Source organism: Plecotus auritus, assembly GCF_963455305.1.
Source record: "Plecotus auritus genome assembly, chromosome: 8".
In the NCBI taxonomy this organism is placed as follows: domain Eukaryota; kingdom Metazoa; phylum Chordata; class Mammalia; order Chiroptera; family Vespertilionidae; genus Plecotus; species Plecotus auritus.
Window position 1 is genome coordinate 130,584,181 of NC_137782.1, and position 229,704 is coordinate 130,813,884.

The 229,704-nt window shown below is 50.1% G+C and overlaps 1 protein-coding gene across 7 annotated transcripts; it reads right to left on the minus strand.

The window, feature by feature from the left end:
* Positions 1-8,410: 8,410 nt before the first annotated feature.
* On the minus strand, positions 8,411-216,714 carry DYSF (dysferlin). Of its 7 annotated transcripts, XM_080683291.1 has the most exons (57): positions 216,043-216,714; positions 187,546-187,601; positions 186,548-186,639; positions 167,373-167,478; positions 160,485-160,599; positions 158,518-158,729; positions 156,479-156,607; positions 156,013-156,075; positions 154,905-154,955; positions 152,567-152,597; positions 151,858-151,973; positions 148,708-148,834; positions 144,164-144,267; positions 133,602-133,670; positions 133,429-133,472; positions 129,232-129,314; positions 121,139-121,180; positions 119,496-119,611; positions 118,891-119,004; positions 117,477-117,654; positions 116,808-116,932; positions 114,609-114,715; positions 109,494-109,686; positions 107,289-107,444; positions 103,743-103,874; positions 103,491-103,657; positions 102,540-102,654; positions 102,175-102,280; positions 101,791-101,933; positions 100,300-100,473; positions 86,819-86,912; positions 86,180-86,257; positions 78,130-78,311; positions 75,407-75,547; positions 74,592-74,621; positions 73,190-73,219; positions 67,053-67,094; positions 64,270-64,371; positions 64,002-64,163; positions 62,783-62,948; positions 62,191-62,267; positions 56,212-56,274; positions 39,545-39,643; positions 31,776-31,904; positions 31,309-31,464; positions 29,691-29,782; positions 26,963-27,133; positions 26,156-26,298; positions 24,038-24,177; positions 22,751-22,839; positions 22,407-22,502; positions 21,886-22,027; positions 17,039-17,138; positions 15,606-15,784; positions 13,753-13,862; positions 12,267-12,414; positions 8,411-8,685 (listed from the first exon to the last, which is right to left on the minus strand). In XM_080683291.1, the coding sequence occupies exons 1-57, from the start codon at positions 216,128-216,130 to the stop codon at positions 8,647-8,649; spliced, it is 6,354 nt and encodes a 2,117-aa protein (XP_080539417.1). In that variant the 5' UTR covers positions 216,131-216,714; the 3' UTR covers positions 8,411-8,646. The 7 variants fall into 7 exon arrangements, 6 of the variants coding, with proteins under 6 accessions (XP_080539417.1, XP_080539418.1, XP_080539419.1 ...); XM_080683292.1 differs by lacking the exon at positions 67,053-67,094; XM_080683293.1 differs by lacking the exon at positions 56,212-56,274.
* Positions 216,715-229,704: the final 12,990 nt, after the last annotated feature.

Sequence of the window (229,704 nt, forward strand, 5' to 3'; positions counted from 1 at the left end):
TCCAGCTGCAAGGGATAAAGTCAATGTTCCATAGCCATAGGCCTTGAGAGCCTTGGTGCAGAGGGGTCCACAGCTATGTCTCTCTTCCCTGGTCACAGACAAGATGGGTGTCTGAGACCAATGCTACTCTCCATCCGTGCGCCAGCACTAGGCCATTAGGGCTTGCCTGCCCCTGGGCCCAGTGGCCTCCCGGGGAGCCTTGCCAGCCTCCAACTTGAGGTACGTGTGTCATTTCCTGGTTCAGCTCTCAGAGGGCAGCTCTATTTCTGCCACTTCCACGTTCTTGGCTGGCACCTTGCTGCTGCCCTGAGGTTCAGTGGCTATGGGGATCCAGGAATGACTGCAACTCTTTCCTGGACCCTGGACAGCAGGAAAGGGGGATGAGGGTGTGGATGGAGAAGGGTCCCCTGCCCTGCCCCGTTTTCCAGGCCCAGCCACGTACTTCCTTGTCCCCTCGTTTCAGTAGCTGGCAGAGAGTCATAATTGAATTTGCAGGAGGCTGAGAATGAAGAAAGAAAACCCTTTACGGGCCTGGGATTAATTTATCCCTGATGATGGCCACATTCGCACGCTCCGTTCTGCTTAGGTTTCCAAAGCCTATTCTGGCCAACAATGTGAAACACACACACACACACACACACACACACACACACACACACACGGAGAGAAAGCGTGTGTGCCCTGAGTGCATGTTGCCTGTGTGTGTGCCTGTGCCGATGCCTGCATTGATGACTGTGTCTCAGAGAGCACGTTGATTCCTGGGGGTGTGACCATCTGCACAAATGGGTCTGTATGGGGTGGGGACTGGGCGTCTCTAGGATGCACATCTGGTGACATGTGGGATCACTGAGGTCACACTGCCTGCTATGAAAGGAGAGCCTGGACGTGGTGGCCGAAGCACGGTGGTGTGGTGAGCCTGCCAGGTGTCAGGGCGGCAGCGTGGCTTCTCTCAGTCCCTTCCACATGCAGACAGCAGCAAGCCCTAGTCCTTCCTGAGGAAGAGAGATAGAGTCGCCATCACCCCCACACGGGAGGAACCCTCCAGAAAGGGGAGCCACCTCGCACCTGCCTGTCTTCTTTAGCACTCCCTCCTCCCCAGTACCCAGACCAGCACACACAGCCTTTCAAAATAAACTGAGCACCATGAGGAAGCTGCCAGACTCCGCCCAGGCTGATGGTAGAAGCAAGAAGAACCAGCCAGGCTGGGCAAACACTCAGCCCCTCTGCCCTGGAGCCGAATCAGCCACTGCCCCCCACCCCCAACCCACCCCCAAACACACACAAGGCAGCCCTGCAGAGTGAAAAGAAATGGAGCCTGTGGTGAACTCCTGGGTTATGAGGAAAACAGGGTGTGAGACTTCCCCAGCTGGATCAGGGGGGATCTGAGGACACGCACACACAGGGTGATTGTCTCTGTCTTCATCCCATACTCTTTCAAACTGGATAAGCCTGGGAGCCAGAACGGGGGGAGCAGAGGGGAGCCAGCTCTGGAGGAATGATGTGTGAGGTTCTGAGCTCTTTTCCGTCCCTGATGCATGGTCTTTGTCTGTCTCAGTCCTCACCATGTATCTGTTTCTCTACATCTGTCTCTTCTGGTGTCTCTTTTACACCACACACACACACCAGGAAAGACAGAGACCAAAACAAAGGCAGCAAAGCGGGGTAAGAAACCCACTTGGGGCAACCACAGGCACAGGAGCTGCACTAGCTGTCCCAGAGGAAGGAACAACAGAAATGGAGACAGGAGGGAGCAAGTTTCCACTTGTCACGTCAGTATTTCAGCTGCCATTTAAGGACCAGCGAGTGCGTCAGGCTGAGCGCTGGCCCGTACCCTGTTCTCTCCCACAAGCAGAACCCGTTTCCTGGGCTGTCCCCATGTCCCAGTCACAGGTGTCCACCTGGCTCCTCTGGAAATACCATAATCCTACATTTATGAAACACATGGAGAGAGGATTGAGACAAGGTTTGTTCCCTGGGGATGGAAATCAAATGGGGAGGGGGGAGATGGGCCCAGGGTGAGCCAGGCTGAGCTCTGCCTGTCCAGCCTCCCTGTAGCCCACCCTGGGCTGTCCACAGAGCCCTGGAGAAGGAACAGAACATGGAGCCTGTGTGTGCACACAGAACATCTATCTCCAAGGCCCCCGCAGAGAAAAGAGGCTGGGGACTGAGTCTTCTAGATATAAAAGGCTTACCAAGTTTTACTGAACCGTTTTTTTAACAGATGAGAGTGATTCTCCATATTGTGGCGAGAATGGGTCTCAAGTGTTGAGCACTAACTGAATTTCAGAGCATAAAAATCCCATTTGAAGTGGCTCCGGGGGCCGGGTGTTTAAAGAGAACTTGCAATGAAACACTTGTTGAAACCCCTTCAGTGAACAAAGCAGACATCTCATTAAGCTGAGATGTGATTCTAGCCCAGAGGCACAGGCTAAGGTCAGGGGAGGAGGGGGCAGTCAACCCCACTGGGTTTCAATAGTGGACGGTACCAGGGCAGGTCAGAAGAAACACCCCGGAGGAAGGGGCCACGCTGAGACCCAAGCCATGGGCAAAGGCCAGGCCTGCAAACGGTTCGGCTCAGCAGAGCAGAGGGAAAGGCAATAGACGAAGCAGGAAAAGCAAGCAAGCAGTGGCCTCTGTGGGGGCCGGGCCATGTGTCCGTGCACTTCACCTCCCCCCTGAGGAATGCCAGGTCCAGATTTGACTGCCTGTGGACAGTGGCTAGGGGAGTGGAGAAGAAGAAGGCTAAAGGAGTGACACTTGGCTTTCGGTGATGTCGACCTGCTGGGACCTGACTGTAAGTGGAGGTGATGGTAATGGTGAGAGAAGTAACTTGATCCAGAAAAGATTCAAGAGCCTGGATCTGTGGGTTCAGGGGATAGGGTGAAGAGGAGGTAGGACTCAAAGTTGCCTCCACATGCCCAGCTGCCCAGCTCCAGTGGCTGGGTGTGTGGAGGGAACAACAGAGCAGGAACAGTTTTCATGGGGTGCAGGATGGAGATGTTGGGTGGGAGGTCTTGAATGTGAGGTGCCTGTGAATCATGCTGGGGAGGTGCCCACTGGGGAAGCAGCTGGATAACACAGCTGCAGCCCCGAGCAGACCGGGGCTCGAGGTAGGCACTGTGGGGTCAGCAGCCTCTGAACAGTAATGGAAGCCACGGGAGTGCCCGAGGATGCCGAGGAAGTGTGAGAGTGGGAAGAAGAGCGGGGGTGGGGTGGGGGGGCGGAGAACAGAGAAGGACACCAAGAATGAGGTCAGAGAGAGGGGAGGAACATCAGGGGGACAGGGAGGACCTTGTACCACGGAAGCCAGAGCCTGAAAACATCTGAAGAAGCAAAGGACGTTCAGTGCTGCCAGCTGCTGCCAAGTGTTGGGGAGGGTAAGCGTCCACAGATTTAACAACCAGGGCTACATGGGGCCCTGGTGTGAATTAGAAAAAGGTGCTCTTTCCTCAAGGTAGTTTACTTCTATCAGAAAACTACTGTAACACACTGCTTTTATTAGAACAAAACGCTTTACTGCCATCTGTGGGAAAATTGTTATAATAAATAATAAATGTATGATGCCTTAGATGTGGTGCCTGTACACGGCAGCCCTGCTTATTGGCGACTGCAGTAAAATCAGTCTTCAGGGGAGCAGAACGAAATTGACCAGGAAGGGTGCTTTGAGCTGTGGGTAGCGCACTACCCAACCAGAGATGGCTTTAGCAATGAGGAATTTATGAGCCCACATAATAAGACCTCGGGAGGGGGGGCAGTGCCAGCGTTGGTTCTTTCTCAGTAGCCCCCTGGAGCACCAGGTCCTTGCCATCCTCTGCGTGTTGGCTTTCTTCCTCAGGCTTGTCCCTCAGCATCACAAGATGACAACCATGGCTCCCGTCATTATATTTCTCCCCAACAAGATTAAAAGGCAGGTGAAGCTGCGTCTCCCTGTGCATGTCCTTTGTTGTTGGAAGCAGGGATAGAACTTTCAGAGAAACTTTTATCCTGCCCCTCCTACCCCCCATAACTACCTCCACCTTCCCCTCACTCTCATTAGTCATAAAGGAGTCACATGTCTCTTTCTAAACCAATCACTGGCAAGGGTACTGGCTTCACTGTGATTGGTGTGGGCTAATAAGACACTTCCCCCTAGGGCTGTGGCAGACTCCTTTCTGGGCACATGGCCATAGGGAAAGGTAGAGGGTATCATCAAAGAGGAAAAGAGAGGGGATGGCTATTGGGAAAGGAGACCCACAGAGTCTGCCACCTGAATAAAGTCAGACCACAGTGGGTAGAGGAATGAGTGCGAGGTAAGGAGACATGGATACAACAGGTATAGATGATGCTCTCTACAACTTCGAGATGAGAGACATGGGGGCAGGAAGGACATTTTGATTGTGCCATAAACATGCCTGAAACTTCTTGCCCAAAACTGACTTCGTGAATGGTACCACCACTCATAAAGCCAGACAGTTGGGAATCATTTGGAATTGATCTCCCATCCCACACACCCCTACCCACTTCAGCCCTAACTAGTTAATCCTACAGGTCTATCAAGTCTAATAACTCAGTATCTCTAGAATCCACTATCTCCATGCCAGAGTTTTGCAACAGCAGCACTATCAGTATTTCAAACTGAATAATTATTGGGGGCAAGGGGCTGTCCTGTGCATTAAATGGTGCTTAGCAGCTCATGGAAGCTAGTAGCACCCTCACGCCCCAACATTCACTCATGACTATCAAAAACATCTCTAGACACTGCCAAATGTGCCCTGGGAATGGTGGGGGGAATTTTCCTTGGTTGAGAACCACTGCTCTGTGCTCATGTGCAAATTTGGCCAGTCTTTATGCACACTCTGTTCCCTCTCTCATCTTTTCCACTCTTGCCCTAATCCTGAAGCCCCTGCTCATCCATCAATCCTATATAATAATAAAAGCCTAATATGCTAAGTGTCGGGTCGGCTGTTCAACCAATCAAAGCATAATATGCTAATGATATGCTAAGGCTGCTCAGCCACTTGCTATAATGTGCACTGACCACCAGGGGGCAGACGCTCCCACCAATAGGTTAGCTTGCTGCTGGGGTCTGGCCGATAGATCGGGACTCAGTGAGAGGAGCCAAACACACCCTGGAGCCCTCCCGCGTCCCTCCCCAGCTGGCCAACTTCCCACATCCCTCCCCAGCCCCGATCGTGCACTGGTGGAATCCCTCGGCCTGGCTTGTGCCCTCTCACAATCTGGGACCCCTTGGGAAATGTCAGAGAGCTGGTTTCGGCCCAATACCGCAGGCCAGGCAGAGGGACCCCACTGGTGCACGAATTCGTGCACCGGGCTTCTAGTGTATTATAATTGACTATCTACTTGTGTCTCTTATCTCCTCAGTTGTGAGCTCTGGGAACCATGTTTATCTTGCTCAACATTGTATCTCTCCAGGGGGTCCTCAAACTACGGCTCGCGGGCCACATGCGACCCGCCAAGGACATTTATCTGGCCCACCGGGTGTCACTGCCTGTCCTGCTTAGCAGCTGACTCGTCCTGGGCCCGCAGTGCGCATAGGAATTTGTTCATAGTGTTTTTTTTTTTAAACTATAGTTCGGCCCTCCAACAGTCTGAGGGACAGTGAACTGGACCCCTGTTTAAAAAGTTTGAGGACCCCTGCTCTAGACCATAGTACCCTGCCTGGTACACAGTTAGTATATACTATGGCATGAATGAATGAATCACTTCTGACCTGCCTTTCAGATCTTCCCCAGTTGGCTGCTGGACTAATAAACCAGCCTTTAGAATGGCCCTCAGCAACTGGCCACACAGTGTCTTAATCAATTGTTCTTCACCATTTGTGATTTTGGACCTTGTTGAGGATGGGGGGATATCACTAGACCTTCACCTCATCAAAGGCCATAAGACATATAACCCGAAGCCCACCCATGTTTACCCAGTGGATTCCTGTTTCTCAAGATAAGCCCTAAGCTATAATTTTCCCAGTCCAGTTTTATGTCCTTCTGTGTTCTTCCTTGCCTCCAGGATGAAGTTCTAACTCCAAAACTGCACACACAATGCCCTTAAACACCTGGCCTTGCCCTTCCAACCCCTCTTCCCTCCCATCTCTGAGCATGCTTTCCTGTAGGCTCCCTCTCCCGTGACCATGTCCTGAAGCAGCCAGGCTCTCTGACAGCTCCAGACCTACCCTCTACTTCTGTGGCCCAGCATACCTTGACCCACTTAGCCACAGGGGCTGTCCAACATTCCACTCAGATCTGATTTGTTCTTTTTTTTTTTTGAAAAAAAAAAAAAGTTTTGATTTGAGGAAGAGAGGAAGGGAAAGAGAGATAAGAAACATCGATGAAAGAGAAACATCAATATCAATCAGCTGCCTCCTGCACACCCCCTGCTAGGGATTGAGCCTGCAACCCAGGCATGTGCCCTGGTTCCAGCCATTCGGAATTGAACCAATGACCTCTGGTTTAATGGGTCGATGCTCAACCACTGAGCCGCACTGGCTGGGCAGATCATATTTGTTCTTGAGGTTCTCCTGCCCTCCCTACCCCAGGGCAGTGGGTGCCCCTTCTCTGCTACTCCCAAAGAAGTAAAAATAACCATGGTTTTCTAATACACTTTTCAGAAGTCTCAGAAGGTTAGGAGTCATATGTAACTCACTGCTGTACCCTCAGAACCTGCTTTCGGGCTGCCATGTGGAGGATCTCATAAATGTTTGCTGGTCTCCTCACCATCTACTCCCTATTCCCCTTTGTGTTGCTTGGTGGCCTATACCAGGGAGCAGCTTTCACCCCAACTCTAAGAATAAGGCCAGTTTTAGACTGTAGCCCACCCTGATGAGGACAGAGCAGAGAGAGAATGCAAGCTCTTGGTGACCTAGTTGAGGACTGAGATTTTGCTTCCATAAAGCCATTAAGTTCCCTTTACTAGTTTGAGTAATGTGTTTTATTATGTGCAACTCAGAACAGCAAGAAAAAGCAAATGAATGAATGAAAAAAAATTAATGAGTGGACACAATCAGTATCCCCCAAAACTCTCTTAACCCAGCTGATAGCTGCATGGAATGTGTTTATTTCCTCCTGCCTTCCTGTACCTGGAAGAAAAGAGAACTTTCCTTCCAAGCTAAACCCTTTCTCCTCTTCACCAAAAACTGTTCCCATGAATTATAACACATTCTGTCTTGTGTCTTTGATCTTCCCTTCCCCGATGTCTTCCTCCTCTCTACCTTCAGATATTCTCGGGTCTCCCCAGCTTCTCAAGCTCTCTCCACACCTCCTGAGGCCACAGCCCTGCCTCTTTCTCCCTTTCTCCTACAGTCTCCTCTGTAGGAGGCTGACTCTCAGGGCCTTGGCACAGGCATGCACAGTGGGTGCTCAAGGAAAGTGCATCAGCAGACTAACCTTCTCAGAAGAGTGTTGGACCCTGGTCCCTGCTCTGTGTTCTGTGTGAGGTGTTGCCACCTGACTCCAAGGTTCTGTTGTCAAGGTCTCAGGACTTAGACACCCAGGTTCTCAGGCCCATGCAGAGCATGGACACTGAAGGCCACCGCCAGCCTGAACTCTCCTGAAGAGAGAATCACTCAGCATTGGAGGTGTAGCTCCCTCTTCCAGGAGGGCCCAGGTCATCAGGCAGCCCTGTGCCAATCAGTTCCAGTCCTGCCAATCAGAGGGGACCTGACAGGGCCCCTGTCTAGATCTCAGAGTGCAGTCAAGACAAAGGCGTCTGGAAGGATCACTTTGGGGCCTTGGGGCCTGGGCCAAGGGAGCGGGCTCACAGCGGGAAATAGGAGAAGCTTCCTGGGTAACAGGAGAATGCGGCTAGCTGCGCTCCAGAGTTCCAGCCCCTCGGGGGAGAGATGTTTTCATGCTTTTTGCTTTTTCTCTAAGTATGTTCCTGCTGCTCCTGTAGATTAAGCTTGATTCCTGCAGGAGATGTCAGATTCATGGCAAATGCTAAGCTTCAGACCACAAGAAAAAGGTGTGTTTGTCCAGACCAGATCTTGAAAGAAGAATGAGGAAGCAGAAGGAGGGAATCCCAAGAAATCCCAAGACCAGCAGCCTGCCCTGTCTAGATAACTTCTGGCCCAACCCATTCCTTGGGGCTCCATTTGCATAAAGTAGAACTCCTTCTCAAGTGTGACCACAAAGTATAGGTAACTACTACCTAAGCAAAGGACACCTGGAAAGGGAAGAGGTGATGCCTGAGTGAGGAAGGAGGGGGAGGCGGAAAGTCCTGGAGACACAGAACACACTGGGTCTTTAAGACTCAAAGCCCACCCTGCCCCCAAGCAGTCTTGCCAAAGGATTCACAGTTCCACTAAAAAGGCTGAGCCAGAGATGTCACATACTCCACTCCCACCCCGCCCATGCAGACACATGCCCTACACAGTCACACCCATTCAGGTTCTAAAGAGATACACACACCAACACAGCTTTGAGGTTCCAACCATTTTATACTGAAATGCACATGGGCTGATCCAAAAAGGGTCGAACTGGGGGAGGAAGAAATGATGAAAGTGGGTGATCTCAGGGCTCGATGTTACCAACTCTTGGAGCATGTGCCAGTCCACCTGTCTGTCTGCCAACCCTGGCAGGATGGGCAGGCCTGGAGGTCTGAAGGAGCTCAACTGAGCTGGGCAGAGGAAGCAGGCTGTCCTGGGCCAGGAAGTCCTCAGCTGAAGGGCTTCACCAGCTTCATGGCAGCATAATTCTAGAGGAGAGAAGAGGCAGGGATGCATGATGACAGCTGCAGGGTCTCAGGACTTAAACACCCAGGTTCTCAGGCCCATGCAGGGACGGAGCAGGAAAAGGAGGCTCATCTACTCAATCACCTACCTGCACTCTGCCCTCAGCACCCTTACCCCTTACTCAGCTCAACACCACCCTCCTGGTGCCCTTGCCAATCACACAAGCCCAGACCTTCCTGAAACTCTTCTGGAACCCTCCCAGTTGGGGGAGGGAGGGCATAGTTGCCAGAATTGCTCTGTCTTCTCCCCCATCAACCCAGGGCCCACTCTCATGTTCCAACCACAGCCATGCGGATTCTGACCACCAGGGCCTGCCCTGGCCTCTTCGTCAGACAGGTGGCCTGAAGGCATGGCCATGATCCTCTCCCCCTCCCACATGGACCCAGGACTCACTGGCCACCACGCTCCTGTCCAGAAAGTAGAGAGAGCGAGAGTTGGGGGGCTGGGTGTACAGGGATGACCCGCGATGCAGGCCAGCACCTGGGATGGGTCACCCCTGATTAGACCCTGGCTGCTGTAGGACTGAAATGAATCTCCTGCCCCACTCCTCCCCCCAGACCATGAAAACACATACAACACAACACAGGGCTCCTAATTGGGACAGTATGTTCCCCAGCGCCGGCCCGGGAAAGCCAGCTCTGGAAACAAAGCCTTCCCGCCAGATCCGCTGCCTCCCCACGCTGGCCCTGCTCCCGCTGGCTGGGGGCAACAGGAGGAACCAGACAGGCTGCCCTCCCTGTCCCCCTCCCAGGGGAACTTCCAAGAGGGTGGGAGACTAGACCAACTGGAGGGACCAGCCCCTCGACGTAGTCCCCTCTACCAGGCCCTCTGCCCGCCCCGCAAGGCCAAAAAGCCAGGTGAAGGTCTTGGGCCACCAGGTGATGGGGCAACTTGGCCGGAGAGCAGCAGGACTTGCCCAGGTTGTAGCAAAGGCCTGTCCACAAAACCAGTCTGCAGCCTCAGGCCCGGGCTGCCCCTCCAGCCCTGGATCTCTCACCTACGATTTGCCCCCCGATGTGCCAGCCCTGGGAGAGGGATGGTGAAGTTGGTGTTTTAAAGAGGACAATTTTCAGAAGAACTCAAAGGAAGGTGATGGCCACTGCTGAGGGCCTCGGAGACAGGGGAGGGTTCTGACCAGGGCTAGTGGCAAAGTGCCCCTCTGCTCTGCCCACAGGGCCCAGGGTTAAGGCTGCTCCAGGGACCAGGAAGGAGCACGGGCTGGAAGTGACTGGAAATCTTCTCTCCTCCCCCAGCCAGGCAGCAGGGCGCCTTCTCCAGACCCTGAAGGCCTGGACTGCTGCCCAAGTGCCTCACAGGGAAGGGCCTGGCTGGCCAGGGGCAGGCACTAGGCACAGAAAGGGTAGTGGGGATGTCACTCTGGCCCTGCCCCTGCCCTCCCCTTAGCTCTTCAGGAGGACACTGACTTGATGTGAAGCCCCCCAAGGAAGGTGAAAGGGCTCCCCTAACCACTATGCTAGCACAGCAGGTCAGAGCTGACCTGGTCCAACCCGCCCATCCTTATGCCGATGGGAGGACCCTGAATTTCTGGACCTAGACCCTCCTTTGTCACTTAGGCCCAGACAGTTCCCTCTGCTGTTCTCCACAGTCCATGTAAGAGACCGAAGGGATGGCTTTGTGGTTTTAACTACAAGAGGTGCAAGCTGCTAATATAGTAAGTCCTCACTCAACATCGTCAACAGGTTCTAACACTTTAAGTGAAGTGACATATAACAAAACCAATTTTTACCATAAGCTGACTGATAGAAACAAGAGTTAAGTTCCTCCGGCATCACATCAACGTTATAAAGAAACTAGAGGCCCAGTGCACAAAATGCGTGCACGGGTAGGGTCCCTAGGCCTAGCCGGCAATCAGGGCTGATGTGGGGGGGGGGGGGGGGCGCCTTCTGGCTGCCGGCCAGGGCCTTCCTTCATTCTGTGCCGGCCCCTGGTGGTCAGCGAACATCATAGCAAGCAATCGAACTCCCAGTCTCCTGGTAGAACTCCCAAGGGACACTTTGCATATTAGCCTTTTAAATATATAAATAACTTTAAATTACATTCTCACACATGGAAAACCTGCTGGTGCATGGGCTCTCGCCAGTCACTGCAGGAGAGAGCTCTCCACACACCTCCTCCTCCTGCAGGATTCACAAAGCAAAATGCACACAGGCAAGTAATTCCCAGAGCAGACTGCCCGCTGTGGGCATACTGCAGTTGACCAAACTGAGACCTACAGTGTCCCTGCATTAGGAGCCATGCACAGACTGCCCTGCAGCCCTGAGCCAGTCCCTTCCCTTCTCTGGGTGTCTCCTTCTTTGCCATTCAAATCAGGGTGACATGGCCCTGGCCAGCATAGCTCAGTGGTTAGAGCGTCAGCCAGCACACCAAAGGGTCTAGGGTTTGATTACCGGTCAAGGCCACACATCTGGCTGCAGGTTCAATACCCTGCAACCAACTGATGTTTGTCTCTCTTATCAATGTCTCTCTCTCTCCCTCTCCCTCTCCCTCTCCCTCTCCCTCTCCCTCTCCCTCTCCCTCCCTCCCTTCCACTCTCTCTAAAAAGCAATGAAAAAAATATCTTCAGATGAGGATTAAAAAACAACAACAAAAAATCAGGGTGATATGGAGTTGATTATGCCATCCTATTTTCATATCAGTTTGAAATTTTCATTTATAAAAGTTTAAAATAGTTTGAAGAATATTAAAAGTCAGGCATCAGCCTGGTAATGCTGTGGTTCCTTCAAAGTTTCAAGTTCCAGAGATATTGGGGAGACAGGGTAGGGAGCTGGAGCATCTTCAGGGTTCCCCTAAAGAGCTGTGAGGACCAGGGAAGCCAAGACCAAGAATACAGCCCCAGATCCTCCTCTTTTGTGCAGGGCCCCATGGAGCTGGGGGGCAACAGCTGGCTTCTCACCAGGTGAAAGGGACCCCCAATGTGCACTGTACCAAGTGAGAGGGCCACCTCCTGTCTGTCCACACACATCTTCCCCCAGGCCTACCCTCAGCAGGAGGTGGGACACACTGTGTCATGGTGCTCAAGTGGACGCTGAGACTCTCTGCTGGCCCCAGGTCCTCCTTTCCTCTGGACCTCAGCAGGTGCCACCCACACAAACAGAGGGACCTCCTCCTCTGTTCTGCCATCTACACCATCCCTTCCTGACCCAGTCCCACACCCTCCTCAGGAAGGTTCCCCTCACTCCCCCTACCCAGGGGCTCTCCTACCAACCCAGGGGCTTGCTGAGGACAGCTATGTCTCCCCATCGACAGCACGAACTGTTTCCCCTTTTGGATTCAGAGGTCCCTAAGGGTAGGACTTTGTCTACCAGACTGGGAACTCCCAGAGTAGGGGTCATGTCTCCCTCATCAGACCGTGGGCTCTGCAAGGAAAGAGGCTGTGTCTCTCCATCAGACTGGGGCTCTTTGAGGACAAGGACCGACTCTCCCTGAGACCAGGCTCTGCTGGAAGTCAAGAGCTATGCCCCCCATATCAGACCAGGAGCTCCTCCAAGACAGGGCCTGTGCCTCCCCTGCCAGGCCTGCTCACCGGGAAGGCGTAGACGAAGATGCCCAAGAACAGCAGGAGGATGAAGAGAATGATGAAGAGGATGATGGCGCACCGGAACCGCCGCCACAGGATGAACTTCATAGTCTTGTACGGGGAGGTGAACCAGAGGAAGGAGGTGTCAGGGCGCCTGGAAGTGAGATCCCAGAGGTCAGCAGGCAGACCTACCATGGCTGCTTTCTCCAAGTCCTGCTCCCAAACCACCCTGACCCTCCACAGTCAGCTCCCAGGACCCGCCCAGCCTTGAGACCCCACTCCCTGCCCCAACTCACCTGCACTCCCCTGTCCTCCAAGCCTTTGCTATAGTGTGAGCCCCACCATGCTGCCCTCCTCTTCTTGGTGCCACTAAACCCTATACACCCTCAGGGGCCCCTTCTCTGCCACTCTGTCCAGGACACCTTCCCTGCCACCCTCTTTCCTTCCCAACCCAGGACTTAAAAGACTGGAGATTTGGGAGCTGGGAGGAACCTCAAGGGACTGTCACATTAAGTGAGCTATGGCCCAATGAGCCCCAGATAAGCCAAGCCACCTGCCTAGAGACACATGGCCGGTCCACGGGAAGTGAACCCAGGCAGCTGAGTTTCTCTCATAACCAAGAACTTCAAAACCTGCCCCAAGGTCAGCCTCACAACTCAATGAGCTTGCAGGATTTTGTGTCACAATAATGGCCTTTTAACTACACGCCACTGGATCTCCTGGGCCTCTCTTGTCTTTCCAGCCAGATCCCAGCCATCCCAGGATGGCTCTCCCCACTCTGCCAGCCCCGTGGCACTTGGAGCAGCATGGTGATAAAGTGGGCTGTCTCTGCTAAGTCTGACTTGAGCCAAACAGGCCACAGGGAAGGACCTAGCAAACGTAGCTCTGACACCACCTCCCCCAGCCGTAGTCTTTCAGCCCCCAGTAACTGCCTTCAAGGTGTTTATATCCACTTAGGGGCCTATGAGGTAGGGAAGACAAGGACTGGTGCCCCATTTCACAGATGGGAAAATGAAGGCTGACAGACTGTTTGAAAGCCACACTGACACCAAGAGAGCCATGGAAGACAGTTTGGTCAAGGGAAAAACCTTGATCAGGCTCCAGAGCCAATCAGATCAAGTGGGAGAATTCCAGCCTCACCATTTTCCTTACTCAACTTTGCTAAGACTGTTTCCTCACCTGTAAAATGAGATGATAATAACAACCCAGCAGAGAAGGTTCCATAACACAACATGTACATGCCACATGACAGCTTGCTCAGCACACAACCAACAGCTACCCAATTGTGCCTGCTTCCGGAACTAGCTGAGGAGCCCAGTGTTCCTGGAATGACATATGTCACCTGCCCCCTAACACTGTGTGGCCCTCTCTGGGCCTTGTGAGCATTGTGACCTTTTTAAATGTTTCATGACCTCTGCAATAGATGCCTCCTAGATGGTGGCTACACCTCCCAGCTCCCCTGGGCATCAGGGATCAGGGGCTTGGCACTAACTTTGGGTCCTCGAGTTTGGGGTTCATGTTGGGCTCATCCCGGCCCTGGCCAGCAGGTCGCTCCTCATGCTCACTCTCTGCTACGATCTCCAAGGTCATCTCCAGTTTGCCCTGTGGAGACAGAGGGACAGAGGCTCTGCCCAATGGCTGGGAGAGGAGCCTTTGATGTAGGGGCCTATGATGTAGGTAAGACAAGGACTGGACCCCAGGACAATTGTAGAGCCACTTTATTGAATTTTTTAGTTCTATTGGGTTGATCTGATCACAAAAGCAGTAACTGCTCCTTGTAGAGCATTTAAAAACGACAGAAATACACAGGCACACCTTGTTTCATTGTGCTTTGCTTACTGCGCTTTGCAGATACTGCATTTTTTACAAATTGAAGGTTAGACCCTCCACCAGCAAAAAAGATTGCGACTCACTAAAGGCTCAAATGATGTTTAGTGTTTTTTAGCAATCACGTATTGTTAAAATAAGGTATGTACATTGTTTTTATAGACATAATGCTATGCACACTTAACAGACTACAAGATAGTATACACATAGCTTTCATATGTACTGGGAAACCAAAAGATCCATGTGGCTGGTTTGATTGTGGTTATTTGGAACAAAATCCACAATATCTCTGAGGTCTGCCTGTGCAGACAAAAGAGAATGTCAGCCGTACATCCACTGTGTGGAGACACGCACTGTTAACATTGTTACGCAGCAGAGCTGGTGTTCTCTGCAAGTGTATGAACTACCACACTGTGTATACATACTTCTACGGCTTGCTTCTTTCACTTAGAAATATATTCTGTTTTACTGTATAATTACATATTCTTTAAAGCTTGCTTCGTAATGGCTGTAAGACATTCTATGGGATGGTTGGCCATAATTTGTTTCGTAAACTACTTATTTTGGTTCATTTAGCTTGTTTCCGACTGTGCGGTACTATAAATAATGCTGCAGCAAATACCCCAGAACCTTTTTTTTTTTTTTTTTTTTTTTTCATTTTAGCTGGTTATTTCTTCTGGAGAGATTTTTAGAAGTGGGATGTCAGAGGACAAAGGCATAAATATTGTTAAATCTCTTGCTGTATGTTACCGAATTCCTCCCACACATGGTAGAACCATGAGCACCCCAGCAGAAGTAAGCGAGGAGCCTGTCTGCATCTTCACCAGAAGTGAGCATTTCTGGTTTTAAATCCTAATTTAATAGGCAAAAAGCTTTCACATTTTAAAATATGCCTTTATTTAAATACGATGGGGAGTCAACCTTTTCAAACGTTTAACACCCATCTGTGCTTCTTTTGTGCATTACCTATGCATGCCCTTTGCTCATTTTTTTTTTTTTGAGGTGTTCATTATTTCTTGTGAATTGTTATGATTCATTATACAACAAGGGTATTTTATTTCAAGGGTCACATTAGGAGTTGGCTGACTGCCTACACTTCCAAATAAAGTGTCAGGGATTCACTTCCTCTGCAGAGGAAGGACAGTTCACAGTCCCCTGTCACACCCCTGAGCAGACCTCTGGGTAAGAACAGTAGGACAAGGAAGGTCCCTTGTAGGGTCCTGCTCAAGTGAGCAAGGCAGGCCCCTTGTCCTCTACAGGAGCCCAGGCCAGAGGGGTCCCAGCACACAGATCACTGTGAAAACCCAGGAGCCGGAGCACAAACAGGGTCCGAGGGAGCTAAGCGCATCTTTAGATTTAAATAGGCTTCCCTGGTATGTGAGCCTCAAGGGGAGGAAGGCTGGGAACTGAAAAGGGAAGCCGGCTGGCGCCTTGGAAAACAGGGAGAGGAAGGACAAGAGAGGGGGGCAGCGCACATACGCTCTGGTGCCCCCACTGGCTAGTGGGGAGCAGACTTACCGCTAATATCTTCTTCTCACCCTCCTCTGCCACACAGGGCCACCAGCCCTTCACTGTTTTCTGTTCAAAAAGGGACACGAACCACTCCGGGTGGAAAGTGTCATCCAGCAGGTCCAGGGAGCACTTCTCCGCCGTCTTGGCGGGCTTGGGCATGCGGTTGAGATCCAGCTGCAAGGAGCCTGTGGCAAGGAGGGGTTCCTTAACCAAGGGTTTCTCAGTCACTGGCAGCAAGTCCCACCCACGGGCGGGGCAGGTTCCACAAAAACTCATAGTTACTTCCTCAACCTCCATCCATGGGCTTAGCCATGAGTCAGATCTCTCAAACTCCAGCTCCCTATCCATGCCCTCTTATTCCATCCATACAGTTTCCCATCCATCTACTCACGAATCCATATGCCCACTAACCTACCCACTGACTCGCCTTAAAAGAGCTCAACTATTCATCTTACTATGCACGAATCCATTCATTGTCTACATCTATCATCCATCAATTTTAAATTGTTTTTATTGTAGTCATTTTAATTCAAAATTGATCACCCCTAAAAGAAATAGCACACCCATTAGCAGTCATTCCCCATTCCCCCTCCTTCCAAGCCTGACAATGATGAGCCATGTAGAATTTCCTATTGTGGACATTTCTTATCAATGGAATCATAAAATATGTGTCACTTAGCATGTTTTCAAGGTCCATCCATGCTGTAGCATGCATCAGCATTTCACTCTTTCTATGGCTGAGTAATATACCATTGTATGGGGAGACCACACTTTCCTGGTTAACTTTTATAGTTGTGATGGGGCTGTTACAGTCCAGTCTGTTGGCCCCATACAAGGCCGTGTTCCTCCCCCCAAATCTCACGCCTTCGGCCCTGTGCTCCCTACTTCCCAGGTCAGGGTTCAGCACACTTCTGCCCCATCAGAATCCTGTCTGCGGCCTGGGGGATGGAGACATGTTCACTCATTTGGTCATCACTCAGGCACAAGGGTGAAGAGTGTCTTGAGCCCCTCGCTGGTTGGGCTCAGTCTGCATCTAGACTGAGAGGTGGGACAGGGGAGGGGTGAAAGGCATTCTGTCAAGCCTGAGGCCGGCCAGCCAGCCAGCGATGGCCAGCATATGTCTGCACTGCCTCAGCCTGTGTTTTCCTCTCTTCCTTGCCTGAGTCCTACCATCCAATGTGGCGCAGTGTCAATGCCATCTCTGCTACTAGACCACCCTGCTGACCACACTGGCACTGCTCTGCATCATGGATCTCACTCAGCACCAGGGACCAGGGACTCTGAGCTCCCTGGGGGCAGAAAGTAGGTGCACCTCCTGCCAGCCAGCCAAGAATGGCACACACACACACACACACACACACACACACACACACACACACACAGTGGGGGCTCTGGGGTCGCCCCCAATGTACAGAACGGTGCTGAGAAGCAGCGCTCACCCAGAAAGTCGTCAAAGGAGAACTTGTCGTTGTCCCAGATCTGGAATACTACCCGCGCTGGGATTTTGCTCTCAGTCTTGTCCAGCCTCCAGAAAGCATCCTGGCCCAGCAGAGGAGCAGAGAAGGAAGTGAAAAGAGAGATTAGAGAGAGGCTGGTTCCGTTCCAGCCTGGACGGCTGCCTGGAGGAGGCAGTGGGGTCGGGCATCCCTTAGGGACTTGCCAGAGCCAGGTTCTGGCAGGAAAACTCTTGAGACCCCAAAGAGCAGGGTTCAGGTTCAGGAGGGTACTGTGCAGGCTCCCTTCACACAGGTGGCTCCTTGGATACTCCCAATTCTCTGATTTGATGTTCTCACTCCCATTTTACAGATGATGAAACAGAGGCTTGGAGAAGTTAAGCATTTGCCCAAGATCTGACAGCTAATAATAATAATAGTAATATTGCACTTCTTATGCACCAGCCCTTTACCACTATGAACTCATCTATCTTTCCAATAACCTAGAAGGGAGACACGCCTCGGTGCTAAGGAAACCAGAGCAGGTACCATGTGAGTCATACCCCTGGGAAGTGGCGACCAGGGTCCACACCAGGCAGTCAGGTTTCAGAATCCAATTTGCACCTCGAAATCCTGCTCTGCCCTTGTGATCCTTGGGACAGAGTGGGCTGGCTGGGAACTTAAGGTACCCCACCCCACCTCTGACACACTGCTGTAAGGAGCTGACACTGGGGGGCAGTGACCCCAGCTCCTTCCCCACCATGCCAACCCACCCACCTTCAGCCCCTGAGAGCCTGTTCTGGGGTAAAACAAAGCCCCTGGTGCTGGCAAGTTCCCCGGCTTCCTGCGCTCCCCATCCCACCTCCCTTGCACCAGGCAGCTTAAAACAGTGTCATCTTGGGTTTCTTCCCAAGAGGCCTCACCAAGCCACTGAAGGATGGAGACTAGGCATGCCAAGGCCTGGGTTTACCTTGGGTCCAGACACACTCAACCCAAAGGACTGCCACTGGGGCTTTCCTGCTCATGCCTGTCCTGTCCTCTCATTGTAGCTTCTCCCGAACAGTGGCAAGGACAGGAAACATTCTGACCACGCTGCAGGTCATGGCAGGGGCCTAGACTGAGTCTCGGAGAGACAGACTCCATAGGGAGTTGGGGAGCACTGCTGACCACACGTGGTTTGTCTGGCCAGATGCCTCGTATACACAGCCTCACTGCCCAGTCAGGTCCGTGCCTGCTATGTGGCCACCCCAAGCCATGCAAACCCACAGAGTCCCTAAACCGGAACCATGACCTGAGCAATGGTCACCTTGCAAAGCACCCGGCCTCCATCTGGACTGCTGCCTGACACGGTGAAGGGGCTGGGCTCTTGCCCCCCAGCCCCTGTCTGGTACCTCCCCCTTTTCCGGGCCCCGGCCCTCCTGCAGGTGCCTGCCTCCTCTGGCGGGGCTTTTATGGCCAGCACCGCAGGCCTGCCTGCACAGGCCGCCAGCAGCCTCCATTCCTCCGGCCGGCCTGGTTTATGGGCTCAGTAATGAGCCAGAGGTTCAAACAGCCCCTGGTGGGAGCAGCTGGGCTGGGGCTCCAGCCTGGGGAATGGCCCCCCAGGTCCCAGGCGCTCATTACGCTCCCGGTCTGGGCCCTTTTACTAGCTGTTTATTTGCAGGGTGGGTGCCTGACGCGCAGGCAGGCCCCGGTGGGTGTGCTGGGCTCCAGGTGGGGAGCCGGCCAGGGCGACCAGCGGTGGTTCAAAGCAGCCGGATGAAAGGAGACCTTGTACTTTACGACAGTCTCGTCTGGTTAATGGGGTCCCTGGAGGGCCTGCCTGCCAGAGGCCCTGAACCCCTCGGCAGAGGGCTGGCTCTGCGGCATGACCGAGGAGCCCAGAGGCTGCTCAGGGCCCCCACACAAACCCACCCCGAGACTCGGTCCTTTAGCCCAGACCGGCTCCTTGGTGCCCCACTGTGTGCACGCTCCACTTTCCTCCCAGGGCCGTTTTTCCACAGAAGGACCGCTGGCTCTGCCTGGATCAAGCCAGTTCTCCCTCACTCCCTGGATGACCTCAGAATCCCGTGGACTCTGTTTCTCAACCTCCTCCAGCCACCCTCTCCGGGAGCCCACACCACACGGAATCCCGTTCTCCAGCCTTCCGCACTCATGCCTCTTCTGGACTCCCCATTCCCCTTCCTCCTCTCTACCCCGCAGTCCCCATGGGCCTCTCATCCTCTCAGGGCTAGCTCAGGCTATGCCACCGGGGGTCCACCCAACTCTCTCCTCTTCCTTGCGGGTGCCTGTAATTCACGGATGAAACCCCATCATGGTCAGAATAGACCCACCTCAAATTCTTAACTAGCAACCCAGCTGGGCCCTCAGAACTTCCTGGTAATCCTTCTCCATACCAGCAAAGAGCCTGTTCTCTCTCCCTCTCCTGCTCTCTTTCTCCCTCTCTCTCCCTCTTCCTCTCCCTCAGCATAATAGCTACTTCCAGCCTTTTCCATTTGTCTCAAGTCACCTGCCACAGTACCAGGAGATTCTCTCTCCTCCTACTTTGTAGAAAATGCAGAAGCCTCTGCTTCCTGTTTACATCCCCACCTGTCGCAACAAAGGGGTTGTCCCGCCTCTCATTTGAGCAGGCCGATTGTGTCTCAGCCTCGGTTTCCCACCCACGCCTAGCCCCTTTTAGAGCTTGGTGAGCATCAGAGCTGGTGAGCAGGATGCCTCAGCCCTCCCTTCCCCATTCCCAGCCCCCACTCCGTCTGTCCATAGCAAACTGTTTGCTTGGTTTAGAGCCCTCCCCACCAAAGGCAGCATTTGCTTTGTTATGGAAACATCTTGTGATAGACAAGCACACTGAGCAAAGGCTAACAAGATCAAAGCTACACACAGGCTAGGCCAGTGGTCGGCAAACTGCGGCTCTGTTGACTAATGAGTTTGCTGACCACTGGGATAGGGGCTTAATCACAAGGAACAACAACAGCCTGTAATTATTGGAATTGAGAGTCTAGATCAGTGGTCGGCAAACTCATTAGTCAACAGAGCGGCAAACTGCGGCTCGTGAGCCGCATGTGGCTCGCAAGCCGCAGTTTGCCAACCACTGGGCTAGGCCTTCCTTGCCTGCACAGAACCAGGGCTGTAGCTACATTCTACTTTCTGGCAGGCACTATGCAGCAATCTCTGGGTGAAAGAATTCATTTAACCTTGTTTAACCCGTATTTTCTTCTGTTGGACGGCTTCAGAGTGCTCCACAGCACATTCTGGTTTCTCTAGAACGCATACAATCTTGTGTATCGAGTCGCGAGGGGGTCACGTGGAAGGGACGTAATGAAGAGAATTAGGAAAACAAGTCGGCTGAGGTACATTATTATTTCCCTTCTTTAAGCCACTCAACCACTCAGGAAAGAAAGGGGACTCAGAGAACCTTTGCAGCTTGAAGCCTCGAGCTACCTCCGGAAGGAAATCGGACCAGCAGAACCGAAATACCAGAGAGGTATTTACTATGTCGAATAGGAGATAACCTTGATTCTAGGTGCCCTCCACCTCCAGTCAGCCTGGCCGCGAGGCCCTCACTGCCCACAGCACCCTCCTCACTGTGCTCTGGGTCTGCTGGCTAAGGGCAGGTGTAGAGCCACCAGGAAGGAGTGAGGGGACAACTCTTTACTTCTATTTCAAGAAGAAAGCCCAGATGAGACTTCCACTGGAAGATGCTGAGACACAAAGAGCAGAGGTCCTGAACCCACCCCTCCCTCTGGCTGATGCTGACAGCTCTCCCGGGTGCCTTCAGTCTGGGGTGAGAGAAGGGAGGTGGAGAGAAAAGGACAAAAACTTTGAGGCCTGGAAAGGTAGTCACTCCCTAGTGCCTGTCCAGCTTGGACAATAACCACAGGCACCAGATGGGGAAACGTAAGAAACTAGGTAGCAGGAGGAACCCAGCTAAGCAACACCCAATCCTATGGACAACCCAATCCAAAAGCCAGGTAGGCACCCCTTGGGAAGCTCTACAGCAAGCATGTCAAACTTGCAGCCCGCGGGCCGGGAGTTTGATATGCTTGAACAAGGTCTGCCCCACTGCCCCGATGATGGCCATACTGGTTTCCCACCAGGACCCCATGACCCTTCCTCCTGCTTGGTTTAGCTAGGATTTGGAGAAAGGCAGTGGTTTTAGGATTTGGACTTAGCTACATATGATGGTTGTGGCACCAGTGTGGGGTGGTTGTGGGATGGCAGCAAAGCCAGCAATGGCAATGATGGTGAGAGTGGAAGAAGTAGAGGGATGGTGAAGATGATGGTGGTGGCTTTGGCAGAAATGGAGCAGTGGGAGAAGCTGTGGCAATCTCATGAGTGATGGGGACAGTGGTAGTGGTGACGCTGGCAGTGAGGGGACAATGGAGAATGTGACATTGGCAGTGAGGGGACAATGGTGTGGTGATGTTGGCAGTGAGGGGACAATGGTGTGGTGACACTGGCAGCGAGGGGACAATGGAGAATGTGACACTGAAAGTGAGGGGACAATGGTGTGATGACACTGGCAGCGAGGGGACAATGGAGAATGTGACACTGAAAGTGAGGGGACAATGGAGAATGTGACACTGGCAGTGAGGGGACAATGGAGAATGTGACACTGAAAGTGAGGGGACAATGGAGAATGTGACACTGGCAGTGAGGGGACAATGGAGAATGTGACACTGGCAGTGAGGGGACAATGGTGATGATTTTTCTGCAATGATGGCAGTGCTTGTTCCAACAGTGGTGGGCAGTGGGGTAGGGTATGACTATGACATACCAGTGCTGGTAGTGCAATCACGCTGACATTAGAAAGCCCAGGAGCTAGCACCTTTGGGAACAGAAACAACACTCACCTTCTTGGTGACGGTGCAGACTTGCTCAGCTGGCAGGTAGTCAAAGGGGAAAATGAACCTCCAGTTAAAGCTGCCTTCGCCTCCCAGGGACCGATAATGCACATCCGTCTTTTGCTTGTGTTCCTCAAAGCCAACCATCCAACTGGACATAAACATTTTTAGAGAACATTTCCAGTTAAGGTTTCCACCACAACAGGCATCCTCAGCTTAGGCAAATGAGGCATTAAGAAGGTAAATGAACTTGGTAAATGATAAAGGAGAAATCATTCTCAAGAAATCTCCATGATGTACCAACTATGCCACAAGCTTTTAAACATTTTAAACTTTCTCTCGGCTGACATCCTCAACCCAAATATTAATGTGGAAGAAGAAATCTAGTCGGGAAACAACTCCCCAAAGGCAGAGGTCACACCCTTAAACCCTCCTTCCTTTCTTTTCCTCCCCCTCCCTACACCAGAGCCCCCTTCCCAATGGACACCACCGTGGAGCTGGGATAGGTGGGCAGGAGGATGACTCCCTACCCTTTCACATAAATGTCGCTCATCTTTTCCCCTGTGATGCTGAGGTCATCCAGGATCACGTCCTTGGTGTTCCAAATAATACAACGCAGGAAAAACCTGTGGAGAAGAAGAATTATTCAAATCACATGGATTTCCCACCAATGGGTGGGAGGTCTTTGACTGAGAAGCCAAGAAGCCACCTCGCCCAAGAAGACTTTGATGCTTGCCTGGCTGGACAAGACGGGGATCCTGTGGTCTGGGTGGTCCAAAGCCTAGCCCAAGCACAACCTCCTTGTCCCACCCAAGCTGGTGGGGACCATCCCACCACCCTGCTCAGCTCTAAGCCTGTGGCTGGAGCAAGTCACCTTTTGGCTCTCCGTGGAGTAATGTTGAAGGGAGGTCCAGGGCGCCCCAGGGCCTTTGGAAACAGGTCAATCCACATCTGCAGCTTCCCCTGAGGAGACATGACCCTGTTCTCTCACATCCTTCTCATTCAACCAACATCTATGACCATCGGCTCTTGGGGCACATGACAGAGAAAATTCAGGCCCGGCCATGGAGAGGCTCACCACCTCACAGGGGAGGTGCCGTAAGTGGGACCGCAGGGCCAACTGCAAAGGTAGCCCACTGGCCCACAGTCTGATGACTTGGGTCTGTGCCTGCGGGGGGAGTCAAGGATCAGAGAAGGCTTCTCAGAGATGGTGCTATCTGAGCTGAGACTCAGTGTGCCCGATAGAAAAAGGGAGAGGGCATTTCCAGCCAAGGGGATGGCATGCTCAAAGTCCTGGGGGGTCAGAGAGCCTGTTTCATCATAGAAAGGCTCCGAGGATTTCTACAACAGGAACCCATCTACCTGCCGCCCCTCAGCTCCCTATCTCCGCGGGCCACGTGTTTTTTCTGCCCCCATCTTAGAGAAAAAGGAGCAGGAGTTGCAGCAAATTCTTCCAGGTCACAGAGCTAGAGAAGGCAAGAGCTGACATTTGGACATGGGCTGTGTCCCTCTGAGGAGCTGGTGGCCACAACACCAAGGGGAGGAGAGCTCAGTTCCAAACAGGAGAGATGGGGTCCTCTCCTGTTCTCCAAGGCACCTTCATGGCTGCCTCGCCCTTCTTTGCCTGAAACCCTTTTTCTCCTCCTGAGTTCACCCACCCTGGGCCTGCTGTCCCTCTGCTCACCCTCCAGCGTGGCAGGACACCCTTGGCCCTCCTGATGACTGTTCTCTGTAACTGCTCTGCCATTCTGTCACAGGGTGCTGGCCGCCCTGTCTGAACTCCCCACGGCAGCCCAGCACAGGGCCAGCCATCTGAGATGTCACTGACTGATGATACAGGAGGGCACCCTGAGGCCAGGCTGAAGCAGCAAGGCTTCAGAATGACTCATGGGAAATCAGAGGTCTGGCCTACACGGGGATGAAGGAGGCAACTCAGCCTCATTTCAGGCCCTAGGGCCTGCAGGTAACCAGAGGAGGCCAGGCCCAAGAGGTGCCCTGGAAGGCCAACAGTGGTAACCACTCAGACTGAGGAGGAACACCCTCAAGAAGGGACTGGCCAAATCCTGGGATCCCCGGTGGTGCCTCTGTGATGTCCAAGTTGTCCTTGGGGTGATGCTAGCTTAAGGTTGGGGACTCTGGGGCCTGATGGTTAATGTCCTACCTGCTCGATGTCTGGCTGGAGGGGGCTGTAGAGGGGCCGAGACTCCACATGCTCAGGGACTAGGCCTTGCTGCTGGAGGACGTGCAAAGCCAGACGCTCCTCCACTGGGCCCAGGTGTGGGTTCAGGACCCTGCCAGCCTCTGCAGCAGAGAGAAGACAGAAACGTTGCTGGGGCTGAGTGAGCAAGAGATAGGGCAACCAGTAGTCCTAGGGATGCCCCTAACTCCAAAGCCTCACCCAAGCCCAGACATACTTCTGGTCCTTACGTCTCACCCCCTATAGGGGAAACCTCGCTGTCCATGGGCTCCAGGCTTAAACTCCAGATTCCCCATCACCATCATTTCTACCAAGCCTCTTCTATAAAGCTCTTCTTCCTCTTTCCCACCCATTCAAATCCTGCCTGCCCTCCAAAACCCACCCCTTTCAAGAAGCCCTCCCTCCCTGACTACTCCAAACTCTGAGCCTCAGTAACCTCTATTCCAAGATTGGGCATCTACATGCTCTTAGTGCTATTCTCTGGTTCATGCAAGCTGTTCTATTAGTAGCAGTATCTAAAATAATAGCAATAACAGCAAACACTTATAAACAGGAACCAGGCACTGTTCTTCACAGATAGAACAGGTTGAATCCTCATAATAACCCTAGAAGGTAAGTGCCACGATTATCCCCATTGTACAGATGACAGAAATGAAGCACAGAGCAGTCATCCAGCTGGTCAGCAGGGCGGCTGAGACCACACACTCACTTAGGAAAGGTACATGACTGGTCATGAATACTCCCCTCTCCCTCGTGCTTTCCAGGGGGAGCTCCGCCCTACCCGGGACTGGTGCTGGACCGAGTGAGGACTCAGGGATGGTTCTGACCCTAACAAGCCTGGCCAACCAGCCAGCAACTTAAACTTGGAGCTCCCATGAGACATCTTGACTGGGGGTCAGAGGGTCTACATATCTACACACACATACACACACAGGTATGTATACTCAGGTGTGCCCATGTTCAGTCTCGTGTACACACACACACACGCACACACACGTTCATTCATCAACCCTGTCCTATCCCCTTGAATAGGTGTCACTAAGGAAGCAGCAGGGCATCACAGAAGGACCACGGGTCCAGGAATCTGGCTCTGCTCCTAACTGGCTGGGTGACTTTGGGCATTAACCACTCGAGGCCTCAACAGCCTTATCTGCAAAAACAGGCTAATGTGAGTCCTCACCAACTCTAGCTTTCTGGCTTTCCTTTCCTACCAATGTATGACCATGAGCCCTGGCCCCTGGGCTAACGCTGCTCACAGACTAGCAGAAGGAAATGAGACCACCCCTAAAACAGATGCACATTCTAAGGAAAAGAGAATGGGGCAGGGCCTAATGCTGGCTCAGCCGTGACCTGGGAGTCAGCAAAACAGAACGAGAAGGAGGGGGTTTGGGGTGGAGTAGTCAAAGCCACTGCTCCCCTTTTCTAACCTCAGCACCAGCTCTGACTTCAGACATCTCTGAAACCAGCAGGTGCGAGGGGCCAGCTGGGCCTATACACACCACCAGGGAGTCTGAGTTGCTCCGGGTGGGCAATGCAGGCCTATGGGCACCTCGTCATGCAGGAAGCATGTGGTGGGATTCTCAGGCACGAGCATTAGGCAGACCCAGGGGCAAGGTGGGGACTGCAGGACTTCCTGCCTGCCCTGTGGATGCTTTAGGTTCAGGATCTGTGAGTGGGAGCTCAGAATGGGCCATCAGGAACAAATGGACTAGTACGACTCAGGTAGAAAACTGTTTCTCAGGTGCGCTGTACCCCAAACTCAGACCAAAGTCTGACTCCCCAAAGCCAGAAGCTGACTGATCCTAACCATGACCCTGACCATGGCTTCAGACTCACCCCTGCTCTTGCTTCAGAAGGGCCTCATCCTGGCATTGGACTGAGCTCTGACTTTGGCTCCACCTTGACCTCTTATTTTTACAGCAGGATCACAGGTAAGTACTGATCCCCAGAGTACCAAGCCCATTTGTGCCGCCCTGCTGGTGTGGGTTGTGTCCATTTGGCCCCTTTATGACAGGGGAGGGCCAACAAGAGAGAAGGAGACAGAGAAGAGTCCACAGGTTTCCTGGTCATGGGGCAGCTCACCTATTTCTTCAATGGTGTATTCTTTATCCTGAAACATCACGCGGTCTGCCTGGTACACGGGGGCTTTGACTCTGTGCTGCTGGCAGAACAGGTGGAGGAGCTGGGAGGGGCGGAGCTGGTCCCTCCACTGGTTCGGTCCAGAGCTGAGGCCCAAACACAAGGCAAAGATGAGATGCTTCAGGACATTGATGAGAGCAGGGGGCATGCAGTGACCTGTGTACCCACATGCAAAACATCATCCACCCTTCCCTTTTACAGTGGGCACCCCATCTGGTCGTTCACTATGACTGGGGATCTCCACTTTACAGATAGAGACACTGAGGCCCGTAGATAACAGGACTTGTTCAAATACATACCCACAGAATTGAAACTTAGATGTTTCCAATTTCCACATTTAGAGAATCAGACCCAAATAAGAGCCAAGTTGGTAGGAAGTGGGCGGGGACTGTCCACACATGACTTCACCTAACATAAATCCCCTCAGGGTCCAGCTGGGGCCCATGTGTCCCACTGTCTATCTGCCTCTCCAAGCTCTCCTTTCCTCTTTCCCTCTACAGGTCCTTAAGGAGAACGGGATCATAACAACATGATGAAGAGCAAGGTTCTTAGAGTCAGACAAACAGATTCAAATCCTAGTCCCACCACTTATAAGCTATAACTTCTCTGGGCCTCAGTTTCCTTATCTGTGGAGTCGGCACAAGACCCAGTTGGACTGAGTGAGAGAACACCGGTGAGCTGGCACACAGTACGTGCTCAGTATTCAGGGAATGGGATTGTCAGAGAAGCAGCCTGCTCCTGTGCACCTACACACAGTAGGTCTGTGGGAGCCCACAACGAGCCCCAAACTTGGACAGCAGCCTGTTCTCCAGGTCGATGACCGTCTCCCCAATCTTTTCGTCCTTGGAGAGGAGGTCATAGTCATAGAGAGTGATCTTCAGGTCCTTCTCCAGAGGCAGAGTGCAGGTCAGCTCGAACATCCTGCAGGGGTGGGTGCAGATGTCAGACAACGCCAGCTCCTTCATGTTACCGGACACCACGGGAACTCAAGAGGGTAGCAAGGCTCGAGGAGGATCAGTCCTCCCTCCTTGGGTCTCCAGTAGCTCTTAACACACACCACCCACCGCACTCTACTGGTACTGGGCTGTGTGTGTGTGTGTGTATGTGCGTGTGTGTGTGTGTGTGTGTGTGTGTGTGTGTGGTTTTCCCAAATACCCTGGGCTGGGCACACAGCTCCCATCTGATAGACCACAGAATGAATGAATAAAGTGAAACAGAACATTAAAACTGAAGTTCCCCGCAGGACACCAGGGGACCAGAGAGGCCAGAGCAAGGTGCCAGACCTCTGGAGTTCACCCAGGGGATGATGGCCTGGGGCCCACTTTCAGGATTCTTGGGGCTTCACGCCTGCTTCCGGAGTAGGATGGAGAGAGGATTGTGAAGAAATTTTTGGAGAGAGCTCCTGCTATGCTCTGAGACCCCCACCCCACATGGGGGTCAAATGTGGAGGTGTTGGCCCTTCTCCCCAGTGAGTTCTCTGCAGAGGGAGACAGCCTGGCACCGACACACATTCACACACTCGAGGAAGAGAAAGAGCTTGTGGCAGCGAGGAGAGAGGGGCTCCATTTGGGAGGATCCACTTTGCTACCCTCTTGGCTGGACCACCACAAGGCCAGACTGGAGCCAGTTTGAATCCTGCCCCTCGGGAGTTGGGGCTCCAACAGTGAGACTGTGGAGAGGCCCACCTGAGAACCAGGAAATGGAGGCCACCAGCTGAAGGGACAAAGTATATGCCACATCCCAGGAGCTGCAGTGGGAGGACTCGGGCTCTCTGGAAAGCACCCACCAGAAAATAAATCAGCTTTAAACATCTAACACCCAGAGGGCACCAGGAAGCCAGGACAGTGAGATGGGCCCTCTGCTCTGATACTTCCCCGAGTCCTGGCCCTGCAGGAATCAGGAACCTCAGTGCTAGCCAGAGGGGGAGGAAGAGATGCCAGGCAGAGAGGCAAGCCACACACATCCCCATGCTGTACACAGCTGTACCCAAGGTAGACCAGCTGGGAGAGGGGCACCACTCCCCTCCAGCCATCCAGGGTGTTTATAATTACACATGAATGGGCACTCTAGTTACCAACTTGAGACTGTGGGCTTATGACAAAATGCATTGTCTAAACATGAGCAGCAAGTTGCCTGATTGCCTGCCTGTCACAGTTTCCACTCAGGGAATGAGGAAGGCAACCCACAGAATAAATGTTTACAGGACACCAGCAGACAAAAACAAATGTGCTTTGATTATATCTCTTGAGTCGTGCTTGTTCGACACATGGGTTATAGAGAGAGAGACTTTCTGCTGTGACCTGAGGGAGGCTTGAAACCCCAGGCAGACCAGCCTGGCCGTGCAGTGGGGAAGGTGGTGAAATGAAGTGGGAGGGGTGTGTTTCTACACTTACTCCCCCACCTGGGCCTGGTCCCAACCTCCAGCCCACCCCACCTCCACATGGTAAACAGGCCTGATCTGCCGATCTGCCGCCCATGAGCCTGTGCCCCCATGCTGGCCACTGGAGCTCACCAAGTAGAGCTCCCACCCCATCTTCTCTGCAGCCCTTCCTCCAATCCCAGCTGGTGATGGCTCATCACTGCCAAAGACTGTTTCACCTTCAAAAATGGCACTTCCCCAGGCTCATTGGGTCCCTGCTGTTGGGCTGAGTGACCACAGCTAACTTGGTAGCTACCAGTTTGTAAATCCAATGTGTCACTTAACAATATCTGAACACCCCGCCATCTCCTACAAGGGCTAGAGAAATAGCTGCCGACCGCCCTCTGTGACTCTCCTTTCTTAGGCCTAAATAAGCTCACATCCAAAGAGCAAGCACATCAGGATGTCTGGGAGCTGCTCCCATGCAATGGGACTGATCTTTCCTTTCCTTAGGTTTTAAGAAGCACCTTACTCTCTTGAGTTCACACCCTTCCTCTATCTAACCACTACAAAGGTGCAGCCAAGAGGGTAATCACTAAAGGCAATGAGGAATCCTGGATTAGGGGGAAACTGTCAAATCCTAATAAAGTCTAGAGTTTAGTAAGTAGTAATGCACCAGTATCAATTAACTAGTTTTGACAAATATACCATGGTTTGGTAAGATGTCAATAGTGGGGGAAAATGAGTGAAGGGTATACAGAAATTGTACTATCTTTGTAACTTTTCTATAAATCTAAAATTAGTCCAATAGAAAAGTTAATCTAAAAAAAAAGAGAGAGAGAGACTAACTAGCAAATGCATGCTTTGGATTTTTATTTAGATTTCTGATCTTTGAGGTAATTGTTTATGGCTTTAACTAGGAGTTTCTGCCAGGACTCAAGCCTTTAGTGCACAATGAGGAACTAGCTGAGGTTACCCCCCTAGACAGCCAAGACTTAGGGAATACAGCTCTGCTCCAGGAATCAGGGACTTCCCAAAGGCAGCCACGTCTCCCCCAAAGGGCTGTGGGTTATCCAGACTGGCACCTCCACCCCAAGACCCAGGCTGCCCCCAACTTACTTCCCAAACACAGGCTCCAGAGTACAGGGGATGTAGTTATCCTGGTCACTCACCGATTTCTTCCCTATGGAAATCTTGACGTAAGGATCACACTGAAGGAGGAGACAGAAAGATTTTAGTGAAATCACTTCCCCAGCATATCTTTGAGGCCTCTTCAGCCCTCTGCCTCCTGATGGGACTAGGTGGCCAGCCATCAAGGAGTTATCATCCTGTCATCCTGCCAGACCAGGGACCTGCATGCCATACCACTTGGCCCTGAGGTAGGATTCTAGCCACAGTCCAGCAGTGGACATGGGGTACCTGAGTCCTCCATACCCGAACCCACTTCCCCATTGGCAGAGGGTGGGTGTGGGTCAGGCCGATATCCTCAGAAGCATACCAGTTTGTATGACATAGGTGATTGGGCCAAGCTGGGGTCCTCTCTGTGACCTCTGCTTCAGCAGATGGAAAAGGAGAGAAATGGCCAGACTTTGTCAGCCAAACCCAGCCCCAGTGGCCTTCCCTGAATGCTTCCTATGAGCAACAGAATTCCCTCCACTAGCTGCCAGGAGCAGGGGCCGGAGAGTGCTCACAGTCATTCTTGGCATCAAGAAGTCTTGAAACACATGAGCTGGTCATTGGTCAAAACCACATCTTTGAGGCCCCTGGTAGTGCCTAGTGCTGGATGGCTCCAGCAGCCATGACTTCTCACCTTGAAAACCTGAGCTCCAAGGGTAGGACACTAGGCCTTTACCCACAACTTCAAGGACACATGCTAGGCCTACATCTAAGGGGTCAGGAGAGGACCCTAGCCTCATACATCTGAACTCCAATCGCCCCCACGCCTGCCTCTCCTCTTCCCTCTTTCTCTCTCTTTCCAACTTAACTCTGCCTCTCCCCTACCACCTCTCCATAACTCCAGACTCCTGCCCTCCTTCAAGTTCCCCTCTTTCACTCAGGGCCAGGACTAGAGAGAGGTGATGAGGTACTTGCCTCAGGCATAAAATTGAAAGGAGGGCCAAAAAAACTCAGTCATCAAGATAAGCAATATTTTAATGAAATACTTAAAAAATTAAAATCAATGCCAACAGTCCATGATCAACAAAATATCAAAAGTTTAAATAAATACAGGATCAGTATTACTGATTTTTCTTTTAGCCCCAGGGTCCATCATGGCACAGCAGAACTGCTGGTCCTGCACCACTTATCTTCTCTCCCCCACCATCGAAAGTCTACCAAGACAAGTCCCAGCCTACACCTTCAAGGTTGCCTCTCCTTATGCCTTATCCTTGTGCAAATGTACTCTAAAAAGTCTTCTGGAGAACTTCTGCAGAGGTTATTGATGCCTCCTAAAATACTATTTTCTCCTCCCTCCCAGCCTATCAAAACTCCATCAATCCTTAAGAATCCTATTCTTTCAGGAAGCCTTCCTCATTATTCCAATGTCTTGTACTGACTTAGGTCTTTTCTGAACTCCTAGGGCACTTGGCCCTTGATAGAACTCCAGCCAGCCACATCTCAGTTTTTGTATATTTGTCTGGACTCCCACGGTTGCTGTGAACTTCCTAGGGCAGAGGTGTATCCAGATTTTGTAGCCCTCTGTACCTCCGAGTGCAGGTGAGAGCTCTAGAAATGTTACCTTCCCATTGGGGTCCTTGGGCTGCAGGCCAAATGCCTGGATAATATAGATGCGGACCAGACACTCCTGGGGTCCCTGGGCAGCCAGCTGGTGGAACTGTCTTGGGGGTATGGGGACAGATGGGTCTTCTGGGAGGGGATAAATTTTGAAAAGGCCCTAAAAAGAAGGAGGAGTCAGCTTTTATTTTTATCATCATTGTCACCAACACAATCCCCATTATGATCATGACTTTCATCTCTACCAGAGTCATCATCACTGAGATCAACCAAGCCCAATGCCTTCCCATCACCACCATCAGATTCCGCATCAGCAGCACCACCATCACTGTCACCATCTCCATCACCCACATGGTCACCAACATTAGCACTACAGTAGTATGGATATTACTACAGTACTGTCCCCTTCACTGACTGCTGCCCCTCCAGTGTTAGGTCTCCCTGGCTACAAACATGTCCTCAAGGCCTTACCTTAAATTCCCCAATGACAGATGGGTCCTCCATTTCCTCCTGAGTCTTGCCCCGGTAGAGCTTGAAGGTGTTACAAAAGTCAGACAGGCCCTCAAAGGCCTCCACATTCTCCAGTTGTGTGTCATAGACCTGCCACATGCGGGACAAGAGAATGGGACAGGAAAAGAGAGAAAGAAGAGGGATAGCAAAGGCAGAGGAAACATGACAGTGTTCAAGTGAAGGAAAGGAGAGAAGAGAGAAGAAAATGAGAGGGAAACACCACAAGCAAATTAAAGGAACATAGGCAAAGAGGAGAGAAGGTGGGAGAGGTGGAGATAAGAGATAGGGTCAAGGAGGAAGAGAGGCAGGAGAGGGAAAGAAGTACAAAGGCAGAGATAACAAAGATGCAAATAGTGGAGATTAAAAGGGGGGTGGTGCAGAAAAGGGAGTAAGAAGAAGACATTCATTTAGTGCCACTGGGGAACAGGGTTTTCTGGTTAATGCAGTATTCTAGGTATCTGAGAGTCATCTCATACACAGGTGGTGCATTTTTTCAAGAGAATAAGATTATAGTCAAACAAATGCATGAAAAGCTAACTGACATTATGTTTGAAGATCAAGACAGAACTTAGGAAAATTCACAGGTCAGCAAGTCAAGCCATAGTGCTCATTGTCCTGATGTCCAAATGGCAATGGGATCAAATACCGGGCCAAGTGGGCCTTTTGAGCACCACTTTAAATTTGTGAACTCAATTTATTTATTTCATTCCTCCCAAACAGCCAATGACTTTTATTTGTTAGGACAGTATTTTGGAATTGCTTAGATTTAAACAAAGCAGTGGTTTTCTGTTTTAGAACATAAAATATACCTAATAAATAGTGATATTCAACAACGTAGCAAACATGCTAAGTTGGTTATATCTGAAACTGACAAGATACTTCAGGTAAGTTCCTTTCTCATAATGTTAAATATTATTTCTCATTTAGGACTAGCTCAAGTTCTAGCTCTTCTAAGAAAGCAATTATGCAAGTGACATAGGTTCATTATTACAAATTATAAAATACAAGTAAATATAAAGAAAATATTATTATTGTCTTATATTCTGATTCCCAAAATATAACAACTCATTGTTTGGCTAACATTTGATATGCATCATTTTGAATATTTTCTTGCTCCATTTACACAGTTGATTCATTTCAATCAAAGGACCAGTCTTTTGATTCTTCAATCCTACCATTTTCTCTATTCTAGTTCCTTATTTCTGATTTTATTATTTTCTTCTTTCCATTGTTTTAAGGTTTTTTTTAAAATCTAACTTTATCACTTCAAGCTTTGTTTACTTTGCTCCCTCTATTCTGATAAGAAAAATACTCACTGCTCTGAAATCGTCTCTGCTTCTTACTGCCTTGGCACTGCCCCATTTGTTTTTGCTGTATAATGTTTTCATTTTCTTGGCATTCCGTAATCCTAGTTTTACTTTATTATTTAATCCAAGAGCCAGATGCTTCATTAGTTTTCATTCTTTCTTTTTAGTTTACATAAGTTTTTAAGGTTGCAAACTTCCTCTGAACACTGCTTTAGGTATAACCAGTAAATGCTAATGCGAAGCATTTTATCATTTCCCAGATATTCTGAAATTTTGGTTCATATTTTCTTTTTCACCAAAAATTGCTAAAAAAGTGGGGGGGGGGGACTTTAAAATTTTTTTCTAGACAGAAGTGCCTTTGGGGGCTTTTGATCTTGTTAGTAAGTTCAATTTTATGGTATGATAAAAAAAACATTATCAGTGGCATTGGCACTTTTTGGAATTTATTAAGGTTTTCTTCGTGGCCTATTACATGGTCAATTTTTATAACTGTGCAGTCTCTACTTTCAGGCTGCAGGGTTTAATCAAGTTAATAATTATGGTGGTTTTTTATATCCTCTCACATTTTTGTCCCCTTAACCTGACATGAACTGAGAGAATAGAATTAAATCTCCCCCTACCTACCAGGGTGTTTCCATTTCTTCTTGTATCTTCACAACAGAAATTGTGTAAATATTGATATATTATTTAGCACATAGATACTCTCAAAACTATCATCTCTTAGGATTGACCCATTTAACGTTATTAGGTGCCATTCTTTGCCTCATTTACTTTGGGGACTTGAATGCACTTTCATCTAATGTGAAGATTGAAGATTGTGACTTCTGCTTTCTTTTTGTTTGCATTTGCCAGGCACACATTTTCCCCATTTTTTTGTTTTCAGCCTTAATGAATGTTTTTATTTTAGAGTTAGGTTTTGTTCTGAGATCTGATTTCAATTGTTATTAATAAGTGATTGATATGGCATATGATAAGTTTAGTCTGCTTTTACACTTATATTTATATAGTTATATATTTATAGTTTTCTAGATTCAGCGATTATTTTTTAATCCTCACCCAAGAATATTTTTCCATTGATTTTTAGAGAGAGTGGAAGAGAGAAGGAAAGACAGAGAGAAATATTGATGTGAGAGAAGAACATCGATTGGTTGCCTCCTGAACGCACCCCAACCAGGGCAGGGGCCAGGGAGGAGTCTACAACCGAGGTATATGCCCTTGACCAAAATTGAACCCTGGACCCTTCAGTCCTCAGGCCAATGCTCTATCCACTGAGCCAAACCAGCTAGGACAGATTCATTGATTTTTGTTTAATCTTTGCCTACATCGTCTGGGGTGTGTGTATGTGTGTTAGTGTGCGTGTGTGTGATTCTTCTATCTAGGATGACTTGGATTTATATTCTCATTTATGTAATAAAAGCCTGAGCAACCATTATGGCAGAACAACCAGAACAACCTGTCACTATGATGCGCACTGACCACTAGGGGGCAGACGCTCAATGCAGGAGCTGCCCCCTGGTGGTCACTGCACTCCCACAGGGAGAGCGTCGCTCAGCCAGAAGCTGGACTCATGGCTGGCGAGTGCAGCAGTGGTGGCAGCGCTAAGGAAGGAGCAGAGAGCCGAGCAGTAAGGAGCAGTGAGCAGGCAGGCAATAAGGAGCAAGGGGTCCTGAACTGCGAGAGGACAGGAACCCCCCCCCCCCCCCAGTGCACAAATTTCGTGCACCAGGCCTCTACTATTATTATAAATTTATATACAGTAATAATACTCTTATTCATCTTTGTCTTTAGAGACAATATTTATAAATTACCTACTACAACAATAATAAATTAATTAAGTTGCATCTCCTGTTCTCTCCATCACCCAATATAAAGCAATATTTTCTTCCTTAATATTTACTCCTGTACTGTTTGTTTATAATTTGCCAATTTTAAATAATATCTGTCAACACTATTTGTTCTATAATATGGGAATCATTGTCTTACTTTGTATCACATCACCTTTTTTTCTTCTCCATCTAATTTTTGTCAGTTTTATCATTTCTACATTTTCAGTATATATATTAATATTCCTTCCTATTACCCTAACCCTTCCATTTATTTTGATTTTAGGTCTAGGGTAAAATGTGATCACAACTAGTCCTTTTGTTGTCGTTTTCCCAGTTATCTCCTAGTTGATTAAAGTTCATTCCCCAGAAGTTCTTCAGGATGAGCTCATGGGAATCATATTACCTGTTCCTGAATATGCATGCCTTTGTGTTCATAGCCTTTGTGCTAAAAGGCAACAGGGCTGAATACACATCCTCAGTCACCCTTTCTTTCCTCGATGATCAATGGATGGTGCTTTATTATCCTTGGGTATTAAATGTTGTTGTGGATAAATTAAAGCCACCTTTATTTATTTCTTATTTTAAATGACAATATTTTTGAAAGAAAATGTGCATGACTACACCAAAACATTCTTTATCTCTAAAGTCCAATAACATATACTAGGATTTGTTTCAGGATTGATCAATCTGGGTCAATTTTTCCTTACACAAAGTGGACTTTCTAATATGTATAGTCAAGTATTCTTTTATCTCAGTGAAGTGTTACTAAACTGTTAAGTGTTTGTTTTATTTCATTTTTTTGTTTGTCTTCCTCTGAAGCTCCAATTATTCAAATGTTGGATCTCCTTTCCCTGACGTCTACTAGTATATGTCATTTTTTCTTTCTTTTTTATAACTCTTTCTTTATTTGCATTTCCTTGTGCTTACTTTCACAATTTCTGTCCTCTATGCCCCTTATCATGTTTCCAAGGTGGACATTAATGCCTTGGGCTTCTTCCAATTTCGTGTTTTCTTCTCTTCCTTTCCTGAATCCTATCAGCTCATATTTCATCTCTTCTTATCTCGATCCCTTGAGTTCTTTCATTTCTGCTTTGTATTCTGACTTCCCATTTCTAAGGAGTTTATAGCAAAATATGTCATCTTGTCTGCTCCTTGGCAAACTTTTTCTGGTGGGTACATATCTTCTTCTTTTTGTTAAGTTATGATTTAAATTTTCTCCTCCTTTTTTCATAGCATTTTAAAATTAATGCCGTGTTACTTCTTTTATTATTACTTGTCACTAAATGTGTTGGATTTTCCTATAGGAATTATTTCTTTTGTTCCACCACAGATTCAGACAGCTTCCTGCAAATACAACCCATCTGTGTGATTCTTGTGTCGCTCTACCTTCTCAGATTCTGTGAACCAAATAGGCTCTAAGAGGCTTTTGTAACCAGCCTGAGCCTGTCTTCCAAGTTCCCATATCCATTGTGGTGAACAAAGGATATAACTTTTATATTTTATGGTTAAACCTCAATTTCAGGAACTATATTTTTTAACTATTTGTTATGAAATTTCCAAGCACACACAACAGTAAAGAGGAGAGATAATAAGCCCCCATGTACTTATAATCTGCCTTAAATAGTTATCAGCATTCTTTTATTAGGGAGTCAGGGTTTCCTGAGATCTGCTACCACTATGACCTTTCATCATTTCCATGCATCTTCTCTTAATTTACTGCCGAGTGGCTTCTACCCAATCTCAGTTGCCTTTGGACAACCCTTGCATGTATTTTGGAGTCTGCAAATTTTATTTGTTTCCAACTTTTACTGAAAATGGAGTTTGTGGGTTTGAATGATTTCCAGAAGGAAAGGGGGAAAATGCTGACGTATGCAGCCATGTTCATACTGGAAGTTCCAATAAAATACTTTTTAAATTTCCAAGTGGTTGGTCTTTTTTGTTTAAACTTTTGTTATTAATTTCTCATCTTATTACATTTTAATCTGTCTTGTATGATTTCTGCTTTTGGTAACATATTACTAAACTAATATATGATCAAATTTTCTAAGTGTTCTCTGAGCATTAGGAAAAAATGTATTCTCTATTTTTTAATTATTTTTATTCTCTATTATAAAGCTACTTTTAATGTAGCTTAAAAACATTTACTTTGTTATTCACATCTTTTATTTCCTTATTTATTTCCTGCTTCATCTATCTATGGGAGAGGTACTTAAAATCCCCTCTGCAACTTTAATTTAGCTTATATATTCCTATCATTTTTGCTTTAAGTATTTCTAAGATTTCTTGTTCTATGCAAACATATTTGGGGGTTTCTTTCATTCAGATGTACATGATTTATTTATATAAAATACTCCATTTTGTTTCCTTTGCTTTTCACTTTAAATTCTATCCCTTTCTCTTTTGTTTGCACTGATCTTATTTTGTTTGCCAAAATATTTACTTTTCACCATTCTAAGTTTTACTGCTTTAGACATGTCTTTGAAAGATAGTAATGTCTTTGACTTCTGGTATATTCTAAGAATCCTTATCACTTAATAGTTATGTTTAATTTCTTTTTATTTATTAGGAAAATTAATATATTTTATTCTTTTTCTATTGTGTTTTCCTATGATTACTGGAATTTTTTTTTATGCTTTCTTGCTGTATCTTTTGTTCTCTATCTTTTGCTATTGAGACTATGAGTTGTTGTTTTCCCCCCATGCTAATGATTACCAAAATATATTTTTCTCTTTACTCACTGTGTACTCCATTCTCTCCATATTGCTGCAGGCTATTTTTCAGTCTCATGTTGGTGGTGGTGGTTTTCTTCTATTTACTTATCCTTAAAGGACCAGTGTTCTTTCACATCTGTTCCCCCTCCCTCCCCCACCCCCCAGTAACATGTTGAGTGCATAGTTTCAGAGAGCCCATTTTCTCTTGGATACTGTCAGAGATTTCAGAGAGGTCAAGCTGGAGGCCTGGTGCCAATTCAGCATCCGGCATCTGAGGGAGCAGCAAGGGGGGGCAACATAATGGGCCACCCTGGCAGGAGTTCTCTTGGTTTTTCTCATTTCTTGACAAGGCTACAGTGAAAACACGCCAGACCTAATGTGTCGAACCTTTTTCCTGGTACGCAAATGATTCTGTCTCTTTGCCCAACCTCACATACCCAACTACCAAGTCAATGAAGAGCTTGCTGCCTGAAGCCTCATCTCTGTGCATCCAGGTCTCCAGACACAATTCGCCCATAAGCCTCACAGGGGTCCTCAAACTGCAACCTGCGGGCCACACGCGGCCCGCCGAGGACATTTATCCGGCCCGCCGGGTGCCGCTGCCTGTCCTGCTTAGCAGCCGACTTGTTCCGGGCCCACAGTGCATATAGGAATTTGTTCATAGTTTTTTTTTTTAAACTATAGTCTGGCCCTCCAACAGTCTGAGGGACAGTGAACTGGCCCCCTGTTTAAAAAGTTTGAGGACCCCTGTAACATATCAGACAATTCTTGACACCTAATGAAATCGCCCTCCAGAGTACACACCAAAGGCTTTCAACCAGCAGTTACCTGGACGCCCCAGCCACCCACCCTGCCAACTAGCCTCAAATCCCAGTCATCAAGACCCTTTAGGGTGCTCCGTGGGCCTCTCCCTTGTTTCTGACAACCTTTGCAGTCCTTCTATAAATACGGCAACCAGATATATCAAGTGGAAATATAGGACACCCAGTTCAATTTGTATTTCAAATAAATAAAAAATAATTCTAGATAAGAATGTATCATGAAACATTCAAAGCATGCTTACGTTTACCTGAAATTCAAGTGTAACTGGTTATTCTGAACTGTATCTGGCAACCCTCTCCAGGACACTACACAACTCCTTTGGGATGTGAGTTTGAATCACCTCTGGTTATCTTTTTCAAAAGTAGCCTATTTTTTTAAAATGTAATTGTATTTGTGGAATTTCCTCAAAATAGCAGAATTTCTCTGACTCATCCTTGGCTGTTTGTTTGTTTGTTTGGGTGGGCTTCTTTTCTTCTTTCCACAGAAAGAGAGTTTACCATATTTTTATATTTACTGGGTAATTTCTGTCCCAATTGTAGGTGTAGGGTAATCACAGCAACAGTCTTAAGCTGACTTTCCTTTTTCCTTTGACACACAATTTTATCATAAAAAAGTTCAAATATCTTCAATAGCTACAGAATAGTATAACAAATCCTTAAGTACCCATCTCTAAGCTTTAACAATTTTCAACACTTTGCAATTTCAATAATTTTTAATACTTTGAAAATCTATCAGAGGGCCACCCATACCATCCATCTTTCCCCTTACTATTATTTTTTTGAGCATCTTAAATCTCAGGCATCGTTTCACCCATAAATACTTCAGTACTTTCTAGCATTCTTCCAAAAATGCTTTCTGGGTTATCCCAGCCCACGTTGACTTCTTGCTCTAAATCTGTAGGTGACCTTTCTTACCTCAATTAGTTCATCCGGATTCTTCAGCCTTCAGGTACCAAATGAGGAGACAAACATAAATATACATATATTCTCTTTTGGTTGTGTCTCCCGTGCCCATCACATGTGCCCAGGGCTAACAGACAGAAGAGAACATTAGAGAGGCCTCACCTTTAGAGTGTCAAAGTCCTTCTCCAAGTAGGAGCCACACTTTTCCCTCTCCCCAATCGAGGCATAGAATTTGCTCCACCAATCGATGAACTCCTCCTCCTGAGCAGGTAGAAAGACACCCATCATTTCAGAAACAGAACTTGCCTTCTGGACTGAACAACTAGCAAGACCTACAGGTTGGCCTGGACTTCAAAGCACCCCTGTTGGGGTGAGTTTAGGGGAGCAGAGAGCTGGAACTTCCTGACTCTCCAGGGGCCAAGACTGCACAGACTGAAAAAAAAAGGTTTAAATACCTGGTTGGTGCATTAAGAGGCAGAAGCTCTAGCCTGGGCCCTGTCCCCCATTCATTGTGTGGATCTGTTAAGCTTTCAGGTCTCCCTTTTCCTTTCTGGGAAGAGGGCATAAATCACCTGAGGCTAAAATGTGACGGTTACATAGGGTAACTCTTTGGGGAAAATGTCAATAATGTCTTATTTATAAATATAATGCAGTAGACCCAGGATAACTCAGACCCCCAAAGAGCTATCCTGCACCCACCCCCACCCCAGCAAAAAAAAAAAAAGCATCAAATACCAGAACTCAGCCTCCCCAAGGTCAAATCAAGGTCGAATCCTTGAAAATCAACAAATATTATTTGCCCATTATTCAAAAAACATTATGCTACATGAGAGAAATTTGGTGAGAAGAAAGGAAGGTTGTGACAACCCAATCTCTGCCCTGTCCTTCCTCCAGGTACTCACACTTGTAGGGAAAGGTAAACAAGCCTGTTATATATGGTACACACAGGTCTCCTGCACATGCTGTGCCTACACGACCGTTTAGCTCTTGTGTCTAGAACATACCTCCAGCTGCGTCCTGTCTATATGTGTGTGTGTTGTCACTCAATGAGTCAGCAAACTTCCTGAAGGTGGGATGGTCACGCTTCCCCAGGCCTCCCCACAAAATCTCCAGGGGCCGGGTACATGGTCTGTGCCTGTGAGTACCATTAAAGCTCACTGGTTCAGTGGGAAGGGCCAAGGACAAGGTGTAAGGATAGCCCATCTGGGACTTACTTTCCTCCTCCATATGAGGGGGTGAGTCAGGAGATCTCCCAGGACCCCCCTCTGATTCTATAAAACGAACTGAATGTCTACCATCGAGTGTCTGGAAGTGTTATTGGCTCCCTTTAAACCAATGCTCAGTCCTTTGAGTTCTGGCATATTAAGGGTGAGCACAAGCTGAAGAAAGGCTGCAGGAACCTGAATGGGCACTATGGGGAAAGGGTGGAATGAGGTTCTCAGCATCTGACTCATCCTCAAAGTATAGCCCTAACACCCTCTGTGTGGCCAGAATGCAGTTCTCAGATACACAGCACAGAGAGCGGGTGTCAGAGCGAGGATGGGTCTGCAGGGAGCCACTATTTGAACAACTCACCAGGAGGAGCTTCTGTAGCCAGAAGAGAGGAAAAGAAAGTCAGATGTGTTAAGACATAAGGTAGCAGAGCTTTCTCACTTGTAACAACTCTTGAAAAAGCTGGCATAGGGCAAGACAGACCTTAGCCCTGATGTTTTAAGTTCAATTTAAAGAAAAAGATACTATGGATATATAAACATAGACAGACATACATGTCAAACTCAAACAATCACCAACACCCGGAACACTATATTTATACAGATATGCCCAAGGGATATATATGCTAAAATGTACATATACAACCCCCGCCTAAATACACACATGTACACATATGAAATGGTTAGAATGGAATTTCATTTAGCTTTTTTATTCCTCCTCAGTATTTATTTTCTTCTCCAGCCCAGATACTTAATACTTAAAGATTTGGGTGGATGACTCAGGCTCAGAGTCAGGCATAAATAGGCAACAACCAGTGTGTTTTGTACGAAGAAATGACATTAACACAGTAGTTACAGAAAAGTTACTGCACTTTCCTCAGTCTTGAAAAATCAAGTAAATTTTTGAAAAGAATATGGAGACGGAGAATATGAATGATAACATGAACAGTATCAATTAAATAGACAAACATTATGTAATCTAAACACAGAAAATATACCTTCTTGTCCAGCATCGTTGGAGCTCTTAGAAAAATTAAAAGCCACAAAGCAAATTTCAATAAAGTCCAAACATGAACCATTATCAATCACACTCTCTAACCATAATGCAATAAAACTGGAAACTAATGAGAAATTTAAAAATTAAAAATCCCAAACTATATAAATTTAAAGGCATACTCTTAAAACCCTTCTAAGTCAGAGAGAAAACCACAACTAAAATCAGATACATAGAAAATATCAACAGTGAGAGGACTATGTTCCCAAATTTATGAATGGTAGCCAAGTATGAACTCAAAGGAAAATTCAGTCTTAAATGTTTTCGCTTTTATACAGAAAGAATGAAAATAAATAATCTGATAACTCAAGAAAGTAGAAAGAGAAAAGTAGGAAGACCAAAAATTGAAAATGACAAGTAGAAATTAATATAGTAGAAAGAAAAAGGATATTACAATTAATAATTAAACCCCAGAGAAAACTTTTAAAAGATCAATAAAATAAGCATTTATCAAGTCTAGTATTAAAAAATGGGTATACCATTAGAAATCAGGAAGACAAAATAAAAGGAAATTTGAGGAGAATAGAAACATTAAGAGGTTTACCATATCTAAATCAATGAAAAAACCTTGGAAAATCTAGATGAAGTGGATATTTTCTAGAAAAATATAAATTGCCAAAATTGATTCAAAAGTAATAGAAAACGAAGAAATCAGTAACCCTGAAGGTGAAAGAGATCTCAAAGAACTACTTAAAAACACACACACACACACACACACACACCAAGCCAAGATGGTTTCTTTGGGGGGAAATCCTATCAGTCTTAATAAATCATTCTTTGTTCCATAGCATAGAAACAATGTGAAGTTTCCCCATTCATTTTTTTTGGGGGGGTGGGGGGAGAGAGAGAGAGAGAGAGAGAGAGAGAGAGAGAGAGAGAGAGAGAGAGAGAGAGAGAGAGATCCTATTCCTGAATGAAGATGTAAAGATCTTAAATAAAATACTAACGAAGAGATTACTGCAGTAACTCTGACATGGTCAAGTTGAACTATTCCAGGATGTAGGAGTGCCTCAATATCACTGAGTAAGGAGAGAAAACCCACCTGATCATCTATAACAGAAATCTGGCAAATGTGGCCCACTGGCCCGCCATCTGGTTTTATAATTCAAATATTACCTATGGCTGCTTTTCAGCTACAAGGCAGAGTTGAGTAGCTGTGACAGACACTTTATTCCCCAAGCTTAAAATATTTACTATCTGTCCATTTAAGAAAAAGTTTGTCAACCCCTAATTCATAACATGCAAAAAAGAAGCAGGGGTGATAAAATGTTTCAGTTATTCCTAAATGAAAAAACTCTCAGTGAATTAAGAATTAAAGGAAGTTTTCTTAGCATAAGAATATCTTAAAGGAATAGCCAGCATTGTGCTTAGTAGCATCAGGCAATCGCTCGGGCCTCATAATCAATCTAGTAGCTGTATTTGATATAGGCAGTCACTCCTCTGTCCTTGAATTATCCATCCCCCCACCCCTTGCCTTGGAGAGCACAGTGATCCTCCCATCTCATTGGCCATGCCTTCAAAGTCTTTGCTAATTCCTCCTTGTCACTCACCCTCTGATCATCTGAGTGTCTCGGTGCTCCTCCCTGATCAGACCTCTAGTCCTCCCCATCCACTTTCACTCCCTTGGGGTTCTCCTCGGGTCTTACATCTTCAAATAACACACACATTGATGAACCCCATGTTGAGCTCTCTCCAGCCTGGATGACACCTCTGAACTCCAGCTGCCTATTTCACATATATATCCTACAGTAGGTATCCCACTGGACATCCACTAAATTTCTCAAATGCACCATGTCCAGAATCCAATTTCTGATCATTCCCCACCCACCTGCTCCTTCCACAGTCTTCCTCGTGTAAACAGATGCCAACTTCTTCCTTCCAGATGCTCAAGCCAAAAACAAAGCAGTCACCTTGGACTCCTGTTCCTCATGCTCCACATTCAATCCATCAGCAAATTCTCCTGACGTCATCTTCAGTACATATTCAGAATCAGACCACTTGTCCCCTAGTTCCCCATCATCTGGATTACTGCATCCGTCTTCTAACTGGCCTCCTTGCTTTTACCTTAGCTGCAAGATCTATCTCAACACAATAGCCACACACATTGGAATATGTCACCTCTCTGTAGAAATCCCTCCAATTATTTGCCAACTCCCTCGGAATAAAGTTAAAGCCGTTACAACAAGTCCATCATGGTGAGACTTTCACTCCTCCCTGATCTCATGTCCTCCCACTTTCTTCCTTTCTCACGCTGCTCCATCCACAGTGGCCTTCCTTGTCCTTCAAAATTACAGCACCTGCATGCTCTTCCCATGGCAGGAAGTCTATTCCCCTGATAGATCCATAAGTGCCCTCTTCACCTCCTCCAAGTCTTGACTTAATTGTAATCTATTTTACCCTCCTACTCACCATATTTTAAATCACAACTCCCTCCCAGCAAGGGTTATTCCCCTTTCCTTGCTTTTTCTCCTCACCAATCAACATCATGTGACATTGCATATATTTTACTTAGGTTTTTGTTTATTGTGTCTCCTTCCCCATAGGGCAGAGATTTTTATCTTTTTAACACTATGTCCCCAGGACTTAGAACACTGCCTGGCACATATCTGAAGTTCAGTAAATAGTTGGTGGATATATGAATGCCTAATTAGCAGGAGAATGAGTGATCCTTGGCTTTTAGATTTCCAAAAGCAGATGACATGCCATTAAAATAATAGGTTTAAAAGGATGTTTGGTCCAGCCAGTTTTCCCACCAGAAACAGGAGAGATGAAAATATAGACGAGGGGAAAAGAAGCAAGAACTAGAGATTTGCGATGGTTTCTGATAAGGCACCCCCATACCCTGCCCCTCTAGGTTAGCCCAAAGCTATATATGGAAAATATTCCTCCATAAATTTGGGGATCTAGTAAATAGCAGCCACCAAGAAGTTGCCAGAGGAATTAGGGCATGGAGCATTTGGCAGAAGATGGCTGCCTTTGTCATTTCCTGTGGATCCCAGAGTTCATGAAAGAGCTGCCAAACTGTACCATACTCTCCAGAAGGGCTTGAAAGTGAGGTAAGAGAGAGAGAAAACAAGGGAACCTGAAAAGGTCTTATGGCCAATATGACAAGACTGTGTGGTCTATGTGCTCAGAAATCAGTGGAAATCAGATAGATCCAGAGAGGACACATGCTGGTGACCAGGAATCCTTCCCTGTGGAAGTCATGACATAATGGAAGCCCAATACAGAATTTAGCTGCCCCCCGAGGAGAGGACAAGGAGTAAAAGCCCAAAACTGACTAAGATAAAATCTTCACTGTTGAAGAATACCAGGACTTTTCTGCCATTGGGAAAAATGTGAACTCAACAGAGATATTAAATTGAATTATAAAAAAATAAGGTTTTAGCACACTCACAGGTGTGACTTGAAAATATCATTCTACCCTAGCTGGTTTGGTTCATTTGATAGAGCACTGACCTGCAGATTGAAGGGTCCTGGGTTCGATTCCAATCAAGGGCACATGCTGGGGTTGGGGACTCAATCTCCAGTAGGGGACATGTAGGAGGTAGCCGATCAATGATTCTCTCTCATCATTGATGTTTCCATCTCTCTCTCCCTCTCCCTTCCTCTCTGAAATCAATAAAAATATATTTTTTAAAAATACCATTCCTGCCCTGGCTGATTTTGCTAGGTGGTTAGAGCATCAGCCCAAGCACTGGGAGGGTCGAAGGTTCAATTCCAGGTCAAGGGCACATACCTCAGGTGCAGGTTTATTCCCCAATTCGGTCGGGGCCCATGCAGGAGGCAACCAATCAATGTGCCTCTCTCACATCTCTCTCTCTCTCTCTCTCTCTCTCTCTCTATCTCTCTCTCTCTCTCTCTCTCTCTTTCTCTCTCTCTCTCTCTCCTTCTCCCTCTCCTCCCTCCCTTCCACTCTATCTAAAAACAACAGAAAAATATCCTTGGGTGAGGATTTTAAAAATGTAAAAAAAAAAAAAAAGAAAAGAAACAATATTTCTGCTTATTTCACTAATCTGCCTTCCAATGAAATTATCTCAAGCCTGCTTCTTCCTGCTCTTTCTCAGGAAGTCCAAGAATAAGTTAGCTTAGCCATAACAATGAGCCCCATGGAAAGAGGACAGCCCTTCCAGGTCTTAACCCAGGTGTGCCAAAGCCAACCAACCCTCTGATGTTACTGTAATCCCATAACCCAAAACTCCAAAAGGGTTAGATGTTTTCTCATTCCAAGTGTGTTCATGACCTCATTTTGCAATAACTAGGCATCCACTCTTGGACCATGGCAAGGGGAAGAAACAAATGCAAAAGGCTTGATTGTTGAAGTGTCATCTCAGGCTTTGGCAAGAAGTCTGATCATTAAAACTTTATTTTCCCATGTTCAAGGTTCAAGGCTCCTCATCGTTCAGTCGGCCAAGCAAAAAAGTCTGATCAAGGCACGGACTGGCAGCCTCTCCAATTTCAACTAATAACCAACATTCAGTTCCTGAGCAACCAGAGCCATGTAACAAAGACATGCTTCTCCAACCCTGATCCAGTCTAATGGGCACTCTAATCCCTCCGAAGACCCAAATCAGCACAGCACATTCCAAAGGTTTAATTTCCCGTTTTCATTCAGTGGGCCCAACACATTTTATGAATATGGGCAGCAAAACTGACAACAATAATCTAAGCCTGCCTTTCTGAGAAGGGAGGAAAATGTAGGAGAGGGGTCATAGCACTTGTGATGACCACTTGAATCAAAGAGAAAAGTTCTTGGTCAAATGTATTTATCACCAAAGTTATAATGTTAAACCTTGGGTCACTACATTGAACTATACACCCACCTCTAAAAAAGAAGTCCTTTTTTAAAAAAAATTTTAAGCAGGCCTTCGTTGCCTATGTCAACCCAGAGATAGACATCTAGACTGTGTTGAAAGGAATTTCTCTCATAGCACAGATCATTATCATCAAGATGGTAATGACATAACAACCCAACACTGGGGTTATTGTGAGGCCCTGAGTTAATGTCTGTAAAGATATTCTGAGACCAGTAAAGTTTACCATGATAAATGCTCTTGGTGACATTGCCAATATCATCACTTTGATCCCCAGTACTGCTGCCCCATAGCTTAACATTTGCATAACTGACATAATGACATGATGATTCCTCTAATTCTTTCATTAATGTCCTAAGGCTTAAGAAACTGAGCCTATTTGTTCATGTGCACACTAATACAAACACAGACGTAACATACAAGTACTCATTTCTACATGCAGATCAGACAAACTCCCAGATATGCAGATACCCCAATTTCAAACCTACCTCACCCCATGCATACTAAGCTTCTCATGGCCCCCTCAAACCACACAAACATATGCCCACAGCCAACTACCATGTTGATTCAGCAGAACTCCACACACCCATAACAAAAATCACTTAATTATTTCCACAAGTGGAACACTGGGCTTTCAACCTCTTGTTGACACTTTTGCAGTCCTGCCCCCATGTCTGTCAAAGGGGGATCACTGCTCTGCTTACTCTTACTTCAAGCTGGACCAGCAGAGGTGGGAGGGAAGGGAAGACCTTTAACCAAAATGCTGAATTGCTTCCAAAAGGCCCAGTGAATAAATGTGCCTGAAATCTAGCAAAGTCAAGCAGATGGTGAGCAGAAAAGGGTCAATTTGACTATTGGCCTGTTCCAGATGGGGGACCCAAATGGGGTGGGGAAGCTTGTGAGAAATCCCAGCTCACTGTCCCTTTCCCAACTCAGGAGCTTAAGGTGGACATATGGATCCAAGACCTGGTCCTCAGAGGACAGCATGACCACATATCCCTATGCAGAAAGTCCAGAAAAATGGAATCTATCCAGTAGGTTGAATGAAAAGAATTCCATCAGAGTCTTCAAACTTAGGAAGAAAGCAATGAGACATCACTAATTCAGAATCTGAGATGATTCCAATAGGGCCTGGGCCAAAGCTTACCTTACCTTCATTCTGCTTATGTAGACAATTTTATTTAACAAGAGTTCCAACAATCTGCTTCAGAGAAAAACTATTTTTGAAGGCCTTCCCAGAACTGCAGAAGCATTCATCAAACTATAGACACCAATCTTAACTATCTTAAATTCAATTTTAAAAATATTTTGGGGGCACCTACTATGTGCCAAAGTCAACCGACTTCCTAGTTACTGTGTGTGTTTCCATACACACAAAAAAATCACATTACTTTTTAAATACTTGTATTTTGAACTTGCTGTTAATTCAATATGGTTTCCCCATGCCTCGGTGAATGTAAGAGAGGTGTGGAAGACACTGGGTGGGTGAGTAAGCTTCATTGAGCATCCTCAGGAGAACCTGCACTAGGCAACGAGTTCCAAGCACTGTTCTGACCCAAGATAGGGGGCAGGGGTGGGACAGGACCAATAGGGGTAAAAAAGAATGGTGACAGGACCAATAGGGGTAAAAAAGGCATTAAATTAGACCTCAGAGAAAACTTCTTGTACTGTAGATTTCCAAGGAAAGCTGAGACTTTCCCTCTGGGAAGGGAAGAACCTTTTTCCTCTGAGTGGGAACACAGGTCCCGCATTGACCAGGGGAAAGACCTCTCAGGAAGAGGGGAGCATGGCAGAGTGGAGACGGAGGCAAGGACCAATGGTTGGAGGGGACTGGGGCCTCCTCTTGCCTGATGAGGCCCTGGAGTTTGCCAGACAAGTTTCACCCCGGGCTGTCCCCCCTGCAGTGTGCATCCAGGGAGGAGGGGGTGCACCCCCGAGGAGACCACAGGAATGCCAAGCAGGGGAAAGGCGCCATGAGCCAAGGGCTCCGGCAACAAGGATCCAATATCGGCGGGTGACTCCAGCCCCCGTAACAGGAGAGACCGTAAAGTATGTGCTCTGCTTCCCAACCAGCAAACACAGCAAATAACCAATTACTCCAAATAGCTAACAGATTTCGGCTCTGATTTCCCTCCCCTTGCCTCCCCGGTGCCTTCACTTGTCATTTGATGGGCGATTTGTATTTGCTCTGAGAAAATGAGAGAAGGAATGACTCACAAAGGAAGGTCCAGATCACACGCAGTGACAGGCATCAACCCTCCCTAATCAGAACTAATGGGAGTGGGGGGAGGCCAGGCTACACTGGCAACACATCTGAACCGGAGATATTTTTAAAGAAGTACAGTTTTGTTACTTTCAAGCACATATAGTAATTCTTGCTAAACTAATATTGCCAAAAACATGTCCTTAAGAAACCCATTTTAAGAAGATAAGTATCTTCCTAATTAGCCCAACTGATATATACCAAAGTACAGGTAAAATCACTGACGTTATTAACGTTCAAATATTCTGCTTCAAGCTCTTGAGTTCAGAGGTGCAACCATAAGACAAACCGCCTTGGATGTCTCTGGAAATGCTTCCTCACTTAGGAGCCACACCCTGTAATTGATTCCTTTGCTCAGAAAACCTTTGCTTCAAAGTCTTTGGATAAATTATTGTCAGTACTCAGGAGCTGAACTGAGGCATTCCCCCTGAAACTTGGAATTAAGGGAAATAGGTCTGTCCTTAGGGAATTAGACCATGAAAGCAATGCATCGTGGCTCAAAGCAAGGAGAGGCAAAATCACCTCACGGGGAAGAGTGGCTCCTACACTGAGCCTTAACCCTAAGTGAGTAGATTGTATTCATACATCTAGAGAAAGAATATGTTCAAGAAAAGAAGGGATTGGTCAGTCCTGAAAACAGAGGGAAAGAGGAGTAAGGGTTCACTGTTGAGAGACATTCACATCGGTACCATCAGGGAAGAGGGGGCACCCGCTTAGGGACTAAAGCTGTCCCCACCTTTAAAGGTAGATGTATTCACCCATCTTGGTCAGCTGCCATCAAATTTCAAATCACTGAATTCTCTCTCCTCATTCTGATTCCTCACTCATTTCCAATCCCAATTGGGCTTCCCACTTGCTAAGCCTATAGAGATACCACAGCTGGAGCACTATCCAAGGTCACATCCCCTAAGCAGAAGTATTTCTCACTGTAATCTCATAAACTGACAACCTCTGTTTGACTTAAGAAATACGTATCCAGCCCTAAGAAAACTGACCCATCAGGTTAAGGTCTGAAGCCACAAGATCCACTGAGGCAAGACTGTGGACCTGTTGGGAGAGAGTCCTTTATTTAAAAGATTCCTACATAGGCCCTGGCCAGTATTCTCAGTGGTTAGAGCGTCCGCCCGAGCACTGAAGGGTCATGGGTTTGATTCTGGATCAAGGGCACGTACCTGGGTTGTAGGTTCGATCCCCAGTCCAGGTTTGGATGCGTGCAGGAGGCAACCAATCGATGTGTCTCTCTCTCTCAAAGATCTCTCTCTCTTTCTCACTCTCTCTCTATCTCTCCCCTCCTTCCATATCTCTATAAAAAAAGAAGAAAAAGAAAAAAAAGATTCCTACATAGGAGTTCAAAGGCAAGGACCATGGCTCTGACCTAGCTAGCCAACACCTGGTGGCCACAACAAACAGGAAACAAACTCTTTAGCCCAGGAGAAAAGCCTCTGACCCTGCTTTCCTTCCTATGTCTCCACCCTACTGAAGTCCTAACTGGCCAATCAAAAATATAGCAACCTTTGGCTGAGTCCTTCCTTTTATCCAAGTTGGAGATTAGCGGGAGCCCATGCACTAATGGGCATAAGCCATCTGAGCTCCCAGGACTTGACAAGCAAGGACTTCCCTCGGTAAGAATAGACAGAAAGAAGAGATTGCGGTTCAAAACAAGGGGATCAGTATGAGGATTAAGACAAGCGGTTTGTTAAAGAACTGAGTAAAATAACAGAAGAAAACAAATGACTCGTTTATATTCATAGGAAGTCTGAAGAGGATACCACAGACAAGAAGTCAGTTTGCAGTCCTGAAGGAAATATAACCTGCATCATCTACCAATTTAACTCCAGTCATCTACCAATTTACAAACTTGTGTTCAATGTTTTAGTTCTACCTTTATAAACTACATTTTTGAAGCACTGTCTTTTAAGTAATCATTTTTTCTAATAAATAGTAACCCACAGTTACTATTTCTTTTCATAGGTCAGACTTCTTCCTAGTATCATCTTTTTTCTTCATGAAGTAGAGCCTACAGACATTCCTTTAATTGGGGTCAGCTCATTGTAAAATTTCTCCATTTAAAATTATTGTTTGAAAATATTTTTATTTCACCCTTAGCTTAGAAATACCAGCTTCACTGACACCTATTTTCTATCAGCACTTGGAAGGTATGATTTCACTATCTCTGGCCTCCATCATGCTCTCATCCTCCTAAATCTGAGGGCTGTTGTTTGTTTTTCTTTTAATTCGTTCTGGATAGTTCTCAATCTTTTCAAATATTACATATTCCCCATTTGCTCTATCAACAGATACAAAAGAACATTTAATAAAAGTTAACATCATTCGTGATAAAAATTCTTTGCTAACTAGTAATCATGTCTCATTGGTGAAACTTAAAAATATGCACTTTTAAATTAGGAACAGATAAGTAAACTCTCTATTATCAGTACTTGGAATATTAAACTGAAGGTCCTAGCCAATACAATAAGACAAGAAAATTAAGCAATAAAAAAGAAAAAGAAATAAAAAGTACACAGAAGAATCAAATCTGTGATTAATCACAAATTATATGAGTTGCTACACAGAAAACCCAGAAGAATCCTCAAATCAGTAGAATTAACAGGGGAGTTCCATAAAGTTTCTGAATATAACACCAGCATATGAGAATTAATTTCATTTATATACAAGCCCAAAAAATAATTTAAAATGTACCTCAAAAAGCCCAAGTAAAAATAACAATAAACTAGCTAGAACTAAATCTAACAAAAATAGTACCAGAAATTAAAGATGATCTAAATAAATTGAGAGACATTAAGTATATCATGTTCATTGTTAAAATATTATAAAAATGTTAACTCTCCACAAATTTATTCAGAAATTCACTGTAACTCACTCACAAATCACAACAATTTTTTTTAAAGAAGTTGACAAGCTGATTTCAAAATTGAGGTAAAAAAGCAAAGGACAAGAATAGCAATAACACTCCTGAAAATGAACAAGGTGCAATATTTCCTTTACCAGATGTCAAGGTTTATTATAAAGCTATAATAAATAAAAGAGTGGAATATTAGTACCAGGAAAGACAAATAGACCAGTGGAACAGACTAGAGAGCCCACAAACAGACTCACACTTAAATGGAAACCTAATACATGGCACAGCTATCATTTATAGATCAATGAGACCAGACAGGTCATTCTATAATTATATCAATTCACTGGTTATCTATCTATGTGGGAAAAAATAAAAATCTAATCACTACTTCACACTTTACACACACACACATCAATTCAGAGGGATTAAGGACTTAAGTATGAAAAAGCAAAACTCTAGAATTCATAGTAGAAAATGTGCACAAATTTGTCCTTTTAAAACAATTGTTGAAGCAAGAGAGATATAAAGTGATAGCCCAAGATATCATATATATATATATATATATATATATATATATATATATATATGGAATTTCATAGGAAGAGAGCTTAAAAATGACTTAAGTCTACAAATTAAAGAAATTAGCCTAATAGAATTTTCAAACAGCTGGTTCTTCGTATAAAAAACAACTATAAAGTAGATAAAATGCTATTAAGCCTAGTAAAAAGATAAAAACACAAATCTACAAAATTAGGAATGAGGGGAAAAACAGAACATATATTGAAGTCCTTCTTCTCTTGTTATCATATGTATTAATAGGCAATATCTGGGAACTTCTAAGCCACTAAATTGACTAAAAAGTAGAAAGTGATCAAAGAATCCCCTTCCCAACAGGTGCTGGGCCCAATTTTATAAAGGAGTACAGAGTTGATGTATCTTCCACAATTACACAAGCTATGCATTCCTGTGATTGACTCATATAATTTGTGATTAATCTCAGATTTGATTCTTCTGTGTACTTTTTATTTTTTTCCTTTTTTATTGTTTATTTTTCTTATCTTACTAATGCATCTTATACAATTATATAAGATATAATTCAGAATTCACATAATATAACACCATTTTCCAGAAAAGATCATGGGTATCCTATTTACCAGCTAAACCACAAACACAATTCACCTGGTCACCACCTTTTTTTAAAATATATTTTTATTAATTTCAGAGAGGAAGACTTCAGTTGCAATAACTATAATACCAAGACCAACTGACCAGTTTGGGTTTACTCCAGGAATAATGCCCCCAACCCGGGCATATGCCCTGACTGGGAATCAAACTGTGACCTCCTGGTTCATAGGTCAACACTCAACTCCTGAGCCACGCAGGCTGGGCTGGCCACCACCTTTTAAATTACATAACTGTTAATCATTTTTTAAAATTTAGGTTGATTTATATCATTACATATTTTGTACACAAGCAAGACTATTAAAATATTTGTATCATGTAATTTCCCACTTGCATAATTCAAATTCATAAAGAGTGGCACAAATGTATTTTCAACCCTTTAAGAAATAACCATTTTAATGCCATAGAGACTGTTCAAGAGCACAGAAAATGAGTCTACCAGAAAAAATATTTTATGAAACTATTATAACCCTGATATCAAAGCCTAGGAAAATAAACTAAACATAAGGCTTATTAATAGAGATATAAAAATCCTAAATAATAACAAATCTAACTCAGTGAAACCTTTTAGAAGTTCTAGTCACAAACTTCCTTTTAATAAATTAATAAACACTATCCATTCTCTAACTATCTACTGACTGTGGTCCAGAGCCAGCTGAAAACCTGCCGCTCATCTAGAATGTCCACTGCAGCTCAAAGCAGAGGACCTGTATGTTGACCAAGAATCAACTGTGCTTGTTCTTAAACCAGTTTATGCCAGTTGCACTAATATGGTAATTAGATCAATGTGTAAGTATTACAAAAACATATAAAATTTGAATTTAAAAAGAAAGGGCATATATCTATGAAACCTAATTTAATGCTGTTTTTTTAATGATGAAAGTTAAAGATAAGTGGGATTTTTCAAAGGTGGGGGGGGGATCTTAAACTTTAAAAGGACCAACACAAATTTTTTGCAGGTATTCTTAAGATCTCATCAAACTTCAATAAACCTAAAGGAAAATCACAGGTAATGCACTTTGGATGTGGTTTATACCAGAAGAATGACCATACTCAAATAGCAAATCCAAATTCAAAGAGGCCTTGACACATGTCAAGTAATTGACAAATGAAAATACATGGATACGGTTAGAAATTAAATGTTTATGGTACATATGTATGACTTTTAATGAGTCCTATTGAATCAACTTTTTCAATTAGTCAATCACCTACCTTCCTTGATCAGTTAGATAAGAGGACTTGAGTTGCAGTAACTATAATACTAAGACCAACTGGCCGATTTGGGTTTACTCCAGGAATGAGGACAATTATACATCACATCAACAGAACAATGGGAAGCAAAGTGATCAACTTGATAAATGCCAAATAGCAGTGGGTAACATTAAACTTCTGTACCTATCAGTGAGAAAGTGGTGATTTTAAACTATTAGTAAACTAATAATAAAGAGCATAACTTGACAAAATCAAGAATATCTATCTGAAACTACCAATCATTATCATAATTAATGGGAAAATGGTAGAGGCCTTCTCATTAGAATCAGTAACTAAATATGTTTGCTCACTAGCATCAAATGTTATTTTGGAAAAAGGAATAAAGTATAAATTAGAAAAAAGGTGGCATTTATTATTGTTTGAAGAAAACAATCTTACCTACCCGAAAAACCCAACAGAATCAATTAACAACTATCAGAACTAATGAAGAAGCTTAATAAAGATTATACTTCAAAGTAAACAAATAAAAATATTGTTTTCCTATATTCCAGCAATAACCAGTTAGACAAAGTCATTAAAAAAAAAGGGGGGGGCCAAAACCGGTTTGGCTCAGTGGATAGAGCGTCGGCCTGCGGACTGAAGGGTCCCGGGTTCGATTCTGGTCAAGGGCATGTACCTTGGTTGCGGGCACATCCCCAGTAGGGGGTGTGCAGGAGGCAGCTGATCGATGTTTCTCTCTCATCAATGTTTCTAGCTTTCTATCCCTCTCCCTTCCTCTCTGTAAAAATATCAATAAAATATATATATTTTTTTTTTAAATAAAAGGGTATTCCACTTAGCAACAAAGGCTAAAAAATACATAGGAATAAAAATGGGCTGGACCTATATAAAGTAAATTAAAAATAACCCCTCTAAATAAAATAAAATAATAGTAGAAATTAAGAAAAAAATGTCCAATGATAGGGCAATAGTTAAAACTTTATGGGTGTCCATATAATGAAATGACATGCTGCCATATTTTAAAAGACTGTAAAGATATGGGAAAACATTCACAATATAATTTTAAGTAAAAGAAAATGCAGATTATTAAAAATTATAATATGATTCCATTTTGTAAAAAAATATATATATACATCACCCTAGCCAGTTTGGGTCAGTGGATAGAGCGTCAGCCTGCGGACTCAAGGGTCCCAGGTTCGATTCTGGTCAAGTGCATATACTTTGGTTGTGGGCACATCCCCAGTAGGGGGTGTGCAGGAGGCAGCTGATCGATGTTTCTCTCTCATTGATGTTTTCTACTCTCTATCCCTCTCCCTTCCTCTCTGTAAAAAATCAATAAAATGTTTAAAAAATATATGTGCATAAAAGATAACTGAAAATATAGCCACATTATAACCTTAACAGTGCTTGTCTCCAACTGGTAGGAATACAAGTGGCTTCAACTTTCTGCCTGACACTTATTTGTGTTGTCTATAGCCTCTACAATGGATAAATCAGAGAAAAAAATATAAAATAGAGATTGCCTTCTCCTGAAACACCCACTACAGCAATGCCTGCCCTGGCACCATGAATGGACCTGAGCTTTTGGCCGGTCCTAGCTCTTCTGCGCCCCCTGCAGCCCAGGGGCTCCCCTTGGCCCTCAGCTTGGGATTTCATGAGTGTATGTGGAAGGCCAGACACCAAAGTCCTCTTCCTGGAAGGATCCCCAACCCACCAAGATGGCAGGTAGGAAAGAAGTGGTCCTGCTGGGAACTGCAGGAGCAGACCGTGGGCACCCACAGACCTCTCAGGAGAGGCTGCTGGGGACAGCCAGGGTTCCTGGGTCACACACACCCTTCATGCCTCTGGGAGGGCAAAGAAAGTCAACCTGCTGCTGCCCACAGAGGCTTCTTGTGTCCTGTGTCCCAGCAGTCAGGGTCTAATCTAGAGACTTCCCTGTTTCCACTGGTTCATGCAACCCCAACCACACCACACCCCCAGTCCTCATGCAGTAAATGGGATTAAGGAAAATCCCAGCATGCACTGAGAGATAATTCAGGGATGTCTGTGTCTGTGAATATTCCTTTAGCTTTCTCCCCACCTGCTCCATCACAGCACAGGGCAGATAACTGTTTTCTGTGGGAGCTCAGGAAATACTTCCTTTCCTCCCTTCCACTCCCCCTTCCTCATCCCGTCCCCATTCCCAGCCCCCCAGGGAAATCAAGGAACCCACAAATAGGTAAATAATACATACATGAGGACTGGATGGAGAAGATGTCATGTTAGTGGGGGCCGAACCCGACAGACCGTCTGCAAGCTACAAATTAAACACGCTCGTTAGCAACACAATTAGACAAACCACTTCAGGAAAGGCCAGAGAGCCCCGAGGAAGCATTGCCCGCGACCAAACACCCTCTGCTCTCCCTCCAGGGAGGCTGTGAAGTTGTGGGAGGAACATGTGCTCTGGAGTTGAACAAGCCTGCATTCAAATCCTGGCCCCACTGCTTTACCCATTGCATGCCCTTGGCCAAGCATCTGACCTCTCAGAGTCAGCATCCCCATCTGGAAAATGGGCGCAAAGCTCTCCTCCCACAGCAACCATACGTGAGAATGAGATAAAGGCCATGCACACCTAGCACAGGTGAGGCACAGGAAGGTGATCAGCCAATGCCTGCATTTTGCCCACTTTCTCACTGCCTTTGGCCATTGACTCAATGCCACTCTTACATGCCCCCCTTCCTTTTAAACCTCGTCATCCCTGATGGTTTCTTCTGACAGCTGAGCTGCACCAACACCTGCTTGGGCACAGTTCCTAAGCTAGTGCAGGTTTCTGGGTCTTCTTTCCTCCAGGACAAGAGCCAGGGCATCATGCGGCTTCCCCTAAACCCTGTACAAGAGCAGCTCTAACAGTTTAATGCCCCCTGTGCTACAGAAAGTTTTCCGCATCCTTTTCTGGCACCAGATTCTTGCCTGCCATCTTCTGTGACTGTGAATCGATGTTTTATAGGGTGAGCCCTGGGCCACAGGGTCCAGGGCCCTTGAGTGTCAGGACTGGAGGTGGGTGACTTTTGCAGAGGCTGTTACAACAGCCCCGGAGATAGGGCTCTCCCCAGATGAACACCCGTCTAGTGGACAAGGCCAGGAGATGCCTTGCAGGCAGGGGCGGGGGGCTGGCAAGTGCAAAGTGGTGGAGGAACAAAGGAGCACAGCACATGCAAGAGAGAGGGAAGGTTCAGGCCAGAAACATAGGGCTGGACCCAGGGCTCCCAGGGTTAGACCCTCTCTTCCTTTGAGCCTGAGCAGGGGGCTCTGGGGAGTCCAGAGGAGGCCAAGCCCAAGCCATCCTCCTTTCCTGGGCAGGAAGAGCCTGGGAGACATACTCACTTGGGATCAGGAAGGGCTCCGGAACACTTGGCCAGTGAAGCCTGCTAGAAACTGGGGGGACTTGGCAACTAGACTCACCCCTGCCCTGTGAAGAGACAGCATTGAGGGAACCCTCGCCTCCCCTGGACTAGCCCTCAAGGCTGGTCAGAGCCAGAGCTGGGCAGGAAAGCGGAAGGGCCCGTGGGCACCCAGCCAGGCCACTGGATGGCTCTGGGGGGGCTGGCCACATGTTGGTGGGTGTGGTGTGACCCCAGAACAGACCGGATGAACTCCATGTGAAACCCCCAGCTGCCCAGAGATGGCCGGGCCAAGTATCAGCTCTGCCCCCTCCTATTCTCATCCTGAACCTCACAGAAGACTTACTGTTATTTTTAATATGGTTCGTTTTTAGAAAGGTGAGAGGGAAACCGGCAGTTCACCAGAGCAAGAGGGAAAAAAAATAAAGCTAAACATAGTGCTCCAAAGATCTGGTCCAGCTTCCGAAATTACACGTTCCCCTTTGGGACTTGGGCATAATTTGCCGCTCTGGTTCTAGGAGCACATTTCCACCTTCACGGCGTCCCAAAGACTATAACCGGAGCAGCCAGCTCAAAATTAGCCCAGGCCGGGCAGGCAGGGAGCAGCCAGCCCCAGCACCCCACCCACCACACCCCACGGTGTGGGGTACAGGTCAGCATACCTTGGGAAGCTTCCTGCACGCTAGCCGGGGTTTCCTCCATAACCCCCAAACCCATCACACACACACACACACACACACACACACACACACACACACACATACACACACACACAGTCCCACTACCAAGCCCTTGTCCAGCCACTCCACCCACCAGAAAAGCCTTCCTCTCCCCTCTGCTGTTCCAACCCCACCCCCTCGGAGAAGCTTTCCTGATTACTTTGGCCACACTGACCTCCAAGGGCCAAGAGAGCCCATGATCTTGGTGTCCTTGCTCATAAAGTGTTTCATCATTTTGATGTCACTCTGAGCATCTCATTTTAAATCTGCTAACATGTCTCTCATCTGTCTCCCAACCACAGTGAAAATATCCCCAGTGTGCTCCTTCTCTTTATCCCTCCTCAACACACATGTATTCCCCACCCCCCAGAAATTCTTCTCTGAAAACTTAAAAAGGAGACCCCCTACCCAGAATGGTCTCTCAGAATTATAGCCAAGAGTCACCTTTCACCAGGTGTCTCCAGGGGTATCTAGTGGTTGGAAGTGGGGTGACAGATGGGGTGAACAGAGGACACCACCTCTACTTTGAGCTTCAAGGCCCTCTCTAGGGAGGAGCAGGTTCGGTGTGTTCCTGCACACTGTTTCTCTCCCCCTCTTCATAATCAGAACACCAGAGCTAGCTTAATGAAAAAGCAGCTTAGTAAACGAAGACCCCAGTTTTGTTTTAAAGACAGAGTCCAATTCAGAGTCAGAGACATAATCAGAGACAGAAGGAGAAGCCAAGGAGAAAGGCAAGGCTAGAGAATGACGGGTTGTAGCAGTTCATTCAGATTGCATTCTTGGTTGAAGCCAATGTCTATTTGTTCATTTTTCTTTATTTTCCAAATTTGATAATATGAACGTATATTTATAATCAGAAAAAAAATAGATGAGATCCTTTTTTTAAGCCAGAGCACTAGATGGACAAAAGACCTCCATGCTCCCTCTCTGAGGATATACCCATGCCTGCCCTCAGAAAGTTAAAGGTCATGGCCATGATTCCCGCAACACCACCACTGAGACTATACACACACTGGAGAGTTTGCACACACACCTGGTCCCAGCCTCCCCGCACCTCTCACACACTCATGTATATGTGCGCCACACACACACACACACACACACACACACACACACACACACACTACATCCACACCAGGCTATGGATCTGAAATCTATACAAAGGACAGCCACACAGACCAATAATCAACCATGGAGTTAACCTGCGTGAGCCTATCTCATCCCAGCCCTCACGCTGTGGAGAAGAGTTCACAGGGTCAGGCACCCACTCATGAGGGACCATCCTCACCCCCAGAAGTGGGTGCTGACCTACAAGCTCTGGAAGACGGAGTAGATAGATCTGCTTTATACATACATTTTAGATCATCTCTAGAATTGGCCACTCTTGACAGAAACCAAAACATTTCTAGAACCTTGAGGAACATTCTACCGTGAGTGTCAGTCCAATGACTTGGAGCATCAGGAAAGTCTGAGGTGATGTTTTCCAACATGTGGCAGGCTCATCCCAGGAACGGGGCAGATGATGGTGACAAGTTATATCAACAGAGAAGGTGCAACCAAGGAAGGAGATGGAGGGACCAAGACAGAAACCAGATGTGGCAAGAGCATATTTGAAGTTGGGGAGGTGCCCTGAGCTGGGTCCACAGCACAGACCTGGTGAGCATAGCATCAGGGGCCACATCACAGGAAAAATGAAACAGGCTGCCGGGAAATATGGTTGAACAAGCAGGAGCCAGGAGAAATCCAAATTCTTGTTCCTCCCATTCTCAGAGGCCAGGGCCCTCCATTCTATATGCACTGGGGGAGCAGAGAGGGGAGGAGAGCTCAGCGAGAATTACCTGGCAAAGCATTTTCTACTGGAACCTCTGCCTACTGGATCAGCCTTGTAATGCCCAGTCCTCCCAAGTGCCAGAGGATGTGCAGGAAAGACAGAGGAGATAAAAGATGGCCTGGATCAGCCAAATCAAACCAATGGATCTCAGAGGAAAATGCAATACAAAAGCAGTTTTCCCCTAACCCCCCATCAGGGCAGGACTTCCTAGACACCAGGAACAGTTTCCATGCTGGCCTCTGGACTCCTTGAGATCAGTGTCATGAATCCTCCATCAGACGGGAAGATCAATGAAGGGAGAGTCCAAGCCTCCTCCATCAGAGCAGGCAGACTTCACATCCTCCTTCTGCCGGCCCACCTGAGACCCTGTGAGCCTGGCCCCATATGGGCATGCATCCAGGAACCCAGATCCCAGATCCCCACCCTCTGTCTGGCCAGCAGCTCTAGCCGGAGTGGCTGTGCTACCACAGAGGACAGACCCTATTCTGCCTCAGACCCCTGCCCCAGTTCACTGATGTCAACACCAGAAGGATGACCAGATGGGGCCTCCTCACCGTCTGCCTCTGGCTGTGCTTGTAGCCAGCAGGACCCAAAATAGTCCCTCCTCCCTGCATCTGTAGACATTTCAAGGGCAGCACACACAGAACGGAAATCCTGCTGGGCAAGCCCCACGCTTCCCTGCACAGACTCAGACAGCCCACTGAGAGGGTGGGAAACAGGAGCCAGGATCAGGCAGCCTGGAGTTTGGGGCTAATTATCTGCCTAATGTGGCTACAAACACCCACCCAGGCCTGAAAGCACTAGCACCCAGTACAGCTGAATCCTTGTAGGGCCAGCTGAAATGTCCTCTTGGGTTGCCCCAGTCGAGAGAAGCTCCTGCGTAGACTCCTTACAGAGCGTGGGCAGGTCATCCATCTGTCTATCTGTCCACCCAGACAGACTTGGTGCATCCACCAATCCAGGCAGACTTCATTGCATATCTCCTGCTAAGTCAGGTCCTCTGCTAAGCATTAAGGACACAAAGAGAAACATGCCTAGTCACTGCCCTAAGCCTAGTCTAGGAAGGATGCTGCCATTTACAGAGACAAGCAAGACCTAAGTCAGGTGCAATGATCAAGATACAGACCAGACTTGTAGGAAAGGGGGAGGAGCCAGGGAAGAGGAGGTGACTACAACTAAGTTCTGGAAGGAGGTGACTACAACTAAGTTGAGTCTAAAAAATGACCAGGTGTCCCCAGCAGAAAGGATGGTGGGGCAGAGCCCTGGAGAGCCACAGACACAGGAGAAATGGAGAGCTTGGGACTTCTGGGGACTCTCAACATCAAAGAAACTATAGAGCAAGACCTCTTGTTCTGGCAGCAGTGAGGTCCAGGACACTCCCTGGGAAGGAAATGATGAGCAAATGATAAAGAAGAGGATATCAGCCCATAATGTCAGAGGGAAGCCCCTATCAACACACCTCCAGGGACAGCTTTGAGGATCCTGAGGCCAACACCAAGTTTGCTCTCCTACTCTCAATGCTAATATTGGATTGATGATTTAAAGAAAACAAACACTCTGAAGTGCTACACCATCCCATCCCAGGGTGAATAAGCAGGCTGTGGGCATGAGGATACAGCTGCTAACTGCGTAGACTGGGAAGGCTCTGCCCCCAGCCAGCCCCAATGCTCTGGGAGCCCCAGGTACCAGGGGTGTGACCAGCATCATGCAAAGCTGAGAGGAGGTGACAACCTAGAACAGATGGCCAGTTTGAGGCCTATGCTCACTCGCGGTAAGGCCTTTCTCCATCTCCACTGCAAGAAGGATTGGGTGGTCTCAGCCTGACAGAACCCAGAGCCACCCCAGGTCCCTAGGTGGGGAGAGTGCTTCCCCTCAGTGAGAGATGCCACACACACCCTGTCATGCTGTTTGGCATGGGTGTCTGACTCACCAGCTGGCCCTATGTTGCCAAGTGCATAGCAAAGGGACACCACTTACCTGCAGCAGGGTGGGACACCCTTGGAATAAGGCCCCCCTCCCACCCCTCTCCCTTCTTTTTCCTGGACATGGAGGAATGCAGGAGGTGGAGAGTCTATTGGCTTGGACAAAGACCCCTCCTTCCAGGCCCCTCCATCTGTATGGTGTCCTTCCACCCAGGTCCAGAGGAATACCTCTTGTAAAGGCCATGTGATAAGGGAGGGAGAGCAGAAGGAGTGAGAGAGATGAGGAAGGGAGTGGGGAGCAATCAAGGCCAGCTCTTAGCCGGAACCAGTGTCTCTCCCCCAGGACCCAGATCCTCCTACCTGAATGGGGATGAGGGGTTCCTTATCATCAATGTCAATGAGCACATCTTCCCCAGGACTGAGTAAGCTCACATCATCTGTAGGAGAGACCAGTGTCCAGGCCTGAGAGGGGGCTCCCTCTGGGACATCCTCAGCCACAAGACTCAAGGAACTATGAGAAAAAACCCATCTCTCTCTCCACTCTTCTCAATCTTCCTCTTTGTCCCACCCAATTCTTCCCTCTCCCATCTCTTTCCCTCCCATCTTCCTTCATATTCCCTATCTCCTGAATATCTCTCTTCCGCCCTTCCCATTTCTCTCCTCCCTCCTCATCCCGCTGAATCCCAGCATCTCTCTCTCCCTCAACCACCTCCCACTTCAGCCCTCACCTCTCAGCCTCCACAGACACGTGTACCTGCTCCTGGTGCACCCAGCCCAGATCCAGGCTATGCCCTGAGGGAGACGAGGTCCCTACCCTTCTGGTCAGCTGAGCAGAAACCACCCCTCAGTCAGGTCCCAGTAAAAGGAGAGCTTCAGGACAACTCTCAGTGGAAGTCCTGCCTTCTCAAGCCCCCTCTGCCAGGCCCTCCCCATCAACAGCCCCTCCACCTACCTGGGCCACCCTGTGGGGATGGACTCTCTCCTGAGTAGGGGTCACACAGGAAGCTCTCCAGAGAGCGGATGGTACACTGGCCGACCACAGGCCGGCGGCCAAACTGGCGGTTATCAATGACCTTGACCACGATGGGGGGACAGTAGAGCTCCTCCCTGGGCAGCATCTGGGCAGAGGAGGAGGGAAGTTCTGAGCAGTGGCCTAAACCCATCTCTAGGAATTCTCAGAGGAGGGAGGACAAGCCCAGGGAGAGAGAATGACTATGAACCTACATGTAACCTCCAGGGGCCATGACTCCAAAGTGGTGGCTGCCTGAGCCCAAGAGCTAGCCAGGGAAGTAAAAAACACACACCTCTCCTCCTGCCTCTTGAACATTCTATGTGGAGGCTAACTTTTCCCCCACAGCTTTACCTTCCAAACACATCAGCTCAGCCCAGAGTGAAAGCAAGTCTCCTTTCCCTGAACCCTCACTGGCTGGGAGGGGAAGAGGGGAGAAGTTGGCCCAGGACTCAACATTTCTTGCAGACAGTCCCCCCCAAGTGGATACTCAAGAGTTGGCTTATAGTCCCAGATTCTTCTCCCCACCCCACCTCCCCAGCTCCAAAAGCACTTTGAACACAACTTGAAATAATTTATATGCTCTCCTTCGGTGGCGGGTTTGGCTCAGCCAAGAGGAGGCTCCTGTTGACAGCCACTGGGCCTGGAATTTCTATAGTGCTTTCATCTTGCAAACCATGTTCCTTTCCTCAGGCTTGCCTTGATCTGGCCACTAGGCCCAGGCAGCCCTGGGAGCTGGAGAGGACTGGGGGCCGGAGGGCGGTAGGGTGAACCCATCTGTAGAGACCCAGGTGGGGAGGCCAGTCAGGGAAGGTTTGGAAGATCTGAGCCCTGGCGGGCCCCTGAGGGGAACTTTGGAGGATTGAGCCCTGCCCTAAAAGAGAGAACAGCCATGATGATGGGTCCTTAGGACCTCTGCGGACTCAGAATCTGGGTAGGAGGTAGCAAGCTGGTCCCATCAGTGTTCCTCACAGGCTTCAGCTCTTCCAGTGAGGAGAGCATGAGCATTTCCTCCCACTTTCATAGACAAGTGAGGTGGGCGAGAAGCCGTGACCACACAGGTTCCCAGAGGAGTCAGAGCACACTCCCAGACTGCTTGGGGTTGCCAGGAGGTTCTAGCCACCAGAACACTGGAAGAGGACCACAGGGGGTTCAGTCTCACCACTTCCATGAAGAGGGTACAGATGTCAAAGTTGGGGTTCTTCCGGAGGTTCCTAATGACACAGGACTGTACCGTCTTGCCCCCGCACTCCACCACAAGGCTGGGGGAGGAGACACTGGCCAGCTGGTAACTCTTCATGTTCCGCAGGCCCCATGCCAGGATCTGGGAACACAAAGTGAGTAGAGCAGCTAGAAAGGCCATGGGAAGGCTGGGTCAGAAGGGGAAGGTCCAGGCTGCCCTCCAACCCCCACCCTGGAGCCAGACTCACCTCGATGGCGGTACGCTGGAGAACTGGCTTGATGTTCTGGGGAACCATGTAGATGTTGGCCTCCCTCTGGGGTGGCGGGTAGGGCAGGTCTGTGTCCTCCGACTACAGGGAACATCAGGTGGAACAGACACATGGGTGGGAGAAAGACCAAGGCATAGAGACAAGAAAGGTGGACAGGTGGGGTAGAAAGAAGGACGTGCATGAGAAAGACAGAAACAGAGAAGCAAGGACACACAAGTGGGCAAAGGGCAGGCAGAAATGAGAGAGCAAAGTCAGTTTTTCCAGGCACTATCTCCCCCAGGATCACAATTCAAGCACCACGGCCCAGGGTTTAGGTCACCCCTCCTCCCATAATGCAGGCTCTGATGCACCAATGAGCTGCGCAGGGTCACCCCATCTCCTACACACGCACGCACGTGTGCACACACATGACTGCCCTCTTCATCCTGACACGTCCACTTCGGCCCCTCTCCATCCCAGAAAGGACCATGTGCCCTCACTGGCCTGGTTCTCCTGCCTCCTGGCTCACACCCTCCCAACTTACCACACACCCTGGAGTTCCATCCCTACCCTCCATACCCACACCCAGACACCTGTCAGCCCCTAACACGTCTCCTACCCGTCTGCTGTGAGAACAGAGCACTTATACTGGGAGTCAGAGTATTTCCCAGCAGGAGAAAGGTATATAAATGCCCGTCATCTACAGGCACCAAAGGGCACTCTGGGGAGGCTTCTTCACCACCACAGACCAGAGATGAGCACAGCATATGTCAACTTTGACCTTCTAAGGGTTTGCCAAAAAGATGTGGGCAGGAATCCCAATGATCACGGAGAATTATATGGGGAAGCAGACGGGGCAAGGGAAGCAGGTACCACCATGGATTAGGCAACTACCCTGTCTCACAGTGATTGGAACACAGGCTGTGGGTATGAATCCTGGCTCCACCACTCACTGAGTTAAGTAAGTTATTTCACCTCTCTGTGGCTCATTTTTTTACATCTATGACATGGTATTAAAAGTTATCAACCTCTAAGGGTTAGTGTGAAGCTTGAAGAAGTTAAAACAACATTTAGAATAGTGCCTGATTCATGTAAACTCTCAATAGTAGGACTGCTAGCCCACATGGCACCCTTGTGACAATTAGAGAAACATGTCTCTTTCTTAAAGAACTTTATATCCATGTCAGAAAATCATCATACCTCACTAGCTTATTAGAACAAGACACTCTACTGCCACCTACTGGAAACTTGTTATAATAAATACAAACTTATGATGTCTGCCTGGAAATTACACTTCCTTGGACACAGTGCCCTTGCACAGTGAACAACCTGCACATCCACACATGGAGTTCCTGACCCTCAGGAAATGTTAACTATAATTAAAAGGGCTCTGTGGGGCACTTTGCAGAGCTTGCCTCATCTAATCTCATTTAATAAACAATGGAATTATTGGATTCATTCTCCAAGTGAATTGCTCTGGGTTCTTTCTCAGAGGACAGTGTATCCACCTACAGATGCTCTGACATGGATCCTTGGAGCAGCAGGAGAAACACACCAGCTCACTCCAGCCTCAGCACTTCACCACCAGCCCCAGTTGTCACTCCTGCCCAATGGCACAGCCTCGATGCTATGCTCCCTGGTCTGGAGTGGTAAGTAGTTCATTTCTGGAATCAGACCAGACCTTGGTTTTTGTGCCCGCTGTGCCAGCTGTTTGACCTTGGGCAAATTACCCAACCTTTGTGACTCATACCCTCATGGGAAGATCTGGGATTACAATACCCTTCGAAGTTGCTGTGAGAATTCAGGTGGAGAACAAATACAGAGAGTGTCTGGCACATAGGAAGTGCTTCATAGATAGTGGTAACCCTGGTTCCCGTATTGCTGTGTGGTGGTGCCATCCAACCTTGGTTTGTACCATTAACCTTGATCTCCCAGGGTGGCTTGAAGAGATCTGAGCCCCCGAAAGCATCTCTCAGAACACTGGCTTCATAACTGTCCCTATGTCACCAGAGCACAAAGTGAAGACATTCACCGTTTTCCTGCCGACCCACAATGCAGATGATGATGTAGGAAGCACCGACATTTTTAGGCTGGCGGGGAGACAGATGCCATCAGGAGTGGGGGCTGATGTGCAGGGCTGCCACGGGGCACAACTCCAGGGACTGCTGTGCACATCACAGTCTGCATGAATGGTGCCCCTGGAGGGTACAGGCAGGGCCTGGACAGCCACCACAATGGCCTGGCTGCTACGGGGACACCTGGCTGAGGGCCCACGCTTGGCACTCCAAGCCACCAGCTGCAGTGGCGGCACATCAAGGGTTGCCTCGTTAAGGGAAGGGTGAGGCCTGGAAGGCCTGCTCATGGCCTGTTTGTGGCCTGCTTGAGGGTGATGCCCAGTCCAATGTGGGCCCAGGCCAAAAGCCCAATATGCAAATGGACAAAAAGAAGGTATCAGGGAGGGAACCACGCCCAAGCTCCCCTGGGTGGGGAGACAGAAAGATAAGCCTTTCTCACATGGTTGCAACATTCTCCTGAAATCACCCAGGAGAGCTCATTCATATATTTCCTCCCAGACAGTCTTCTCTAGGCCCCCAACTCTCGGCAGTGTCCCTTTGATGCCTTTCTGTCCCTCACTTCCATGTTGCATCTTTCCTTCAGGCTCCCTTGAGCTCCAGTTGATGGCATTCCTCTCTATATGCTGAGGACCAGGCTCCCCATTTTCAGGAACCTATTTACGGAGGAGGCCAGGGAACCAGAACCTTGAGAAGGATAGACTCCAGTACCGTTTGGAGGAGGCCCTGGAGGAAGAAGGCAGGTGCACACAGCTGTGGAGCGGCAGGCCCGCAGAGGCAGCAGGGAGAGACAAGCAGAGACAGTGGTTAGTAGTGTGTCTGTGGAGGAGCTTCCTCCACATGAGGCCACCATTCTCATCCCAAGGCCATCTCATCTCCATCCACCTCGCTGTCCCTCGGGGTCCCAGAACATCCTTGTTCCCTGTCATTTGTTGCCACTCCCCAGGACCCCTGCCTCTGTAGGCCCCCCTTCCACCAGGCCTGCAAGCTGCCACATTGGCCCTCTGTGCCCCCTCCTCGCTGTGCATACTGGTGAGGTTATCACGGAGCTTCTACGCCTAAACACTCTCTGACTCCTTAATCCAGTCCCCCCTCCCCAGTTTTCCCCACTATCTGCTAGATCTTTTCCTTCCCCATTTAAAGATGGTCCATCAGATCCACCCTGCTCTGTGTCCTCTCCAGCAGCCTCCCTCTCCTCTCTCTCTTCCTGAAAAGGACTGCATCCATCCACTGCCTCTCACTTCCATGCAGCACTCTGCCCAGAGCATTCAGCTTGGATCCCTGCATCCTCTCCCTGGAAACTTCTATCCCCAAAGTTAATAACGACTTGCTTGTAACTCAACCCAGAGGCCATCCCTCACCTGCTCCTTTCTTCACTCCCTCAATAGCATGTGGCCAACTGATCTCGGCCTCCTTCCTGAAACCATATCTCTGGTCCCACACTGGCCCTCCACCCCTACCCTCTGCTTGTTGAGTTCCCTCCTCTGCCCAGTCGTCTCCTAGGCTTTCTGCTCCCAAACAACTCTGCTAAACTCTAGACCCATGTTCCCAACCTCTTTTGCTCAGTTCATCCTTGTGTCCCACTGGCCCCTCACACTGAACTTATCCAAAATTGGATTCCCTACCTTCCCCATCAAAACCCGCTCTTTTCAAATGTCATGTCAGAAACCCACCCACCATCCACCTCAACAACCGGACCACAGAGTCCCATACCATCCTCAGCTCTCCTCCCCTTGTCGCCATGTCTGAATGATCATCTAGCCTTGGCGATTCTGTCCCCTATATCTCTTGCATGTGCATCCATCCTGCCTGGATTCGCCAGCATCCTCCTAAGTGGTCTTGCACCTGGTTTTGCACATCTACTCCCTGCAACAAAGGTATGCTGTGCTCTGCAGCCAGGAGACACAATATAATAATGTCACTCTACTTAAGACCCATCAGAGCAGTGGTTCTCAACCTTTCTAATGCCGCGACCCTTTAATACAGTTCCTCATGTTGTGGTGACCCCCAACCATAAAATTATTTTCGTTGCTACTTCATAACTGTAATTTTGCTACTGTTATGAATCGTAATGTAAATATCTGTGTTTTCCGATGGTCTTAGGCTCTACAGCAGCGGTTCTCAACCTGTTCTCAACATTACGACTCATAACAGTAGCAAAATTAGTTATGAAGTAGCAACGAAAATAATTTTATGGTTGGGGGTCACCACAACATGAGGAACTGTATTAAAGGGTCACGGCATTAGAAAGGTTGAGAACCACTGCATCAGAGGTTCCCCACCCACTCAGGATGAAGTCCAAACTCCTTGACGTGGCCACCAAGACCCCTCATCTTCTAGCCCTTGACTTCTCCTGTCTCACCTCTCACCAGATAACTTTCCCTTCCAGGCCCCCAGAGAGATAAGCCACACCGTGAACATGCTCAGTGCCTGCCCTGGCAGGTTACAGGAGACACCATGCTGTCTTTACCTGTGAAGCTCTGGGTCCTTCTGTCTGGATGCTCTCTGCCCACTTCATCTGGCTACCTCCTACTCGGCTTTAGGTCTCCATTAAATCTTCCCTGGGGCCCTGAGCTTAACTTAAGCACCCCCATGGCTCCCATAGCAACTTGATCCTCTCCAATTGAAAGACACACCATCCTGTGCCATCCCTATGTGTTCATTTGTCTGTGTCCCCGGTTAAACCAGCTATTCTGCACACAGGGACCGCAGCTGAATCCCCTGTCCAATAAATAAAGGGTTATGAATAGATAGCTGAAGGGAGGGAAGGAGTGGGGAGAGAGCGATAAATGGGTTGGTGGATGTGTGAATAAAGAACTGGCTCCAACATACTCTCCCCTCGTCTGCTCCAGCCTGATCCTTGGGTCTTCACCAAGCCTCCCCTCCCCTGGGCCTGCTATGGATCCCGGTATTTGAATGGGTTTCCCTTACCCTCCTTCTGAGCTTAAGACATCTTTCAGGGCCCAGTTAAGCTCTCCATCCTCCAGAAAGTCTCCCCAACCACTCCAGAAAATTCTTATAAACCTACTTTCTGGCTTCTTTAAATTCTAAGCGACCTTGTGTCCGGTTTCCCAAGGTCCTAATAGGTTTCTGACATCTCACGTGAGAGTCCTGTGGCCCAGCCAGGTGGCCAGCTCTTGTGCATGAGTTTCTCAGCTGTTCTCTAGTCCAGCCAACCTGAGGCACCACCTCTCTCCAGGCAGTGATTTTCCACAGAGTGGGCTGCAGTGGCCCTATCAGAACTGGGGACACACATCAGCATTGGCAGGCAGGGGTGGGTGACTGAAAGTGCCACCAGGACATCCTGATTCACTGTCTTGTGTGTGACAGGGGACCCTGAGGGACACAGACCTTGGGGAAGCCTTAGACTATAAGCCTACTTAGATACAGCAACACTTGACCAAGCCCTTCCTTGACCACCCTCCCCACCCAACCCTGAATGCAGGGCAGACCTGAGGCTACTCTGCTAATGGGCCTCTACAGGGGGGTGGGGCTTTTGGGTCTCTCCCCATCAGAGCAGAGTCCACCTTAATGCCCCTTTAGTCTATCCATCCTGCTGGTCAGTTCAGTGCAGGTTAGCCCAGGCCCTGAACCAAGAGGGCTACTTCCTCCCCCAGTCCTAGGAGCCACCACACCAGACAGACATTCATTCCTAGGGAAGGGGGACATGTTGGCAAGCCCACCCAGCCACCTAGGTCAGTCCCACCACCAGTAGCCCATAGACTCCCACCTCACCCAACAGGGTATAATCAGGGGACTGTAGATATTCAGATCCTGGCTCCTCAGGGAGCTCCAGGCAGGGGCAGCCAGGCAGCTGGGAGGGCTCCATTGTCTGCCTGCCCCACCCAGCTCGTTAGGAACAACATGTTGCTCTAATTACACTTGGGAGGAAAAACAGTGTTTTAAATTAAGGCCTGGGGGGGGAGGGGAGGAGATGGGGGATGGGGGACCACTGGGTTTATTTTCTTGATTGCAAAATACCGAAGTTTTCCTTCTAGTGGATTTGGGGGTGCAGGAGAGTACCTTGCCATACCCTACCGCCTAGATTTGGAAGGGCTGAGGGAGTAACATCTGGTTGGATCATGAGCCTCCTGAAAACAGCCACAGAGCATGAGGTCCCTCCTACCAGGGCATCCCCTCCACGGAGCAGGACAGAAGCAGAACCAAGGGCACCAGTCCCACCACACCCCCTTCAGTGGTCAGGACCTCAGGCCCCCAGCTGGGTCTTTCTCTGCACATGCCACATCCCAGCCCCGGTTAGGAAGGAGTCAGCCAGCCCCTCTCCTGCCACGTGTGCACGCACGTGTGTGTGCGTGTGTGTGTGTGTGTGTTCATGCGAGTGTACACACTCGCACACACTCCAACGTGTATGTGCACACTCTCCAGTTCTCAGGAAATCTAAAATTGCAGTTTCTTTGAACTCATTCCCCTTGGCAGCACGGACTGCCTTTGTTCTCCAGACAAAAAGGAAAAGAAACGAGACAGAGGGCTCAGAAGAGGCGGGAGAAGGAGGGAGAGTGGGAGCCAGGGCCAAGGAGCAAACAGAGGCAGAGAGAAACTCGAAGGGAGAGCTGGAAGAGGGCAAGGCGAGCAGGGCTCAGGAAGAGGGGAAACAGCGGCGACACAGAGACAGGCTGGGGAGCCAGGAGAGATGCCTCCTCCACCCATGCTCGCTGCAACGACCTAGGTCTCCCAGGCATCACCAAAGTCTCAACCACAGTACGCCACAGTTCTCCTTCCCTGCCAAAAGCCCCGGAAAGAGACCCTCTGGATGGGCGTAAAGCCCGGGGAGAGAGAAATCTCACCCAACAAACTGGCCCCAGGTGATGACAGCCTCCAGCCCAAAGCATTGACACCTGCACTCCTGCCCCCACCTGCCAATCTGTGCGTCAGAAGCAAGCTCAGTGTCACCTCTTCCAGGAAGCCACCCCCATTGTCCTCCATCTGCTCTGGGAGCCCTCACTGCAGACAGATGACATTTCATCTCATTCACAGACACTGTCTCCCACACAGCATTGGGCTGAGCGGGCCCAAAGGCACTCGCCACCAGAGAGGCCATCCTTAAACCATCCTAGAGTCACCCAAGCCTCCTAGCTGGTCTCCCCTCCTGCCCCTTGTTTCCCAACCTACACCCCCTCCAGCCAGACAACTTGCTAACCACCCATCTGGCCACTCTGCTCTAAGAATCTAAGCTCCTGGCCTGGCTTATCACGGCCCCCCGGGCTGCCTGGAGCGATCCTCACAGGGATCAGGCTGAGACCTAGATGGGACTGAACGAGGGATACAAGGCAAGAGCTGAGCTCATGCAAAGACAGAATAACCCTGCACAGTTGTAAAGCTTCCTGCAGAACCAGCGCAGCAGCAGGACCCCTGCCTCCACCTAGTACTAAAGGATTCTTAAAACCAAAGAGGACTCAGGACTTGGCATGAGGCTTAGCCTTCAAAGAGCAGGGGAAGTGGATGAGCTACGGGCCCTGGGGATAAGGGGGTCATAAGGTCATCTTCTGGGGTGGTTCCCTGGGTGAGTTGTTACTCCATTTATCCTCAGGGGCCTCAGATCCTCTGAACCTGATGGCTAGCCCAGCCCTGTGCCCCCTGCCCCCCACTCCACAGGACTTGCTCTTGCCTGGCCCTGGTGACCCACACCCCGCCTCGCTCTGGGGCCGGCCCGGCAGCAGGACACTTGGCCCTCTTTGGGGTCTGGCCCCAAAGCTGCAAATTTATATTTGCTTCCTGACAAGGAGACCACAGCCTGATCCTTGCTCTCGGAATCTGAGCCTTCGCTGTTATATATTACAAATCCAGTTAGTTATTAAGGATTTTAACTTTTTTTAATAACTCATCCCTGGGCTGGGTCTTCTTTGGAGCAGGCTGTGGGTTTTGGCCACAGAATGCTCTCAATTGAGAGAGGGCTCCGTGCTGCTTCCCTGGACAGGACTCTGCTCCCCTTTCCAAATCGGCAGTCTTTCCAACAGCAGCCAAAAGCAGGAGGCTGCCTGTCAGGCGCAATTACGGCCAGCTCATTTGGCGGACCCCACCTCGGTCTGGGAGCAAAAGGAAGTGAGGTAAGGGGCGCAGGGCCTGCAGATCCCACATCCTGACCCTGCACTTCAAGTCCAAATTGCACTGCAAATGTCAAATGGTGTTCGCTCCTTGCCTGGGGATTCCCTGACGGCAGGAAGTAGCTGCCTTCTGCCCAACCCCCATCTGACCAGGGCTCTCCTTCTTGTCTCTCTGCCCAGGACTCTGCCCTACTCATTCATGAGGACCCGCTCCCAGATGTGCAGGAAGCCATAGGGAATGCGCTCCTCATCCCCATGGCAAAGGACAAACCCCAAACTTCTTCTAAAACTAGGAGTCCCCAACCCACCTAGCCCCTAAGCCATCCAGGCCCTGAACCATTCAGGCCCTAAACTGGTGCTGGTCTCCTTGGGCCAAAGGCAGATTTCCCACCTTCTTCCTGCAATAATGCCTGGCTGATGCCCCCTCCACCAGAAAGGCTTCCTTGCCTACTCTGGCCTCTTATGAACGTTTTCTTCTTGAAAACATGCCACCTGGTCCTCGGCCAGATGAGACTATGTACTGACAACCATGAGATCTAGATGAATCTGACCTTCAACAGAACAGCAAGTCCTCTGAGGCCAGGATCATTCCAGGACTCACCCCAGGCAGCCCTGGATCCACAGAGTGAGGGGAATGAAACCAGGTAGGTCTCTGTGTGTCCACTGGGGAACCAGGAACCCTGAAGGCTCCAGGGCACGGGTCCAGAAGATGGCCTTGACCTCCCCTCTGTCTCTGCCCACCCCTCCACCCCCAGCAACCACCACAGCCATGAGGGTCCACCTCACCTCTTCCAGGATCCGTGATGTATCCTGTACCTGGACCACATCATGGGGCATTCCGCATCCAGGAGATGGTGAAAAGAGGAGAGAAGGGGGGATAAAAGTTCGCCATCAGTGACAAATCGCACTAGGCTGGACAGAGATCAGCACACCAGACATCGCCTATGAGGAGCCAACAGAGACCACCTCCCATCCTGGGCAAGTGCCATGTGCTTCTAGCCACGCCCTCCATGTGGTCCCTGAGAAAGAAGGTGTGATGGACGTTGATGCCAAGGAACTGGTAGGAGAGGAGGCCAAAACATAAGCCTAGAGCCCAGGCATGTCCGGAAGTGACAGACAGGAGAAAGGAAAATGGCAAACAGGTGGTGGGAAGGGCCCAGGCCTGTGCGGCAGCCCAGGAAGCAGACAGGCCTCAGGTCCTGGAGCTGCCGCTCCTATCTGAGCATGTGAACTTGGGGAGCCAAGAAGAAACAACGGGTCCCCCAGGGTCTGGCAGACTGAGATCGGGAGCTTGGACTTGACAGGAGAGGGATGGGGAGCGAGAGAAGGGGGGAGGCGGGAAAAGCAAAGGGTGGAGGGGGCAAGAGGGCCTGCATAGTAAGAGCTGTCTACAAATTGTGTGGGCTGCCTCTAAGGGGGAGGCTCCAAACAGAGCCCCGCTGACCACTTCCCAAAGCTGCAGCTGAGCCTGGCCGAGAGTAGTATTTTGAGAAGCCAATTAGCCTGGGCACCACAGCGAAAGGTCTGCATTTTCGACCATGACGCCCAGAAAGGAGGAGAGCGGGGACAAGGGAGCCTAGTCTCCTTCTCCGGTGGAGGAAAGAAACCGGTCACGGTGGGCACAGTGAGCTGGGAACCACGGTCTAAACCAGAGCTTCTGAAACAGAGTATGCGCCAGAACCCTCCGCGGGCTTGTGAACAGGCTGCGCACGGCCCCTGCACGTTTGCTTCAGTGGGTTTGCAGTGGGACCCAAGAAGTATTTCCCACAGCAGCCCCATGATGCCGCGCAGGGAACCGCTGGGCTAGTCGATGGCTCTCAGCCCTGGCTGCACATTAAAACCCGCCGGGTGGCTTTGAAAACCACCAATGCCTGGGCCACACCGGAAAGATCCTGCTTCCTTTGGTCTGGGGTAGGGCCTGAGCACCGGGGATTTTTACCTGCAACCAGGCTAAGAGGCACTGGGCTAGATGATCGTGAGGTCCCCTTCAGTGTGAGAGTGTGATCTTCTCAGGGAAGATGGGCAGGAAAGGCCTGAGCTGGGCTAGGATCCCCGCCTCCGTCCACCCCACCCCTGTGGCCCCACTGGGTCCTCCTCTACCTGCTGCCCTTGCTAGCAAAGAACAGAGCTACAAACACAGGGAGGCCAGCAGGGAGTTTGAAGAAGAAAAGTTGAGAGCAAGACTTACCTCAAAGCCAGGAACGTGGTGGATGGCCGGCTAGAGGAAAGGAAAGAGCTCACTCAGGTGCTTGTCACTCAGGGCCCCCTCACCTTCCCTTCTGCCCTGGCCAGGCAAACCCATCGCCAACCACAAAATAACACTCATGGCATATGCCAGTGATCAGACAGTCCAGGGGTCTACACGCTCTCTTCCTCGGAGGCCTGGGGCCCCTCAGAGCTGCCTGGGAGTTGGAGGCAGGGTGCACGGGAACCAGGCTGGCATAGGCTGTGTCCCTCTCCAACACTTCACCTGGAGCAGCCCCACTTCTATCTGGCTAATACATTGGGGTTCACATCACACTAAGAGCAAGTTTGATGATTTAGTTCTAATGCAAACCCCCAATTTTACAGCAGGGAAGGGGCTGGCCCAGGATCACAGCTGTGTTGTGGCACAGCAGTGTGGAACAGGGGGCTTGCCCTTCCCTGTCCTTGGAGTCCCTCCCGCCCCTTACCACCACCACAATTAAGCCTCTGTGCCCCAACCAGAAACAACCTCAGGATATGACCCCGGGGAAATACATCCAATGGCCAGAGGACTCAGAGATTCCAGCATTGGACCCCAAAGTTAGAGCGTGTCCTGATTTGGGGTTCAGAAAAGATGGCTGAGACCAGTCTCAGCGGGAGGCCTGACTTCCCTGCAGTGCTCCCCACTGTCAGGCCCCGGTGGAGGGAGAAGATGGCTCGGCAGCCCCCGGCCTTCCACAGGCTGACCCTGCCTGTGTCCCCCACACTCCCCCACCAGGTACTCCCCGCCTCCTGGATCTGGACGTGGCCCAGCCTCACCTTCTCTCTCTGGATGAGCTCAAAAGAGGCCAGCAGCTCACCTGCCGGCTGGCTTCCCCGAGTCAGGGGGAACCAGGCCAGCCGGGGCATCCGGTCCAGACTCGGCTGACAGATGCAGCGTCCCATAAACTCATCGGCACCCTGGACAGGGAGTGGAGAAAAAGGAGTCAGCATCCCCAGCTCAGTGCTCTGGTGGCCTCAGAGGGATCGTCAGACCCACATCTGGCCTCCTGAACCCTAAAGGGCAGTCCCTGGTGCTGAATGGTCAGTTCTGCCCCCTTAAAAGGATTCAAGAGCAACATGCAGTGGCCCTGGTCACTGCTGCTAGATTTGAATTCCCGTCATGGTGGGGAAGAGCCTCTGCATGTCCAACTAGCAGTGCCTTGTTTTAACTTAATCAAGCTCTGAGTCAATTAGAGACCAGAGTGGCGGGATCCTAGCATTTCTCTGACGCCCTCACAGACTAGGCATTTGATAGTTCCAAGGACTTTTGTTTCTCCTGTTCATTTCACCTTTAAATTCTACCACCTTCCAGATAGAGAAACAGATCACACTCATCGAATTCTATGAGTCTTGCTGAAATGATGTTTCGTCCTTTGCTCGGGCACTTTCCATGGCTCCCCACTGCCTAGAGGAGAGGGTCCAAACTCTTCCCCTGGAATGAGAGGCCCCCTACTGGAGCCTGCTCACCTCTCCTGCCCTGTCTTTACCTCCTGGCACACCCTCTACTGCAGCCTGCTGGCCCTGGCTGCTCTCTCATCACTGGCCTTTGCATGGGCCGGTTCCAGCCATACTGCCCTGTACCTTTACTAGCCATGACCTACAGCCCTGCCCAAGCTCAGCCTCCGACATGGCCCTCTGTGACCTCGCTGGCCTGTGGTCAGCTTTCCCAAGGGCAGGGGCTGGGCACAGAACGTGGGTCTCAGCCAGCTGGTGCTGCAGCCCTCACAAGCCCTGGCGATTTGCTCAAGGCCCTCCTCTGGAGAAACCCAGAACAGGACTGGGAGGTCTCCCCACCTGCAGTCACCTCCCTGCTGGGGACATCCCAGAGAGCCATTCTGGGATAGCCACCAGCTGCTGCATAAATGCCCAGATCATCAACTGACAGTTCAGCAGCAACCACTCAGAGTGGACACCAGCCCCAGCCCTGGGAGAGCTCCTGAAGGCCCCTCTGGGCAGGTATAGTCCTACCGATGGGTCACGGAGAGGCTGGGGTACGGGAGTCCGTGCAGAGCTCGGGCAGCCAGAACAGCAGGAGCTCGGGGTATTTGCCACAGTACGGACTTGCTTGACTATATTAACAATGAGCACAGCCTCTGCTCTCCCCCCAGGTCCCTGGAGCCCACCCACCCAGAAGCTGTCATGGCTGCACCTGCTCCTTCAGCCCAGGACCTTCCTGGTCCTCCTATCTCCCCCTCCTGCCACAAAGGCGCCAGGCCCTGTGCTCTTCTCCAAACAACCCCAAATAGACTCCAGTTGCTCATCCCCCCACCCCACTCCCAAAGAGCCAGCTTTTCCTTCCAAAGGAAGAGCTCAAAGGCTGACTCCCCAGCCCAGGTCTGCACTGCCCACTGCCAGCTGGCCCCCACCACCTGCAGGCACCCTAAACAGCTTCACCTTCCCCACCCCCATCTCCACACCCTCCCAGGGCACCTGACATGCGGTCATGGCAACTCTTTCTGGAAACATTTTCAAAACCCTGCCTCTTCCCTTTTCATCACACCGCTGTCCCCAACCTAGGAGGTGACCTCTCTGCCACATGCCCCATCCGCTGACACAGTAGTCTCTCTCTGCTCTTTTTAAAATGTTACTGTGACATGTCACTCCCCTGCTCCCCTGGCCTCATTCTCTGTTCTCCTCCTTCCCCGCCTGCCCTCCTCTCTCCTCGGTCTCCCACTCGCCCCAAGGCTGCCTCCTCCCAACACCCACACCAGATCCCACATTTCCTCCAGGGCTGCATCTTCCCCACAGGCTTCTGCACATCCAGCCCACAGTGCACTCTCCCTCCTGGGAACCTTCTACAGCCGTGCTGTCCAAGACTAGAGCCGCTAGCCACCTGCGGCTATTCACATTTAAAGCTTAATTAATTCCAACTAAATGAAATTCAGAAGTCAGTTTCTCAGTTGCATTAGCCACATTTCAACTGCTCAATAGCCACATGTAGCTAGTGGCTCCCAGAGCATTTCCATCAGCAAAGGACACTCTGTGGACAGCTCTGTTAGAGGGCCTGGCTATGCCTCAGAGCCACATGGCACTCAGAGACCCACTGTCTCCCTGGAGGATTCTCTGTCTGTGGGTGTGTCTTGGCTCCCACCTAGACTGGGAACCCAAAGTGAAGGGCTACCCAGCCCAGCACACAAGTGCTTAATAAATGTCTGGAGTCAACACAGCACTCTGATGAGGAGAAGGGACTGCCCTGGGACCATATAAGCAAGTTAGAGGCAGAGAAAACCCCCGCTTGTGAGCCACAGCCAGCACCTTCCTTTCCAGACTTGTCCCCTCTCTCTGCGTGGACACAGCACAGGCGCTAGCAATCCAGTTTTCATTCCTCTAAAATAGTTCTGACCACTCTGCAGTCTGTTGGGCCAGGGGAGAGGCCATCAGTCCCAGCCTCAGGGTGCACACCCATCTGGTTGGGGAGCTATTCCTCACGGCAGCGTCCCTGCCTGGGCCCCTGGAGGAAGTGGGTGGTGAGGGGACACAAAGGAAGGCAGGAGGCTCACATAGGTGTCGTGGTCATACAGCTCCACCACGATGCTGGGCGGCTGCTCGGCGATGGTAGCCGGCTCGCCAAAGATCTCGATCTCATAGAAGATGAGCGTCTGGTCCCAGGTGGGGTTCAGGGTGTTCTTCGCCACCACCGTCTTCTGGCTCTGGTGCAGGAAGGAGACGATTGCGTAGGGATCTGTGGGAGGGGGAAGGGACGGGAGATAGGACACAGCAGAGACCGTGAGAATTGGCTGCTCAGGAGTCACTCGGGCCACAAAGCTGGAGCAGAGCTGTGCCTGGCCCTCTGGTGCTACAGCGTCAAGTGGGCACCCATTTCCCGGGCTCTCCCTGACCTCCAGGAGCAGACGGGTGGGCCACCACGGGGAAATGGAGCCTGGATCCAGGCCAGAGGGCACAGAAACCCAGAGACCTTCCCCTTCTGGGCTCCTTCTTGGGCTGATCCCCAGGGGGCAAGGTCCAGTTAGAAGAAGTGAGTCCCTGGATGGCTCATTCATTTGTTCATTCACTCATCCAACAAGCATTTATTGAGTGCCTTCTGGATGCCGGGCTAGAGGCTAGAAAATGCAATTGAATCAAAACCATAATTCATACAAACAAACATAAAATTACCATTTTGATCAGTGCTTTGAAGACTAGAGATAAGGTGCAGTAGAGTGTATGAGGAAGAGACCTGGCTTCTTTGAGGAAGGGAGAGTAGAACAGAGATGTTGGTGCCATCAGCATGGCGTGCCTAGGGCTGCATTTCAGCAAGCTCACTCTGGCTGCCACACGGAGGGGGTAGAAGTGAGTGCAGGGGGACCAGGTATGAGGCTCCTGGAAGAGGCCGGCAGAGATGGTGGTGGCTTAGATGGGCAGGAAGGCACCAGAGAGAAGCACATGAATTCAGGAGCTGTGAGGGGAACCCTAAGGCCCCTGAAGCTTCCTGCTGTCCCCAAACTCCTCTCCAGCATGCCAGCCCCAGTCTTGCTGGCCTAGGACCCAGTCACTAGTCACTCCCTCTGCCTAGTCCCACAGGGAAGGTTGGAGTCACTAGAAAATATTCTAGCGTAGTGATTCCAAATGTGAACATAAGCGGAACCACCTGGAAGGCTGACACAGGCCGCTGGGTACCACCCCAGAGACTCATGCATCAGGTCTGGGCTGGGGGCTGAGACTCTATTTCTAACAAGTTCCCAGGTGGTACTGATCTGCCCTCCAGGGCCACACTTTGGAAACCAATGCAAGAGAAGGACCTATGAGACTGAGTGCGTGTAATTTACGAGAGGAGCAGAGGGCCTGGAGAAGGGGCACCCCAACTTCTCCCACTAGGGCATCAGCCTGGGAGAGGGGTCCAGTTTGCTGCCATTTTATAAGACCCAAAACATCAAATGCTGAGGGCACATGACAGGAAAGTCTAGAGTTGCAGGAGGCTGGCAGCTGGGTGCTAGATGTATGGAAGGTGGAGCCTAAATGTTCTAACATATTCCCTATCCCCTTCGCACCTGCTCCATCCTGCAATACCTCGCATCCTCTGAGCCTCACAGTCCAACCCAATGCCATCCCTAACCCCACATGTGGCCTCAAAAGGGCTTCAGAAGTAATGGGCTCTGCCCTGCTGGCCTCAGAAGGGATGTCCAACTGCAATCCTGGGGCTGGGATGGGGAGACAGAATTTCCCCACAAACGGGAGGTGAGCAGGACAAGCTCCTTGGTTTTAAGGAGACCAAATGGCACACCATGGCCACTGCACAGGAGGTGGCAGAGAGTGACGACAGAAGAGGTGGGGAGGCTGAGGACTCCCATTATGGGATGGAGGGAGCAGGGTCTAAGATTCTAGCTGTCACCCAAGGGGCCAGTTTTAAGGGAGAAGAGGGTCTAAGTTAGGAGGCAGAAGCTGTGGGATGAACAATGACAGGTTTGGCTAACAGGGGGCAGCCACCAGCCTGGATGAGCTCCTTAGCCTCAGGCACAAAAGCACAATGGGGTAAATCATGGAGGACTTCCTGCAGGAAACTGGTTTGGAACCTGATTCTGGGGGTAGAAGAGGGCAGTAGGAGGCTCTTGGCCGGGGAGAAATGCTACCATATCTCACTACCTCTATGTGATGGGAGCCTCCCTGGCATGGGGCTCCCCCTTCCATGCACCAGCCTGGCAGGGCTGGCCCAAGCCCTTCCCTTCCTGCCCCTGGCAGGGCCCAGCGGCGTCTGTGCATTTAATGAAACCGTCTGGCTGTGATACCATCAGCTCCAAGCTCGGCAGAGAACCTCTCCCTGGTTCCAGTAAGGGAAAGAGGGAGCGTTCCGATAAATAAAACCATATTAGAGAGCCGGCGAAAAAGCCCCTTTTGTTCCCACCCCCTGTGCTTCCCAACGCTTTATTTTTATAAGCGTGCGAGCCCCAGACCGACCGCGTTTACACAAAGATCACAATTGCACATTGTAGCGGCTGTGCACACTGTATTGGTGTTGGCAGCACCCCCCACGCTGGCCCCTGAGCAGGCCGGCTCCTTCCAGCAGGCCCATCAGCACAGCAATGAGCTCAGCGCGGGGGGACGGGAGGGGGTGGCTTTCAAACAAAAATCACCCAGACCCACACACGCGCCCCGCCCGCCCATGGGAGGAAAAAACACACAACAAAGGCATTGTAAAGAGCAGGCCTGGAGGCCTGGGGCCTCAGACACTGGGCTACTGTGTGCTGGGGCCTGGCCTCTCCCCCCCACAGGGGCCAGCCCCTACAAAAAAAAGAAGCAAGTGGGGGTGGGTGTTGCTGAAGCAAGGTGGTCAGATGAAGGCAAGCCAGACAGATGCACAGACACATCCCTCTTCCAGGAAAGCCAAGAGCAGGGAGGAGCAGATCCCAAGGAGAGGCGAAGGAAGGGTGAGGACCATCTCTTCCCTGTCCACCCAGCCCTGCACTCTCCACAGGGCCACCACTCCCACAGGAGAGGCCAGCGCGAGCCCTCAGGCCTTACCGGCCAGGCCAGGCAGAGTGCCACCAGAGCTGAGGCGAAATGCAGCTGGACTGGAGCTCCCTGAGGACCACAGCTGCCCTGGGAAGCTCCGACCATGATCACAGAAGGTCCTGCCGGACTCCATCCCCAGGAGAGGCCCCAGGCAGGTGATGCTTCTCTGGACCTAGAGTCGCGCCCCAGCTCTGCCACTCAGACCCTCCTGGAGTTCCAGGGAAGACACTTTTGCATTCCCCATACACTAAGCTTTCCTCATGGGCCTTCCACCAACCAGCTCAGAACACCCGAATAGGGGCCGGGGCAGGTAGCATCACCCCACTTGCCAGAGATGGAGCTTTGCCCCAGGAAGACTAAGTCACTAGCCCGTGCTGACACATGGCCCGGACTGGACACCATGACTCCTAGTCCAGTGCTCCGGCTGCCATGTTTACAGGGTAAGGGTCCTTAAGAGAGCAGACTTCATCATAGTAAGGCACTGCAAATGAAAACTGTAAGACAGCAATATTTTTGCTGTAAAATTAAGAAAAATTGTGTAGATTTATAAAACCCAGTGTTGGCACATGTTTGATGAACTAGGTGTACTCTCCTTCATTGCTGGATGCAATTCAGCAACTCTTCAGGAAAGCAATTGGGCAGCATGCCCAGGAAAACATAACACTGTTTATACCCCGTTTCCCATATTCCTGGGCATCATCCAAATTAACCAAAAACCTATATGTACAAAGATGTTCACTCTAGCACTATTTGTCATTCATCATTCACTCAGTATACAATGATTGACTAACCACATGTGGGAGGTAAGCACGGTGCTAGGGATATGAAGATGAATGAGACACGATCCAGCCTCTTAAGATCATGACTACCGGTTAGAAGTGGTAACTAAACAACAGTTACAATACAAGGAGATGTGCAACTTAATAGTGGGATGTATAAGGTGCTAAGGGTGGGGGGTACTCGGTGTGGCCTGGTGACACTAAGTCTGTCTTCCCAAAGGTGGTCCCCTACCCTGCATCTCAAAAATGTGGAAGTTCCCAAGGCAGACCAAGAAAAAGAGGGTGTGGAGGCACCCAGCACAGGTGACCAAAGGCTTCAAAGAACCCAGACGCTTGGGAAACAGCAAGAAGTTGATCTGGTTAAGGGGAGGAAGAGAGGGCGCAGGGCAAGGGGACAGAGGAGGGAGGAGGAGGCGGCAGGTCACGCACGGTCCTGGATTCACGCTGAGCAGTTTGGACTGAATCCTATGTAGATAGATCAGTGTTTCCCAAAATGTGTTCTTCGAAATGTGAGTTCTCTGGGGAGCTAATGAGTGCTGAAACAATCACACAGGCCCCTTCCGCGGCCGCCGCCTCGGAGCCCCTCAAGGCCACGGCGCGCTGTAAATCTCTGTGTGCAGGTTTCCCAGCCTCTCCTGCTCAGGAACCCTTTGTAAGTGGAGCATTTCACAAGCCTCTGATGCACTTTGGAAAACAGCTCCTTGAGCTCAACTAGAAAATTCCCCCGAGCAGAGCCAGCCTTCCCTGAAAGCTGTGCTTCAAAAGAGGGGGTGGACCCTGACTGGAGTCCAGACATGAGGAGCCCAAACATAAGAATGTCCCAGCCCCACCCAGGACGGAGTCTGGATCTGGGGGGACGAAAGCCCTGGTCCCCACAGAATGGGCTGCCTCAGTGGTGGGGCAGCCACAGTTCATCAACCCTCACTGAAGACGGGCCTAGCAGCACCATCCTCAGGACCACCCCACCGGTGCGGCTCTGACTCCCCCAGAACCACAAGGGCAACAAAGAGGACACAGGAGCTTTGTTCCTTGACAGATACGCCACCCCGGCATCTGGGCTGCTCACCATCTCTCATTCTCATTCTCATGGTTAGCCAGGCCAGGCCCCCTGAGCCCCCTCACCGGCGGGGCTCTCAAAGACGGTCGCTGGGTCCCTCGTGCTAAGGGCCATTCTCTGAACTGTGGTGACCTCAAAACAGAGCCTATCTTGGTGGCAGTTCTGTTAAGCAGAGCTTATGGTTCCCTCAAACCACAGTAATGTTGTTACTCAACTGGGGGAGAGCAAAGCAGAATTCCCTAGGGGACAATTGGGAAAAGCAGACAGCTGCCCCCTCCCCACCCCCCAATTCCCAGGGAAGGGATGCTGCCCGGTAGGTCTGGTGTTGAGGACACTTGAGCCCTAAGTCCACTCCATCTTTTCCATTCAAAGTAAACCCAGTGCCTTCTCCAGATGGTCACCCAGGAGTGGCAGCCCCAGCCCAATATCCAAGAGGTCATCTGAATTAAACATCACTTTACATTTCTTATGTCCAATCGCCACACGGGCCACACACCCATAACCACATGCCACACGTGCCCCTCCCATGGTCCAGAGAATTGTGCTGGACGTCCACTCAGCCCCACCCAAGGCGAAGCCCTCGGGCAGCCTGGGCAGCAGCATCTCCACGAGCCTCCCTTTCCTGACTGAGTTTACTATTATTCGACAAATGTTTCCTGGGAAATTCCTGTGTGTTCCCCAAACCCTCGGCCAGGGAGAAGAAAGCAGACACAGCCGGGTCTCCAGGCAGTTCCAAGGCCCATAGACTGGGGACAGGCAGGGAGCACAGCTCGGGGCCACTGGAGCCCACCCCGCGGGGCAAGGCCCAGGCCACCACCGGTCAGAGTTGCAGAGGGTTCCAGACCCCCGGCAGCCAGGCCAGACCGTAAGACTTGAGACAGACTCTGCACTGGACCCTCCCCGGCCCCAGACACTCCGGATTCACACAGGAGTTTCCTCTGAGAAATGCCAGCCGGTGGCCATACACAGCCTCCGGCCGCCAGCCACCCCAGGGTCAGTTCCAGGGGAGAAATTGCTTTGGTTTAGGGGTTGGGAGTGAAAATAAACACTCTGGGTTTTATAGGTTCACCCGTGTTGGCTGCTGTTTTCCTTTCCAGCAGCTGCTCAATCAGGCCTTTCATTCAGAAGCCAGTGGCCTCTGAGGAAGCCCTGGGCAGTGCCCTCAACGCTCAAGGGATGTTTACTTGGGGGAGGGGGTGGGGCTAGGATGGAAAGTGTGACGTCTCTGCAGGCCCGTCCCAGGCTGACGTGGCCTGCCTGCCTGCCATCTAGAGGTGCACACTGACTCCTAGCGCGGGCTCCATGGAGGAATTCCCTCCCTGCAGGGTCCCCGCCAGCCCAGCCCACAAAGGACCAGGGCCTCCTCGCTGAGCCCCACCTCACCGGCCGCCTCACACAAACCTGCCACCTGCACCCCCACCTCTCCTATCCTCCCCAAACGAAGAGGAAACAAGGTTGTGAGTTAGTCCACTTCTTTTTTCCCAGGGCACGTTCTAAGTGTCGGAAAGCCTCCTGGCACAGTTTCCCTGGGAGCTGCAGCTGCCCGCCCTTGGCCTGCAATCCCTGCCCGCTGGCTTTGCAAATGCTTTGCAGAGGGCACTCTCGGGACCTGGGACCCAGGACCCAAACCACAGAGGAGAAATTGCTCTATCCGCCCTGAGCCTGGCTGCCCGAGGCTGGAGAACAAGTCCCTGAGAGGAGGGGATGCGGGGGCACAGCTGCTGGAAGGAGGAACCAGAGAGGTCCCATGTGGGGCAGGGGCAGGGGCGGGGCTGGGAAGGAGGACAGGCACGTGGCTCTAAGCTGCAGGGCCATTCTGTGAACAAATCATTCTCAAAGCAGAGCTCGGCGCTACTCAAGCATTTGGAGGGTGATAGGTAACTCAAACAATTAGTTAAGCCATCTGAGTCTCTGTTTCTTTATCTATAAAACAGAGTGCTAAACAATTACTTCACAAGAGAGTTCTAAGGGTTACATGAAATCATGTCAGTGAAGCGCCTGGGCTCATAGTGAGCACTTCATTCAGTGTCCGTTCTTCAGACAGGAAGTGCTGCAGGCTCAAGGGTAAGACAAGGCCTATCCCTGGAGGAGCTCACAGCCATTGTGGGAAGCATGTGACCAAGACAGACGGCAGTTCACCTATGCAGTGGGTCAGAGCTCTGAGAGCGGTGCTGGATGGTCAGAAAGGAACAGCCATTTCGGCTTGGGGAAGAGTCAGAGGGCATCTGGGCTGGGTCGTGAAGGATGAATAGGAGTTTGCTGGGTTAACAATAGAGAGGGAATGCATTCTAGGTAGAGAGAACACTGAGTACAAAGGCTAGAAAGATGGCAAAAGTTGGTGGGGCCAGAGCCAGTGGATAGAGGGCAGACCGGGAAAACAAACTGGCAAGGTTCATACGGTCAGATCACAAAAGAGTTGTCTGCCAGGCTGGAGAGCAGAGGATGTATCTGTTAGTGTCTACATTTGAAATCAAGGGAGTGACATGACCAGATCGCCTTTTGGGGCAGTGCAGAAGGAAGCAGGGAGGTCAGGAGATGACCAGGGTGTCCAGATACGAAGGGGCAAGGTCAGTTCCCAGGGACATCTTCGAGGAAGTTTCAGGAGCCAGAATCAACCCGACAGGGTGACGGACTGTTTCCATGCTGATGAGACACCAGGACCCAGGTGGGAAATGCACAGAAAGCCTGGGATGGGGGCGGGGCGGGGGCTGGAATGTCACAGGAAGTTCAGTTTGGACAGGATGAACTGAGGTGCCTCTGAGGCATCCGGGGGGAGAGACCAAGATGTGGCCAGACATGAGGGGCTTCTAGGAACTGAAGACCTAGAAGCTTCCCTGACATGAGGGGTCACTGAAGCTGGGAGGAGGGGCCCCAGTGCCCAGAGAAGAGGACACAGATACACTCTTGGGAACGCCAGGCTCAGAAGGCAGAGAAGCACCTGGGTAGGAGCAGGTAGAGCAGGAGGAGGCTACAGAAGACCCCAGAGAGAGGGCATCCTGGGGGTCCAGGCCAGAGGAGCTTTTAGGAGGGGATGGTCAGTAAAGCCAAACCCTACAGAGGGGTCAAGCCAGCCACCTGACAACTAGGAAGCCACAGTGACCTGGCAACAACAGCCACCTCCACAAACCCAGCAAGCACCACTCCCACCTCCAGGGGAAGCCCTGGGCCTGTGCCCCATGGTCCGAAGGCCCCGTGGTCCGAAGGCCCCGTGATTGGGTTCCCAGCTCTCAACTCTGGTCCCTGGCTCTCCTCCCTTCCCCCACCTACCAGAGAAAGAGTCCTTGTCCATTGCAGGCAGGTCCCGGGCCTGGTACATGTAGCAGCGCAGATGGTAGCGGTTCCCGTCTGCACCAGGGAAGAAACAGAGGTGCCAAGTGAGGGGCTGGAGGTGGCTGAGAGCCGGGGCTAGAGGAAAAGGTGGAGTCTGTCCCTGGGAAGGGCAGGCACAGGGGCTGAACGATAGAAATGGCACATGTCACACTCTGTAGAAGTGAGCCACTCACAGTGTCAGAACAGAACACAGCTCAGAAGTAAACACCTGAGTGCTGTATCATTGGGCCTGGCGAGAGTTGGAGAGAGGGGACAGAGGAGGAAGAGAAGCGGTGGGGGGGGGGGGCGCTAAATGGATGACAGGAGAAGCCAGAATGCACCAGATCTTGAATGCCCGATTTGAAGCTTAGAGGTGACACACCATACATAGACGGGCATGTGCGTGTGCAGGCACACACACACACTCACACACACACACACACACACACACCAGAAGACACTGACTTACCAAAAGAACACAGACTCCGTTCTCCACGGCCCCACATACACACCTGAACATATAGCCCCATTCAAATAGAAACAAAAGATCACACACCCAACCATATCACCCCATAGACACCTCAAAGCATCACTTACAGTCGAAGATGCAGGAAATCGTGGGTCTGTTCACGCCAAAGCTCAAGGTGGAGACGGACATGGAATCCTCACTCCTGTCATCCACCACACCACCCTGGAGACACAGAGCTGGTCAGGACAGATTCTGACCCCATGCCTGAGGATGACAGTGAGGCTGACCCAGAGAGCCCAGTCCCCAGGTCAGGAGACCTCTAGACAATGCTCCTCAGCTGCTGAGAGCTGGCCCATCAGCCTCCAACTTCACCCTAGGGTAGCTCATCCTCTCCTATAGCCCACAGACTCCAATGTCAAGTCCACGGGGAAATTTTTCTCCCTCTCTAGTGGAGACCAGACAAGTCAGAATAGAAGTTTGAGTTGCTCCAGTCTACGGGGTTGGAGTTTGATAGAATGTGGGACTTTAAGAGGATCTGCGGGGGAAATCCAGTGGTGATCTGCCCACCAGGATGAGTTAAGAAGAGGCAAAGTCTGGAGGCCCAGTCTAGCATCTCTGTCCACCCCTGAGCATGGGTTCATGAGCTCAGGCTGAGGCCAGAGAGGCATTGCAGGTCTACACTGAGGCTCAGAAACCAGTCCGTGCTTAAAGCTATATGGTCATTCCCCTTCCCCATTGTCCTCATTAGCACTGGGGTCTAACCACCGGGCAATCAACCACCTCCCCTGGACCCCATGTCTACCTCCTGATTCAGGGATGCCCCATTGACACCTCTGCCACACTGCCACCACTCATGGGGGTTCTGTGTGGCTTGGGAGGCTTGGTGACCCAATAGGGACCAAGGCCCATACAAGAATAAGAAATGCTCTACTCACACCCAGCCCAGCCTCCCAGCCTGGGCTTTCTATGACATCAGGCCCACCAGCCTTCCTCAGCCAGGAGCTCAGCAGTGGGGCTGGGGAGAGCTGGACAGCACTCCCATGCTGTCCACTCCTGCTGCTGTCATGCAGATTTCTCTAAGTCCCTCTCCCCTCTCCCACACCTGCTCCTTGCCCAGTCCCTCTTCCTAGCATACAAGCACACATACCCTTGAAAGGAAACCCTGGCCTCCCAGTGGATGGCCTGTTCATCCCCCCCACCGACCCAGGCCCACCCAAAATGGCCACTTCCCAGAGCCGTTCTCCTGGGCAGCCGGGATCCCCACCTGCAAACATTTCTCAAGAATCTTAGCCTCTCCTAGGGAGCCCTGGAGCTACCCAGTCCCCAATGCCTCCAAATACAAAGCACAGGGCCACTTCTGTGCCTCCCCTCTCCAAACCATGCCCACCCTCAGGCCCCAGCCCAGACCCCTGTCCAAGAAGCCTCTCTGGACGCTGGTCATCCCACTTCCGATCTGCCCACACGCAGAGCCAGCACAGCGTCATTACCTACAGTCACCACTGGCTCCCCAGCCCAAATCTTTCAGTGCCTCTCACTACCTGAATGGTCCTCGTCAGACCCGATGACCTGGTCCATCTTTCCCATCTAACACCAGGGCTTATTTCCCTCAAAGCCAGTCCTCAGCTTCAGGCCAGCCATGCTCCTCAAAGATGGTCCAGGCTCCCGTCTGCTCCCATCCCAAGCTTATGCTGTTCCCTAGCCAGGAGAGCCATTAATCGTCCCAGTCCTGTCCTGGTCACTCAGGGTCAACAAAGAAATGCATCCGAAAGGTAGGCCAGTCTTCCTCTGCTCCATCCTGAAAGGGGGTTCCATAAAACACGCATATTGGAAAGACGTGTTCATTGGCTCTCCCAGGGGACACCGAGGTTCTACTATACCTGGGCAGGCTCTAGCTCCCACCACAGGACACCCCCCTCTCTGACAGGGAGAGGAAGTGACCCCCTCCTTTGGCCACAACTTTAACACAAGCTCTAGAACCAGATTACTTGGGTTCAGATTCTGACCCTGCCAATTGCTGGCTGTGTGACTTTGGGCAGGTTGCTTAACCTCTCTGAACCAGTCTCCGTAAATTCGAGAAAATCCTACAGTATCTGTCTCATAGTTGCTGTGATTATTAAGGAGAAAAATTACATGTTCTTAGCATACCACTTGGCACATAATAAATGCTCAATAAATGTTTGCTATTATGAGAGAAATGGGGCACAGTCAGGACGGGGCGGGGGGGATTAAGTCATAAACTATGGAGTTAGCAATTGTGCTTAGGGGTGGTATTCATACATCCCATAGTTGTTCCACATTATTCCAGGAGCTGGAAAAGTAGACACTTCAGGAGCTACAGCCCTCAGTCTCTACACACACACACACACCACATACACAGGAGCAGGATAAGAGGGAGGGTATCATACTACAGACAGGGAAGGCTACTACAGAAAGACCCAAAGGCCAGCAAGCCTGGATCCTCCCTCCCAGGCAGGTGTGGCCCCCAAGCATCCTGCATTCCCACGAGGAGAGGCGTCTGGCCTGGCTGTGTGCTGGCATCCCACCAGAGCATGCACCAAGTCCAACAGCTAACCGTTCCCAGTTTCAGGGTCTGTGAGGCTGCACATAGGGCTGGACCTGGGGGGCCCAGCAGGCCACCCCAGGCGTGAGGTGCAGGCACGCCAAGGAAAGCAGATCAGGACGCTGGAAATGGCTTGGCCAGCCCCCGGGTGCAACAACGCATAGCACATCAGCTCAGTGCACTTTAGTTGGGGGAAGGGGGAAAGGTTCCGCTTGGGGTGGGATTGAAGGTCCAGGACTCTATAGCCCCTTCGCCTTAGCCTGGCAACACACATGTGCCCCCTCCTCCCCAAACGTAGGTAGCTGGGGCGAGCTAAGGAGCGAGGCTGCCTCTGCTGCACACAGCCCCAGAATTCCTTCTCTCCCTCCAGGTGCCTACAGGGACCTCCCTGCTTGCGGATCACTGCCAGTGCACATCCCCACTCACCTCACACCTCCTCTAGAGGGCCTCCCCTAGCCGCCTCCATCAGCACCACTCCCTCCAAGGCTTCTGTCTAGGACTTTGGCAGCACTTTCTGGGTCTCCGTCCAAGGGCAGGGCCACCGCCTGCGATCAGAAAGGGTGTCCCCCTCCCTGGGATTTCCACAAAGGCGAGGCCAGGTATCTCAGGCCCTGAGAAGGACCATTCTTCAGAGGGAGAAACCAGTGTGTCCTCCAGGAATGCCCCTCACACAACCAGGGGTCCTCCATCTGTCCTGGCCCCAGAGGAGGGGCCCACTGCCAACACCCCTGACCACCACCCCGCCCTGCCACTCCACCGGCCCTCTTCCATCCCCACCCCACCCCCGCCCCCATCTGCCACCCAAATGTGGCCCTGCCTCCTCCTTCCTTTCTCCCCCTAGCTCACAGAGACAGACGGCGCTTGCTGGGAAGAAGCAGGGAGAACAGGAGGTGGGCTGCGGGACACCCACTAACCAGGCCCTGGTTCTCACCCAGGGCAGAATTCCACCCTCAGAGCTTTCAGTCTTCTGACCCTCACAGGGTGACCTGAGCTCTCCACGCATCCGCTCAGATCCCAGGAGCAGAAAGGAGGCCAGCTCCCCCTCCCAACCCAGCCATGGCCTCAAACTGAGTCTCCGGGAGTCAGGAACTTGCCTGGAACACACCGTGTGGATCAGGGAAGGGCAGCTGGCATGCCTCAGGGAAGCTCAGTTCCTAAAACTCAGGTTCCTCATTATAAAGTGTCAATTGTGAGAACACCCAGTGGGAGGACTATAAAAATACAGGTATCTCCAACCTTGGCACTACGGATATTTAGGGCCAGGTCATTATATGTTGGGGCTGTGCTATGTGTTGTTGAATGTTTAGCAGAATCCAGGGCCTCTTCCCAGTAGATGCCCATAGCATCCCCCACCCCTCACCAGACATTGTCCAATGTCCCCTCGGGAATGGGGTGTGGAATAGAAATTTCCCCCAGTTGAGAACCACTGGGGAATATTAAATAAAATGCACCCACTGCCCTTGGCAGGTACCTGGCACTCAGTAAATGGTGTTAAGGGTGTCAGTTTAACTCCTTCATCTCTCCAGTCTTGTGTTAAACAATACTCTCCCCTCCTTACTGTCTGCCCTTCAGTTTTCTGTAATTTTGGAATCCACCACCTTCTCTCTTCCACGGGACCTTTGCACGGGCTGCTCCCTCCCCCTTGGAATATCCTCCCTGATGTGCTAACTTGAGCTCTTCCTTCGGTTCAGTCATCACTAAGGCCTAGGCACCTCCTTGACTGCCTTGCCTGCATCAGCGTCCCCTACCCAGCCTCTCCTAGCTTCTCTCCTGCATCCATCTCTCCGTGTGCACACGCAAGACACGCACACTCCTCTCTCCCCTGCACCCAGCCCAGTGTCTGGCACTGGGTAAGTATCCATTGAAGACTTACCACGTGAATCCCAGCATTCCCCACCCTAAGCCAGGAGTGCCCGGGCCTACGGTCCCAGGGGAAGGGACAGGAAAGTATGCATTGGACAGCACCCTCCCACCCTTGGGAGGCTCGGGGCCTGACACCACTACAGGAAGGACAAGTGATGTGGCATCACTGCATCCCAGGGTGGGGCCATCTGTGGGGTGAAAGGACCAACGTGGGCCCTTGGACGGTCCCATTCAGGAAGTCTCCCTGAAGGAAGGGCACGAAGAAGGGTGCTAGAACAGGAAGAGCAGCAGCGTGCTGGAGGCCCACCCGTGAGCTCAGGGGAAGGCTGGCTAGAGGGGTGAGCTGGGGCAGCGGGGAGGCACAGCCAGGAGAGGGAGGGCTGGCTTTCTCTGCTCTCCCTTGGAGCCCAGGCAGAGCCAGGCTGCAGGGGTGGCTGATGCTCCTTTTCCACCCGGCGACCTTCACTCCCACTGCACACGCACCCTCTTCCTCAGCCCCAGGGCCAGGCCCAGGGCATTGGGTTTCCCACAGTCACATTCCTGCCTCCATAGCTCATGGCAATGAGACTCCCGGGCTGGGGCTGGCAGCCACGCGGTCTGCGGCCACGCACTCTGTCTTGGGGCTAGCTGTGTAAGGGATCCTGCCGCTCGCCCAGGGGACTGGGTGGCCTCCAACTGCTGCTGCCCAGCTGGCAGCCAGGGCTCCCGGGACAGCCTGAGCTCAGAATAGTAAGGAGCACTCTCCCTCCCAGATGCCAGGGGCTCCCCCAGGGGTCCCCAGAGCCAGAGGCCCAGCCCACCTCAGCCTGCTGATGGTTCTGCCCCAGGACCTCAGTGTGGCCACCACACTGGGAGATGGGCAGGTCCTATGGAAACAAGCAGTTTCAATGCAGGGAATTCCTCAACTGGCCTGAACTGGACCCGCAGAGCAGCATGAGACCTCTCGCGTGTCTGAGATTCCTTCTGCACCACACGCTGTCTATCACATACACACCTCCTCCTTCTGGTAATAGCACATTGCCCCACACAGGTCTAGAGGTTGGGCCAGGATCTATAGAGCGGAGGCAGGAGGGGGACAGAAGGGGCAGAGCAAGAGGACACAGGCTTCACAGTGGGATTCCCCGGGGCTGAGCAGGCAGGAGACAGAGCCACAGCAGCCACACCCACGGTGGTCAGGAAGGAGACCACAGAGCCTTGGAGGTATCCTGGGCGCCCACCAGGGTATCCCCTTCCCTACACAGTCAAGCAGATGGACATGGGGGGTCAGCTGCCCTCCTCGCTTTATGGGGAAAACTCAATTCCTATGCATGATGGACCCAAAGAACAAGTGACAGAGATGTTGGGAAGGGAGCTACTACTGAAGACCCCCATCTCTTCTATTATGTAAACAGGATCAGGACCCCACCCCACCCCCAGAGCAGCAGGGGCTGGGGCCCACTCACAGGGCTCATGAGAACAGATCGTTAAATTTTCAGCCATTTTGCAAGGCGGTTGTTAAACACGGCCCTTTGTAAAAGCCAAATCCTATAAATGTATAACTACTGAAATTCATTCAAAAAACAAAGGTGATAAATGTTCAAACTCATTACCTCCTAATTATTTTACTACTTTTTACTGTTGTCCGGCTCCTGAGGCTATGTCTAGTATATCTATAGGGTATATAGTACCATGTGCTACTACTGCCCACGCCTTCCCATATCCACCTGCATGATGTCACATTGCTGGCATGAAATGGGCCATGGCAGAGATATTTACACCATGGGAATCAGCAAGTGCTACAAACCAGGCTGAATTTGTTGTCTGGATTCTTTTCCAGAGAAAAAGACCTGCACAGCCCTAGGGTGACCTGCCAGGATCTCTTCTTCACTGTGGTCTTGCTGGGACATCCAAATAGCAACACAGTGGTGTAGGGTAGAGTGCTACAAACAGCACAGCCCCATCATTGTCCACATGACTGTTCACAATACTCATGTCAGAAAACAGCCAGATTGTTATTTGTCTTCTCTGTGCCTCAGTTTACGCAACTGTAAATTGGGAATACTACTAAAACCCATCTCTTGGGATCGCTGGGAGGGTTAAGTGAGATATGGGAACAGGGAAGAGGGCAATGCTTGACACATAGCAAGTGCTCTAGAACAGCTGGCAAACTTGTCCATAAAGGGCCAGAGAGAAAATCCTGCTTCCTCACAGAACTCAGGACCTGAGCAGGGCTCTGGGGCAGGAGAGGGCCAACTGCCAAGGCAAGGCCTTTGGAGGTCAAGGGCCCACATCACTGCCCTTACTGCCCTGGTCTCGGTTTCTAGGGAAACCCCACACAGGCCAGCCGGCTAGGCCAGAGGAGGAGAACCCTTTAAAAGAGGGAACTCGGGAACACACAGACCTCCCTTCCTCCTTGGGGCTGATCACAACCTTAAGTGGAATAGCAGCTGAGGGTGCAACCCCATTTAATTCACAGCTGGAGCCAAGGCTTGGAAGCAGCTGCTAAACTCCTTGCAAAACTCCCGGCCGGCCCCTGGGGAGCGGGAGTGGAATCAGGAAACCTGAAGAATCCACGATGCCACGTGTGGGCTGGCGTGAGTGTCCGCCTGCATGTGTGCGTGTGTCCCTCCAGGGTTTCCACGTCTTCGCATGTGGAGGCTGCAGGGTACGCTCTAGCAGGTTCTATCCCACGACAGAGCGCCTCGGTAATGAGGATACTATATGTCCCAGTTTGCCAGGAATGGCCCTACCTGTGTTCTGGCATAGTTCCTAATAGTGTCCCAGACCAGACAGTGAATTCTAAGGTCACCCTGGGAACGGTGGGGGCAGACCTCATGCATGTACAATGACATACATCGGGGCACCAGCACATCACTCGCTGTGACACACACACTTTCACACGCTGGCGCTTTGTCGCGGCTACAAAGACACATAGCTGGGCCCTTCAGACATGATATCCTAACTTTGAGCTAGACTGAGCCAGGGTGTTCACAGTTAGAGGAATTACCCAAATGTTTGTCCATGTGGGGGAGCAGGAGGGGCAGGGAGGCCCTGCTTGACAGGGCTGGCAGCCAGCCCTTAAGCTGCCCTGCTAGCACAATGCCAAGCCCAGAACAGGTGCTCAATTTGCATATTCAATAACAGAATCCAGGGACACCGGGAGCCACCTCTCAATAAGAGCCAACCCTGTCACGGGCCTTGGCTACTTAACGAGGCAAACCCCTCTCACCTCCCAGGCGCTGCCCTTGCTCCAAGTGCCGCTATGGGCACAATATCGAGGTGCCCTGTGCACAACAGCTCCATCCAGGTCCAGAGATGGCTCCTCTCCTCCCCACCCACATCTCTCCTCCTTTTCACCAGTTCAGATCTCAAATTACTCTCTCTGGCACCAGCCTCTCCCTGACCCCCTCTCCTAGCACTTCTGGCTCCCAGCGGCCCTTCCCTGCCCCTAGCTGGGGCTTGATTCCTATCTCTGTAGGTCCTCCCCACTTCTGGTCAGGACTCAGGCCTCTGCCAGCCAACTTGGAGGCTTCCTGGGTGGGCCTTGGTACAGCTCCCCCCCTGCTCCAGGGAGGCCAAGCGACCTGACTACAAGACAAGAGGGTGATGCCCACACCCAAGGGCTCTAGCCAGATGCCAGGGTCCTCCCTCAGACCCACTCAGGGACATTATGCCTGAACAGGTGTGGGACGATCCTAGGGAGAGAGGGCAGAAGAGCCACTATTCTGGCCTTGGTTCCAGATTGACTCGTGCTGTGCCACTGGGCAGATTCCTTCTCAGGACTCAGTTTCTTCTGGGGCAACAGAGGGACTCAGAGCTGTTGTGGAGCAGCACTGTCCCAGGTGCTCACCAGGCGTGGCTACTGGGCCCTGGAAATGGGGCTGGTGTGACTGGGGAACTGAATTTTCTTATTTTAATTACTTTAAATGTAAATCTCAATAGCCACATATGCTGGCTAGTGGCTACCATATTGGACAACGTGATCCTGAACCTCAGTCTCTGCAACTATAAAATGGGCCTAATAACAGAATCCAGCCTTCTGGGGTCACTGTGAGGACAGAATGAGACAGTGCTTATAAAGCTCTCAGCCTGGTCTTTGGTACAGGGCAAAATGGAATTTGGTCTTTCCTACCCTCTTTGGGGTCCTAGATTCTCATTAGAATTGAAGAAAACCATGGACCTTTCACCAGGATTTCCCATCACAGACACACATGTGCTCAATGCACACACAGGCCACACACGTGCATGCATCGTACACATTGCACACACCTGCACAGGTGTATCACATGCATACATGCAATTTGCATGCGTATTGTGCATGTACACACGACACATATGATTACATATCAGACACACGTGCACATGCATGCACACCCACAACTTCGCATCCAATTTCAAGAGGCTCCAGCAGCTCCAAAGCCAGGTGGAGAGCGCCTTTCGAACATGAAAGCTCCTTCCAGCTCTAAAAACTCCCAGGCTATGAGAACAAATTGCCGAGTCTCCATCTCCTCCCCTCCCTGCCCAGGATCAGGCATCTCAGAAAACCCTTCCTGACACTCAGGGCCAAGCTCAGTGACGGGGCTCTGGAAAAATCCTTGTGTGTGGAGGGCAGGCCCAGGGCAAGAGCGACAGGATGGATTCTGTGAGCTCATCCCGGCAGCCGTCACCAGAGTTCCCAGAGAGGCCAGTGGCGTCAGGAGGGGTGACTGGGTGGGAGCCCGCGGTGGCGGCAGCAATGGGTGTGGGGCAGGAGAGGGAGGCTGGATGGAACGCGCCATAATAGCAGCTTTGTGCTCCGCTTCCCAGCTCCCTGGGAACGCCAGGGAGATTATGAAACCCGGTGTCTTTGGGAATGCCAGGATATTAGCTGGAAAAAGAATAATACGAAAATAAAATAATGCTCACGATGGAGACAGCAGACGATTAGCAGACGGAGCCAGGGCCTCCTGCTCCATGGAGGGAGCCAGGCTTGGCCCCAGCGGAAGGTTTCAGGGAAAGGCTGCCCGTGCTAATGAGCAGACAGAGCCTGCCTTCCAGCGAGACGTCTTCAGGAGGAGAGCTGGCAAGCGAGGCCAGCTTGCTGGGGAAGATGTGGGCCCGGGGAGGGGTGCTACTAGGCAAGGGGGCACCACAGGCCTGGTCCTTGGGCCCAGACACCCAGCAATGTCAGATTACCAGGAGGGCCACCACCCACACACAGTCTTTCCCTAAACTCCTTCAAGCTCAATGTCCTCCTCCAAAAAGTCACTCTGGAATGACTCTTATTTGGCACCTCTGGGTGCAAATTCTACTGGGTTTATGCACATTCACATGTGAAGGTCTCTCTTTCTAACCAGACAGGCATTCCCCAGGGGTCAGGCCTCCACCATCCAATCCGGGGATCATCTGAAGCAAAGAACACACTTCTCCCTCCAAGGAGCAGGGAGAACATGTCATCTTTCCCTGCCTCCCTGTCCAGGACCCTGGCCACACACCTTCAGCCAAGAACGGACACACCCTGCCTCTCTCAGGGTACCCAGTGGGGGTGGGGGAGGAGGGCAATGTGACCACCTCCCTCACCTTCATGATGCTCTGTGCACGTTACATCCTCGATACCCAAAGGTGGTCCTTGGACCAGGAGCATCGCATCACCCGGAAGCTGGTTAGAAATGGAGGCTCTCAGGCCCCACCCAAGCACTGAATGCAGAGTGTGCATTTCAAAAAGATCCCCAGGTGGCTCCTATGCTCCTAAGAGCTGAGAAGCACCTCTTTACATGCATCATGTCCTTAATCCTAACAGCACCCCTAGAATGCAGTGACTTTCCTGATGAGGTAACAGAGTCACTAAAGAGATAAAAGACCGGTCCATAGCTAGGAAGCAGAGAAAGCAGAATTGGAACTAAACCTTCACCATGACCCACCACGCTCCTGCCAGGTGTATCCTCAGGCATCGGTGGCCAGTGGGCAAAGACCAGTGCCTGGGATAGTAGCTGGGTCCTGGAACCCAGGAAACCAAACCTCCTGCCTGCAGGTGGGACTTTTGCCCTGTGCCTGGCTGGGCATCAGTACATCCCAGGATGAAGAACAGCAGGCTCTGGGATAGGAGCCCAGGCTGGCCTTGGTCCTGGCAGGAAGCATGTAAAGATGACCATGGAAGGGGTGTGTGTGTGCAGGTGTGTACATGCGTGTGTGTGTGTGTGTGTGTGTGTGTGTGCTTGCTTGTGTATTGGTGCAGATGGAGGTTCTATTCACTGAAGTACAGAGTGGTCAGACAGCTCCTGTCAAATGGGCCTATGGCCCTGTCCCGATGCCGGCCACACCTAAACACTATCCATCCTGTCTGCCTGGTTCTTTCTCTACGTCAGACTCAGACAGCTTTACTGGGTTTGCTCATCTTCTCGCAGCCCCAGAGCCCATCCACGCTTCCATCCACGTACTTCCGCGCACCTCTGGCCTGTGCACGCTCTCCTCCTGCCCAACACCTCACAGCTGACGCTCAGCCCCCGTGCCCCCTGGCCTCCCTGCCCTGGGCCGCCTGGCAGGCGGCCGCCACATCCGTCTTTCCCACACAGCAGCTCACCATGTGTGTCAGACTTGCCAGGGCCAGCCGTGAACTCATCACTGCCCCAGGTCCACCCCGCCTGTGGCCTGGCGATGGGAATCGCCCCATTGTGCACCCAGCAGAGCCTCTGAGCCCATTTGACCCTTTCCTCCCCAGGCCCTGCCACTCCACTTCCACTCTGGTCCACAGCTCCCATCCCACATGGCCACTGCGTCCTGGTCCCTAACCCAGATTCCTGATGGTCTTCTGATGGGAGGCTCTCCCTCCAACCAGCCCCCACGGCTCCTTCATTACTGGTCCTAAAGCCCAGCTCTGACCAGCACATTCCGCTTAGCAGCCCACTCTGGCTCCTGCTGCTCACTGAATAGGGTCCGTGGTCATCATCTGTAGCTCTTTGCCCAGCACTATTTGCGGTTTTCTTTTCCTCTCCCCCACCTTGTGATGCTGTCAACCACAGAAAAAACTCCTGGCCCAGGACAGCCAATCAGAACACTCGGTTCCTCGCCCAGGCTCCAGGGCCAGTCAGCCACACGGGACTGCTACTGGCGCTACCAAGAAAGTGGCATTCTCCTCTCCTCACGGTCTCCGGTGTGAGCAAAACAGAGGATGCCAGGAGGGCCAAGCTATTCTACCCAGCAGGGCTTTGCTGGTTATAAAGATGTTCTCAGCCTTTTGCCACAAGTGCCATCTTTGCTATCACATGGACGGAGCCGGTGTGAGAATGAGACCAGACAGGAGACCACGTTAGAAACATAGTCCTGGGACACTGCGTGGACCCATTTCCCGCCAAACTAATGCCTCATTCATCTCTTGGGCTCTGTCTAGCTATCTGAGCCCTGAAACACCTCTTCTCCCTCTAGGCCAGTGGTTCACAACCTTCCTAATGCCGCGACCCACAGGTTGAGAACCACTAGCAGGGTCGCCTAAGACCATCGGAAAACACAGATATTTACATTACGATTCTTAACAGTAGCAAAATTACAGTTATGAAGTAGCAACGAAAATAATTTTATGGTTGGGGGTCACCACAACATGAGGAACTGTATTAAAGGGTCGCGGCATTAGAAAGGTTGAAAACCACAGCTTTAGGCATTTGAGTTGAGTTTCCACTGAAGAAAACAAGTCTTGGATCCTTAGGTGCCTGCTCAGCCTCCTCGGCCCTGGCCCTGACTGTTAGGTCTGCCACAGTCTTTATGTCCCGAACCCCCAGCTGGAGCCACACGACCACTGCCAGGCCCTGCCCTGTGCCTGAGCCAGGCTCTTTCAGACAAGACCAAGGGAGTCACAGAACTGCCCCCTGTACTCCCCAGCCCCACCCCACTCTACTCCCCTGCCCCGCCCCGCCCCACTTTACTCCCCAGCCCTGCCCCACTCTACTCCCCAGCCCCGCCCCACTCTACTTCCCAGCCCTGCCCCACTCTACTCCCCAGCCCCGCCCCACTCTACTCCCCAGCCCCGCCCCACTCTACTCCCCCTGCCCCACCCCACTCTACTCCCCAGCCCCGCCCCACTCTACTCCCCAGCCCCGCCCCACTCTACTCCCCAGCCCCGCCCCACTCTACTCCCCAGCCCCGCCCCACTCTACTCCCCAGCCCCGCCCCACTCTACTCCCCAGCCCCGCCCCACTCTACTCCCCAGCCCCGCCCCACTCTACTCCCCAGCCCTGCCCCACTCTACTCCCCAGCCCTGCCCCACTCTACTCCCCAGCCCCACCCAACTCTACTCCCCAGCCCCACCCCACTCTACTCCCCCAGCCCTGGTAGCTGCGCTGCCCCACAAATGGGTACCCAGCCTTGGCCCAGGGTTAAGACTCAAAGCTCCTCACCCCAACCAAATACTCCCACGCACACGCACAGCTGGCTGCACATGAACTCGCTCAGATTCCATCAGCCAAAACAGCTGGTGGGACCTGCTCCCAGGGTCACAACCCAAAGCCTCCAGCTCAGGGGGCGGACAGTTGTGGCTGGATTTTGGAGGGGGTGTGTCTCATCCTGGACATCTCACTCCATGTCCAGGAATCCCCAGGCCAACAGAGCAGGGAACAGGACATGTCCCCACTCAGACTATCCTGGCAGGGCCTGCTCATCTCTTTGGGGGAACACAGCATGCAGACCCTGGATAACTTTGAGCTGACCCCCCCCCCCCCACCCCCGTTCCACTGGCTCCAGAAAGTGTGCACTGGGCAGGACAGCCGGGCTGGGGCTCAGTTTTGGAGGCACATCTCTCCCAAAATTCCTAGGGATACAATGGCCTGTCCCAGGAGACTCAGGTCCAACCAAGGAATTCTGGGGTCATTAAACCTGTAGGCCAAAGCCTCCCCAGCCCAGCCCGTGCCAGCCTCTCCAAGAAGAATGGGGTCCCTCGGCTCCAGGCACAAGGCAGACCATCAGGGGGCCGAGGCCTCTCCCCCTGCTCCCATCCTGACTCTGCACAGAAGCAGCAGGTCTTCTGGTACCAAAACAGGAGCCGTTTTATGGTAGAAAGACTGAGATTTGTGTCCACTTTCTCCACATGCAGCCCCAGAGGACCCGAAGCCACAGTACCTGGTCAATGTTCTGTCCAAAGTTCTATCCTGGGGCCCCTGCCTCCTCTGCATCGGCCCTGAACATTCCTGGGAACCCCAGCTGCACCCCACCCGACCCAGGCCCGGTGGGCAGGGGACATACCAGGGCCCCCTCGAGGGCGAACACAGCTGCAGGCCCCGTCTTCTCCAGCGGCTCCATGCGGCGGCGCCAGCGGCGGCGACGGAAGGCGTCTGTCTTGCGGTACTCCATGTGAAACTTCCAGCCAAAGAGCGAGGCGTACTCCCAGCCCTCGCCCTCGGCCTCTGCCTGCCTATGCTGCGAGGGGAGAACGGGGCCGACTCAGAGGCCGCTGGCGGGCCTGCAGGGAGTCCTGGGCTCAGCTCCAGCAGCACCCTTCCTGCCCTCCACAATTCCCCTCCCACCGCACACCAGCACCCTCTAGATGGGAAAACCTGGGAGGGCTGCCTGGAGGGGGAACCCTCTGAGCAGCTTCTGCAGTGACAAGAACTCTGGGTCAGAACACCAGGAGGGAAAGATACTCCCTAGGCTGCGGGGAGAACTGAGGAGCCAGGAAGGGAAGATAGACTGAAGTGGTGATGACTGAGCTTCAGGTTTGTTTGTTTGTTTGGATTTTGGGTGGATTTCGTGAATCCAAGGTTGTCTTGTCATTTCCTTTTTCTTCTTCACATCCCAGCTTATAAAATGGAAGGGGGTCCGCGGTGCAGAGGCAAAATGGAGATCTCAGTTCCCAGCCCCAGCTCTTCTTCCCCTGATGCTGGGCCTAACTCAGCCATGGAGGGACCCCCCTCCCCACTCTCCCCTTTACCGAGCATGGAGGTGGGCCTGGAAACCCCTTCCTCTCCGGCTCCCAATAAAGGGTGGCCTGTGACTGCCCTAGATCTGGGCCATGAGCTCGGTGACCAGGACCAGTCCTAGGGGCCAGCATCGCCCCTGTCTAGGAGGGACACTGGTGGTGAGGGAGGGAGGCACACTGCCTGGCGGGCCTTCCCTTCTGTCCCCGAGTCCCTTCACAGAGAGTGAAGTCTGTCTCCTTCATGGCACCACGAACAGTTTGTTGCCCAAGAGCCTTGCCTTTCCCTGGACCCAATGACATCAGTCTCTAGATTCCCTGTGCTCAAGGGGAGGAAGGGACATGGGTCCTGCCAAAAGCTACTCCCGCATGGGGAGACCTGGTTCTTGGGGTACAATTCCATATGTGCTTGGGAGGGAAGGACACAGACCAGAGGCCGGGGGAGGTGGTCTCTGAGGCTGTGCAGACATGGGCATCTGTGGGACTCTGGAGCAGGTGTGTGCATATTCAGTGTGAGTGCTGAGTGTGACACTGTGTGTGGTAGGTGTGGGATGTGCATGTGCTGACTGTGATCTGTGTGTGTGGGGGGGTGATATTGCATGTGTTAGGTGTAAAATGTGATCTGTGTGTGTGCTACTTGTGTTCTGTGTGTATCTGGGTTTGTGCTGGGTGTGATGTGTGCATGTGCTGAATGTGATCTGTGAGCATCTCGAGTGAGCTCGTGTGCCTTATACATGTCCTTTGCACATCTGTGTGTGTTTGTTCCCAGCTTGCCTTCCCACACCAAGACCTCACTCCCACCCACCATCCACTGGGCTCACCTTCTTCAGCGCCTCCATCTGGCTGAGGTCCCTCCTGCGCAGGCGGACCCAGCGCCGCCGACGATGTGTGTAGTACATCTTCTCAGCAGGGACCCAGTGCCTTGGCTTCCGGTCCGGGGGGATGGTGATACTGTACTCCCAGCCTGGGGGAGGGACACCCATCACTCATGGCCCAGCCACTCTCCATCTCTCCAGAGCTATCTCTTCATTTGGGGCATGCTCACAGACTCACTAGCGGCCACTGACTCCTAGCCTGTAGCTTGCAGTGAGGGCTAACCCAGGAAGTCCCCAGGCCAAGGTGCCCTGCACTCAGCTGTCCCCATCAGCACACCTTGTGAGCTCGCCAGAGTGGGCGGGGCTCACCGGGTTCCATGTGCCACCCACCTTGCTCGTCAACGGCCCGATTGAGGTCTGTGGACCACTCTTCATCTTCCCACTTCCAGCCTAATGGGCACTCGATGTCCTCCTTGGGAAGCACCTTCTCCCCGTTCTGGGCAACAAGGGACAGGCAAGCATGAGGAGAGACGGGCATGATCAGGGAGGCTGGAAAGATGCCCCAGGTGTGACTCAGGTCAAGTCCTACCCGAGCCAGACCTCACACTGTCCCTTTGGTAACCAAAGCACAGAGGCTGGGGACGTGGGATCAAGAGAGAAAAGGTCCCACCCTTCTCTGAATCACAGGTCCCTCTCAGGCCCCCATTTATAGGATCCAAGAAAGTGGAACCCACCCGCCTGGAGCACCCCCTTACCACGTCCGTGTAGTTGTCACTCATGTAGATCCACTGGCCTCCAGGGAGCCGGGTCTGGTTCTCAAACACCTCCTCCACGAAGCTCAGGTGGCCCGCATCAGTGTCATAGAGCAGGCTGTGGGCGGGGGACAGTCAGCGCCTCTGCTGAAGAGATCCCTGCCCCCATCCACCCACAGCCTCCAGCAGAGCAGCCCAGGCCTGGGCCAACCTTCCTGCAATCGCTTCACCCCAACCCACAATAAGACAGGCAGAGGGGAGACCGTGAGGAGGGGTCAGAATCATGGGGGGAGAGAGAAAGGAGACCAGGGAGACCAGAGACACTCAAGGGCAGAAGAAGACATCGCCCCAAGAAAAAGAAAGAAAAGGAAAGACCAACTGAAGACACCTACGCCTGGGGGTAGTTGAAACTCAATAGATAACTATAGAGATGGGAAATGTTATCAAGTTGTATGCTTAATATTTGAGTATGTAACTGTAATACAAATTATAGTTCAATGTTTTTAAAGTTTAAAAGAAACAGATGCTGAATGTCAACCAAGCTGGAAAAGAGAGGAGAAAGAGACAGAGGTATCAGTGAGGTGGAGAAGGATGATGCTGTTCTGAGAAACACTGAGGAAGAAAGGGCCTCGGACATGAGGAGCATTTACACACCGAGGAGGAAGCGGCTTTCTGTGGTGTCTTGGAGGAAAAGCTGCAACCAACAGTAGCAAAGTCAGATGCAAAGTCTGATGGAGGCCAACTTTGATTTAATAATAAAGAGCCTTCTGATTGTCAGAGCCCTTCCAGAGAGGAACGCTGCCTAGTGAGCCCCAGTTCTGGGGAGCTCAGATGGAGGTCCCTACGACCAGGGCAGAGGTGGGGGGAGTAGGCAGAGGAATGAAAAAGGCCGAGGCCTTTCAGAAAAAGGGCTAAGGCAGAGGGGTCCCCAAGCCCACCCTACCCACAACTCACGTCTTCTCTGGACACACGAACCAATCTCCAGCCCAGGCCCAGCCGGCCGAGGGGCGGAAGCTGTCCTTGGGTAGCTTGATCTTGCCCGTGACATCAGAAAACTTGGGGTAGGTAAGGCCCGTTGTGCCCCAGTTCCCAACCAAGGCCAGCTTGGTCTGGTTCTCATACTGGAGAGCAAGCAATAGAGAAGTGAGTGGGGTCTGGTGGCAGCTTAGGGGGTGAGGGAGCATGGGGAGGGTTGCAGGCACTCACAGTTTCAGCAAAGACGGAGAGCTTGCCCTCGGCAAACTGGTTGAACTCCTTCTCGTCCACAGAGAGCCCAAACCAGAGCTTCACCCGTATCTGCACTGGCATCCGGACTCTGGGCACATCCTCCATTGGATACTGGGTACCAGAGAAGAACAGAAGCCCAACTAGTGGGGGCTTATGGGAGTGGGCATACCAGCCTGACACCCCATTAGGTGTGTGCCCTGTTGAAGGACTTATCAGAATTTCATAGAAGAGATGTGTGTGATTATCAAATGCCTTCTCCTCACCTGCCAAGATTCCTTCCCATCAAAGGAGAAGACTGCATCCCCCCACCTACGTGCTCTCTACAGAGACCAGCATCCCCCATTCTCTCTTCTCCCGCCGCATCCGCATTTCTGTTCTCTTCTAGGAAGCACTGTCCAATGGAATGTTCTGCTACAATGTTAATGATTTCTATCTACGTGGCCCAATATGGTAGACACTAGCCCATGTGGCACCTGACCACTTAAACTGTAGCTAGTGTGACTGAAGAACTAAATTTTTAGTTTTATTTCATTTATTTAATCCTCACCCAAGGATATGTTTTTATTGCTTTGAGAGAGAGAGAGGAAGGGGAAGAGAACGAGAGACAGAGAGAGGAGCTTCGATGTGAAAGAATCAGGGATCAAACCCACAACCCAGGTATGTGCCCTGACTGGGAATTGAACCCGCCACCTTTCTGTGTCTGGGGCAATGCTCCAACCAACGGAGCCAGCCAGCCAGGGCTTGTTTCATTTTAATTAATTTAGATTTAAACAGCACATATGGCCACCATATTGGAGAATGCAGTTCTAGGACGTCTCTGAAGGAGATACGATGATCCAGGTCTGGAAGGTGAAAAGGTTAAAGCTTCTCCCTTCGTTTTCAGTTGGGTTTGTTTGTTTGTTTGTTTTTCGGGGGTTTCTTGGCTGGATGTTAGTGTATCATCTGATACCTCCACCCTTTCAAGTGCTCATCAGCCTTGTTAACCACTATTCATTGGTCTTTTTAGCCTGAAACTTTCAGAAGCTCTGCCAAAATGGAATAACCACAGTGTCCCAACATAGGAGATGCATTCTCCCCAACTACTTCACCGTTGGATTGAAATCAGGGTCAGATATGGCCTGAGGAGCAGAAGTGCCTCACCCTTAGAGAAACACATCACATTGTCCCTTAGAGGAAGTAACGTTTAGTGCCTGGGCTTCATGTACCTGAGCTTGGAGCAGTAACTCCTCTGACAGGGAGCAGACTGAGACAAGAAAGTCATTTTCGTGGGTTGAGAAGAGGAAAGAGAAGCCGGGGTAAGAGGTGTCCCTGATGGAGGAGGCCTGGATGCTGGAGACAGAGCCCATCCAGGTAAGAGGCTGGGGAAGGGCTGCCAGGCCAAGGCAATGACGCTCTCACCCTTCCCCCAGCCTCTCTGCTTTTGGTTCATCCTCAATGAAGCCTGGAGGAGCCCATGACCCCACGTGTCAGCCCCTTGGAAACCGCCCCATGACTGTTCTCTTCAGCTGTCCTCTCCCTGGGGTAGTTAGCAGCCTTTTCCCCTCCAAACCACCAGCCCCAGGGAGATGGCAGGAATGCCTGACCCCCCTTCCCCCTCCACCCCCAGTCTCTCCCCTGCCCTCCCCCAGACGGGGCCAGCCTGCCGGACCCAAAATAGCAACAGCAAATAAAGAAATGTCTAGTTTGGGGCTCCTCTCCCTCTCTGCTGGTGCTCATTTTTTCCAACTTTGGTTTAAGTTAAGAAACACCAATGTTTTCTTGGTCTCTGCTTGCTGCCAACATTTTTGTAGAGCTTGCTCAGGAGCTACTGGCAGGGCTCATAAACTCAGTGGGGAAGACTTCGAGAAACAATTCTATATCTTTTTTTTCCTCTGCTTGGAATCAGGGAAATTTTTCAGTTTGCATTTCCCCAAGGCTGCAGGGCCGAGAGGTCAAAGCCTGGAGCATGTCCCCCAGGCGCCCTTCCGCAACCCCACCTCCACTCCAGCCAGACAGCCTTCCCTGGGTAGCCCCACTCAGATGTGGCAGCTCCCTGACTTCCTGTCCCTTCTGTCCTACCAGGCGAGGAGCTGGCTCAGGTTAGGGAAAAGATCGCAAGGGGAACGTGCCCTGGGTGGCCTGTGAGCAGGTGGGAGGGGAAGCCCACTGCCTAACACACCTCCCACCCTCTTTCTAGGCAAAACTGCCTCTCACCTGAGGTATCAATTCCCCACGTGCAGACATCTGCTCATCCCTGACTGTGGGTTGACCTCCAGTCATGGTGCTCATGGAGCCTCCTCTCCCCAGGGAGCCAGGGAGCTCCCAAGGAAAAGGGGAAAGGAGGGGAGAGAAACTAACATTCATTGGCCACCGAGTTCCAGCAAGACCCGTGACCTGTGTTACCTAATTCAATTCTCAAAACCTATGAAGCAGGCAGCCTGACCTTCGTTTACAGGTGAGAAGACAGCCAGCAGTTCAGAGAGTTCAGGAAATCTGCCTAAGGCCACACAGGATTCCAGCCAGTCCCGCCACCTGTCCACTCACACTGGGCCTTTGAAACCTGTCCTCTCCACCCACCCCAGGCCAGGACAAGAATGATTGGCCAATATATGAATGAGTTGACCAACAGCCACTCAGAGGTGTGAGGCTAAGGTTAGCCAACAGTGACTTGGAAGAGGTGAGGTGTGGGGTGGGTCCTGGTGTGCTGGGAGGAGACACGGGGCAGGGGAAGGTGAAAGCCAGGCAGTGCATAATGCCAACAGGACCATCTGGAACCAATAGTAAGTGGTAAGGGGTTCGCCTGCTTCCCAAGGCCACCCTTCCTCTAGCAGGGCAGCCTCAATGACAGCCATCCCAACAGGGACCCTCCCCTTGCGCCAGGGCAGCCATGGCACAGGGAGGAATTTCCCCAAATTATGTCCTGACCACCAGGCCACAGTACCCAGACCAAAGCAACCTTGGCACTATGTCCCCACATTAACCCAGAGAGAGGATGGAGGGTCCCTAGGAACCCACTCACTTCCCTGTCACCCAAGGCTAGTCAGGTCAGTCCCCTGAGAGAAGCAAGGATGGGTGTTAGAGGAGGAGAGACAGAAAGGGAGTGGGGGTGGGGTGAGACTGGGGGTCAGGATACTTGCTCCCAGCTCTCTGGTGGGGCAGAGCCATGGGCACCCCTGGTGCCCAGACACCAGCCTTCCCACAGGGCGGAACTTGAACCTCCCTGTGCCATGGCTGCCCTGAGGCGCCAGCTGGAGTGGAAGACACTCAGGCAGGGATGGAGGCGGGTCTGTGTCAGGGCTCTTCGAGGCTAGAGGGCAAGCACAGCCTCAGGGGCCGGCTCCGTTCTCCCTGCTCACTCTCTGGATCAGGTGCCTGGGGTCTAGGGAACCCTGTGAGAGGGAGGAGAGGGGAGGGAGTTTCACCTAAAGTCCTCTGCCCTTTCCAAGAGCGGCGTCCTAGAACTCGGAGGCAGAGAGAGAACCGAAGGGGAAAGGGAAGAGGACAGGGACAGGCCTTGGGCTGAGAAAATGAGGAGAAAGAACCCACTTTCAGAAAGATAGTCTGCAGCTTCCCGCAATTCTTGCCACAGTAGTTGGCGCCCCGCCGGGAAAAGAGGACCTCGTGGACCGGCACCCGCTGGTACGCCACGCGCTTGTCTCCCTGCAGCATCCAGATCACGATGTCGGGCAGGCTGTTCTGGGGCTGAGAGAAGGTGGCCGTCGGGGTGGGGACAGTGACATGCCTGGGCCCACACCCCACAGCCCACCATGAGCTGACCACCCTGGCTCAGGGGCCGCACAGGTCTCTCCCCCGGCCTCCACCCCTCAGATGCCCACCCCCGTGGCCTCCCAGGTTCAGCTGGGCACCTCTGATTTCAGCAGCCAAGAGTCCCCAGGACAGGGGACTGCCCCGGGCTCACACGAGGAGCCTGCCAAAAATCACGGAGCTGAGTTCACATTTTCTGGGAAAAGACACTCCTGCCTGGAGCCCAGAGCTTACGTTCTTCGATTCCCCACGCCCACCCCACCTCCACACACTGGTAGATGGATGCTCCCAGCATAGACATACATGGAGGATTTCATCTGACCCGGAAGATAACATTACACCTAAGATGACCGCCTCTTTCCTCACCCCCTTCCTCACCGTCCCCTTCCTCATGCCCAGGAGCAGCAGCAAATCCAGAGCAGAGGCCCTGGGAGCTGGCTCTCACTGGGCCTGGGGGAAGTGGGCTCTGAAAATGGTGACTAGCTCAGAACAAAACTGCCAGGCCCCTGGCCCCTCAGAGCCTCTGGCTGTGAGGGGGAGGTGGCTGGTGGGGTACGGTCCAGCTATACCAAGGTTGGTGAGCCAAGTGCACTGGGAGGAGGCTGGGTTTGCCTCTGACCAGGCCTCAGACTCCTGTGGCACTTGCTCAGCATTTCACAGGCCTTGTTCACGTCCTCCCTGCGGCAGCCCAGGAGGCAGAGAAAGGCAGCCATGTGCCAGGTGAGGAAATTCAGTCTCCACGAGGCTAGGAGCTGGGTTTTTCTGACTCCAAAAACGTGTTGTTAACCATAATACCAGGGGTTCTCAAAGTGTGGTCCCCAGAGCAGAAAGCAAATTCCCAGGCTCCATCCAGATATGTGAGGTGGGAGGGTGGGGACTGTGACCTGTTTTAATGAGCCCTTCTGGGGATTCTGATGCACACTCAAATCTGAGAAAGATTCTCTCTGGGCTCCCATACAGTCAACAGCACCTGTTTGACCTGAACCTCTCCAAACCCTGTTGCAACCTGTGCTGAGTTCTGGGGTCGGTCTGGGCCATGATTCGGGGAGGCATGCCTTGACCAGCCTGAAAAGATAGTCCGTGGCCACTGGGAGGCGTCGGCCTGTGGCTGAGCAACACGCGTTCCTCATGTAGTCGGCCAATGCCTGAGACCCTGCTCAGGAACTGACTCGGGGACCCACATTCCAGGTTGCCTTCCCCTCCTGAGTCTCCTTTCCACTTCCTGGGCCTCCCTCCCCTTCAACAACTCGCTCCTTCAGAAGCTCCTTGCAGGCCCTGCCCTTCTCTGCTCGCTCCTGGGAGATCCTTCCTACCATCACCATCGCCTCCCTGGGGGCCTCATATGGCTCTGGTCAGAGTGGGCAGCAGCTGGTCTGCCTCTGATACAAGTGGACCTTTGTCCTCATTCTAGACAAACCTGTGTCCTGTCTGGGCACCCGAGGAACCGGGTGGGTGCATCAGACCTGAAGAGGGTGGTGCGGGTGGGGAAAGGTGCCCCTGAAGACAAACTGAAGCCTCTTCTCTCTGATTAGATATGACAAGGCTCAGAGTTACTGCACATGCAGCCTCCTCGGGCCTGGGCTCAGAGGCACCCATGAGGGCAGGAAACTCAGGGCACTGGCAGGGAGAAGGAGTTGGGTCCTGGGAAAGCAGGCCCAGCACTGGACCTAGAGCCAGGCGCCCTGGGTTCTGGTCCCAGCTCTGTCTCTGAAACACTTTGTCAGTATTTCTTGTGCACATGTGGGGACGTTTATGGAGCACCTACGACACACCAGGCTCTGTGCTGGGCCCCACAATATCCAGTGTCCCTCTGCTTGCTCTCTCCTCCTTCCACAAATGGGGGCATTGAGGCTCAGAGAGGTTAAGTCACTGGCTCAAGGTCACTCAACAATGGAGCCAAGGTTGGATCGTGGTCCAGACGGTCCCATGTCCCTCCCCATTCTGATGTTCCAGACAGGAAGGAAGGTGCCTTGCCGGGTTAGCTACCTCCTCCGCCAGGGTCCGGAGACGCAGGAGCCAGTCCTCAGCCTGCTCTAAGGTAGCGGGGAGCTCATAGTGGCCAAGCTTCAGGTCCAAGGCCGCCTCGGTGATCTGACTCAGGTGACGGGTGCGCAGCTTGTACAGGTACTGGTCCAGGTAGGTGGCAGAGGGCCTCTCTTGGACATTGCTCAGGGGCTGGCTGTGAGGGACAGATGGAATGTACCTGATGAGCAGGAGCCCAGTGCATACCCAGGTCCAGGCACATACATGCATGAACACACATGGTTATGAGCACGGGCCCCCACAACAATCCTCACACCCTCAGCCCACCTGCTGGGCACTTTCTCCAGCCTGACCCACCTGCACAGTCATCTCTGTGCAACCTGCTCTGTCCTCACCTCCTCCAGGAAGCCTTCCCCAACCACACTGGCCCACGTGCCACTGTTCTGAAGTCCCAGGGGGGCCTGGAGTGGGGGTCCCTCCCTGGCCCCTGCATCCTCCTAGAGCAGAAGCCTGAGTGCTAAGTTGCCCTTGGCTGAAACGAATCCATTCTGTTGTACGCACACTTTCTTCAAGAAGGAAATTTATGGATCCCTGACAAGCCACTGCAGACACTGTGGAGAGGCCGGCAGCCAGCAATACAGATGTGTCGACTTGGGGCAGCCCCACAACACCCCTCCCAGAACCCTCTGTTTAGGAAGCCTTTGGAGAGGGGGGCAGGGGGCAAACAGTCCCAGAAACACAGCCCTAGGTCCCAAGTGGGGGCTTGGATTTAAACTCCATCCTGTTTGGAGGCAAAGAACTCTGACCCCCCCACCCATCCCACTGGGCTCCAGATAGTCCTTCCTATGGCTCCTCCTCACCATACCAACCCTCCAAGGTCAGTCAGTACACGCACAGGGTCCTGCAGGATGCGGTGGGGAGTGGAGAGCTAGCTCCCTGCCCTCCCTCACCAGCGGGACCCCTCTAGATTATCCCCGCTTGAGCACATGGGGGGGCTGCCCCACCTCCGCTGAGCCCTTGACTCCCAAACAGGACATCAGTCAAACCCACTCAGCCAGTTCTGCTCCCACCGATTGCAGCCCGCCCACCCCCACCCCCCCCACCTCATACTCCCCTCCCAGCAGCGTCTCGACTCCGGCTCCCGGCTCCCGGCTGATTTATTTTTCTGCCAATTTCCCCGAGCTATGCAGAACCAATTACCGCCGGAGCGCAGCGGCACCGCTGCCGCCAGATACACCGCTCTGGCAGGCCCTCGGCGCACTACATTTTTCCTGTTATTTTTTTTAATTGAATTTTTAGGGTGGGGGGAGCAGTACGCAAACTCCATCTCAGGAAACTTAAGCCCCGGGACCTGTCTCAGGTCACGTACTGCACACCCTGTAGTAATATAATATTTACTGCCCCGAGGGTGCCTCGGATGGGGCTGCCCCAGGCCAGGAGAGGGACGGCCGCCATCCCTCCAGCCCCAGCCCACTGGAACGTGGCGGAGGGGCATGCTCGGTGGGTAAAGGGGGGCCTGGGCCAGAGTCCTGCCTGGGAAGGAGGCCTGAGAGGGCCTGAAGGTGGGGGCAGGCGGGTCTGGAGTGGGATATGGATTGCTGAGCCAACCAGAGTGATTTATGCTCCCAGCCTGCGCAGGGAGCTGGGAGGGACTGCCATACAGACCACCAAAGGGAGATTTTCACAGAGGCCACCAGCCCAGCCAAGACTCCCCAAGAAACAGCTGGGACCCGGGACTGCCACTAACATGAGCCGCCTCAGACCTTTCCTGCCCAGAAAAGCCCAATGCAGAGAGTATGGAAAGCAGGGGAGACCTGGGAGAAGAGTCTGGATGATACTGTACCCCCAACCGGGGCAGCTTGCTGTGGCCAACCCTGCTGACTTGAAAATGGTAGGCAGCACGGCGCAGGCTGACAACAGCTGAACTGCTCCCATGTCGCTGCCTGCCCCTGCCCCTGCCTCTACCCCTACCCCTGCCCCTTCCCCTGCCCTGAGTGGTGCCGCCAGGGAGGCGGCAGGGTCCAGCCTGAAAGATGAACTGGCCACAGGGTCATTCATTTCACTCCTCAGGAGCAGCAGCTCTGCTGGTCCTGGCTGAGTCCAGCCCTGCCTTCAGGGAGCCTCCACTGAGCAGCCTCGGAATCAGGAGTACTTCCTGGAGGAAGTGGCCCCTAGCTGCACCTGTCGGCCAAAAAGAGCAGGAAGGGTGTTCTCCAAGAAGGAGCAGTATATGCACAAGACGAAACCTCAGAGGCAGGAGGGAGCACATGCAGGGGCTCTGAAGAGGTCAGATGGTAGGGTCACTGGGGCCCACAAGGCAGGGAGTGGGGACAGAGAGACTGTCCACCAGGTAAGAGCTGGGGCTTTTCCTAACGAGGAGACACCACGGGGCTGGAGTGGCGTAGCAGGGCACCGTTTTAGGAAGATCAGAGAATGCATTGAATGTGCTGCAGGACATCCAGTGGAGAGGTGTGGTGGGCAGTCGGGTTAGCCATGCGATAGGGGGATAGGCCAGAAGAACAGGGTGAGCGCCACTGGCCAGGGGGGGAGAGGGGCTCCCAGGGAGAAGAGGCTGGAAAAGGTCCTATGGAACAAAGGACATTCATGGTGGAGGCATGGGCAGGGGCTGAGGAGGGGTGAGCAGCCAGGGTCAGCCATGGCGAGCTGGCTCGGGACCCGGACCCGGCTGCCCTGCAGTGATGATGCTCAGCACAGAGCCAGAAGTGGAAGAAGCCCCCTTGCTGTGGCCCCGGGGCTGGTGGTGGCATTGGGTAGTGCCTGAGGGAGTCAGTCTGATGACTGGCACGCCTCCCCGGAGAGCCGTTCCTGGGTTCCTCAGAGGGTGAGGACCTCCTCCAAAGCTCCTGAGGGCCCAGGCCCCCTTCTGTCCTGAGGACAGTGGCTCGAGGGGTCCAGGCTTTAGCACAAGCGTTTTTAGCCAAATCCTCCGAGAACTTGCGAGGGCAGCAAGGGCAGCCCAGCACAGGGTCCACTCGTCTCAGATGTTTCAGGCACCTCAGACCTGCCAAGGTCCACACAACGCGTGAGTCATGCGTGAAGCCCTGGCCCACCTCCGCACCCCAGCCGGCAGGCCAGGCCAGTGGGGCAGAGAGAGCCCGCTGAGGCCCTCCCCATGGTGGCCGTGTCCCTGTGTGCCCCTCCAGCCTCCCTCTGCCCTCAGAGCACAGACGGGCATCCCACAGGCACCTCCCATTCCACATAGCTAGCCCTGAATTCGTCTTCCCCAAAAGCTGCTTCTCCTGCTGACCTCTCTGGATGGGCCCTGCCATCCACCCAGCTGCCCTGGCCAGAGCCAGGGGATCATTCTCCACCTTCCTTGGGTCCCCAAAGCCAATCCCCCATCACGTCCTGTCCTTAAGGAGCAGTACAGCACCAAGGGGCTCAGCCACCTACTAGGGGTGTCAATCTGGCCAAGTTAATTAACCTCTCCAGGACTCAGTTTCCTCATCTGTAGAATGGAGTCATTCTACTTCCTGCCCCACAAGGTTGTTACGATTAGTTCATATGTGCAGAATTCTTAGGACAGCACCTGGCACAGAACATACTCTTTCTGAGGTTGCTGTCATCTTGATGCCTCCTGCATAGTCCATGCTGCCCTCTGCTTCCTTCTGCCCCCTCCCCTCCCAGAGTCCCTCCTTAGGTGATGCCTGGTCCAGTCTCCCATCCGCACCACCAGCCCATCCCTTGAACTGCAGCCATAATGAGCATTTGAACCATGGGGACTACTGTGCTCCCAGATAGTTCCCAGGGCTGAGTTCATCTTCGGGGGCCCCTGAAGCCTGTCTCGTTTGGACTTGAGCTGCCCGGTGACTGTCCCCTCCCAGAGGCTGCAGGCATTTCAGGCTTCTCTGCCTTTGCCTGGGAGACCCTCTCTCCAGGGCTGACTCCTGGTCCTCCCCCTTCAGAGTTCACATCGGGCATCCCCTCCCGCAGGAAGCATCCAAATTAGACTTGAGTTACATGCACCTGCTCTGAGCTCCTATAGCACATGCCTCCAACCCAACACAGCTGACATCATGTGCTCACTCTTGCATGAGTCACGTGAGGGCTAACGCTGCCCCTTATCAACCTGCTCTGCGTACAAGCCTTCGGGAAGGCTGGGGAATGAATGAATGACCTGCCTGCAATCCCACCACTAGTGCGGGGGAGGGAGGCGATTCTTTGGGGAAATGTTTGTCCTAGTCCTTCACAGCTGAGGTACAAAGGACTAGGAGGACACTGCATCGGGCGGGATGGTGACCCACGTCTCAGCATGAAGGCATTGGTCACACCTTCCATAGGGGGTGGGCGGACAGGACTGAGAGAGACACACAGAACACATTTGCATATGTTCACACTTAACTCGTAGAAAGTAGAAAGGCCACTTTTTACTGTTAGGTCCATGTAACAGCTGAGAAAACTAAGGTCCGAGAAGTGAAGCTGCAGGGCTGGTGAAAGCGACAAGAATCTACATCTCCTGACATTGCTGCTTCTTAATAATAGTCATAGTTACCATGTGTCAAACATGGGGCCGGGCACCTTGTTTGTGCGCTATCTTAAATTAGTTATTCTCTGTGACGGGTTAAAGAGGAGGAAACCAAGGCCAGAGCAGGTGGGAGGTGAGCCCCAAGTCATGGCCGCACAGGGAGGAGATGCTGAGATGCACTGTCTCCCAGGCCTCAGAGCCCCTGTTCTCCAGCACCCAAGGCCCCCTTTTCCTGACAATCAGCCATGTCAGTAGAAGGCCAAACAGAAACCCTGGTCCCCGACATGGCCTTGGGGGAAGGAGGGACGCCGCCTCACTCCCCCCAGCCAGCTCCTCCTGCAGATTCCATCAGGGAAATAAGAGGTCGGGGATCAGAGACACAATGCTCCCCATTCAGGTGAGCGGCCGCCCAGGGCCCACAGCTGCCGCTGCTGCAAGGAGATTTATGACCTGCTCTAAATGTCACCTTTTCAACTCCCCGCACTGGCTCCGCCACCTCTGGACTCAGCATTGCTGGACTGCTGGCCAAGCAGGGCTGGGAGACGTGCCGCCGCTCACCGCCACCCACGAACACTCCCGGGAACGGGCCTGGCTGAGTCAGGAGGGTGGGCGTGGGTGCCGGGCACCCCTACCTGCAGTCTGCGATGAGCTCATCCATCAGCTGAGCCACCAGGGCGTCCACGTCCTCGGAGGAGCACTGCGCCTTCAGGGCCAGGTGGACTTGCTCCAGGCCGGCTTCCTGAGGAAAGGCGGGCAAGAGTCAGGATGGTCACTGCAGGGCGAAGGTGCACCGTGGACCCCAGCCCCAAGCCCCATCACCACACCCAGTCCCTGAACCAAAGAGGAGAGCAGTTAGAGCAAAGACGAGACCGGACAAATCAGGGTCCGTCCTGGCTCAAATCATTCCAGGGCTCCCACACTCAACGGACCCAAATTCTGAACCTGGGACTCCAGCCTGGAGCGCATGTGGTCACAAGGAGGTTAGGCGCTGCATGCAGCTCCTCACAGGCCCCTTCAAGCCAGGTCTGCCGTCTCACGGGGGAGTGACTGCCGAGGCCCTCTGGTTCCCTGCCTAGGATGCACTCTCCTTACAAACCCACCACCCAGCCGGGCTCAGGGCACGGCCTCCCTGCTTCGGGAGCACTCGGAAACTTCCAGTCACAGCGTCCCCATCCTACAAACTCCCACGGCCGGGTTGTGCCAGGGGTTTATCTGGCGTCTTCCACGGAGCGCATCTCCAGCCTGTTCCTGAGCCTCAGCCCTGAGCTGGGAGGCAGAGATCCCACAGAACACCCACCAGGCAGCACTGTCCCTCAGCCCCCCACGCCCTCCCCACCCCTAGCCTTCCTGGCACATGCTCCTCCCTGGGACCACCAGGCAGGACGCGCCCTGGAGAGAACACAGTTCCCAGCCTCAGGGACTGTCCTAGGAAAGAATGGCTGACCCAAAGGACGAAGTGTGGACTTAAAAGGCATCGACTCCAAGTCCTCCTGCACCTCCTAGTTTGCCAGTCTCAGGGAAGGTGTGGGCCACCACGGCCCTCCACCTGGGCCTGTATCCTCTCACAGCCACTCATTCCCCTTCCTCTTCCACCTTCCCTCCTCGCTGCACTCACCTCTTCACCCACAGATGTGCCCAAGCCTTTCACACCCCTTCCCTCCAGCATTGCTCCTCGCTTGCTCCAGCGGTGTGGCCACACCTGCCTCCTCACATCCCACGGGCCACATGCCTTGTTGGTGAGCCTCCACTACAGGCACACACAGGAACGGCCTGGGGCCACCGCCAGAGCACCAGCTCCTGCCCTGGCCTCTACACTTCTGCCCACTGTGATTCCCCTCCACTCTCCAGCCAAGCACCAGGCTGGCCACACCCACCCTCCACAGGCCAAGCCCTGGTAGCATCCAAACCAGGATTTACCACCTGTCTCTCTCCTGACTTCCTAATTCCCAGTCCTCCCCCTTCCCTCATCCAATAGACCCCCAGGACCTCCTAGCCCTGTGGTCGGTAAATTGCGGCTCGCGAGCCACATGCGGCTCTTTGGCCCCTTGAGTGTGGCTCTTCCACAAAATACCACGGCCTGGGCGAGTCTATTTTGAAGAAGTGGCGTTAGAAGAAGTTTAAGTTTAAAAAATTTGGCTCTCAAAAGAAATTTCAATCGTACTGTTGATATTTGGCTCTGTTGACTAATGAGTTTGCCGACCACTGTCCTAGCCCAAGACCGAGGAATTTCCACCCAGGCCATCTCCTTCCCAGTGCTGGTCACTCTCCCCTGGACCACTGCCATGGTCCCTTCCCAGGCTCCTGCTCCCACCCCTCGCGGCTCTGAGACGCCTCCCTGATGCTCCCTGGCCCTCTCCCTCCCGCAGTTCCTGCTACTTGTGAAGTTTAGGACTTCTGTGTGGGTGAGCCTAGGCTCCCCTCACTAAACTGACTCCCTGAAGGCAGGTCAGCTTCTTGTTCATCTCTAACTTCTATCTGGAAGTTTCTAGCACAAGTCCTTTCTGTGGTAACGGTCAAAGGCATCTGTTAAAAAGAATGAATGAATGAATGAGTGAATGAATGAATGAATGAATGGGTGCCAGGCTGTCGCACTCCTCGCTCAGCCTCTCTTGGCTCTTTTTCGGTGCTGTCTTCTCCATCAGACTGAGGTCTCCCCTGGCATAGTTCTCACTCCCTGTCCACTCTTCCCCCACAGCCTGGGCCTGTGAGGACCAAGGGACCCAGGCACCATGAAGGTCTGGGGGCACAGCTGTATGTGAGTGTGTGCACCCGCAGGGGCCGGTCTGACGACGCCCACTGCAGGGGTGCAGGCATGGGCTGCTTCCACTCACCAGCCGGTCCGCAATCCTGAGCAGCTGGTTCTGAGCCTCGATCCTGTGGCTGATGTCCTCCCAGTAAGACGACAGCACCACCACGGGCTTCACGTTGCCCCAGGGGAGGTAGTAGTAGTGGCAGCCTGGCAGGACACAGAGGGCCCGGTGCTGAGCCAGGGGTGCAGGGCTGGGGGAAGGGGGCCAAGGGTGGGACGGATTCAGGCACCAGCTCCCCCTCCCCATAAGAACTCCGTGGGACACACACGCGTGTGACAGTGTTTCCCGGAGTCCAGACAAGGTGCCCATGCTCCCCCTCTGTGCTGAGGACAGCTACTCTCTCACTGGGCCTCCTTAACGCAGCAAAGCAGGGGGGCTGTCTGAAGGATGCTGGGAACCCGCATTCTCTACGTTCTCTACGCCAAGCCCCTCAGCCACCAGGTGATAAATGACCCCACAGGTCAGAATCAAGGCTCACAATAGCCAGTCTGGGCAGGCCAATCTGTGGGTCCTGGCAGCAGGGACCCCTGGAAGGTGATGGGAGAGGAGGCACAGGGGGAGCTAGCAGAGGGTCCCCCCCCAACAGGCCCTCAAGTGGACCTCTGGCAACTTCAAATGGGAGGCAGGAGGTAGGGCCCAGCCCCTCTCCAGGATCTGGGCTCCATCCAGGCACGTGGCCTCTGGCCTCACCGTCAAAGACCGCCCGGCTGTACTGGGTGGTGGAGGCCAGCGGCAGGCAGGTGTTATCGAACTTGTTGCCATAGTTCCCGATGCTGACCTCGAACTGAATGGCATCGTCGACATCCTGCAGCATGGATGCTGAGTAGAAGGCAGCGAAGAGGGAATATTTGCGCCTTCGGAGGTACTTCTGGAAGCAGAGAGGGCGGCCAGAGAGTCACAGGGAGGAGGAAGGGAGACACCGGGGTGGAGAGGGGTCACATGTCTGGCAGGCCCTGGCTGTGACTGGCGCCCAGTATAAATCCTGGCTGGACGGATGGGTGGCAAATGGTCCAGCTAAGCAACAGCGCCCAGATTCGGTTACTAACTGAGCAAACTCATTCCAGGCCTGTGTGCTTGGCCACGTTCCTCTAATAAGGTTATGCCTCCAAGGCCATGCTGCTCCTTAATCCAAACCAGCAGCCATGGCACCACCACCCCAAGGAGCCTGGTCTTCTGCATCTGCTGTTGAGTAGGGGCAAAGGCTCTCAACCACGTGCCCTGCCCAGGGCTCCCAGCCCACCACTCAGGGTCTCCCCGCACCAGCCAGCCCTGCAGTGTCCACAGGCTGCCATGGGCTTGGGACCAATGGATCCCCTTGTCCCCTCCGGGCATCAGGCACAGAGCTAAGGACATGGAAGTGCTCAATCACAAGAACCAAGGTGACTTTCCAACACCCTCCGTGGGAGGCAGAGAGAGGAGGGTCACACGAGTGGGGTTTGGATCATGTAAACAGTGATAACAGCTAACACTGGTTGAGTGCTTCCTGCAATGTGTGTGAATTTAATCCTCACAGCACACGGATGAAGTAAATGTAATGATTACCCCCACTTTACAGATAGGGGAACTAAGACAGCTGGTAGGTGGTCAAGCCAGGACTGAAACAAGCGCCTGCTGGCAACAGAGCCTGAAAGTGCAGACTCCATACAGCTGCCTCTTTGACACAAGGCCCAGCTCTCCCACTTGTTGTTCCGATTCATTTGAGCCTCGGTTTCCTCATCTGTGAAATGGAGACCCTAACAGTAGTCATCTCGTGGGTGCCGGGAGGACTCAGGGACATCGGAGTGTCACTAGCACAGTGTCTGACACATGATGAGTGCTTAACAAGTGTTAGCTATTCTTACATTACTGTTATTAAATAGCCTCTTGGTTTGTATTGAGCTCTAGACTTTTAAAATGCTTTCCTTCATCTCTTTTGAGTCTCTGAACATTCCTCGGGGAGGCAGGATAGTTATAGGGTTACTCCCCCTTCCCAGCTGAGGAGCTGAGGCCCAGAGAGGTGAAGGCATATGAGTGTGGGTGAAGCCGAGCCTTCCTCCACCAGGACACCTCCAGGCCAGCCCCCCTCGACCACCACCCTCATGCCTCAGAGAGCCGCGCCCCTCACCTCCACCCGGAGAATGTCGTCTGCGGGGAGATCCTCCACCTTCTGCTCGCAGTGCTCCACCAGCTTGGTCTCCAAGGACAGCAGCACCCGGCCTCGGTAGGCCACACCTTCCCCCTGAGAGCGGAGGTTGGTTCAGTAGGAGCAGGGGGCATGGAGAGGCGGAGAAGGAAAGGGGCCTGATCTGGCCCTGAGGCTGCTCATTTCCCAGGCACCAAGGAGGTCCCTGAGCCACCCCATCACCCTGCAAATAAGGAAGTGGCCCAGAGAGTCCAGGTCACAGGCCAAGCCTCCCAGATGGTCAGTACCAGACTCCAACCCAGCCAGAGGGGAGATGAAACCTGAGACAGATTGGGGGCAACGAGGAGGGGAGACATGGGCCCCTCGGGGGCCAGGAAAGTGGGGCGTCAGGCTGGCCCTGAAGGAGAGCAAAAGAGAGGGGAGTGGGAGGGAGGAGGGGGCCAGGATGGGGCCAGGCAGGAGGAGGGCTACTGGCCCTGGGCCTGCTCAAGCCCTGTCAGGCCCTTGCAGTCCAGGTGGCCCCCAGTACCGCCAGGCCAGGCAGAAGACCTGGGGATCTAGGGAGTGTGAGGGTCTGGCTGACTCACCTTGCCCATGTTGAGCTCTGCATAAGGGTCTGGGAAGCCAGTGAACTCCCTGGGACTGCCGTAGAGGTTGACGTAGCAGGGCCCAAAGGTGGGCAGGAACCCCAGATGGTCGTCCACTGGGAGGACAGGCAGGGTCAGAGGGCTGGCCACCTTCGGGCCTGAGCCCACCCCTGGGCCTCAGTTCCCTACCCAGGTGAGGCACAGCCTCATACATGCCTAAAGAGCAGTGACACTGATGCATCCCTCTAACCCTCATGCGTCTCCCATGCGTCCCTCTAATCCTCACCACAATGCTGACATGTGGACATTTTTATTACTTTTATGATCTCATTTTATAGATGAGGAAACTGAGGCTCAGGGATGCAAAGGAGCCCATGACTCCAATGTGGCATGACCCAAAAGGGTCTGAGCTCAAAGTCCATGCACCAAGCCAGCACGTAAATCTGGGGCCAGGGTGCTCCCCTGCCCCCCTCTCAGGCCACCCCCCCATCCTTCAGCACCTCCCCAACCGATATATGAGAGTGGGGCGGCACAAAGGAAGCCCCAGAACCTCATGAGTAGAGAAGCCATCTCCCAGGGCACCACGGAGCGGGCCCAGGCAGATATCCTCCCACAAGCAACCCCTGGGCACACATCTCTCCACCACTGAAACAGACCCTAATAGCCCTGACTGGTGCTGGCAACCCCCCCCCCCCTCCCCTCACTATGCACAGAACAGCCTTCCGGTGGCACAGGCTGGAGGAGCGTTAGAAGAACCACACTAACATCAGGGAAAAGCTCGTCTCAACATCCTTTTTAGGGGCCCTCTTTTGTTCATGTCATCATTTTCCAGCTGGCAGCCATTTCCCAGGATGGGACTTCACTGGCTGTACTCTGGGAATATTGGGGGTGGAGGCTGGGGTGGGGGAGGGGAGACAGAACTATCTGGGATGCTCCAGTCCATACAGGAGTAAGGTGGCACAAAACCAATGGCCTCAGCCACGAAGGGCTTGAGCCAGACCTGAGCTGTGATCCCCGAATCCCAGCCAGTGGTGAGACGCTGGTGGGGGGACGGGGGGCGGGAGGGCAGGGACGGAGCCTGAGAAATAAGAAATTCCTGACCAGAAGGCAGGAACAGCATACCTCCCCCAGAGCCAGGGGCCACCCTGTGTCCATCTCCACTCTCCCTCCAGTCGGCACAGACGGGGCTCCGGCACTGGGACAGGGGTGGGAAGCCCAGGCCGATGGAACACGAGCATTGCTGATTATTTGTAACAATCGTCTCAATTATGAGCTACCTTTCAAATTTCAACTTTAAGAGTTTTCAACTCACCCTGTCCTCCTACTCGTCCCCAAGATGTCCCCTTCCCCGCCAAGGACACCCATGCAGGCCCCACCCCCTCACTGCTGAGAGAGTGGGTTCATTTGAGCATCAGATGGAGCCCAGCAGATTTAGGAAGGGGGTTGGGGAGTTGGAGGTAATTGCCTTTAAAGCAATTTATATACTCAATCAAAATTGAGAGGTACAGTCAAAGGTAAACTAGGGGACCATGGTGGAGAACCTCAGACCCACTTCAGGCAAATCAAAACTTCCCGGCAAGCAGCACCCTCTTCCCTCCAGCGGAAACCCCAGGCCCACCCCTCATCTTCCCCACAGCACGTACTGTCCGAGGCTGGAGGAGGCTTGACCACACCTGCAGGCTCCTCTGAAGCGTAAAGAAATGGAAAAGGGGTTAGGATGGGCATGGCTCGGAGGAAGTCTGGTTACGTGAATGGGAATGTGGATGGAGAGCTGGCAGACAGACAGATGGAAAGACAGCTCCCGTGTGGGAAACAGATGTGGCCCAGCCCTGCTGTGAATTTATCACCAACTCAAGGAGCCCCCCCCCCCCACCGCAGCCAAACACAGCCCCCAGCACCCTGGTGAGCCCGCAGGTCCCTCCCCACTGGTGTCTGCCTGCACGTCTGTGTGCTCTGTTTGCCAATTGAAAATTGGACCCAAAACTTGACTCAATACATTCAAGAAATAACACAGAAGAAAATGTGCTTTTCCATATTATAGCCAGAAAAGTGAGGGAAACAAAGTACAGACACAAAGAAAGGGTGGGGGAAGCACGAAAGGTCCAGAGCTAGGCAGCCAGGCACACCCAGTGCTCCACCCAACAGGCAGGTTGACACTGGGGACCCAGCTCCCCGAGATGTGGTAATTCAAGGCACAACATCTCCATCTAGTGGCCATTTCTAGTATTGCCACTGAGGGCACCGTGTTGCATTTTTACAACAGCAGACACTGGGATCTGGCTCCTGGCACCTGCCTCTGCAAGTGAAACACAGTGACAGACACTGTCCATTAGCTGAAGGTTCTCCACACTTGGGCATGTCCCTCAATGCTGGCCAGTGGTGTCTAGAAATGAAAGAAGCAAGGAAGGAGATGTTCTGGCAAACTTCCAGGTTCTTGGAATCCATCCCTCACTTCTAGGCAATTACAAGATGCCCCCAAAAGAGTGAGCGCCCCTCAGTCACCTTCCACAGTCCTCTCTGATTTTTGCCCTTTCCCATACTCCTCCTCCAATCAGCTAAGTGTAACTTAGTTTGGGGTCATGACCAAGCCTGGGGATGTGGATGGTGAAATCCTGTTTATTCTCATTCATTGGTCACCCTTACCTATTGATCTCCTTAAGAAAAATAATAGCCTATGACTATTTTCCCATGGCGCCATGACTGCAGGTAAGAGCCAAGCGTTCAGCAAAACATTGTGAAAGGAGAAGGAGCAGAGACACAGAGAGAGGGTGTGTGGAGAAGAGGGGAGTTTGGAAGTGTGGATCCAAGGACAGAGCTGACCACTGAGCACAGAAGGCAGCCAGGAGGGCGAGGCCGAGCTCCAGGGGGTGTGGGACCCAGCCCCTCAGCTCTCCCAGCCAGGCCTCAGCTAGGAACGCCGCCTGGCAGAAGTCAGCTGCAGAAGCCACCGTTCATGGCCATGTTCATATCCACAGGCACAGGTTCTCGTCCGTGGGGGAGCTTTCAGCAACAGCGAGAGGACCCACATGGACCCGGCTGGAGCCCCGAGGAGAGCAGTGGCCAGGCGCCCCCCGGGGCAAATAGATTCCATTTTAAGCTCCTTCCAAATGATCACAAACAGGCCCAGCCAGTTATCTCAAGCTAATAAGGCCAAGGTCATACCTCCAACCTCCATGTGCTCGGTGCAGAGACAAACTTGCCTTCCCACCCACAGACTGACTCTGGATCCTGGCTGCCCAGCCCAGACACAACTGTCCCCTAAACCCACCAGCCAGTGGCTAGGAGGACCAAGGGGGTGGCTGCAGAGTAGCCTGTTTCCCAACGGTACCTTTCATCAGTTCCTCCATCCATTCGTTTGTTTGTTCAGCAGACCAGCCCAGGCACAGCGCTGGGCACTAGTAAGACATAGCCCTGCTGACAACCTGGGCCAAGGATTCTTAACTTGGGGGCAGGGTGCGAGGGCTCCGGGTGTTGAGGACCACCCCAGGGCCTCTCCCCTGTGTCTGCAGACAGCTCATAAAGTCAAGGGCAGAGTGACCAGTGAAGGCACCCAAGACAATGCGTCTATTTAGTCCTCATTACCCTTCTGCCAAAACACCAAGTGTTTCGGCGTGTTTTCCCTCAGACCAAGGAAGCCCCAAAACACAGATGAATACTCCCAGTTTTGTGGCCTGAGCAGCCAAGCCCAACTCTCTCACCTGGGGAAGCTAAGGAGGGCCAGAGCAGGCCCTCCCAGCCCAACGAGCCATCACAGCTCCCGGACCGTCCCCGGGGGCACCCGTGGCTGCTGGAGACGCTGAGGCCGGTACCTGCGGCCAGCCCTGCCCCTCGGCACACCCCACACACCCACGGTTTGGCTGCCTGACACCAGCCTGCGCCAGGCAGGAGCAGACACCGAGAACTGCTGGGAGATCATTATCATCTATGTTCCAAAGACAAAAAGAGAGGAACTGTGGATTTCTTCACTGTGGAAAAACCGTAGGATACAAGTGCTAGTTACGTAGCGTGGGTTTTCATATGTATAACGTTATAAGAGAATCTCTGTAGGTTTCGTGGGTCTCGTGCATCCATTCCCTTTTAAAAGAACTGCAGCTGCCCTGACCGGTTTGGCTCAGTGGATAGAGCGTCAGCCTGCGGACTGAAGGGTCCCAGGTTCGATTCCGGTCAAGGGCATGTACCTTGGTTGCAGGCACATCCCCAGTAGGGGGTGTGCAGGAGGCAGCTGATTGATGTTTCTCTCTCATCGATGTTTCTAACTCTCTATCCTTCTCCTTTCCTCTCTGTAAAAAATCAATTAAAAAAAAAGAACTGCAGCTTCTGGGGAAAGCACTCTTTTTCAGAAAACAACATTTTTACTAAGTGCTTTGGCGCGCAGGGTCCAAGGAACATTTCAGTGTGCCAGGCAAACTTGTGGGCAGAGGGCTTAAGAGGCTACTGTTAGGTCCTGTCCTCACTGGAAATAAACACGAAAACAAAAACTCCTGGTTGGACCAAATAATCTGGCGAACCATGAGGCAGGGAATACAGAGAAAGAGCCCATTTTTACCGCTCAGTTTAGTTTGGGTTTTGAGAGCAGTGGCAAAATAAAGTACGGTGCATTGTCGTGCTGTAAGCCCCCCACGGTGAAGGAAAACACAAAGAGCTGAACGGAAAGGTGCGGTGGCATCTTCTGAGGTGGCCTCAGGACAAGTGGGAGGAGGTTGGCAGGGAGCGAGGCAAGTGCGAGACTCCAGGGCCTGGGCCAGGGCCATCTCTGCGGCAGCGACACCAGAGCAGCCGTGCAGAAGGGCTGTGGTGTGAGCAGCACGTTTAACTCCTTGACTGTTACAGAGATCGAGCTGTTTAACAGCTCATGTGAAACTGGTGAGCTGCTTGCGGGAAGATTCTCATTTAGTTCCAAAACAATCTGTGGGAGCCCGTGGTCAGCCTTTAAACGCCTCCCTGAACCACACAGGGTTGCCCACGGCCTGAGCGCCATCTAGTGGCCACATCAGCACCTTTCTCAGGTTTCCACTAAAATATTCATCATAACCCTGAAAAAAGATCAAGGCCATCATCACCTCCAGAAGGAAGCCTGAGGAAAGCCAGGGACCTAAACTCCCCTTAGGCGGCTGATGGCAGGCATCGCCGTAACCTCATGAAACAGCAACTGTCGGGAGAGTCGGGAGGTTACTTTGTGCCTCTCCCGGGGTCTGTCCCTGGATTCAGAGACAGGGAAGTGCCAGAAAGCAAACTTGGAGACATTTCTTCCATAGCAGGAGCTTCGGTCTGCGACAGGGGCCAGAGCACCCTCTCTCCCACCCCACCCACCCTCCTCCCCCTCAAATCTTTGTACAGCCAAGACAGCCACTCCAGAAATGATCTGAACAGCATTAGAGAAGGGGGCCACATCCCGGGGCAGCAGCTCCCACAGTTAGGAGGGTGAGGGGCTGGGGCAGGAGGAAGCAGTGCCTTCTGGGAGGCAGTTTTTGTGTGTTTCACTCATTACACGTATCAGCAATCACAATGTTGAAGCTGAGTGAGGAAACCTGGGAATTCATTGTACAATCCTTTCCTTTTGTGTGTGCTTGAATTTTCTATAATTAGAAGTTCTTTTTTTAATGTTTCAGAGAACCTCGAGGGATTGGTCAACTTCCAGGGCACTAGGTGGAGTCTTCTAGAAACGGGGCTCATTCACCTGTCCTCCAGGTAAGGATCTTACCAGATGGATGGACAGGCCTCATAGAAAGACACCAACACTCTTGTTAGCGTGAGTAACTAAGTGGGGGAGGAACAACAGTGCCAATCAGGCGAGGGAAATGGCATCTGTGAGATTCAGGAGCGCGTTCCCCTGAAGATCTCAGGAAATAATTTTGAACCCTCAGTCGAGTGCAAGAAGACAGAGCTTTCATAGAACAAAGCAAAACTTCTGGGACAGAGCAGACAAAGAGGGAAAGGAAAAAATATTAAAAGGAATGACAAGAAAAGAAGGTATGACAAGAAACAAAAATGTAATTGCCAATTTTAAACCAAATGAGATACTAGTACAGTACAAAGCAGAATTAATACAGGGAGGAAATCAGTGATGTAGAAAGCCAATGCTGATGATACTAAACCTTACTTTAGGGTTTCTTGTGTACCAGACACTCTAAGAACTTTACATTTAAAGTCTCACTGGATCCTTACAACGACCTCCTGCGCCTGAGGTTGGTAAGAGGAGACTGGAGCAGCTCACGCAGCTACAAAAAGCAGAGCTGAACCTAAGCTGCTGGCTCCAGAACCCCAGCTCTGTCCCCGCCCACCCTGCCTTCAGCCATCCAGGCTGTAATGGTAGAATAAAAGAAATTATTGCTCAACTCAGATTTAAGAATTCACCATGTCCAGGCAAAGTTCAATAAAAGGAGTGCTGCATCTAGACAGATGAAAGTGATGTTTTAAACTGCAATAAAAACGATACATGCCTACAAGCAGCATCTAGTTAGAGAAAACAGACTACCTACAAAGGAATCAAATCAGACTGCTCTCTGAAAACACCCCAAAATAAATTAAATATTTAGATATAAAAAATAGAGTTAAGTATAACTTTGCGGTTTGCTGAAGGCCAAAAGCATGACATATGGGATCAGAAACCGTATTTACATTATTTAAGTTAGAAATACTGAAAATAAACTCAAGAAGTTAACTAGAAAGCTGAAATAAGAAACAACAAAATACGTATAGAGCTAAAGAAAAGAGTAAGAAGATAGAGAATTAAAAACTAGAAAAAAAATTATCAGAATTGATAAATAATTCAAAAAAACTGATTTTTGAAATGTCCAGTAAAGTAGGGGGTAAGAATTTTCTAATAAGGCTAATCATGAAAAAAAAAGAAAGAAAACTCAAACACATATCATTAGAAATACAAAAGCAGGAAACACCACAGATAGAGAATTGTTTAAATTATTGATCTGTACAACACTGTGTAAATAAATTAGAAGACCTCAATGTAATAATGCTTTTCTAGGAAAATATAAGTCATCAAAACTGACTATAGTAAAAGTAACAAACTGAAAATAACAATGATCACAAGAGAAACGGAAAAGTTTTTAAAGAGCTAATGTTATACTCACTCAAAAAGGGCACCCAGCCCATATGGTTTTATGGGTGAATTATTTCAAGCCCTCAAAAGACTATATTCTCATGTTATATAAACTGTTCCAGATGTTAGAAAAGACTTAAATTTGTCCCATTAATTTTGCAGAGCTAAAATAGAAACCAAAACCTAAGAAATAATAAGCACATGTACCCATTAAAGATAATAGAAAATCAAGAAACAAGCCCGAGGATTAGTACAGCTATCATGGAAAACAGTATGGAGTTTTCTCAAAAAATTAAACATGGAACTGCCATTTGATCCAGTGGTCCTACTTCTAGGAAGATATCCTAAGAAACCGGAAACACCAATCAGAAAGAATGTATGAACCCCTATGTTCATAGCAGTACAATTTACAATAGCTAAGATCTAGAAACAGTCCATCAGTAGATGAGTGGATAAAAAAGCTATGGTACATCTACATACACCATGGAATACTATGCAGCAGTAACAAAGAAGGATCTCTTATCCTTTGAGACAGCATGGAGGGACCTGGAGAGTATTATGCTAAGCAAAGTAAGCCAGTCAGAGAAAGACAAGTGTCACACGATCTCACTCACATGTGAAGTCTAATGAACAAAATAAACTGTTGAACAAAATAGGTCTAGAGACAAAATAGATCATAGAAGCATGGAACAGACTGCAGAATCTCAGAGGGAAGGCGGAGGTAGGTGGGTGGGTGGGTGGGTGGGTGGGTGGGTGGAAAGAGATCAACCAAAAACTTGTATGCACATATGCATAACCCATGGACACGGACAACAGGGTGGTAGCAGGGGGCAGGGGCAGGCTCGAAGTGGTCAATGAGGGAAAAGGGGGATATATGTAATACTTTCAACAATATGTCTTAAAAGAAAACAAGCCCAAGAACACATCTAGTAATTTAGTAAGGGATACCGGTGGTATTTCCAAATGTAGGGAAAAGACTATTCAATATACAGTATAGTGTTAGTATCACCAAAGGATGATTTTGGAAAAAATAACGTTAGCTCCTTGCCTTATACACTAAGGAAAAATATAACAGATTTGGTACATAAAATTTTTAAATTTCTGTTCATCAAAAACTATTAAATGGTAAAATAAAGCTGACAAAAATTAATCCGCATAAATGATGGGAGAAAGTTAACATCCATACACATACAGAACTCTTATAAAACAATGAGAAAAAGACAAACATACCACCAGAAATTTGGACAAGAACATGAACATACAATTTATAACAGAATGTAATAGAATAAAGCATATAAATATATTTAATTATTAAAATATTTTTAAATTTGCCCCGACCGGTATGGCTCAGTGGTTGAGTGTCGACCTATGAACCAGGAGGTCATGGTTCAATTCTCCTGGTTGCAGGCTCAAGCTCCAGTGTGGGGCATGCAGGAGGCAGCCAAGCAATGATTCTCTGTCATCATTGATGTTTCTATCTCTCTCTCCCTCTCCCTTCCTCTCTGAAATCAATAAAAATATAAATATAAAATATAAATAAAATATTTTTAAATTTGCATTGGTCAACTTTATCAGTTTTCAATGAAATGAAAACCAAGGCAACAATGAAATTCACCCATCAAATTAACAAAGTTCTGTTTTAATTTCATTATTTTGCTCTGTGTTGATGAAGGTGCAGCAAAAAAATAAAATAAATAAATAAATAAATAAATAAATAAAACTTCTGCAAGTGATTAGAATGTAAATCAGTCCAATCTTTTTGAAAGGCAATTTTGATATATACCAAAAGCTTTAGAATGTTCAAATCCTTTGACACAGCAATTCCACTGCTAGGCATTCCTCCAAAAGGAAAATTGTGAATTGAATAAAGAGTCAGCTACAAAAATATTCAATATAAAGTCAGTTGTTTATATGTGGAAAAATTAGAAAATAACTAAACAATTCAACATTAGCTAGTTAACATGGATTTTGGTACATTCATATGTGGAACATGTGTATCCATTTAGAATTATATTGTAGAAGCATATTTAATAACAAGAATAAACATCTATGCTGTATTGCCAAGTGATAGAAAGCAATGTTCGAAGCAATTGAAAATTTTTTCAAAACAATGTTTTTCATGTATATAGGTACATACACATGCATGTACGTATATATATATACATGTACATGCATGTAGGTGTAAATACATACATATAGAAATGTCCCAGAAAACGAAGTTAGTTCCTGTCTGGATAGAGGGTAAGCTGGATACAAGGTAGGCTTATGGGTAATTTCATGGCTAAATGTTTTAATCTTCTTTCAGATCGTTTCTTTAACATTTTACAAAATGACCATGGACTACTTTTTAACAGACCAATGAAACTTATTTCAAAAGAGACGCTGCGAGAGCACAGTCGGCCAATACCGAACCCCTGGGTGGTGTGGTGCCGCCCCCATGTTATCTGCAGGAGTGAACTGTCCTCTCTATCCCATCGGAGGTGCATCCCACCCTCTGCGGGTGGAGAATCCTAAGTGTCCATAAGCCCATCTCTCGTTGGTCAGAGCTTGGGAAATGGGCAGCAAAGACTTATCATCTTCCCTTTTCTGCAAACTCTCAAAACTAGAGGTGTAAGATGGGCAGGGGTGGAACGAGGGAGAGCACTGGGTACTAGAGGGCAGAACAGAGCGGGGGCTTACCTTCTATTTCTCCTCCAGGGGCAGAGATCTTCGACATACTCAGGTAGGTGGTGGCCACGATGTCATTGTGGGTAAGGCGGTCCCTAGAACAGGGGACAGAGGGGGCCTGAACGGGGGGAGATTGAAGACACAGCCCACCCAGCAGGAAATGGCTTTGGTTGTCCACATTAAGGGTCCCAGTCTTCACACTGGATATTTCACTGAAGGCTGGTAATACCAGGGAAGAAGAAACTGGGAATAAAGTGTTGCTCAAGCCTCCTCAGGTGGAAACTAGTCCGTTTCACAACCATCAGCACCATTATCAAGCCAACACTGGGCTGCCAGCCTGGATGTCCGTGGGGACACCTCAGGTGACAGGGAGGAGGCAGGAGGCAGGAGGCTGCTCAGGAGCCAGGCCCCAGACCCTGGGAGAGCCAGGCGCCAGGAGCTCAAGAAATATGCAGACCCAGGAGAAAACCAAGTAACCAGGAAGACACTACCTCCAAGACCACGGTCCTAAATTAGCCAACGCAAATGCACTATTCCTTTTGGTGCCTGGGGAGAGGGGAGATTTGAATATATTTTTATTGATTTCAGAGAGGAAAAGAGAGGGAGAGAGAGAGAAAGAAACATCAATGATGAGAGAGAATCATTGATCAGCTGCCTCCTGCACACTCTACACTGGGGATCGAGCCCACAGCCCGGGCATGTGTCCTGACTGGGAATCAAACTGTAACCTCCTAGTTCAGTGGTCGGCAAACCGCGGCTCGCGAGCCACATGCGGCTCTTTGGCCCCTTGAGTGTGGCTCTTCCACAAAATACCACGGCCTGGGCGAGTCTATTTTGAAGAAGTGGCGTTAGAAGAAGTTTAAGTTTAAAAAATTTGGCTCTCAAAAGAAATTTCAATCGTTGTACTGTTGATATTTGGCTCTGTTGACTAATGAGTTTGCCGACCACTGCCCTAGTTCCTATGTCGATGCTCAACCACGGAGCCACGCCGGCTGGGCCACTATTCCTTTTTGTACCTGACTTTCTATGTGACAACACACTTTTGACCTCCTTTATCCCTCAGGATCCTCACAACGGCCTTAAAACTGAGACTTAGAACCAGGAAGGTCCTTGTCCAAGGTCAGCCTGTGAGGAAGGGCAGAGCCGGAACCCAGCCCTGACGTCCTGTCTCCTGCTCAGTATGCCATGGGGGCCTGTCCTGCTTCCCAGGAGGGAGGCTTCTCTCCTCCCAACCAGCATAGGGGACTGTGGTACGAGTTCAAGGAGACGTACTGATGGGTGAACCCATTAGCCAACCATGTCCTGTGCAGACCCACACCTGCCCCCTTTGGTGAGAACATAGAGTAAAAGCTGGCATTTACTGAGCACCTACTGAAAGCCAAGCACTTGCTAAAGCCATCACGGGACCCAGCTCAGGTCCGCACAGCAGCCCTATAAGGTAGGAACTACAATCAGCTCCAACCTCAGATGAGAAAGCTGAGGTTTAGAAGATTAAGTAATTTGTCAAGATGGCAAAGCTGGTATTTGAGCGGGCTATGCCCGACATTTGATTATAGCAACCTGCTGCTTCCCCGTCAGGCTACACCAGGGTCTCTCAATCCAGTGATTTGGACCCCCAGGGGACACTTGGCAATGTCTGAGGCATTTTTGGTATCGGGGGGAAGGCTGTAGAGAGAGGCCCCGGTTGCTGCTAAACATCCCACAATGCATGATACAGTCTCCCACATAAAAGAGTTTTCTGGCCCAAATATCATCATGCTGAGGCTGAGAAACGCTGGGATGAGCAAGAGTTATCTCCTTCTGGAAGTTTCCAGGGTGCATTTCCCTGGGTTTGGTTTGTTTTTTCAATTTTTGTAGCCTGAGGCCCTCTCTCCCTGCTTCCCATCCTTTGGCCCTGGGCGCTTCAGGCGATGATACACAGTCCCACGTGACAGGCACCTGGGCCTGGTGACTTTTTCCTCTTTTAAATCTAAACCCCATCTGGGCTGCTCCCTTCCTTCCTCTTCATGTTTCCAGGGAGGTGATCAAGCTTGGTTTTAACTTTTTCCACCAGGGCGGCAGCTACACTAGGAAGAGTGGATTGTCAGCACTAATCTCTATCACTTCTCCCGGTGAACAATGCTGACATAACCTGGAAAGTTAAAATTCCCTTTTTACAATGGGGTTATTGACACCAGATCACTGACAGTCGGGGGCGCTTTTAAACTGCCTCCACAACCAGCCCAGCACTTGGAGGGGAACCTGTGGTCTTACCTGAACCTGCTGAGGAGGAAAAGCGAATGGGAAGAGAAGTTTTGTTTTTAAGGGGACAGGGGCGGGGTAATTTGGGGGGTTTTATAAAGAAATTCTTAAAGAATTGAATGGAAATTTAAGTTACAGAGAAAAGGCCACATGGACTAGATCATATTTCCAGGACTCAGGTAGGAACACAAGTTGATCTGCATTTTCTGGGAAGAAAGCACTGCTCTGGATAGGAACTTACAGCAGCAGAATGCTTTCTGGCCAGAAGTTGGGTTTTGGGGCTTGGGGTTGCTTTTGGAAAATACAGCAAGTCTGAAAATAGACTCACAATAAAAATGCCACTCCAACCCAAACCAGGGACGCAACCACCAGATTCCGTAATGTGTTTGGATTGTACAGTATGCCGATGCCTTCGACACAGCTCACAGGGACTCAGGCAAGGCCTGTCCCCACGCACACGGGACCACCGTCCCATGGACAGCCACACACACATGCATCCACACACACAGGCACATGCATTCACGTGCACAGCCGTGCACAGCCCATCGCCCCAGGCAACACAACACACACACATGCGCACACGCACTGCGAGCTAAGATGAAGAGATCATCTGTGGACATAAAGCATGTCTCCCCCCAAACCGCTTCCCCACGGAACATACCGGCGGTCAGGGCCCCAGAGGCCTCTCCCTCCCCGCCCTCCTGGCTGCTCCCTTCCTCTCCTCTAATTCTCACAAGCTGTTTGCTTTGGGCCTGGGGAACTGGCACGCATGGTAATGGCTCTGTGGCCTGGGGGTTTTCCCCAGTCTCTCATTATCCTCCTGCTGGGGGTGCCCTGGGCCTGAGACCAAAGGACAACACACTGGGAACCGCACAGCCAAGGCTTTTGGGGGCAGAGAAAGGACAACTCTTTCTGTTTGGAAAGGCTGGTGTGTGGAAGGTCCTGGAGATCAGGGTATGGACCCCTAAGGGCCCTCGGGTGTGGGAGAGACCCCCTCCTCATGGCAGGAGGCAGCACGGCCCCTGGTTAAGTGTGGCTTTGGGAGCAGCCTGGCCTCAGCTGCTCCCAGCTGTCACCTAAAGCAGATTACTCAATCTCTGCAAACCTTCCTCCTCACCTGTAAAGAAGGTGTCAAGCCCTAGCTGGTTCGGCTCAGTGGATAGAGCATCAGTCCATGGATTGAAGGGTCCCAGGTTCCATTCTGGGCCATGGCAGTACCCCAGTTGCAGGCCCAATCCCTGGCCCTGGTCAGGGCACATGTGTCTCTCTCACATTGATGTTTCTCTCTTTGTCCTTCCCCATCCCTTCCACTCTCTCTAAAACTGGGAAAAATACCCTCGGTTGAGGATTAACACACAAAAAAGGGAGTCAAGCTGAAGGTCAGGTGAGATTGTGCATGTAAAGTGTTTGCTGGGCACAGCCTGGCACATAGTAGGTGCTCAACAAGTGGTAGATGCTATTCCTTTTCCAACATGCCCGTGTGGCTACTGCCCTCAACTGTTGCAGGCCCCCCGAGGCACCCCCTGCTTGGACAACCCTGCCACTTCTCAGCATGGGGCCCGCCCACCCCAGTCTACCTGCCCAGGGGGCATCGCAGCCTATCCCCCCAGAAGCTCAGCTGTTTTAGCCTCCTTGCCTTTGCTTATGATCCCCTCTTTACTGAAATGCCCTCATCAAAACCCCACCTCCTCCAGGAAGTCTTCCTGTCCCCTCCTGACCTCAGGGATCTTAGGCTCCTAGAGTCCTCTCAGTCCTACCTGGCTGCCCTCCTATCTGCCTCTGAGCAGGGCTACGAGTAAGCTTCCCAAGAACGGCCCACACCCTCTCCTCCTCTGCTTCCCCCAGAGGAGACTGAGTCACCCAAAACACACATCCCACTGCATGCAGATTGAACTGAAGGACCCAGTGACCCCTGAGGACAGCCACTCTGAGGACAGCTCCTTCTAAGGACTGCGGCACAGAACTCACCAGTCCATGATACGAATCCTCATTTTCTCACACATGGAGGGAAACTACAGAGAGAAGAGATACATGTTGGTGTGGAGTCCTTTTGAAGAACCAGGAGTCTGGGACGTGGGTGGGATGCTGGGGAGGCCAGGAGCCTGGGGCCTCCGGGTGGGCCCACGAGGGCCGTGGCTCACCATGGCAGGCACCGTGATGCTCTGGTTCCACTGAGGGTTGGCCGTCTTCTCCAGGATTTTGCTGCAGAGCTGGAAGACACAGAGGTGGATGGAGCTCCAAGGGGACTCTGGACTCCCTTGGGGAGCACCAGCCCAGCCAGCAGCCGTTCTCTGTCATACTGGGCAGAAGGCCCTGTGTAGTAGGCTCAGACACAGGGAATCTTTGCAGAGACAAAGCTCCATGGTAGGTCAAACCCAGGTCTGGGGAATAGATTGCCTGAATGCCACAACCTTCACTCTCAGTTCGTATTTCTGGCTGGAATTCCCCCTCTCCTACCTCCCATTATGGTCATAACCCTGAATGTGGGGCCCCTGAGACCAGCCTGGCTTTCCCAAGGGCCCATCACCTGCCCCTTTGGAAGACTGTGAGCCCTAGGAGTTTAGAGTTGGGGGGAGGAGAAGGGGATAAGAGAGTTGAAGGGCCAGGCCAGGGCCACGCGCCAGCATCTGAGAGTGAGAAGAAAATTAAGTGAATATACACACCCCATAAGCCACAGTCTGCCTCAGATTAAGCCCCGCTCTTAAGACCTGGCTTTCCACAAACAAGAAACCTAGTGGAGTGGAAATCAGATCCAAGCATTAGCTCCAGTGCTCTGCTCTGCTCTGCTCTGCCCTTGGGTTCCCTGAGGCAGCACCAGGCCCCTCAGCCAGCTCAGGGCATCCTGTGTCCACATGGGGACGACAGGTCAAGGCTTGATTTCAGAGCTATAGATCCTGGTAGGTTTGCATGTTCTAACAGTAATAGTTTGCATGTTCATAGTAAAATGCTTTTTCAGAGCATTTACCATGGGCCCTGCAGTGCGTGAGCATTTTACATGCATTATCGCATTTAGCTGACCTAGATCCGGGGTTTCGGTCCCTTCATGCGACGATGGTGCAACCAAGACTACCTCTGTCCTTGGTCCACCCAGTGCCAGCCCCTGTCCCCACCCTCCTCACCTCCCAGTGAGAAGAGCCCAGGCTGAGGCTGGGCAGGGATGGGCACCAGGATATGGCCCTTTGTGATCAAAAGGAAAGAAGAGAGCCCTACCATCTGGCAAAACAATAGGCAGCATGGGACACAGTTCTCAGGAATGGGTTCGCACAGGGTTGTAAAGCACACAAAAAATGCTCAACCTCCCTTGTAATGCAAGACGCACAAATAAAAGTAATGAAATACCATTTCTCATCCATCGGATTTGTTTTGTAAAAATCTCTAAAGCCTGGCAGTCTTTTATTGGCAGGGCTTTGAGGGAAGCTCGACCCCTACAGAGGGCAATTGGCTACCATCAAAATCACAAATGCAGCCCTAGCTGGTTTGGCTCAGTGGATAGAGCGTCGGCATGCGGACTGAAAGGTCCCAGGTTCGATTCCCGTCAAGGGCATGTACCTTGGTTGCGGGCACATCCCCAGTAGGGGGCGTGCAGGAGGCAGCCGATCGATGTTTCTTTCTCATCGATGTTTCTAACTCTCTCTCCCTCTCTCTTCCTCTTTGTAAAAAAATCAATAAAATATATTAAAAAAAAAAATCACAAATGCAAACACCCTTCGACCTACCCGTTCTACTGCTAGACATTTATCCTAGAGCAGTGGTCGGCAAACTCATTAGTCAACAGAGCCAAATATCAACAGTACAACGATTGAAATTTCTTTTGAGAGCCAAATTTTTTAAACTTAAACTTCTTCTAACGCCACTTCTTCAAAATAGACTGGCCCAGGCCGTGGTATTTTGTGGAAGAGCCACACTCAAGGGGCCAAAGAGCCGCATGTGGCTCGCGAGCCGCAGTTTGCCAACCACGGTCCTAGAGAAACAGCCGCACATGTGCAGAATGGCATCCGTATGAGGTTATTTACAGCCATGTGGCTTCTACTGGCGAGCATGTGAAATAACGCATGTTAAAGGTCCAGCTGAGTAAATGATGGCCCATCCCACGATGGAGTACCGTGCCGCGCTAAAGGAATGAGGGCTGCTCTGTGTTACCAAACAACCTCCAAGTTATCCTATTAGTTGAAAAGCTAAATACTGGGGATGTCACATGTAACACAGAGCATCACATGCGACATCCCCACATGTAATAGTTAACACTGCTGAATGGGACATTTGAAAGCTGTTAGGTGAGTAGATCATAAGGATTCTCATCCCAAGGAAAAAAGCATTGTTTTCTTTAGCAGGTCTCTATATGAGATGATGGATGTCAACTAAACTTATGATCATCATTTCACAATGTAAATCACGTCATTATGCTGTATGCCTCAAATTTATACAGTTCTGTGGTTATATCTCAATAAAACTGGGGGGGATTAAAAAGCAAGGGGCAGGACAGTATAATGTGCAAACGTTTGAATAAAAGGGGTAAAAGCTAAGTATTTATGGTCAGATGTGCTTGCATTTGCAGAACAAAGCCAGGATGATGGGAGGAAGCTAACTGCAGTGCTTTCACCTGCAAGGGAGGGAAGAAATGCCGGACTGTCGGGTGAGGACCGAGCGAGAAGGAGAGCTCTCATGATGGATGGTAGAGACAGATGAGAGAGAGAGAGAGAGAGAGAGAGAGAGAGAGAGAGAGAGAGAGAGAGAGAGAGAGGATAGGTAAATAGATAGGATGGATGGATGGATGGATAGATAGATAGATAGATAGATAGATAGATAGATAGATAGATAGATGTAATAAATGTACTACCTAATTCAAAAATTAGATGAACAAAATTTTAAAAGGAAAAGAAAGGACTCTCTAACTGTTAGAGTCTAACCAGACACAGCTGAGAAACACTGCCAGCATGGTGCCTCACAGCTCCCTGGAGCAAGAAGGCCCAGGTTTGTCCCTACACTCCCAGGAGCAATGCAGGAAGTGACAGACCTCCACCACATCGAGGGAAGCACTTCCACTTGGCTGCCCTGGCCGCCAATGGGATAACAGCTGGTCCCACGGCCACACCCAGGCCAGCACTGCCTCTGGTCCTAAAGTCCCCAACATCCTTCCTGCACCCTTTCCACTCCCCACACACTCAGCCAAGGCAGCACCAAGCTTTTCCTCCTCCTTCGCTCCTCTAAGCCTTTAAAAAAAAACAACAAAAAACTCTTTTACTGGATGATGGAGTATAGTTAGTACAAACGTTCTGGGGGGCTACTTGGCCACCTTTATCAAATACTTAAAAATAAGCATGCCTTCTGACCCGGGTCTAGAAACTTCCCTATGGAAAAGCAATCAGAGTGTGGATGAAGATTCCAGTACACTGATTTATCACAGCATTGTTCATAAAAAAGGAAAATTACAGCAACAAAAATTATCCAAAAATCCTATCTAATAAAAGAGTAATATGCAAATTGACCATCACTCCAACACACAAGATGGCTGCCACAAGATGGCCAGCAGGGGAGGGCAGATGGGGGGAACCAGGCCTGCAGGGGAGGGCAGTTGGGGGGACCCAGGCCTGCAGGGGAGGGCAGTTGGGGGGGACCCAGGCCTGCAGGGGAGGGCAGTTAGGGGTGACCAGGCTGGCAGAGGAGAGAAGTTGGGGGTGACCGGGCCTGCAGGGAAGGGCAGTTGGAGGGAACCCAGGCCTGCAGGGGAGAGCAGTTGGGGGGGGGGGGGACCAGGCCTGCAGGGGAGAGCAGTTAAGGGTGACCAGGCCTGCAGGGAAGGGCAGTTAGGGGGGATCCAGGCCTGCAGGGGAGAGCAGTTGGGGGGAACCAGGCCTTCAGGGGAGGGCAGTTAGGGGTGACCCGGCTGGCAGGGGAGGGCAGTTAGGGGCAATCAGGCTGGCAGGGGAGCAGTTAGCATCAATCAGGCTGGCAGGGGAGTGGTTAGGGGGTGATCAGGCTGGCAGGCAGAAACCGTTAGGGGCAATCAGAAAGACAGGCAGGTGAGCAGTTGGGAGCCAGCAGTCCTGGATTGTGAGAGGAATGTCCGACTGCCCGTTTAGGCCCAATCCAGGATCGGGCCTAAACGGGCAGTCGGACATCCCTCGAGGGGTCCCAGATTGGAGAGGGTGCAGGCTGGGCTGAGGGACACACACCCCCGTGCACGAATTTCGTGCACTGGGCCTCTAGTAGGTTAATATTATGTTACATTCATTTAATGAAACAGTATGCAGTCACTAAGAAATTGTTTTCAAAGGCTATTTAGTAACCTAAGAAAATGGGAGATTAGAAAAGCAGTGTACCAGACTGCAGGGTACAGTTGGTTCTCACTATGGGTGGTAGTTACACGTTCTTTAGTTCACCAAGAACACAGAATTAGCAAGTGCTGACCCATTGCTCCAGGAGAAATTCGGGGTTAGGCTCCTGCCAGCTTCTGTCACAATGTTTTTGTCAACTAATCAATATATAACTTTGTGTTCCGTGTGTTTCTGTTTAAAGACACCTTATTTAATAAATCTTGTTGATTCCTTAACGTTGAATTCATGGTCAACAGCACAATCCCTCATGTTGGAATGAAGCATTTCTAACATAGATTTTTCTCCATAAGGCATGTCACAGCCTTCCTGCACTTAGGAACACGAAAGCAATTTAGCACAAGCCTGGGACTGTTTTAAACAGTGAAATCGCCAATAAAATGCGAAAAACGTCACACCAAGTAGACCGAGAAAGGGACACTTCTTTACAGGCTGAGAGCTGAAACAGGAAGGCAGAGCGTCGCATTGTTCCAACTCGGCTGGCAACGTGCAAGCTAGCCAGCCCCAATTCGTCACCACCCGGCACCCATGCGCAAATGGTCTCGAAATCGCCGTGAGTACTGGCTTTGCAGTTACAAATACATTTTAGCAAGAAGGCAAACTTGCAAATACAGAATCTGCAAATAATGAAAATCAACTGTAACTGGATCTAATTTTTTTCTGGGGATGAAGTGGGGTGACGCCAACAGGAGGAGTGAGAACTGCAGAGAGGAAAACATGGCACAAATGTTAACAGTAGTTGTCTCCAGGGTACCGTGGGGTACAGAAATACAGTTATTCTTTTGTTTCTTTTCCTTGGGTTTCTCTGATTATTTTCACTTTTTTTTTTTACGATTAATAGGTTTTATTAGGTTTTATTCTTGCATTTAGAAAAAAAAGGTTGTTTTAAAGTTTCCTGCTCTGCCCTCCAAGTATCTACACACATATACATCTCTCTCTCTATCTCTCCATCTCTATCTCTCTCTCTATCTCTATCTCTATCTCTCTATCTCTATCTCTATCTCTCATCTCTATCTCTATCTCTCTCTATCTCTCTCTCTATCTCTCTATCTCTCTATCTCTATCTCTATCTCTATCTCTCTCTATCTCTATCTCTCTATCTCTATCTCTATCTCTCTATCTCTATCTCTCTCTCTATCTCTATCTCTATCTCTCTCTCTCTATCTCCATCTCTCTATCTCTATCTCTCTCTATCTCTATCTCTATCTCTATCTCTATCTCTCTATCTCTATCTCTCATCTCTATCTCTATCTCTCTCTATCTCTATCTCTATCTCTCTATCTCTCTATCTCTATCTCTATCTCTCTATCTCTATCTCTATCTCTATCTCTATCTCTCTATCTCTATCTCTCTCTCTATCTCTATCTCCATCTCTCTATCTCTCTCTCTCTCTCTATCTCTATCTCTATCTCTATCTCTCTCTCTATCTCTCTCTATCTCTATCCCTCTCATACTCCCCTAGTAGCTCAGCCAAATCAGGTAAGTTTCACATCTTAGATAATAGTGCCATCAAGTGTCTATAAGAGGAAATGCAAAGAGTACCCGGCTGAGGTGGGTGGGTACACAGAGAGGACAAAACCCCAGGTCTGCTCAGATTAGGCTGTAATTAATGAGAAAAAATGACACACAAGCTGACTGAGAGAGAGAGACAGGCAGAATGAGACAGGCAGTGAAGGGAGCAGGGAGTGTGGGGGAGGCCACGACGAGGTGACTGTGGGGAGAGAGGAGCACAGAGGCCTGGGGGCTCCCAGGCTAAAGCTTTCAGGAGGGAAGGTCTCAAGCAGCAGCGCTGCAGATTGCTTGGTGTAAAGACAAAGATTTTTAAATGAAGCCCTCTGTAGCCTGAAAATTATTTTGGAAGGAAATAGAGAGATTTTCTTCAAACATCTTAATAACTGTAATTGAAAGTCTATTTGGCCTCATAAACTGAAGTAAATAACTTGTTTTTGCCTCCCTGATAAAGTTTATGTTAAAGTTATTTAAAGATTAATTGTAGAAATTTAATTAATGTCATTTATTGTCCATAATCTAGGACAAGTGAAGTTAAAAAATAAACCTTATTTAAAAAAAAAAAAAGAGGGAAGGTCTCAACTGGCTCCTCCATGATAAGCCCCTTCCTTGTAGAGGGAAAGTGGAGGGTGCAGCTTCTCACACCAGCCCAGCCACCAATCGACTTGACCTATATCAGGTCCCCTACCTCCAACACCACCCTCAGACATTTGCACCTGCCTAGAAAAAGAGCCCAGGGCCAGCCAAGGAGAGACCTAGGGAGATAAAGGTACTGACCGGGACCCAGGAGCAGCCAGGAGCCAAAGACAAGTTGGTCTTGGCTGTAACCATCATCAGAGCATCCTACCATCCCTGGGAATGTGGAATAAAACCATCTCGGGACTTTTCGATCCATCTAATTGGAAAAATTGGTCCCAGTCCTTACATGAAATATCCTGCAAGACTGTCCAGCAAGCCTTCCTGCTTCCTTCCTGCCTTCTTGCCCCAGTGCCCCTGAAGGCCGGAAGAGGGCATCAGAACCTGACCCCAAGCCAAACCCAAACTGCACTTGGGTAAGGATCCGCAGTGAGCATTTACCCCTGACTGTGAACGAGTTTACAGTCTGAGTTACCTCTCCCACGTACATTTGCATTGGGACCCTGTGTTAGACTAGAGGTGGAGGAGCCAGCTGGAAGGGGGTCCCAATGGCCAACTTCAGAATGGTTCCTACATCCCCACAATAATGAACACATAGAATTATGGAAATCTGCCATTTGCAATCCCAAGAACATGTTCAGGCAAAGAGGTCAGAGGTTGCAGGAAAACAGGATATCCACACAGCGCCAAGATATCACCCATAGATTACCTGCAAACTAAGAGGAACGTGTGCTTTGGCTAGGGAGAGATCTGGAAACACCACCGTAACTAAGTAATCAAACAATCATCACCGACCTTGGGACAAGCTGGCATTATTGATTCCTGGTGTGATGCAATCTGATGTATCGAACATCCCCTATGACACGTTCCTGCCAAATATTTCATCTGAATCTAATCTCCAGACCTAACTTCCAGTTTACAGGAAACACACGGGCCAAGGGAATAAGTCAAACAACACCAAAAGGAAACAATGAGATAAATCCAGAACATAACAAATGGCCTGGACTCTTCAAAATTTCAATGTCACTGGGTGGGGAGGTGTGAAAGATGCTTATAGGAGAGACTAAAGAGGTATAACCACCAAATGCAAAGCACGAATTCCATTTGGGGGTTAATCAGAGAAAATTTTTATATATACTGGTATCTAAGAATATTAAAAAATAATTATTAATTTCCTAGATGTGTGGCAGTAACACAGTCATAGTAGGGGATTTTAACACCCCATTGACATCAATGGATAGATCTTCCAGACAGAAAATCAACAAGGAAATGGTGGCATTAAGTGACACACTAAAAATTAGATGGATTTGGGAACGCAGATCGGTGCAGCCACTGTGAAAAGCAGTATGGAATTACCTCAAAAAATTAAAAATGGAACTGCCCTATGACCCAGCGATTCCACTTCTGGGAATTTATCTGAAGGAACCTGAAACACTGATTCAAAAGAATATATGCACCCCTCTGTTCATTGCAGCGTTGGGGTGGGGGGTGAGTATCTCTTTAGAGAGAAAGTAAATGGCACAAAATGTTAACAATTGTTTAATCTAAGTGGAGCCCATGTCAGTGGGCAAATGTTCACTAAAACATTTTTTCCAACTTTTCTTAAGATTTTAAAACATTAAAGAGAAAGAAAAACTAGAAATATATCCACTGAACATGAACTTTGCATAGTGCCCTATGGGTAATTTTATTTACTTTTTTCTGTATTTTTCAAAATTCTTTGATAAACATGTACATCAATAACAAAAGCAGGTAGTCTGAACATCAGTTAGATGGTGAAGGAAATATGCATATGCAGGGCCTTTCCCAGGTCTGAAATCACACCTGGACCTCAGCAATGAGCCCCACCCCACCCCAGGCTCCATCCCCGGACCTCAGGGGTCCCTTTGGTGGTGGGATGGACATGCAGACCCTGTGAATGAATCTAAGAAGAAATGACAGGAAAGGAAAATTGTAAAGTACTGTGAATGGGAACCCACACCACCTCCATCACCACCCTTGCCTTTTAGTGTTTATTATTAATGTTTAAACTTTCTCCAATTGTCCTAAATGCCTGGTTGCCTCTGGAGCAAACGGGGAGCCAGCTGCAGAGCCCCGCCCGCCATCCACCTTGCTCACTCAGCCCTCTCCTCTGCCCTGTTCCAATTTCCTATTAACACCCAGGTCACCCACCTCAACCTGCCCAGCCCTGGTAGAACTCTGAAAGGTTGGCAGGACCTGGGAAGATACTGACCCCACCCTGCGAACTCCCTAAAGTTGGCACAAAGCTTAGCGGCTCCTCCGCAGGGCGGCCCGAGAACCAAGCAGGGGCAGAGTCCCCTCCCACCTGATACGTCATTTTTCCACCTTCCCAGGCCTTTCCGCCACAGTGTCTGCTCTGAGCTTATGGAGTAAATGAAAGTGGGCTCTTGTTTCCCCACAAGTCAGAGAAACAGATGCTAACAGATACAGGAACAGGATGCATACGGCGCCTTGGGGCCTGAACTAGTCCATCAGACGTATGGGGGTTTTGGAAGCTGGACATTGAAAGGTGCAACACCTTTTGCGGGCGAGTCAGGAAGGGCACCGGGGTGCACAGGCATGGGCAAAGGTGAGAGGTGTGACCCCGTAGGGAAATGAGAGACTGGGCAGATGAGAGAGGACACACGGCTCTGGAGCCAGAGCCACCATGCCAACAGCCTTCATGGCTTACAATAGCTCCAACCTTGGAATCTGAAAACGTGGCAAACCAAACTTTGGCTGGGCCTAAGCAACCTTGTGCCCCAACACACTGTTCACAAACATAACAAGAAAGCAGCTGTTATGACTACTGGACTGATAACTGCTGAACTGCACATGGAAAGCACTGCTTGGAGTCTGCATCCTATGCTATGCCATCTGCACCAACAGAAACGCCTCCCTTCTATTGATGTAATCCTCCCCTTGCTTTTCTCATAAACGCCCCGCATCCCTTTGTCTCCTGATCAGAACATCATTTGGGCTCCCGCCTAAACCGGAGCTTCCCAGTTATTCTTAGTGATCTCAAATAAACGTCTGTTTGCCTCTCACTTTGAAAGGCCCTTTTTATTTTTAAGTTAATAATATCCACACAAGGGCCCACCCCACCCAGTGCTCCCAGCCGGGCTGCAGCGCTGAGCCAGCCCAATAGGGACACTCCCACAAAGACTGTGCGGGCTAATATTGACCAAGGAGATGAAGAAAGTTTGACTGGGCAGGACCTGGTCAGCCAGGTTATGGATTTTCAACTTCACTGTACACACAGGGCTATGTTTTAGAGTAACTATTCTGGTAACTTTCTTTGGGGAGAAGCTGAACATGAGCTGTGGGGCAGAGAGAAGGGATGGGCCTCCAGACATGTTTGAAGTCAGGGCCAGGGGAGGCATATTTGGTGTAGCAAGGGTCTAAAAGGGGGAAGAACTGACGCAGGCCCACGTTTTCTGCCTTCAATGGCGGTACCTGGTGAGGATGGAGGCTCCCAAAAGTGGGCAGGATGAGGCAGATGATGACTCTTTGAAAGGGCCCAAGAGGCAGTAGATAGAAATGTGCAGAAAGAGCCCTGGAGGCCTGGGGTTGAAGGGAGGGTCAGAGTTAAACAGAGCTGTGGGAGTCCACCTGTGGAGAAGGGACATCTAAAGGCTGGGCATGGCCAAGGAGAGCCTGTAGGCTGGGCAAATGCTGGGGGACTCCATCCTATGTGAGGTGGGATGGAGCAGAAATCAACAGGGACTAGAGCAACAACCCTGCCTCTGGGCAGGAAGGTGGGCTGCAAGGAAGAGAGGCAAAAAAGAGAGGAACGTCAGAGTGATCCAAGGGCCCCTCCAAAGTGGCCTTTCTCTGCCCAACTCCCACCACACATTTTTAAAAATAATCATTATGTCTTTATTACATATTTTTTAGTTTCCCTATCTTTACGCCTTCACATCTAGTTTTTATGCAATTGCTTCATTTCTCTCCAAATAGTCTCGTATGCACCCACTATCCATCTGTCTGCTCCGTGTCCATCCACAAACATGCGTCAATCTCAGAGACCCAAGCGCACCCATCCACATGTGTGCGCTGCTGCCCAGAGAGCTAGGCCTACGCGAGTGTCGCCCCTCGAGTCCCACGATCAGCCTCACCTGTGCGCACGAGCCTCCGTTGGGCGTGGCCAAGGGCAGCACGTCTGCACCTCACTCTGTCCCATGCTCTGCCCTCCCTGAGCATCCTCGCGCTTCTTTGCTCCTTACCATTTTCCCTGCGAAGCTGACCTCCATGAAGGGATCCACCAAGTTCTTCTTGTTGCTGTCAAAGCCAAAGAGCTGCTTCACGTTGTCCATCACGGCATCGTCCACTAGAGAGAAGGACACGCTGGTCACTCACTGCCCACCTGCTGCCCTGCCTCCAAAACCCCGACCTTCGGCCTGCCAGTCTCCAGGTGCTCTTGGCAAAGACAGAGATGCTGAGGCTCCCGCTAAGCCCAGGGTCTCCAGGAGTGAGGGCGCCCAGGAGGGAGGATGCCCCAAAATACTTCCTCACCTAGCCCCCCCACAGCTTGTTCACTAACACCATCACCCCACCCCTCAGCATCTTTCAGAACAGGTCCACCAATTGATGGGTTAGAAATCTACATCAGTGAAGGCAGTAAACTTCCGGAAAAGGACTGGAAGTTGTTATAATATCTCATTATTGGCATCTGTTTGACATTTCTCTTTACATCCATTAGCTCAGTGATTTACCTAAGGTTAACCAACAAGTCAATTCTGGGGTTTTTATGAATTTTTAATCTATATTGCTCCAAATCAATATTTTTACTAAATTAGCCATGTTTGCATATGTATGTAGAGAGAGAGAGATGTGTATTTGTGAATGTAAGCATATGGATATGTAATCTATAATGTATATTAATGAGAAAGGAGATTGACAGTTAAAGATCATAGTCTTGCTAATGTCTACACGACTACAACAGATAACAATTAACAAATATTTATATTCTATATTAGAGGCCTGGTGCACAAAATTCATGCACAGGGGGAGGGGAGGTGTCCCACAGCCCAGCCTGCACCCTCTCCAATCTGGGACCCCTCAAGGGATGTCCAACTGCCCGTTTAGGCCCAATCCTGGTAGGATCGGGCCTAAACAGGCAGTCGGACATCCCTCTCACAATCCAGGACTGCTGGCTCCTAACTGTTCGCCTGCCTGCCTTCCTGATTGCCCCTAACCGCTTCTGCCTGCCAGCCTGATCACCCCCTAACCACTCCCCTGCCAGCCTGATTGATGCCTAACTGTTCCCCTGCCAGCCTGTTTGCCCCTAACTGCCCTCACCTGCAGGCCTGCTCACCCCTAACTGCTCTCCCCTGCAGGCCTGGGTCCCTCCCAACTGCCCTTCCCTGCAAGCCTGGTCGCCTCCAATTTCCCTCCTCTGCCGGCCTGGTCACCCCTAACTGCCCTCCCCTGCTGGCCTGATTGCCCACAACTGCCCTCCCTTGCAGGCCTGGTCCCTCCCAACTGCCCTCTCCTGCTGGCCATCTTTGGCAGCCATCTTGTGTCCACATGGGGGCAGCCATCTTTGACCACATGGGGCAGCCATCTTGTGTGTTGGAGTGATGGTCAATTTGCATATTACTCTTTTATTAGATAGGATAGAAGCCTGGTGCAAGGGTGGGGGCCAGCTGGTTTGCCCTAAAGGGTGTCCGGGATCAGGGTGGGGGTTCCCTTGGGGCGTGGGGTGTGGGGCGGTCTGGGCAAGGGGCCTGTGGAGGTTTGCAGGCTGGCCATGCCCCCCAGCAACCCAAGCGGAGGCCCTGGTATCTGGGATTTATTTATCTTCTATAATTGAAACTTTGTAGCCTTGAGTGGAGCCAAGCCTCCTGCTTGCTCCGTGGCCACAGCCATTTTTGTTGGGATTTATTTATCTTCTATAATTGAAACTCTGTAGTCTTGAGTGGAGGCCAAGGCAGGCCAGGGCTGCGGAAAGCTTGGCTTCCTCCATCACTGGGGGCAACTCAAGCCTCCTGCTCTCTCCAGCTCCATGGCTACCGCCATTTTTGTTGGGATTTATCTTCTATAATTGAAACTTTGTAGCCTTGAGTGGAGGCCTGGGCTGGCCAGGGTGTGCGGAAAGCTTGGGTTCCTCCATTGCTGGGGGCAACTCAAGCCTCCTGCTTGCTCCGTGGCCACAGCCATCTTGGTTGGGTTAATTTACATACTTGCTCCTGATTGGCTGGTGGGCGTGGCTTGTGGGTGTAGTGGAGTGGTGCTTAATTTGCATATTACTCTTTTATTAGATAGGATACCCACCCATTTTGTTTTATTTATATTTAAACATTGCAGAGAATTAAACATAGAGCACCTTCACCTTCAGCAAAGCAAACATTTCCATTTTCCCAACCCCCTTTGGAATCTCACCAGCTTCACTCTGCATAGTTTAATCAGTAAGTGCAGAATGTTTTTAAGCACATATTTTTTGTTATTGTTGTTAATCCTCCCTGGAGGATGTATTTTTCCATTGATTTTAGGGCAGTGGAAGGGAGGGGGGAGGAGAAAGAGACACATCAATGTGAGAGAGCTACCCACACTCCCACAACCAGGGCGGGGAACCTACAACCCATGTACGTGCCCTTGACCAGAAACAAATCCAAGACCCTTCGGTTTGCGGGCTGATGCTCTAACCACTTAGCACATCAGGCAGGGCTAAGCATATATTTTAACGACCATTTAATACTCATTACATATTTAAAGACTTTCTCCATGATTTTGGTTCAAATAAACCTGTACAGAAGGAACCCATTTCATTTATTGCTGTCATCAGTCAAAGCAGAAACCCTCAATTAGCTTTATGCAAAACTTGTAAACAGAGACCCAAGTAGCAAAGGTTCTCACTGACTTATGAGCCACAACTGGCTTATGCCACCAATGAACACTCAAAGCAGCGGCCCACAGCCCACAGAACAGTTGAACCACTTCAGGAGCCCTGGCCGGTGAACAGTGGTTAGAGCATCACCCCGGCACCCCAAAGTTGTCACAGGTTAAATTCCTGGCCAAGGGCAGGTAGCCAGGTGCAGATTTAATCCCCCACCCCCGGGGCACATGTGGGAGGCAACCAATCAATGTGTGTCTCTCATATTCATGTTTCTCTTTCTCTCTCCCTCCCTCCATCCCTCCCCTTGCCTTCCTTCCACTCTCTCTAAAATCAATGGAAAAATATCCTCAGGTGAGAACTAACAAAAATAAATAAATAAATAAATAAATAGGAAAATAAAGACTACCAATGTTAAAGAAATTAATTTAAAAAAAAAAAGACTACCAATGTTTGCACCCTACCCCAAACCAAGTCAATCTGAACCACCAAAGGTATGGCCCAGGCATCCCTACGTTAAAGCTCCCCGGTGACCCTAGCACCCACAGTTCTAGAATATTCAATATACATACAGTACATCCTCACTTAAGGTCATCAATAGGTCTGTGCCTTTAAGTGAACAATATATAATGAAACCAATTTTACCATAAACTAATTGATATAAACAAGAGTTAAGTTCGTATGGCATCACATCAGCATAATAACAAAAGGTGTTGAACAAAATGACGTTCGAGGACCTGCTGTAATTCCCCCAGCATTTACTGAGCACACGGGATGGGGCCAATACAGGGCTAGCCACAGTGAGAAACCAGGCAGTGGCCACCCTGGCCTTCCTGCGAGGACGATTACATGGCCACATAAGGTGACCCACTGCTCCAGTGCCGGAGACTGAGTGATTTCCCGGGACCTGGGACTTTCAGGGCTAAACCAGGACAGTCAGGAGCAAACTGGGTGCTCATCCTTCATCCGCGGAGACACTGAGCTCTCCCAACATGTCAGTGTCTGCCTCCCCAGTCCAGGGTCTGCCAACTTGCAGGCTGGGCTTCCTCAAAGAAGAAAAAAAATCAATGAGATCCAGCCCTGAGCACAGAACAGAGAGTCCGATGGTGCTGACTCCCTGGTGAGAACCAAGAAAATGGGTCCACAGAGGCTAATCAACCAGACCAGGCTGAGGGGATGCGGAAATGGAGCCCAGGGCAGCTGTTCATCTCAAGATGTCTTGCATCTCTGTGACTCCATCAGCATTTCTATTTCTTTTTATTCATTACTAGAGGCCCAGTGCACGAAATTCATGCACGGGGGGTGGGAAGTCCTCTCAGCCCAGCCTGCACACTCTCCAATCCGGGACATCCCTCTCACAATCCAGGACTGCTGGCTCCTAACTGCTCACCTGTCTGCCTGCCTGATTGCCCCCAACTGCCCCCCCTGCCAGCCTGGTCACCCCCAACTTGTCCCCCTGCCAGCCTGGTCGCCCCATGCAGCCTGCTGTTCAGTCATTTGGTCGTCCCTCACTAACCCCCCTGACAACCTGATCGTCCCATGCAGCCTGCTGTTCAGTCGTTTGGTCATTTCCTCACTAACCCCCCTGCCGGCCTTGTCATCCCATGCAGCCTGCTGTTCGGTCGTTACCGTTACTGTGATGGCATCATGGACAATTTGCATATTCCTCTCCTATTAGTATAGATGATTGCTTTTCTGTTAAGAACAATAAACACCCTCGGGAAACCTAGAGAGGGGTTGAGGCTTCCCCAGAGGACAGCGCAGAGGGCTGGGCACTGTTCTAGCAGATTCTGTGAGTGAGCACACCAGGCCAACGGGAGGCAGGGCAAGAGCAGAGGGGCAGCCCCTCCATCCATTCCCTCCAGGGAGCTGATGCGGCCCAGCAGGGTCCCCATGCGGCCCAGGCCTTCAGTCCCAGGGAAGACCCACACTCACTCTGCGGTAAGTCCTCAGCCCTGAAGATCTTCAGGCAGAAGTGCGCCCCTCGGAGGGCCACGCCAGTCGGCCTGAGAAGGTTGCCTTCGATGTCCTCCTTGTCTTCCGAGGGGTCCTTTCTCTCCAGCTACAAAGCAAACCAAATGTGATTCCTGACTCAACGGCATTTTCCCTTCCTCAACCAACACCGCCGAAAGGGCGCATTCTGAAGAGAGGCAAGTCGCACTGGCCGCTCACCGGCATGGACCCCAGGCCAGTTCCTAACCTGGGGCTCGCTTCCTCCTCTGGGCAGTGGAGACAATAACAAGAAAAGAGACCAGGACGAGAAGGTGGGACCAGGTGGCAGAGGACACGGCACAGGGCCAAGCAGGAGGGAGAGCAGGGAATGACAGGGGACAGTGAAGATGGAGACGAGGGAAGATGGATGGGAGTGGGAGCGGAGGGAGGGTCAGCAGCCAGGCCTCTCACACTGTGGGGCTCTCACACTGTGCCGCTCTCACACTGTGGGGCTCTGACTCTCCAAGGGAGCTGAGGGCAGAGCTCAGGAGAGAGACAAGTTTAGAAACAGCCACTATGGGGAATGAGATAAGGAATAAACTGCACCGGTGGCAGCAACCATGGCAACCAGCACCTCCGGGTGACTTCTGCCACCAAAACTGACCACGGAGCAGACAGTGTGTGGTAGGGACAATGGGGGACAGGAGGTATGAGGGAGACCCAGGGGTTAGTAAGCATGTAGTGAGAATTAGGATCATGGGGAGAGGGGAGAGTTGGCAAGGGGGAGCTGATGGACTGGGGAAATGAGAGAGATGGGGGGCTGTCACCCCAGTGAGGAAGAGCTGTCACTCAGCAGATAAGGAGGGAGAGAGGCGGAAAGAGGCTGGTGGGAAGAGCTGTCACTCAGCAGGTAAGGAGGGAGAGAGGCAGAAAGAAACTGGTGGGGAGAGGGACTCCCGAGCTCCGATCTTAGAAGAAGATCAGATGTTGACGGCTCTTCCGTGAGGACACGTCACACTTCATGGCAAAGACAGGAATCCACACACAAGGACCCTCTGAGGCCAGCTCTGCAGGGTAGGTCACAGCCCAGAGGACCGAGAGAGGGGTAAATAGCCAGGGACACAGTCACTGCAGGAGGAGCAGTGCTGGGGCTGGGAAAGGCTGCTGGGCCCACAGTGCACTGCGGTGAGGACCAGAGGCAGCTGCTCTCCAATCCCAGAGGCCTGAGGAGAGCTGGAGCCGAAAGCAGGGGCTTCCTTCTGAGCTGGTTCTAAGAGGAGTGACTTCCTCAGGGAAAACCAAGGTTCCAGTTAATAGGAAGAGGAGGAAGCGTTGTTTTACAAAAGGATAATAGATTCGGAGATGCCACATAGAAGGAGCAAGAAGCACAATGGCAGAGAGACAGGCTACAGCGGGACAGGGCTGGAGGGCCCGGGGTTGGGGCTTGTCTACCTGAGCTCCATCGGCCCTCAGCACAGAACCCTGCGTTCTCCCTCCCCTAAACTTTCCACTGTGGATTCTTGAGCTCTGTCATCAGCCAGCTCCTCCTCCTTGACATCCTCATGGGACTTGCCCTCGGCCTCCACAATTATACGAGGCTTCCCCTGGGAAACCCCACCTCCCACCACCCCTCCCCTGGAGATCACTTTCCCCCTGCAGACTCTCCCACTCCTCCTGGCCAGCACAGGCTGCAAAGACAGGGCCACCCCTGGCAGCTGCCCACCTCTAACCCTCCATCTCTCCTTCCTGTAAGTCCGCACCACCCACATGCACCTCTCTCTCCCACCGTTCTCCCTGCCGTGACAACCAAGCGCAGGTCCTGTGCTCGCCTTGCCTGGATGACGGCAGTGCCTGCCTCACCGTTTGCCTATCTGATTTCCAATTCTCCCATCAGGGAATCCACATCCATGTGGACAAGTCCTTCGCCAGCACAGTTCCTTGTCCTCCACCAACAGCGTCTTCATCTCCCGTCCCCTTCAGCTGCTAGAGGCCTGGCCCCATCTCCAACTTCCAACCACGCAGAACCACTCCTCCAGCAAAACCTTGGCCACTGACGCCCCCCTCAGAAGACAGCTTGCAAGCTATCCGCCTCCTCCAACCCCACTCACAGAGCGAGACACCAGCACACAGCGTAGCACACAGCGTGGCACACAGCAGGAGCTCAATAAGTGTGCATTCCGTATTCTCTGTCCTCTGCACCAGCTCTAGGTCCCGTCCTCCTGCATCTCCTGCCCCGATGCCCCGGCCACCTCGGCCCTGTGCCTCCACCAGGCCTGCCTAAGCCACACCTGACACCTCCACCATCCACCTCCCTGTCTGCTTCTGGGCCACTGAGCCTTATGAGGCTGTGCCACAAAGTCCCCCTCCCAGAGTGGGGCCGGAGACCCTCCGTTTGTATCGAATGAGCACCTCATTCCTCTCCCACAACTACTACTCCAAACCCTTTCTCCTCTCTCCAGACACAATGATGCTGCTATCTCCCCAACTCTAAACCTTTCTCCTTCTACCACCTCCAACAAATAACTGTTCTTCCTGAAATGATCTCACATCTGAAAATATATATATATATGCAAAAGACAGATGATTGCCAGAGATGGGGGAGGAGGGGAGAGTGAGGAAATGGGAAGATGGTCAAGAGGTACAAACTTCCAGTGGTCAGTCATGGGGACATAAGATACAGCATGGCGACTATAATTAATAATGTAAAATTGCATATCAGAAAGTTGCTAAGAGACTAGATCTTAAAAGTTATCACCACAAGAAAAAAGATTTTGTTTGTAAATATGTGAGGTGACAGATGTAACCAGACTTTTTGTGGTGATCATTTCACAATATATACAAATATCGAATCAGTATAACATATAACATGAAACTAACATGTCACATGTCAATTAGACCTCAATAAAAAATTATTAAGAGAAGAAAATATGAATGTATATCCTTCTGAGAAGATTTGCAAAGAGATATTAATAACAGTTCTCTCTGAGTGATAGAATTGTAATTCGTTTTTTACTTATACTTTTCCACATAGTCTACATTTCTCATAATTACTGTGCGTTCTTTTAAAGCAGAAAAACGGAAGTTGTTTGTTTGTTTGTTGGTCCTCCGCTCCCAGGTAAGGAGCTGTGAGGAGGACCGGGGACATGTACTCACAGGCGCTTCGTTCCCAGGCCCCAGCACACACAGGCTTGCTTTCAGGTAGCCTCTGGCCCCAGCGGAGAAATCATCAGGGTCTGAGAGCAGCAGCCACTTCCTGAGATAGGCATGTCCTACGGGAGACAATGCCCACTGGTGATCACAGAATTGGGAGGACCCAGGTCTGCAACCACATCCGGGAGCCGAGGGCGGACTACACATGGATGAGGTGAAGGACCCGTCCACTGGACATGGGGGCAGGACTCAAACTGTAGAATAAAAGGTGCTTGGAGTGTGCAAGTAGGTTTGAGTCAGAAATGTTCATAGGAACCCCAAAGACAGACTCGGGGCCATTTACCTCTCCCCCTCAGGAAGTGACCAGGGCAGAGCAGACACCTGGCTGTGGAGAAATCCTAGACTTGTCACCCAAATGACCCGACCCACCCCTGTCCAAGGTGACCCCAGCCTCCAGCCACCTTTGCTAGGGGCCTTCCAAAATGAGCATCCCTGGCTGACTCGCTGAGACCCTCATGAGGGCTGGATCTCCCTGGGGGGCCTGTTCCACCTGGAAGGTGAAAGCCTGCCCTCCCTCACCTCCAGGACCTAACTCCACCTCTACATTCTAAAACTCCCCAAGAGCAAACTGAACATCCCAAGTGTGTGTCCCCCAAGCAGCCTCCAGACCAAAATGCAAGGACATGGCCAAGTTGATGAGAAGGTGACTCACGGGGCTCTCTGTAGATGGCACCCACATCTATCTGAAATTAAACAGAGAAAACACACATCAAACTCTTGCCCCTGGAGTGTTACATAAAGTGCAGTGCATCAGATCATCCCATTAAAAACCATGTTTTAAAGGGAGTGCCCTTGTGGTAGCTGGATGGGACACTGCCGATTCATGAATCGCTTAATAAAGCCAGTTAGATCTTCCGAAAAAAAAAATCATGTTTTGAAGAACGTATGGAGACATGGGGAGATGTTCTTCCTTTGATAATACATGGGAAGAAAGAAAGCGGAATATTTTGTTGTTGTTGTTAATCCTCACCTGAGGATATCTTTCTCACTGATTTTGAGAGAGAGAGGGAGATACATCAATTGGCTGCCTCCCACAGGCACCCTAACCCAGACTAGGAATCGAACCCACAGCCCGTCCTTGCATGAGTTCATGCTCTAACCACTGATAGCACTGGTCAGGTCAAAGGTGGGATACATTTGGTTAAAGTTTGGTCAAGTACATATGTGCATAGAAAAGAAAGAGGAAAGGAGATACAGCTGTGACTGCTCTTCTGGGTGGGAAATTTGGTGGGTTTTATTTTATTTTTATTCTTTCCTGTATTTTATAACTTTCTATTTAAAAAAACAACCATAGATTAGGGTGATGTTGATGGTGGGGAAACGGGGGACAGGAGCAGGGATATGTGGGAACTCTGTACTGTCCTCTCAACTTTGCCATGAACCTAAAACTGTTCTGAGAAATATTTTTTTAAATCATGGATTACTTTTATCATTAGAAAAAAAAAACAGTGTTTTACCTTAACTGTTGGGTTCTCAGAAAACGAAGTGTTTCAAAGATTAGCGACTCCAGATATAATGAAGACCCATTTGTTACAGAACGACAGGCTCCAGCCCATGCCTTTGCAAACTGACTTAGTGTCCTACCTGGTGAGTTACTTCCCAGAGGAAAGGGGTCACGTTTTATTTGGATAGCAGGGGAGGTTAAAGTATGCCTGTTTCTTTCCATTTGATAAATGCTTGAAGACACGAAAATGAGAAAATCCGTAAGAATCACATTACAACAGCATTCAGGGAGGTCTCCATGGCTAGCTGCCTTCCCTGTGTGCAGCCTGTGAAAGCAATCCTATGAGCTGAACTGTACATTTCTCGGTTCTCCACAAGGGCCTGTTCACTTCCGCACTGTTTGAGACAAATGAGGGGGGCAGGCTGCCCTCGCTCCCCACTGCCCCACCCGAGTCCCTCGCTGCACACCTGGGTGACGGTGAGCCCGGCACAGAGCACTGGCTTCTCTCTGGCCCTGATGGTCAGACCAGGAGGAGCGCTGCCGAAACTCAAAGTGCACGCTGCCTGTCCAGATGTCAGGACAAACACAAATTAAAAATAAGAAGCTGAACTCCCCTAACAGAAATAAGGGAAGTCTCTTCCCTCTTTTTGGCAGAAAATTTACCTAACAACTTACAAATGTAAGTACTTTCTCTTTCTTTGAAATAGATCTTTTTTTATTTTTTATTTTTTTATATATATTTATTGATTTCAGAGAGGAAGGGAGAGGGAGAGAGATAGAAACATCAATGATGAGAGAGAATCATTGATCGGCTGCCTCCCGCACGCCCCCTACTGGGGATCAGGCCCGCAACTCGGGTGTGTGCCTTTGGCTGGAATCGAACCCCGGACCCTTCTGTCCACAAGCCGACACTCCATCCACTGAGCTAAACCAACGAGGGCGAAATGGATCTTTTTAGAAACTAAATAAGCCTTCCTCAGTTTTGTGACCCAGAAGCATCTTGCCCCGGGTTCTCCCCATCTCTGTGGGGAGCGAGGGGCCTAACTTCAGGGCCTGCCTTGCTCCAAGTGGTAAAGCTACCTCCTCTCATGAAAATGTGAGCTTATTTTCTGTTTCCTCTGGATAAAGACAGCTAACACAGACCGTCACCCCAAGGACCAGGTCGCGTGAGGACGCACGACGTGTGACCCATGCTGTCAGGCTCACTCACTGGAGGACGAGTTACTGTTCATCTTGAGAACCTGTAGGGGTTGGGTTCTGACCGCTGGGCGACGTAAAAAGACTTCTGCCCTGACAGTCTCTTGGTGGATTGTCGGGGATGCACATCGCACTCTGGTTCAATGATTCCTCAGTAACACAACCGCTCTTTCCCTTCTACCTTTGTGGAGAGGATTTCCAGGCTGGCAGATTCTGTTTTGCTAATTCTATTTCGCCAACACCGACCAAGACAGGATTTCTGAAGTGCCAACCCTGGCCCATTACCCACAGAGCCTCCACTAACACGGAGAAGCGAGAACTGACTGCTCGCAAAGAAAATAAACCATACCCGGAACTCCCCGATGAGAGCGTCAGTCCTGCGGGAACGGGAGTCCACCACCTGGAGGGAAAGATAAATTAACTCTCATCTACGAGTAAATGTTGCCCAGACAGGGTCCAGCCCCACCGCTCTTCCCCCGTACTCTACTCCAGAGATTGTGCTAAGCCATGTCTAACCCACACAAGAACCCTGTGAGTAGGTGCTATTATTCTCCCCAATTCACAGATGAAGAAACAGAGGCAAAGAAAGAGAGATTACAAGACTTGTACAGAATCACACAACTCCTAAACGGCAGCGCAGGGTGAGAATGCAGTTTGGCTCCAGAGCCCATACTTTTAACCACTAAACTATGTTGCCTTTTAGAGGAAAGGAGAAAAGAGCTGCCGGGACCCAGAGGAAGAAAATCTTGGCCAGAAACGGGCACATGGACAAACAATCCTATATAATAAAAGCCTAATATGCAAATTGACCAAACGGTGAAACGACAAGTGGAACAACCGGTCGCTATGATGCACACTGACCACCAGGGGGCAGACGTTCAACGCAGGAGCTGCCCCCAGCCCACAGGCCCCAGGCCAGGCAAGGTGGGTGCCAGCGGGGTCCCTCCTCCCCCCCCCCCCCGCCCCAATCACCTCTGCAGCGGCGGTGGCAGCGGGGGGCGGGGCCGGCTGGCGAGCAGGGCGGTGGCAGGGGGCAGGGCCGGCGAGTGAGCGGCATCAGGCTGGCCAAGGCAGTTGCCAGTGGGGGGCCCGCTGATTGCCCTGCCAGTAGCCCCACAGATGGGCCCTGATCGCTGGCCAGGCCTAGGGACCCTACCCGTGCATGAATTTTGTGCACCGGGCCTCTAGTACAAGATGAAAATCAATGTTCCCACTACAAGAATGATTTCAGGTCTCTGACCCGAGACACCTGGGGTGCTGAGCAGCGGGCTCTCCCCTCTCAGCTGCTGCCTCTATCTGAACTGCTGGAGGCATTTCTGTGACCAGCAGCTTTGGGGTGAGCCTCTGCACAGCACTCATGCCCTGGGCTTTAAGGCTTCTCTGTCACACACGTGCATGTGTGACGGGCATGTGTGTGTACACAGCCCACAGAGGACGCTCCGATCACTCAAACGTACCGTGATGAAGATGGGCTCATCGAACAGCTCCGCTGGAGAGTCAAACACGTTGAAGAATAGAGTCTGTTGGTTCGGGGCAAAAGGGAGACAAGTGAGTGCCTGCCAATCCCCAGGCCGGGGAGAGAGTCAACTGCCCACCACAGCCCTCGGGCTAGTCCACACGGAAATCGTGGAGTGAGCTCAGCCCGCACTGAGCTCTGGGGCTTGACAGAGGTCATCATCTCAGGGACAGGGTGAGTGGCTGGCCCTACAGGACGACAGGGATGTGGAGCTGTAGGAGCCCAAGGCAAGAATAAGAGCTAAAACCATCTCTCCAGCTCCTCAAATAGCCTGTTCACACCTGGCCCATCTCTCCACCCAAAGTTAGCGCCGTATGTAAACACTGAGTGGCTGGCCGGGCGTCTGCTGTGTGCTCCCTACTCAGAGGGCCCACCAGGGTCCCAGTCCTAATCCCAGCGCCTCCCACCTCATTGAAGAGTGGGCTGTTTCCCTTGTGGATCCGCGTCCGCCTGGTCTGCCCAGCGGCAGTGACCTTGACCACAGGCTTGATGTTCACCCCTGGCAGCTGGCGCCCCTCGATCACCTGGACCCTGATCTGAAAGCCAAGAGGGGGCATGAGCAGGAGGAAAGCAGAAGTGGTCAGAAACACACACATCCCACTCCCACCCCCCAAAAATCAGAAATCTCAGGGACCATCCTAACTGCAGGTCTTGGGAAGGGAATTAAACAGGAGAAACCCGGCAGGCGTGGCTCAGTGTTTGAGCATCAACCTATGAACCAGGAGGTCACAGTTCGATTCCTGGGTTGCAGGCTCGATCCCCAGGCAGCTGATCCATGATCCTCTCTCATCATTGATGTTTTTATCTCTCTCTTCCTCTCTGACATTAATAAAAATATGTATTTTTTTAAAAGACTTAGGAGAGCCTTGTAAAAACAATCCCCACCGAGGTCCCTTGCTCCTATAAAACCCACGGTTCCACACAAGAGCTGCCAGGCTACCCAGGTAAGCTACCGGCATTAATTCCCAGCACCAGGTCAGGCATCCCTCCCCAGGTTCCTGCAGCCGCTGGCACCTCGGGCCCTTTGACGCTGATGTTTTTAAGTGGCTTGAGCATTCTGCAATGACAATTCCCTCCGAGACTGAACTCAAATAGTAAGGCTCCCCTCTCTGCTCTTTATAAGATGCAACGTTGTTCACATTCTGAGAAATAAACTAAGAATTTCCTCCACTGACTATAAGTAAATGAAGGTTTCAAAAATACGAAATTTTAAAATATTAAAACAATTTTCATGGGAAAAATAATGTTTACTGTCTAAAAATAATGTTTAATGTCTAATTTCTAATCAGTAGTTATGTATTGATTGACTTTTTAAAACTAGCATTCTATAGAAGAATATATTATTAATTACAATGGAAAGATAGATGAGTGTTTTTTATTCTCTTCTTTTTGCTGTCTTTTCCAAATTTTCTTTAATATAAATATTAACCTTCTAAGGAGAAAAAAAAGCAATAAGAACATGTCTTGAGAATAATAAAAATATGTTAGAATTTTGTTTTTCAGGCAAACATAGTGCTGATAGCTGGCACGTTTGCCTAAATTACCATGCTTTAAAACTAAAATATATTTTTACAATTTGTTGCACTTACTAGAGATTTGTTTCCTATTTTTTAAATATATTTTTATTGATTTCAGAGAGGAAGGGAGAAAGAGAGAGAGATAGAAACATCAGTGATGAGAGAGAATCATTGATCGGCTGCCTCCTGCATGTCACCCATTGGGGATCAAGCCTGCAACCCAGGTATGTGCCCTGACCGGGAATCGAACCATGACCTCCTAGTTCATAGGCTGACGCTCAACCATTGAGCCAGGCTGGCCGGGCTGTTTCCTATTTTTAACTTTAAAAGTAGTTCTGTAGAGTTAAATATCACTAAGTGCAACTATATCAAAACGGAACATTTTGTAGAAAAGCAAACAGATAAACAAAGGACCAAAATTAAAAGGCAAATAAAATGGAATGGATTTTTGGATAAAAATATGTCAAAGGGTTAATAGTTTTATTATCTGAAGAGGTTAAACAAATTCAAATTTCACAGACTTTCAGAAAAATCATGGCACGAAGGAAGGGCATGGATATAGGGAGAGGAAACATAGCCAGACAGCTTCTTAGCTGATGCTCACACTGCATGTCCAAGGACCACACCTTGAGCAGCAGGAGCTAGCGAGCCAGGTAAACTCTGGTTGGTAAACAGATGTGCTGAATCTCTGCAGTGTACCCCCCTTCCCCCCGCTTTTATTTTTTTAAGAGCAAAACCAGGGCTGGGCAGAGGCTTATACTGAGGCCCCATGATGTGACTGCCTATTGCGCACCTTCCCCGGCCCCGGAAAACCAGGCTTCCCCCAGGAGCGCTTCTGAGGTCTCCCCTGAGTCAGGACAGACAAGCAGGCACCGGCACTACAGCCGTGGGCCCACTAAAGGAGGAGACTGGCCACAGACGGCCCTTACCTGGAAGTCCTGCGGCTTGTCCGACAGCACCTTCCTGGGCACAGGGGCGCTCCTCTTCCTTTTATTCCCAGGGTGGTACGGGGGAGGGTGGGAAGCTGGCTTCTTGGGAGTGGAAGGAGCCCCCGGGCCTGGGGGGCCGCTCTGGTCCAGGAAGGGCTCTGCCTCATCTCCCGTGAGGCCCTGGTCCTCGGTGTCCTCCTCTCCTCCTGTGTCTGGGAGGAGAGGGTGCTAGTCAGTCCTGGTCCCTGTGTCCCTGCCCTGGGGACCCAGCCAGGTAAAGGGGGATCCACAGGGCATGGCACCAATACTCACCACCCACCCCAGCCCCTCTCCTTCCCCCTCGATGAGCCCGGATGGATGAGGAAGGAGAAGAGACGCTTCCAGCAGCTGCACGTGGGGGCAGTCAGTCCAGTTAGTCAACAGGAAGAAGAGAGGATGGCCCCCCACCCCCTGTCCTGCAGGGTGAACCCCTCGGCCACCGCGGCCCACTCTCGTGAGCTGAGACGGCAGCTGTGAGATGGTTACGGGTAACAGGGTGGGATCAGGACAGCCCTGGCTGTGTCTCACCCGTGGGGGCCAGCCACTTCTTTCCAGAGTATCTCGTGTCCACAGTGCTGTCACTGAGCAGGGACCAAGTCTCTGCCCGGCTCTGTGCCCCACCTGGCACGTGGGTGGGCACAGCCCCGGGAAGGGAGGAGGGAGTGGGTGAGGGAAGCCAGCCTAGCTCCCCTCTCCCACTCAACCCTGCTCTCCCTGCCACCCTGGTCCCACGCAAAGCTCAGGAGCAGATGCCATGTCTGTGGGGGACTGTCCCTCTCACCACCTTCCGGCAGGACCAGGAACTGGGCACCTCTAGGAGCTTCCCCTGCACAGCGTGAACCTAACTCGGTCAGAGACACCTCAAAATTGCCCAGCACATTCGGGGCCCTGCAGCTCCCCACCCTCTGTCCCCAGGAGCACCCCTCCTTTTTCCCTCAACCTGTACCCCAGCCAGAGGGATCTCCCATCGCCAAGCTCAGACAGTGCAGGCCTCAACGAGACGGGCACTGCACTGCCCCCTCTCCAACAGCCCACACAGGGCTGGGCTCCAGGACTGGCCCGGGGCACCCGGAGACAGGGAGGGCTCTACCCGGAGACGGGCTGCTCGGGTGGTGCTGCGTCTGCCTCCAGGTCTCTTTACCAGGAGAGAAGCTGTAGACTCTTTTCCCACCTGTGTAGCTTCCTGCCCACCCAGCAGGCCGGGCCACCCAGGCCCCTCACTGGTAAGCCAGCCACCCTGGGCTGGGTCCTCCCTTGACAAGCCTAGCAGAGGCAAGTGGAGCGAGCTGAAGCAACCGTGGGACTCAGTGTCTGCTCTTTTCACAAATGATAAACTATAGGCCCAGAGAGAGAGAATGGCCAGCCCAACGTCACACAGCTACTGGGTGTCAAAGGTAAGACTGTAACTCATGTCCCTGGACTTCAACCAGAGCTCTTTCAAGGAAATTCCAGCCCTTTTGTCACATGTCATCACCCAAGGCCTGCTAGGTCCAGGGCAGGGAAGCACTGGGCTCTGGGGAGCGGGTGGGGCCTCAGGCATCACCTGGGAAAAGGCCCGTCCCACAGGCATGTCCTCTACACCACAGCGCCCACCCGGGCGGAGCACACAGTGCTGAGCACCGGCCCAGGCACAGCCCCCTCCCTGGAGCTGGAGGGGCAGGGCATCCTCACACTAATCCGAGTGGCACCTGGGAGCATGCCTCCCGCCTTTTTCCTGAGTGACAGAGGCAGTTCTCAGGAAACCCCCCCGACCCCCCCCCCCCCCCACACACACACACACACACACACACACACACACACCGGTGTCCTCCCTCCCACCCCCCACAAGGCTGCACAGGCTGCTGAAGCCTCACTGTGGCCCCGCCCCCACGCCCTGGAGCCTGGCTGCGCTTCTTCCCTGGGCCCCTCAACTTGAGGGGGCTCCTCACCAGCCATCATATCCTGGTCAGGCAGCGTCGGGGAGGGGTCCAGAGGAGTGGTGGGTGGGAAGAGAGGCACAGCTCCAGGGAGCGGCGTGTAGGACACCTGCAGGACCAGTGAGGCCTGAAAGAGAGGGGGGCGGGGCAGCAGGTGGGTGCACTGGCCTCAGACCACCGCCCTCCACCATCCTTCCTGTTCCTTTCATCCCTCCACAGAGGAAGATGGCTCTGACGAGGGTCAGGTTTGCAGGAGGCTGTGGCAAAGCCACACCTCGGGGTCCCTCAGCATAAGAGCACAGCATCTGAAGTCAGGTTCCACCACCCAGGAGCTGTAGACTCTCTGTGCCTCAGTTTCCTCCTCTATAAAACGGGGGTAGTAATAGCAATAGCACCTTCCCCAGGGGTCCCCACCTCACCTCCCGCGGCTCCAGCTTTGAGCAGCCAAGAGGAGAGTGACTGGTCACATCACTCAAATGGGCATGGTGGGGTCAGGTGGGTGGGGACACAGGGGGAGGCTGCCTGTGTCCCCACCCACCTGACCCACCATGAGAGCTGCCCTGCTCAAAGGCCACTGCACCCGAAGAAAAGGTACAGTCCCGGCAAGCTCTCCAGCCTTGCAGCTCCTGGGCCAGTGGGGGCCTGGCCAAGCCTTCCCTGGAACCCCAGGTCCAGCAGCCCTCCTGGGGTAGCCTTTTTATCGATCAAAGTAGTAAGTGCTCTATTTAACAAAGGCAAAAGAAAACCAATTGCTATAATTCTACCACTATTTGCATTTAGATATCATTATCTCTCATAGTTTTTAAACAGTGTACAGCTCTGTTATATATAAAATCCTTTTCTTTTACTTAATGTTAGACAGTAAGCATGTCCCCAGGTTTTGACAAACTTTTTTTAAAATATATTTTTATTGATTTCAGAAAGGAAGGGAGAGGGATAGAGAGATAGAAACATCAATGAGCTGGGACCAAGTCTCTGCCCGGCTCTGTGCCCCACCTGGGGCACAGAGAATCATTGATCAGATGCCTCCTGCACGCCCCCCACTGGGGATCAAGCCCGCAACCCAGGCATGTGCCCTTGGCCAGAATCGTACCTGGGGCCTTTCAGTCTGAAGGCCAATGCTCTATCCACTGAGCCTAACCGGCCAGGGCGACAAACTCTTTATAAATGTAATTGTTAAAGATGCATAATATCGTCTGAGCAACTCTAGTATAATTCACTCAGTATCTCTCTCAACTGAGTAATAGTAGGGATTTCCAGAAGGTTCTGGAGCAAAAGCTGATTCTGAGACCGAAGATGCTCCAGGACCTGGATGTAATCCAGCTCTGGGGCTCGAACCCTCAGATTGAGGTCTGAGCAGGGGCAGCCAGTCTAAGTAAAGGCAGGGCTGGTGGGAGGGTGGGGCTCAGAACCCTGAGGAAGGAGGCCGAGTCAGCTCCACATCCCAGGAGACCCTGCAGGAGGCCTGGCAAGGCAATGAGACCCTTCACTAGTAAATATCCGGATCCGAGGCATTGCCTAACCGCCGCTGCAGGTTCCTAAACCACCACCAGGTGTCGCCACGTGCGCAGCCAGCGTGCCTCACACTCGCATCCCAGGAGCCTGCAACCCAAAGAAGGAAAAAAAAAAGAGCAGCCTGGGTGGGTGGGGGGTGGGGGGGTGTCCCCGCCCCAAATACCCAGACCCTTCCCTGCCCAGCCTGACTCCTGGAGACTCCAATTCAGGCTGGGGTGGATCTGGACATCTCTATTTTTCTCCACTTCATCAAAAGGCAATTTTCTGTGCTCTTTGGAGAAATAACTAATTGCAGTGTTAGGCCAGGTTTAGTAGAAGACAACCCTGAAACATTTTTTTATGCCAGAAACCAAGGAAATAACCAAAAAATGATGGAAACATGTCAAAAGGACAAAGAGTCAGTTGCTGCCACTGGCCAAATCTGGGCAATTTAAACATGAAAATAAATGATAATTATATTAAACCATTGACTAAAAGAAAAATACATGATTCCAAATGGAAATAAATAAGTAAATAAAACAGGAAGGAAGCTTTTTTTTTTTTTTACAGTGAAATGCCAACTGATTCACACACACAAAAATAACTGATTTAGAATACCACCATTTAACAATCATCAACACAATAGCCCTGGCCAGTGTGGCTCAGTTGGCTGGAGCGTCATCCATTTACCAAAGGGTCAAGGGTTTGATTCCCAGTCAGAGTATATACCCATATTTCAGGTTCAATCCCCAGTTGAGGGAAGTGGGGGAGGTAACCAATCCATGTTTCTCTCTCACCTCTCTCTCTCTCTCTCTCTCTCTCTCTCTTTTTCTCTCTTCCTCTGCCCCTTCCTCTCTCTCTAAAATCAATAAGAAAAAAATAATAATAAGCCCAACCAAGAAGCAACAGTGGTTATTAAAACTGAGGGGTAGCCCTGATGGTGTTGCTCAGTGGTTGAGCATCGACCTATGAACCAGGCGGTCACGGTTCCGTTAGATTCTGGTCAGGGCACATGTCTAAGTTGCCGGCTCGATCCCCAGTAAGGGACCTCCAGGAGGCATCCCATCAGTGATTCTCATCATTAATATTTCTATCTCTCTCTCCCTCTCCCTTCCTGTCTGAAATCAATAAAAATATTTTTTAAATTGATGGGTAAAAGTTGAATGAGGCACCAGGTCTTTACAAAAAGCACCTCCCCCTCAAATTCTTACTTCTTAGGGCAATGGATTTGGGATTAGTGGAGAAATTCAGCAAATGCTACTTTAACCAAAAAGGAAGCTTAATAACACAGTAATGAAACAAATCAGTCTATCCCACCTGGATGCAATAGGGCAGCGCAGCATCACTGTGTGGTATTCCTGCCATCGATGCACACCCTACATCTAACTGAGGAAACATCAAACTGAGGGACAGTCTCCATGATTACAAGCCTGTATTTCCAAAACTGTCAAGGTTTCAGGTTATAAAAGTCAAAGAAAGACTGAGGAATTCTCCCAGAGGGAAGGAGACCGAAGAGTCAAAACAACTAACACAACACATGATCCTTAATTGGATCATTTTGCCCTAAAAGACACTGTTGAAAAGGTTGGTGAGCCCGGCCAGAGTGGCTCCGTTGGCTGGAGCATCGTCCTGTACACCACAAGGTGGCTCCAGGTACTTGAATGAGACTTACAGCCCAGAACCAGCTCCATCGTTTATACGCCTATCCAGGAGCCACAGGGACATCCCTGGCAGCTTCCAGGGACCTAGAACCCAGGATCTAAAACACATCTTGCCACCAGGGGGCAGAAGCCAGGGGCCACTGCTTCAAAACCAGAGGTGGTTAATACTGGAGGCCTCTAGCTCGGCTGAGGATCTAAAAGAAAGGGGACATGTCTGTGGGACCCGCCCCCAGTCAGGACATCCCACCCTCACCGTGACATCATCATCCCCTCTCCCCAACTCCAGACATAACCAGAGCTGAGCTTTTCTTCCTGTGGGAGTGTGAGCTCCATGCTTTCCTAGACCACATGTCCTTGGCCTACAGCCCCCAGTAGGACCCTCTTTCAGTCCCACCACAGGACAGGCCCATTCCTCAGGTCTCCAACCCCAGCACCACCATTCAGACATCCTAGCAGTCAGTCATGTGTCCACCAACTGGGGGCAGGAACCTTAGTCACCCATGTCTGCCATCTTGGGGTCACGGTCAACAATATCACAGAATTTTGAGGGTCCTGTCTGGCCCCCAGGCTAGGAAGGCCCAAGAAACCAAAGGCAAAGACAGGAGACAACTCATCAGATCCTCCTACAGGTCCCACAGCCCGGCTCTGGGGTCCTTCCCTCCCGCCCTGCTCAGCTCCACCTCAGGTCCCAGCTTCTAACACGTTTCCTCCTGGCTCCCGACCCACCACACCCCTAGTTCCAGGTGCACTCGTCACCGACGGGCTTTTTTCTGATCTGACTCTGGCTGTCAAGGCTGAGGCGATGCCGACAGTGTTCGTGGTGTAGCCAGACTCTCATTAGCAAGCTGCTCTCTCCTAAGACATTTGTGAGCACGTGACTTCTTTCCTCCATGTGTGTCCGCACCCCCGTGGCTGGAGGTTCCCCCAGGACAGGGGAGTGTTTTCCTCTTCAGTCTGGAATCTGAGGACAGATTGGCATCTTCCCACGGCCCGCAGCCCAGTGTGCCAATCTGAAGGGACTTAGGAGAGGACACTGAGTGACAGCCAAATGGACAGCAGCCCCCGCCCCCTCTCAGCCCTTCATGGTCCCACAGGCCCTGTGTTCACTCCTGTCACTCCATCAGCAGGCTCCCGCAGCCCTCTGAGGCAGTCTGGGCTACAGCCACTCGGGGAGGGGAGCCTGGCATGCTTGGCCCCTTTGGCTCAGCCCAGAAATCGGCGTCGATAAACGGCCAGTGAGAAGCTACCGCTTCTGGCAGGGCTCTGTCCTTCTGCCACATCCCTCGTTTTCTGTGCCTCCCACTGCAGTGCAGCCCCAGTCCCAGGAGGGAAGCCCCGGCACAGAGGGTCTCGGGACCTGCCTGGGGCTGCACCGTGACTAATGCTATCACAGGAAGTAGAAGACAGTCCTGAGGCCTCTCCACAAGGAGGGAGGCCCCCTCTCTCCCAGGCTGTGCTCAGCTGGGGGCTCACCCAAGCGGGGCCCAGCCCTCCTCTCCCATCCATCACCTCTGGCTCTCACACCCCCTTCTTGGAGACATGGTCTGTGAAGGATTGACCAGCTCCACAGCCAACCAGGGGTCCCAGTCCCGGGAAGAGAAGGCAGCAGGGAAGGGAAGTGCAGAGTGGGGGAGGAGCGGCGAGGCCTCTGGGGGTGCTGCCAGCCTGGCTCAGCCCATGGACAGGGCCCAAGTGTGAAAAGCTCTGTCTCAGGGGTGGGTGGACCTTTGAGCTCACAGTGCAGCCAGTGCCGAGCCTGCAGGAACCAGTGTCAGGGAGCACACAGGGCTACAGGCAGAAACATTTGAGCAGCTCAGCTGGGAAGTGAGAAAGCCTGGTTGGAGGCGCTGGGGGCCGGACACAGAGCAAAGGAGGAGCCCCATCCCTGACTCAGAGCAGCTCTCAGCAGCCGCTGTTGCCTGCCCCCATTTCTCCATCAGTGCTCACACCTTCACAGCCTCTCCAGGGCCCCTGAAGGGGGAGTTCAGATGTCCCCAGAGTCCTTCTGGACTGTAGTGATGTAATATTGTGAGTTATAATAAGAAATACATATTTGGTCTTGACACCCTGTTTCTGGCACACAGCTCTTAACACCCTTGGAATCTCCTAGGTGTTGAGAGCATTATGTTAATGTTACATTAGTGAGGTGACCAGGAAAGCAACTGGCTGGCGACCATGTGATTAGAGGGTTGAAACTTTCAGCTCCACGTTCCCCCCACTTCCCCAGCCACCTCATCCTCCGGGAGGGGGGGAAAGGGGCTAGAGATTGAGTTTAATCACTGATGACCACTGATTTCATCATTCATGCCTGTGTAATGGAGCCACCATAAAAACCCCAAAGAACAGGAATCGAAGCCCTCTGGGCTGGTGCTTGCACACGTGGGGATGGGGCAGAGCGGTGGGCCTGGAGAGGCACGGAAGCTCCTCGCCCTCTCCCACACCTTGCTCTCTGCATCTCTTCCATCTGGCTGTTCCTAAGCTACATCCTTTTACAATAACCCAGGAATCTAGGAAGTAAAATGGTCCTCTGGGTTCTGTGAGGCGCTCTAGGAAATTAATTGAACCCAAGCACAGTGTCGTTGAAACTTCGAATCTATAGCCAGTTGGTCAGAAGCACAGGTGACAACCTGGGCTTGTGATTGGCATGTGGGGAGGGGGGTGGGCTCCTCTTATGAGTCTGAGCCCGTAACCTGGATAATTGAGTCTATTCAAGTCCCCTGAGAGTTTGGGAGATGCACCCTCTGATGCAAGTCCCCGCTTGGACATCGATTCCCTGTGTGACGTCAGTCAGTCACCCTCTCTCTCTAGGTCTCATAGTGATTCCATTCAGAGCCTTGCCCAGACTGGCCACTTCTGATTCACCAAGCCAGCCAGGAGCCTCCCCACACACACACACACACATAGTCACACTCACACTCATACACACACTCACACACACACTCTCACATTCATACGCTCACATGCCTACACTCACACCCATACACACACTCCATGGGGCAAGGTAGCCCCACTCTGTCTAAAATAACTCAGCCCAAAACCCCCCACCATATCGAACCCCCTGAGATTCCACAGGGAGGAAGTTTTATCTAATCGATAATTCCCCAGGGCATCCTGGAGGCTGACCCTAAGGGAAGGTCAGGAATTCCACTGACCAGGAAGAAAGAGCCCTGCACGGTATATTTAGCTCACTAAAAATAACAGGAGGCCAGAGATGAGGGCTGGAAATTGTCTGGGAGAACTGGGAGAGCTCTGGGAAGGCTGGGGGAGGGGCGGGAGGACAATGGAGGAAAGGAAGGGGTCTGACAGGTCCGGGTGCCAGGGGAGAGGGATGTCTGTCTGTCTCCCTTCCCTTGTGATCTGTGACCCAGATGACTCAGCTTTTCTGGATCTGGAAAAGGAGGTTGGATGGTGAGAAAGGCTGCCAGGGAGACTGGGGTGGGGATACCCCAGGATGCGGGGAACTTGGGAAGACATTGGTTTCCAGTGAAAAACCAACCCCAGGAAGGGACCCAGGGCAGCCAAGCTGGTGTGAGGCAAGGATGACTGAGCCCTGCAGGTGGGACCAGGCTGCCTCTGGTCCCCCTCCCCTCTCTTCCAGCCCAGAGCCCTCCCAGGTACCCTGAGCCCTGGTGGGCAGGCCCAGACCTGGCTGCTGGGAGCCGGAGTCACACAGCTCTGGGGTCAGGAAGGCAAGCAAGGCCTCGGCCCGGAAACTGGCCTGTGCAGAGGCTCCGTGAACACTTACCCCCGTGGGCTGCTTCTTGGTGTCCAGCAGCGGGGCATTGAAGCTGGCAGACAGGCTGGGGGTGGTGAGCACCTCCCGGAGTGGGATCTTGGCTTCCCCCAGGAACCTGAGAGGAGGGAAAAGTAGAATATACAAAACTAGCCTGTGCCCAGCTCGTCTCTCGCCACACCCCTCACCACCACTACCACCACCACCACGCAAACCACACAGACAAGCTGATCTGCCTAGAACACCAGAGTCACTGAGGACCCCTCCTCCTAGTCACCCCATCACCATCCCTGGAGGGCCAGGCCCCTCTCCCTGCACAAGAGGGACACCTTCCCTTCCCCCAAGGTCAATTTTGACCCCTTTCTGCCCCTCCCCAGAGGCCCAGCCCTCCACCCCTGTCTGCCTGGGTGCCCCACAGAAGGGCTGTGTTGGCCATCAGACCTCAGCAACCCACCACATGGGCATCTCCTGAAAGCAGGGCAGTCCCTCATCACATCTGCATTGCCCCCAGGCCTCAGCAGCACATCTGACCCAGTCTACACAGGTTTCCTAGAGCTCGGCCAGCAATGATTACACATGAGAAACAAACAGACCGTCCTGTCTCTGATGGCAGGGAGAAAAGAAAATCAGGGCAGGGGAGACCTGCCCCATGCCCAAGAGCAGCCCATGGCGGTCACACCTCACACACCAGAGGCCGCATCTCTGACTGAGGGAAGGGGCCCCATACACGATGGGCTCTTAGGAATCAGTAGGTCACCATGCGATGATCAGTGAAGGGCCCTTCAAAGAATGCCACGGAAAACGGTTGTGTTCTGTAAGCTATGAAATGGGCCAACGGCATTCTGCAGTGGCAGAAGGACAGCAAGTGGCCTGTGTCAACCACGACCCTGGCCTGGTGCTGGCCCTGAACTTCTGCGTGCTTCCTGCACTCAGCCAAGGAACTGCCACAGGTGTCCTCTCGTCTTTTGTTTCTTCATTTTCTTTCCTCGTGAATAAATAGCACATCTGCTCTCTGTAACAACTGATGTGAATATGAGTTTTTATGCCCTCGTGAAATGAAATTTTAATCTTGATCCAATTAGATGATAATTTTTTTTATCCTCACCTAAGGCTGTGCTTATTAATGAGAGAGAGAGAGAGAGAGAGAGAGAGAGAGAGAGAGATATCAGTGTAAGAGAGAAACACCTATCAGTTGCCTCCTGTCTGCACCCGGACCAGGGATCAAACCTACAACCTTTTGGTATATGGTGGTATATGGAACAACACTCCAACCAATGGAACCACCCAGCCAGGGCTAATTAGCTGATTTTTAAAACTGGCTGCTTACAAGGTCACACTCATTAGGTGGCTACTATTTTACAAAAAGAAAGAAAGGGGTGGGGGAGGAAGGGAGGGAGGGAGGGAGGAAGGAAGGAAGGAAGGAAGGAAGGAGGGAGGGAGGGAGGGAGGGAGGGAAGGAGGGAGGGAGGGAGGAAGGAAGGAAGGAAGGAAGGAAGGAAGGAAGGAAGGAAGGAAGGAAGGAAGGAAGGGAGGGAGGGAGGGAGGAAACTACACATGTTGTTGAAGATGTGGAGAAACTGGAACGCTGTGCACTGTTAGTAGGAATGACAAAAGGTGCAGCCGCAGTGGAAAACAGTACAATGGTTCCTCGAAAACTGAAAAATAGAACTACAATCCGACCCAGCAACTCCACTTGTGGTATTTACCCAAAGAATTAAAATCAGGGACTCACAGAGATACTTGTCCACCCACCTTCACAGCAGCATTATTCACAACAGCTAACAGGTGGGAGCAACCCAAGAGGCTATCAGCAGGTGAATGGATAATAAAATGCGGCATACACATACAACGGATTGTTATTCAGACTTAAAAAGGAGAGGAATTCTGACATCTGCTACAATGGGGATGAACCTTGAGGACATTGTGCCAAGTGAAGTAAGCAGACACAAAAGGGTAAAATCGTATGACTCTGCTTACATGAGATGCCTGAAGTAGGCAGGTTTTTAGAGATAGGAAGTAGAATAGCAGTTACCTGGGGCTGGGTAGCAAGGGGGAAGAAGGGTTAAAATTTGGTGAGTACAGAGTGTCAGTAGAGAGGGACAAAAGCGTTCTAGAGAAGGATGGTGGTAATGGTTGCACAACAATGTGCATGTACTTAAGCCACTGAGCGGCACACTGTAAATGGTGTGAGCAAAGAGGGGGCTGCGTAGAAACCTGACAAGCTCAGGTCACAGCGCGTATCACGTCCTAGGCCTATGGCTTCCTAGCGGGAATGAATCTTTACCTCCGTGGAGCCCTGCCCAGTGTTTTTCCCATCTAGGATAGCATAACTTGGAAATGTCAGAGTAATTTTCCTGTCCCAGAAGGCACAACCCCGGGCTCCAGAGCACTAGCCCACAGAGCACTCCGTTGTCATCTTGTTGCCTGCATACCACTCCACGTGCTGTCAATGCTCACTGTCACTCATCCTGACCCACCAGTGTAAAGGAAGTACGTGTCTGATTTGCAGTTACCCAATCCTAGAGATTTCCCCACTTTGCTTTCTCCCGCCTCCACCACCAAGGGAGTCCATACACCTTCCTTGCGTGTTCTCCTTTGGTTCTGGGTGCATAACAGGGACTGCAAAGTGGGCATTCCCAGGAGCATTTCCTCAATCCCTTGAGACCTTGCTTCTGGGCACGTCCTCAAAATTTGGCTCAAATAAACTCATAAACCTTTTCTTTGCTGACCCTGGTTAAATTGGTTAAGTTTTGTCATGTATATTTTACGATGCTAAATAGATAAACTAGCTGCTTAAGTAAGCTTCTGCACAACAAAATCCCTCCTTTCCCATCCCTCTGGGAACCAGCGGACTCTTGGCCACCTTGCAGTTCCCTTGCTAGCAAGGCAATACGTCTGGTGTATGTTCAACACCAATTTTTCTAACATCTCTTTAAAGAAAGGACTAAAAAGACAGGTGTTCACGAATACGCATTCTGGGTTCTAGTAGAGACCATGCTAATAGCGTCACGTTTTCTAGAATTTGGGATGGTTTGTGTTATATTCCTTCGGAGTGTGGAGCAAACTTGTCCCACAGTTCACTGAGGGCTCTGGAGTGTCTCCATCCCTGGGCCAGTGAGGGGAGATACCTGTCCCCCGGTGTTGCCTGAAGTGTCCTCAGGACCAGGCACTATCAGAAAGACCAGATTGGTTGAACATTGTCCCGTGCAGCGAAGTGTTGCCAATTCGGTTCCCGGTCAGGGCACATACCCACGTTGTGGGTTTAATCCCCAGTCAGGGAGCGTTTGGAAGGCAACTGATGGATGTTTCTCTCTCACACAGTCTCTGTGTCTATCTGTCTGTCTGTCTGTCTCTCTCTCTCTCTCTCTCACTGTCTCTCTCTCCCTTCCTCTCTCTAAGCATGTACTCAAATGAGGATTTAAAAGAAAGAAAAAAAAAGGCCACATAGTGGGTATAGAGGACCTGCATATCCATGCGACACTGGTGACCAGAGTGACCCTGTCCTTCGTGGGAACACGGAGGTTGCAGAGCGGAGAGACTTGCTTGAGCAATTCCTCTTAGGGAGCCTGCCCTGAAACTGGGTCCCCAGATTCCCTGAGGCGTCAGCCTGGGGGAGCAGGAGGCAGGCGGGCAGAGGAGCAGAGGGAGCAGCAGGCCTGGTCATCAGCCACACATACATAGCAGAGCCAGGCCTCCTCGGCCTCCCTTTCTGGCGCCCAGCCAGCCCAGCCACCCCCCTCCCCCAGGAGAATTCCAGGAAGAGGGGCGGGAACAATGGAAGGAAATGCAGAAGGAAGGGCAGGCCCCACCCCTGCCAGCCAGGCACCTCTAGCCACGAAGAACAGCTTGTTATTTCCTCCCTTAAATGTCTTTCTGGGCTATGAAATGCCCCACCTGCCACCCCTGCCGTGGACCCTGGAAGTCCCCCTGAGGAGCTGGTGGCTTCACAGGCTCCCACTCCCCTAGAAGGAAGGGCTGCAGGCAGGCTGCCTGCCCCAAGCCTCAGGAGGGGCTGCCCCTGAGTGGGCAGCACAGAACTGCTCTGGGGGAGCCGAGGAGGGACTCCCTGGGAGGTGGCAGGGGTCTGGGGCTTGATCACAGGAAACCCTGATGGCCACTGTTCCTTCATTTCCCAGAGGATGCAGGAGCCATAGCTTTATTCTGGGGGCCTCGAGAGTGGGAGGCCCAAACCCTTGACTGAGACATAGACCCTAGGGCCCAGGGCTTCCAAATCAGATATGCCCCACTCTCAGTAGGCACCAACCAGTGGCCAAGTATGGCAGATGGGGTTCAATAGGGGTCAAATGAGGCAGGGAGGGGCCTGATGGGGGGCCTGTACAGGCTGCCTCTAGCAGCTCTGGGTGTGTGCAGAGGCCCTGCTAGCTGTAAAGAACCCCCCTCCCCCCACCATGGGCCTTGACCCCACCCCCTACAGCCTACTCACAGAAAAATGCCACTGCTCTCTCAGTCTCCCCAGACCCCTTCCTGCCCACCCCCCCTCCATCCCTCATCATCCCTCCCAGCCGGGGCTGGACTGTGTTCAGAAGCTCCTGGAATGTGGGGGCAGGAGAAGCGTAGGGGCTGAAAGAGCTGCTGCCATCCCAGAAACAGAAGGAGACAGAGATGGCATGCAGGAGAGAGGGAGAGGTCAAAGCAATTTTCATATTCACAGGACACACATTTTTCCTCCATGGAAAAAAAATTCCTTCCCAAATCCACCATCCACTAGGGCCACTGCCCTGTAGCAGATGGGAAAAGAGCTATGGGGTTGTGGCCTCCAAATCTGAGCATTAAGTGTGGGGTGCGGGGAGTGAATTAATGTGGCCAAGTAAGTTTATTTTAATGAAGCACAAAGAAATCTAAACAATATTATTTTAAAACACTAGTGACCCGGTGCACGAAATTTGTGCACATTAAAAGGGGATTATTTAGAGGAAATAATTTAATATTGCTATTTGCCCTTTCTCTATAATAGAAGTGTCAGAGATGAAAGAAAATTAGTGAAATGAATATGAAAACCTTCCTCCTGTCAGAGTCTGGGGCTCACCACGGGACTCAGAGTCAAATCCCCGCCCACCCATGTGTGCCTCAAAATCGCATGAAATCCAGACCCAGCCACCACCCTCCCCCCCACCCCCGCATTGGGCTAGATTCAGACCTGGCCAGCCCCACCCTTGTCAAGCCCTGCTGGGCAGGGGGCATAGCCTCAGGTCCCCTGGCCCGGCACCAGGACAGGGGGCATGGCCTGAGGTCCCCCAACCCAGACTGGGGTGGGGAGCATGCCTTGAGGTCCTCTGTCAAGCCCTGCCAGGTGGGGGACACGGCCTGAGATCCCCTGTCAAGCCCTGCTGGGTGGGGGGCATGGCCTCAGGTCCCCCTGTCAAGCCCAGCCAGGCAGGGGGGCGCAGCCTCAGGTCCCCTGTCAAGCCCTGCCAGGCGGGGGCGTGCGGTCTGAGGTCCCCCGGCCTGGTGCCAGGGTGAGGGGTGCAGCCTGAAGTCCCCTGTCAAGCCCCACCTGATGGGCATGGCCTGAGGTCCCCCAGCCTGGTGCTGGAGCGGGGGGAGAAGCCTGAGGTCCCCTAGCCCAGCACCAGGACAGGAAGCACACCTTGAGGTCCCCCGTCAAGCCCCTCTGGGTGGGGGGTGCAACCTGATGTCCCCTGTCAAGCCCTGCCATGTGGGGGGCATGGCCTGAGGTCCCCTGTCAAGCCCCATGGGGGTGGGGGAGAGTGTAGCCTCAGATCACTGATTGCTGGTTAAGGCTCCTTATGGGAACTTGGCCTCAGCTGTGGGTGCAGCCATCTTTGTGACGGAGTGATGGTCAATTAGCATATTTCCTCTTTATTATATAGGATTGGACCATTTTATGTCATTGTAAAAAGAAAGTACGGGAGGCAATCCAAATGTCCACTGTGAACAAGGGGTAAATATTTAAATACAGCATGGTCCATGCAGTGGATGTGGGAAGTACACCATAAACTTTGCTATGCAAAACCTTCAAAACTTTTTTTAAAAACATGCAAAAGAGGGAGGCTGGGGGAAGGTCAAGGGGGGAAACAAGAAGATATATGTACTACTATTTGTAATACTTTAAACAATAAAATAAAATTTAAAAAAATAAAAAATAAAATAAAAAACGTGCAAAAGAGTGTGTACAAAATGCTACCAATACTTAGAGTAGTAAAAAGCCTGGACAGAGAATCTAGTATCATGGTTGCCAGAGATTAAGGAAAAGGGAGAATGAGAAATTACTGTTCAATGCCTATAGAGTGTTAGTTTCACAGATGAAAGAGCGATGAAGATGGGTGGTGGTGATGGTTGCACAACAATGTGAATGTATTTAATACCATTGAACTATAAGTTTAAAACTAGTTAAGATGATAACTGTTATGTGTATTATACCACAATTTTAAAAATCTACTTAAAAAATTAATATGATACCTCTTGCCTAAAAAGAGAGAAATGTCCGAATCTGTATTGGTGATTAAGCAATAACGTAAGAATTCTGTAATGATAGATAAGACACGAAGAACAGTGGTACCTATGGGGGAGGGGGGAGTAGGGGGCAGGTGAGAGACAGATGACAGGGAGAATTTTTGCTGCATTTTTTTTCTTATAGTTTTTGTTTTTGTCACAAAAAATTAAATGTTCACCAGCTCAAAAATTAAATTTAAAAACGGAACATAAAACTCTTTAAAAATCTTATAATTTATTCATTCAATAAATATTTACTTAGCACATCCAGCCAAACACCGTCCTCGCCCTCACAGAACTAGCTCCTAGTGATCACTCCCCTCCTATAGACTGGGGGTGTATGGGATCAGGTGCCAAGTACCTTCCATACACTGGCTGACCTAAGCTGACACTAGCCCTGTGGGGTGGGTACTGGTACTAGTCAATCTACTATACAGCAAGGAAATTGGGACTCAGAAAGGCATTTAACCTGCCTGATTTCACACACGTAACAGGCAGAGCCAGACTCCAAACTTTGCTTTGTACCGCACCCCAGAGCAGCTGGGACACCTCAGAGCCCCATGAGAACAACATGAAAGAAACAAGAGGGTCCTGGATTTGCTTTATCCATGGAAAAGGGAAGCCAGCCTATAAATTTGATCTGGTCCAACTTTTAAAAAAATCCAATTCCAAGCTGTATTCATGAGCATGCCTTTTTTATTTTCTGTATTTTGGTGCTTTGGTGTCTGGGGCCAGGGCTAGCCAATCTCTAGAGATAGTAAATGCTACACCTGCAAGTGCAAACCAGCCAATCCAAAGCCCATACACCCACCACTATGGGCTCCTACACTCCAGGCACTATTCCCCTGCCCTGATCAACCCAGGGAGGTACCACACAACTCCAGACAGCCACTCCCCTCCAGAACCTGCCAAAATTATTCAAACTAGCCAATCCCAAACCCTCTTACCCTTCCTTGCGTGCCCTTTTCAAAGGAAGCCACAGCAAAGGCTCTGCCCATGGTTCCCCTCACCCCTCTGCCTCCTGACTCACCCTGGTGTTTTCCTAGTGGCCCTCCATGGTACGCCCATCCTATCCTCTAAGTCAAGCATGTCAAACTCGAGGCCCACAGGCCACCTGTGGCCCACAACGAATATTTTTTCAGCCAATATAACGGTATGTAAGAAATTATTTAATTAAAATTTCATAACTTAATTTTTACAATATCCTGTTATACATAATTATTAATAACAAACTACAATGTTCACTAATGACTGATTACTATAATCGTGTTGCATTCATTCCCTTACCCGCCTTACACGCAGGCACACCATTTCTCTCCACTAGTTCTAGCAGCGAATATTTTAGCAACCGATTGCCAAGTCATTAGTCTTGGACTGTCTTGTTTGGTGTGGCAACAGGAAATATTTTGCTTTCGGAGAACAAGAAAAATAGGTTTATTTGCGTTACACTTACTAATTTGTGCAGTTATTCAGTATCTGGTAAGTTAATGTTCAAGAATAAATATTAATTTTTATTAACATGTTCTATTATTTTATGTTCATGATTATTCATTTATTTCAGCCCTTTGTATTCAGCATGTCTCTATAGAAATAAACCTACGTTTCTATGAAAATGGAAGCTTTTGTTTTTTTGCGGCCCACATAAACTTAAACCTTGTTTATTTGGCCCGTGTTAGCCTTTAAGTTTGACATGCTTGGTCTACACTATGCACTGGAGTTTTCAGGGGGTGACTGTGAAGGCTGTGCCCTGGGAGAGGGAGCAGAGATAGAGGGTCGGGTGTAGGGTGCAGGTCTAACAACAGTATATGGATTTTTTTGTTCTATTTTTGCAACTACTCTACAATTTTGAAATTATTTCCTAAAAAATAGCTCCAGAAAGGTTTCCATGGGTCAGTTTCTCACTCTATTTTTTTTTTTTGAATTCTCACAGGAGGATACGTTTTTATTGATTTTAGAGAGAGAAGTGGAGCGAGAGAGAAACATCATAGGCACCCCGACCTGGGATCAAACCAGCAACCTGGGTAAATGCCCTGACTGAGTGGAACCTGGAACCTTTTGGCGCACAGGACGACGCTCCAACCAACTCAGCCACCCGGCCAGGGCAGTTTCTCATTCTTTATCTTTTAAACTAAGAAAAGAGCATACCAACTAAAATATGTGGACACATTCATCAGTGACTCAGCTGCACCTTCCTCTCAAAGTGTCAGGAGTGACGGGAAAGCCAAAGAGCCCCTGTCCTAGCCAGACACGTACACACGCACGCACTTGGGGGAGGAGACACCCGTGAGCCCTCCAGCCCTCAGCCATGCGTGCCTGGCCACAAGGGGCAGGAAACCAGGGACAGCCGGACATTCCCACCCCCTGAGCCAGCCTGGCCTCTGGCAGCCTTCCCGTCAATATCTGATTCCCTGGGGCTGCCTAAGACTCACTCTAAATAGTTTTCCACTTCAATCCAGAGAAAGAAACAAAAACTACTCTGAAAGCCAGGGATGCCCTGGATAGAATCCAGAACAAAATATAGTTTTAAAAATCCTTGGAAAATAAGGATAGCATCAGCACTTCCAAGCAGGCTGAGAACAATGGGGTGATGCACTATAAATATTCCTGCCCAAAGAGCCCCCCAGGATTCCAGAAAGGGGAGCCTGACAACCTGTGTGCTGAAACCCAGGGCCGAAATTGAGGCCTACGTTCCCCAACTTCTAGCTACAGCAAACCACCTCTCTGCCTCTTTAAATGTCCAAATGTGTGTGTGCACGCTCGTGCGCACGCGCACGCGCGCACACACACACACACACACACACACAATCTGCGTGACTGTCCATTTCTGTGTGGAATGACACCATGACAAAGCAACTGACAGGTGATTAGCATAAAATAGACTGAGGGTTAAATATACAAACGGGGGGGGGGGGAACAATGGTAAGATATGTACACATATAATACCTTAATAAAAAAATGGGAAAATAAATGAATAAATAAATATACAAACCACCATGAATGAATAAGAAAAACACAAGCAACTAAAATATAAGGATAGGTAACCGGCAGAAGAAGAAATACAAATGGGCAGAAAACACATGAAAAGATGCTCAACTTTACAAGTAGTCAAGGAAACACAAATTATAAGATAACCATTTTGCCCCCACGGGCACTAGCAAAAATAAAAAAACTGACAGACACTGATTTTACTCTGTTGGTAGTCATAAATTAGGGCAACATGTTGAAAAGTACTCTGGTAGAATCTGGGAAATGTTACATACTCCTACCCTTGGATCCAGTAATCCCACTTCTAAAGGCTGCTCCAAAAGAAAAAATAGTGTAGGGACATAGAAACATTTGGATAAAGATGTTCAAAGGATAATCACTTGAGAGCAAGAAATTGGAAAGAATTTAAATAGCAGTCAGTAAGGGTACTGTGGGCCTGGCCAAGGGCTCAATGGTTGAGCATCAACCTATGAACTAGGAGGTCACGGTTCATTTCCCAGTCAGGACACATGCCTGGGTTACAGGCTCGATCCCGAGTGTGGGGGGCGTGCAGGAGGCAGCCAATCAATGATTCTCTCTTATCACTGATGTTTCTCTCTCTCTCTCTCTCTCTCTCTCTCTCTCTCTCTCTCTCTCTTTCTCTCTCTCTCTCCCCCCCCCCCTCCTCTCTGAAATCAATAAAAATATATTTTAAAAAAATAAGGGTACTGCAGTGGGGTAAAGCCTGGCGCACCCACTTTGTAAAATACACACAGCCATTTAAAATGGGTTGATCAGTACACCCTGATGAAAAGGGTTCATGATGAGGTGACGAAAAGCAAGGTGCAGATCAATATGTAGAACACGATCCCATTTTTTGTGTAGGTAAATGTATACACATGTATGTAAACAGACACTCGCATTTGCTTAGGAAAAGGCGAGGGGGATATGTTCCAAATAGTCAACAATGGACACCACTGGAGGGAAGGGGAGGATGGGGAGTGGGAGGGAGAACTTGCACTTTTCCCTTTATAACTTTGTTGTTGTCGTCGTCTTACTCCTCACCTGAGGATATTCTCTCCATTGATCCTTAGAGCGGAAGGGAGGGGGAGAGACACAGAGAGAGAAACATTGATGTGAGAGACACAGCTATTGGTTGCCTCCCACACACGTCCCAACTGGGGCTGGGGATGGAACCTGCAGCCCTTGTCCGGAATTGAACCTGGGAGCCTTCAGTTCTTACCACTGATGCAAAAATGGAGCTTACTTGAGCCTATAAAAATACTTACAATTTTTAACTTTTTTAAGTTATCCTATCTAATAAAGGGGGAATATGCTAATTGACCATCACTCCGTCACAAAGATGGCTGCACCCACAGCTGAAGCCAAGTTCCCATAAGGAGCCAGGGCTTGACAGGGGACCTCAGGCCGTGCCCCCCGCCCCGGCACCAGGCCAGGGGACCTGAGGCCATGCCCCCCACCCCACAGGACTTGACGGGGGACCTCAAGTGCGTTTCCCGTCCTGGTGCTGGGCTAGGGGACCTCAGGCTGCTCCCCCCACCCCAGTGCCAGGCTGGGGGACCTCAGGCTGCGCCCCCCACCAGGTGGGGCTTGACAGGGGACTTCAGGCCATGCCCCCCACCCCAGAACCAGGCCGGGGGACCTCAGACCTCGCCCTCCACCTGGCAGAGCTTGACGGGGGACTTAAGGCCACGCCCCCCCACCCCAGCACCAGGCCAGGGGACCTGAGGCTGCGCCACCCTGCCTCGCTGGGCTTGACAGGGACCTCAGACCGCACCCCGCACCCAGTGGGGCTTGACAGGGGACCTCAGGCCTCGCCCCAGCGCCAATGGGGGTGGGGGCTGGCCAGGTCTGGGTCTCACATGATTTTGAGGCGCATGTGGGTGGGCGGGGACTTGACTCTGGGTCGTGTGGTGCACCCCAGACTCTGACAGGAGGAAGGTTTTCATATACATTTTACTAATTTTCTTTCATCTCTGACACTTCTATTATAGAGAAAGGGCAAATATCAATATTAAATTATTTCCTCTAATTAATCCCCTTTTAATGTGCACGAATTTCGTGCACTGGGCCACTAGTCTATATATATAAAAGCCTATGCGACTGGCCGATCATTTGACCTTTTGACCAGTAACTATGACACGCACTGACCACCAGGGGGCAGACACTCAATGCATAGGTATGGAAACATGGAACAGGCTGATGAATCTCAGAGGGAATAGGGTAGGGAGGAGGGTGGGAAGAGATTAACCAAAGATCTTATATGCATACTAGAGGCCCGTGGGGTCCCTCGGCCTGGCCTGCAAGATCAGGCCAAAACCGGCAGTCCAACATCCCCAGAGAGGTTCCAGATAGCAGGAGGGTGCAGGCCAGGCCGAGGGACTCCACCAGTGCATGAATTCACACACTCACAATTTTTTAATGACTCAGTGACTCACTAAAGCGAAGTGGGATTTTGAGGGGTTTACACTGTTCCAAGGGCAACACTATGGAGAGTGCCTAGAGAAAAGCTTGTTTAAAGGCAGTGCCTCCTAACCGGCTCCTGTGTAAATCCATGTCTCTTCTCCACTTCCTCACTACGGGGGCGGGGCACAGTCACCCTGGGCATGCTGGTCAGATCAAATGCAGGATTCCCTGTGAAGTTTACATTCCAGATAAACAATGGATCATTTAAGTGTGTCCCCGGCACTTAACTGAGTATCCTGTATGTGTCTTAAATGAAGCTGGCCACCCTCCCTGGGCCTGGCTAGACCTGGCCAGTGAGGTGCTACAGTCAAGGTGAGCATTTTGACCCTGATGCTTTGGCAGGTGGGTGTTTTGACCCTGTGGAGACTTCTGCTTCCATGCCTGTATGCATCAAACATTTAAACCAAAAATACACTTAAATGAATTAATTTTCACCAGGAAGGCATTTTCCAGAACAAAGTAACCCCGTTTGATTTGATACATTTTCTAAACAATGCAATCTTTCCTTTTTTCTTAATCTTCATTTTTATTTTACCAAAATCATTGCCACTGATACAATTGCTCTCTGTTTAAGTTTCCCAACACAGATTTGTTTTCTTTTTGGGGGTTCCTATCAAATTTGGTTCCCTTCCATTTTGAGTTTTCTTTGGTGGAATTATTTCTATTAAAACCCATTTTTCCAGGTCAGTGTTTACAGTTGCCAGCAAGATTCTTCAATCAGGCCCTAACCAGTTTGGCTCAGTGGACAGAGCGTCGGCCTGCAGACTCAAGGGTCCCAGGTTTGATTCGGTCAAGGACAATGTACCTTGGTTGCGGGCACATCCCCAGTGGGGGGTGTGCAGGAGGCAGCTGATTGATGTTTCTCTCTCATCAATGTTTCTAACTCTCTATCCCTCTCCCTTCCTCTCTGTAAAAAATCAATAAAATATTTTTTTTTTTAATTCTTCAGTCAGTTTTCATTTCCTTATCAAGTTTACCATACGCAGTTTGGGCCACGATTATCGTATGGTGATCATTTCCACCAACAATTACATACATAAACTACTACCAGATTATATTTGTTTCTTAGCTAATTCATGAAGAAAATTGAAAGCAATTCCTGGCAGAAGGGCCCGCATTGCTCAACCCTGGTGCACACTGGCCCCCCCCTGGGCAGTTTCAAGAAGTGCTCACGCCTGCCTCCTACTCCAGTTCATCTTCTCAGCCGTTTGCTGCAGCACCCAGACAGGGATGTTTTCCAGCATCCAGGTCATTCTCATATGCAGGCAGGATTGGAACACTGGTCTAAAAACCTAGACCTGCACTGTCCAACAAACAGCCACCACACACATTAGCTATTTATATTTAAATTAAATAAAATTTAAGATTCCGTTCCTCAGTTACACAAGCCAACACAGTTCCATCATCTCAGAAAGTTCTACTGGGTGGCACTGGTCCGGAGTCGAGATGAGGGGGTCTCAGCCCAGGCTGCACACAGAAATACCCAACACCTGGGAGTCTGTAATGATGGCGGCCCCACCCCCAACCAATTAAATCCGAATCCCAGGGTGGGGGCAGACAGTGTCTCTAAAAGCTGCCAGGGATGCTGTGGTGTAGCTGGATTAGGAACCTCTGGGCTGAACATTCCAGGGGTCAAAACAGCTGGTCAGAAGGCACAGTCGCAGAGGGGCCATCAGGAGAGAACATGGGAGTCAACAGAGGTGGGGCACAGACCCTCACCCCCCCCAACTTTGCAGGGGCCTGAACCCTCACCCCTTCTGAGGGAGGTCTCCTGCCCCGATAGCTGCTTTGCTTCCCATGCCCAGCTCAAATCGGGACCCAGGTAACAGACAGAGACTTGGCCGACAGCAGCTGCCCTCTCACTACAACAAGACTTGTTTGAGTTGTCTTGTACCCATGGTGTTGGGAAGTGGGTTTTTGATATCTAAATCCAGCCTATCACCAGGAATGCTCAGGGCCTACTCAAGAAGGCAAATAATCCTTTCCACTAATATTTACAGGGTAAAATAAGATTGTTGTTAGAGTATTAAATTTGACAGTAAAATAGTAGTCAAGTTCTCAGACTAATTTAAATTGGCTAATTGAAATAAGCAAATATTCTAGAAAAATTAATGGTACTGGACAAAACGCTGTTCCTAAAGTGTTAAAATTTTTATTGGTAGTTCATCTCATGGTAAAATTGTGTAACATGTAATGAACCTAAAGCAGTCATATTTTAGTGCAAAAAATTAAAATTTAAAAGCTATCAAGACTACATTATAAAATTTCCAAAAGCCTCCTAATATTTAAATCAAAAAAGGGGGGATAGTAGAAGAATACCATGTAAGGAAAAATATCCTGTAAGTAAATTACATCTAGAAAATTTTTACTTTAGAAAATTAACTTTCATTTGTAATGCTAACAGCAAGACACCCATGAAAAACACACATGGTGTCAAAACAAGCCAAAGGAAAATCATTTGGGCAAAAAATGAAAAAGGATCCCAAGTCAAATTTATAGAAAAGATTCCTTTATTAACTTTTGGTCGGGAATATGTTTGTATATTTTCAGAAAACACCTCCAAGACCATGTGGATTCCTGCAACAGAGAGGAATTGACAGGTCTGCTCCAGCCATGAAGACAGAAGAGAAACAGTCCAGAGATGGAAGACACTGACGACGCCTTGCCACGCTAGCAGTCAGCAGCTGTGCAACGCAGCAGGTTGCCCAGGACCAAACCAGAGAGGGTCGGACCTGCATTACCACCATTTGTCCACCATCCAGAACTGAAATATCATTGCTGACACATACACATAAGGAACTGTTTGACATTGAAATTGGGACTCAAAAGAACTGTTGGTCCAGAAAGAAACTCACTACAGACTGACTCATTTGCCTCCCAGAATAACCATTATTGCTTGTCTCATTTTCGGTTCTTATAAGTGTATTTCTAGTATCACATGATCTCACTCATCTAGGGGAAATAATGAACAACATAAACTGATGAACAAAAACAGACCTGGAGACAGGGAAGCATCGATCAGACTGTCAAACCTCAGAGGGAAGGTAGGGGAGGGTGGGGGTTAGGGAGAGAAATCAACCAAAGGACTTGTATGCATGCATATAAGCCTAACCAGTGATCACGGACAACAGGGGGGTAGGGGCATGGGTGGGGAGGGGTTTGTGATGGGAATGGGGGGATGAGGACAAATATGTGATACCTTAATCAATAAAGAAATTTAAAAAAAAAAACAGCTGGTCAGGGATCAGGGTCCCCTCCCCTCCAGCATCCCTCTGAGACACCCCGAGTAAACAGGAAGTTCGTTGTTCAGTGCAGCCTGGGATGGGAGTCCAGGACCTCCAGCTGGATTTACAATGAGTGCCTCCCATCCGTAGAAGTAGAGTTTCCTTCTATGTGCATTTCAAACCCGATATTATCAACACAAAGTGTATTCACCCCTGCGGTTGGCTCTGGGGTCCCTCAGGCTGAGGGTGGGTGGTGTGCTGAGCAGCCAGGAGGCAGTTCCCAGCCTGAGATTCCCCCTCCCGGCCTGGGACTTTCCAAGATCCCACTCCAGGCCAGTGAGCCAGTCTAGTATAGCAAGGTCACCCCAAACTGACATGAGCCACCAGGGAAACACACAAGTGTCAAGTGCCCCAAAAGCGCTGGAGTAAAGAGGAGAAGAGAGGTGGGGAGACTTGGTGGAGAGAAAGACTAAAAGGAAAGGGGGGTGAGGAAGGAAAAAAAAGCAAAGCGAGAGACTTTGAGACTAAAGAATAAGCAAAGCATGGAGGAGAACTCTAGACACAGATGGAGGCCGAGGAGGGAGGTCAGGGAGAGGGAGAGGAGGCCGGGTAGAGGAGACTGCGGGCGTGAGCAGCGGTGGAGGGCTATGACCTAGGTACACCAGTCATGAGCTCACAGGACACACACCCAAAACCCCAGAAATGAAGGGGCTGCTGCATGACGACCCTGTGGGACCTCACAGAAGCCCTGAGGACCACCAGGTGACCACGGTCACCGCCATGCCTGTTACTTCCCTGTCTGCTGCCTGGCCAGTCGGTGACGACTGGGGGGCAGTGAGTAGGTGTGCTATTTAAAATGTTCGTTCAACTCAGTTCACTGAATTGTTCCCATTTTCTCTTTCAAAATGAAAAATGTCACGGGGTTACTCATGTCACTTCCCGGTATGTTTCTTACTTTCATCGCTTTAGAATTATTACTCTCGAATTCTTTTCTCAGATTTCATGTGTAAGGTGAAAGCGCTGTGAGGTCTCACCATGGAGGCATCACCGCAACACCCGGCACGTATCCTGCCTGCCTGCCCCTGCTCCAGCAGGTCCACCCTCACGCATCCAACATCCAAGCAAACTGCTATCCAGGCTGGGCACCCATTGGCTCCTACACTGACGCCAGAGTTCTATCATTTCCACAGGTGGCCGTGTTGTTTGGGCAACCTCTGAAATGCTTCAGATACTTACAAATCTAAGTTTACATTTTAATTTGATTTAATTCATAGTTAAATTTTTACTTATTGATTTGAGAGAGAGTGAGAGAGAAACACTGATTTGTTCACTTATTTATGCATTCATTGGTTGCTTCTTGTATGTGCCCTGACCAGGGATCGAACCCACAACCTTGGTGTATTGAGGACAACGCTCTAACCAACTGAGCTACCTGGCCAGGGCCAATGTTTAATTTTTAATTGCTAGAAATGCAAAATTGAGGCAAATGTTTAGAAAACTCAAAAATTATATTCCAATGGTTATTAGAAAGAAGTTTCTGGTAAATTGGGAACTTATGTGAATTGCTCTTTTGTAAATGGATGTTTGAGGAACTGGTTTCTAGCACACTGACCCTGCAGTGAACTAGTCATGTAGAGCCAGCTTCCCTCCAGGAGCTGGAGGACTCCCACGGGGGCCAATGAGAGGACCCCAAGGTGCAGTGCAGCCTGGCCCCTGCTGTGACCTCTGACCCATGGCCAGGACAGGCCATGTGTGGCACTGGCCTGGTGTCACCCTGAAGGCCAGCCTGGCCCCTGAATTGATCAAACATATGTTTATGGCCCCTGCTCTCATGCTGCCTTCAGGGTCTTAGAAGTCTCCCCACAGGGTCTGTAAAATGCTGCATCTGATAGTGAAAATGAAACATGCGTTTCCTCTGCGTGCCTCTCAGTAAACAGGCTGCCCCGCCTTTGCCTCGCTAAGCTCTCTCCCTCCACTCCAGCATCTTCAGGGAACTGAACTCTCCAGAAGGTCCCAGCCTCTCCAAGGGCTTCCAGGAGCCTCTGAAAGGTGTAATGATCATGAGCACGTTGCAGATGAGCCCTCCAACCACAGCTCTGCTATCACTAGCCTTGGAGAAAATTACCCATTCTCTCAGAGCCTCAGTTTCTCCTGTAACCTGTAATGATGACAATTATAATAGTAGCATGCAACTGATTTTAAAAGATCTTGTATATAAAGACTCAGCCCAGGGCCAGACCCTTGGCTAAGCTCTCAGAAAACATCAGCTGTTGTGGTTTTGCTACTATTATCCTCAGCCTGGTATTGTAGGCTTCTGTCAATCTGGGCCTATTGCTGCCTTCTCAGTTGGCTCACTTGTCATGTGACTTAGTCCCACCTATAAGGCCTTAGCCTGGCTGCCTCCATACCCAGACACCGGATGCCCTCCCTTCCTCACCTCTCTAAAGCCTACCCCAGCCTCTTAAGTCAGGCTGAGTGCCCCCCACTCCAGGAAGCCCTCCAGGAGTACCCAGTGCTCAGAATCACTCCCTTCTGACCTGTAGGCCCACCATTTGTTCTTGCTGGAGGCTGCTGTGTTTTCTACAAAATGTTTGCCTGTGTTGGGATAGCTCTGTGTGAGCTGATTCTAGTCCCTGCCCCCTGTGCAGTCTCTCCTGTGGGGAGACTTCTAAGACCCTGAAGGCAGCATGAGAGCAGGGGCCATAAACATATGTTTGATCAATTCAGGGGCCAGGCTGGCCTTCAGGGTGACACCAGGCCAGTGCCACACATGGCATGTCCTGGCTGTGGGTCAGAGGTCACAGCAGGGGCCAGGCTGCACTGCACCTTGGGGTCCTGCTGCTGAGGCCCTGGCTCCCACACCTTACAGCCTCACCTTGGGAAGGCCCAGCGGAAGGGACCCCACACATACCACACCCTGCACCCATGGCCAGTAGAACCACAGAGAAACAGTGGCAGTTGGGTTTTTCTTGCAAGTCTTTTAAGATTTCAAACTTCCCAGGTGTTTTGCAGCCTGAGACCCTTATCAGCCTTCCCCAGGTCTCTGAATCCTCCCTCCTTCCCTCTCTCTCCTCCCCCACCCCAAGGTAACACAGCCAGGCCTCCCAGGACTCAGACACCACTGACCCAGTTCCCAAACAAAGGCTCCCCTGTGAGCAGATCACAAAACAGGCCACCATGCCTGATCCTTGCGCCCAGACCTCAGTAAACGGCACCAAGAGCATGAACCCACCCCTGCCGGCACCTAACACAGCTGCGCCTGCACCCCACCTTGCCCAGCAGGCACTGCTGAGACCCTGACAGTCACAGCTGTGCAGCCTTGCAAGCTGCATCTGTCCCCAGGCCATGCCACCCACAATCAACAGGACCCTCTGCATGCTCCATCAGTCCTGCCCACCCCCCACCCCTACCACCAGCACATACAAAGCTCAGTGACAAGAGAAGGGATCACCAGGGAGCCTGCTTTTGCCACCACAATTTTGCATCTGCTATTCCCCCTGTCTGGCAATCCTCCCCTGCTACCTATGTGAAATAACAACAGAAAACACCACCAGGGAGGAGTGCGGTCAGTGGGAACCGTTATTACCGTTCCGACGTCCAAACCACAAATCTCACCTCCAGGCCCACCTCTTCCATGAAGCCTTCCTTGAGAGCTCCCTGCTGGTGGTGTGCCTGCCTCCCGCAATGTGCCGCTGCCCTCTCCAGTCTGGGCAGGGTGAGGAGAGAGAACCACGCCCAGGCGTCCCTGGGCTGGAGCAGGACACAGGGCGCCTTCTCCGCCCCACTCCCTGGGCCACAGGCTGTCTGTGCAAACACGTGCACACCTGATCCCAGCCCATCACCTTCCCTGCAGCCTGGGCAGCTCTCAGGTTTACCCAGGGCTGAGTTTCTGAGGCTGCAGCCAGGCAGCCAGGAGAGGCAGGTGTTCAGTAAATGCTGAGTTGAAACACCAGCTCTCCGGGCCCAAATTCTGGAATATATGTCCACCATGAGCCTACCTGTACCTGCAGGCCACAGAGATCCCCTTGCCCGTCTCACCTGTTCCTCCCCATCATCTCATGGTCTTTGACCACCACATGAAGCTCAGAGCCCTGGTCCAGGGGGATGCCCTTGAGGTCCCACTCAAAGCCCTGGAAGAAAAGGAGAAAAGACATCTCACTTAACCTGTGGCCCCTGAGGAGAAGAGACTGTCTCGTTCACCCTGGTCCTCCGAGGGCACTCAGCAGGCATCCATAAATGATGCTGGTGGATGGGTAGGTAAATGAGTGAATGAATGAATACATGAATGGCAGGGTCCCGAAGATTCAGGGTGATAGTGAGAGCTGGAGGCAACCGAAGAGAGGAGGTCAGACTCCCATAACCCCCTCCCCAATTCAATCCCACCAATCACCAGGCCTAGGAGCACCACTGGGGAAAATGCCTGGGGATCCTGCGGGGTCCTCAGGGGCCAAGATTAATGTGCTCATCCAGAAGCCAGGCCCCTCCCTACTGGGCAGCAGGAGTTAGTGCCACATTGGGGAGGCCCAGCCAGAGGCCCCAGGACCTTCCACAGAGCAAAGGCTCCCCTGTGCATCCACAGAAGGCATCCAGGGCTTCCCAAGGACCACCAGGGAGGCCAATGAAGGGAGCTGGTTAAGGGCAAGGGGCCAGCAGGAGCCAGAGGAGGACCTGGTGCATCTGGGAGCTCGAGGGGAAAGAGGTGGGCGTTGGGCAGGGAGAATGGCCTGTGTAAGGGAGACAAGACAGGCAAGAGAGCCCCTAACCAACCTCTACCTGGCTGACAGAGCTGGAGGGAACAGAGATAGACACTTACTCCTCCCCAGGCCACACCCACCTGTTTGCCTGGCATGCCAGACCACCACCCGTCCTCCCAGGTTCCCAGCGCCAGGAGGATTTAGTTGGCACACGGGACCACCAGCCCCTCCCCTCCTTGACAATACCACTGAGAAAGCCCCCTCCTGCATGAGCCCCTGACTTGTCCCTACAAAGGCAGTGGCAGCAGAGAGAAGAGAGGGAGGGTGAAGAAACGCACATACCTCATTCCACACAGGGTTCACGTTGTTCTTGATGACTTTGGTTCTCTTCTTCACCCCTATGAGAGACACAAAGAGGGAGTAAGAGACTGTCCCAGCCCTGCACCTCCCATCGAGAGGGGCAGCTTCTCAGACACGCACTGCAGCTCACCTGCCAAAGAAAACCTTATAAACCAACGGCTGTCCTGAGAACCCCACCAGTCCACATGGATGCCCAGCGCCGATCACCGACTCCTCTCTCAGCTCTGGGATGGAGAAGCAGCAGCCCATCAGAAGGCTGTTTTTAAAGGAAAATACCCAGGCTAACTTTTCTTAATGATTTGAAATTGTTATTCCTTACTTTCTAAATAAAATTTTTCAAGGGAAACCAAGATGGCGGCATAAGGTATACACCTGTAAATGCTGCCTCTCACCACACCAAAACTACAACTAAAAGACAAAACGTCTATCACCCAGAACCACGGGAAAGCTTGGTGAGTAGAAGTTCTACAACTAGAAGGAAAGAGAAAAGAGCATTGAGACATGCACAAGCACGGAAAAGCTGAGGTACAGAGGTACGCGAATCGGGCTGGCAGCTGGCGACTGGGTACACTGTTTTTTTCAACCCAAAGGGAGACACAAGCTCCCGATTACTCTGAACTTCAGTTTCCGGCAAGACTCTGGGGACCCAGACTCCTACGGGGAGAAGCTAGACCAGGGGTGGGCAAACTTTTTGACTCGAGGGCCACAATGGGTTCTTAAACTGGACCAGAGGGCCAGAACAAAAGCATGGATGGAGTGTTTGTGTGAACTAATATAAATTCAAAGTAAAGGAGAGGAGGGGAGAGCAAGAGAACCCTCCGCTCTTTCGGCTCCACGGGCCGGATAGAACAGCCGAACGGGCCGGATCCGACCCGCGGGCTGTAGTTTGCCCACGGCTGAGCTAAACTGTCTGCCATCAGGTCAGAAAGTGAGGGTGGCTTTCTTGCAGAGGTGCGCCCAGCAATCATTGTTTACTGCTCTGGGGCACGGGAAGCGGGGACACAGAAACTCGGAGACGCAGAGACGGCTGACTGGCAGCCATTGCTGTCTGCCATGCCCTAGCCTAGTGATTCCCTGAGACCCCGCCTCACACAATTTACAAACCCACCCAAGCTCTGCACAGTGGCTTTTGCATATAAATGGCCTGCCCTATCACAGCTTAACCTAACAAACTGCAGCTCTGCTCAGACAACTCCAAAACCTCCAAACCCCAAGCAAAGAGGAGAAATCTGCAGATCTCGCTGTAGCTCCTGCTGGGTGGCCTCAGACAGTAGCTGACCCCATTGGAGATCCAGAAGCCAGTGTACTTAGTGGCCGGTGTGAGATGACACCAGATTTCAACTCCTCACATCCATAAGTGACACATTCAAGAGGCAGACTCAGTGAGCACCAAAGCCCCACTGAAACAAGTCCTGTTCCATAAGGGTGTCTCCAGCACAGCAGTTCTTCCATTATGGACACAGCGGGTCCTCACAGCCAACTGGCCTGGAGGTCAATTCCTCCCAGTGTACCAACAGCAATCAAGGCTTAACTACAACAAGACTTTGCACTCAGCCCACAAAGGGGTGCAGCAAGAGTGTCCACCTCAGGTGATAGGGGAGGCTGAACCGCTGGGCCCTATAGGTCACCTACCACACAAAGCCACTCCATCAACACAGGGAAGCAGCCAAAATGCGGAGACAAAGAAACATGTCACGAATGAAAGAAATGGAGGAAAGCAAACTACTGGACATAGAGTTCAAAACCACATTTATAAGGTTACTCAAGAATCTTCTAAAAACCTCTGAGGAACTTAGTGAGACCTTCAAGGATCTTAATGAGAATGCCAAAAAAATGGAAAAGGACCAGTCAGAAATTAAGCATACACTGTCTGAAATAAAGAATATACAGAAATTCAACAGTAGACCAAGGGACCCCAAGAATCAAACCAAAGATTTGAAATATGAGGAAACAAAAAACACCCAACCAGAAAAACAAAAAGAAAAATGAATCCAAAAATATGAAGATAGTGTAAGGAGCCTCTGGGACAACCTCAAGCGTACCAACATCCAAATTATGGGGGTGCCAGAAGAAGAGAGAGAGCAAAATATTAAAAACCTATTAGATGAAATAATGACAGAAAACTTTCCCTACCTTGTGAAAGAAATAGACTTACAAGTCCAGGAAGCACAGAGAATCCCAAACAAGAGGAATCCAAAGAGGACCACACCAAGACACATCATAATTAAAATGCCAAGGGCAAAAGACAAAGAGAGAATCTTGAAAGCAGAAAGAGAAAAACAGTTAGTTACCTACGAGGGAGTACCCATACGACTGTCAGCTGATTTCTCAACAGAAACTATGCAGGCCAGAAGGGAGTGGCAAGAAATATTCAAAGTGATGAACAGCAAGAACCTATAACAAAGATTACTCTACCCAGCAAAGCTATCATTTAGAATTGAAGGTCAGATAAAAAGCTTCACAGACAAGAAAAAGCTAAAGGAGTTCATCACCACCAAACCAGGATTATATGAAATGCTGAAGAGTATTCTTTAAGAAGAGGAAGAAGAAGAAAAAGGTAAAGATAAAAATTATGAACAACAAAATGACAACAAATACATGCCTATCAACAAGTGAATCTAAAAATCAAGTGAATAAAAAATCTGATGAACAGAATAAACTGATGAGTATAATAGAATCGGGGCATAGAAAGGAAGTGGACTGATAATTCTCGGGGGGAGGGGGTGTGAGGGGTACAGGAAGAGACTGGATAAAAATCTTACACCTATGGATGAAGACAGTGGCGGGGGGTAAGGGCATGGGGTGGGGTGGGGAATCAGATGGAGGGGAGCTATGGCGGGGGGGGAAAGAGGAACATCTGTAATAATCTGAACAATAAAGATTTATTTTTAAAAAAATTTTTTTCAATTGCACATTTTCTGACTCTAAGAATGAATGATCTTCATTGAAAATATTCCATTTTTCTTTTTCAAGCCATCCACCTCCACATATTATATGATTCCATTTACATGAATGTCCAGAATAAGCAAATCCACAGATAAGTACTTTCCAGGGGGTGGGGGGAGATGGGAATGGGGAGTGAATGCTTAACAGAGGTTTCTTTTTAGGGTGATGAAATGGTCTGAGGTTAGATAGTGATGATGATTGTACAGCATTGTGAATATACTAAAAACTATTTAAAATGTACACTTTTAAATAGTTAAATGGTGAGTTTTAGAGCATGTGAATTTTATCTCAATTTTTATTTTTTTTAAATATATTTTTATTGATTTCAGAGAAGAAGGGAGAGGGAGAGAGAGAGATAGAAACATCAATGATGAGAGAGAATCATGGATCAGCTGCCTCCTGCACGCCGCACACAGGAGACTGAGCCACCAACCCGGGCATATGCCCTGACCGGGAATTGAACTGTGACCTCCTGGTTCATAGGTCAATGCTCAACCACTGAGGCACGCCAGCTGGCTATCTCAGATTTTAAAAGATCCAGCTTACCCTGGCCTTGAAGGGGTCTGTCTGAGTGGGCTATCCCAAGGCAGGTCTATATGTTCATGAGGGCTGGGACGAGGTAACACAGAATGGTTGGGGTAGACAACAAGAACTGACACTGTGGTGGCGATCAGACCTACAGCGCCCCAGATGACAGCCAGAGCCTTCCTCTGGAGCCCTGGGCACAAAGGCGTGGATGAGAAGCCGCTAAGCATGCCCCACTCTTCCATTAAGCACCCCAACAGCAATAGTTGTGTTCGAATGGGTGACTAAATATGTTTAGTCAGACACAGAATTCATATGTGGGTTGGATCGTGAATCACACTGTTCAACCCCACCTGTGTGAGGCTCTCCAGGGAGAAGCCCTTGGTCTCCGACTGCACTGCTCAGCTTTTACAGAGTCTGGACCATGAGAGCCCCTCAAGCCTGGGAAACTTCTCTCAGGACCCCCGAGGCCTCCTCAGAAGCCGAGCAGTGTCAGCGCTTATCTGGTTTCCATGAAGTGCAGCCTCCTGAGGGGTCAGCCCCATCTGGGATGTTTCAGAGCAGAAAACAGAGGGGAGCAGAGAGAGGTCAAGGACACGAACAAGGTTTGGGGGAGGATCTAGAGGAGAGAAACAACAGAGGAAGAGCGAGGAAAGGAAAATCATGGTGAAAGAAACGTCTGAGGGAGAGAGGCAGAGCAGGGCCTGGCAGATTCTAAGGCAATTATGTTGAAAATGGTTGCTCAGCTTTGGCAAGTCTCCTTGGAGATTCTGACCAACATCCCCCAATGGGGGAGTGTGAGTTCCCAACCCCCTCTCACCGCCTGTGGCAAATCAGGAATGTAGGAAAAGAACCTGAACTTTGCAATAGCATAGACCACCATAGAACACTTTTTTTTGGAGGCGGGGGTGGAGATATTAGGGCAACAGTTCTCAAACATTCTGGTCACAGGACGTCACTCTTAAAAATTATTGAGGACCTTCCATCGCTATCACTGTAGATGTTAACACAGTGTAAAGGTAAATAGCATCTTAGTGATTCTGTGAAGACAGTTTTGACCTTGCTGACCTGCTCAAAGAGTCTTGGACACTTCCCAGGGGTCCATGTACAACAATGAAAAACCTCTTAGGAATCTTATTAAACACTTCAGCCTCTGTTTCTTCATCTGTAAGATCATAATAATGCCTCCCCGTGGGGCTGCTGTGAAAATTAGACAAGATAGGATGAGTGAGGTGCCCAACACACAGCATACTCATTAAACGTAAGTTTACCACCCCTCCCCTCCCCTCTGTGCCCCACCCGGAAGCATTTAGTGAACTCCTACTGATTCTTCAATACCTAGCTCATTTTCTCCTCTGATAAGCCTCCCTTATAGTTGTAAGCTATGACCACAGGTAGCAGACAGCAGGATAACTGTGTGCTTCTATGGCTGTCCTCCCAACTGGACCATGAACTTCAGAGGGCAGACACCATGCCTTACCATGCTAGTAACCCTACTGGTATATATAGCGAGGTCCCAAGTAATTGGGCGCTGAATGAATGGGTCCTTTTCCAAGTTGGCTGCACATTCACTTCCTCACCGGAGGATGGAATCACTGTTTTCAGAGAATGCCATAAAACTGCATTAACAATATGGCTGTGCATCAACGAATGGAGGGGATGAAAGGAAACACAGGGGGAGGGACGTCCTGGGAGGGACACCAGTTTTCTTATCAAAATGGCCCAGGTCTGCCCCGGCAGAAACACTCTAAATCTCCTTGTGGGCTATGCTGGTGTGGCTCCAGCAGGCATTAGACACATGGCTTTGGAGTCATTCAAATAACAGCCACTACTGTGTGACCTTAGGGAGGGCTTATAACATTTCTAGGCCTTAGTTCTCTCAGCAATAAATTAATAATAATGAGTGTCTACTTTATAGGGTTTGAAAGGATATAAGATGCTATCTAAGCATCTATGTCCTCTCCTCTATCAATTCCTGGGATCTACAGGAGTAACATGGAAAATTCCATCTGCAGCCTCTCTTGAGTTGTGCAGTTGGAAGCACTTCCTGGTGCTCCTGACTAGTATTAATTAAGGAGTGTCTGTGTGCCAAGCCCTGTGCAAAATGGCTTTTAAATAGTTTCCATTTCCTGCCTTCCCTGAGGATGATGGGAACAAAGGCCCTCAACTAGATTTCACTAAGTCCTGGTTAGAAGGGCCAACTCTGGACCCTCTGGATGACACTGAGGGGTCACTGAAGGGCACTAAAGCCCCAAAGAGGAGCAAGAAAGAAATGAAACAGTAACCCAACACAATCACATGCCTTACATGCGCCAAGAAAGGGGAAGGCACGCTGCTAATTAGGAAACAGTTCCTTCCTCATCATGAATTTAGACTTGTCCTGTCCTTGCTAATTAACTCTGGCCTTAAGAGATGTGGTTTTATGCACATATAATAGACTCAATAATTAAAGATACAGAAGAGCTCACAGCTCATGCTGGGGTTTGGGAGGGGGGCTATGCCCTCTCCCCAGGTTGCTCAGCAGAATTTGGGACCAGCAGGCATTCATGGGAATGGTACTGAAGTCATGGGGTGATCCTCCAGACTGAAGGATTCAGTGAAGAGGTATAAACCTACTCTTCTGTTCCCCATGGCAATTCGTCACTTGTTTCCTCAAGCCTAACCCACACAACTCGACCCCACGCTCCTAGACCACAATGTCCCATGACTGCACGGTGGTGATTTTCAATCTACTCATTAGGACCCAATAGAGGGTCATGACATCAGTTGAGTAAGTTGACCAATCTGTCTTTTTAATGACAGGGCAGACTAGAGTAGAAAATCTCAGAGTACATCTTTTGTCAGAAAAGTACTATTACTTAAAACTTTTGATTATATTGGTGATTCTCTCATCATTGATGTTTCTATCTCTCTCTCCTTCTCCCTTCCTCTCTGAAGTCAATAAAGGTATATTTTTTAAAAAACTTTTGATTATATTTTCACATATATATTTATCTAAGTGTACTGCAACTTAATGTAAACTATAAGTCTTGTTGTATGTAACAGTCCAAAAAGTTTGAAAATATTGCCTTAAAGGAAGATTGTCCAAGGAGAACTAGAGAACAAAGAAATCACCATGCTGGCCCTTGAGTGCCAAGAGCCAAGATGTGTGGCAGGAATGGTGTAGAACACGGTCCTGGTCCCCCACTGAAGCCAACGCCAATAAAGACCCTGGGCTGATGGGGCCAGATGGTTTCACAGGGGAGTTTTACCAAACATTCAAGGAAGGACTAAAACCTATCCTCCTCAGACTATTCCAAAAAATTCAAGAGGAAAGAACACTTCCAAGCTCCTTCTATGAAGCCAGCATCACCCTAATACCAAAACCAGATAAAGACAACACAATGAAGGAGAATTACAGGCCAATATCCCTCATGAATATAGATGCCAAAATCCTCAACAAAATTCTAGCAAATCGGATCCAGCACTACATCAGAAAGATCATACACCATGACCAAGTAGGATTTATCCCAGGAGTGCAAGGATGGTACAATATCCGCAAATCAATAAACGTGATACATCACATAAACAAATTGAGAGATAAAAATCACATAGTCGTATCAATTGATGCAGAAAAAGCATTTGACAAAATCCAACACCCTTTCTTGATAAAAACTCTCAACAAGGTGGGAATAGAAGGATCATACCTCAACATAATAAAAGCTATATATGATAAACCCATAGCTAACATCATACTCAATGGGCAAAAACTAAAACCATTTCCCCTAAGAACAGGAACAAGACAGGGATGCCCACTCTCACCACTCCTGTTCGACATAGTACTGAAAGTATTAGCCATTGCAATTAGACAAGAAGAAGAAATAAAAGGCAGCCAGATTGGAAAAGAAGAAGTAAAGCTGTCCTTATTTGCAGATGACATGATATTGTACATAAAAAACCCGAAAGACTCCATCAAAAAACTAATAGACTTAATAAATGAATTCGGCAATGTAGCAGGATACAAAATTAATGCCAAGAAATCTAAGGCATTTCTATACACCAATAGTGAACTTACAGAAAGAGAGACTAAAAAAGCAATCCCATTTACCATTGCACCAAAAAAATTAAGATACCTAGGAATAAACTTAACTATGGAGGTAAAAGACCTATATGCGGAAAACTGCATGACACTGAAAAAAGAGATAGAGGAAGACATAAACAGATGGAAGAACATACCATGTTCATGGATGGGGAGAATCAACATCATTAAAATGTCCATACTACCCAAAGCAATCTATAGATTCAATGCACTCCTCATTAAAATACCAATGGCATATTTCACAGACCTAGAAAGAACTCTCCAAAAATTCATCTGGAATAAAAAAAGACCCCGAATAGCCACAGCAATCCTCAGAAAGAAGAACAAAGTAGGTGGGATCTCAATACCCGATTTCAAGCTGTATTACAAAGCCACTGTTCTCAAAACTGCCTGGTACTGGCACAAGAACAGACATATAGATCAATGGAATAAAATAGAGAACCCAGAAATCGACCCAAATCACTATGCTCAATTAATATTTGGCAAAAGAGGCATGAACATACAATGGAGTCAAGACAATCTCTTCAATAAATGGTGTTGGGAAAATTGGACAGATACATGCAAAAAAAATGAAACTAGACCACCAACTTACACCATTCACAAAAATAAACTCAAAGTTGATCAAGGACTTAAACAGACAACGAGAAACCATAAAAATACTAGAGGAATCCACAGGCAGAAAAATATCTGACATATGCGGAAGCAATTTCTTCACTGATACTGTTCTAGGGCAATGGAAACTAAAGAGAAAATAAACAAATGGGACTACATCAAAATAAAAAGCTTTGGCACAGCAAAGGAGACCATCAATAAAACAACAAGAAAGCCCACTGTATGGGAGAACATATTTGCCAATGATATCAACGATAAGGGTTTAATCTCCAACATTTACAGGGAACTCATGCAGCTTAACAAAAAGAAGATAAACAACCCAATCAAAAAATGGGCAACTGATCTAAATAGACACTTTTCGAAAGAAGACAGAAGGAAGGCCAAGAGACATATGAAAACCTGCTCAAAGTCACTAATCATCAGAGAGATGCAAATCAAAACAACAATGCAGTGCCATCTCACACCTGTCAGAATGGCTATTATCAACAAATCAACAAATGACAAGTGCTGGCGAGGATGTGGAGAAAAAGAAACCCTCGTGCACTGCTGGTGGGAATGCAGACTGGTGCAGCCACTGTGGAGAATAGTATGGAGTTTCCTCAAAAAACTAAAAACGGAACTCCCATTTGACCCAGTGATCCCACTTCTAGGAATATATCCCAAGAAACTAGAAACACCAATCAGAAAGGATATATGCACCCCTATGTTCAAAGCAGCACAATTCACCATAGCTAAGATTTGGAAACAGCCTAAGTTCCCATCAGCAGATGAGTGGATTAGAAAACTGTGGTACATCTACACAATGGAATACTACGCTGCGGTAAAAAAGGAGTTCTTACCATTTGCAACAACACGATGGAGATGGAGAGCATTATGCTAAGTGAAATAAGCCAGGCAGAGAAAGATAAATATCACATGATCTCACTCATTTGTGGAATATAATGAACAACATAAACTGATGAATAAAAATAGATCCAGAGACAGAGAAACATCAATCAGAACGTCAAACCTCAGGGAAGGTAGGGGCGGGTGGAGGTTAGGGGGAGAGATCAACCAAAGGACTTATATACATGCATATAAGCCTAATCAATGAACACAGACAACAGGGGGAGGGGAGGGGGCATGAATGGGAGGTGGGGGGAAATGGGGGAATAAGGACACATATGTAATACCTTAATCAATAAAGAAATTTTTTAAAAAAAGAATGTACTTGAAACACTAAAAAAAAAAAAAAAAAAAAAAAGACCCTGGGCTGAGGGAAAGTGAGGAGGGCTTCAGAGACAGGTAAGAAGCCAGACCATCCTGTCCCAGCTGGGGACCACCTGGCTGATCAATCTCCACTGGCAAGAGCCCCACATGCATCCTGATACCTAAATGTCAGATGTGGCCATGGCCTTGCATAAGAAGCCCTTCTGCTCACCACCTGGTAACATCCCCCTACTAGTGATCAGGGTACTGTGCCCCCCAGTGGTCTGGGCCCATCTTGTGGGACAGATACCTTTCAGAGGCCCAAGATGCTTTTTAGCACCCCCGCCCCAGGGTCTGGACACACACAGGGGTTACAGTGTGGAAGGGAGCACCCAGCCAGCTGTCAATCTCCAGTAGCCAAGACAGGACAGACACCCCCCCCTAACCCCCCAACTCAATTATAAAGATAACGAAACACTTGGGAAGCAGACAAAACACTGGGTTTTGTGACACTGATGACAATGGGATCTTTGGGGCTGGTGGGATCACAGAGAAGACAAACTCTAAGGCAGGGTGCTCACTGAGGGCGCACACCACAGTCTGTACCGTGGGAGAGTTTCATGCCTGACGAATGATGCTTTAAGGAAAGGCTGAGGAATACTGGTCCATTTCCCTTTGCATCTCTAGGCACCAAGGCCCAAATGTCCAGGGACAGATAAATGGATAAACAGAATGTGGAATAGCCATTAAAATAGAATATTATTCAGCCTTAAAAAGGAAGGCAATTCTGACGCATGCTACCAGATGAACCCTGAAAACATTATTCTAAATGAAATAAGCCAGACACAAAAGGACAAATATTATATGATTCAACTTAGGTATGTCAAATTCATAGACACAGAACGTAGAATAGAAGTTACCAGGAGCTGGGGCAGGAAGAATGGGGAGTTGTTATGTAATGGGTATGGAGATTCAGTTTGGGATAAAAAGAAGTTCTAGGAATGGATAATGGGCATGCTTGCACAACAGTGTGAATGTGTTGAATACCACTGAATTGTATTTAAAATGGCTAAAATGGTAAATTTTGTTACGTATATTTTACCACAATAAAAATAATTTTAAGGCCCCAAGAAGTAAAACAACTCAACACTTAGAGTTGCTGTCCCTAGTGTATGAGGGACACTGACTTTCATGAGGGGAAATATGTACAAAAGTACACAGATCTTTTCCCATACCTGTTATGTGCCTGGTACAAGGCTGGGGGCAGGATTAATTAAAGGGGGTGCAGATGCCACAGCCACCCTGCCCTCATATCCAAGCAGAGAAAGAAGCAACCCCACTTCCTGGAGCTGAAGGTGTCGGGGGAGGACCTGATATTCCCAAGGCTGGCCCACTGAACCAGCATCCTGGCAAGCACATCCTTGCATGGTGCCCCCCACATTGATCTGGTCCAGCCCTGGGGCCAAAGGAGGGCCAGCAGTTTCTACGGGCCCCTGGGAGCCCTGAATGTCCATGTAAGAAGTGCAGCTACTCTGCTGGAGGGATGTGCTAGAGGTAGAGAGGTCCAGGGGTCTCCACATCTGGAGGGTGTGGGACTAAAAACAGGGACAGTCACAGGCTATATAAAAACCCAGCAGGGCCCTAGCCAGTTTGGCTCAGTGGATAGAGTGTTGGCCTGTGGACTGAAGGGTCCCAGGTTCGATTTCAGCCAACGGCACATGCCTGGGTTGCGGGCTCGATCCCCAGTAGGGGACGTACAAGAGACAGCTGATCAATGATTCTCTCTCATCATTGATGTTTCTATCTCTCTCTTCCTCTACCTTCCTCTCTGAAATCAATAAAGAAATATATATTTTTTAAAAATCCAGCAGGGACCCAAAGAGATATTTATATGCCCATATTCGTAGCAGCATTATTCACAGTAGTTAAAACGTTTAAGCAGCCCAAGCGTCAACTGACAGATAAGTGGATAAACCAAACGTGAGATGTACATACAATGGAATATTATTCAGCCTTAAAAAGGAAGGAAATTCTGACACAAGCTACAACATGAATGAACCTTGAGGACATTATACAAAGTGAAATAAGCTTGGGGAGGGGGAACGGGGAGATATTATTTAACAGGTATAGAGTTCAGTTGGGGAAGATGAAAGAGTTCTGGAGATGGATGGTGGTGGTGGTTGCACACAATATGAATGTACTTAATGACACTGAACTGTACACTTAAAAATGGTTACGATGGTAAATTTTATCACAATTTTTTTTAAGTCCAGGTGAAAGATGAGAGGACACAGGTTGTGGGGCTGGGTCTAGGCCAGTGTCCAGGTGAGGAAGGGGTGGGGAGTGGCAGAGGATGTCTCGGGTTCTGACTGGGGTGCGTGGCTAGCTGGGGGTGCCAGGCACCTAGAGGGACAGCTGTCTCTGTCCGGGGTGAAGGACTTACTGTCGGGAGCTGTGCAGCCCTTCAGGTCCTGAAGGCAGCCTCAAGCAGCCCCTCATTTGTTCCTCAGTGTTTACTGAGGACTTGCTCTGTACTGGGCACTTTCTTGACAGTTCATTAGAACACCCGGCAGACAAAAACCATGACAGACATTCGGAATGTCAGCAAAAACCAAAGGCAGAGGCAACTGAAAGGAGAAAAGGCAGCCCTGGCTCCTGCTGAAGGGCCGTCTGCTCTGCATCCTGGCACAGATCCTCCAACACAAACAAAGGACAGGCTTTGCCCCGACTCAAGCCTGGGCACCCCAAGAACTGGGCAGCTGTCATTTCCCACCCTGCCCAGCAGAAGCCCTGCCCTCCTCACGCTCAAAAACTCTTACTCCATCTCCATCTTTTTAAATCCTAACTGAAACCACACTTTCCCGGAAACACGCAGCCAGGAAGGGGTGGTGGTGGAATGTACTCTGAGCGGGGTAATCTTGAAACTCAAAAGGCCAATTAGAACTGGGGAAGACATTTGAAACATCTATGATGAAATGTTAATGTATATAAAGAGCACTGCAACTAATTAAGAAAAAGACAAGCCCTGAAGCCCTCTCTTAAGGGTAAATTAAAAGGCGATTCAGGCCCTGGCCAGTGTGACTCAGTTGGTTGGGTGTTGTACTGTGCACCGAAAGGTTGGCATGTACCATAAGGTTGGCAGATCCATTCCTAGTCAGGGCACACGCCCGGGTTGCAGGCTCAGTCCCTACTAGAGGGCATGCAGTAGGCAGCCAGTCAATGTTCTGCTCTCGCATCCATGTTTCTCTCTCTCCCTCTCCCTCTCCTTCTTCCTTTCTCTCTCTCTAAAAAAATCAATAACTTTTTTTAAAAAAGCAATTCAGTAAAAATAAATTCAAATAGGTAATAACTGGAAATATCACAAATGCTATTTGAACCTAAGAAATTATTAAAGAGATTTGCATGATACTGCTTTATGTTAGCAGAATTAGTGTAAGAAAACAAGCCCCCATACTCCGGGAGGGTAAAGTTGGTACAGATTTTCAGGAGAGCAATTTGGAAAATGCAGCAAAGCCTTAAATATGAAAACCTCTGACACAGCAGTGTCACTTCCAGTATATACCCCCCCCAAAAAATAATTAAATATGTGGGAAAAGATTTAGACACCAGGATAATTCTAACAGTGACGGTATCATTCAAGTATTGACTATAAATATGAAACATTTGGTATAACCTAAATATTCATCAACCTAAATAGGAAGTTGTATAACTGAATTATGGTACATCCAAACATTAAAATTCTATGCAGACATTTTTAAAAGTTGTGGAGAATACTGACTGACATAGAAAAATGCCCCTGGTGTACTGCTGAGTGAAAAATGTAAATTGACAAGCATTTGAGAGAAGCTATTACTCGGGAGAGAAAGGCAAGGGGTCTGGAGGTCTCTGGTCAGAGGGTGGGGCCCAAAGACTCCATTCCTTGACCTGGTGATATATGTGGGTATTCCCTTCATAATTTATCCATCAAAGCAGGGTCTCTCAATGTGGGCACTATTAACATTGAGGCTGGATATTTATTGTGGGAGGGGCTATGCACTGCGCAATGTTTAGCAGCGTCCCTGCCCTCTACCCACTAGATGCCAATAGTGGAGCACACGCATGTGGGTACCACCACAACCCCCTCCATGTACACCCCCTGTGATGACAACCCAAAATGTCTCCAGACAATGCCAAATGTCCCCTAAAGAACAAAATCACCCCCAGGTGAGAATCCCTGCATTAAAGCATATAATTGTATTTTAAGTCCTTTACTTGGGTCTTAAATTTCACAACTAAAATGGCTTTATTTTAATAGGAAAAAAATCTTAGAGGATATATGTCAAGTTATTAAAAATTAATTCAAAGTGCCAGGATTTGGGGCCATTTATTACTCTTGCCTCACGCCCCTCTATAATATATCCTTTTATAGACTGAGTGCATATTATGTTCTCAAAAAGAAAGCAGAAGGCTATTTTCAATGCTTTAAAGTCACCTCTAATGTTTAAAAAGCCAGATTCAGAGAATCCAGCATCTCCTTAGCCCACCTTCCCTACAAAGGGGAGTCAGGTCTGCTCCTCAGTTGTATCTCAACCTTCAGGCAGTCCTATGAGATTCCCCCAGGCTCCTGTGTAAAGTCTAGAGACCTCCCAGTAGATAGGAGGGAGAAGAGGAGGAGAAAGGAGTGGGGTTAGCTGGAGAGACACAGGGAGGGATGAGGGAGAGAGAAGAGACAGTAGTGATTCAGTTTTCTGGCTCGTGGGCCCTGGGAAGCCAATAGAAATTCACCAAGTGGGGATACAAGAGATCCAAACTTCAAGGGAATAAAAGTCTAAGCTTCAGGTTTTGTTCTTGGATGCATCGCCAACATCTGGAACATCACCCAGCCTAGTAGGTGCTCAATAAATATGTGTTCAATGAACTAAATGCATGAATGGAGGGACATAATCACATTACAGGACAGAAAATGGGCGGGGCAGAAGAAAGGACAGATCACTAAACGCTACAAGAAATTAAGCTGCTCGTTCACAAAGACCATTAGTCAAAAGTACCTCTACAGCCCCGCAACTCAAGGTAGTTTTAGTTAACTGATTAGTACAGGAACAAGGGAATGATAAATATTCATTAATCACCTCTACCCTGAAGCCTTGAGACAGGGAAACCAAAAAAGTACCCTCGGGGTCGGGCCTTCCAAAGCTCATAGTCTATTTTGGGAGGCAGGTCCTGAAATTACATCCGAGGCTGGAATGCTGGGGGAACAACTGCTTGGGAAGTGGGGCCAGCCAGGCCCATGCACTTGGGGCCCCGCGTGGGAGCCAAGCACAGGGCGAGGCTGGCTTCTCTGCGAACAGGCCACAGTCCCATCTGTGCCATGAGGGGGTTGGGCTCAAGGGTTCTCAATCCTGACAGCACATCTGACATATCTGGAGTCTGTTTGGAAACACCTGTATCTGGGCCCCTCCTCCAAGAGAGAGGAGGGGACAGGGAGGCTGGCAGTGAATATTTTTAAAGCTCCCCAAGTGACTCTGACATGCAGCCAGGTTGACTACCCCCGTCTAGGTGGTCTGTAAGTTCTGGGTCCGATTCTAATGGCCTCCCTCTCTAAGCATCAGCTCAGCCCCAAAATCCAGCATGAATTCCCCCTGGGAAAGGCAGGAAATGCCACATTGATTTCACCTTTCACATCTCCCACCAATTTCTCTCAAGGTGTGTTTCCAAAATGGAAATAGGTGATCAATGCTGACTTTCGGGACCTCTATGGATGGGACCCAGGAGTCTGTCTTTCAGGCACAGGAAAGCGTGAAGACCACTGTCCCAGACTGCGTGATGGCCGGAGGCTGGACCAGAAAAGGCACAAACACTTCAGAGCACCTGTCTGCACCCAGCCCTGGCATTCTGGTGCTAAGGATAGGCGGCTGCTCTCCAGGAGTCACAAGGTCCTAAGTGCGGAGCTGAGTATTGAGCACAGACCTGCTAGAGTGAATGTACTAGCAGACCTAACCAGGTACTGTGCCTCCGGAGAGGAGGGACTAATGCTAGCCAGGGGAATCCTGGGTGTCTCCCTGGAGGAGGTGGTATTGCACTGGGGCTTTGAAAGACTTTGAGAAATCGGATATGTCATATTCTAGATTTCAGTTTTGCTCGGGGCTTGTCAGTGCATAAATAGTAAGATGTTGTAAAGAGTGGCACATGCAGAGGCTGGGCGAGGACAGCAGCCATGCAGGCAGGGTACCTGGCCCAGAGTAACAACCAAGAGGGGGCCTCAATAGATTACCTATGAAGTCACCTACCTGACTCATGGGTACTGCCCACTCCAACACTGGTAGCTCCCTGCCACAACCACAACCTGGACACATCATTTAACTTCCCCACGTTGCCCTTTCCTTATCTGCAGAATGAGATTAGTAGCTACCAGAGACTGTTACAGAACCAGGGAAAGCCCACCTGACATAGCTCAGTGGTTGAGCATTGACCAAAGAACCAGGAGGTCACAGTTCGATTCCTGGTCAAGCCATATGCCAGGGTTGTGGGCTCGATCCCCAGTGTGGGGCGTGCAGGAGGTAGACAGTCAATGATTCTCTCTCATCATTGATGTTTCTATCTCTCCCTCTTCCTTCCTCTCTGAAATCAATAAAAATATATTTTAAAAAGCATAACCAAGGAAAGAGAGCTGTGAACAGCCCCAAAAGAGTTCCAAAGCATCCGAGAGAACTAGGCTGACGTGGGCCCTTGGGCTCAGGGTCCTTTGGGAACTTCTTTTCTAGCCAGTGGTGGCCTCACAATTTCTGCTCAGGAATGGCTTAGGCAGGGTCTGATGGACAAGAGAGAGCTAGCAACCTTGTCCTGAAGTTGCAATTCATAGTGGGCACGCAGGGATGTCACCAATTAATGAAAATTTAGAAAAGCAGTTTTCTAAAATGTTTCAACTCACACTTCTCAAAAGAGAAATACAATGTAAATTATCCCGTAACAAATAATTAAAGCTGCACATAGTTCTCACTTGGCCAAATTGTGTCTTCCATCTATGGTTATTAGTATTTGTGGGTGTTTGGGGGGCAAATGGAGATCATGGGTCAGAGCTAAAAGTGTCCCCATTGTTTTCAAGCTTCATGAAAACACCAGCCATTTCTTCCTATAGAGTTGACCATCTTTTGTGATACATATATTTTTTTAATTCCACAAAACCACAGGATATGCATCCTGGTAAGTGGAAAACTCTCTCCTCTCCTTATTTATCTTTCTTTACAGAACTGGGGTTCTGACTCACAGCCATTGTTCCTTCTCTTAATTTTGACAGATCCTTCCTCTTCCCTTTCCCCTCCTAAGACACCTCCACCCATGGGAATGATTGCCTTAAAGTAGGGGGTTAAAGGTGCCTCGTAAGACCGGGGTTGTAAGTCTTTTGTTGCCCCAAACACAGAGTTGGGGGGGGGGGGCACTCTTATCTAAGCACCACATGTAGGTACTTAGGCTCTTTGAATTAAAAAAAAAAAAAGTCCTTGACAACCCTCAAAATCCTTGTATCAAGGCCATATCTAACCTATTATGCTCCTTTACTCCCAAGTGAGACCTAGTGGATTCAATAAAGATAGGCCAATGAATGAATGAAATAAAGATTCAAAGCACACCAGTCTACAGGCACAGATAAGGACTCGCACTTTACTCCCTCTGGGTATTGGGTAGTTGTAACCGTAGTCCTGGCTGGTATTTCTCAGTGGTTAGAGCACCTGCCCGAGCATCTAAGGGTCACAAGTTCGATTCCCGGTCAAGGGCACGTACCTGGGTTGCAGGTTTGATTCCCGAACCCAGTTGAGGTGTGTGTGGGAGGCAACCAATTAATGTGTCTCTCTCGCAACTCTCTCTCTCTCCCTCTCTCTCTCCCTCTTCCTCTCTCTCTCTCTCAAAAAGCAATAAAAACATTTTTTTAAGTGTTAACTGTTGACATATTACAGCACATGCACTTTCCCCAAATCTCAGAGCACTGTGGCAATGTGCTCTGTTTCATCCTCCTCGTCTTCTGTGGAAGACAGGGCTGAGATTCCTGTCCCTGCTGACAGAGGAAGAAAACTGTGGCTTGGACTAGGGTTAGTGCTGGAGCCGGGGCCGCAAACCATGCGGTGCGGTCGGAGAGGCGGGTGGCGCGGGCGCGTGGGCGCGGTAGCCAAGGGGCTCTCACCTCGGAAAGTCAAGCTGGCGACCGGGTCGCTGCGGTCCTTCTTCACACTAGGGAGGTTGCTGGCCCTCGCCAGCAGGCAGCACAGCATGGTTCTGGCGCCGGGGGAGCGTAGAAGCGCGCGGGCGGGAGGGGAGCGGGCGCACCAATCCAGACACCCACCAAAGGGGAGCTGTTGCCTTCGCCGCGCCTCAGCGGAGAAGTCCGAACGCAGGGGAGAGGCCTCGGGGAGGACACCGGACACTGGCTGGGCGGACCCTCCCCACGGCGGGCGGGGCGGGGCAGGGGCAGGCGCGAGCCCGTGGGAGTCCCCGCCCGCGTCCGGAGTGACAGCGCCACTGACGCGGGAAGCACAGCTCCGCGGGGCAGCAGGCGTACGCACAAGCCGGCCTTGCTCGCGGGAGCCCCCAGCGTCCGGGACTCCCCGCCCAGCCAGGCTCCAGAACCCCATGCGCCTCTGAGCGACTTCCCCGCTGCCGCGCACGTGCTGCGCTCCTCCCCGCTGCCCTCGGGCGGCCGGCAAGCCGAGGGCGCTGGCCGAAAGGCGGCGCAGGAGAAATGAGCGAAGGCCGGGAGACCCAGCCTCGGGGACAAAAGTGTGTCTGCGGGTAACTGCAACTTGGCGCGAGGGGTGTGTGAGCAATGGAGCGCGCTCAGCGCCGGGAGCCCCAGCCTCCGTGCCGCGCATCGGCCCCGCCAGCCCCATTTCCGCGCTTGGAGCCCAGGCAGCCGGTCGGGCTGCTGGGAGCTCTGCGCTCAGACTCCGAGGCCCAAGCCCTCGAACCCGTCCCTGCTCCTTCTTCAGGGCAGTCAGGAGTCGCTCATCTCGGGAGCAGGGGTCTGCGTCCAAATTACATTGTGTCCCTGGAGTACAAGGGTCCACTGGCGTCACACACACACACACACACACCAGCAATCTCCAGGATCCCTCGCCCCCACCGTGGGGGAAATAGATTGTAGCGTGAGCCGTGGGTCACAGCCCTTAGCACGCTTTCCCGCATTATAACTAGTTCCTTTCCAGGTGATGAACTTCTTAACCACAGGGGCCCTGGCTTCTGTATGCTTACGCTCCTGCGCCTAGCACCGGACAGGTCCCCCTCCCGCCTCCCAAGACCTCACTGAGCTCCTTTCTCAGCCTAAATTCGGTAACTGGTTATCATTCTGCACAAAACCGCAGCGCCCTTTCTCTTCTCTTATTTTGAGGATCCAGCATTTTCATGTGGCGAAATCATAACCTGGTGAAATTCACCTCTACCTACTCCACCCCTGCACCCTAACCGCTAAGGGTGCTGGAGAATAACAGCTAACATGCTCCCTGTCGCTTGATATTCGTGACCCCTGACTCCGGTGGACCCTTACTCTGCTAGGCAATTATACTGTATTTCCAGTGTCTTCAGTCTCCCTCTCTCCTAGACTATTATTTCCCTTTTCTTACCCAAACCCACAACAACCCCACCGCCACCCTCACTCTGCTTACTTTCTATTTATACAGTAGAAAATTTCCTCAGGCTCCCAGCCTCCTGACCCCATGAGCCCAAATCCTTTGCCTTCCCTCCCTGTTATGAATGAATCATCTGTACTCCTAAGACCCACTGGCACTGGGGCACTGGTCACTCTCACCCACTCACTGACAAGTCTGAGGCTGTCCTCTCCTCATAAAGACTCTGCCCTCTCTAGCTGGCTTGGGCCCACCACCCCACTCTCCCCGGGTGACCCTGCCCACCTTCTTAATGAGATGGACACCTTTGGTCCATTATTCACACTGGAGCCAGGCGATCTTAAAACAAATACAATCAGGTCACCACCTGCTGAAAACTCTTCAAAGGCCTCCATGCTCTTGGGATGAAGCCCAGATCCCTTACCTCCACCCACAGGGATAGGCCACTCAGCCCCTCACTCTGAGTTCCAGCTCCAGTGGCTCCTGTTTCTGGAACATGCTGAGCTCCCTCCCAACTTGGAGCTCTGCTGCCCCCTCTGCAAAGGATCTCTCTCTCCCTCCCTCTCTCTCTCTCTCTCTCTCTCTCTCTCTCCCTATTTTTTTCTTAAAACATAGTTGGCATGCAATATGATAGTAGTTTCAGGTGTACAACATAGTAATTCAGCATTTATATACCTTATGATGTGCTCACCATGATAAATCTAGTAACTATCTGTCACCATGCAACTTCTCCCTTCTCCTTACAGGGCCGCCCTCATTCATCCCTTAAGCCTCAGCTTAAACATCATGCCCCCAGGAAGCCGTCTCTGACCTCCTGGTCTAGGCACCGCACAGCAGCACTTTTCCCTCTTAGCACCGGCGCAAATGTAAGAATAACATGAGGGTGATTACCTGTTTGGTGTCTGGCTAGCAATAAGGGGACAGGCCAAGGCCGTCTCAGTCAGCCAGGCATTCCAGTGCATAGTAAAGGCCCCCCAGGGTGGATGTCGTGGGCATTGTCCTGGGCTTCCAGTGTTCCTTCCACCCCAAGATCAGGCTAAGCCAACAGTTCTCCATAAGGATAGTACTGCCCCCTAGGGGGCGTTTCAGATATGATGATTTGGGATATTTTTATTTTCACAATGATTCCTGGCTTTGCTCCGGTCCCCCACCACACCACACCACACCACACACTGCCCCATACTTCTGCTGTCAGTCAGCACAGGAAATCTGTAGGCGAACATTTCCAGTGAATCTTCCAAGGGACTTTTACAAACACTTGGCTTGTGTCCAAGGAGCAGGGGCTCCACACACCTGTTCTGTAAACCAGAAATGCAGCAGCTGGTGGCCTGGCTCCTGGACACTTCCTGAGGCTTCTTTTCCACCCCAACCTCCAACTTCCTGCTATGGCTGCTGTTCACTGCCCAGGACTCCTCCCTGATCAGACAGCTGACTGTGCTGGGGGACATCATACTGGGGCCTAGTACTCAAGGGGGCTTCCTCCCATGGGGACTTATATCATGAATGCAGCTTTCATGGAGAATGTGAGTGAGACATCCACTTGTCCCCTTCCTATATGTTCTCTCCTACCACAGAAATTTTCCAAAGAGTTTTACATGGACACATAGAAAGACTGTTTCCCAGCCTCTCTTGCAGCTAGATATGGTCATGAAAACAAGTGATGACCCATAGGATGTGAGCAGAAAAGATGTATGTAACTGCCTGGTTGTGACCTTAGGAAAGGGGCATGCCTGCCCTAGTCACAGTATAGATTGCGATGGTGAGCCGCCACCAACCATGTTGTCAGCATGGGGACAGCAGAACAACAAGCCAGAAGGACCTGGAGCTCTTGACAGCCTCATGGGTCAGAACTTTACCAGCCAGGACTGCCTACACATCAACTGTTATGTGAGTGAGAGAGACTACCATGTTCACACCATCATTAGTTAGGGCTTGCTAACAAACAGCCAGGTCTGTATCCTACCAAAAACCCAGGTAAGAGCAGATCCCTGGCACCCCTGACAATGCCAGCCCCACTGTGAAGGTGACAGAGCTGACATAGGAGCCACGTTGTGTAGCAAAGGGGAGAAGAGACCTGTTTTGAAGCTGAGTTTGCACAGCAAGCCCAGTTTTCACTTACGATGTTACGATAACTTCAATGATATTTCATTGCTAAGAGAAGTAAGGGGGGGGGGGACCGAGGCTCTCCCCCATCACCTCACCGATGCAGTCACGGATAGGTGCTGACTGATAATCCCACGTGAGAGAAGACTGGCTTCCTGTTTTCCAGAGCGCCTAGGACAAAGGTCTCCACGATTAAATGAAACATTGAACCTCGGATGCTCTCACTGGTGTCCCCTGGGGACACATCCAGTTCATAGCCCTGTTGTCTTTGACCAACACAATGTTTTATAACGATATTGTACTTTAAATAAATATTAGGAGATTTCCCATATGGATCTGGATTTTAGCTTCTCTTAAAAAATCAGAGAAGCTGGCCCATGGACCCAAAGTCTCTGCCTAACACTGATCATCTGGCACCTGTGGATGGAGCACTGCCCTCTCAAGTCACCCCACTTGCCACCACTCACCCAATAGGCATGTGCTTTTCCTTCTGGCCTCATCTTAGTTATGCTACCTGCCAGGGTCCCATGGACATCTGAGTTTGTGACCCCTATCCTCTTCTATCACTTGTTGGGGTCCTACCTCCCTGACAGTCACAGAAGAGGTACTTCTAACAGGGCCCCTTTTTGCTGTTGGAGTTGGGCCAGCTGGCCTGCTCGGTCGGGCTCAGGTCTCTGGTTTTCCCCCAAGGCCTGACACGAGGTGTGCAAGAAGCAAACAAACCTTGCCCTTCTGCTCAACACCATTGACCTTGAGGTGAACACTGCATGTGAGTTTACAGGATTCCTCAGGGCACATTTGCCAAAGTCCAAAACCTTCAAGGAGGATGGATGATCCAATGCATCTGCCTGCCCTCTCCCCTCACATTCATTGAAGAATATGTGTGCTATGTATATCCCAACCTATTCAACCAGCGAGGCTGAAGGGCACCTGCGTGTCCACCAGGGCGTAAAATGCACGCACAGGAAGTAGTGATCCTGGCTACAGCCATGACTGTTTCTGCCTGGGAAGCACCGTCTCAGTTCCAGGCTTCCGCCCAGTCCACCTTTTTCTAGCTGTGTGACCTGAGGCATGTGACTTGCCCTTTCAGAGTCTGTCTCCCGTTCTGTGAAATCAAGAGAATGACAGTTTCACACAGGTGTTTGGGAGGATCAAACCAAACACTGCACAGTGCCTGGTGCACAGTAGGGGTAAAATAGATGTTAGAGCTCTTCCTGCTAACACTCATTCTAGTGAACCAATCTGGAAAGAGACTGGCATGCAGGAAGTGGAGAAAGAGAGTGAGTCGACCTGGGGAGAGGGACTGAGGTTTGTGGGCCCTGTCACCAGAGAGATATTTGTTCCAAGAAAGTCCTAGCACCATGGGGAGGGCCACAGGCAGCCATCAAGCAGATAAACAAATGGCTTTGGCTCAGAAGGGTCTGCTCCAGGAGGGGAAGCCAGAGGAGACAGCATCAGAGTCTGGGGACGCACTCACTACTTGGCCCATTGTTCCCACTCTGGTAGGATAGTGGACAGACAACCAGAGCTGATGGTACGACTGACAAGGCAACAAAGATAGTGCAAGGCTTCTTGGATGTGTGCAGTGATTTCTTAGTATGTATACAATACATGTAACTATAATAATTATCATAATAAATATATATAATAGTAATAATAGTTAACATGTGTTGAGTGCCAGGCACTATTCAAAGTGCTTTATATGGAGAAACACAAACTCTTTTTTTTAAAAATATATTTTATTGATTTTTTACAGAGAGGAAGGGAGAGGGATCTAGAGTTAGAAAAATCGATGAGAGAGAAACATCAATCAGCTGCCTCCTGCACACCCCCTACTGGGGATGTGCCCGCAACCAAGGTACATGCCCTTGACCGGAATTGAACCTGGGACCCTTCAGTCCACAGGCCAACGTTCTATCCACTGAGCCAAACCGGCTAGGGCAGAGAAACACAAACTCTTGAGAACCATGCTGAAGCAGGTACTATTATTATCAACACTTCACAAGTGAGGAAACTGAGACACAGCATGGTTAAATAATTGGCCTAAAGACACACAGCTGGAAAGTAGCAGAACTATTCAAAATCTAAGACCCCAGGCAGTATGGGTCCAGAGTCAATGCTCTCAGCTACCATCTTTCTCTCCCTCTTGTTTGATGCTCTTGTCCCACTGGAATGTGACCAAGACTACCAGCTGTCTGCCCTCCTGAGCCCCTCCACCCATCTTCATACTGGACTGGCTAAACTTGGAACCCAAAGTTACACTGCCCCCTTCTGGATGCCCCAGAGTACCTGCCTAACCCATTGCAGGCTGCCCTCCTCACAGCTCCATGCCCATGATCCTGCTTATCAGACCCTGAACAGCCACCATGGGTCTGCCAGAGCCCTGTGAGATGAGATGGCCTGGCATGAGGGTAATGCCTAGAGGGAGCATTCTGGGTCAAGTGATGACTGAGTGGTCCCATGAGATCCAGAGAAGGTGATACAGAAGAGCGGAAACCCCTCTGAGATAAGAAAGAATCCTCTAGACCAGAGAGCAAGAGTGAGGCTGTCTGTGCCTGGGAAAGAAAGGGACTGAGTGGCAGTACAGACAGTGTGTGCGCTACGGCAGGATGTGAGCAGGCAACCTCAGATGGAGACTAGGCTCCAGGGTGTGAGCCAGGCCTGGATTCAGATCCTGCCCTCTGCCCTAGGCGTTTTGGTTCAATGGATAAAGTGTTGGCCCACAGACAGAAGGGTCCTGAGTTCAATTCCTACCCAGGGCACCTACCTCGGTTGCAGGCTCAATCCCTGGCCCTGGTCAGGGCGTATGTGGCAAGCAACCAATCAATGTGTCTCTCTCACATTGATGTTTCCCTCTCTGTCTCTCCCCTTCCCTTCCAATCTCTCTAAAAATCAATAAAATAAAAGATATCCTCTGGTGAAGATTAATGAAAAAAAAATTTTCCTGCCCCTCCCCCTTTACTGCTTGAGTCTTGTAAATCAGAGCTAAGACCACAGGGAGATGGTAGAGTGGGTAAAGACGGAGCTCTGGAGCCAGATCCTGTGGGCTTGCATCCCAACTCCACTACTTACTAGTATATAACATAACCTCTTTGTGCCTCAGTTTTCTCATCCGTAAAATGGGGATGATGATAGCTGCTACCAAATATGGTTGCTAGAAGGATTACGCATCTACATATATGTACTTTGATAAATTTAACTGAAATGTGATAGAGCTCATAATACATAAGTTCTATTTAGAAGAGTGGCTAGCACCTAATAAGTATAACATCAGTTAAATATGCCTTTTTCATAGGATTGTTGGGAGGATTTAAAGAAACAGCATCTGAAAATAGTACCTTGTTCATGCTTAACGAATACCCATCCTCTCTCCTTGTGATTAATACATTTTCAAAATCAGAATCCTCCATCTTTCGGTCATTTGTCTTACACTGTGTTCCCTGAAGCCTTGCACTCCCCCACGTTTGGGCCCCAAGTACGGTCCTCCCCGGTGCTGCTGTGGATTTGCCCAGGTGTAGGCAGCACATGTTATGCTTTCCAAAGCGCTTTCTTATTCGTGAGCCATGGATGCTGATAACAGAGAGACTCATGGCAGAAGTGGGGTCACTGTGTGACCTTGGCCAGGCCCCTGCACTTCTCTAGGCCAATGTGCTCATCTGTAAAGGAGAATAATATCCCTGCCCTTTGACCTGTCGACAAAAGAATGTCCAGCCGTAAGAAAAATTCTTGTAAGAGTTTAAGCCAAACTGATGAGGATTGCAGAGAAGCAAAATCTCAACGGGTTGAGAAAATGTTCCAGAGAAAGTCAGTTTTACAGCTACAGACAAATCTCATTTCTCAAATGTCTCCCATCTGGAACAATTCGGTTCTCCACCAAGTTGTTCACAGAAAAAAATGTCTCAGTCGTCGAACCAAACTTCGGTTTTTGAACTGACAACCTTTTCAAGCTGATACCTCAGCTTGACAAAAAGCATTTCTCAGGCAACCAACAAAGGAGAGAATGTTTTTGTCGCTAGCAAAATTAACAATTAGCACAATTTTAAAATTAAAAAAGCCATCTAGAGTGCTAATGTTGCTAGGAGTGTGAAAGAAACAATGATCACAGACAATTGAAGAGGTAGAAAAACAGTTACATGCTGACCTGAAAGACATTCCTGGACCAAATGCTTAAAGTGACTTTGTTTAAGGCTAGTAGGGGGTGGTTTGATAAATTTAAGAAAAGAAGTGTTTATTTACAGATTAAACAGTACATTAGATATGTACTGTATATAAGAAAGGATAAAGCAGGGAATCATTTGGGGGTCTGGAACAGATTAATTCAATTTACATTATTTCTAATGGGAAAAAAATGATTCGGTTTTTTTAATAAATTGAGTTTGAGAACCGAGGTTCCACCATATTTTATACATTATAATCAAAGGAGGAGCCTTAAGGAGGGTCGCATGAAATTCATTGGTGGTAGATTAGGGAGGCAGGAGAAAGCAAAGGGGGGCGGTCTCTGGGACTGGATAAAGAGTGAAAGGGAGAGATACACACTCCTATTACATTGGCGGGTACAGGATAGTTAACATTTACAGCACATAGAGATGGTTGCGCCCTGAGGGGTTGTGAAAAGGAGATTACTTTGACATTTCAAAGGTATGTTACCTTAGATACAAAAAGACATAGTCAGGCCCCTTGAGGTAAAGCTTGACCTTAGTTAAGGAAGCTACATGCCTGGGACGTGACTGCGCCATGACCCACTTTTAGTCAGGAATTTTTATGTTCATACCATTCCATGTGGTTACTTTCGGTCTCTGAGTTTGCAAGGGCTGCCATGCTGGCCTCCCCTGAGCTCTCGGGTTTAGTCTGGTCCACAGGCCTCACAAAGCTGTTGTGAGCAGGAAACAGATGTATGTGTGCACAGAGGAGACAAGGTGTCAGGTGGGATATTATCATCAGGTAGCCAACCCTAAAGGGCCTGGGGAGGCCAGGTGCGGGCCAGCCGGTGAGGAAGGCTTCCCAGAAGGGAGTTTTGCTCTGGGTAGTGTGTCCCTGAGACCAGAGCCTTCCCTGCAATCAGTCACCAACCTGGCCCTGGCAGGGAGAAGGAGGCCCAGCAGGCTTGAATGCCGCAGCGAGGCCAAATTTGGACACGGGCTAAGAGGTTGGCCAGTGCAGGAGGTGGAATGTGGCCAGGGCTGTGGGAGGGAGGGACTGCATTCCCGGTGACTGCCTGACAGTGACTGTGATGACTTCGAGTGGGGGTTCCAGCCAGCCCCCTCCACAGGCTGAGGGTACTCACAGGCATCACAGAGAACGTTCTTTCTCCCCAGGGAAGGGGGAGCCCACGTGGAGGAGCCAAGCAGCAAAAAACAGGCAGGATCACAGACTGACATCAGGCAGATGGGGGGAGGGGCTCAGTCAGAGACAAGGATGTGGATGAAGGATGGGAAAGACTGTTCCATAGACAGCCCTTGAGGCTGAAATAATGACAAGAGAGAAACCATAACAGCAATACTTCCTGTGGGTGAACTACTTCTGGGTTAGAAAGTGCTTCCCCATTCATTATTCATTCATTCCTTTCTCCTGCGAGGGTTCTGAGCCTGCCAGGGTAGGGGGACCAAGGGGATCCTAAAGTGTGAGGCAGTGTGTGTGTAGGGGGGATATTGGAAGGTGGGGGTGTGATCAGGGAAGGTGGAGGAAAATCTGGACCCCAGAGGAGACAAGACCCCTAAGAACAGAGGCAGGGGCTCAAGGTGGGCCCTCTCAGGGTTCATCTGTGCACTGGACCGACCGCTCCACAGTGCTCTTCACAAAGCCTGCTCAGTCCTTAGGTGAGAGATGGTGATGGGGGAGACGTGCTGGAGGGAGAGGCAGCTGCTTAATGCACAGGGCGCCTGACCTCCCTCCACAGCCTGAGAATATCCTCCCTCCCCTCAGCCACAGGGATATTTTCAGTATAAATAGTGTTTCCTGGAGTTGTACAACAGGGAGCCCAGGGCCCTCAGCCCAGGCTGCAAGCTTGGGCCGTGCAGGTGAGGAAACAGAGGAAGTATGGAGGCCCCCATTCGTGCCCTTGCCCTCCCCCTGGAAACACCTCGCTAAAGCTTATTTCCAGAGGCAACTGTGGGAAACTGGTGAACAGGTCAAAGTGGCACGTTAGGAAAAACACGCAGCTGGAGTGTCACCTCCAAGCACAGCTGGAGAGTCACCTCTAATTCCCCCTCTGTCCCGCCTCCTGGTCTAGGCTGCTTTCCTGGCCGCAGGCCCAGGAGTGTGTGTGTGTGTGTGTGTGTGTGTGCGCGGGCGCCACAGCACCCCTGTGTGTGCTGTTGTGAACGCATGCCTGTGTCCTCTTAGTGTCTCTGCTCCTTGGAACACCGCAGGTGTCACATGCACTCGCAGATGTGCAGGTGTGTGGGAGCATGTGTGCACACGGGCATCTGGGAGCAGGTAGATCCAGGAGCTCATGAAACTGAAAGGGGAGTTGCGCTGGATGACCAGGGACCACGATACTCTGAGTTCCAGGTGCCTGGGATGTAGCCACTTCTCTAGGGAGAAGGGGATGGCTGTAATGGGGGCTGAGAGGATGCACAGGGTGGGTGGGTGGGTGGAGAGGTAGCTCTCACACCCCTGCCCTGGTCCTTCTCCCACAGTATGGCTCCAAACCCAAAGACCCGGCTGTGTAGCCCAGCTCTGGCTTGGCCCTGAGAGAGTGGAGAGGAAGCTAACCAGGCCCAGCCTTCACCTCCTGAAGGAAAGTCCTCAGACCCATGTGGAGATCATCCTGTGTGAGATCCCAATCCGACAGGGGAGCAGGCTCCCAGCTCCGCAAGCCCCCGTCTGCTGATGGAGATACCATCCCCAGGTATCACCGCCACGTGCTCCAGTCTTGAGGTAGGGGAAGAAAGTCCTTAGAGGTTGGTGCTGGTGACAGTTGTTCCTGCTGCTAAATTTTCCCCATCCCGTGCCCAAAGCCAAGGTAGTGACCCCTGGACTGGTGGGCGGTGCCTCTGCCCCTAGTGGCTGCTGGGCTGCCCGCCTAGCCTGTGACTGCGATCAAAGGCCTAGGCCTGGGCCCCGCGGGGAGAGCTGGGTTATAAATAAGCCTGGGACCCAGCCTTCAGGGGAGAGTTGGGGAGCCCGACAGCACAGTGCTTCGCAGCCCACAGCGCACAAAGACCTGTGCTAAGAGATGCCGCCTGTGGAAAGAGATACTGACCCCGCCTTCCAGGCCCACCTTAGCCCCAACCTGGGCTCAGCTTCCGGGCCCGAGAAGCGCAGCTCAGCCACCTCTCCCTCCCTGCCTGTTTTTCTTTGAGTCCCCGAGGACGTGTTTCTTCGCAGCCCTCACAGTCAGCCGGGCCGGGGCGGTGAGTCTTGTCCACAATGGAGGGCCGCGGCGTCCCCTTCCCGACCCCCACCTCCAGGCCGGCCGGGATCGCAGACCCCCCCTACCTGCAAACACCGCGGAGCAGTAGGCATCGCTGATGTCGGTGTCCGGGGTTTGCACATTCTCGGCGTAGAGGATGAAGACCCTCAGCATGACTGGCACGAGTTAGGGCCCTGCCCCCCAGGGCGCGGAGAGGGCTGGGGAAGGGCACGGAGAGCCGCGGTACAGCTCAGGGTCCCTCCCTGGAGAGCGCGGCTCAGAGCACTGGTTCCCTTCGGCAGATCTGCCCTTAAAGAGGAGCAGAGCAGGCCAGCCCGGGCGGCTCCAAGGGGCGGCCTTCCGTCTCCGCTCCCGCTGCGCTCACCCCGCCGCTCAGCGCGCCCTCAGGGGAGCCCGGGGGCTTCTGCTCTTCCTCCACCTTCGCCGTCCTACCGGGCTTGGCTGGGCTGTAATTCAATGCTCCAGCCGCAGACTCTCCCAATGACACGGCATTTTGCACCTGGCCGTGCAAAAACGGGCTGGGCGGCGGCCGTGGTGGCCAGGGCTGGACCAGCGCTCCCAGCAGGCGCTTTGAGCAGCCCAGATCTCTCTCCTGGACGGGCGTGAGGCTCCGCCCCGCCCCTGACCTTCCACCTCCGCCTTGCGCGGAGCTGAGCTTGTCGCCTCCTCCGGGCCCAGGGATTCCAGCACTCCCCCACGGAGCGCCGGACCGCCCCGGGTGGCAGCGGGATCCCGGGGCCAGGCTGGGGAGCAGGCGCTGGGCAGGCGCTTTCCCCAGAGAGGCTCCGGCTGAGGAATTTCATTGACAAGAAGCGTCGGCTGCCTTTAAAACTTTGCTCCCTCCTTTCTGGCTGTAAAAGCAACACATGCTATCTCTCTCTCTCTCTCTCTCTCTCTCTCTCTCTCTCTCTCTCTCTCTCTCTCACACACACACACACACACACACACACACACACAAAAGAAATCTCTGAGTCTAGAAAAAAATAGCATTAACATTTGGATATGTACCAGTCAAAGTTTTTTTCCTGTGAATGTATGTATATATGCGTGGAAGTTACATTATTTATTATATATCTGAGATCTTGTCCTGCTATTTCATGCAACATTTTCTTACATCATTAAAAATCCTTCAGTAACAACTTTCTGAAGAGCTACATGATTTTCTATCCTAAGAATGTACTAGATTCGCAAAGCTTTCTCCTGTTGTTACACATTTAGGCTCTTCCCAGTTTCTCACTAAGTAATTTTTATATGACAGATAAAAAACGTTATATTACTTGGATAACAAACAAACAACAACAACAAAAAAAAACCCGATCTCAGTCCCCCTCTGCTAGTTCCTCAGATTGGATTCCTAGCCCTGGAAAAGGACATGCCTTTTTTAGGTCCCAGTACCTATTGCTACACTGCTTTCCCGGAGCTGTGTAGATCCCCAGGCCCAGCAGTTGGGTGACTCACCTTCTAAAGAGAGCTACACAAATGCTTGCGCAGCTGTCAGCAAAACTTCTCCATCCACCCCCACCCAGGCACCCAGGGCAGGAAGGGTCAGTGGCTGGCAGGGCTGGTTTGGCTCCATAAGGAGGCACTAGAAGGGGAAAAATTTCCCAAGACCTGTAATTTTTTTGTAATCATCACCCGAGGATTTCTGTTGCTTTTTAGAGAATGGAAGGGAGAGGGAGATACAGAGAGAGAAACATCAATGTGAGAAAGACACATTGATTGGTTGCCTCCCTCGCATGCCCAGAGCAGGGCCAGGATCAAGCCTGCAACCAAGGTAGGAGGTATGTGCCCTTGAGCGGAATCAAACCTGGGACCCTTCAGTCCATGGGCCCATGCTGGATTCATTGAGCCAAGCCAGCTAGGGTGGGTCTGTAATTTTAAGATCAGGATAGCAAACATTTCTTGTGGTCACTTATGCTTTTGTTGCAATCTGTGCCTCCTCTTTTATTTGTCTCTAGCACAATATGTGATGATGGGGGAGAGGAAAAGGGAGGGGGGTACATGTAATCATTCATTTCACATGTATGTATCAAGTCCTACAACATGCCAAGCACCATTCTAGGGGATGGAGACTCAATGGTGAGGGCAAGTAACATGGTCACTGTTATGGGCTGAATTGTGTCCCCCTAAAATCCAGATGTTGAAGCCCTTAACCCCAGTTAGGAGTGTGATTATATTTGAAGATACGGCCTTTAAATGGTGATTACATCGTTAAAACAAGGCTGTTCGAGTGAGTTCTAATTCAATCTGGTGGGTGTTCTTATAAGAAGAGGAAATTTGGACACACAAAGAGACACCAGGGATGTGCTCACACAGAGGAAAGACCATGTGGACACAGTAAAGCCATGGAGAGAAGCCTCAGAAGAAACCGAACCTGCCAACCAACAACTTGATCTTGAATTTCTAGCCTCCAGGCAGTGAGACAATACATTTCGATTGCTTAAGTCACCCAGTGTGTGAGCTTTTATTATGGCAGCTTGAGAAAACTAATATAGCCCCTTGTAACTATTTTCTCTCTTTTCCCATCCAGCCCGGCTAGAGAGCAGGTCCAGTTCCTGAGTAGAGGAGCTGGGGATTGAGAAATAAAAGAAAGAGACAAGACACAAAATGGAAGGAAAAAGCTGGGACCGGGTGGGACCACCGTCCTCTTCTGATGGAGGGACAGGGACCCAGACCCAATCCAGTGAGTTTATTTTATATCCCAAATACCAGGAAGTTTCACCAAAAGGTCAAGACAAAAAGAGATTATTTGCATTCTTGAGTAGGCCCGAGCATTCCTGGTGCTTGACTGGATTTACATATCAAAGACCCACTACCCGACACCTGGGCAAAGGTAAGAGTCAGTGCTGATAACACATCTGCCTTTTTTGGTAAATGTGTATCCAAGAGGCGGCTTTGCCTGTCTCCTTGGGTTCAGATGACAATAATTAAAGAAATGCCCATGTGCCTTCCCAGAGGGCCCTCTACAGCCCCTGACTTCAAGAAGTTTCCACTTCAATATTTATGAAATAACCAAGACAATCACAGACCATTACAAACCTGTATGTGTAATAAAGGACAGAAAATGGGTGGGTGTGTGAGAGCAGATAGCAGGGACCCAGGGACAGTGACAGCTATTTGAGATGAGCTCAGAAGGCCAATTTGGAGTTCATTGGACAAGACTGAGGTTGGATCAGAGAGGACAAGTGTGTTCTAAAGAGAAGGAAGGGAGTGCTCTGGGTCAAGGCCCTGGGAAGAGTGAGGAAAGAACATCATGACTACAGTGCAGATTGGGAGGGTGGAGGGGTGGAGGAGGTGAGGCTGTAGAGCAGCGATTTTCAACACTTTTCATCTCATGGCACACATGAACTAATCACTAAAATTCTGTGGCACAACAAAAAATACATTTTTGGCCAATCTGACAAAAAATAGGTACAATTTTGATTCATTCACACCAGACAGCTATTGTTATGTTGGCTGTCTTTTTTTCTTTTCTTTTCTTTTTTTTTTTTTACAATCTAAGGGAAAAGAGGTCAGTGTCCCTAACTAAATAGTCAGGTATTATGTGTTTTAAAAATTCTTGTGACACCCTGATTGAAAATCGCTGCTGTAGAGAACCAGCAGGGCCGATGGGAAGCTACCCAAGGCCTGCTAGTCCATAGGAATAATAAGAACCAACTTACTTTTCAAAAGCTCCCCCTGGCTGCTTTTTTGGGGAATGAAGTGCAAGAGGCCAGAGTAGAGGTGAAGAGACCAGTTAGAAGCTATAGCAGAGGGTCAAGGCGAGACGTGATCTGCGATGGGCAAAGTGGGGCTGGAGCTAATAGAGCTGGAGGGAGTAAGAGAGGCATTCTGCAGACCAGGTGGAGTAAATCAAATATCTTACTGCCTCACTTGGCCATTACGAGTATGTGTTGCTGGATAAAGTGATTGACTAATTGATTCATTCACTCATTCATTTAACCAAGATTTATAGGGTGCTTTGTATGTGGCAGGAGTTTGTCAGATTCAAGTTTTAGAGAAGGTACCAAGTAGGGAGTCAAATTTAATTTTATTGGGAAGAAGGGCAAGGTCCCGTTGATCTAGGGAAAGCCCAAATTATGGTCTATTTAAAAAAATACATTTTTATTGATTTCAGAGAGGAAAGAAGAGGGATAGATAGAAACAGCATTGATGAGCAAGAATCATTGATCGCTGCCTCCCACACGCCCCCTTCTGGGGATTGAGCCCCAACCTGGATATGTGCCCTGACCTGGAATCTAACAGTGACCTCTTGGTTCATAAGTCAATGCTCAACCACTGAGCCACACTATTCGGGCTGGTCTATTTTTAAAGTACAGCTTGACTTATTCAGATGCATAAAGTAATATGAACCTGCTCTAAGGCAGAGCTAAAATTGGATCTAAGAAGCACCTAGCTGCTTGCAAATATGGTGTGACTAAAGTGGTTTGAAAAGAACCAGTCTTTTTTATAAGTTAACCATCCCCCTCACAACTTCTCTACATCACTTATTCACACGGTAGGTTCTCTTCAAATTTTTCATGCACAGAGCCCCATCTGTTCAGAAATGAGCCCAGTGAGAAGGCACCCGATTTTATTCCTCTATATGTAGGACGTGTTTGGGGTGTCTTCTCTACTTAAAAGAACCACGTTATCTGAGACCACCCCCTGGCAACAGGAAAAGACATCTGATTCAAGCTGAACCAATCTGACAATCTCTCCCAGGAATCTGGAATTGAGACTGTGAACTGCCAGCCTATATTTGGCTGGAGCTGGGATGAATAAAACTGGGGGCTTAGAGGAGCCACATGCATGAAATGGAGAATGTTCTGCAGTCAGAGAAAAAGAGATCATAAGTAGGAAATGGGGTGGAAGGAACAGAGAGAAAGGTTGTTCCTGGATCACATTCCTCATGAGTCTGTCTATGAATTCTGAGAGAGGGCCTTGGAGGTGGTGGTCATTTGGGCTCTCAGCTTTCTACTTCTCCTTCACAAAACACTTTCTCCCCACTCCTCGTGAGCAGTTTTTGGGAACAGAGGTGCCTGCTTCTCTCTATGGAAGTTTCAGAGAGCCAGGGCCCTCTCACCACTGTGCAGCATGGCCCAGACTCAGCCAGTTGACCACTCTCCCGGATTTGAATTAAGTCCTTAAGGAGCTTCAGGAAGTCAGATGTGGCAGCTCCAGTGACTGCTAGTGACCAGCCTTTTCCTGCTGTGGCTTCTGCTGCCCTGAATCCTGTCCATTTCCTACCTGAGGCTGCCATTCTGTGAGCCCCCAAAGCTCTCCTGTAATTCTCTTTTGCCTCAGATGTCAAGGCTCGGCTGCTTTTGCTAGCAGCCAAGAATCCAATGGACTACAGTCTTTCTAGGTGATCCCTTCATAGTTTGCTTTGGGTAACTTGAATCATAGTTCTGTTTCTTGCTGTAAAAGAACCTCATTATGACATTCAAGATGCATTAATCATCACTATCATATTTCTCCTTGGGGTTATGGTTGGGATCAGTTCATGAAGGAAAAGAGGAAGTGAAGATATAAGGAGTTAGAGCTCTGATGTAACCCAGAAAATTCCTCAAGAGGATGAGGTGAGGGGTTTGTGTATGTGTTTTACTGTCAGGGCAATTTTTATGTGCTGGGGTCCATCTTTTACTTGGGGCATCATGAGAGAATAATCAGGGCTGCTACGTGTGTATGTCACGCAGGTAGTATACTGAACAATGAATGAGACGTGGTGACCCACCTAGACTATGGCAGCATCAAAATCAGGATCTCTACCTGGAGGAACTAAACAGGCAGGCAGTCAACTTCATCTCAGGAAGGCCCTAGAAATGAACTCTACTCTGTAGATAGCCTGGCCAACATGCAGAAGATATGTATCTTCATGTAGTTAAATGTATTAGTCCTTTCCCTATAGCTTCTACCTTTGTTGGCTTGATAACTGTTCCCTGCCTCATCCCAAGGTTATAAAAGGACTTACATAAATTTATCTAGATTTGCTTAGATTTTACCTATATTTACCAGTTGAGTTTATTCAATTATTAAAACTCTCTAGAGTTACAGTTTTGTTTCTCTTCTGGTGCAGGGAACCAATTCCAGCATGTAATAATTACAAGAGTTTCACCAAAGGTTGGTGAAGCTTTGGGGGCTCAACAAGGGTGAGCCACATATGTAGTTTACCTGTTAGAACGGCTAAACAGCACTTCCCCTAAACATGAATAGGATTGTCTGCTGCCAGACAGCTCAGGGGATTTTATTGCCTCCTGTTGGCCAAACACCTGAACAGCTGTAGGCTATTCCCCAAACTGACAATGCTTCTGTAAACCCTTTTAAACCTTACCCTTTGAAGTGTATACCTCCACCTTGCCTTAGGACAAATTGTGTTAAATAAATAGCAAGGGGTCCTTAGACAAGTGTAGACTTCAGATCCTTTAGCTAAAGATCCTCTGACCCCCAATGCCTTTCAAAATTATCTTTCGTCTTTGGACTCCTTCTTGAATCTACGCATCAGCCCCTTTCTCCAGAATGCTGAACCCTTTGTAACGCTGGGAAAAGAACCCCGGCATTCTGAGGAAGAAAAGAAATAAGTAGAGCACTTTCCGTTGGCAATTTACAGAAATATTACTTAAATCAAGGTTAATACATTTCTGCTTCTGTGAGCTCAGGTCTTCTGGGACCACATGCCTTGTGTTCTGGGCAGAGGAATCTGGTGAGTCAGGATGTACTGGGGGCAGGAAGTGGGGGTGGTAACTGGTAGATCCCAGTTACCATATGACCATTGACAGATTTAACATCTCTGAGCTGTGGTTTCCTCATCTGTAAGGTGAATATAATCAGTGTGTGGTGAGGATAAAATGAAAGTAAAATGTATGCCAAGCACTATTTTAGGGTCTTCCAAATCAGGGGTGCCTCTCTTCTCTGGCCTAGATAAGATTTTTATTTTATTTTTATCATAGCTGGTAAGAAATTACAGCACACCAAGATATAGAAGCTGATCAACATATTTTATTTATTCTTTATTTCCTATGAAATTCCAAAATGTCCACTCCTTTTCTGCCCTCTACTTAAAGTGAGGTTCTTTAATTCTCTGTATGGTCCAGGGCTATGGGGTGGGCTTGTCTTACTTGATCTTTGGGGGCTGACAACACAGGGTACCTACTTCCCACAGCCAAGTGTAGCAGGCAGAAAAATGCCTCCACAAAGTTATGTTCACTTCCTAATCCCCAGAACCTGTGAATATTACTTTATATGGCAAAACATATGATGAAGTTAAGGATCTAGAGAGGAGGCATTTATTCTGGATTATTGCACTGGGCCCTAAATGCAATCACTTGTATCCTGGTCAGAGAGGCAGAGGGAAATTAGACAAACAGAGAAAGCGATGTGAAGATGGAGGCAGAGATTGAAGTGATGGGGCCACAGGTCAAGGAATGCTAGGCAGCCAACAGAAACTAAGAGGCAAGGACTGGATTCTCCCCCAAAAGCCTTTGGTGGGAGTGTGGCGCTGCTGACACCTTGATTTTGGACTTTTGGCCTCCAGAACTGCAAAAGAATCAAGTTGTTGTTTTAATCGCCACATTTGTGACAATTGATTGGAGCAGCCATAAGAAATTAATACACCAGGCCTCTGACAGTGCAACCAGATCCTGTTGAAGAGGGTCAGCTCTCCAACCTCACTGAGAAATCCAGGGACACGTTTTGATACTGATTTCCAATAGAAAATAGCAGCAACAGTTTTTTTTTTAAAATATATTTTATTGATACTTTCAGAGAGGGAGAGGGATAGAGAGCGAGAAACATCGATGAGAGAGGAACATCGATCAGCTGCCTCCTGCACACCCCCTACTGGGGATGTGCCCGCAACCAAGGTACATGCCCTTGACCGGAATCGAACCCGGGACCATTCAGTCCGCAGGCCGACGCTCTATCCACTGAGCCAAACCGGTTTTGGCAGCAGCAACAGTTTTTTGTTTTTTTTACCAGGAGATCATCTGAACACCGACATGATTTTTTGGGAAAGCTTGCTAAGAACCACAGACCCTGGTCACACTCTGATCATCTCATCTGCTTCCCCTGAGAAGAAAAATTCATGGTAGTGTCAGAGTATCAATTTCTTATGGAAGGGGACTTCCTGAGAATCTACCGTAATAAACATTCAGTAAATATTCAATAAATAGAAAAGTGTTTATTTTTGTCTGTTCAGGCCTGGCTGCTGATACAGCAGAAAGGAGTGTGCTCAGAAAGGAGGGTTGGGGTTCCTCTGGTCTGAAATTCCCCCCTGACTGAGCAGGGAGTGGAGAGTGGCCTGTCTGCTGAACTGCAGGGTGAAGCGCTTTGGGACTAATACACAGTCCTCCTTTTTAATTAATTCTAGAGGATGAGGAGTCTCTAGACAGGGTGATGAAAAGTGTGCGTGCATGCACACAGGCTGGGAAAGACGGAGTGAAGGGCAGAACAGGAATTAAACTTTTTCTAAAGTGAGATGATCTCATCTCCTGGAAGAAGTCACAACATCCCAGGATGCACCAATCTTAGCAAATGTGAGGAAATTTGTTCTGGGCCCCAGCAGGGGGAAGATGGTGATGGATGGGTCTCTGCTAAGGTGCAGGATGAGGGCACAGGCAGGGCTGATGCAGATGAAGGGGAGCAGGTCTGAGTGGTCCCTGCTGTGTATCAGGGTGGAGATGAGCCAGAGAGCTTCCTGAGGCTCACATACCAAAGGACTCCCGTCAATTCAGGAGGAGATACCACCAGAAAACGCCTAGAGAATATTCCCAGGAGTTAAGAGGGCAACAAATGGTGGCATTCCCAGTGTTTCTTCTTTGGCACTTTGAAAATGAAAGGAAACCAAAAGAAGTGAATATCTGACTTACTTAGTGTGGCCAATCTGAAGGTCTCCTGCATCAGAATATTCCTGTAAAAAATAGAGACACCAGGGCCCCTGCACTTCCAGACCTACTGAATCAAAATTTCTGCAAATGGCCCAGGACTCTGGCTTTTAAGTTTCCCAGTTATTATGCAAAGCAAAGATGATGAACACTGACATAGGCATTGTCAAAGAACAAGCTTCAGCTCTCTGGATCATAATCTAAAATGCCAGATTAATATACTTGTGAATCCAGATGGAGTACATTCCAACAAGGACTGAGAAGACTGTTTGTCTGGAAATTGGCATTAAGTGTAAAACATAGCATTGGGAGGAGTGGGGAGAAGGTGAGGGATACAATATTCAGCTAAAAACTGTAAAACCAGCAGGACTAGAAAAGAACAATGGCAGCAGTGTAAAAGGATGACTCTGCAGTTGGACCACCTCAATTCAATCCTTAGTTTTCTTTACTAGCTATATGGTCTTGGGCAAGTTACTTTATCTTCCTTAGTCTCGGTTTTCTTATCTGTAAAGTGGGGACTATAAATATATCTGCCTCATAGGATAAGTGCTTTGGTTAACTCTATGTCAACTTGACTGATCTAAGCTATGCCCAGATAGCAGGTAAAATATTACTTCTGCATGTGTCTGTGAGGGTGTTTCTGAATGAGATTACCATTTGAATCAGTAGGTTGAATGAAAATCACCCTCACAATGCAGGTGGGCATCATCCAGTCTTTTGAGGGCCTGAACAGACTGAGTAAATACAGCAGAGGAAGGATGAACTTGCTCTCTTCTTGAGCTGGGACATCCATCTTCTCCTGCCCTCAGACACTTCTGGTGCTCCTGGTTCTTTGGCCTTCAAACTCGGGCCAGGACTACACCATCAGCAACCTACTCCCCCACTCCATCCATCCCACTCTAGTTCTCAGGCCTTTGGGTTGAAACTGGAACTACACCACCAGCTTTCTGGGCCTCCAGCTTGCAGAAGGCAGATCATGGGATTTCTCAGCCTCCATAATCCAAGAGCAATCCCTCATAATAAACCTCTGCATTTATATATACCCTACTGGTTCTGTTTCTCTGAGGAAATTTCACTAATAGAGCTTGACACACATTATATGTGCCTGGTGCATAGTGAACATTCAATAAATATTAGGTATTATTAGTATTGTTATTACTGGAATGTGTAACTAGTATTTCATAGAATTAAAACTTTAGAAATGAAGCCAGATTATTTATGGTCTCTGACATCTGTAAAAATGTTGTTAAGCTTAGAACATTCAGGCTGCTAAAATAACCTAGACCAGTGGTCAGTAAACTGCGGCTCGCGAGCCACATGCGGCTCTTTGGCCCCTTGAGTGTGGCTCTCCCACAAAATACCACATGCGGGCGCGCACAGACAGTGCAATTGAAACTTTGTGGCCCATGCGCAGAAGCCGGTTTTCGGCCCTCAAAAGAAATTTCAATTGTTGTACTGTTGATATTTGGCTCTGTTGACTAATGAGTTTGCCGACCACTAACCTAGACTGTGTGGTTTATAAACAACGAACATTTATTTTTCACAGTTCTGGAGGCTGGAAGTCTGAGATCAGGATGTCAGCATGGTTGAATGAGGTCTCTCTTCCAGGTTGCAGACCTCTCACTGCATTCTCATGCAGTGGGAAGGGGCTAGGAATCTCTCTGGAGCCTCTTTCATAAGGCACTCATCCCATTCATGAGGCTTTCACCCTCATGACTTAAGCACCTATCAAAGGCCCTACCTACGAATACCTGGTACTGTCACCTTTAGGGGTTAGGATTTCAACATATGAATTTGAGGAGCCACAAACATTCAGACTATAATAAAAGCATTTGAGGTTTTAACAGAAGGGGTATTTATAAAAATCCAACAAAGTGATGAAAGATAATCCTTGTTCAAGGAAGCATAACAACCAGAAAGCAGGAGGGAGACTGCAGATTAAGAAAATACGCATCTGCATGGAAATCCTCATCAAGACTCATGCAAGAAAGGCTCTATGTGCGTACTATAGGGGAAGGAAAAATGAGAATGATGATTCTAGTGCAAGGGCTGGCTGAGGTTGTGAGGACAGACTTGCACTCTCTGGACATTAAGGGAAGTTACGAGACTAGCTCAAAGACAAGCATCTGGGAATGTCTTGACTTATCTAAGGAACAATCCCATCTCTCAGAAGTTGAACTCAGAAAGAAATCTGCCCTAACCGATTTAGCTCAGTGGATAGAGCGTTGGCCTATGGACTGAAGGGTCCCAGGTTCGATTCCGGTCAAGGGCACGTACCTTGGTTGTGGGCACATCCCCACTAGAGGACGTGCAGGAGGCAGCTGATCGATGTTTCTCTCATCAATGTTTCTAACTCTCTATACCTCTCCCCCTTCCTCTCTGTAAAAGAGGGAGGGAGGGAAGGAATGGAGACAGGGCGGGAGGGAGGGAAATCTGCTACATGGAACCTAATCCTGACCAAGAACTGGTTGGAAAAGCAAGGGCAGACGGGAAGCCTGGAAGAATCTTCAGGATGGACGCTGGCCAGGGTGATGACCAGTTTTCAAGACCCAAATGCTGTGATTTCCACAACATGCTGTATTAACCAAGCTCCCTCGAGCCTAGGAAACCTATTTAATTCCCTGACCCTGGCAAATACCCACTCCTTCCAAAAGCTTTCTTTCTATAGAGTCAGCTGAGGTTAACCTCTTAAAACCAGGACTGAACCAAGGGCCCTGCTGCGACAACAGGACAAAGCATGCTGCAGTGTTTCCTACCCAGAGTCACAGTACTTCACAACTGCTCTTCTGTTGGCCAGTCATTGCCCGATGTCTGACGCAGAAATCAGATCCTACAGATAGCAACATTTGAGAACTCTTTCCCCTCTAAGGTGATCTCCTTCAAACCTAGGCCCTGAGGTCAATCTTTACTCATATTCAAGTCTCTTAGTAGTTTTAGAATTGGGTACTTGTCAGAGCATCCTGTTTGTTACACCCGGCATAAAACATAATGGGAGGGTTAAAAAAATCATACCAGCCCTAACTGGTTTGGCTCAGTGAATAGAGCATTGGCCTGCGGACTGAAGGGTTCCAGGTTCGATTCCGGTCAAGGGCATGTACCTTGGTTGCTGGCACATCCCCAGTGTGGGGTGTGCAGGAAGCAGCTGATCGATGTTTGTCATTGATGTTTCTAACTCTCTATTCCTCTCTGTAAAAAATCAATAAAATATATTTTTTAAAAAAATCATACCAAATGGTTGCTATAGTCCCAACGTCTGTATCTGGTATCAAGGCCTTCGTTGATAATCACAGTTGAGTTTTTCTATTACTCATTCCATCTTCCTTCTACCCTCTGCCAGCATAAAAGCTGGGTAGATCTGAGTCTTTGCTGGTCTTGTCTTTACTAAATTGCCAGTTTTCCATTGATGAAGACTACTGGGCAAGAGTTGTAAGGGGCACTCGCATGAATCTTCTGGGTTACAAATATAGTCCTTCTTGTCCCCAATGTGTAGAAGCAATTCATGTTCCCCCTGGTAAACAAGACCAATTATCCCACTGGGTATAATGATCTCTTTCCCTTCCTGTTAGTTCTTACATCTATTGACCATCCGTATGTCCTCTTTAGAGAAGTGTCTATTCAGGTTCTGTGCCTATTTTTAAATTGGATTGTTTTCCTGGCGTTGAGTTCTATGTTATATATTTTGGAAATTAACCCCTTATCTGATGTATCATTGGCAAATATGTTCTCCCATACAGTGGGTTACCTTTTCATTTTGTTGGTTTCTTGCTGTATGGAAGCTTTTTAGTTTGATGTAGTCCCATTTATTTTCTTTGTTACTATTGCCTGAGATGTGTCAACGAAAACACTAAGTGAAATGTCTGGGATTTTACTGTGTTTCCTTCTAGAATTTTTATGGTTTTGTGACTTACATTTAAGTCTTTTATCTATTTTTAGTTTATTCTTGTATATGGTGTAAATTAGTAGTCTAGTCTCATTTTTTTGCATGTACTTGTCCAAATTTTTAAAGTTTGGTTTCTACTTGCTTGTTGTTAGTATATAGAAAATACAATTGACTTTTGTGTTAATCTTGTATCTTACTGAAGCCATTTATTAGTTCTTGGAGTTTTTTATGTAGACAGTCATGTTACCTGCAAATAGAGACAGTTTTATTTCTTTCTGATATGTGTCTTTTCTTTCTTTTTTCTAGCAATGATTAGAACTTGTAGTACTATGTTGAATAGCAGTGGTAAAAGTGGACACGCTTTCATTGTTCCTGATCTCAGAGGAAAAGCATTGTCTTTCAAAATTAAGTATGATGCTGGCTGTAGATTTTTATTTTTTGTAGATCCTCTTTAGGAGACTGAGGACTCTATTTTTAGTGTACTGAAGAGTTTTTGTTTTTATCACAAATGGGTGTTGAATTTTGTCAAATGCCCTTTTTCTGAATTTTGATATCATATGGTAGATTATATTGAGTTTCCAATATTGAACCAGCCTTGCAGATCTGGAATCAATCCCCATAAAATGAGTTGAGAATCTCTCTTCAATTTTCTAGGAGAGACTGTATAAATTAATTCTTTGAATGCTTTGTAAATTCTCCGGTGAAATAGTAAGGGCTTGGAGGTATCTTTTTGGAAATTACTTTAATTATAAATTCAACTTGCAATTATTCAGGTTTATTCAGATTCTCTACTTCATCTTGGCTTAGTTTTTGTGGTTTGTAATTTGTCCATTTCTTTTAAATTGTTGATTTTGAGCAGAGTTGTAAATATTTCTTTATTCTCTTAATCCTGCAGAATTTGTTGTAATATTCCATTTCATTCTGTATATTAGCAATTTGTATCTTTTTGTTAACCATGCTAGATAGAGGTTTATCTATTTTATTGT

Bases quoted from the DNA above. Each gene is read 5' to 3' on its own strand.
- DYSF (XM_080683291.1), bottom strand. From the start codon at position 216,130: ATGCTGAGGGTCTTCATCCTCTACGCCGAGAATGTGCAAACCCCGGAC. The intron at 64,164-64,269 runs GTGAGTCTGGCT...TTGTGTTCCCAG, and splicing joins TCCAGCGTACCGCCATCGAG to ATCCTGGCATGGGGCCTGCG. The intron at 13,863-15,605 runs GTAAGTCTGCTC...CTGTCTCCACAG, and splicing joins GTGAGAAGAAGATATTAGCG to GGCAAACTGGAGATGACCTT.